Below are 278,096 nucleotides of genomic sequence, written 5' to 3'. Positions count from 1 at the left end.
TATTATTGTTATTGTCATTTTTACCCATCAATTTACACTTAATTACACATAATTACAAAGTAAAAATGTTAAAAATTAAAAACCAAAATCTCTTCTCCATAAAAGTATTCAGAACCTTTATTCAATATTTTGTAGAAGCCCCTTTGTCAGCAGTTACATCTGCAAGTCTTCTTGTATACATCTCTACAAGTTTTGCACAGCTGGATTTGGGCAGTTTATCCCATTTTTCATGGTGGATCTGTGTCAGATTTGATTGCTGATAGTTAATGATTTGCCATTTTTAGGTTTTTTCACAGATGTTTGATTGCGTTTAAGTAAGGGCTTAGGCTAAGACACTTAAGGACATTCAGAGACTTGCACCAAAGCATCTCCAGTGTTCTTTCGACTGTGATAATGTTTTGAATTGCCATTTTAATAGTGAACTGTTGCTCTTTAGGTATGGCATTTATCCATTCCCCAGTACATACCAGTCTCCCAGTCTCTGCTGCTAATGCCAAATTCACACTACATGACTTTCCAAGTTGTCAGATCGCTGTACAGTTCACACTACACAACTGGGTCTCTTGCAATCGGGAGTCTTTTAAGTCGTTGTGTTCGTCATGAAAACACATGCGAGAAGTGACGGGGGGTTTAATGATACCATGTCCAAAAATGCACGTCAGCAAGAAGTGAGCGGTCAAAGTTGTTTGTGCACTGATATGCAGCGTAAAAGCAAGTAGGAAGAATAAATGAATCTGAGTGGATTGGGCTACATGACCAGCAGGGATTGTCTGTTCTGGCTGGTATTATGGTTTGCCGTGGACGATAAGATCACAAATACTGTAAAGCTTGTGTGTGTGCTGATGTATTCTGATAGAAACTATATTATGCCCCTGTCCCACGTTTTTACAACCACAGTCGGCGAGCAAAAATCAGGGCAAAATTGTGTAGTGTGAACTAGGCATATGATGCACCCAATAACACGATGCTGCCTCCACCATATTTTACTGTAGGGATGATATAAGCCAGGTGATGAGCAGTACATGTATTAAAGGCCTCATTTATGGAGTACTCCAAAAATGGTTGTCTGTCCAAATGGTTCTCTGATCTCTCCACAGAACTTTGGTTCTTTGGTTCTTTCTTCAAGGCCTTTTTTTCCTGAATGCCCAATTTGGTCTGACGGCTAACATTAGGAAGATTCAAAGTTATCCTAAAATACTTCCATTTAAAATGAAGGTTATTATTATTATAATTTTAAAATTTATTGCATTCTCCCTCTTTCCTCCCAATTTAGTTGTTTCCAGCTTCCCTACTTATAACTTCCACCTCTGCTGCACACCCCTGTCCTGACAATAAAGAGCCTCTATTACACGCCAGAATATTACACACCTTTTCCGACTTGCATGCCATTGTTGGCTGCCAATTTTCACCTGCCAGAGGGTCACAGGAAGTCACACACCACTGTCTGTATTAGTAATAGGTAGTTAACTTGTCCTTCAGCTTGAATAGTCATAACACTTCTGGCCCTAATGACTGTTTATTGGGTTTTGGTCATGTCTGTGTATGTATGTGTTTTGCTAGGAACAACTTTTTTAATTATTAAACCTGTGTCTGTTTACTATCTGTGCATTATTTTACATGCTGTTTCTGTTTCCATGTGAGCCTCAAATTGTTGTGGTAGTAGATGCCAAAATGTGTGAGCAAACGTCTAGTTCCTTGTACTGGACAGAGCGCAGAGTTGATAATAGGATCCAGAAACACTGGACATTTAATGTGTGTTTGTCTTTATGATTTGGGCTAATTATCTACGTCAGGAGTGCACTCCTGACCTGCCTCTTGGAGGGCCAGAGAGCAGCACAATTTGGCAACTTTCCTGCTGAAACACAAGCTGTGAGACCTTGTTGTGCACCCTTCGTCCAAGTGATTATGCTGAGAGTGTGAAGCAGTGCGTGCTGGGAAACATGTATGCCAGAAACCTCAGTAAAAGGAGGAAACAGACAATGAACGAGCAGAGCAAAGGAGAGGTAGAGATACATACAGTGGAAGATACAGGGAAAGAATGGAGAGTACATGACTTTTCACCCTTGTATCACCTCTCCATTTTTCAGTCTGAGAGAGTTCAATAACTGGTCCCTTTTTATCAGTTTTTAAACACACATGCAATTCCTCTATGCAATAATACACCATATCGTATGTGTACACCTGATCATGAGCTTGATGGACATTCTATTCCAAAACTATGGGCAATAATGTGGAGTTACCACCCTCTTTTCAAAGCTGGTAATTTGGTAAATGCTTAACCAAGGTAAAACAATAATGGGGTTAAAAGCCACAAAAAGGGTAAAGGACAGCGGGATATTTTGTTAGCACACCAGCGCCCTGGTTCGAATCTCGGCACTGCTACTGGTCGGCTGGGCACCATCTAGCGGGCACAATTGGCAGTGCCTGCAGCGGACAAAATTGGCCACCTAGTCTGCTGGGTGGGAAAAGACTGGACTAAGTGGGTAGGCCCTTCAAAACACTTTACAAGGGCCCTGGTTAGCAGACTGAGGTGCCTGTGCAGAAGTTAATGAGTCTCATGTGTGAAACCACCGAAGCACAGGCATAAAAGAAGGGGTTGAGGGACTCTGCATGAGATGAAGGGGGCGTGGAGGAGGCAGATATACCCTTCTCGAATGCAGTCGGATTCCCCAGCAGTGGAAGACTAACTGGCTACGCTAAATCGGGAGAAAGGGAAGAAAATGCATAAATAAACAGGGAAAAAGGGTAAAGGAAAAATAAAAGCAGTGGCCAAAATAGCAGTACCAAATGAAAAATACAAAGAAACAAATGCAGCCTGCAACAGAGGAAGTAGATAGAAAGGGATAGAAATGAAAGCCGTTTTTTACAATATGCCGATGCTCAGAGTGCCTGCGACAATCAAGTTCTTAAGAGTAATGAAAGGAAACCCAGAACAAGTCAGTGACAGTAATGCATGTTACTATACATTACTCTTTACAGTCAAGCCGGAAAGTCTGCACACCCCTTTCACCTTCTCCACATTTTATTACGTTACAGACTCATTCTACAGTATAATAGACTGACTTCGTTTTTTTGCCTCAAACATCTACACACAATCACCAAAAATTACAAAGTGAAAACAAGGTTTAGAAAATATGCAATTTCATTTTACTGACAAAATGGTTTATTTAGGGGTTACATATGTGTACACACCCTTAGCCTAATACTTGCTTGATGCACCTTTAGCAGCAATTACAGCTTTAAGGCGTCTTGGGGCGTCTTGGGCGTCTTTAAGGCGTCTAAGGCGTCTTGGACACACTTGTTTCTGGACATGTTTGCCCATTCCTCTTGACATATCCTTGCAAGCTCCGTCAGGTTGGATGGGGAGCGTCAGCCATTTTCAGCTCCTTCCACAGATGTTCAGTTGGATTCTGGTCTGGGCTCTGGCCAGGGATTTGCATATTTCTCCCTCTACAGGCATAATATCATTCAATGATTCAAGGAATCAGGTGTGGAAAGGCCAATGGCGCAAGCTTAAGCTGAACGCCGGTAATCTTTGATCCCTCAGACGGCAGTGCATCAAGAACCGCTACTCAACAATAGCTGATATAACCACATGGGTGAGGGATTACTTTGGCAAACCTTTGTCAAGCACTACAATACAGAGTTACATGCACAAATGCCACTTCAAACTTTACTGTGCAAAAAAGAAGCCTTATGTTAACCATGTCCAGAAGTGGCGTCGACTAATCTGGGCTCGGAAGCATCTAGGATGGACCATCATACAGTGGAAACGTGTATTGTGGTCAGATGAATTAGCATTCCAGGTCTATTTGAAAAAAATGGATGCCGTGTGCACCGGACCAAAGACGAAAAGGACCATCCAGACTGTTATCAGCAACAAGTCCAAAAGCCAGGGTCTGTCATGGTATGGGGATGTGTCAGTGCCCTCGGCAAAGGTCATCTACACTTCTGTGATGGCAGCATTAATTCAGAAAAGTACATTGAGATCTTAGAGCAACGTGCTGCCTTCAAGACGTCATCTTTTCCAGGGACATTCATGCATTTCTTTTGGGTTCATTCTGTCTGCAATGAAATAAAAGTGAAAGTAAATGTAGGAAACTCTGTGTATTTCCATGCTTTCCCAACTTTTTCTGATTTGGGGTTGTAGGAGGCTTTTCCACAAAGTTGAATAAGATGCTAAAATTTCTTAAATTGTTGTATATGTCTTACTGTGCAGATTCATGACAGTATTTTGGACAAAGAAGAATGTGTTACAATTAGTCAGCCAGAAAGAACTATTAAATTATTAAAATTCTAGACTTTCAAGACGTACCTGTCCTTAGAAAGTGTATGTTTACTTTAACTGTGTGCTGGAAGGTACATTCACTTAACTTTTGATCACGATTTACATGATGATTTGACAGTAGCTGGCGCCATCTGGCTTCTTTAAATGTATGCTTCTAAATGTTAGGTCAGAAACAATATTTTATTACCACAAGGAGTCTCTGTTATTCCATGCACAATGCTATAAGAATAGGAGTTAGCATTAGCCTGTATTCATTTAGCTAACTGGTGTTTTGTTGTTTACCAAAACGTTGATCTTAAATATGGCTCTAACCCTGAAATAAATGTTAACTAAATCTGAAATGAGATGGAAATGCTGAATTGCAAAATCAGAGGAATTAACAGTTTTTTATTTATTTATGTCTCTCCCTAAAACCAATTATTAGGGAGAATACTGTAGTAAAACAAGATATGTTGAAAAATGTAAAGAGAAAGGGGTTAATGATTTAATTTATACATTTATGTGTTATGTATGCATGTATATATTTTTAGAGTATGTTTTATTCAAAGGAATTGTATGCATAATGTGGGCACCATTTTTCAAAACATTTTTCAAGAAACATCTCTGGATCAGAAACATTCTTGAAGTGATATAGAAGTTTTGCTTTACATTTGTTCTAACACATTTTTAAAAAATATTTTGTTTATGCATTTTCTCCCCTTTTTCTCCCGACTTTTTAGCGCGTCCAATTGCCCGATTGCGTCACGCTTCCTCTCCACTAATGCTGAACCCCGCTCTGATTTTAGGAGAATGAAGCTAACTCACGCCCCCTCTGACACCCTCTTTTTCACCCACACTAGGCGAGTGCATATATGCGAATCAGCCTTGTGTACAGAGAGACACACCCTGATCAACGCACTCTTTCCCCGCCTCTGTGCAGGCGCCATCAATCAGTCAGCAGAGGTCGTAGTGAATTCCCTATCCGACTTAATACCCCACCCCTATATGCACAACAGGCCAATCGTTGTTCATGTGGCCGCTCAGCCCAGTCAGATGGCAAAGCTGAGATTCAATACGATGTATTCGAAATCCCAGCTCTGGTGCGCTAGCATGTGTTTGCGCCACCTAAGCGGCTTCTAACACATATTTTACTACCTAGGTATTAGGTAACTTATTACTTAATTGATAACCTAATGACATTTAGGACAGTAGAAATAGGAACCATTATAGGTGGGCCACACAAGATTTATTAATAAGCTCTTAATAAGTAAAGTAACCAAAAATAAGTAATGTAAGAAAGAAGCAAGCAGAAACTCAAAACGCACTGCAGGAAGACCTGAACACAGCAGGAACAACAGTTATATGCAGAACATGCAACTGGACATAAAATTCCAAAAGCATAAAACCCACAGTAATTTATAAAGGTGAGAGGATCATATTAAAGGAGCATTTATTGTCATCAGCAAAGGAACATAACCTGGATGTTTAAACAAAACAATAACCCCAAACTTAAAGCCAAGCTGAATACCTTTTCCTTATTCATTTCTCTATTATTTTTTATTTAGATTATGTACATATACACCGATGAGGCATAACATTATGACCCCCTTTTGCTGCCAAACAGCCCTGCGACTGCAATGCACTGTGTATTCTGACACCTTTCTATCAGAACCAGCATTAACTTCTTCAGCAGTTTAAGCTACAGTAGCTCGTCTGTTGAATCGGACCACACGGGCCAGCCTTTGCTCCCCACGAGCATCAGTGAGCCTTGGCCACCCATGACCCTGTCGCCGGTTTACCACTGTTCCTTCCTTGGACCACTTTTGATAGATACTGACCACTGCAGACCAGGAACAGCCCACAAGAGCTGCAGTTTTGGAGATGCTCTGACCCAGTCGTCTAGCCATCATAATTTGGCCCTTGTCAAACTCGCTCATCCTTATGCTTGCCCATTTTTCCTGCTTCTAACACATCAACTTTGAGGATAAAATGTTCAATTGCTGCCTAATATATCCCACCCACTAACAGGTGCCATGATGAGGAGATAATTACTCACTTCACCTGTCAGTGGTCATAATGTTATGCCTCGTCGTTGTAATGTTTAGCTTGTATTAGCATGAACTTATAAATATTATTTAACAGTGATGCAGTTCAGGTTTCAGCTTTGCTTTTTATGTAGAAAGAAAGAAATCAAATTTTAAGTGACAAGAGATTCACACATGATACATTAGTATATAATAAAATTTCAAATAAAATGCTTCTGTCAGTTCTTCCTGCAGATTTGGACTGGGTTGCACACATACACACGCACACACACTTGCTCACACACAGATGTGTATATCTTGGACTTGGTTATGTCAAGAATGAAAGGTGAACAGATATGACTTAGAAGTCCAACAAATCTCACAGCTGGAGACAATAAACAATTCTCTCTCTCTCTCTCTCTCTCTCTCTCTCTCTCTCTCTCTCTCTCTCTCTCTCTCTCTCTCTCTCTCTCTCTCTCTCTCCTGAAGTTTTGGCTGTAACTCATTGCGAAGATTCAAGGTTTTACATTTCTTTCCCCTTTTTCTTTCTGTAGAGGCATGAGTTTCTTCTCTGTATGCATTTAGACCATGTATGAGTGCTGTTGATTTTTAGCAGGTATTTATTGTCTTTGCATAGTTTGGTGCAGATGGATTGGCACCCTGTCCAGAGTGTATTCCTGTCCTGCATGCATTGTTTTTGGACATAAACAAAGGCTAACAAAAATAACTGAGTAAATGAATGAGAAATTTTTGTCTGTGTGCAAGGAAGGAATACAATCTGGACAAAATGACAGTCCACTCATACCTAGTAGCCAGTCCTTTTTATGCATGGTTTTGGAAGGTGGAAGGAAATCCCCCTTGAGTGTCCCCCTTGAGAACATGCAGAACTCCTTACTGACAGTAACTAGGACTAAACCCACATGCTCAGGACCATGGAGCTTCATGGCACCCATATGCAGTGTAACGTACTAAAACACACTACACTCAAACTGAAGACATTACAGTAAACCCTACTGTCCCTTCACTGATATACACCAATTTGCTTTTAATTATTTTATTCAGTTATATGTGATTTTCTAATTGTCGAAGGAACTTAAATTAAACACCTCTCATAGAACATAGTATAAGGAAAGAAGCTGTGGTTTTCACTACTGGTTTAAGGTCTCATGTTAGCTTTTTACTGAATTGTTGTTTCAGTGTGGATAACTGCATAACTGTTGCCTCTGAAAACCAACAACTCTACAGAACTGAGTAAAACTGTAAGGCTTCCTGTTAGCACTCCTCCCAAAAGCATGATAGATTGTAGCGTGGTGTAAATACTGATTTTCTTGTAAAGTGACCATAAGTTTGTGAAAAGCGCTCTAGGAATAAAATATATATTTTACCTGAATACCATTAAATGGTGATTGGATTGATAATGTTGTGGTAATCATGGCAGGACTTTTGCCCAGTAGGTGGCAGCTCACTCAAACCACTGAACTTTACAGTGAACTAGGCAACTTATTAAATAACTAATTTTACCTTTTAACTGTAGTCAGTAAAACGTTTAAAGAAAAATTAGGAATTATGTATTTATTCTCCATAACTTTCCTTACATAGCTAAAATCAAACCTCATAAATTTTTATATCAAATACTGTCATTGTATCAGAACCCATTCATTCATTCACCATTCATAAAAGCTTCATTCTGATCAACGGTGAGGTGGGTCTGGTGCAATCCAGAAACAATGGATGCAGGCCAGGTACACTAGGTTTTCGAATTACAAATGCTGTCACGTAGGTGGTATTTTTTAAATACTTTTTTATAAAAAATAAAATGGAAAATCAGTGTGAATCCTGAGCTTTTTTCGATGCAACGAGACGCTGCTCCCACCTAGTGGTGATTGTAGACAATAACACCCAAAGAGTTTTACTCTTGTAGCAATCTCTCTTTCTGTGCGGCCCGGTAATAAATGACCCACTGACCGGTACCAGTCCGCGTCCCGGTGGTTGGGGACCACTGCTTTAGGACATAAATCTTCCCCATCTTGAACCTTACCATCAAACTCCAGCAATCACATTCAAGGTGATTTTGTACTGTTGCGCACACCAGTAACCATGAGCTTGTTGGATGCTACAGCCTCCATTTTTTTCCACAAGTGTCCATAGGAATTTGTGCCCTTCAGTCAAAAGAATGTTTGTAAAGTTGGGCACTGATGTTGGATGAAAAGGCCTGGCTCGCAATCCAGTAGGATGGAAGATACTTTTATGAGTCTGTTGCCACAAAGTTTATAGCATATGATTATTTATTTATTCATTCATTATCTGTTTTACCACCGCTTTATCTGATTCAAGGTCGTGGTGGGTAAAATCACTGAGCAAAATTCAGTAACCACCCTGGACAAGTCACCAGTCCATCACAGTCCAGGGCAAACACACACACTTCACACCTAGGGCAATTTAGTATCTCCAATCAAGCTGACTGCATATCTTTGGACTGTGGGAAGAAACCGGCGCATCCAGAGGACACCCACATGAATATGGGGAGAACATGCAAACTCTACACAGAAAGGACCCGGACTGCTTTACCTAGGAATTGAACCCAGGACCTTCTTGCTGTGAGGCAACAGTGCTACCCACCGAGCCACCATGCCACTTTAAAGCATATAATTAAATTTATATAATTTACTTTATACACTGTTAGCAATATATATGATAAAACACCTAAACACAATATTGGAAGCACTGTCCACATCTATAGAACTACTACTCGATGTACAGCACTTTGGTCAACGTAAGTTGTTTTAAGAGTGCTTTATAAATAAAATTTACTTACTTACTTACTTACTTACTAATGTCTTTAGCTTTATCTAGGGTCATTGTTCATCACTCCACAATGCAGTTAAAATAATATTAATGGGAGGGTAGCAAGAAGACAGCCAATACTAGCCAGGAAAAAAACTGGATGGTAAAACATTTTGGGGTAATCTGTGGACAAACAAATGATCAGTTTACATATTTTGAACAAGTGTCTTATTATGTCCGACTGACAAAGTCAATTGTGGTGGTGGTACGGTAATTGTGTGGGGTGCTTTGTGACTAAAATCTAATAACAAAGACAATCAGATACTTTTCTAGAGCACTGTACAGAGCTATTTTAGAGACACATCACATTGAATTGCACTGTTTTTCTTTGAAACCATTCTTTTTTCATGTGGTGTACATTTTCTTCTGACAGGCTTTAGTTCACCACCATTGATGTTTGACCCTGGTGAACATGGGATCAGGATACCGTTTAAAAAACCTTGTCTCTTGGTGCTTTAATTTGCATTCACATCTGAATACATTACTCAAGATTGATTTATTTTCCTATCTTTGGCAGTCTTTCTGCATCACTGGCGGATGAAGTCACCACATTGGAATGAAACCTGAAGTAGTTGATGGCTCAATTCCAAAATAACTCACTACAATATGTAGTGTGTAGACGCATTATAGCTGTTCTTACATAGTTTACTAGGGAGTATAGAACCATGGGAGGCTGCAGCCTTGAGGTGGAAATATACCAAAGATTGAATTAAGAGAGGCCACAAGGGACCCATAGAAAACTTAAAAATTGTCCAGGAGAATATAATCATTCAAATTTAGGGCCCCCAAAATTAGCCTTAAAGGAACAGGCGAAATTCCACCTGGAAGAGGAGCTAGCTTTCAATGGCACAGGCTTTTAATATTACAGTTTATTTTGCATCGCCTCATAATTTAGACACATAAACCACCCCACTTCAGTGATGACTCCATATTGACTCTCTCACCTCCCATGCTTCTGCTTTTTGGGTCCATAATGTGAAGTGAACAACCCCAAAGGTGCTAGCATTGATTTTCTGTATAAACTCAAGGTCAGAGTCACTGATGCAGCAGGAGAGGCCCTACCACAACAAAAGAGTACTGTTCCAGTACTCTGCTTCTCAGGCTTAATGTGTAAAAAGAAGGGTAAAGTTTTCATCATCTTTATTATTACCAGTCTGGAGTACATGAGTTCAGTAGAGGGTCAGTAGAGGTCATTAATTCATTTATTCTCAATAATTGCATCGTCCTGATTGGGATTACAGGTTGGTGTGACACTACCCAGAAAAACTATAATTTTTTAACATACTGCCTTTCTAAACAGAACTAGTCTAACCACCAGTCATAGACTACAGTCTTTATCATTATTTTATTATTTGTGAAAGGGCTGTTAGCCTTCTTACTTCATAACATAGCTCACTAACAATATACTGGCATGTCTCTTAGCAACAATGTTTATGTTTTATGGTTTTAGATATAAAATGATTACACTTTGCTGTATTTTATTTTTGTTATTTTATTTTTACATTAAGAAGATGGAAGTAAGTTTAGAACAATGCAGTGCATACTGCTCAGTAAATATTTAGCTGTAATTTTTAAAATTACAGTTCCTCCCAAATTTTTCCACCCTAGACCCAGCCTGCTCACCTCATCACAGTAGTTACTACGCCCCTGGTGACAGAGAGATGCGACAGATGAAGCTGCTTAATAATGCAGGATGTGAGGAGTCTGGAGAAGCTGTGACAGTCCGATGCCCAGCTGTAAAAAAACGAAAGTGACAGACAAATGCTAAAAGCAAAGGTGCCGCTGAAATATTTATCCTGTTAAGTAGGCCGGTGGCCAGTCATGCTGATGTGATGTGATGTGTTGTGCCTAATGTGGAAGGCCCAGTGAGAGAAATGCACTCAGCCTACACTTACCTGCCAGCATCAGCCCAAAAACCCTGCTTTTTAGGGGGTGACTGGAAAGACTCATGCCATAACATCAGGGATTAACAGTGGGGGCATGCTCTTATCTACAACAGAAAAATAAACCAGGGTATAATAAATGTATTGGCATTTTGCTTCAACCCTTATTAACATAAAAAATCCAGGTATATTGTTTATTCCAAGTATTCCTGATTGCATTATTGACCCTTGCGGTCTTTAAGCTTTAATTTAGTGTGCACGCATATTGCTGGACATACAGTATGAATTCAAACACTTGAAGTTGTTTATAGGTTGTGTCTTCTTTCTGCTTTCAGGGAGATTTGCAAGTGATTGACTCATATAAGTGATTGACACTCAGGTGTTTTCAATCTGTGGAAAGTCATCTGTTATTATTATTCTACATTAAGACGTGTTCTCGGACAGTGTAATGAATTTACTGTAATAAAGAACTTCATTTCTGAATCACTTTAGTTGACTTTAGCTCCAATTCATCTTGACCACGTTGCTTTCTCATTAGAACCCTAAATCAGAAAAAGTTGGGGCAGAATGGAAAATGCAAATAAAATAAAAATGCAGTGTTCCTAACATTTACTTTGACTTTTATTTGATTGCAGACAGTTTGAACCAAATATATTTCATGTTTTGTCTGCTCAACTTCATTTCATTTGTTAATATACCAACATTCCTGCATTTCAGGCCTGCAATACATTCCAAAAAAGTTGGGACGGGGGCAATTTAGGGCTAGTAATGAGGTGAAAAAACTAAATAATGATGTGAGTCTTTGATAAGCAAAGATAAGCCACTCAACAATAGCTGATATAACCACATGGGTGAGGGATTACTTTGGCAAACCTTTGTCAAGCTCTACAATATGGAGATACATGCACAAATGCCACTTAAACTTTACTGTGCAAAAAAGAAGCCTTATGTTAACCATGTCCAGAAGCGTCAACTTCTCTGGGCTCAGAGGCATCTAGGATGGACCATCACACAGTGGAAACGTGTATTGTGATCAGATGAATCAGCATTTCATTTTTTTTTTTGGGAAAAAAATGGATGCCGTGTGCTCCGGACCAAAGACGAAAAGGACCATCCAGACTGCTATCAGCAACAAGTCCAAAAGCCAGGGTCTGTCATGGTATGGGGCTGTGTCAGTGCCCTTGGCAAAAGTCATTTACTTGGCAAAAGTCATTTGCTGTGATGGCAGCATTAATGCAGAAAAGTACATTGAGATCTTACAGCAACATATGCACTACTGTATACTTGTATACTTATTACTTGTATACATATCAAGATTTGTGATGAGTTCCTTGTTTTGAATGCTCATTCACTTAATTATGGTTTGGACAGTCCCTATCATACAGAAATGCCTTACAACTGATAGACACATTTCTTGTACAAATGTTTACTTATAACAAATTAAATGAGTTCCCAAGGTATTACATTTCATAAGATCAAAGCTAGACTTAAAATCACAAATGGTATAAATCTTACATTGTTGTTACTTAGATTTCAGGGTTAAAGCTGACTCTTATTATTACTGATACATTTTTAAGAGTTACTAAGAAACTGATGTCACAGCCCTAACTAAAATGGTTAAACTGTAGCTACTTGCTGTCTTTGTGATCTGTGTGTGTATATGTTTAGTTACTAATCATGCTGGCTCAGAGGCTTTGGCCATGTTTGGTTTGCATTTTTGTGATGCTAGATAAGTCAGCCTCTGCTTGCCAAGCAAAGTAAACCCCTGTATTCAAATTTCCGTTGCTCAGTCTGCATGCACGCTGTAATCACCTTACCCATATTCGGCTAATTTCCACCTATTCGATCAGGTCCATTACTGATTACTGCTAGTTCTGTACATAGAATGATGCCTATCACAATGAGAAACAAATGTACCGCTTTTTACATGCTTTGGAATTCAGCTCGTGTGAAGTCAGTGGGTACACTTTGAAAAATTACACCATAAACCAGCCTAAACACATCATGGTCCAAGCTCTAGATGTAAGACTTATAGCTGGTATAGATTTTCATAGTAAATGCAATTTCATCCAGCATGCATTTGCTACAGTAGCATATGGCATCTATTTAAAAGCATTGTTGTTTATTTCCACTATTTCGATATACATATTAACTATACTTAATGTGAGTACATAATGGGAGTTGGCAAAGTTAAATTAAAAAGCTTTGACAGTAGATATGCTGGAAGTTTTTCATATGGCACATTAAGTTTGTCAGTCTTGTAAGTCATTAAAAAAATTGTCACTGGCCTCTTGGTATTCCACGATCTTCCATGATCTATATCCTCCTGGTTTAGTCATTCAGTTTGAAGGGTCAGCCCAATTTTGGCAACAGGTTGGTGTTAAAGACAGATAGTTAAAAAAGCCATTTTTTTAGCATCCTTCTCATAACTTGTACATTTCCACAACTATATTATAGTAAATTTTTGAAAGCATCTTTCCAGCTGAGGTGAATTTTGTGTTACCTTGCATTACTAGTAGTGGTATCCTCAAGAAATTGTATTCTGAAGTGGTCAAAACCACTATGGTTTATGTGAGCCAGTTAGCTTGGCAGGTGATCTGGAAGATGATTGGTTGTACCAGAGCAAGCTTATTATAGTTACTCTAAAAGGCTGATTAATTCATCTATGTATTTTACTCATTAAATTATTAATTAATCATATTCTTATGTTGATGATGGTTATAATGTGTAAATACAGCTAAAACAGGTATAATTTATTTTCATTTCATGGTATAACATGACAAAAGGCAAGATTTAAATTTTCTAAAGGCACAGCTGACATAGACTAAATGGAAATACTTGTTTTGAACTAGTCACTGTTTACTGTGTGCCTCTCGACTTCTTACTTTCTAATTCTAAAATCTGAACACATTTCCTGCAACTTTAATTGGCTTATCAGATTGTGGGATGTCTTTGTTTTTAAACCACCAACGTAAACAAAAGGAAAAATACAAATAGCACTTTTTATTATTTGCATTTTTGCTTTTGGTGATAAAAATCTAAGAGCATGAGTACAAATAACTGTCTCAGTGTAGTAAAGCCATCAAAGTGGGGGAGTGTAGAGGGAAGGCAGTGTAAACAAGAAGTTTAGCAGTAGATATTTCCTGTTGTTCTCAAAGATAAATCAGATTCTGTGCTTTTATTTGAAGGGTTGCATGTCCGTCTTCTAAATCACACCTCCTCTATCTGCCCAAACAGGAAATTCCTTTTGACAGTGTGTCCAAATGACTGAGCAAAATTAACACCCTGTGGTGCTCAGAAAGTGCTTATAATACATTTGGACACAGTAAAATGGGTACATACATATTTTCTTGCAACTTATTTTACAATGTAAAGTGTGCAAGTATAAATGACAGATAGGTCTATATCAGTAAGGTAACAAGATAAACTGATAATTACCCAGGTTTTGAGTGTTAAAAAGCTTTTTTTGGGCTGTCAGTCTTTTTTCCCATCACTTTACTAGGCCTTTCATATTTAATGAAATTAGTTCTGCTCAGTGCGTCCTCTCTGAGTAGATGTGACTGAAAGAAAAATGGAGCAGCTGAGGAACAGAGGGATTTTATCCATTACACTAAGCTTTTGTTTTTGCCTTAAAAGCTAGGACATGTTAAAGTCTTCCTTCAGCCTAATATAAGTGCTGCTTTTCAATCAGTTTGGGCTGATCCTGTTTAGATGGGCTGTTTTTAACAGTAACTGAGATCACTGTAGACCAGAGAACATTTGATCCTAGATAAGCATTCCCCCTCACTTTACCCTGCTATACCATAAATGGTCATGCATGCATGGTTGCTTAATGAATACAGTTTAAAAGTGTCTCTTATGAATAAGTGCTGTTTTGGTTACAAAGCCTGTTGACCTGCGGACATAAAATTCAGTATGGTCAGATACTGTAGTCCTGTAGATACTGCAGGGGATTTTAAGCTTTCCAAACACGAATTTACAATGGCAAAGTGGAGAGAAAACATAGCACATGCTGTATATACAATGAAAAGGAAATAAGTATTTAACCCCTTTTGCTTTTATTTTACTCCCAGCGCATATGTCTACTTTAAATGTAGGCATTTTACATTTTAATGTTGTACCTATAAATTTAAACCAAACACTTTTACTAATTAAATAGTTTATTTATTGACATACCAAATACAGTGGTACCTTGTAACTTAACGTCCCCTAAACTAAAATTTTTTGAAACTCAACACCTTCGTCACGAAATTTGTACCCCTAAACTCAACGTTTCCTTTAAATTCAACATGTGTGTGACCGCTGCTTTGCTCAGTGCTCGGCTTGAGCAGTAAAACACCATCAAAGTGCGAATACAAGATGAATATGCATTTGTGTGAAATATCCACCAATTCTCTCTGAAATCTCTGTGTTTAGCTGGATTTCCCTCACTGTTTCACTTTTAAACTTGTGTTATAGCTCGGGGTGCTGAGACATTGTGAGAATCAGCTTTTCAGAAAGAGTCTAAAACGCTAATCGTTAAAAAAAAGCTTAATGTGGTTTAATGTATTAAAAGAACGACATAGAAACACTAAACTTCTCTTAATTATTACTGCTCGTAAGTTCTCTCCACTAATTAAGGAGCATAAGAAAACAATAAAGAATATTGTATTTTTTTTATTGATTTTAACTGTTTTTAATTGTATCTCAGTGTTTTTTTTATATTATATTTGTGTTATTTTCAGTGTATAAGTGTCAAAAACAACCCCATTATTTTACATTAGCCTAAAATATATGCAAATCTATGGGACAATGGAACACATTAACAGGTTTTCCATACATCCTTATGGGACAAAATACCTTAAAACTCCCAGAACCAGTTGACGTTGAGTTTCAAGGTACCACTGTATATGATTAAAAAACTAATTAAGTGGTTAAGTATTTTGACACTATACATAGTTACATAAAAATATACATCATAGAAATCAGTAATCATAAAATAATGAATGTATGTACTAGATAAGTGTACCAAATAAAGTGCTCAGTAGGTGGACTTTGTCATTAATCGTGAAACAATTATGGTCAATAATACTTGTCTGCAATAAACTTGTTTATGATATTCATGTAATAGCATACATATAATTAATTAATGTTATAATATAGCCAATATTGCATAATAATAATATAGCTTATATGAATATAGCTTATGTTACATATACTCTACATCAGTGTTTCTCAACCTTTTTTCAGTCACAGCACCCTTTGAAAGTATGCAAAATCTCAAGTCACCCCAGTCTAAAATGTATTAAAAAACGTACACTCTGCAAGCCCTTGGACTGCTAACACACACGCACACACACCATAAGGTGTCATTTCGGGAGGGAGGGGTAAACGTGACTTAATTTTAACGGGAAACCTGAGCCTGGGATGATGCACACAATCGCCCTATTCTGGCAGGGGTGGATGAGAGGCAGACGCGGAGCTCCTGGTCCAGAGCCCTCAGTCGCTCCCTGTACTTGTTCTTGATGTAAGTTAGGCTCGAAAAGCTCAGTTTGTGCCATGAACGAATCAGATTTAACATAATTAAACAAGTTTATAGTTTATTTCTCAATTATTTGTCATTATACTGAGAGCACAGCTTCTTTTCTGCATGTTCTCTCTGTAGCTCGGTTACGGCTCTCTCAATTCAAAAGAAGCTTTACTGGCATGACAAATAAGGACATTCGTATTGCCAAAGCAAGTTAGAGAGAAATAATAAAAATAACAATAAGAAATAACAAATATATACAAAACAGTTACATGAGCAAAAAAATATAAAATAGAATAAAATATTAATAAAACAGTGCAAAATAATAACAATAAAAATTATTATATTTACAGTAATGAGGTAGTAATAACGATCAGTTTGTGTGTGTGTGTGTATCTCTCTCTCTTTGTGTGTGTGTGTGTGTGCGTTTCTCTCTCTCTGTGTGTGTGTTTGTGTGTGTGTGCGTGTCTCTCTCTCTCTCTCTTTTGTGTGTGTGTGTGTGTGTGTCGCTCGCTCTGTGTGTGTGTCTTTATATATTAATAATTTAAATATTATATTATTAATATTTTATTCTATTTTATATTTTTTGCACATGTAACTGTTTTGTATATTTTTGTTCTTTCTTATTTTTATTATTTCTCTGTAACTTGCTTTGGCAGTACGAATGTCCTTATTTGTCATGCCAATAAAGCTTCTTTTGAGTTTGAGTGTCTCTCTCTCGCGCTCTGTGTGTGTGTGTGTGTGTGTCGCTCGCTCCCTGCTCTCCGTTTTCGGATTTGAATTTCGATAGCTCTTATTATGATTAATTCCCTCTACTGATGGAAGCGGAATGGGTGGATTACAGTCGATAAGAACTGCGCAGAAATAAAAATATATATAGCTGCTCCCAGAGGCACGACTCGGTTCCTTTTGTTCATTTTAAAGGGCCGTTTAATAGAATCGGATCGTTCGCGATCATCACTATCAGAATATTTTTGATGGCACCCCTGACGAAGCCAGACGGCACCCCAGTTGAGAAAGGCTGCTCTACATTATTGTATAATGTAAGAATGTTTTTAAATATAGCCTGTGTCCAGTTTGAGTTGACTTAACTAGTATAAATCAAAATCAAGCACTGGTCATACAATAAAGCATGAACATACACCACTGCCAGGTTTTCACTGTTGGGCCCTTGAGCAAGGCCCTTAACCTTCAAGCTTTGGATAAAAGCGTCTGCTAAATGCCAAAAATGTAAATATATTTCAGCATGACTCCTGTATTTCAGCATGATTCCTGTGCTCCATACAGAGATGGTTTGATTTAAAGAAAGGGTTTGGTGTAAAGAAACTCCAGTGGTCGGTGAGTCCTGTCCTCAGCACCACTAAACATTTTTGGAATTACTGGGGACATTGATTGCATGCAAGGCCTTTCAGTCCAACATCAGTGCCTAACCTTACAAATGCTCGTTTGACTCAGGTCTGCTAAACCTGCTATTTAGGGATATATAGGTAGGCCTGGTGTCTCTCACTCACAGCTCATAGCTGTAATCTAGATGACAGCAGGGGTGAGGAGTTCCTGCAGGTCGTGCAGATAGATAGAGTGGAGGGGGTTAAAACTGAAGAGAAGAGAGAGATCTAAACAGAGGTGCTGTGTTTTTAAACAGTTTGGATTTTAGAGCTCTGATTGATAGTGTTATGATCCTCACTGATAGCAAGAAGCTTTTTCACCCTCCACAGATCTGACCCCTATGCACAGACATGGGGCTCATAAAATCTGCACTCATAACTTTAAGTGAAAACAAACTGTGCAGCAAAGAGTGAAGTAAAAGCTGCAATAAGAATGAGTGGGTGTAGGACTAATAGACTGGGTATTTACTATTATCATAGTAAACTGAAACTAAGCCACAAGACATTTTAATAAACGAAACCAAGGAAAAAAATTCAAATTTTTTTTCACAATTTTAAAAAGGTGACAACTGAAAAATCAGCTTATAGAATTATTTTAAAATAAATAGCAGACATTAATTATTTTCCTTTACAGTTTGTAGTGCTTCCATCTGCATGGTTCCACAAAAGTATGTCTGATCCATTTACTAAAGTTGCACACAGCCTAAGTTAATTAATGCATTTTGTCTTGTTGACCTTACATCATTCTATAAGAGCATCTGGGTTGGAGTCTCAGTGGTGCCATTGGCCAGGTCGGCAGGGTTTAAGGGAGGAAAAGATGGAAATGCCAGGCTTGGAGTAACCTCCCTGCCTCTGAAGCAACAGATCCTGCCATCTAGTTGATATGCCTGCCTAGAATGGTGTAAGAATATAAAACCTGACCATGCTTGTTATAACCTCTCTGTAGAGAGTCTGTAGGAGTCTGCTGTGGGTTGAAAGAGATGTGTGAGCCAGTGTGGATGTAATTCACACAGTAAAGGAATTGAAATAGGTAGGAGTGTAAAAATTGGGTTTGATGCTCATGCTAGTTCATTGCCTGACATTCGCACGTTGTCCCTGTATTCTTTGCAATTTGACTTATATTTCAACTTTCAACTTGCAACAGGTAAAGTGGCTGCACTGAATTGACATTGGGTGTGACTGAATATGTCACATATGACCGTGTGGTGCCCTGCAATAGATTGGCACCCTGTTGGTGGAGTATTCCTCCTTTAGGACCAATGTTTTCAGGTGACATTAGACCTAGACCATAATCATGATCAAAATAAATACATAAATAAAATAATGACTATTTAACTGAACCAACAACAGTATGATAGGCAGATTTTACTAGGCGTGTTGTTTTACAGCAGGATGTTTTCCTACAGATGTTAAAATAACAGTTTACAGCAACAAAATCCATGTGACTTCCTGGGAATTTTATACTGAGAGAGAAAGCAGTTCTTCCCATCCAGTGTACTACTGGGGTCAAACAACAGGTCATAAAAAACACACTATTTTTCCGTACAAGGCATACAATTACACAATAAATTAGTAACTTATGAAATAGTACACATAAGCTACTTATTTTTCTGTATATTATATTTTTTGGAGGGTAAACAACATTTCTTTTTAAGCAAGATTTTTCTCCTGGGGTCCACATCTGAATACTTAATACATTGGAGTTTACATTACATTATGTTTACAGCATTTTGCTGAAGTGACTTACGCTGGTGACTTAATACAGTGCAAACTATTTAGATTTAAGAGGCTTGATTTGGGGAACTTGGTAGTGGTGGGAATGAACAACAACCTTCTGATCAACTGTCCTGAATCTCAGATGCCGCAGTATACCAGAGATGCACTATACTAGTACTACATAAGCTCTGTGATCCCTGAGAAGGAAAAAGTCCCTTCTGAGTACCCTTTTCATCACATCTGTTTTAAATCTCTGTTCCACATAAGGGTAATTTAGTTATCCAATCATTAATTTGCATTTAAACATGTTCACACCTTACCTTAAACAACTTTAGAGTGAATCCAGATGTTCCTGAGCTAGATGAAAGGTGCAGTGGATAGTTCTGGCTTCTTAAGTTACTGATTGTAGTTTTGTAGTTAAATAATAAGCTGACACCACTTTTTAAATAAAAAACAGAACAAAGTAAATAGTTCAGCAAATCAGTGAACATGTTTAACGGTAGATCTGTGTTTAATAATAAAAGTAATAAAATACTTGTGTATTTTACAAAATCCTATATACACCGATCAGCCATAACATTAAAACCACCTCCTTGTTTCTATGCTCACTGTCCATTTTATCAGCTCCACTTACCATATAGAAGCACTGTAGTTCTACAATTACTGACTGTAATCCATCTGTTTCTCTGCATGCTTTGTTATCCCCCTTTCATGCTGTTCTTCAATGGTCAGGACCCCCACAGGACCACTACAGAGTAGGTATTATTTGGGTGGTGGATCATTCTAAGCACTGCAGTGACACTGACATGGTGGTGGTGTGTTAGTGTGTGTTGTGCTGGTATGAGTGGATAAGACACAGCAGTGCTGATGGAGTTTTTAAACACATCACTGTCACTGCTGGACTGAGAATAGTCCACCAACCAAAAATATATCCAGCCAACAGTGCTCCGTGGGCAGCGTCCTGTGACCACTGATGAAGGTCTAGAAGATGACCAACTCAAACAGCAGCAGTAGATGAGCGATCGTCTCTGACTTTACATCTCCAAGGTGGACCAACTAGGTAGGAGTGTCTAATAGAGTGGACAGTGAGTGGACACGGTATTTAAAAACTCCAGCAGCACTACTGTGTCTGGTCCACTCATACCAGCACAACACAAACTAACACACCACCGCCATGTCATTGGTACTGCAGCGATGAGAATGATCCACTACCTAAATAATACCTGCTCTGTGGGGGTCCTGACCATTGAAGAACAGGGAGAAAGCAAGCTAAAAAGGTATGTAGAGAAACAGATGGACTACATATGGTAAGTGAAGCTGATAAAATGGACAGTGAGTGTAGAAACAAGGAAGTGGTTTTAATGTTATGGCTGATCAGTGTACATATTACTGATTTAGAGTCATAGACAACAGTTTAGACAAAAGATAAATAATAGTCTGTATTACTTACACCTGTTATGAGTATCTTTTGTTGTTTTGTATGGCTAACCAAAAGATTTGTAGAGTATGTAATGTAAATCTCATTCACTTTGTAACAATATAGCTCCTTAAACTACCAAGTCATTGTTGCAATATTAGTATTGTAATCATTCTAAGCCTTCCATACTGTTTATACCTAACCTTTTAATAGCAGTCATGATAAACCAAGTGTGCACTGCAGTTATAAGCTAGATTTTCCAGTTGTATTCAAACTCTGGTCTTTCCGTTCAGGGAATAAAAATGTATGTGCCCATGACGAGCACTCATGTAGTTAAATCCAAAGTAACTTAGAGTTAAGAAAACAAAACAGGGCATTAAGGGACTTGCTTAAGGACCTAACAGTGGCAGCTTTTTATCTTTTAATCAGTCAGCTCCACCCCAAAGCCACTTCTGCCTTTCTGACTCATATCATAGTCTTTGTTTAGATACAAGAGTATTTATCAAACATTTGACCATTTTAGGACTTTGGCATAGGAACTATGGCAAAGGACAGCATCTTAAAAATAGCATATACGTACATTAGGCACATTTGACAATTGGTCTGTTTTTTTCATGCAGATATTTTAAAGCTTGCTTTTAAAGTGCATTGGCTGTTACCAACCTACAGTCCAAAGCTTTCCCTAGCAATAACGCTGAGTTTGTTCATATGTGTGCATATATTCTGCATATACTGGCTTCTGGCTTTGGTTCTAACAGGTTTCAGCAAATTTGTGTTCTTCGACTGTTGTTTACTTAAACTTGAGAAATGAAATGTTCACTATGGAAGCACTTCTGTAAGTCGCTCTGGATAAGAGCATCTGCTAAATGCAGAAAATGTAAAATGTAAATATAGCCACCTTTCTGCAGTTATCTGATTATTAAACAAGCTGGATTTTTTTCTGTCTCAAAATCTCAGAAATACACATAAATAGTGCATTAAAAATACATTACCCAAATGTATTCAATACTCAACAACATATTTTTATAGTATCCTGCCCAGCCTAGAGTACTTACATAAAGTTGGTAAGTTTAACTGTATAACTCATAGCCACCAGGCACTGGAGGAAATTAGGATCGCCTGGAGGAAAAAAAAAAAACTACACAGGACCCACCAGTGATCTCCATCTCTCTGTACGCTAATTTTTGTTTTTTCTCTAAAATGCAATAACTATCTTAGAAAAGAGTAGAAGTGTTGTTCCGAGGTTTTGATTTGATTTCATGATTATTCGAGATAGTGTTGTCAGAAGAGAAGCTGATCCAGGATTTATTATTCTGTGATTTTTATGGGAATCATGAAGAACATATTGAGCAGTTGTTGTATTTGTGTAACTCTGAGAAGGAACTGACATCACTGCAGTGTGGGAGACAGTTGCAGTGGGAGGCACAGTGGGAAAGAAGTATTAACCCCATGTTTCCTGTGTTCCTGTGTGATTCTCATAGAACTAAATTTAACACATCTTCAGTAAGGATCTGTTTTCCAAAATCCATCTTAAACCATGTGAGTGTTCTAAATTGTTGTTCTTTAATTCCCTCATGGATTAGATCCCTCGTGGCCTGTAGAGCTGAACTACATAGGAAATGTTTTCCCTTTTGGTTTTCCAAATCTTCCTATGTGAATTCCCAGACCTTGAACAAGTCATAATCTTCCTTTTTCTCATTATGTATGATGGGAACTATCTGCCCTTTCTCCTGAGATAGGCTATGTCTGTACTTATAGATCACTAGAACAGCTGTGCCCTGTTATAAGTAATAAAGGAAAATTCTGATTCAAAACTGACATTAAATCAGTGGTTCTCAAACATTTATTAACTATTCATAGAAAAATGTAACGGCCTATCAAATAACAGGATCATGTTCACCACTACTGACAGCAGAGGGACGGAGCGCTGTAGCTGGGATAGCCCTTTTAATATAATGCTTGTTGGGCTTTTTCTTGCCATGTGATATGGTGTCTGTGCCTCACTGACACCTTTGACCTTTTTTTGGCGAGCATGTGGAGTGTGTGATCCCCTACTCCACCAATGCGCTAGTCTATTTGCAATTGTTTATCGCCTGTATTTGCCTTTATCTAGCTTTTTTTGCTTTGTTTTGTAGTTTCATTTTTGTTTGTGGCTCTTTAGCCACAGTAATTTTAAAGAGGTTGGACGCGCCTCACTTTTGAAGAGCAAAGCATCAATCTTGTGTGCCTCTGTGCTCCCTCTGGCAGCCAGAAATGGCAAAGCAGAAGGACAACTCATAATGTGAGTCAGCTGCCAAATTTATTCAGCAGGCTCCATGTTACAGTATTGCTCTGCCTTGGTTAAGCATCCTCCCTCCCCACAGGTAATCTACTACAGTGGTCCCCAACCTTTTTTGCACCACGGACCGGTTTTATGTGAGAAATAATTTCACGGACCAGCAGGGGCAGGGGAATTTAAAATAGAATTACTGTACTACTGTCACATTGAGCTCCTGTGTGCCACGCCCCCCTCTCCATGAGCACACAGTCTCCTGCCATGCCCTTGTCTGATTGGTTCCCTGAACCAATTAGCTCCAGCTGTCCCTCATTTGAGTAAGAATAAAAGGGAAGCTAGGAGAAACCTCAGTAGAGGTTATTCTGCTTTGCATTGCACTGCCTTGCATTCTGTCTTGTGGTTTGGTGTTTGAACTTTCTTAGAGATAATCTGGTCTTGTTTATCTATGCTCCTGTCTGTTTAGTTCGTGTTCCTGTTCTGTGTAGTTCTGTTTGTACTGTTTAGCCAATTTGTCTAACCTATGTAGCTAGTTTAGTTTAGTTTAGCCTTGTTCGTCCTGTTCAGCCTGTTTAGCTGGTTTAGTTTAGTTGGTCTGTTATCCTGTTTAGTTTGTTTAGTCTGTTTTATGTTTCCCCTGTTTAGTTCTGTTTATCTGGTTAGTTCTTATTAGCCTTTGTTTGTTTAGCCCTGTTAGCCCCATGTAGTTCTGTCTAGTTTTGTCTAGTTGACCCTGTTTAGCCATGTTTAGCATAGTTCGCCTTGTTTAGTCCTGTTAGTTTTGTTTAGCTGTGTTTCACCTTGTTTAGTCTTGTGTGTTCTGTTTGCTTTGTCTTTTGTTATTTAATAAACCTTTAGTTTTGAGTTCATCTCTGCGTGTGTGTCCGCCCTCTTTGTCTTGTCCTAGCCCCCGCGTGACATAATAACCTCTCCATTAGGACACAGCGAGATGTCTTTTGTTCAGGTGTTTCCTGATTTTGACTCCATGGGGTTCCCTCTGACCTTCCCGCTTAGTAGGCCAGCTCCATATGATGGAAGCGACACATTTGTCGGAGGCTTCCTTCTTCAGAGCCAGCTCTACCTGCAGAACCTTCTGGACCCCCAGCCAGCTGAAACAGACAAAGTATTGTTCATGATGTCTCGGCTGAGTGGTGCAGCTCGTGAGTGGGCTCGGAAGCTATGGTCTGACAGGGGAGCTGTGCTGAACTCGGTGCAGGAGTTTGAGGGCCTCATGCGAGCTAAATATCCAGGAGAAAACCCTTACAGGTCTTATGTAGGGAAGTTTTCCCAACCTCCCAAACCTATTGGAGACGCTACACACAGTAAAGTGCCCACTGCAGCTTATACCCGTCATCCAGTGCCCACTGGGGAAGTTACATTTTCCCCCGTGCCCACTGTTGATGTGGTCCGGGTGCCAGTGCCCACTACTAATGCTCGTGACCGTCCCAAGTCTACGTTAGGAGCCTGCCAAAATTCTTTTGGTCCTGTTTCCTGTTTCGACCCCAAGGGCTCCGGGGGTCCTTCTGTTTGTATGCCGGTTCCGTCTGTTTCCTTGACTCATAGTCAGTCTAAGTCTTTGTCTAGGAAAGTTTATGACTGTATCCTGCCAGTTCGGTTATGTTCATGTTCGCCAGTGTCGAGTTCAGTGCAGTCCAGGTCAGGTTCGTTAGTTCAAACTCGTCCAGCCACTGTGCCTAGTCCAGTTAATTCTGCTAGTTCATCGATCTTGCCTGTTCCTAGTCCATCTTTACAGTCTGTCCAGTCTTGTCCAAGTCAGTCTGGCCAAGTCTGTCCTGTGTCTAAGTCAGGTTCAGTAAGTTCAAGTTTGTCTGGTCATGCTTGCGCAGTCAGTCAGCCTGTCATGTCTTGTCCGTCTGTCCAAGTTTATGTCTCTAAGTCAGGTTCCATGAGTTCTAGTTTGTCTAGTCATGTTCCATGTTCATATGTCTGTCAGTTCCAAGTGTCAGTCAGCAGATCAGGATTTTAAAGAGAATTTGGTTGTAGTCTCGGGTCCTCAAGTCAATCAGTCAGAGTCTGCGAAGTCTGAGTTGTCTCTAAGTTGGGTTTTTTGCCCAAGGAACCTGTTGCTGACTCCAGACGCCCCTTCAGGTTCCAAGCAGCTGATTCAAGAAACCTCACCAGGTTCCAAGACGCTGATTCAAGATGAATCTTCAGGTTCCAAGCAACTGATGCAGGACGAATCTTTAGATTTCCAGCAGTTGATTCACGATGTCCCTCCAGGGTTCAAGCAGCTGATTCACGACGTCCCTCCAGGGTTCAAGCCGCTGATTCACGACGTCCCTCCAGGGTTCAAGCAGCTGACTTCTGACGCCTCTCCAGGGTCCTCGCAGCTGACTCCGGACGCCTTTTCTCAAGGGTCCTCGCAGCTGACTCCGGACACCTCTTCTCAAGGGTCCTCGCAGCTGACTCCCGAAGCCTCTTCGCCAGGCTCCATGCAGCTGACTCTGGACACCTCTTCTCAAGGGTCCTCGCAGCTGACTCCCGAAGCCTCTTCGCCAGGCTCCACGCAGCTGACTCCGGACGCCTCTTCTCAAGGGTCCTCGCAGCTGACTCAGGACGCCTCTTCTCAAGGGTCCTCGCAGCTGACTCCCGAAGCCTCTTCGCCAGGCTCCACGCAGCTGACTCCCGAATCCTCTTCGCCAGGCTCCACGCAGCTGGCTTCTGTTCCCGAGTTGGCGCCCCCTGATGGCGCTTCTGTTCCCGAGTTGGCGCCCTCCGATGGCGCTCTTGTTCCCGAGTTGGCGCCCCCCCGATGGCGTTCCTGTTCCCGAGTCGGCACCCCTGATGGCGCTTCTGCTCTCAGGCCGGCACCTCCGGAGGCTGCGTCTGAACTCTTGTTGGCGTCCCAGATGGTGCTTCTGCTCTAGAGTCGACGCCCCCGATGGCGCTTCTGCTCTCAAGTCAGTACCCCCAGAGGGTGTTTCTGAACTCTTGTCGGCACCCCTAGATGGTGCTCCTGGCTCCTCGTCAGCGCCCCCCGACGGCGCTTCTGAACTCTCGTTGGCACCCCTAGATGGTGCTCCTGGCTCCTCGTCAGCGCCCCCCGACGGCGCTTCTGAACTCTCATCAGCACCCCTAGATGGTGCTCCTGGCTCCTCGTCAGCGCCCCCCGACGGCGCTTCTGAACTCTCGTCGGCACCCCTAGATGGTGCTCCTGGCTCCTCATCAGCGCCCCACGACGGCGCTTCTGTTTCAGTGTTGGTGCTCCCAGACGGCGCTCCAGTTCCTGAGTTGGCGCCCCCCGATGGCGCTCCTGTTAAGTCAGCACCCCCAGAGGGTGCTCCTGAACTCTCGTTGGCTGGTTTTCCGTCAGCAACCTGCGTTACATCGCTTTTGTCATGCCTCCCTCAGAACTTCCTTAATGACTTTAAATTTGCCCCGCAGGGCCCAGGACCTCCTGGTTTGTTTACTATTGAAGGCACTCCTGGAGTAGTGCCATTAGGGGGGGGTTCTGTCACATTGAGCTCCTGTGTGCTACGCCCCCATCTCCATGAGCACACTCAGTCTCCTGCCATGCCCTTGTCTGATTGGTTCCCTGAACTACTCACAAATTATATTTTTTCGCTGCAATGAGACGCTGCCCCCACCTAGGGGTGATTGTAGGCAATAACACCTAAAGTTGTGTTTTTGTTGCTGATGTAGCGATCTCTAATTATTTATTCTTTCTGTGCGGCCCAGTAATAAATGATTAGTGTACCGGTACCGGGGACCACTGATTTACTACACCTGCCGCCTCAGTGGCAAGGTATGCCCTCCCGTTACAAACAGCATACAGGCAGTGCTAGGGCCCATAGCATTAGGGGGACTGTGGGGATCAGGCCCACATATACTTAGTTGGTGCTTTATAGAAATTATTACAATTTACAGAAGTTATTACCCATGGTTCATAAGTAAATTCAAAAAAATAACTTAGAACATCGCCTTGATATCTTCTTTCCCTCTCTGCTATTTATTATATATTTTATCTGTTGAAGCTATGCTTAGCCAATTGCATTTGATGATTGAAATTTAAAAAAACAAAAACTATTCGTTTTTAGTTATTTTCACCTTTAGAGATTAATGATACAGTATTGTTATATGTGATATAACACATTTATTCTTAATAACACCTTTTTATTAAAAGCTTACATACATTTTACACGCTTACAAGGACATCATGGAAGTCCTGGGATTTTAATGATGACTAAATCATTGGAACACACACTTCTTCGTGAGTTTGTGATGTGTTTGTGTCTGCTTAGTTTTTATGTTTAAATAAACAGTCATGCAATTATGCCTCTCTCTTCACTGCTGGCCTTTGTTTCTCCACTGTGCCAGAGGACTGTCCTCCTCCACAGAGATGAGAAGAGAGAGGGGAGAGGCTGAGGAGACAGAAGAATGAGAGAGAGAGAGAGAGCGAGAGAGAAATAGAGAGAGGTAAGTACAACAGTTTCACAAAATATAAACACCCGGCCTTGAGGACACACTGTTCTGATGTTGACAGCAATAGAGATTTATAAAGCTTGGAAGATAGGAGATAAACAGATACACAGAGATGAAAGAGAGGGAAAGAGTTTTGGAATGACTGAAGGATAGTGAATGCATGTACAGTAACCTTTAGAATTATCGGCACACTTGGTAAATACAGGTGAATTTGTTATAAATAATGCAGTAATACTGAAGGTTCGATTCACTGAATTAAACTGTACATATAAGGTGACACAGGGCCAAATTCCCTTAGCTATTTATCAACATGTAGTACATTTGACAAATTACCACACCCCCACCCCATGCATACTTAGGAAGGCAGATATTTTTCATGAGATTATGATTAAGAATTTTCACCAGATGGTAGAATTTTAGGGATGATCCACTTCCATGCCAACAAACTATTTGGAAGGTGTACCAGATGAAAATCTTAAAAAAAAAACATAAAGATAAGGACCAGATGTTTGTTGGATGCTCCTAAACCTTGGATATATGGTCAAATAAAGAACTTTTGGCAAAATATATTTAAGGTGTGTATAATAATTATTAGGTATGTACTATAGTAAAGGATCTGTAATATTTTTGAGCTATCTTAATCCAAACGCCAGTGGAACTTTGTTAGGAGCCTTGTTTGGATACATGACATTATGGAATATTTTAAATTAAAAAATTGGCTGCCTTTACCAAATAATACAGCTGTGTTGCAATTGTATCTATTATCAGAACAGTCCAAAACATCCACACAAAAATGATTTGCTCACCACAAGATTTTTGGCATGGCCATCCCACTACCCTGACCTAAACCCCTTCTGGAAAGGTTTCATATTGAATTGTCTAAACTCATCAAGCATTTTAGGAATAGACATGCTTTTAGGTTAAAATTAAAGGTTGTACAACACACTAAATCCAGAGATTCTAATTAACATAAGGTGTGTTATTGATTTATGTTTTTTATACTTTACCTGAGGGCGGCACGGTGGCTCAGTGGGTAGCACTGTCGCCTCACAGAAAGAAGGTCCTGGGTTTGATCCTCAGGTGGGGCGGTCTGAGTCCTATCTTTGTGGAGTTTGCATGTTCTCCCCGTGTCTGCATGGGTTTTCTCCGGGTGCTCCGGTTTCCTCCCACAGTCCAAAAATATGCAAGTGAGGTGAATTAGAGATACAAACTGTGAACTGATAAATCTTGTGTAATGAGTAACTACCGTTTCTGTCATGAATGTAACCAAAGTGTGTAAAACATGACGTTAATAAATAAAGAAATATTTTACCTGTCTTAACTAGAGGTATGGGGCTGAGAATTCTATAGTTGACTGTATGTGTGAAGTGGAGTATTCCCTGTTATAGCAGGATGGACTTTTAAAAAGTGAGCAGTTCTCAGAACAGTTCTTCTAGGTTACTTTGACATTGTGGGGAATTTCACATTACTTTCAAATGTTGCTCAGTTCAAAGTTCTGCAGCTTTAATGTCTGCATGATTGAGTACAAGACCAGCTTTCACTGGGAAATTGAAATGTGGCTTTGCTTTCATGTGGCTTTGGGTTCCAAAAATGTTTCTCTGTATCTGTAGTCTGTATTTTATTGCAGAAGTCTGTAACTGTGCATAAAATAGAGAATATATAAATAAAATAGTTCAAGTTTATTTTTCTTTGAGTTAAGTTTTTATAAAAGAGCTAGTAATTGGAAGGTTGCTGGTTCAAGCCCCACCACCCTTAGGTCATCATTCCTGGGTTGTAAGCAAGGCCTGCTTGCACTGTAATTCACATTTACTTAAATACCTACATCTATAAACCATAGTTGATCCACCTTTTGCATGTCTTCATGGGTGAGAGAAATCCAAAGTAATCCTAGAAGAAACCCACCCCTTAAAGATAGTTACATCAAACTCTTATCTTCAAGACTCATATTGTGTGCAACACAGACACTCCCACATCTAATAATCTATTTTGCTGCTTTAAATAGAGGGTTAAAACTTTAATCACCAACTTTTTAGATTCCAGAAGTGCATTTGCTTTTATATTCCTAAGAAATGTTTTTAAAGCACCCTTTTTCCAAGTCCAGTCCTCGCCGGCCAGAGTCCAGGTCAGGTCAGTATTAGGAATGTTTCCCATTCATAATAAACCCAGTTAATAACAGGCTAGGTACCTGCTTAAGGATGAGCTGTGCTTAGGCAGGGTAATTGCTGAGCTGAACTCAGCATTTTCGGGTAGTGATCAGAGAGGATCAGAATAAAGCAGTTGGTAAATTAAAAAAAGAATGATAATTTATTTATTAGGATTTTAACATCATGTTTTACACACTTTGGTTACATTCTAGACAAAACAGGTAGTTACTGGTTACACAAGATTCATCAGTTTAAGTTTTTAATCTCATACACAGTCATGGACAATTTAGTATCTCTAATTCACATCACTTGCATGTCTTTGGACTGTGGGAGGAATCCGGAGCTCCCAGAGGAAACCCATACAGACATGGGGAGAACACAGAAAGGGCCCGGACCACTCCACCTGGGAACCAAACCCAGGACCTTCTTGCTGTGAGGCCACAGTACTACCTACTGAGCCACCCAAAAGAATGATAAATACTGATTACAAATACAGTATATTGATTCATCTGACCACAATACACGGTTCCATTGTGAGATGGTCCATCGCAGATGCTGCTGAGCCCTGGACATGGTTAGCATAAGGCTTCTGTTTTAAGTGGCATTTGTGAATGTAACTGAAGTTAAGCAGACAAAATATTAAATATCTTGGGTTCATACTGTCTGCAATGAAATAAAAGTCAAAGTAAATGTAAAAAACACTTTATTTGTATTTTCCATACTGTCCAAACCTTTTCTGAATTGTGGTTGTAATTTAATTGTGGGCCAACCATAAAGTTACTGTGGAAAAAGGTAATGAAGATCCTGTGTGAAACATCATATTTGTTACTAAACTCCAGCTGTTCAGGACAAGAACTGATCTTGGTGTAATTATTAGAAACCCTGTGCACAAAAACACCCAAACCAAATTACAGCTAATTACTGTGGAAATTTCATGATATTATCACTATGATTTGGTTCCCAAGATTAAAGAAACCTAATTTAATCAGATAAACATTTTACAAGAAAACAGGGTGGGAATGATTCCTGTTGTCTGATGCTGCAGAAGCTATGGAGAGTTCCTGTAAGATGAAAGAGGGACAGGGTTTAAAGGAGGAAAAGAAATAGTGAAGATGAAGTTAACACAGTTGGACAGCTGCACTGAAGCAAGCAAGAGTAAAGGACAACAAGGGAAGGGAGGGAGGTAGACGGGAAAAATCGAGAACTATAATTGGCTACAGTATGTCTCTTAAGAAAAGAAAAGAAAGCACTCCATACATACTGACATCACCTCTTAGCACCAGTCAAGCTTCTATGAGAAGGTGTTTGGAGCTGTGATGTCATCTCCAGATAACAGTTGTGTTGAAACAAGGCCAAAACCAGCTAAGGTAAAACAGCTGCACAAAAACAGCACACAGGTATTGCTGTACGGATAAGTTAAAATAGGAAATAGGTCAATTAATAAATTCAAATACATTCATATACTGTACACCGATCAGCCATAACAATAAAACCACCTCCTTGTTTCTACACTCACTGTCCATTTTATCAGCTCCACTTACCATATAGAAGCACTTTGTAATTCTACAATTACTTACTGTAGTCCATCTGTTTCTCTACATACTTTTTTAGCCGACTTTTACCCTGTTCTTCAATAGTCAGGACCCCCACAGGACCACCACAGAGCAGGTATTATTTAGGTGGTGGATCATTCTCAGCACTGCAGTGACACTGACATGGTGGTGGTGTGTTAGTGTGTGTTGTGCTGGTATGAGTGGATCAGACACAGCAGCGCTGCTGGAGTTTTTAAATACCATGTCCACTGACTGTCCACTCTATTAGACACTCCTACCTAGTTGGTCAATCCTTGTAGATGTAAAGTCAGAGATGATCGCTCATCTATTGCTGCTGTTTGAGTTGGTCCTCTTCTAGACCTTCATCAGTGGTCACAGGATGCTGCCCACGGGGCGCTGTTGGCTGAATGTTTTGGGTTGGTGGACTATTCTCAGTCCATATATACTGTATATATATATGTGTGTGTATACTAATATATCAGTAGTAAAATAGCCTTGACAAAAGACAAAGAGGAACAAAGTTAGCAAATAAAAGCTCACTGACAGGGATAGACTGAAAGCAGCATTGCTTGCTTAAAGTATGACTTTTATAAAGTATTCTTCATAAAATTAAGATTCATGGAGGTGGTGCCATTTAGAAACCTAGAAACATAGCTTGTGTAAAGGGAGCTAAAAGCCAGTAAACAATGGAAAGAGTATTATGGTCTAATAAGTCTATTTTTTGTGTACTGTATCCTTGGGTATATAAAAGGCACTATGTAAATTATTATTATTATTATTATTATTATTATATATATTATTACTTTTTAATCACAGCTTCCCCTTCCAAAACATCAGTAAGTGCCTATTGTATATGTGTGATAATACCAGCCAAACTGTCCCAATATATGAAAATAACTGGCTTGGTGGAAGACATTCTTTGTCTCTGCCTTGTCCTTTATTTTCTAATTTCAGGACACTTTGCTTATTTAAAAAACTTAAACATCTGTTTGTTTTGCTCAACTAAGTACTTTATATATTTAACTGTGTATACTATATTTAGCCCATCTTAAATTGCTGCTTAAAACAGTTGGGGTCTGATTAATGAAACATCTGCAATCCCTTTTCTGCACTGAAACAATGGTTGTTTCTTTTGATCCCTTCTCCTATATCTTAAGGTGGTCCTTCAATAGAATGATGTCACATCCTTATTTTATTGTGCTTAATTCTTTTCACCATCTGAGCTACACTGCTGGTTTCCTTGTAAAACAAAAGCAGTGATGTCATGTGAAGCCATCAGGCCTATCTCTCATGAAGGTTTTGAACATTTAATTGATCCGAGTTTCTATCTCAAGAGATCTAAGAGAACTAAGCAAAAAACTTTGTTTGCTTCATCTCTGCCACTTTACAAATTTACTGCCATGTAAAAGATTAACCATCCCATGGTGTTGCTGCTCTGAGATGAAGGAGAGTCTGTAGGCACTTGCAATGGTTCCTAGACTCATGAATTATGGAGTTTCAGTACAACAGCTCTCAACGTCTTCTCCCTACTGAGAGCCACTTCAAGCTGGCCAACATTAAAAAGGCATGATCCACTTCTGCTTCACCACTGATTCTGTATGAGGAGTTGATTATGGAGTCCAGAGTTTTTGGTACCATCTGTAGGGGTAGAAATGTCCCAGTCAGACTGCATTAGCCCACTTGGGTGCTAGCAGAAGGCTACTGTAAAGATGCTCAGGAGAACATACACTGATCAGCCATAACATTAAAACCACCTCCTTGTTTCTACACTCACTGTCCATTTTATCAGCTCCACTTACCATATAGAAGCACTTTGCAGTTCTACAATTACTTACTGTAGTCCATCTGTTTCTCTACATGCTTTTTTTAAAATTGCTTTTACCCCGTTCTTCAATGGTCAGGACCACTACAGAGTAGGTATTATTTAGGTGGTGGGTCATTCTCAGCACTGCAGTGACACTGACATGGTGGTGGTGTGTTAGTGTGTGTTGTGCTGGTATGAGTGGATAAGACACAGCAGTGCTGCTGGAGTTTTTAAACACCTCACTGTCCCTGCTGGGCTGAGAATAGTCCACCAACCAAATATATTCAGCCAACAGTGCCTCGTGGGCAGCGTCCTGTGACCACTGATGAAGGTCTAGAAGATGACCAACTCAAACAGCAGCAATAGATGAGCCATTGTCTCTGACTTTACATCTACAAGGTGGACCAACTACCAACAGTAAGTGGACACGGTATTTAAAAACTCCATCAGCGCTGCTGTGTCTGATCCACTCATACCAGCACAACACACACTAACACACCACCACTATGTTATTGTCACTGCAGTACTGAAATGTACTGAGAATAATCCACCACCCTGTACTGTACTGTACAATACCTGCTCTGTGGTGGTCCTGACCATTGAAAAACAGGGTGAAAGCAGGCTAAAAAAGTATGTAGAGAACCAGATGACTACAGTTAGTAATTGTAGAACTACAAAGTGCTTCTATATGGTAAGTATTGCTGATAAAATGGACAGTGTGTGTAGAAACAAGGAGGTAGTTTTAATGTTATGGCTGATCGGTGTATATGGATCTTAAAATCATGTTTTACACACTTTGGTTACATTCAAGACAGGATAGATAGATACAGGTTACACAGAATTCATCAGTTCAAGTTTAACGTCAAACACAGTCATGGACAATTTTGTATCTCGTATTCTCCTCGCTTGCATGTCTTTGGACTGTGGGAGGAAACCGGAGTTTCGAGGGGAAACCCACACAGACATGGGGAGAACATGCAAACTGCAGAAAGGACCCAGACCTTCTTGCTTTGAGGCAACAGTGCTACCCACCAAGCCACTGTGCCACCCTGATTGATACAAACACTTATATTTAGAACTAGAACCAAATCAGATGTGAAAGGGAAGGGGGATCCTTTGTTTTCTGCTTGCTGCTTGTATGAAAACACATTTTTCAGCCTGTTGGATTCTGACCCTCAGTAAAATGTTATTCTATTAATATGTGACTAAAAGTTAAGGTTTGTTTGTGTGACACCCATATTACCATACCTACAATGGCAAAGACTTACAGAAATGTGTGAAACATTTTTAATATGATTAATAAATGTATTCATTATCAAATTTTATCAGAAAAATAGCATTTAACACCTGGATCACACTTTACAATACTATCTGGATAATGATCCACATGTTGAAGATAACTCAGTGACACTGACCTGTTACAAAGATAAATAAATCACAGTGGGTTGTCAGTACATATTCACTTCCTTTAACACCATTTTGCACACCACCCTTTTGTAGACGGATATAACATATGCTGTGGCTTCTCACAGTAGCATATATAAGGAAAGTACCAGGATGAAGTAAAGTACCATGGATTAATTAAGTGCTTGTGCTTAAAGTCCCTTGGGGGCCTTACCCACACCCTTTTCATCCCAACCATGCAGGCATTTATTTTTAATTTGCACTCTATTTATTTGTCTAACTCCCACTAAGAGCAGGCAATAAGAAAAGGTGCAGCAGTTTTAAACTCAAGAAGGGAAATGAAGCAGAAGAATCAACTGTGTGGAAAGCGATGCATTGGGATGGAAGAAGGAACCTCAGAGGACCACTAAAAGCTTGTCTGCACTGCACCAAATCCACACACCACTTTTGCACAAGCCCAGCTGCACAGTCAGTTAGAAAATACTATTCTGCCTGCTGCCCAGATGCAACAGACATCTTCATGTTTATCAATATTTATTTTATTTGTTGATTTATTCATTTTTTAACTTCATCCTGGTAGGGATTCTGGTGGGTTTGGCACCACCCAGAAACAATGGGGGCAAGAAAATGCTCAAATCTATCACATAGCATCACACACACCCATTTACTCACTTACTTTATTTACTGATTTTTATTTTTATTGATAGAAAACCATATAACCAAAATAAAACTCATGCATCAATGGTAGAATCATTCCAAACTGCTATTGACACTCACTAAAGGCAGGGATTGAATCCAGATTTTCAAGACCTTGGTGCTGTATCACCGTGACACCCTAAGATTCAACTGTATGCTTGTTGTCTTAAAATAATTATAGCATTAGGGTATTAGCTTCACAATTGTTTAATGTTAGTATTAATTTTACATTTTACATGGTGCCTAGTTCTGGGGTTGTTCTCACCATGTGTCTAGAATAGGCCAAAATGCCAGTAGGTGGACTGGCTACTCTTAACTTTTCCAATATGTAAGTAAATGTAAATAAGTGATTATTACATTTACAGCATTTAACAGACGCTTTTGTCCAGACTGTATTTTGACTGAGTACAGTTTGAGCAATTGAGGGTTAAGGCTCTTGCTCAGGGGCCCAACAGTGGCAACATAGCTGTAGTGAGGCTTGAACCAGCCACTTTCTGATTGCTAGTCCAGTACATTAATCACTGAGCTACCACTGCCCTACAATTAACTGGAGCCCTTTCTGTCCCAGACTTGTGTAAAGTGTGACAAATTAACTGTGTAATAAAGTAACTATGAATGAATGATTAATGAATGGTAGTTAGATTATATAGTAATGTCTGTGTTGCACAGCTTCAGTGTTCCAGGTTCAATCTCATCCTCTGTTCATTGTCTGATTAAATGAATTTAATATAGGTTACATTCTCATGGGTCTCCATTCAGACACTCCAGATTTTTTTAATTTTTAGAAATGGGTCAGTAGGTGGACAAGCAGGTGAAAGTAAATTAGAATAAGAGGATGTTTAAGGTATGTTCCCAACTAGCACCCAGTATTTCTGGAAAATACCCACTGTTACCCTGGCTAGTCATTATGAATGATGAATAAATGGTTTAGGGCAATGGTTCATAAACCATTTCAAGTACCATTTCTGAGAAAACCAAAACCCTGAAACCAAAACACCTATAGATCATTTTACAGGAACACACCCATAGTTACACATATAGACGCTTTAAGCCCAGCTTTGTACAATTTTGTAGCCATTTGTGGTACTTGCAAACACTAGCTATGTAGTATGTGTCAAGACTAACATCAGATATTGCAGAGATAGGCCAAAATACTGTCTTATTAAATACAGGTATATTGACTTCTTAATTGTTTCTAGCCTTAGAAGCCTTTCTGTGATGGACTGCCACCCTTTTCTGAGTGTGTTCCGACTTTACACTCCACGTCTTAGTAGTAGTCTTTGAACCTGAGTGCCATATATTATACAGTAGTTTCTTGGACTTAGGTAATTTTAGCATGCACCCACATGCTTAAAAGGCAAACTTAGCCATAAACCTAAAGGTTTAAACCTTATGGTGGAGTATGAGATGTTTAAAGTGTATTTTTGGGGCCAGTATGACATAGCAGGTTTTTTTTAAGTAATGTGTACTTTAAAACTGGAGTCTGCTTCAATGAGGTCTGAGAGCTCTTATCATTAAGGTTCACACATACAGTACACACACACACACACGCACACACACACAGAGTGTATCCAGACCTTGTCACCTGTTAGCCTGGAACAAAAACACAAGTGACAGGCTGGTCCTTTTAAGGAAATAAGGAAAATGAAAGTCGCAAATCTGTCTCTCACTAGTGCTTTTGTCTTTTTCCAGCTAAAGAGTTCTCTTCCTGGCACTCCTCAAAACTTTTACTGTTGCTGACCCATATCTTCTTAAATATTCCAGGGAAAAGGTAATGTAATTTACACAAGAACATGAAAGATAATAGTAAATATTTTCCCAAACATCCTGTCATAATGTCATTAACTTACCAATGGATTAGGCAAAATGCTGTATGTACACAAAATAATCTTGACCTTTAGTCATGAATTAGAATTTAATATTTTTGGTTTATGTTGTCCCAACTAATAAAAGTTAATAATTAATATTCATGTTATAATATCATGTAATTCGATTAGAGTGCCTGTCAGTGCACATTTTGTAAGTATAATTTTTGTTCACAATAATTGTGTGATCATGATTACTGACCTCAACTGAGACACCTGCATTTCTGCATGGCTTTCACTGTGGTTCAGTAAAGCCCTAGTGCCTTAGACATACTGTATCTTTGTACCCCTTACCCCAGAGTAATATATTTCAACTAGTTTTTGTCTCAGCTTTTTAAAAAATGTTCTTAGATCATATGGCATATTATTCCTGTGAAAATGACAATTACATTTTTAGAGGTGCGGATGACTTATTATAGTCTCTGAGGTATTGAGCATTAATCTCCAGGTGGAGGTAGCTCTGTATAATCACAGTTTGTTTGTTTATTAGGATATTAACATCATGTTTTACACTTTGGTTACATTCATGACAGGAACGGTACTTACTCATTACACAAGATTCATCAGTTCACACAGTCATGGACAATTTAGTATCTCCAATTTACCGCACTTGCATGTCTTTGGACTGTGGGAGGAAACCTAAGCACCCGGAGTAAACCCACGCGGACACGGGGAGAACATGCAAACTCCACACAGAAAGGACTCTGACCGCCACACTGACTTTCTTGATGTGAGGTGACAGTGCTACCCACTTAGCCACCGTGCCGCCCTGTATAATCACAGTTAGGCACAATGGTAACAACCAGTTGTCATTCTGATTCTATCCCTTTTCGGTCCTTTATCTCCGCTATAGGCTGGAGGTGTTTTTTGTGCATTTTTTTTATACGTTTGATAGTTTCTGTTTTTAAGAAGAATGCTTTTATTTGTCATATATACATATACAGATGTACAGTGCAATAAAATTATTTTTCCTCATATCCCAGCTTGTTTGGAAGCTGGGGTCAGAGCACAGGGTCAGCCATCGTATGCTACCCCTGGAGCTGAAAGGGTTAAGAGCCTTGCTCAAGGGCCCAACAGTGGCAGCATGGCAGAGCCGGGATTCAAACCGAACTCAAACTCAAACCGTAATTTTTACATTTTCTGTGATTCTGTTTTAAATGTTTGAAATTATACCTTACTGCTAATTGGTTTATAATACTCTGACTTAGTATGTACTTTTTACTGACACAATCAATATTCAGTAGCAAATTAGCATGCTGACAGTTTAAGACCACAAATAACCATTCAACCATAATATTAATCTTTTTGCTACATTGTTTACATTGTTGGTTAATATCAAGATATTTCCTAACCATTTTTGTGAAGGTACCTTTAACACACAGCTAACAGTTTATAACTGTAAAAGCAAAGTTGTTCTGGAGTGTATCAGGTGCAGCAGTGTTGATAGGATTGTTAAACACCTAAATGTCAATGCTAAGAGGATAATAAAGTTCAGTCTAAAAATATAAAGCCAGCAGTGTCTTATGATCAGAAAGTGTCCACTGATAAAAGACTAGAGGAGATTTAACACACATTGTGCAGGAGAAAAGAACAGCTTTGGTCTCTACTGTACTGTATTGTACACCAACAACAAAATCCTAACATGAAATCTAAAACCTTATTTAAAATCCCAACAACACTGTTACACCTGATACACTCATACCAGAACAACACACGCTACACATCATTACCATGTTAGTGTCATTGCAGTGCTGAGAATGGTCTACCATTCACACATCATTTAGTCATTGGGTATTTTTCTTAACTCCTTAATCTTAATAAATAATGAGTAAAACCACACACAGTGGTACCTTAAAACCTGACGTCAGTTGGATCTGGGAGTGGAATTGAGTTTTAAAGGTGTTGAGTTTCAAGGTATTTTTTAATTTATTTTAATAATTAAGAGAAGTTAAGTGTTCCTATGTTGTTGTTTTTTTATACGTTGTCATGTTAAGCTTTTTTTTTAACGATAAGCATTTTAGACTCTCTTGGAAAAGCTGACTCTTACAATTTATCAGAACCCCAAGCTATAACACAAGTTTAAAAGTGAAACAGGAGGAAAACACAGCTAAACACAGATACATGTGGATGCTTTCAGAGTGAATTTGACGGTTGTTCCACACAAATGCAGATTCGTCTCATATTCGCACTTTGATGACGTTTTACTGCACTGCTCAAGTCAAGCGCTGAACAAAGCGACAGTTGCACACACATCAGGTTTAAGGAAAATGTTGAGTTTAAGGGTACAAATTTCTCAATGCAGGGCGAGTTTCGAGTTACTAGGTACCACTGTATATGTGGTATACTTGCTTTAGTGATCAAGCACAGAAAATGGTACATAATTTGTCCCACATCTACTGCTGTACTAATGTGCACACACACATACAATCTGAGAGTGTAAGAATAGCCGGACGAGAGACTGGTCTCCATATTTCATCCTTTGATGTCCATGACTTCTCTTCCCTAAAAGGACTGTGAGCAGAAGATTCCTTATAAAGAAAAGACAGTTTTAAATCATTAGCCTAATAAACAACTCAAAGGCTCATTTTAACCACACAGCCTAAGGAGCCGAAGTCTAATCTTCCAGCCTGTTAAGCCAGCTGACTCGTTTCAACATTTCAAGTACCATCTTCCTCATGTACCCATAACCTCACTATTTATTTTGCTCCACAGCTGAATGGTCAGTGGTGTTAAGTTTTGATTGAGGCTTCCCAATATCTCAATGTGGTGGAAAGAAAACAAGGCAACTGTAGCTCATCTCAGCAGCTTCACACTCCATAAAAGGCCTGGCTTCACTCAGCTTCTCTGTACATTGTTCTGGGCAGACAGAGGTTGTTAGCCAAAAACTTGTTTTTATTCAGTTTAAGACAAGTAGCCAGATCAAGAAATCCTGCACAGCATCTACAATAAACATACTACCATGTCCTCTACTTAGAGATCAAGTAATTGCCCTATTTTACCATAGTTGCATACTGTATTTGTCACGATTTTGATTTCAATGATTTCAGATAATTAAATAAATCGTATCACACATTGTATTTTGACAAAAAAACATGACTAGTTTTGTGAAACAAACTTACTTACTTGTGAAAAAGTAATTGTTCCCTCAGTTAATCAGTTAACCAGTTGACTTATTAATGCCATAACTTTTTAATGCCATCAGCAAAAAATGTTTATGGTTGAGCAAGTAGCCACTGATGCACTGCTGCTTTCACATCATCATCACATGAAAATTTCCTTCCCCTTAAAGCTTCCTTGAGCGGTTCAAAAAGGTGAAAATCAGATGGTTCTAAATTTGGACTATAACCTCTCTCAGTCTCTCACACACGACCAATTACTACTCCTCCCACCCTCACCGTTTCCAATAAAAATATAACAGTGCAGAAACTTTTTGAAGATCCCTAGTATAATATCCTAAAATTGTAACTTTTCTGATGGGCTTGTTAGGTCTGGCTAAAAGCCAATACTCAATTTCATAGTTAAAACATTGTGTCATCTGTCAAACATAGCGATGATAGTGTAACACTTAGTCACTCACTTTCTTAACCGCTTATCCAATTAGGGTCGCAGGGGGGTGCTGGAGCCTATCCCAGCTTTTCAATGGGAGCAAGGCACACAGTAACACCCTGGATGGGGCGCCAGTCCATCGCAGGGCAGACACACACACACACACACACACCCATTCACCTATAGGCAAACTTAGTGTCTCCAATTAACCTGACTGTGTGTTTTTGGACTGTGGGAGGAAACCTGAGCTCCCGGAGAAAACTTACACAGGCACGAGGAGAACATGCAAATTTCACACAGAAAGGACCTGGACTGCCCTGCCTGGGGATCGAACCCAGGACCTTTTTGCTGTGAGGCGACAGTGCTACCTACCGAGCCATTGTGCCGCCTGATAGTGTAACAGTTGGGCAAAATATATTAAAGTGCTTTGCTACACCTTAATAAAATTAATAGCTTTTATTAAGGAGTCAATAATATTCAGCCTTTTAAAAATGATTAAGAAAAATGTCAGATCATCTGGCCATAGGATGAAGCTGAGGTGTAAGGCTCTGTGATAGATTAACACTCCAGGTTGTATTATCACCTTGCACACAGTGTTCCTGATATAAGCTTCAGAGCTATTGCAACCCCAACCAGTATAAACAAACTACAAAAGATTTATAAATGTATAAATAAATGTATCTTTATTTATTCTCATTAACCACTTTATCCTAATTAGGTGTGATTAAATTATGTGCCTACCCATACATTTATGGATGTAAGGCCAAGAGTAGAGAACACCAGTCCAGTGCAGAGCATTATACAGTTACCTACCAATTCACAATACTAATTCACATCTGGGGACATACAGTATAAGAATAGTTTGAAGTTTTATGACATAAGTGGAAAACAGAGTAAATTCTAACCAACCCACAGACAGCAACCAGAGGCAAGAATTTCTCCTTGCTGCACCAAAGTAAAATCTTGTATGCTTTTTTAAAGGTGGAAGGTTTTGGCTAATCAGGTAACGATGGCTTGGCCTATTGGCTAAATCCAAGCACCAAAATCATGTTTCCTGTTAGACTCTTAAAAAAAAAGCTTTTTCACTTATTGTTTGTTAGTTGTGAAGAAACTAAAGCATCCAACATTAGGTTATTATTTATTTAATCACATGGTGCAATCAGCTGCTGGAGAGTTTATAGCATGTCGAGTCACATGACATTGTCTCCAGTGACTTAACATGACCCAAGTCATTGAACCAAATTTATTTAAGCAGATAAGTCTCTGGATCTGGAAGACAAACATATAGAATTTCTAGCCCATCACAGAACCACTGAGCAGTCACTATTGAAAAACACAAAGGTAAATGCTAACAGTTTATCTCAGTTTAATACCTCTATAGTTTAGTTAAATGGTTTAATAGAAATACTTATTCTGACCACAGAAATGAATGAAGTGAGAGAGAGAAAAGGAGGATGGCAGAATGGGTGTTAGGACAGTGGGCTGGGAAAAGTTGTCAAGTCTAAAAATGTCTCCCAAAAGCTTTTGGCAAGGAGTCGAACAGGCTGAGAGCTTAAAGGGAAAAGGAAAAAATCACCTTAAAAGGAGCCACAGTGGGCTCTATAAACAAGAGAGAGAACTCTGTAGGCTCTGTATGCTAAAAGCACTTACTAGCCAAAGTTTACAGATGCTACTACTTTGTAAATGGCCACACTATAGTGTATGAGGTTGAGGTCAGGGCTCTGTGCAAACCACTAGAGATTCTTCACACCAAACCCATCAAACCATGTCTTTATGGACTGCACTTTTTTATGGGAGAAAGCCATGCTAGAACAGGAACAGACCTTTACCAAAATGCCATAAAGTTGGATATAATTTATAAAAATCTATATAAATATACCATATAAATTATTGTATTTAATTGATTGTAGGAGGGGTGTCCACATATTTTTGCCTATTTAGTGTGCAAACTGGCACACATTTTAAGATAAGTAATGCTTTGTTGTTGAAAATTGTGATTAGAAATCAAAATATTTAATAAACCTGAAATGAAACAGGGAATTATGCATAGACACATTCTTTATGTTCATCTATACTTTGCAAATGGACAGTGGACAACTTACATTGCTATATTAACACTGAGCATAATAAGAATTAACTGTGTGCAGCATCTACACAAGCGAGTCACATTATTATGACCACCAGCTAATATCCAGAGTAACCGCTGTGTGCAGCACGGACAGCAGCTATGTAAGCTGGGAGTGACTCCATAAGGTCCTGGGGTTGTCACAGGTATCTGGAGCCATGCTGACTGCAGTGCATCCCACAGCTGCTGGAGGGTGCCTGGAGGAGACTCCATAGAGCGAACACGACGATCAAGGTGGTCCCACAGATGCTTAATTAAGTTTAAGTTTGGGGAATTAGGGGGCCAGGGTAGTATTTGGAAGTCTTGGTCATGCTCTTCCAAACAATGTCGGACATTTCTAGCCATGTGACATGTCGCATTGTCTTGCTGGAAGATCCCATCTGCCCAAGGGAAGACAATTTCACCCATAGTCCTTTTACCCATGACAGCAATGAGGGATATGTGTGCAGACAGCCTATCACACACCTTATATACCCACCAAGCCAGCTCACGAAATATTCCTTCAGTAGCTACACGCTGCCGCTGTCGAAAATAGGAAGTGGTCATAATAATGTGACTCGACTGTGTAAATGCAGGGAGCAGTTTCCTATTTCCCTCACAACCCCTGCAGCATGCACAACACCCAGACTGGCCGAGATAGACTGCAAGCTAGCTTTTCTGACGTGTTTTCTTCTACTGGGCAATGCTGAATTCTTAAATCTGAATTCTTTAGAATTAACATGTAAGAAGGATCATGCTATGGTCTCTGCTTTTTTCTTTTACTTATGTTGGCACCTCAATCAGAACGAAAGAGCTGCTATTGCAGTAGGAAGATGTTGGCTCCCAATTCAATCTGACCGGGCTGGTGACATCACTTATTCTCAAACTAGGGTGTCTTTAGTGGTGGGTTAGTACATTAAACAGCATAACTACCCAAACCTAGCCCAATATCTGTACATTTAGAATTTTTATAACAGCTGTCAACTAAAAGCAGCACTGGAAAGTACGCTTTTTGCTGTACCTACAATCTATCTTTGTCTGTGAAGTGCTTTGCTAAAATATTTACCATCAGCCAGACATGAAACTGCAATAAGAGCTTGTAAATATTTCATCCAGAGCCTCAGGTATATCAGCAGCATCAAATGGGGCTACAAAATGTCATTTTTGGCTTACAGAAATACCAAATTGTATCTTAATAGCTTTATATTGAAAATTTTGTATGTGCTAAAGAGTGTGCTAAAGTGTCAAATACCGTCTTTTCGATGTACTAAGTTTCGCTGTATTTATGGTCGGTATTCTCTCATGCTACTGGTGCTCGATACAGGCTGAAGGTTTATGTAAAAATGGTGTACAGTTGGTTGGCAGCAGTAACAAACCATAAGTAATTTAGTATTAAAGAACAAAGCTGTTAAAATGGTCTCATTTTAAGCTTTGTTTAGTTTGTTTATTACTTAGGGATGTTGTTAAGTCTAAATATATATTTTATACAGGTGATGGACAATATAATTGAAACACTATTATGGTCTAATAAGTCAACTTTAACTGGATTTACATGGAAGCCAAATGATGCCTTCAACCTACAATGTCTACTATCAACTACTACATATACTGGGGAATATATTAATCTATGGACGACATCTTATAGAAATGATCAGGTCCAATTATTGCTTTTATAACAAAGTCTGCCATGAAACAGTTTTACAGCATGGTGTCACTAACCACTTGTAGATAAATCTTAGTGTAAAAGCTCTGACCCAGGTTCTCTGTCTTATCTCCGTTCCTCCTGAGCATGTCAGAATGGGATTGCTGTTATTTATACCCCTGTGAGGATGATAGAGAGGTGGCAGCAGGGGGGACTTTTTATCCTTATCAGCTCTGTTTACATATCGGTAGAGAAGAGACTAGAGCTCTCTCTTTGTGGGTGTTCCTATAGTAAGTCCAGACCACCTTCATGTGTGTTTGTGACCTTCATATTTATGCACATTGTTTTTATTCATGCTTACTGCAGTTCTTGCTCCTGTCAAGTGTATTGTCTTGTTTCCATATTGTTTTGAACTGATGTTGTAGCAGGTAGTGTAGCACAGCGCCGTGGTTCTGGGGGCCTGTGTTTAATTGTTCTCACAATTTTCTACAAATACTTCATACTGGTTTAAGCCCCACCACTGCCAGGGTGCTGCTGTTGGACCCTTGAGCAAGGTTCTTAACCCTCAATTGCTCAAACTGTATACTGTAACTGTACTGTAAGTCGCTTTGGATAAAGGCATCTGCTAAATGCTGAAAATGTAAATGTAATAAAGAATGCTCAAACACTGATTTATGAACACTAGTGTGAGGTATTTATTTACCCCTAAACTAATTGCTGTACTAATTACTATACTAACTGCTAATCTGAGAAACAGGAGAAACTTTATTTTACCTTTTGGCTGCTCCCTTATTATTTAGCCATCCACACAGTGAATCATACATTTTTGGCACAATTTTAGGCTGGATGCTCTTTCTAATGCAACCCTCCTTATTTTATCCAGACTTGGGACTAGCACTGTAAGCGCACTACCAAGCACCAACCAAGGCTGTTCATCCTCGCCCATTCAGACATGGCAAATCGAGTCTGTGTAGACAACTGGCCGATAGCACTGCTAAGATTTGATACCCAGATCTTAGTAGTAGTGAGCTAGCACCTTTTACCACTGTGTCACCCGAGCACCCAGGAGAACAAACTATAATACTGTGAAAATCACAACTATTACACATAACAAGGCAAGAATGGGAAACTAGGAACATGAAAAGGGCAGCGCTAGACTACATGGTGCAGTGGTGCTTGGCTGGCATTTGTAGCAGGTTAACTGCGAAACAGAACTGCGAGTGTGGACTACTAGGAACTGGAGTTCGTTACAAAAGCCCCACTTTTAGGTTTTCCAGGCATTATCTGCTCGCTGCTCACTTTAGTTCTTGTTACAACATCTCTATTGGGTCCAAAATTCATTTTCTTTTTAGCTATTTAGATGTCGATGTGCTTTTGAATTTTGCAAAATTGTACTACTCTAATGCATTACACCTCAGCTTTAGTGTACACACTTTTTGAATGTTCTGATATAGACTAAATATTACTGTTTCCTCAATAGAAGCAAATTGTCCAGTCCCTGAAGTCCCTGCAGAAAAACAGATGGACTACAGTCAGTAATTGTAGAACTACAAAGTGCTTCTATATGGTAAGTGGAGCTGATAAAATGGACAGTAAGTGTAGAAACAAGGAGATGGTTTTAATGTTATGGCTGATCGGTGTATAATGTATAATTTAGGATGAAGGGCAGTCACTTCTAGGTAGATTCTTCTTTGTCCATGTTGTTCCTTCATTTGGACAATCGCTGTAACTACAGTTCAGTTGAGTCCTTGGGCCTAAGTCATAGGTCTGTTACACTATTTCCGACTGATATATTTATCCAATATCTTACTCAGATCTTCTAGAATGACCTAAACTTTAGAGCGACTGCTTGACTTGATGGATGATGAAGTTAAACTGATGGGAACTTAACAGTAAGTTAAAGTTAACATCATTTGAAGAAGGATAATGCTGTCCAAGATAAAACATAATTGATTTCTAAAGCTGTCCTTGTATATTATAGAGCCAAAAAGTCCAGACTACGGCCTGCGGGCCATTTGCAGCCCATTACCATTTGTGAAACAGCTTGTGAGGTATTTTAGAGATAAAATTCAAGTTGGCCAACTATTAAGCAGGTTTTAAAAAAACTACTTGAACTGTTTGAATTCTGGGTGTTGCTGACACATAAAACAAATCTAAAAAGCTCCCCATCTTCTTTCCAAACGTTTTTGGATAAACATGGAGGCTTCAAAGAAACTAAAACTAGACAGCGAATACAGAAGATTTCAGGCACTCTGGGAAAATCGAAGATAGAAGATCGAAGTGCATATGTTTAATTTAAAGAAGTATAATAATCTTCCCATTAAGATTATAAACTGGTGAGTGAAATTGGCAACATCTTAGTTTACACAACACTGTCAACAATAGATAAACAATAGATATAAGTGTAATTGTTAGTAATCAAATGTGTCTATTATATATTTTTTGGTTTATTACAAAAGAGTCTGTAGCCCGTGTTTGCGTATTTTTACTCCATCTGGCCCCCAACAAGAATGGTTTGGACACTCCTGTCTCAGAGGTTTTGTTTAATGACCTGACATTAAACAGTAACATGAAATTGGTCTTAATCCTTTCTCATTTTTTAAATGTTGTCTTAATTTTAATTATTTAAAATGATGGTCCTGTCTTGGTCTTAATGAGAGATTGTTGTCTTTAACACTGTAAGCTTGGGCTAAAAGTTTTGGTCTTTTCCTGACCCTCTGCTCTGGGACTATTTTTTAACAATCAAGATAAATATGCATGCCTTGAAACCTGATTCCAGATTAGGCTAAAATCAGGAAAGGAAGGGGGGCCGGTTAAGATGACCAGGGAGTTGGAGGGGGAGGAGAGATGCAGTCATGCTGGAATTACTTTAATCTTTTGGAGTACTCCTCCACCGGGATAGAGCCATTTCAGTTATTTTCTTCACACAGTTCGTTTTTACACTGCACCACTTATTCCTGAATAAAACCAAAATGTTTGCTTGCAACACAAAAGTAGGGTTATTCCAGATGTGGGCCAACAACAACAAGTGAGTGCAAATGTAAAAGCCTTTGTTAGAGGAATCATGCAATATGTGCACACTACCACATTTAAGGTAAAAAGTTACATACACTTTAAAGGGCCATGTACAGTATGTCATAGTACTGTAGTATTGAGATTTTGATTATTCATGCCCATGTTACATATATATGACAAAGCAAGTTTATGGGAAGGCTTCATAATTACTTGTGGGCAATTATGTAACAATTGGTAGTAATCAGCAAAATCTTTTCTGATTTTGTCAACATTTAAAGCCCATTAAAGCTTGACGTAAGTTTGCTGCTGATCACATTGACAAAGCAAATGCAGGATTTCCTTCATTCCTGCACTCCAGCCTCTTAACCTGTGGCAGTCTCACTTGACTGTGGACAGTCTCACATGTGTTCCACCAGCTAAGTCATATAAATATAGCAAAACGGTACCAATAGGTCTTTTAGAGATGTGGGATTTCTTTTGTACCTTGGCAAAAGAATACCGGTGCAATTTAAATTATTGAACCCCCTCACCTTACAAGGTGTTATAGTGATGTGTACAGTATTGAATAAAAATATACAACACGAAGTCTCAGTAAACAGATAAATAATCTATAGACACATACAAGCAATTTAATAACATAAGTTGACAACATTTTGAGTTTAAATTAAAACATCTAGTTCTCCTGACAGATTTCCATATGCACTATTATTCATCCCAGCCTTAGTATTTGCTGGACCATCATTTAGCCTTAATTTTCAGTAATCACCTTTTGGTTGAATTGGAAGTGTGCTTGGGATCACTGTCCTGCTGGAAAGTCCAATTACTTTCAAGGTTCATTTTCACCACAGAAAGTATAACATTCCCCCACAAAATGCTTTGGTATTTCTATGATGCCAGTCACACGGTCAAGATTTCCAGTTTCTTTAGCAGAAAAACATTTCAACGTCATCACTGATCACGCCTGATCATGGGCATAGTATCCTTTTGGTCAAAAGCCTTACCTTTCTTGGATAAGACAAAGCACTGGTCCATATGGCCAAACAGTTTCAGTTTTGGTTTTTCACTCTCTAGAGCTCAGGTCAAGAACTTAGAAATCATCCCAATAGTGTCACTACGAATGTTCAGGGGTTTGGTAATATTTTTATACCCATTTCCAAGTAAAATGAAAGGATCTCTCTCAGCTTTTATGACAGGTCCATGACATTATGTCAGTAACACACATCACATGCTTTGATTAGGATTTAGACTACTAGTGGAAAAACAAGCAGTCTTTAAAAATAAAGATAGTTTAGGATAAGACTTCACATTTGACAACCATGCCAAAGAAAATCCTGAGAACAAATAGTCAGAACATATACTCTATTTTTAGCTGGACAGCAAGAAACAACATCAGGTCAATGATTACAAAAGAGCCAAATATTTCCACAGCCTCCCCCTTGAGTGCACTCTCTTTCCCTGATTATGTTCCCACACAAAGTCAGGAAGCTTGCTACTGTTGCTGTTTCAAGCGCAAACTCTTTCTTACACAATGAGTAATCTTAAATTGTGCTCTTGCACATGCTGTAGAACACAATAGTGTAAAGATATGCAATATCCAGCTGATATGAATAAGCATGAATGCTTCCATCAGTATAATTTACCATATATTACATGTGACCTAACCTAATTTAACATATTTAGATGTATCTTTGTTACATTAAAAATGGTTAACTAGGACCACATACTGTGTATAATAAACAGCAGTATTGAAGGGAAATAAATATCTCAGTAAAGGGCTCTGTGCAAAGGGTGTTTTTTCTTCATTAATCTTGTCTTTCACCCAAATCTTTATATGCTGATAAGAATATTCTACAGACAAAGATTAGTTTATGATCAGTAGGAAGCGAAAATAGTGTAATGGCAGGAAATGTAATGTTTCTAAGGGAGGGTCCGGGTTTCCTCCCCCATCTTATCGTATGCAGTGTGAGTGCTTCACCCAATTAGAGATTCCTTAAGATTTTTTTAGTGCTTATTCTTCACTAAGCAGGTTAGTCACCATGAAATAGTAACACATGGCTCTGTGCCTTGTTAAAAAGGTCTTTGTCTTGAGCCGACACAAGACTGGGCAGGGCCCCAAGTTCATCACTGGGCAGCACACACGTACTTATTTAATTACGCACTCACTTATTGACTTGCTCACATCTAGGGATAGTTTAACAGCCAAACCAAATTACCCAAAGTAAACTCTTTGCAACATATGCAAAACCCCATTGAAACAAAATATTATTCATTAAAAAAATTTAAAGTGATGCAAAATTGTATACAAATAGAATAATAAAAAAGTATTAAAAATATTAAAATTATTTTTGTTATTATTATTTGTTTATATTTTTTGTGCTTCTGTAATTATTGTCTAACAATAGCTTGTTACTAATGCAACAACAGTAAAAATTATGATTGCCATTATTATTGTTCTTTTCTTAAAACATTAATTTAACAAAATAATTTGATAATCATTTATTTTTTAATTAGTTTCATGATATAATTATTTTAAGTTATACAATCCCAATAATAATAACAATAATAATAATAATGTTTTTGTTTTTGTTAATAACGGTTAATCATTATTTTCTTTTAATTTACTTGTGATTGTCAATATTTGCATTGGTTACAAATAATTGTTATTTTGATAAAAATAACACAATGAAATGTTAGAATCATTATTATTATTATTGGAAAATATATTACAAATTAGGAATATTTATTTATTAGGATTTTAACGTCATGTTTTACACAATTTGGTTACATTCATGACAGAAACGGTAGTTACTCGTTACACAAGATTCATCACTTCACAAGTTTAACATCAAACACAGTCATGGACAATTTTGTATCTCCAATTCACTTCACTTGCATGTCTTTGGACTGTAGGAGGAAACCGGAGCTCCCGGAGGAAACCCATGCAGACACAGGGAGAACATGCAAACTCCACACAGTAAGGACCCCAGACCGCCCCACCTGGGGATCAAACCCAGGACCTTCTTGCCGTGAGGCGAGCCACCGTGCCGCCCCAAATTAAGAATAATTATTTGTTACCAATGCAACAATTTATATGCAAACTGTGTATTTCTTATTGTTTTTGTTGTTACAAGCAACAGAATAACAGAATAGCTGGTTTTAATTCAAATGAAATTGTCGTGATTGCATAAATATTTGTAATTTGTTATAGCGTAAAACAGAATTTTTTGTATTTACTCATATTCTAGTTTATATTACGTTACTTCTAAAAACGTAAAGTTCCTTAAGATGTGTTATTCATACATTCATGGTTAACCTGACTTTATTTTTTACTTTTGATTTTTTAACAAAACAAAAATGTAGAAATATTTGTGGGTTGACTTTCATTAGAAACCTATTTTACAGATCATAATGTTTTTATTTTTAAGCCAAGTACATTAGTAGATGAAGTAAAAATGACAAAAGCTGTAATTGTGTTGCTGTTAATCCCAACGCAGAAACTGTCAGGTGTGTGTGTGTGTGTGTGTGTGTGTGTAGTCAGGAGCAGGTCATGAGGACACACCGTGATACACAATAGACACGTATTCAACTACCTGCCCTTCAAGCGCCCCTTGGAATATATAATTCTAAATAAATAAATGCAACAGTCAAATCAGTTAATATACGATTTCTTCTTTAATGCAGTAGATAGAACTGGACTGTGTGTAGTGGTTCAGCTGAATGTTATCTTGATATGGAAAAGCAGTGTCAGTAGTTCTGAATGCGTGTGACTTGTGAAAGCCCCTAGTTGAAAGTTTTGGGCAGTGCTCCACAGGTCCTCGTCCCTCCCTCCTGTGAGGCGCTGGTGGTGAAGTGGGTCGGACCTCACTGCAGCTGAACTCTATGTGCAGCTTGTTCTTCCTGCACCTTTAATGGGATTGATGAGTGAATGGAGGAGCAGAGGAACTATACCGGACTGAGAGCACCAAGAACTTCACCTTTCTCCACTTAACCAGGCTTTTACTCCATCTCTTTCCTCATTCACTCCAAACTCAAACAAGCTTCATGTGAGCAAGGCGGGGGCAAACCAACAACAAATCACTTCTTTTCCCTTCTTTCACCTTCACAGTGCACTTCTCCACTACATCACCTTTAGTTTTTTTGTTGCTTTTTTAATTTACTGGTACCATCTTGGATACTTTGGCTTAAAGCACCGCTTCACAAGGGCACGTCTTTTCCTGAAGTCTCACCAACCGGCACCAAGATTTTCTTCTGCCAACTTTACCGCACGTCAGGGAACCAATCCACCGACAGGGAGAATTATTTAAAAAAAAAAAAAAGATAGATTTTTTTCCTTTGCAAAAAGAAGCATTAAAGTAACGCAATGAGTCTCAAATCAGATTCTGAGCAGAACAACAATGTATCATTAGAGGAGGAGGTAAGGGAAACGCTACTTTTACTCAGTCAACTTAACGTTTGTTTCTGCGGGACGGCGCATGATAAACTCTGCCAACTTCTCCCTCTTTTTCTTTTTTTAGACTCTTGTTTTTAAATATGGCATTACTTTATTTCTTACTGTTAAGTGAAATTTTAAGACATATTTAGAGTCGAGAGTTTTTAGAGCATGAAGAGTTTTTACAGTTGATTTTCACGGCGTGGGAATTGTTTGCTCTGAACTAGTACAGGTGTTTGGACTTTTCATGTTAGGACGCGTTGGAGTTTTTTTGTTATTCAGAAAACCAAACATTCATTATTTTATGGTTTTTATGATTTTATTTGCTCTTTTTCGTACCGAGGAATGCGCAGGAGTTGTTCATTGTGCAGCTGGTTGATGATTAATCTTTGGAAGGGCAGTGTAAGGTATGCTAACACACCTAATACTGTATGTGGAACTCGGCCTAGCTCCTTTAAGAGGAAAAATTCTATTTTCTTATGACTTTTTTCACTTTAAAGTCGTTCTGGGAATGTATTTTAAGGCATTTAATCTATGTAGCCTAGTTTGTGAATCTTGTTTGTTTAGAGCTGCAGTACATTTTTGGTTAAGATTTAAAGGTGCTGTGTGATGCACTAGAACTTAGTCAGCTGTAATATGTATTTAAGCCTGTGAGGCCTTTAAGTAGTAAATGTAGTAAATGTGTGTCTCAGTGTTGGTGAAAAGCCAAAGTAAAATTTTGTACAGTCCAGCTGTCACCTTTTGCCCCTGCACTGGAGGGATTTCCTGCTGCATGTCTGCTTTGTTTAGTTTTCCAATTATTTTTGCAAGAGACCTTAAGCCACTTGTTTCGCTTCAGGACTGCTGACCATTTACTCAAACATAGTGATCAAAGCAATCAGCAGACCTGTAAGATATTTACTTAGTATAGTTTTGTCTTTAAATTAGTCCTATTTAACAAATCTTTAAAACATGTATTATGCTTTGTTATGAATACAATTTTCAAAGTTTGCCCTGCACTTTTGGATCTGGATTCCATTCTTGTCTCTGGTCACACTCTTTGAAGAGTTTTGCATGTTTTTTGTCTCTGTGTGTCCTTAATGTACTCCCGTCTTCTCCCACCTCTCACATACATGTAGAAGGTGGATTGGCTATTGGATATTAAATCTGTCACGAATTGTGTATAATACCCTTAGTGTTTTCCTGTCTTATATAGTCTGATTTTACAGCAACAATATAGTCATATAAATTATAATGGAAATTCATATGAAAACAGTACTAGATCTTCCGCTCTGAGCATCACCAAAAGTGAAGCTTCAAAATTACCCTGGGTTCACATCCTATATATAATTTAAATCTATAAGAAAATCTTTCTCGTTTGTATTTATTTCAGTGGGTTGATATTATTTAGTATAATCATTATTTAATTTTTTCCTGTGGTGGTTTGTGGAGTTTATTATTTTTTATGGAGATTGAGGTACTGGGTCAGTGGGTGTGATTTAATAGTCAAATACCCTGTTGTGTTTAAGTAAGCCTGAACTAAAATCAGGCAATGAGCTACATGTTCTCAACCAGATCTGGGAAGTGTTTCTAGCCTACTGGCCTATTGATTAGTTCCTTTGTATTTTTTTTTTTTTAAGTAATTAACTAAGTCACCAACAGCTGGACTTGTAATTATATACTATGATATTCACCCTGGTTGTTGTGCTTTTGTAAATCTTTTATTTATCTTAGATTTTTTTCTCTCAAGTTCAATACAACATGTGTTGAAAACAAAATGTTGCTAGTCAGGGATAAGCCCTATAGTTGTAGTAAACTTGAGCCTGGTCTTGCTGGGATCATTCATTGTTTTTATTCTTGGCTTGGTCCAGGCCCCCGTGACATGGCTATTCTTTTTGAAATAAAGGAAATGATGACTTATTTCCAGTGGACCTGTATTGGTGGAAGTGAGGCATATAGAAATATGAAGCTTAAGCTGAGGTGGCTGAATTTAAAATAAAGATGCACCTGTTTGGCCGATTGTTTTTGTAATCTTGTAGTTTTAATCATTTTGTTTTTTTAGAAAATGTTTGTTCACTTACCCTTCTTTATGTAAATATGGATTGGAGTAGTGAGCATTAAAGGCTGTTTTCTGAGATATGATAGAAAAGCAAGTGTTTTTATGGTGTATTTCTTTTTACGTCTAAATTTGGGTAAAGAATTGGTTACAGTCTATGTTTTTATTATTATATTATATTTTATTATTTATTTATTATTTATTATTATTTTCTTTTTCTTTTTTATCAAGTTCGTCAAGTTAATGCCGACTCCTGGCGACCATATGGATAGCGTTTCTCCAGAACATCCTGTCTTCTGTATGGGTGTTCTGGCTTCTTACCACCAATAAATAAACATTTATTTCATCTGATTCACTTGCGTAGAGATATGAGACTTTCTGCCTTCCACTGTATCATTGCAGAATTCCTATTCATTTCCACAGAGAGATTTGTGCATCCACAAACACTTTTTCCACGCTTAGTTTGCTCACTTACACTTCGTAGCCATGCATACACTTAATGTCTTCACTTAACTAACACAGTTTCTTATGATTTCTGTGTACAGTCAGTCTTAAGTTCTGAACAAAAGCTGCTGACAATGGAGAGAATTTCCTTTTCTATAACAATAGGAACGGAAAAGTTGCGAGCGGGCAGCAATAAAGGTAGTCTGATATTTGATTAATACACAGTACATCAATAAATATACTTTGTCCGCTGCTGTTGCTGTTCCTCGAAACACGAGTTCACAGTCAAAACCCATTTTCATAGCACTCTTTCTAGCCCAGTAGATTTAGTCACATTATTGTCATCATGTATCCAATGTTTTACAAGGTACTATTGTTTTGTCCTGTAATTACTAAAGCATTTTCAATTTCTAGGTACGAACACTCTTTGTCAGTGGCTTGCCAGTAGACATTAAGCCCCGGGAGCTGTACCTGCTGTTCAGGCCATTTAAGGTATTTAAACCAATCAAATGCCGCAGAGTAACATTTTTCTTCCTTCTTTTGTCTAATAGTTGGACTGTTTTTACAGTAGACTGAAACAAATATTGTTTCATGTCTTTTTCTGTCTACTTTGACTTTAAATAAACTCTAAAATTGGATAGATTTGGAGGAAAAAAAAAAAAAAAAAAAAAAAGTTAAAACTCGTCCAGCAGGACAATGATGTCACAAAATCTAACCCTAAACCCACTGAATTTGTGGGTTAAGCTGAAGAAGAAAGTCCATAAGAGAGGACGGAGAAATTTTCTGTAATATGGAGTGCTCTCTGATATCTTGCTCTGGATTCTCCAATCTTATCAAGCAATACAGTAGAAGGATCAGTGCTATAATAGTAAAACGGAGATGACGATGTATAAAATGTAGTGGTGCCAATAATGGGAACACAAAGGTGCCATTAATTGTGGAGCTAACTATATAACTTTTTTTTTTTTTCATTCAGTTTGTTTGTTTGTTTATTAGGATTTTAACATCATGTTTTACACTTTGGTTACATTCATGACAGGAAACGGTAGTTACTCTTCACACAAGGTTCATCAGTTCACAAGTTTATATCAAACACAGTCATGGACAATTTATTATCTCCAATTTACCTCACTTGCATGTTTTTGGACTGTGGGAGGAAACCGGAGCACCCGGAGGAAACCCACACAGACAGGAGGAGAACATGCAAACTCCACACAGAAAGGAACCGGACCGCCCCACCTGGGGATCGAACCCAGGACCTTCTTGCTGTGAGGCGACAGTGCTACCCACTTAGCCACCGTGCCGCCCTTTCATTCAGTAGAAGTGCTTGTGTGGTGACGATTGTTTACTTACAATTATAATCAAATAAATGTTGTTGTTTTGGTACAGGGATATGAAGGCTCACTTATAAAATTAACCTCAAAGCAGGTAAAATGAATCACTTAACATTTTTCTGTTGTTACACATAGTATCTTAATAGTTAAATGTACTATTTAATATTTCTGTAAGTATTAAAAAGTCTTAACATTTTATTATTTAATAATGCAAAAATTAGACACTTTAATTAAGGAAACTGTCATTTAGCATCCAATACTAAATACTGTATTCTGAAATTTCATCTGCCTTGTTTTTTCCCTTAGCCTGTTGGCTTCGTTACCTTTGATAACAGGTCCGGGGCTGAAGCAGCAAAGAGTGCATTAAATGTAAGTAACGCATCACACTGTAAATGTTCATTCTCTTATCTGCTGCAACACATGCTTAGAATTATTGATCTGCTCTCCACCCTGTGTGTTAACAGCTCGAGTGTGTATAAGTTTAAATCCAACTTGGCCCTCTTGTGTCTAAAAAGTTTGACTCGCTAATGCCCCCGAAAGTGGAAAGTTCCATGACGTCACTAGGCTGTTGGCTCAGTTTTTAAAACCCCTCAGTCCTGTCAAAATCCAACAGCTTACTTATGTATCTGCTTAACTTTGTACATTTTATTCTCAAAGAGTATAACATGAACACAAGTGTCAGGAAACATACCAAATATTGACAAATCCAAAATGATGGTTTGTGATAGGATGCTGAAGCATGTCAAGATCATCACTGATAAACTGATAAATAGAAGGAAAAGAGCCAGTGTGACTGTAAATAAAACAACCTGCAGCTATGCCGGGCCTTTGCGGACAAGACTGAGTATCAGGGCTGTAATGTGTCTGTTAGTAATGTGTTTGTTAGTTAACCTTTGACTTGCAGCTTGCAGTCACTGTTCTTTTTGGTCCATGTTTGACATGCAAATAAATGACCAGTTTTCGGGAGTGATGCATCTACAGTTCAGACATTCACATGCTGGCCTTTTGGAATTCTGTTATATGTTGGACTTTGCATTGGACTCTAGCATATCACATATCATCAGAAACATGCTGTTAATGGACAGTTAAACTTATGTTATCTACCTGTCAATAACTGTAACAAAATCCCCTGTAGTTCTATGATCAGCTCTTCAGCATTCCATGCCGTGTAATGTTTATGAGAAGAGAACATTACATCACATTTCTAAAAAATATGACTCCTAATCTTAGTCTTGTATACTGTTCTGTCTTTCTTAAGGGCATTCGCTTCGACCCTGAGAACCCCCAGACGCTGCGTCTTGAGTTTGCTAAGGCGAACACTAAGATGGCAAAGAGTAAGCTGATGGCCACGCCAAACCCCTCGAGCCTGCACCCAGCTCTCGGGGCTCACTTTATTGCACGCGATCCATGTAAGTGTGCTGTTTTCTCTTAAAACATGTTAATACAGTGAAAAATCATATTATGTATTAATCATTTAGAATACTGTAAGATTCTGTAAATGCACCAGATGAATAACAAGGTGCTATTTTTGTTTTTTAAAGAAAACATGTTTGAAAATCATATTAGTTCTAATAATAAGCTTTAAATCTGTATTCAATATGTGTCAAGATTTGTTTAGGGGTTGTGTTACTAAAGTACAGTTGCAAGTAAAGTTTAAATTAAAGTTTAAATTACCTGATTTTTTTTTTTTTAATTGCTGAAAAAATCATTCTAATTTTGCTAAATCCTCCTTTAGTAGCAATGACATTTTACATAGCTGCCTACTTTTGGACCATTTCTAGATTTCTTACCACACTGAATCATGCCCCAGCAGTTTTTCCCCCCCAAAGTGAGTTACCCTAGGGGTGAGCAGTTGGGGATCAAGGGAAATACTTAAAGATTCAACAGTAATCAGTAGAATCCTGGCTCCACCGAGCTGCTAATGAAAATTCCTCTGATAAGTAGTCTACTGTCCTAATCACTGAGCTCCTACTGGCTGTATCTCAACTGTCAAGTTGCCAAGTGTTTTTTCTAACTGTATTTACATCCTGTCTATTCTCATTAATTTACCTTATATACTTTACCTTATATATGTACATTTTTCTTTTTTAGCCTGCAATTTAAATTCATAACCATTAACTTAAATGGTTTGATAAATTTTTTTAATTCAAAAATATGTGCTTAATGTGGCTTGAAAGTTAGATCAGACCACATTTTAAAAGTTATGTACATTTTTTTAGCAGTTCGTTTTGATTTATGAATCCCAATCAGCCTTTGAAAATGTCAGCGTTGGTCAATAACCTACTAAAATAAAGGAATGCTTTTAAAATACTTATTATTTAAACCTATTACTTACTATTAAATACACGTCCAATTATTTTGTCATGTGGCAACTAAGGCAGTTGTAGCCTAGTGGTTAAGGTACTGGACTAGTCATCGATAGGTCTCTGGTTCAAGCTCCACCACTGCCAGGTTGCCACTAATGAGCCCTTGAGCAAGGCCCATAGCCCTCAATTGCTTACACAATATACTGTCACAGTACTGTAAGTCACTTTGGATAACAGCATCTGCTAAATGCTGAAAATGTAAATGTAATGTGGCAGCACCACAACTCATAAACGTATAAAGGCCACAGTAAAGAGCTTAGTTAATGTTTACAACTAACAAAAATGTAATCGTGAATCCGAGCATGGCATTGTTGTCTGAGCTATATAGGCTTCCTTATGTCAGCAACATATAATCTCCTGGCTTTTTAACAGTACAGTTTTTAGAGTTACACTGAATGGTACAAAAATGTCCAGAAATAAGCAGTTTTGCTGGTTATCTATTTTGATATATGAGGTCAGGGGAGAATAGCAAGATTAATTTTTGTTGACTAATTCAAGGAAGGCACCAGTAATGAACGAGCACTGGCCACAATGTATCTTGTGTCTTATTATAATGCCTTATCTAAAAAGTGGTTCACTGAACATCAAAAACTTGTGTATGTGGAAGAGCATTACAACCAAAACTTCAATGCTGTGTAACAATACACATACACAAACACTTTGTGAGGGGGTAATTTTTCCTCACGATGCTCTATTTAGGGTTGCCACAAGCATGGTTTTCTTTTTCTCACAAAATTAGGCTATTGTGAACTGTATCTATGACAAAAATCTTTTATGATATTTACCTTATTTTATGTGCACACAGCGATACAACGTCCTTCTTCCTACAAAATACAAAATAAGGCATTCTTTTACTTTAGACTGTGCTTAGAATCAGATTTATTTATATAGTTATTTAATAAAAATAACACTTTTTTGCAGATGACTTGACTGGCGCCGCGCTGATTCCAGCATCTCCAGAGGCGTGGACACCATACCCACTGTACACCACTGAGCTGACCCCTGGCCTCCCCCATACAGCCTTCACTTACCCTGCAGCCGCCGCTGCTGCCGCTGCCCTGCACGCCCAGGTGAGGGACCCTCTGGTGTGTTCCTGTTCCTAAAATTTAACACTGTACACAATGCCTGAGATTGTACAACAGCTCAAACTGCTTGTGTTTCAAAATTATGTACAGAATAAATTCTTTAGTGGTTCATTTAAAAACCTATTTTTATAAGCGCTTGAACTTGGGATACATGCTCATACAGACAGGTAACATAAACCTGAGTTTGTTCTAACGGTGTCAGTAATTTCGGTACTGCTTACAAAGCAAATCATCTCGAGTCATTGCTGAGTAATACCCTGCTTTTCTTATATCTCTTAAAACATTCTTTCATTTGCTGGTGTTGAGGGAGTATAGCAGAGGGAGTACAGCAGAAAATCTGTTTTTAATTGAGTCTCTGCTTGGATTATATATTGGTTATTGAGTTATTTTGTAGCCAGCGAAGGCTGGTTAAACTTTATCCAGAAGGCCTGTGTGTGTTTTTTTTACAAGCTAGTAAAATGCTTTACATAAATACCCACCAGAGTTATGGGGAGGATGCAACCAAACATCTGCAGGTCTAATACACACCATGTAAATGCAAAATAAGATTCAGCAGAACTACCAGAGGTTGAATGATGTCTAACTTCTGGTGGTGGTATTGTGGATTTTCTGACAGGAGCTTTTAATATTTAATGCTGCTCACTTCCATGCTTAATTGAATGTGACTGCTTTAGTGGACTCTGTCTTGACAGAGCAAGCCTATTGATTGAGAAGCTAAACTGTGCCTTATGTTGTCATGACGACAGCCCAACGTAAATGAAAGGCACAAATTTGATGCTTCACTAGACTTTGGGTGCAGAGATTGGTGCTATGTCCTTTGAGGAGCAGGCATTTTGCCAGAGTCACATGCACATTTGTGAGTTTAACATGCTGTGAACTATGCCTTAAGAAACACAGTAAAACTGATCAAGGTCCAAACTTTTAGTGCAATAAGTAATTTTGTTTCAAAAGGGCATTTCACAGTTCATAAATTATTCAGCATTTATGTATTGTGAAGTATATGAAAGTTTACATAGTTGTCCAATAATAGAAAACATCATAACGTGTTTTATATGTTGGACAACCAGTAGCTGCCAAAACAGCTTCAGTATAAACAAGAACTACATGAATCTACAGCTTAGATTGATGTTCTGTGTAACACATTATTTCAAAATCAGATTAGTTAAACTGCTCTTTTGAAAAGACAAATCATATAATTTACCAGACTAGGTAAACCTTTTACTGACTTTTCTTTTTAATTTAATCTTATTTTCATCCACCGCTTTATCCTGGTATGGGTACGTCAGGTTCAGTTCCACTGATTGGGTTAAAGGAATACAGTGGACATGGTGCCAGACTTGACCAATCTGTGTTGATGCCTGGTTGGCCGTTAATAGACTAGGCTAGACTTGGCTAGTGTAATAAACTGCTAACCTGAGTGCTATAATTTTAATATGTCTTTAAGATATTTATTCTAATTTCATATTCAGTTTGTATCATTAAAGTACAGTGAGGGAGGAAAAGGTAATTGTTTAAGATTATATAAATACAAATAAATCAATATACATATAAATTAAAATATACAAAGAAAATTTAAGCAAAAAACTCAAAGTAAAATCATTGACAAATAACAGGCAATGGAAAAAACTCATTTGAGGTTTTACTTTGAATTATACTGTGTGCTCATATTTTTGAACTATATATGTGCACGATGTTGGGGCTGCTGGAATAAATATAATCATGTTGGATGAGCGGTGGGCCCCAAAAATCTTGTTTACACTTTAAATATTTGATCCAGCCCTAAAATAGCTTTAAAAAAGAATAGTCATGGCAGATCAAATGTCAGAGAAAATGACCATAATTTAGAAATACTGTAGTTAGGAAACAGTCTGCTGGAAAAGTACTACTGCTATAATACCAATGCACTATAACAACATGGAGAGACGGCTCAAGCTATACATCCTGAATGGAGCACCAATTTATCACAGGGCATCACTAATTTACTCACTCACACCTAGGTGGAAGATAACTGGTGTACCCAGACTAAACACACACACACATGAAAATAACATCAGAACAGCAGATGCTTTTATTCACAGTGAATTATAGTCTGATTACTATAAATCAAGCAAATAGGGGTTAAGTGGTGGTGATTTAAACTGGTGATTCTCCAGTCAATAGTCTAGAACTTTAATCGATGAGCTTCCCCTGCTCTAAGTAGTAAGCAACCAGACTCAGCTTTTAGCAATAGCTAACTACCAAACTTGGTAGTTAAACAAAGTGTGATTTTTAGTATTAGAATAATGTATTTTATTTTTCTTTCCATTGTCATGTCTTATTACCACTTTATCCTGTTCAGGGTCACGGTAGGTCTGACTTCCCCAGAATCACAGGCCGCAATGCAGTAACAAACCCCAGACAGGACGCTAAATCCACTACGAGGCCTTGACCACCCCCGACATAGCCAACCATGTCTGCATGTAGATTGCCAACCGGCCAACACCATTGCTGGTGATTTGGACCTTACAACAATAGGCTAGCTTAATTTACTTATGTGTTTTTTTTATTAGGATTTGGATTTTAACGTCATGTTTTACACTTTGGTTACATTCATGACAGGAACAGTAGTTACTCAAGTAGTTACACAAGATTCATCAGTTCACAAGTTTATATCGAACACAGTCATGGATAATTCAGTGTCTCCAATTCACCTCACTTGCATGTCTTTGGACTGTGGGAGGAATCCGAAGCACCCGGAGTAAAAACATGCAAACTCCGCACAGAAAGGACCCAGACCGCCCCACCTGGGGATCAAACCCAGGACCTTCTTTCTGTCAGGCGACAGTGCTACCCACTTAGCCACCAAGCCACCCAATTTACTTATGTGTCCTCCGAGTGTCTTAGAATTTATATATTTACAAAATATAATAAACTTGAGTTTCTCTGACCAGATTGCTTAAATTACTTCAATGTGGTGTTTGCTGAAATTTGGAAACAGCTAAAGTTGTAAATCCAGAAACTTAATTAATTTGTTAGGATTTTAATTAACCTTTTGGCCTTTAGGATAACCTTTGATATTAGCCTTGAGGGGTGTTACTAAGTACTGATTTGGTTGGCTGTTTACAGTTACAGCATTCAGCTGTATTTAACAACTTTATTTTACAACTGTAATTGTGTTTTATTTTACCCCATAGATGCGCTGGTACCCCACACCCTCTGACACTTCACAGCCTGGATGGAAATCCCGCCAGTTCTGTTAAATATTTAGTGAGTATTACTAGATTTAGTGAGATTTCATTAGGGTGTTTATTAAATCAATGTCAAAATGAGATCTTTCTCTGCAGATGCCTAGCCGTACCTGAGAGTTCCAAGTCCCCTCCTTTTCCACATGGAACAAGATGTACTTGTCTCGACATTTCATTCAGTCTGCTTTATTTAAAATATAAATGATGTATGAAGGACTTTACTGTTATGGAGAAGTAGTTTCTCTAAAGGATTCAAGCACAGGACAAAACAAGATGTTGATTACAGCTAAGGCGGCGTGGGCTAATGGTACAGTATTTACATTTTCATCGTGTGCAAGTTGAAATATTCTAGCTGCTCTCTGTTTGTGGTGTGTGTTTCAGGGGAGTGGATAAGCATTATGCATGATAAAATGTAGTTAATGGCATGACTTTAGAATGAAAAGTTGTGTGTCTGTTTCATTTTCTCTTTTTCCCTTGTGATGGCATTGTGAGAAGAGTTTGTCAGCTCTTTCTCTTGCTTCAGTGAAGTGTTTGACTTGCTTTTTACCTGTGTGATGATAGTATCAACATGTAGGCCTCTACAAGTATAATTTGTTTCTGTGTGTTTTGGATAAATTCCACATGCACTGGGTTTTTTTCTTTCATATTTTGTTATACCTTGACTGTAAAATTGTCTAGAGTGAGCAAATCGTTCCGAGATGCTTCTCTTTTCAATCTGTTATATATACAATGACCCTGGTCTGCCTAAATACTGGTATCTGTGTTTGTTTAAAGTATATTTGAACAAAAAAAGTACAAGTATTTTTGTACATTTGTGTCATAATGGATATTTATGCAGTTTGTGAAATTAAATAATTATATCTGTATAAGATGTTAAGTCTACCCTTGTGGTGTTTTGGTGTTGTTTTGTCTCTGTCCTGTTTGAAGTAGAAAAGTGCAATTGTTTTGTGTTGCTTGGTGTTGATTAATGATCTACCCAAACTGTGGATATATTAAGTTTATTAAGTGAACTGCTAAGATGAGATTGCTGTTTGAAAAAAATAAAGGAAAACATGATTTTTTTTTTTTCTTTGAGAATGTTAACTGGATAATAAATAGATTGATCTGAGACATCTTGCTGGAGATTTCTTTACAATGCATTTGAACACAGTTTTATTTATTATGAATCTATGTAGAATCAAAACTGTATTATTATTTTTGCAAACCAATTAAGTTTTTACTTAAAGCTTGGACACCTAAAGCGATATCGCTTACAATGTCCTATAATATCCTTTTATAATGTGCACAGAATTCCCACTTTTGTAAAAAAAAATTGCAAGAATAACATTAATAAAGTAATGTGTGGGTTTTCCCCCAATCTTCTTGATGCTTACTCAACATCTGCATTGACAAGAGAGAGCTGAGACTATCACTTTTCACTGCCAGTGGTGGAGTCTCACAGAGAACTGCATTGTGTACGGCGAGCACCGATAAGCTCTTCAAAAACCATTCATCACTAGTGCAGTCAAGTTAACCAGACAGCAGAGGTTGCAATTGTGATAAAATGTAATAAAACCCTATTACACTTCCTCCCTTAGGCATTCCCTTTGTGCCTGTTTGGACACCCAGCCAGGTAATAGCACCACTCATTGCTAAATCATGTGTTGTTATTGTTGTGGCAACAGGTTTGTAAAGGCCCTTTCATGTTTCAGCATTAATGAAGCCCCTCCAGTGGTCTGCACAGAGCCCTATTGAACATCCTTGGGATAAATTTTAACCTCGATTCTAAGCCAGACCTCACAAATACTCTACTGACAGACACTTTTTGAGAAGAGTTGCTGGCTGTTATAGCCACCAAAAGGATGTTGGCCAAATAGCATATAAATAATAAAAATTTACACTGATGTGCCAAAACATTAGGACCACCCACCAAATGTGCATGACACTGCTAGTTTTGTAACAATTGTGCAAGTCATAGATGTATTAAATGTTAGGCAGATTGAGGTTACTTGTTGCACATGTGATGAATACACATAAAGGAAGCTGTGGTAAGTACCCACTGACTGTGGTCTGAGGAGGGACAATCCACAAATCACAGAAAGGTTGTTGGGTAGGCAAGACTCATTGATGCCAGAACACATGGAGGCTAGGACATTGGGTAACACCCAAAAGAATTCAATTGCAGAATATTGTAATACTGGTGATGAAGCAGTGGCGATTTCTCTAAGACTGCAAGGGTAGCTCAGCTTCCCCTAAAATGTCAAAAATTAAATGGTCAAATACGTACAGTTGTGTTAATGTTTCATTGACTACAAATGTGTTAGAACACGTTCATCTCGAAGACGAGTTCATTCAGAATCAGCTACTTCTTACAAATCGACTGACTCGATTTTGTTAACTTCTCATGCATTCCCGTGGCGTCAATGCATTTGCCCGTAGAAGCTTGACTGTCATTGGATAAATGCCACGATTTTGTCCCGCCCCCGGACGCTGAGCGTCTCTGGGGGTGAATGGAGCTGGAGCTCTGGACGCGGAGCTTCTGCAAGATGAATGGAGGATCAGTCGAAAGGCTGAATCCTGTTTTGATTGACAGCTATTTTGAGATCTACACCGTCACTTAATCACTGGGAGCTTCAGTCCCATCGCGGATTTTGCGAGTGAAGTCGAAAGACAAACTGCAACCCATTTCTTCGATAGGATCACAGGCCATTTTCTTGAAAAGGAATGGAGGGCAGAATTTATGTATAAATAAATTGACAAATTTTATGATGTAAGCCGACAATGAGCTTCCCCTCTTTGAAAGACCAGCAGCCGCCACTGTAATGAAGTGTACACCAAAGAGCTCATGCTAACTCCTGTTCACCACTGAATGCACCTACAATAGGCGCAGGCACAATGGACCTGGAAGATACTTTGCTGGTATGATGAATCCTGTTTTCTCCAAGATCATATGAATCATGTTTACATATGGCAGAGATGGCACCAGGATGCACTGTAGAATGATTCACCTTACAATGTACATAAATTGAAGGAGCTGCTGAAAATGTCTTGGTACCAGATACCACAGGACTTCTTCAGATGTCTACTGAAGTCCATATTTTAGCAGGGAAGAGCTGTAGGTCACATTCTGCTTTCAGAGCAGCTGTATTTTTATTGCATGTATTTTAAATTATGTTAAAACATTATCACGTCACGTAACTTTTGCAGATTTAATAGATGGGATTAGTTTAGCTAATCCCAGAATGCTTTATATGATTTATAAATTGGATTTATAAGTTGTCCATGAAAAGATCAGTAATGTTTTCCAGAGCTACATTTAAGAGAAACACCTTATTAAATAAAAAAAAACACCTTCTTTCTATTGCATAAAATCTGCGTTAATTTACATGTATTTAAAATGTTAACTGTGTAAAGTGTGTACGGCAGATTTGATATAACCCATTTGCTTTGTGACATCATGCTGTATGTAGCTATTATGAGTACATTGTGGCTGTGATAAAATGCACACTCTTACCACCAATATTTAGACAGGCTGTGGCATTTAACAATGCACTTTTGATATAAGGGGACCAAATGTATGCCAAGAATACATTCCACACACCATTACACCACCGCTATCAGCCTAAGCTGACATTAGACAGGTTCCTGGTCTGGCACAGTGCCTTAGTCATAGTCACATTTCTTGTTTCCTCTGGTGTTACATGTGAACATTACCTAACATCACAAGCTCCTGATTGGTGTTCATATGATTTTATGCATTGTAGAGTGTGTGTGCTTGACTGGCCTGCCTGCACAACTGTTAAATGACAATTTCAGAGTGTAATAAATAACTGACTCTTCAAACCTTGTGCTAATACTGGTAAAGTATACAAAAGATATCAAAGTGATCTCAGCTTATAATTCTTTCTGTCTGAAATGTTATTAAGAAATCAAAGTTAAGGGATAACATGGAAGTCTGGAAGACCACAGACCTGAACGTATACTGATCAGAAAAGCAAAGCTGCAGGAAGATTTGGCTAAAAGACATAATGGACTCCTCAGTAGAGCCTCGTGTCAGAAGTAATTGTGTGAAGGGTGAAAAACAATATCTAGGTAAGGGACATTATGGAAGTTAAAATGAAACCCTTTGCCCATTTCTTTAAACCAAGCTTTTCCTCATGTCCTTATAAATATTACTTTGTGCACAGACCGGGACACAGTCATGCAGGAACAGGAAATGGTTTTCCCTAAACTGTTTCTGCAAATTTGGAAGCATATATTTTCGTTTGAATGATTTATTATAAATGTTAGCAATTGTTGTGGCTAATGTTGTGTCCCAATGCTTTTGTCCATATAGTGTATTGACCAACAGCGCTTGTTTTGGTAGTTTTAACCTGATTTACAAAATTAATATTTGATCATATTACTTTATAATGAATGCAAATGGTGGCATTCAAAACTACTTCCTGTTAGGTATCACCTGTTAGGTGTTTAATTATTAGTCATTACTGTTTCATGAATGTTCTGCCATGTGGTCATGTTGGGGTATGGCATTCCTAGTGCAAAATTGTGTCATTAGCTGCCAAAGCCTGAATCAATGCAACACACAAAACCATGTTTGTCTTTGAGGCATTAATGAGAACAATTAGGATTTTAAATTAATTTGGCATGACAGTGAGCAGAGGGAACTTCCTACCCCCTCAATTACACAGCTGCTCCATTCAGACCCTGACCGTCTGAATGGAGACTGTCAGTGTGTGTGTGCGAGTGTGTGTGTCACAACACACACATACACAAACCATTTGATTACACACTTGATTTGACAATAGGAACTCTTGTCTGTACTGTTGGACCATTGCAGGAACTGAGCTAGCTAGTGTTTAATCTCTGTAAGAATCACTAATCAACTTCATTATGTGAGATTTACAACCCCAAATCAGAAGAAAAGTTGGGACAGTATGGAAAATGCAAATAAAAAACTCAGAGTTTCTTACATTTACTTTGAATTTTGTTTAACTGCAGACAGGATGAACCTGAGATAGTTGGGGTGATAAAACATTTGCCACTTAATAATGTTGCCATTCCTTCTTACAACACAAAAGACATTTTAGCACAGAGAATACCAAGCGATAAAGGGTTTCAGGTGTTGTTCTATGCTGGTGTTCTCTATTCCCTATTCTCCAAAAATTCTCTATTGGGGACAGATCACGACTGCAGACAGGCCAGTCCAATACCTGCATTCTCTTCTTCTGCAGCCATGCCTTTGTAATGTGTGCAGCATGTAGTTTTGCATTGTCTAGATGTCCCTGGAAAAGATGACGTCTTGAAGGCAGCATATGTTACTCTAAAATCTCAATGTACTTTTCTGCATTATAGCTGCCATCACAGAAGTGTGAACTAGTTTCGTCAAGGGCACTGACACAACCCTATACATGGCTTTGGACTTGTTGCTGATAACAGTCTGGATGGTCCTATTCATCACACTGCGTCCATTTTTTCCAAAAAAGATCTGGAATGCTGATTCATCTGACCACAATACAAGTTTCCTCTGTGTGATGGTCCATCCTAGATGCCTTCGAGCCCAGAGAAGTTGACAATGCTTCTGGACATGGTTAACATAATGCTTCTTTTTTGCAGAGTTTTAAGTAGCATTTGTGAATGTAACTCTGTATTGTAGTCCTTGACAAAGCTTTGCCAAAGTAATCCCTTGGTTATGTCAGCTATTGATGAATGACAGTTCCTGATGCAGTGGGTGTTCAGTTTAGTTGTGCGCCCTTGAGCTTTATGTGCTAAAATGAATTCAGATCATTTTGATATTATCTACTGTAGAGGGAGGAATATGTAAGTCCTTTCTGATTTTTTTAAGTTACATTTCAATCATTTTCAACATTTGTTGACAACCTGGAGATCCTCTGCCCATCTTTGCTTTTGTACCAAGTCATGATTACAATCACCTGTTCAGAATCATATCAGTATTTAGTTTTTTACTTCATTACTAGCCCATAATTGCATGTCTCAACTTTTTTTGGAATGCGTTGCAGGCCTAAACTGCAGGGATTTATGTATATTAACAAATGAAATGAAGTAAACAAAAAATTCCATACTCCATACTGTTCCAACTTTTCTAATTTGGGGTTGAATTAAATTTCACTATTTTGCAAGTCATTACCTGTGCCAGTGCCCCTCTTCTGTTTTAATTATTTAATTTACTAAAACAAGTGTAACTTAACAAGCTAAAACAAAGACACTGTCCATGTTATTAAAGCTATAGGGCAGCAGGTAGTGTAGGACTACAGCATGTTGTTCCACTGTCAGCAGAATTATAAGTCATTAATCCAATTTTCTCCAACCACCCAAAAACATGCCAAAAGTTTGATGGGCTACTCATAATGGCCCCTAAATGTGAGTGAGTGCATGATGCTCCTCGTGACTGGCACCCAATCCGGAGTGTGTTAAGGTCTTGTGCTCAGTGGTTCTGAAATAGGGTTTGAAGGTTTTAAACAGATATTAGTAGCTACTAAAGGTAATAAAAGCATTAAGGCTCTACTTCTGATTAATTGAAGCATCTCAAACACTGGACAGGACATTAATTCATTTTAGGGCAACACAGACTTATCCATTTACTCACTTTCAACTTTTGCATGTTTTCAGATGGTGGGAAAAAACTGAGGAACCATGTTCCTGACATGCCCCACTTTGCTTTTTTAAAATTCATTATTCAGTATCATTAAACATACATAAACACACACATATACAAAGTAAGGGAGCTAAAGATTTTTGTCTGACTTCATGAAATTATTTCGAGAAGGGAGGTAAAGAAGAGAATTTCTGCACAATGTCAACAGCATAACTGATATGATGTGAATTCCTAAGCTTACTGCATACCAACATCAAATTCAGAAATGAATTATGAGATAAATGACAAATAAATTATAATACATGTAGATGGAAAGATTCAGCCTAGTCTGACATATATTGGTCTGTGCACTGTCTGTGCCAGGGCTCTTACGTCTTTAGCCCAGCTGTTTTAAGGAAAAGGGATTCCTTCCCTCAGCTTTAATCATGATGCTATCAATCCTTGGGCACTTTGGTTCTAACAGGTTTTAGCAGATTTATGTTCTTCGACTGTTGTTTACCTAAACAAAGTAAACAACAATAAAATGTTCACTATAGAAGCACTTCTGTAAGTCGCTCTGGATAAGAGCATCTGCTAAATGCTGAAAATGTAAATGTAATGTAAATGAACACAAAGAACCTTCCTGCTTAGATAAAAAATAAAAAGTTGAACTCTCACAAGTAAAAGGAATTTACAAAGACAACAATCGCATGACTAGTCATGTGCTCCCATTAAATTTACTTTTCAGATGAATTGTCTTACAAAATACATTTTGTTTAACTTAAATACAAACCCAAATCAGAAAAAGTTGGGACAGCATGGAAAATGCAAATAATAAAAAAAACACAGTTTCTTACATTTACTTTGACTTTTATTTGATTGCAGACAGGATGAACCTGAGATATTTCATGTTTTGTCTGGTCAACTTCATTTCATTTATTAATAAACATCCATTCCTACAACACATTCCAAAAAAAGTTGGGACAGTAAAGCATTTAGCACTTTGTAATGTTGCCATTCCTTTTCACCACACTTAAAAGACGTTTTGGCACCGAGAATACCAAGTGATTTAGTGTTTCAGCTTTTATTTTGTCCCATTCTTCCTGCAAACACGTCTTAAGATGTGCAACAGTACGGGGACTAGTTTCTTGCTGGACAGAACTTCTCAGGTCATGCCACAACATCTTGGTTGAGTAAAGGAGCAGACTGATTTATTAGGTCAAATAACAAAACACACATTTCTTGTTCTTGTTTTTTTTTTTTACATGATCTCCTGTTATTATAGTGATTGTAGACTGTTCAGGACATGAAGCAGAAAACAGCACCAAAACATGATTCTCCCTTCACCCATACATCACAACTGGGATAAAATTGTGTGAATTAGCTTTTTAGCCAAACATAGCACTCTATTTTGTAACAAAAATGTACACTGAACTGTAAAACATCCAGGTTGTTTATATGTGCAAGGGGTTTAGAGACTGGAGTGCTTATAAATCAACACGTTGAAGCTCTTTAAAGCTGCTGATTATCATCCGGAGCAGAAGTCTCCCTCTTTGTAAAGAAGTCACTAGGAATAGAGAATTTGTGTCTACAGTGTTGTAAAAATGTCTTCTAGTTTTGCATATTTGTCACACTTCTATATTTCAGATCATCAAACTACTTTAAATATGATATTTTTATATTATATTATTAATTATGATTTTACTTATTGAAGTAAAATGCTGTTTAGCCCTACCTAGCCCTATGTAAAAAACTGGCCTCTTATCTACTAAATCAACCAGTTAACCAAATTCAACTGACAGCTGGGTTTAATTTCACAAGCCTTACCCAGGTATAATTACTAATTATTCTGCTCTCTACCAAAAAATCCTAAAGAAGAATGTATGTCCATCAGTTTGTGACCTAAACCTGAAGCACAGTTGGGTTATGCAGCAAGCCAGTGACTCAAAGCACACAAGCAAGTCCACATCTGAAGGGCTAAAAAAAACCTTAAACAGTCCCTTCATCAAAACTCATGAAATCCAGGTAATCTTATATAGTTTACAAACCTTTTTGTGAAATTTACTAGTAAGAGAACAATTACATTAATATTACATTAGAGGTGGCAGAGCAGGACCTTAAATAGAGAGCAGGCTGTATGTGTTGTTGAGCTGATATTTTGTAAAAAGCAATAAAACCAAGAATCTGTGATTTGTTCATTCTCTTAAATATTTATTTATCTTGCAAAAGTACAGAGAAAAGATTTCTTATGTTTTCACCGACCAACATTGTATTGTGTAAAAAAGGTATGTTCACCACTGTGTTACCTTGCATATTAATTACACTTTATTTGGAAACTAAGAGGTTTTGCCTGTTCTTATTTAATACAAAACGTCTCCTCTTCATGACGTACAACACATTTTCAATAGGAGACAGATCTGGACTGTCTAATTTCTAACATATTTGATTTTATAACGATTTTATTTTATTTATTAAATATAACGGCATGGTGGCCCAGTGGGTAGCACTGTCGCCTCACAGCAAGAAGGTCCTGGGTTTGATCCCCAGGTGGGGCGGTCCAGGTCCTTTCTGTGTGGAGTTTGCATGTTCTCCCCATGTCTGCCTGGCTTTCCTCCCACAGTTCAAAGACATGCAGTCAGGTTAAGTGGAGATACAAAATTGTCCATGACTGTGTTTGACATTAAACTTGTGAACTGATAAATCTTGTGTAATGAGTAACTACAGTTTCTGTCATGAATTAAACGAAAGTGTGTAAAACATCCTAATCCTAATAAATAAATAAAGTTATTAAATATAAAGTGACTGTTCATTAACATTTGAGCAGATGTTAAATTTTTTCTTAAAAAAAATATGTAAGGATGCTTTCTTTTTTGCATACAAATGTATATATTAAGTAATCATTTGCTTCTGACTGTTTATAAAAGCACAAAGGCACGCCTGCATACAAAGTAAAGATTTAATATGGTGTACTGCTAGTCAGTAAGATGCTAGTTAATTGACTGATTCTCATTTCTGTTTATGCTAAAGCCTTCACAGAACAGTTCATGCCCTTTTAATTTAACCTTAGGTTTACTCTGTCTAATGTAAACACCAGTGTGACGTCCACAACATGGGTTTTGATTAACGTCACCCCTGTCCAGCTCTCCCACTCCTTAACATGTTTAGCATTAGTAGTTGTACTTGCTGACGTTTTGTGATTTTACTTCAGATTACTCATCTGAAATAAACATGTTTTGCATGTTTCGATAACCTTGTGAGTTTGCAGTGCTTAATACTTTACTCACATGTTAAATAATGTTTAATGCAATTATCTTTTTCCACTTCTGTTTGTATTAAGCCCAATGTTTTACTCTAATAGCTTAATAGCTTACATAGTAAAGTTTTTTGAACCTCTGAGGTAAAACAGCTTAGCTGCGTGATATGCTTTGAAAGACTGCTGTAACACGACATGTTAATTGAAATAATGTATTAAAAACAAAAATACATTTAGTACCACTCTACATAATATTAAACTACTGTTGTGTTACAAAACTGTTGTCAGGACCTCTGAGAAATTGTGGTGCTACTCATCAGAAAGGTTTTAGCGCCCTCTAGAGACTTAATAGCAAAATTGTTATTCGGCCTAAATAAATTGTGGATAGTGATCAAATACAATTGCTTTTTTTTACACTGCAGGTATTAAAATGTTTTACTTTTTCCCAAATTTAAAATGTAACATGCAGTAATGTCTAAAATCTACTAAGCACTAGTAAATCTACTAGTAATCTACAAGTAAATCTACTACTGACAGAAAACTCATAGACTTAGGTAACCTTTTACACATACAGTTGCAATCAGACTTTTTCATACACTTGTACAGTTGTATGCAAAGCCTGTTTAAATTATTCTCGTTCAGCACATTATCCCTTGCCTTTTGACACTGTGTTTTATTTACCCTGTTTAAGGCCAAATGGTGAACTACCTTCTTGCTGCTGCAACAGTGCCATCTACTGTCTGGTCTAACAACTTGCTGCTGACCAGAGTCGAAAGAGATGTGTGCTACCCAGTGCCCCCCTTTGACCAGGGAGGGTGGCATGCAACTGGCAGAGGTCACCAGAGAGCTCAAGAAATTAAAGCATGTCTAAATTGGGACATAAATCCAAAAGAAAAAAGGTATCCTTAATACAGCTGCACATTTACTTTCACTTTGACCAAACATTTTGGCACACACAGAAGGTTTGGATGGGACACAGCCCAAGAACAGAAATTTATCAAGCATGCTGGCCTGTGATACATAAACAATCTAGGCCACGTTTACCCTGACAAATTAAGTGCTGAAGTCTAATTTTTGGTCATATTTGTTTTAGTTTTTAGTCTGTTTATGTTAGCATTACACATTAATCATGGACAAGAATTTAACAGACTCCTTTTTCTGACCTTGCTGTGTAAAATAACTGGTGATATGAATAGTATATGCAAAAATTATTTACAACTGTCAACCATTCTTTCCAGACATTAACATATATAATAAAAGCATTTGACATTTAACAAGGATTAATGGAGGAACTAAGCAATTTTTTTCTATAGATATTTATATTCTAAGCCAGTCTGTGACACACTATATGGCCAAAAATATTTGAACCATAAACTTGTTGGACATCCCGTTTAAAAAAACTAATTGTATTAAAATAGAGTGACCTCTATCTTATCTTTTCAGCTATAACAACAGCCACACTTCTGAAAGGCTTTTCACTAGACTTTGAAGTATGTCTGTGGGAATTTTTGCCAATTCAGTCAAAAGCATTTGAATATTAAAGAAAGCCGCGATTCATTGAACTTTCCTACATGTCTGCACAGGGACACAGTCATGCTGGAACAAGAAAGGGCCTTCCCTTAACTGTTGCTGGTAGTTGGAAGTGTGCAATTTCCTTTGTAATATTGTTTAATTACACCTGTTAGCAACTGTTGTTGCTAAAACACATACATTAGAAGGGGTGCCCCAATACTTTTGTCCATATAGTGTAACATTATATAGTAACGTTTATACTGATAAAACATGGACCTGCACTGATGATTTCCTTCTGATTGAGTAAATGTGAGTGTGTTGCTTTGTCCAGAATGTGTTCCCTCTTTGCATTCTGCATACTGGAGTACAAACAGTACAAAATGAAAAAGAATGTCTCAGCATTTAGTGAGGGAGAAAAGGAAGAGAGCACAAAGATTTAGTAGCTCTAAGATATAAAAAGCTTTAAGACTTTAAATAGTTCTTAATCAAAACTCAAGTCAAATGGAAGCTGCACAGGCAAACAATGAGTTTGGAAAGGATTCATAAACAGAAAAGAAGACAACAGAAAATAGCAATCAGTGAAAATTGTATGTATGCTTGAGCTAGAGTGACAATAGAAAGCAGATGGAAAGAACTGTCAAAAAGTTCAAAATAGCTCTTCATGTAGCCATAAATTCATAAAGCCATAAACAAGGGAAATATGCACATATACAGTGTATCACAAAAGTGAGTACACCCCTCACATTTCTGCAAATATTTCATTATATCTTTTCATGGGACAACACTATAGACATGAAACTTGGATATAACTTAGAGTAGTCAGTGTACAGCTTGTATAGCAGTGTAGATTTACTGTACTCTGAAAATAACTCAACACACAGCCATTAATGTCTAAATAGCTGGCAACATAAGTGAGTACACCCCACAGTGAACATGTCCAAATTGTGCCCAAATGTGTCGTTGTCCCTCCCTGGTGTCATGTGTCAAGGTCCCAGGTGTAAATGGGGAGCAGGGCTGTTAAATTTGGTGTTTTGGGTACAATTCTCTCATACTGGCCACTGGATATTCAACATGGCACCTCATGGCAAAGAACTCTCTGAGGATGTGAGAAATAGAATTGTTGCTCTCCACAAAGATGGCCTGGGCTATAAGAAGATTGCTAACACCCTGAAACTGAGCTACAGCATGGTGGCCAAGGTCATACAGCGGTTTTCCAGGACAGGTTCCACTCGGAACAGGCTTCGCCAGGGTCGACCAAAGAAGTTGAGTCCACGTGTTCGGCGTCATATCCAGAGGTTGGCTTTAAAAAATAGACACATGAGTGCTGCCAGCATTGCTGCAGAGGTTGAAGACGTGGGAGGTCAGCCTGTCAGTGCTCAGACCATACGCCGCACACTGCATCAACTCGGTCTGCATGGTCGTCATCCCAGAAGGAAGCTGACGCACAAGAAAGCCCGCAAACAGTTTGCTGCAAACAAGCAGTCCAAGAACATGGATTACTGGAATGCCCTGTGGTCTGACGAGACCAAGATAAACTTGTTTGGCTCAGATGGTGTCCAGCATGTGTGGCGGCGCCCTGGTGAGAAGTACCAAGACAACTGTATCTTGCCTACAGTCAAGCATGGTGGTGGTAGCATCATGGTCTTGGGCTGCATGAGTGTTGCTGGCACTGGGGAGCTGCGGTTCATTGAGGGAAACATGAATTCCAACATGTACTGTGACATTCTGAAACAGAGCATGATCCCCTCCCTTAGAAAACTGGGCCTCATGGCAGTTTTCCAACAGCATAACGACCCCAAACACAACCTCCAAGATGACAACTGCCTTGCTGAGGAAGCTGAAGGTAAAGGTGATGGACTAAACCCAATTGAGCACCTGTGGCGCATCCTCAAGTGGAAGGTGGAGGAGTTCAAGGTGTCTAACATCCACCAGCTCCGTGATGTCATCATGGAGGAGTGGAGGAGGATTCCAGTAGCAACCTGTGCAGCTCTGGTGAATTCCATGCCCAGGAGGGTTAAGGCAGTGCTGGATAATAATGGTGGTCACACAAAATATTGACACTTTGGGCACAATTTGGACATGTTCACTGTGGGGTGTACTCACTTATGTTGCCAGCCATTTAGACATTAATGGCTGTGTGTTGAGTTATTTTCAGAAGACAGTAAATCTACACTGCTATACAAGTTGTACACTGACTACTCTAAGTTATATCCAAGTTTCATGTCTATAGTGTTGTCCCATGAAAAGATATAATGAAATATTTGCAGAAATGTGAGGGGTGTACTCACTTTTGTGATACACTGTATATGGGTCATTCTATAATTTGGGGTACATTTCACATCACCAAAAAAGTACAAAAACAATGTTCTCTCTCAATAGAACAATCAGTGGTTCAAGTTAATATATTCCTTTAGTGTAACATATCCACTAGTTGCAAAGCTTAAACATAATTATTTTTTATTTTATTTAAAAGGTACAGTAGATGTAGACTACTAGGTAACTTAGTTGACAGGTAACATAGTTGACAATTTCCCTATTTTGACCCATAACTTCAGTGGTAGACCTTGCCTGGCTGACCACATGTCATTTCTTGAACAGAATAATGTCTAATTTGAACATACATTTGAATTAAAATTATTTAAAAAATTGTAACCATAACAATGTATGTAACATAGTTGACGGTCAATTAATATACTCATTGACAATGTTCTATTATAGATAAAATATTTAAAAAAATAAGTGGACACTTACCACAGTTTGTTCAATATACCCTCCACAGAGAGAAATGATATCATGTAATGCTGGTCACATAGTTTTAGAACAAACCATTTTTGAGTTGCTGAGTGGAGTTCTGTTAGTAACATAGTTGACAGAACTTTTGCGGACAATAATAAATAAATATATTTAAATTATTTAAAAAATATAATTTTTCTTTAGTATTTAAACTTTTTAAATAAATAAATAAAATAGATATTGTTGCCCTTAATGATTTTATTCATTATTTTGAAACCAAGGCACCCTCAACTTAAAAAAAGGACACAGCAAAAACTGTTCATTTAGGAACATAAATGAACAAGCTAAATGAAGCATAGGATGCACATAATGTTTTTGTGATATTACAACATGTTTTCCATTAATAGGTAAAATATGACATTTTTAAAGAAAATAGTTAGAATAATTATAATTATTATCATTGGACATGGAATGCACCCCAAATTACAGAATGACTATACAGTGTATCACAAAAGTGAGTACACCCCTCACATTTATGCAGATATTTAAGTATATCTTTTCATGGGACAACACTGACAAAATGACACTTTGACACAATGAAAAGTAGTCTGTGTGCAGCTTATATAACAGTGTAAATTTATTCTTCCCTCAAAATAACTCAATATACAGCCATTAATGTCTAAACCACCGGCAACAAAAGTGAGTACACCCCTAAGAGACTACACCCCTAAATGTCCAAATTGAGCACTGCTTGTCATTTTCCCTCCAAAATGTCATGTGATTTGTTAGTGTTACTAGGTCTCAGGTGTGCATAGGGAGCAGGTGTGTTCAATTTAGTAGTACAGCTCTCACACTCTCTCATACTGGTCACTGAAAGTTCCAACATGGCACCTCATGGCAAAGAACTTTCTGAGGATCTTAAAAGACGAATTGTTGCGCTACATGAAGATGGCCAAGGCTACAAGAAGATTGCCAACACCCTGAAACTGAGCTGCAGCACAGTGGCCAAGATCATCCAGCGTTTTAAAAGAGCAGGGTCCACTCAGAACAGACCTTGCGTTGGTCGTCCAAAGAAGCTGAGTGCACGTGCTCAGCGTCACATCCAACTGCTGTCTTTGAAAGATAGGCGCAGGAGTGCTGTCAGCATTGCTGCAGAGATTGAAAAGGTGGGGGGTCAGCCTGTCAGTGCTCAGACCATACGCCGCACACTACATCAAATTGGTCTGCATGGCTGTCACCCCAGAAAGAAGCCTCTTCTGAAGTCTCTACACAAGAAAGCCCGCAAACAGTTTGCTGAAGACATGTCAACAAAGGACATGGATTACTGGAACCATGTCCTATGGTCTGATGAGACCAAGATTAATTTGTTTGGTTCAGATGGTCTCAAGCATGTGTGGCGGCAATCAGGTGAGGAGTACAAAGATAAGTGTGTCATGCCTACAGTCAAGCATGGTGGTGGGAATGCCATGGTCTGGGGCTGCATGAGTGCAGCAGGTGTTGGGGAGTTACATTTCATTGAGGGACACATGAACTCCAATATGTACTGTGAAATACTGAAGCAGAGCATGATCCCCTCCCTCCGGAAACTGGGTCGCAGGGCAGTGTTCCAGCATGATAATGACCCCAAACACACCTCTAAGACGACCACTGCTTTATTGAAGAGGCTGAGGGTAAAGGTGATGGACTGGCCAAGCATGTCTCCAGACCTAAACCCAATAGAACATCTTTGGGGCATCCTCAAGCGGAAGGTGGAGGAGCGCAAAGTCTCGAATATCCGCCAGCTCCGGGATGTCGTCATGGAGGAGTGGAAAAGCATTCCAGTGGCAACCTGTGAAGCTCTGGTAAACTCCATGCCCAGGAGAGTTAAGGCAGTTCTGGGAAATAATGGTGGCCACACAAAATATTGACACTTCAGGAACTTTCACTAAGGGGTGTACTCACTTTTGTTGCCGGTGGTTTAGACATTAATGGCTGTATATTGAGTTATTTTGAGGGAAGAATAAATTTACACTGTTATATAAGCTGCACACAGACTACTTTTCATTGTGTCAAAGTGTCATTTTGTCAGTGTTGTCCCATGAAAAGATATACTTAAATATCTGCAGAAATGTGAGGGGTGTACTCACTTTTGTGATACACTGTATATACGTATATATATACATATATATATAAAGAAAGAAAGAAAATTAATGTTCAAAATTGCACCTGCCAGGCAGGGGCGGAGCCAGGGGGTGGCCAGTGGTGGCCATGGCCACCATAAATGAATCTTCGGCCACCCCTCCGGCCCCCCCATCACCGGCAACTTTTTTTGCGGAAGCATTTCTGCACGCAGGTGTTCTCACAGGGACGCAATTCAACAGCGCACCTCAAAGAAGTAGTTCTCCACCAAAACAGTGCAGTAATACACTCGACATAAATGTCAACCACCAACACAATTACAGAACCATTACTACTTAGTGCTACTAGTACTTTACTATTTAGTAGTATTTGTGGCGAGCTACGAGTAAAGGCGCCAGCTGGCTCTGCGCGTTCCAGTGTTGCCAGATTGGGCGGTTATCCGCCTAATTGGGCGGTTATCCGCCTAATTGGGCGGATTTTGTTGGAAAACAATTTAATAGCAGTTAAATAACACTTCTATTTAAAAGAATATATTCCGTTTTAAGAAGCTCCAGCATTGTAGAAGGCTATTAAAAGTAAAGTCTATTTTTAATGCTGATTTGGCTTAATAGTGTTGGTCAGTCTGTATCATATTCTTGAAAGAAAATTAAAATTTGTTTTCCATGCATTCACACTAGCATGTTCTGGGTTTCAAATGAGTCTCATCATTACACACAAGTTGGCAGCCAAATGATAAAGTATTGCAAAGGAATATCTTTAAAATTCTTCCTCATAACGTTAAGGTTATAGGCTATATTTTGGTTTTTCACTTGTCAGAGAAAATGAAGAGAGGAAAAAAAGCTTATTATTCTTCGTGATGTAATTCTACATGGCACTTACTGCCTGTATAGGTAAATGAGTGAGTGACCACATAAAAAAAGGTATCAGTTTCTGTGCCACCCCTGTGTGAGCAATGGTCTCAGTCTGGCCACCCCTATGAAAATTGTCTGGCTCCGCCACTGCTGCCAGGAGTAATTAGGGACTTATAAAACGGATAGTTCCGGTCCTAAAATCTGATTGGCTGAGCCGCGTTCGAAGCCGTTGTAAAATCCCCGATAAACGCACACCTAGGACCACCTCACATCATTCCATATTAATACGCCACTGAATAGAAAAGTTAATGTTATTTTCGCCCTCATGTTGCCTAGCAACACTGTTAATCGAACTATTTTGCGTCGCGGAAGAACGCTTTATTGTAAGTTTATACACAATAAATACATTTATGAATTAAACATTGTTGTATTTATTATATTTTATGTTGACCGCCGTTTTATAAAAGCAATAAGCCACTCGAGACCGTACGTTACTGTTACGATTTTAGCACGGGAAAGAAGTTTTAGGCACTCCGCTTCGCGTCGTGCCAAAAACGTCATCCCCGTGCTAAAATCACAGTAACGTACGGCCTCTCGTGGCTTATTGCTTTAATTAATTAGGGACAATTGCGCCTGCCAGGAGTAATTAGGGTAATTAGGGACAGTGGTAGCCTAGTGGGTAGAGCTTTGGGCTATCAACCAAAAGATTGGCGGTTCAAATCCAGGCTTCACTGTTGGGTCCTTGAGCAAGGCCCCGTACGATGGCTGACCCCAGCTTCCAAATAAGCTGGGATATGTGAAGAAAGAATGTCATTGTACTGTACACCTGTATATGTATATATGACAAATAAAGCATATCTATCTAATTAGGTTAGGTTTTAGGTTTTACATGTTAGGGGAAACATGCCTGGTCATAAACAAAAAAAAAAGCACCATAGTTAAAACACAAATATGTTTTTATTACTCCTAATTGTCACATTGTAAACACCCACTCAAAGGAAAGCTAGATTGTTAATCTCGTCTGGTTATAATTTAAAATACAGTTGCTAAATGGGAAGCATTTTTGGAAACTTTTTTTGGGGTGGGGCATGCTTTGCAGATGTAGTTCACTTTGTAATAACTAAAAGCAAATTCTTCTCTATAAACCTTTCATCATGCAGTGTGAATGCTTCCTGTCTGGCTGGGTTTGTGTGTATACTGTTATTGTCTGTCCTGTTCTTTATAATGGATGAGAGCCGGGTGGTGGTGGTGGTGTGGAGGGGGTTTTGTTTAGGAGGTTTTGTTCGAGGTTAGAGGTTAGAGGTGGTCCGCTTACTATCACGTGATCTTTGCGTTTGCGTGTGTGTGTTGTGTGTGTGTCCTTCATCAGTAAGCTCAGCGATGTCTACCGGCTCTGCTTTTAACGATGAAAAAGGCGGCTCGTCCAGCGTTGGGGAGCCCGAGTATGGGCACGACCCTGCCAGTGGGGGTATTTTCTCCTCCGACTACAAAAGGTAAGAGCTTCATTTCATGTCTGCTGCCTGGTGTGCATTTATTTAGGATTATATGGATGATCGGGGGGTGGTGCGCGATGCTGCCGAGTCCCTGCTGCCTGATCGAGCGATTGATTTATTACGTTTTTATTGTATCTAATAAACTAAAAGATGCCAGAATAGAACTGTGTGGTATGCGTTTTAAACTGGCAGTCAGTATACTGATTCAGGGCATGATTTTACACCAAAACGGATGGGACACAACGAGGCCTTGTCGGTGCTGAGTTGATTAGCATCTCTGTGATTTAGCTTTTAGCTGTGAGGAAAACAGTTAACTGCATATATAAACTACATTATAAAGCTGTGTAATAAAGCTAGTAGCATTTTGTACAGTGTTCTTGTACATCAGACTGATATATACCTCACCCAGGGTTTGGGTTTTAACAGGTACAAGTATTTCAGAACTGTGCCCTGGACAGCGCTCAGAAGATGCGAATCCCGGGCGCGTTCTAAACCCCACGTTGCACACTAGACCCTACACACTTCTACCTACATTCTAGCACACCTGTTTATCACTGTTCTTTCACGCTTCTGACTATTAGTGCATGAGTAACGTCTTAAGGAACAATCATACTTCAGTCATACTTCGTTCAAACCGTATAGTGTACTTAGTGGTAGTGTACTATGTCAGACGAAAGTTTGCAATTTGGGATGTAGCCATTAACACACCTGGCTGTCCTTCCAGTTTAAGCTTTGGTTTATTATGAATTATTATTATAAATGCTTAAATCACATTCTAAAAAGGTAATAAAAATTTAAATCTGTGATTTGTAAATTGACTTGAGCCTAATACTTTCAGAGTTTTAATGATGAGCTTGGTTGTATGTGTTAATTATAAACTAATTTAGAAATTGATGCCTTCAACACTCAAAAACACTGGGACAGTGTTACCCAGTTTACCACTGGGTCACATCACCTTTTCTTTAAAAAATACTTTTAATTGTTTGGGAATTAAAGATACTAATTGTCACACTTTTGCAAATTGGGTTTTTGCTATATTATGCTGTATACAAAATTTGAGCTGCTCAACAGTCTGTGGTCACCGTCAACTGATTCTCCTCTTCATGCTGCACAGAGTACATTTTCAGTAGGAGACTAATCTGGACTGCAGGCAGGCCAGTCAAACACACACATTCTAAGTCTACAAATACACACATTTGTAACTTGTGCAGAATGAGGCCTGGCATTGTCCTGCTGAAAGAGACGTGGAGTTCCTGAGAAAAATGTTTTTTGACTGCAGCATATACCAATATAATCCAAAATACCAATATAATCACATCAATAGTGCTTTCACATATCACCCATTCCATGGGCCCTGATGCACCCACATGCTTTCACAGATTCTGCTTTTTGCTCTTTTTGTAGGTAACAGTCTGGATGGTCTTTTTTATCTTTGGCACGTAGAATCTGACTTCTAGACAAAGCTAGCTTAAACGTGGACTCGTTTAACCACAGAACATGTTTCCACTGTTATTCGGTCCATCTCAGATGACTTCGAGCCAAAAAGAATTGAACCAATTTTGCACGTTTTTGCATAAAATTAAAATATGGCTTTAATTTTTGCATAATAGTTTCAGGTTGCATTTCTTGATACAGTGGTTGACTGTGTTAAGTGACATTGCTTTTCCATGTGATATGGAAAATGTTCTTTACGGTAGCATGATAGTTTCTCAAACAATACCTTCTGAGACCCTTAGCCTTTCCCCGACTCCCTGATTTTTTTCATACTACTATTAACTGTAGATGGTGAAAGACCCAAATTCTTTGCAGTCTTATGCTGAAAAATATTGTCTGTAAACTCACTGACAGTTTTATCATGACGTTTGGTGGTGAACCATTAAGGCTCCTTTTTAACTTTCTAAGTGTTGATGACCTCACCTGTTACCATTTAACTGCTAATTGTGGAATCTTCCAGAACAGTGTTACTTGTAAAACCTTAGTCTTATTTTACCTTCATCCCAGCTTTGTTGCAGGTGCACATTCTGTTGTTTTTTATATTTTACAAAATAGAATTAGGTTTGTCAGTGAGAACACTGAAGATGTATTCTTTTTATTTTTAGTAAAAAGTTAAATAAAAGTTCAAGTGAATTAACAAATTACATTTTTAATTTGTAGTTTTTATTGCATTTTTGGAAAGTGTCGCAACTTTTCTGGAAATCTGGCATGTATTAATCACTTCATTTTGATCTGGGTCACAATGGGTTCAATAGCACCAAAAGACACACTTATTGCAGGGTCCCATCCACTTAGGCTTTCACCTTATTTAAGCTGTGGGTTGAAGATATTCAAGCCTGAGTTTGGCACAGGTTACACAGAAAAAGCAAAAATTCATATAAAATTCTTTTCTGACTAAGTCAGGTGTGGATTACAGTGTCCTGCCCATCTGCCATGCTACTAATAGCCAACAGAGGGGCACTGAAATGCAGATGACATCTTTTATTATTTATCCTATAAATCTTAAAGATGTGGGTCTCCATCTGATGCCTTTATAGCAACGTGCAACCTTTTTAACCTGTTTAAAAAAGTTTGCATATATGGTTTAGAGTTTAGACTAGCCCTTTTTATACCAAAAAAGGCTAACACTCGGTGGCAATTTAAAGACACATTTTTATTTCCACTTGCTACAAGGTAACTTGTCAGGAACAACTCTTATATAGAGAAGATGCTAAATATTAATACATGTCATATGTATCATGAATTAAAAAAAAGAGCTCAAAGTTGAACTTCATGTAATTTACATTGCTGTTACATACACAGGCATATTGGTCTTCATTTACAGGACAGTCAATTCTTCTTTTTACCAGAAGAGAGCACCAAACTTCAAGTTACTTAAAAATATGCCTTTTTTTTCTGATAAGCAGTGCTTGGGCTTACTTCTGAAGGTCTAGGATTTGATCTTGGGGAGATGGACTCCACTCCGAATATAAAACACAACATTCTTAATGAGTAATGACATTCTTTGAAAAAGGCATATTCTTGTGGATTGCTTATTTTCTCACACTAAAGCTTTCTGAGTTTTCCTGTTACTGCTTTTTCAATTAAACAAATTAACTGGTTGACATCATACCTGAGAATGGAAAAATCTGTTGGAGCCAAACGTTAATGTCTTGTAATTGGAATACCTCTGTCATATAAAATATATGTATTTTTTATATTATTTAATCAATTCATAACATATTTAATACATCTTGACGGAATGATGCTTGTGTACAGTAATGGCAAAGGGTCGAAGAGTAATTTTTTTCTATATTTTTTGCATTTTCTCCCAATTTAGTGTAATCAATTTTGTCCGCTGCTGGGGATCCCTGATTTTTTGCAGTTGAGGAGGGTATATTGCTGCCCACACCTCCCCCGACCCGCACGCAGCCCCCAGCGGAACCCCCTTCCACCCATGCACTCTGCACAGGTGCCTCTATTCGCCAATCAGGGTCCTTACACAGTGTTTGAAGAACCCGCCCACATATTCCGATCATCCCTCCCTGCAGGCACTGCCAATTATGCCCGCTACATGGCGCCCAGCTGACCGGTGGCAACGCCAAGCTTCGAACCAAGGAGTTCAGAATCTCGGAGCTGGTGTGCTAGCGGAATATTTTATCATTAATAATAAAAAATGGACAACTCTATAAAAACATGGCCTTTGACAGCTCTGAGAATACATCCTGAAATAAGCAGCTTGTTATCTACACTAAATGTAAAATTATCCCAATCCTGTGCAGTTGTTAGAAGAAACGGAAGAAAATTAAGTGTGACTAATCAAATCATACATAAATCTCAACTAATAAAGTAGAAAAAATAACAAGTTGGCCCAAAATCTTCAAATAATGTTTTTAAATTGCCACTCACTGGATGTTTAATGTGAACATTAAAGTAATAAACTATTGACTGGTGTCTACATGATTGCATGCACTGCGCTGCTACCACAGGAATGGCTGTTTAATGATTACTTGAATAGGTGGATTCATTTCAATTGTACTGGTAAGTGTACCCCCCCCCCCCTCGAATCATGGCCAATCATGTCTGTGTAGATGTTTGGCTAGCCAATAGCACCACTGAGATTAAAACTCGGCTCTCAACAGTGGTTGGCTAATGTAACAGCGCCACCTGAGCGCCACTTGTAAGTGTATGTATTTGTTACATTTCCTTGACTATATAGGCTAGGACAATATTTTATGTATATTTTATGGTCGCTGTTGAACCACTGTTGTTGCTTAGGGGTATTTATGTATTTGTGTGTGTGTGAGGGCCAAGAGGGCTGTTTTACTAGTTCCGAAACAAACATAGGCTCAGAAAGATATTTCGATTCTGTTGCCTTAGCAACACACCCTTTTAAGCTTTGCTACTGCTGTACTTAACTGTACCGGATCTCCTCCTTTGGCATAAACATGCATTTCCTATTGGTGACTGATTCATGTCAAACTGTTTAGTAGGACTTGCTGTTGGGGTAAGATGGTGTGTCAGAGCACAGCATGACCCTGATTTACTCTCCATGTTCACCCACTCATCAGGGTGGACTTTTTCCCCGGTGTGTTATGCACTGTGATTGACGGTGTTGCCGTGTTGCCATCACTGCTGCTTTTCTTTAGTGACAGTGTGAATTCCACACCTATCTGTTGAATGCTTTTAGCTCCGCTCCGTTGTTTGCCATTACACACTGGCTTTCAAACTCACATAAAGATGGTGCCGCACACTGCTACATTATTTCACTGAAATCTAAAGAAGAAAGAGCTTTTAATAAACACAACACAACACAACTGATGCACACTTATCCATGTTACTACTAAGCATGGGATGTGCTTTTAACTGCATGTATGTGAACGCAGGATGGCTGCTCTACATACACTATATAATAGTCAAATCAATGTGGACATTAACCATTTATTAGAAAACCAGTGGAAATCATTTGAAGTTGCTCCACCCCTTTTGCAGCTATAACAGTCTTGACTCCAGTTTATCCCAGAGCTGTTCAGTGGGGTAACTGTCAGGCATCTGTGCAGGCAATCGGAGCTCATTAACACCAAATCTGTATTACTTGTCTTTATGAGCTTCACATTGTATACAGGAGCACAGTCATGCTGGAACGGAAAAGAGCCTTTACCAAACATTTTTCTTTAAGGTTTTAAAGGAAGCTTATTTTTTAGGGACAGGCTGGTTTTTACTTTTAAATGGCAAGCTTGTGTCAATGTTCACCCAGATTATTTTAAGACATGGTAGACCTTGGTTGGTTTGTTCTTTTCAGCCAGTAAGATTGTTTTAGGCAAGTGACCAAGTAATTGGGGAAAAATTGCAAAATTGTGAGATATTAAAAACAATAAACACTTTACAAAACTACAACTTAAACCTTTAATGTGGTGACAGGAATTTGAAGGATAACATGTAAGCAATTGAAGGGCCATTCAAAGGTATCCCATGAACCATGTTTTTCTACATAAAGGACCCTTAGACCATGTTTTTCAAAAAAATTTTAAGAGACCCACATTTTGTCCATGAATTTACCATGACCCAAGCAACACAAACGATTCATCAAAATGCAACACAAAAGGAAATATACTTAATTAACAAAAATGGTGGCAGTCTGGTCCCACTGTGGTTTACAAGATGTAATGTAAAGCCTCCAAAAGGGGTGTACAAGTTCATTCTGAGTTTATGTGCCTGTTAAAATTTCATTTATGTTTATTTACTTATTATTATTATTTTTCTTTGCAACTATTTTTTTGGGTGGGTCACGACCCAGGGTTTAGAAAACCCTGCCTTAGACCATAGTGCTGTACGGCAACCACCCTCCTCTCTATGCACTGTGTTGTTATCTAAAAAACACACAGACGCACACACACACACAATAACATACACACACATCTATCTATCTATTGATCTATCTACAGTATATCTATTGCGGAACAATTTTTTCCCCACCTTAATCACCTTGCTGAATGCCACACTGCACCGTAAACACCAATAACACCCTGGAATACACACTGGACATATTATTTATTATCATTTATTATCATTTGCACCTGAGCGTTACATAAACTGTCTACCCTACACATATCTGTGAAATTATATACCCATTAAGATTTGTTACTTATATATTTTACATATTATTATTATTATTATTAATATACTTACATAGTCATTCTCGCTCGTATTTTTATGCTTATTATTATTATCTATATATTACTATGTATATAGACCTAATACCATATATGAAAATAGTTATAGTTATAATTATTATATTAACCACAGATATCTATTTACTTATGTTCTTTGGTTTGCACTTCTGGTAGAGGCTAACTGCATTTTGTTGCTTTGTACCCTGTATTGTGAATTGGTATACCCCTGATCAGTACACAATGCAGCAAGCTGTGTGAGATCATATGCTTACTTTGCATTCTGCATTAGCACACATTCTTACGGTTGTGCTAATACTGAACAATGAGGTATTTTTTTGATGTTGGACCTTTTTGTTTGCGCTTCCTAATAAAGGATAGTGCCGTGAGGCACATAACTCTAACAGCACTGCTCAAGAGCTGAGTCATGTCAGCTGAGCATGAACCGTGAAAGAGAGAGCGAGAGAAAGAAGAAAAAAAAGGAAAAGAAAGAGAGAGCGAGAAAGAAAGAGCACCAGGTAGGTAGTGAATGAACTAGAGAACGGAATTGAACAAACATGTCGTACAGAACGGGAGAGATGTGTTGATGGTGTGGATATGAAGCAAAAGGGAGGGGTGTGCTAACGTGGCTGAGGTGGAGGGGGCAGAGTAGAGATGAGAGATCTCTTGGCTGCTCACATATGCAGTTACCTCTGAGCAGATGGTGGATAGGTTTTCTTCATGAGAGACACACGACACGTTTCCGTACCTTTTTTTTTCTGTAGGTCCATACTAGGAAAGGCAATCCCTTTTTTTCCATCCTCAGAGACTGAGGCTTCATTAAGCGCAGCAGCGGTCCTGCTTTTAACACTGGAGATCTGAGTCTGCATGCGAGTCTGGCAACGTCGTTATGCTTCAGAGGAAAACTGAACATTAATCTTCTTTAGAAAGGCCATTGAGGATATTTTAAACCTGTCTTCTCTGTGTGCTGAAGAAGCTACTGCCAGATCCTACAGGTGGCAGTCATTCAAGTGGTTGCGTACAGCCTGTTGCACATGAATCTCAGGACCAGCTTGTAGGTGAGAAAGCCTGCCTGCTAAAAACTCTCAAGACTCCATAGAGCGTTTACCATCTGTGAAAATGACCCCCATGCAGAAGCTTCTCCAGCTGCCGGCTAACGCCGTGAACATGGTCAAGACGGTTCAGGGGGTAGCGCAGGGCCAGGAGGAAGCTCGCAGCCCGGTGCTTACCCCGGACGGCGGGCTGCAAAACTGGTACAGCGCAGTGCAGCCGGACGAGTTACGCCACCTCCGTACCTCCAGCACACTTGGTGGAGGAGGAGATGGGGGAGATACAGGAGGCTCACAGGAAGAAGGGCAGAACAATGCCCAGACGCAACCCCTGCGGTAAGGAGGTGCATAATTGTACTCGACATACACAAACTTATCACAGAGTCCTGACAGCTCTAACTGTGTGTTTCTTAAGGGCAGGCCAATATGGTGATACATTTCTGTGAAGATTGTACATATTATTGTATTGTAATATTGAGTATTGTCATTAGTATTTTATAGTCAGTGTGTACTTGCAAATTTTCAACATGGTACTTGTGTGTGCATTATGCCAGATCCCTTATAATTGTAAGACTAGCTTTATTTTGATGCAACACATTTCCTTGTCAACTCTTGTCAATTTGTCGATAGTTAACACCTGAGGAATAGCTTTTTTCAGTGTTTTCAAATCTTGTTTGAGGTCTACTATTTTGTTAAAGACTATCAATGGAATAAAGTAAGAAAATCAAATATTGGAAAAAAATTAACCTATAGCCACACTGCCTAGGTCAGGATGCCTTTTGAACTTTTTAAGAATTTGCCCACTAGGTAAAAGTGGAAGGGTTTGTGAGTGATGCCATGTATAATGCTGGCACCCTGTCCACTGTGTATTTTTGACTTGGACACAGTGCTTTTTATATTCTGTGTACCCACTAAGAACCTGATCATAAGGAGTAGGTTACTGATGATGAATGTGAATGTCTGTATGTGTTGAATCGATTTTCTCGATTTTTTAATATGGATTTTTTGGTTAGGAAGATGGGTGGCTTGAGACCTTAACATATGGATCTTTTATACAGGCAGACTTGGCCTACCTTAAAATCGCAATGGCAGAGAAAAACCTAGCTCAACTGATACATTCATGTCCATTTCTTGAATTGAGGACAAGCTAAATATTCTCTGATGTTACTGAAGTTTATTAATGCTTAAAAACTGCGGACACTCTGTTTTTAAGTGTAATTTAAGCTTATCAAGATGAACTGACTTCTTATCAAGAATTTATTTGACAGGCCCAGCTTGTTCTTGCCACAAAACACAAATCTTTTACATATATTCACTGATCAGCCATAACACCTCCTTGTTTCTACTCTCACTGTCCATTTTATCAGCTCCACTTACCATATAGAAGCACTTTGTAGTTCTACAATTACTGACTGTAGTCCATCTGTTTCTCTGCATGCTTTGTTAGCCCCCTTTCATGCTGTTCTTCAGTGGTCAGGACTCTCCCAGGACCACCACAGAGCAGGTATTATTTAGGTGGTGGATGATTCTCAGCACTGCAGTGACACTGACATGGTGGTGGTGTGTTAGTGTGTGTTGTACAGCGCTGATGGAGTTTTTAAACACCTCACTGTCACTGCTGGACTGAGAATAGTCCACCAACCAAAAATAGACCAACAGCGCCCCGTAGCATCCTGTGACCACTGGTGAACTCAAACAGCAGCAATAGATGAGCGATCGTCTCTGACTTTACATCTACAAGGTGGATCAACTAGGTAGGAGTGTCTAATAGAGTGGACAGTGAGTGGACACGGTATTTAAAAACTCCAGCAGTGCTGCTGTGTCTGATCCACTCATACCAGCACAACACACACTAACACACCACCAAAATGTCAGTGTCACTGCAGTGCTGAGAATGATCCACCACCTAAATAATACCTGCTCTGTGGCGGTCCTGTGAAAGCAGTCTAAACTAAGTATGTAGAGAAACATATACAGTAGACTACAGTCAGTAATTGTAGAACTACAAAGTGCTTCTATATGGTAAGTGGAGCTGATAAAATGGACAGTGAGTGTAAAAACAAAGAGGTGGTTTTAATGTTATGGCTGATCAGTGTATGTATATCCGTCCAAAGTTCTTTACTGTATATAAGTTGTTGATTCTTGTGTGATTAATATTAAAGTGATAGTGTAGCCCCACCATGCTGCAATAATTATTGATTTGATAAGCATTGGATCTTGTGGCTCTGTTTGTTGTATCTGTTGCTTGTTTTTCAGCAGTGTTTATTATCACACATGAGCTCAAGTCTCTGCTCTACATGGTTATTAATTTTACTCGTCACTGTGTTCTATTGAAAAATCTCTTTAAATAATTTATATTAGCCTGTCTGGAAAGCACTAGCAGCAAGGCAGGAATGCCCTGAATTGTAACGCTTTATGGGCTCGGACAAGACAAGAAGGGGCGCACATGCAGAGATGTTGAACAATGATTTAATAATAACAAAAAACAAGACAAGGTTGAAAACAAGACAGGAGTGAACAAGACATACAAACACACGAGCTATGCTAAATGCTAACTAAGCTATACACACAAATAATGCTAAACTAAGCTAAATGCTAAACAAAATGCTATGCTAATGCTAATCTAAACATACAGAAAACATATACCCTAAGCAAAGCTAATAACATGGGACAAGACAGAATCACTAATCAAACATCAGCAAAGCTAAACAAGAACTAAACTAAGACAAACAAGAACAGAACTAACCAAGGCATTAATAAGACAAACAGAAACCAAAACAAGGCATGAACATTAACACTCAGACAGGAACTAACAGGGCAAACTAAACAAACTAAACAAACAAACCAAAACAAGGCAAAGATTACCTAACTGACTGACTAACAGACAGACAGACGGATGGACAGAATCAAATGCAACAGCAAACAAATTGGAGTCCAAAATCCAAAATAGTCTCCCCTTAGTCCTCCCAGTTGCCTCCTTATATCCCTGATGATGATTAGCCAGGGACACAATCAAAAAAGGGGCGTTGTCTCTACACTGTGAGTGCTCCTGGAGAGTGGGGCGTGGCACCTAGGCACTCTCCAGGAGCAGAGAGGCTTGATTGGTGACAAATAGGGCACCACTTTGGCCATTTGGCCTCCTCAGACATGGCGAATCATGTCTGTATTGACACCCGGATGGCCGATTACAGTGCTGAGACTGGAACCCTGATGTTAGGGGTAGTGGGCTAGCATAATAGACAGTTGTGCCAAAAAAAATACAAGGTTTACATTGTGTCAAACGTGTTAAGGGCTTGGTAGAAGGAGAAATATTTTAAAACAATGTACAAACTTAAAAGGTATTCAGACTTTGGCAGCAATTACAGCAGCAGATCATAGTGGATACATTTTACAAACCCACACCTGGATTTGGGCAGTTTATCCCATATCTGTCAAATTGGTCGACACACGTCTGTAAACTGCCATCTTTAGGTTACTCCACAGATGCTTGATGGAATTTTAGCCTGTGCTTTGGTTGTGCCACTTAAGGATATTCAGAGACTTGCTCCAAAGACATTCAAGTGTTGTTGTGTGCATTTGTGATAGCACTTGCTTATGTTCCATAAGATATAAATATTTTTATTTATCAGACCAAAGGAATCTTATTTCTTATGCGTTCTTTATATGTTATTTACCTAAGTGGACTGTCATTTGCCTTTGTCTTCTGTGTTGTCCCTCTGCCATAAAAGTCTGATTTATACTGATTTATTACTAGTGCTGCAGAGAAGGTTGTGCTTGTCCAGGCCTTGGTTCCAGGTTGTGCTATGCTTTTTCCACTTCAAATATATTAAGGCCACTGTGGTCCTGGGAAGCCTTAAAGCATTGGATATTGTTTTATAGTGTTGCAAGCCTTAATTAACCCATTTCAACCCATCGGTCACAATTGTGACCGAATTTTTTTTAATTAATTATAAGCCTCTAAAAATGTTACTGGGGAATTTCCCAATACCCTATAAGGAAATATTGAAATATTACAATGTTTCAATTAAATGTGGGCAGTATCAATTTTTTTGAGTAAATTGTCACATGACCAGAGCTGTTTACTTCCTGGTTGCATCTTGAGAAGAGGATGGCTGCCTCAAAGCTCCCAAATAAAAGGTTAGTAAAGTATGTTAAAATAAACATAGAAAAAAAACATTTTGTACACATGCTCTCTAAGTTGTTTAGTTATAATATATACATTTGTAATTTGTCAAATGTCTTTGGTGTGTTTGCAGAATGAGTAAACATGTAAACGGTCACAATTGTGACCGGTGGGATAGAATGTTATATCTAGATGCACACATACTTAATATACAAACAAAATTCTTGTTGCATCTTACCTACATTTTTTTTTTATTTTAGGTTGACTTTAAGTGAAGTCCTTGACATGTTGGATATAGATGATGGCCCAGAAAAGGCATGCAACATTGCAATCATACCTCAAAATGAGAAAGATGCTATTATAAGTGATTGTGATAGTGATGGGTCAGATATGGACTACCAGGGAGAAATGGGCCATTTGCCAGCCAGAATTTTAAATGCACACGCTGAACTGTTGAAGACAGATGATGACGGGAATAAAATCGACTGTGAACTCACCCTCCACCCCACCCCAACCAGCCCCCCATTGCAATATGTCACCTTTGAAAATGGAGAGTACAGGGCCTCTACAAGACGTTCCAGGCAACCACAAGAGCCAACCTCTTCTTCACCACTGTCTACTGTTGGGCCCAGATCTTCTAGCCACCCAATAGATAAAACCAAAGAGCCTCCAACATTCTCATGTGAGAAGACTGGCCAGTCTGAGAGACCTCCAAGATATCCTAGACGCCAGAAAAACAAGTCTAAAGACACTCCAAGGTCCTCTGAATTCCAGAATGGACAGTCTGAGGAACCTTCAAGGTCCTCTAGCCACCAGAGAAGCAAGTCCAATACATCTTCAAGGCCCTCTAACAGCCAGAATTGTGGATCTGGGTAACCTTCTGGCAGGTCTTCTAGCCACCAGAAGGGTCAGCCCGAAGGGGTATGGGCACAGCCTGAGGTTGTAAAAAATAAAGACAGAGTGTTCAAACGATCAAAGAGGCCGACCACTGTTAGCTTTCCTGAATACAAAGTATACAGCCCCAATGCTGCTGAATGTGTCAAACAGAGCTGTCCTGATCCAATGGATCTTTTCCTCCTAATGTATCCACCTGCCCTAAGAGAGATCAATGTTGAAATGTCCAACCTCTACTCTACCCAGACCAAGGCCAGGCCACTGAATATGAATATGGAAGAGCTCCTTACATTCTATGGGATCTTACTGGCATCCGGATACAGCACAGTTCCAAGAAGGCGTATGCACTGGTCGCTTGACGATGATGTACACAATGAATGCATTTCAAATGCAATGCGGAGGAATCGATTTGACGAGATCATGGCCTCACTACATTTTGTTGACAACACCAAGATCACAGAGGACCCATTTTTCAAAGTCAGGCCCATCTTCACTGAGCTCAACACATCATACAAAGTCATGCCATATCCAGAATGGCTGGCTGTGGATGAAAGCATGATACGATATTATGGCCGTCATGGATGCAAGCAGTTTATCAGAGGCAAACCAATCCGTTTTGGTTATAAAATCTGGAGCCTTGCCTCACATAAGGGGTACATGCATCATATGGAGCCATATGGGGGACGCTTCACACTCCTCCCACAGACCAAATTAGGCCAGGGGCCGACTGTCGTTCTCGGTCTTGCAGAGCAAGGTGAAGTGCCACAAGGTTGTAAATTCTATCATGACAACCTCTTTACTTCCCTTTCACTTCTGGATGAGATGACAAAGAGGGGATATGGTAGCTGTGGGACAACAAGGGACAACCGTCTTTTTGATGTTCCCTTCACTCCAAAGAATGAATTCAACAAGTTACCCCGAGGAACCACTCAAGTTCTAACAGAAGGAGAGAAGCTGCTGGTCCGCTGGAAGGACAACAATGTTGTCACTATGGCAACAAACATGGAGCAGACCTATACTGAGTCCACTGTCAAACGATGGAACAAAGAGCGACATGCTTTTGACCAAGTCCGACAACCACAATGCATCAAGCAATACAATGAGCATATGGGAGGTGTTGATCTTCATGACCAGCAGGCCTCAAGATACAGCATCACAATCAGGTCCAAGAAGTGGTGGTGGCCCATCTTTGCATGGTCTCTCAACAGTGCACTTGTGAATAGCCATTACTTTTACAGAGATGTTATGGGAGGGACCATTGATCTGCTCACCTTCACACGAGTAGTGGCACAATCTCTCATACAAAGGTTTGGCACAAAGCCTCTGAACCACGGAAGGAGATCTCTACTGGCCAGTACTGTGCAAGATCAAGCAAGATATGACCAAGTCTCTCACTGGCCAATCAACACAGGGAATCGGTTCTTCAGATGTCGTCTTTGTGATAAACGCACCACCTATGCATGTGAGAAATGCAACAGTCCACTGCACATTGAGTGCTTTAAGGCATACCATATAAAGTAGAAAATATGGTAAAGTGAATATAAAGGAATGAAAGGACCAACAAATGAATATAGGAGTACAAGAGACATTTTTTTTTGTTGTTGTTCGTTTTGTTGATCAACAGAATCAAGCACTTTGTTCTGGTGCCTACCTCGTTACTGTATACCTGCCTATAATCTAAATACATTTATTTTTTGTTAAATTAGGTCTGTTCCTAATGGTATACACAACAGTTTACATCATTCCTGAAGTTTTGAATGAAGTACTTGAATGTAATGTGTATTTTGTTGCGAATGTTGTACTAAAATGTTATACCAACATTAAAATATTTGCACTAAAGCACAATTTAAAATGTTTACAAATAAATGGTTCAATACATGTTACACTAAAGTGATGCTGTTGAAATTTGTATTTGATATAAACAAACAATGTTAACATATTTTGATCATATTTTGCCATTGGTCTTAGTGTTCCTATGGTGTGGAAAGTCCCAAGTTCCTGATCAAGTATTCTGTTTCAGTGATTGCTGTCAGAAGGCCCTTATTTCAACAAAAAACAATTTGTGTAACCTTTCATTGAGAATACGCATATCATCCCACCGGTCACAATTGTGACCGGTAATAAAACACACTTTTTCATATACTTTTCTCATTTTTTTGGAGGAAATAATTATTGATTATTTCAAAGGGTTGCTAATAACACATGATTTGCATATTTGCATGTCTGGGAAAAATTTGGGCATAAATGGGTTAATGCTAGATTAAATGTAGATTTAGAGACAGTACCTTGGGCTTTAAGGTTTTTTTCTGACAATGCAGAGTCAATTGTGGGCTTTTATAGGTGTGTCTTTCCAAACTCAGTCGAATCAATTCAATGCAACAGGTTAACTTTAGTTGAGTTTTAAACACATCTCAAGGATAATTGAAACCATCCAGGCACCTGGAGTGCCACGGCAAAGAGTCTAAATCAGGCATGTCCAAAGTCCGCCCCGTGGGCCAATAGCGGCCCGCGATCGGATTCTATACGGCCCGCGCCTTCTGTCTTAAATTACATTACTTGTGGCCCGCCAGCACAGTCAAACAGAAAAAAATATATATTTCGTCGCTGTCTGATTAAAAACACTTTTAGCGGTTTTTACTTTTTTACATGTTTTGATTGTCTGTTCATAGCAGCAAATATCAAAATAACCAATAAAAAGATGAATGAAATCACGCGTTCTCTTTAACGAGTATCTCCCCTCCAGTACTGTTAGAGAAAGAAGTGAAACTCGTTTGCTGTGTGATGTTTCATCTCTACAGTTTATTCAGGTTATTCAATCACATAGTTGTAATCATGATTTACAGGGGTTGGACAAAATAACTGAAACACCTGTCATTTTAGTGTGGGAGGTTTCATGGCTAAATTGGACCAGTCTGGTGGCCAATCTTCATTAATTGCACATTGCACCAGTAAGAGCAGAGTGTGAAGGTTCAATTAGCAGGGTAAGAGCACAGTTTTGCTCAAAATATTGCAATGCACACAACATTATGGGTGACATACCAGAGTTCAAAAGAGGACAAATTGTTGGTGCACGTCTTGCTGGCGCATCTGTGACCAAGACAGCAAGTCTTTGTGATGTATCAAGAGCCACGATATCCAGGGTAATGTCAGCATACCACCAAGAAGGACAAACCACATCCAACAGGATTAACTGTGGACGCAAGAGGAAGCTGTCTGAAAGGGATGTTCGGGTGCTAACCCGGATTGTATCCAAAAAACATAAAACCACGGCTGCCCAAATCACGGCAGAATTAAATGTGCACCTCAACTCTCCTGTTTCCACCAGAACTGTCTGTCGGGAGCTCCACAGGGTCAATATACACGGCCGGGCTGCTATAGCCAAACCTTTGGTCACTCGTGCCAATGCCAAACGTCGGTTTCAATGGTGCAAGGAGCGCAAATCTTGGGCTGTGGACAATGTGAAACATGTATTGTTCTCTGATGAGTCCACCTTTACTGTTTTCCCCACATCCGGGAGAGTTACGGTGTGGAGAAGCCCCAAAGAAGCGTACCACCCAGACTGTTGCATGCCCAGAGTGAAGCATGGGGGTGGATCAGTGATGGTTTGGGCTGCCATATCATGGCATTCCCTTGGCCCAATACTTGTGCTAGATGGGCACGTCACTGCCAAGGACTACCGAACCATTCTGGAGGACCATGTGCATCCAATGGCGGTGCCGTGTATCAGGATGACAATGCACCAATACACACAGCAAGACTGGTGAAAGATTGGTTTGATGAACATGAAAGTGAAGTTGAACATCTCCCATGGCCTGCACAGTCACCAGATCTAAATATTATTGAGCCACTTTGGGCTGTTTTGGAGAAGCGAGTCAGGAAACGTTTTCCTCCACCAGCATCACGTAGTGACCTGGCCACTATCCTGCAAGAAGAATGGCTTAAAATCCCTCTGACCACTGTGCAGGACTTGTATATGTAATTTCCAAGACGAATTGACGCTGTATTGGCCGCAAAAGGAGGCCCTACACCATACTAATGAATTATTATGGTCTAAAACCAGGTGTTTCAGTTATTTTGTCCAACCCCTGTATATTTGTGATGTTTGTAGTTTTTTAAAAACACATTTGTATCTAATATTTATATGGATTAAGTGTTTACACGGACTGTATTAATTAACACAATTAAACTTTTTTATAGCAGTAAATAACATGATTTACAAAGTAAAGATATTGTCTGGTAACTTGATTGTTTCAGGTATTTATAGGTATTTTAATGGTAATTTAGAACAGTATTTCCCAGCCTTGTTACTGCACATTACAGTATTAAAAGTTTTCTTAATAGATCTATGAAATAATCGTATCTGTGTTTTGATGTTTTATTGATGCACAATATTAGATCAATATATTTTGAAAAGCATGATTTCTGAGTGAGCCAGATAACTTAAGCACAGTGTCAAGGATTGTTGAATAGGAACATCTTTTTTTCTCTTTTGTCTTATGGTTTTGTATGCCAGGAAATACTCCAAAGGTAGCCATGCATTGTTATAGTTTAAACCCAAACCATGTTTGCCACTTGAATGCTTACATGTGGTTGTTGTTCGCTGTGTGAAAATAAAATGATTAAATAACAGCATATTATATGCATATTTTATTGTTATATATATATATATATATATATATATGTTTTCCCCTCTTTTTTTCCCCATTTTTTATGCCCCAGTCTAGTTGTGTCCAATTACCCTGATTGCATCCTCTATACTGATTTGACCCTTCACCGCTGACTGAGGATGCCTCTCAACTGACATACACCCCCTCCGGCATGTACAGTCAGTACAGATATTGCACCTGCACGAGTCGAGTTCATACACTTGACGGCCACTGTGTATGGAGGGCCACACCCCCATCAGCATTATTCCTCAGCCCTGTGCTGGGGTCCTCCACGACATAAACTCAACCACTCACCTCACTGCCCCCCCTCCAAACCCCCCACTTCCACCCTGGCTGCACTCGCCAAGTCATTTTTATTATATTACAATTTTTTTCGTTAAGTAACACTAAAAAAACTGTGCATTAAAAATACCAGAGGCAGGAATTGTAACTTCTGAGTGACTTTTAATTCATTCTGTTCAGCCTCAGTTTTTTTTAAACTGAGGCCCATGAGCTCCTAGTTACACCACTGGTGTTGCATCTAGAAATGGTTCTTGCAATAAAAATTTGCATAACTGTTAAAATTTTGCTTAATTATCAGTTTGCGATTAATTGCGATTAATCATGATTAATTTGGCGTTTTAATCGCAATTAATCTCGATTAAAAAATTTAATCGCATGACAGCCCTAATTTAAATAGATTCAGCTCATTTTACTAAAGTGGCCCTTTTGTTTAGCAGTACCAAATAACTGATACACTAAAAACACTTTAGAACGTACTAAAAAATCAAGCACTAAATAAATGAGAACCTTAAAGCTACTTGACTCTAGACAAATTACATAACTTTCAAAATAAAGCATAAAGCTGATCCTAAATATGTGTCTAAACAGAAAAATTACCAAAAGCAATGGTAACTCAACAAGTGACGACCATACAGTGACTGCAGACTCTAGGTTGTAATTATCAGTAATCTGACCCTGTGTGTGCTTTCTGTGTGTGACGTCGCAGAGCACTGAATAATACATTATTATAATTACTTGGACCAAGAAGCAGGTGAACAGCTGAACTGAAGTGCAGCTTCATACATTTAAAACTGATGTTTTCTTATCAACCTTCTGGCTGAAAAGGGAAAAAAAAGATTGTTTTTTATCTTCTAAATCTAAAGACAATCTGATTCACTGATGTGTCTCTTTCTGTCCCCAAAATAATTGCATTCAGTAGAAATTCAGTTTTTCTTTGCTCTGGTTCTCTCAGTGCTTACATTGTGACACCTTTTTAAAGTCAGGAATCAAAGGTTACCTTTAAAAACTGCTAAATTCTTTTATTCTTCTGTGTCCAATTCTCTCTACTCCATAAAAGATTAATGCAAAGCTCATAAGTCATACACATTTGGACTGGATCTCACTGTCTTGCACCACATCTTTTGGTTCTCAAGCATTACAAAGAAATGCACAATTAAATGTCATTTTAAAAGTCCAACAGATATGTTTTCATACTGCTTTTATAGTATTTAATTGGTTTTAATGTAAAAAGCGAATATATAAATAAGTTAGAGTAAGCATTTCATTTCTGATTGTGGTACCTTTACCTAATACAGAAATTCATAAATCAAATTCATTTGATAAACTGTGGTGGCAAGGCACCACTAAATGGCACAATTTTTGCCAGCTAGCAAAAAAAAGGTGGCAAAGCAAATGCACCTTGTTGGAAGTTGAGGACCTAAAAGTGAGCTTCAGCTCCAATGCATGAGACTTGAGAGCTCTAGTAATGCCAGAGCATCTGACACATTTATACTGTATTTTTAACTGGACTTTTAGATCTTTTAACATATATAACATACAGTACAGGCCAAAAGTTTGGACACACCTTCTCATTCCTGTGGTTTTTCTAAAAATTTTTTAAATTTTCTACATTGTAGATTAATACTAAAGACATCCAAACTATGAAGGAACACATATGGAATTATGTAGTAAACAAAAAAGTGTTAAACAAACCAGAATATGTTTTATATTTTAGATTCTTCAAAGTAGCCATATTTTGCTTTAATGACAGATTTGCGCACTCTTTGAAATTTTCTCAACCAGCTTTATTAGGTTTCCACCTGGAATGGTTTTCAATGAATGTTTGCGCCTTGTCTAGAGTGAATTTTTGGAATTTGTTGCTTTTTTAATGTGTTTGAGACCATCAGTTGGGTTGTGCAGAGGTAGAGTTGGTAAAATATAAAACATATTCTGGTTTGTTTAACACTTTTTGGTTCACTACATAATTCTTCATAGTTTGGATGTCTTCAGTATTAATCTACAATGTAGAAAATAAAAATAATCAAGAAAAAACATTGAAGAGAAGGTGTGTCCAAACTTTTGACTGGTGTGTCCAAACTTTTGGCCTGTACTGTATATGTCTGGCTTTACATAATGTCATACATGAGGCACGTTAAATTGCAGTGAAGAAAATGTATTGATGATAATGAATAATAATTCTACACCTAAAAGCAGACACACGCACATACAGTGACTTCAGACTCGACTCGAACTTGTTTTAAATGACTCGACTCGTGACTTGCCAAAATTACTTGTAGACAACAAAAGTTAGCATGTGTTAACATTAGTTATGTGTGACAATATACAGTATATATACTGTATATCCGACATCATTCTAATCGTGTCATTTCTGCTGTCTAATAACGCTCCAGCTGTCTTAACCCGCAACACACGCAATGGGTAAATGTTCCAGCCAGCTTCCAGTGTAGTGATGAAGCGTCGCTCCCTACTCCCTCCTTTGGATTTGAATCTCACTTAAAATGGTGGAATACCCTACGTAGTGCACTTCAGAGGAACAGCTGGTGTGAATGAAATGCTGTTATTTGCATGTATTGCAGCGTCACAGATGATGTGTCAATGAAACGCTTGATTGGCTTTCTACCGAGTTCGTGTTTTACTTCACAACCAGGAAAAGTTTGAAGGTTTTTAATTATAAGCACATTTACAAAATAATGGATTCTATTCCTAATGGGACACACGGTTATAAATGTAATAGCATCTGGAAGTGCATAAGCTAAGGTAAGCATTGTTATGGATTTTTTTGCTGTGTTTTGGATTTTGGCCACTGTGCCATGATTTATCGCACACTTTTGCTTTGCAATGAAAACAAAACGTATCAGTTTAAGCTTTTAACTGGTACCTACGAAAGTAAAGGCACTAAGTAAAATGGCAAAACACAGTTGCTAATCTGTTGTTGTTTTTTTATCTGAACTTACATATTATTTGTTTATTTCTACTCTACATTTCCAATATATGTTTTGTGTATATTATATTGACTCGTGACTTGACGCTGACTCTAGCCTAAAGACTCGTGGCTTGACTCGGACTCGTATTTTGTGACTTGTGAACATCTCTGACTAAAAGATGTTACCCCCAAATAATGTTGTTACCCCCCTAGATGTTACCCCCCCAAGTAATGTATACAGAAAATAAAAGATTCAGTTTCGGTAGGAGTCACATTGCTAGTTGGTACCAACTTCATTGTTTCCTGACAAGATCATGTCTGTAAATAATTAGTATTTTAAATACAGTTATTAGTGCAGCTAAACTGGGGAATGGTTTCATTGGCATCTGAGCCTTGCTCAGTCTCTTCTCAGGCATTGAATGATTGCTCCTGGTATTAATAATGGCTCTGCTTTATTTTAGCCTTAAGAATTGAAATGGCATCTAACCTTCTTCTAACATTAAAACTGTATAAGTGTCTCGCTCATGACCGCCCCTACAAAGAGGCATTCAGTTGTTTCTTAGTCACTGCACAACTCTCTCTGTCATACACACACTTAATTTAGTACTTTATATATGCACGTTAGTCTCTAAAGAGCAACCCCTAGAGGTCTTCCTACTGACCATATGATGTTTGGTTGGTGAGCTTAGCTCATCACTGCAATGACACTTACATGGTAATGACATGGTAGGGTGTGTTTTTCTGGCATGAGTATATCAGGTGAAGGTCAGTTGTAGATCTTTTAGGAACACATATCCTGTTAGCAGTGACTGTAGTCATACAGTTAGAAATTAGATATGTTTTCATTTTTCATGCACAATGTGTGTTCGTTCTCCACTAGTCTTTATGACTGGACACTTTCTAATCTCAGGAGACTGTTGGCTTTATATTTTTGTTTGAAGCATTATTCTCCTTTCAGCATCCAAACAGCACTGCTGCACTTGCTACATATATAAAAGTACAATAACATGGTAATAGAGCGTCTATTACCCAAAAACATCTGATCAGTGGCCGTCCTATTTGGGTCCATTTTGTTGGGGATGATAAATTGTACACAGCAACAGATGGTCTACAATGAGTAACTGAATCCCCACAACGTTTATCTGTATGGTAGGTGTGACTTATAAAATCTTCAGTGTATGTGTTTACCAGATAGATGTATCTAATAACATGCTCATCAGTCACTACTGATATGGTGTATGTCAGTAAACATCACAGTAAATGGTCCAATCAAATCTTTTTAGACCAGTGTGCAGACTGTCGGGTCAGGACATCAGATTGTTTCAGATTGCCCAAATTGATGTGTGCTGGTTGCATATGGGAATTTTGTTGTTGTTTTATAAAGTTTTTATTCCTGAATCTTGCAAAAATGATGCCTTATATGACCGGGGTTAATATAAAGACACCTGGCAACTCATGCATGGTTACTACTCAGCTAGTGTATACTAGCTAAATACATGCTTGCATTTACCACCAAATCAAATACATGTTGGTATAATAAATAGGTTACCCAACAGGTCCTTAAATTCACGTGTTGCAGGCGCTTAGGTGGCACAGTGGTAAAACACGCTACCACACCAGAGCTGACATTCCGAACTCGTCGGTTCGAAATTCAGCTCTGCCATTCGGCTGGGCTGGAGGCCTACATGAACAATGATTGGGAGCCGGACCAGGGCTCCTCATAACTGATGCAGTTATGACCTCTGCTGGCTGATTGATGGCGTCTGCACAGAGTCGAGGAATAATGCATTGATCAGGGTGTGGCGCTCCATACACAAAGCTGATCCGCATATGAACGCGCCTCGTGCAGGTGAAAAGATGCAGTCGGCTACTGCACACTTGTCGGAGGGGCTGTGTTAGTCTCGCTCTCCTCAATCTGGGTGGGGATCGACATCAGTAGAGAGAAAGCGTATAAAAAAATTTACGTGCTGCATTGCAAACTGCTCTTACTTCACAATAAAGTAATGCTACATTGATGACGAAATAATTATACCAATATAAATTTTAGTACAGTTTGAGAGACAGCATTCAGATTTAAGAGATCCTAAAGAAGTCTGTTACTGGCTACTTATTGTGAATCAAGTTAATCAAGCCATTTTTTGCAGCATTGATATATGAAAAACCATAAATAATTTCTCCTTTATAGGAACAAATATCATATCTAAACAAATAGGGTTTTGAGTTCTAAACTTTGGGAAATTAAAAGTACCACTGTGATATATTTACTTCACCTACTGCTGCTGAATGTTGCTGCCAGCTCTAATAGAAAATGAATGACTTCAGGCTACTCGTTTGCCTCGTGCCTTTGTCTTAGTCAGTGTAGTGTTACACAGAGGTCCTTAGAGTCCTCAGCTTCAATTTTGTGCCTGAAACATTCACTCCAGCACCACACACATAATTCTGTCAGTGTACACTGCAGTGCTGAGGAAAGTCCACAACTCAAATGATCAACTGCTCAGTGGTGGCCACTATTTACCACTGGACACAGAATAGTGTAATTAACTTTAACTATAACTGTACACCTACCTACAAAGTGCACCTGTATAGCAGGTGTGCCAGTGAATGTAGCTACAAAATAGGTGTTTGAACTAAGCAAGCAACAAGTCAGTATCAGTGTGTTAATGATGGTAGTTATGGGAGAAGATGAACCTGTGATCTGTGATGCCTGCCACTTAGGAAATGTCCGAAAGTAATATAGATGACATTGTGCCTTGTATCTTGTATTCTCTCATTCTTAGCCTGCCTAGCACAGCACTGCCTAGCAGCGGAGTGAAGTTTAAGACATAAATGCATTCATATTACCTTATTGCTTCTGCGTTGCTGTGGAAACAACATCTGTGCAGAAGTGAGGCGTGTCACGCGTTCTAACAGGCGTTTAGTTCCTGCAGTGGCAGTCACAAATGAAATGGTTTTAATTAGCTTATTCAGTTTATCTGTGCCACCTCATAATATTTTAATGTCAAGGCTATTGATAGCTAGTGGACATGAATGGAATATAGGTCTGCACTTTCAGTTCTTCCAGTAAAGAGATCTTAGTACTTACACTACCTGACCAAAAGAATGAGGACACACATATGATTTTGGTGTGTTTTTGTGGGAATTTGTCTATTTAATCTATAAATTATTTATTTATTTATTAATAAATTTAATGTCATGTTTTACACACTTTGGGTACATTCCTGACAGAAACGGAAGTTACTCGTTACACAAGATTCATCAGTTCACAAGTTTAATGTCAAACACAGTCATGGACAATTTCATATCTCCAGTTCATCTCACTTGCATGTCTTTGGACTGTGGAAGGAAACCGGAGCTCCCGAAGGAAACCCACACAGACACAGGGAGAACATGCAAACTCCAAACAGAAAGGACCCATACCGCCCCACCTGGGGAAATAAACCCAGGACCTTCTTGCTGTGAGGCGACAGGGCTATCCCTGAGCCACTGTGCCACCCCATTTAATTTATACAACATTTGTAAGGTCAGATATTGGTGTTGCACAAGAAGCCCTGGCTTTAAATCAACATTTTTGTATTGGCCTCTGGAGTTCCTTTGCACCAAACTCATCAACGCATGCCCTAACAGACCTTATACACAGGGGCACAATCATTCTGGAACAGGAAAAGGCCTTCATAAACTGTTGCCACATATTTGTAAGCATATCATTTATGGTATGTTATTGGTTCTATACACTACCACAGTCTTTACTACTCACATATGAAAACTAGGCAGACTATGTGGGTACGTGACTAATATATTGTGTGTAAGTAAACATAATCTACTGCTGTAGTTTATTTTGTGAACACTAGAGCCACTTTATTTTTGGATTTTTAACATTTTCCTCAAATTCTTGTTGTATTCAGTTAAAAAGGTCACCTTAAATCTGTGTATAGTTTAGGCACAATGTTGATCTAGAGCTTGATTTTTGACTGGATGGTACCCAGGTTGCCAAGCTGCTTACCAACAAAAGATATAAATATTTTAGTTTTTTTTTTACTGTGTAATAGCTCAATGTCTGGAAGTGATGTTGTTTGAATGAGCACCAAAATGAGCATAATTCAACAGCTCATAAAACCCTTATATATCAAAAAAGGCCATTCCAATTTTTTAAAGCCATTTCTAAGACATCGACAACCACAGACTGCTGAGCTGCTGAAGTCTTGTATTAAGCGAGAATGGGCAAAAAATCCACTTGAAAGTGTTTTGCAGGCATCAAATTCTACATTTATATTTACAAAATATAATTAAGGTGGTCAGAAAAAACATTGAAAATCTTTTTTTTGTACTTTTGTCAGTTAAATAAAGGTTGTAAAAAGTGAACAAATCACAGATTCTTGTTTTTATTGCATTTTACAAAATGTCCCAACTTTTCCGGAAATGGGGTTTGTATTTTTTAACATAAATTGCCATGTTTTTAAAAAAAACATTAACCCATTATACATAAAATAATAATATTCTAGCTTTTATGACTGATGCACCTACAATTCAGACACTCTTTGTTTAGTCTTTCTGGAACTTTCTTGTTTGTTTGTTTGTTTATTAGGATTTTAACGTCATGTTTTACACTTTGGTTACATTCATGACAGGAACGGTAGTTATTCATTACACAAGATTCATCAGTTCATGTTTATATCGAACACAGTCATGGACAATTTTGTATCTCCAATTCAACTCACTTGCATGTCTTTGGACTGTGGGAGGAAACCGGAGCTCCCGGAGTAAACCCACGCAGACACGGGGAGAACATGCAAACTCCACACAGAAATGACCCAGACCGCCCCACCTGGGGATCGAACCCAGGACCTTCTTGCTGTGAGGCAACAGTGCTACCCACTTAGCCACCGTGCCTTCCCTCTGGAACTTTCTAGTTGCCTCTTGTTGATTTAATATCTTCCATGTGCTTATTGTCAAGGTTATTTTATGGCTAATACATACTATTAACATACAGCTTTATGCAAAAGTTTGGACACCCTGGTTTATTTCCAGGTAAAAAATAAGTTATGCCCTTTAATATATGAGCATTTTAATGCACACGTCCTATTTATTTGCAAAATGTAACATATTGAAAAACAATAAGACATTTGGCAGGTGAAAAAGTAGTGTCAAATACATTTTAATGTGTAATAGAACTTACCTGTACATCTGTTTGAAATTGGTCATTTGTCATGCAATTACATTGAAAACAATGATTTCTTTCTATAATACCATTAATTATTCCGAAAAGTGATCAATAGTATGGTAAAATACAGCAAAATGTAGCAGAAAGTACATAAAGCTGTTTGATTCAGCAAATAACAAATGGATGTGCCTTTGTGTTTAATTGAATTTACTTGTAAGTCATTTGTGGGTGCATGTGTTGGATTCCTCTGATCTTTTTCTATCTCTGAGCACTGGATACATTTTCCACATTTTTAAATGATGATTTTGTGCTTGTCAGAGGAGACAGTGATGCATAATTAGAACAGACAGGATGAAATGAGGCTGCAGCAGGTTATTATGAGTACAGCCACGGATTCCCCTCATTTAATACTCTAATGCTGGTGCATTCAAAGCTTTATTTAGCACTGTGATGATGGGGCATGTGGTGTACCTGTGTGAAGGCTAAGAGTGTTGGGCAATGAGTCTCATTCTTGGTCTCATTCCAGGAGTTCCTTTGCACACTTTGGTGTTTTTCCCGTTCCTTTGCTCCCGAAGTCTACCATTAAATCACACGCTAGCACACCAGAGCTGACCTTTCAAACTCGTCGGTTCGAAACTCAGCTCTACTTCCGGCCGACTGAGCACCTACACAAACAATGATTGGCTTGTTGTTCAAGGTAGGGTGCTAGAGGGGATTCCTCATAACTGATGCAATTACGACATTTGCTGGCTGAGGAGAGCACCTGCACAGACACTGGGGATAATGGGACCAGGGTGTGTCTCTCTGTGCAAAAAGCTGATACACATATGAACTCGCCTCATGCATGTGAAAAGATGCAGTCGGCTACTGCACACGTGTCGGAGAGATCAACATCAGTAGAGTGGAAGCGTAATGCAGTCGGGTAATTGGGTATGACTAGATTGGGAGGAAAATTGTGGGGGAAATGAAAGAAAGTATTGCATTTTGGTGAAATATAAAATGTATCTAAATGTTTCATGTCTGATTATTATTTCAGGTTGTCTTTGATACATTATTATTAGTTCACAGAAGTTCTACCATAGTTATAATAAGCACAAATTAATGGTTTATGGTTGTTTCATGGGCTTAGGTAAACATGGTATGTTTTCTTGATTCATTCTATTTAATTCCACAGGCATGATGACTTGAAGGAGATGTTGGACAGCAACAAGGACTCCCTAAAACTGGAGGCCATGAAAAGAATTGTCGCAGTGAGTATTGTGGTCTCTCTTATTACAGTTAGTTTAGTAAATTAGAAAGTGCTTTATTTAATTCTTTGCAAATAAAAAAACATTAATTTTCTTCTTGTGATCAGCATAAAAATGACAGATTGATGGCTTTTTGGCTGAGGGACAGACTGTAGCTCATTGCTTCTGTGGTAAACTATATTATCTGCTCATTAATCAGCATCAGCTTTCCCAGGAGAACCCTAGCAATGAAATGAAATTTCTCAGGTCCTTCTGCATGATTTACATTTACAGATGAGCCAAAACATTAGAACCGCCTGCTTAATTTGCAGTCAAAACTACTCTGACGCACTAAGGCAAAGACTCCACAAAACATCTAAAGGAGTCTGTGGTGTTTGGTACCAGAAAATTACCTTTCAACCTCTGTACATTGCAAGTTGGGTCATCCTATAGTGCCTTTGTTCCGCAAGGTAAACTACAAACATGCCCAGTTGTCTACATGATCTCGGAGAAAACAGAATTCGGCGAACTAGTTCACCTTCTACTATTGCTCATGTCCAGTTCCAAGAGGTTAGCAGGGGCAGCTAGACTGACCTGCGACTGTGCAGCACCATACAAAGAAGGGTTTAATGCACTGTAACACCACTATCAAAATTATTTGCAGTTTTGGCCGGTCAGTAGCTCCTCTGTTTCATTGGTATATTCCAGATGCCATGGACTTTATGTCCTCTGGCGTCAACGAGGTTGCCCAGCAACATCAGCAGTTTATGGCTCATTCCTCCTCTATTGTCGGTGAGTACTTACCACAACTGCCTATGAGCATCCCTAGTAGTGAAGAAAGTTACAATCAGAGAGCTGGACATGACTAAATCTAAAGGAAAATATGGTAAATGCAAAAATTTCCCAAAGGGTATTAAAGCCTTACCAAATTGCTGCATTCAGCACTTGTACTACAAGTATCCACCATCAACCTAAAATGTATTATATCCCTGTCAATGACATGCACATTTAATACAAAATAGACATTGCTAATGCATATTCGCTGTGGGTGGTCCTAATCTTTTGGCCCATCACTATCTGCACACAGTTCCTTAGACCAGTTGTCCCCAACCACCGGGCTGCAGACCGCTACCGGTCCATGGGCTATTTATTACCGGGCCGCACAGAAAGAATGAATAATTAGAGATCACTAGAAATTCTATTTCGGGTGTTATTGTGTTATTGTCACCCGTAGGTGGGAGCAGCTTCTCGTTGCAGCGAAAAAAGCTCATTTTAAATAGTTTGTGAGTAATATTATTAAATCCTCCATCCACCGCCAGTCCGTGAAATTATATCTTATATGAAACCGGTCTGTGGTGCAAAAAAGGTTGGGAAACGCTGCCTTAGACTTCATGGCTTGTTTTTGTCCCGACAATGCAGTGTACATTACAGACCAATGTGTGTATCTATTTTAAATTATGGCTAATTTAAAATTAAAATCAGGTACTAACCAGCAAGTTTTTGACATGTCTCAGAAGTAAAGCAAACAGAAAGCACCAATTTGTAGTGCTACAGCCATATGTACATACATTTTCTAGACAAAAGTATTAGGACACTCTTCTTGATCATTGAATTTGGGTGTTTTATTCAGTCCCATTGCCAAATGTGTATAAAATCAAGCACGTAGCCATGCAAACATTTATAAACATTTGTGAAAGAGTGGGTCATTTGAAAGAGCTCAATGAATTCGAACGTGGTACTGTAATAGGATGCCACTGCTGCAACAAGTCACTTAGTAAAACTCCTAGATATTTCATGATCTGCTGTGAGTGGTATTATTTGGGATGAACTAGAATGGAGATTGTGAGCCTAACACTCTCATCAGACCTCACAAATGCTCCTCGAGATGAATAGGCACAAAATTCCCACAGATACAGTAGAAAGCTTTCCCAGAACAGTGGAAACAGTTATAGCTACAACTCCATAAAGCTTGACCCAGAGTTGAGGTACAGCATAATGAAACCATTGGAAACTCAATTATGACTTTTTATTTGCTTCAGCTATGTGCGGTATATTAACACCAACTAAAGATTTAAGTGTTCCAGGTGTGTTGCAACCACGGTGAAAGTCATGGAGCTGTTACATAACCTGAAAGAGAAGATCACGTAATTGCTCCTAAAGGGGATAAAAAGATTTCTAAGACTTTGAACATTACTTTAAATACTACTGGGAGAGTTGTCAAGAGGTTCCAAACCTATAGCGCGGCAGCAAAGCTGCCTGGCTGTGGAAAAAAGCTTAAAATTTCATTCAGGGGCCCCAGGATTTCATCAGGACAGCAAAGGAAAAACATTTTTTAGTGCAAAAAACTTACAGGATGTCCTTGTGATGGCTGGGACAAAGGTGTCCGTGGCAACCATACTATAACTGAATAACCAAGGACTCCACAAAGCAAGCAAATTTTGACCAAGAAGCAGAGGAAGGGTCAACTGGTATATGTGGGAAAAAAATCATAGTCAAGTGTAAAGGTAGATCAGTGATCATGTGGGAATGTTTTTCTGCTTTACGAACTGACATCACTGATTCACAGAAATACCAAGGCATTGAATGTTATGCCTTCTGTGTTGAAACCTTGGTGATAATTGGACTTTCCAGCAAGACAATGATCCCATGCACACTTCCAATTCAACTAAAGCTCAGTTAAGGAATCAAGAAAATCGTAGAATATCCTGCAGTGGCCTTTTTAGCCTTGATAGGATTTAAGCAATCGGATCTCAATAAGCTGTAAGTGTTTTAACAAGAAGAATGGGTGAAAATTTCACAAGATAGGTGTCAGAAGCTTGTTAGCACTTAAATCACTTATCAGAGGTTATCAGAGGTTATCAAAGCAAAGGGATTTTTACTGACACTGAAGCTGGGTTTGTATGACAGTGCACATGAATGCCAGTGTAAGCTTAACGTGACTTATTGTACTTAAACAACGAGCGAGAAATGTCATTAGTGGAGAAAACTTATGAGCAGTAATAATTAAGAGAGGTTTAGTGTTCCTGTGTTGTTCTTTTAATACATTAAGTCACAGTAAACCTTTTTTAACGATAAGCATTTTAGACTCTCCTTTGGAAAAGCTGTTCCTCACCATTTCTCAGACCCCAAGCTATAACACAAGTTTAAAAGTGAAACAGTGAGGAAAATACATATAAACACAGATGCATGTGGACGCCGAGCGCTGAACAAACCAACACTCGCACACACATTGAGTTTAAGGGAAACGTCAAGTTACAAGGTACCACTGGTACCATATACTGTATAGCAGTGGCGATTTCTCTAAGACTGCAAGGGAAGCTCAGCTTCCCCTAAAATTTAAAAAATTAAATGGTCAAATATGTACAGTTGTGTTAACATTTCATTGACAAATGCGTTAGAACACGTTCATCTCGAAGACGAGTTCGTTCAGAATCAGCTACTTATCACAAATCGACTGACTCTAACTTCTCATACATTCCCGGAGCGTCAATGCATTTGCCCACAGAAGCTGAGCGTCTCTTCACTTCTATGGGGCTGCATTGAAGGTTTTTTTTTATTGCTTCGAAACTCACCGGTCATTGGATAAATGCCACGACTTTGTCCCGCGGGTCTGGACGCTGAGCTTCTGCAAGATGATTGGAGGATCAGTCGAAAGGCTGAATCCCGTTTTGATTGACAGCTATTTTGAGATGTACACGTCACTTAATCACTGGGAGCTTCAGTCCCATCACGGATTTTGCGAGTGAAGTCGAAAGACAAACTGCAACCCATTTCAGGCCATTTTCTTGAAAAGGAACGGAGGGCAGAATTTATATATAAACAAATTTTATGATGTAAGCCGACAATTAGCTTCCCCTCTTTGAAAGACCAGCAGCCGCCACTGCTGTATAGATTTTCCTTTACTGAGGAAACGTTTTTTTGCATATTTAAAAATTGGGGATTATGTGTGCCTTCCATACATACTGTGATTACAGCCTTAGCCTATATAGACATTTGTCAAAAGAACTATGTTTTTCATTTAAATTTAATACTAAATGTATCAAGAAATGTTTATTCTCTGTTTACTGAGACCTCTTCTGGTAAATTTTCATTAAATTCTATACACATCACTATAATACCTTGTAAGATATGTGGGGTTGAAAATTTCTGATTTCAAACATGTAAATTAATACATTGTTTAGTTTTATGCTGCTCTTGTCTGTTTAATCCAGGACAAATGCATTATATATATTTAAATATTAGTTTGACTTTGTCTTGAAGGCAGCATATGTTGCTCTATGATCTCAATGTACTTTTCTGCATTAATGCTGCCATCACAGAAGTGTAAATGACCTTTGCCAAGGGCACTGACACAGCCCCATACCATGACAGACAGGCTTTTGCACTTGTAGCTGATAACAGTCTGGATGGTCGTTTTCTCTTTGGTCCGGAGCACACAGTGTCTATTTTTTCCAAACAAGACCTGGAATGCTGATTCATCTGACCACAATACACGTTTCCACTGTGTGATGGTCCGTCCTAGATGCCTCTGAGCCCAGAGAAGTCCACGCCACTTCTGGACATGGTTAACATAAGGCTTGTTTTTCAGACAGTAAGGTTTTAAGTGGCATTTGTGCATGTGACTCTGTATTGTAGTGCTTGACAAAGGTTTGCCAAAGTAATCTCTTGCCCATGTGGTTATATCAACTATTGTTGAGTGGCGGTTCTTAATGCAGTGTCGTCGGAGGGATTAAAAATGACCTTTACGCACTGAAATTCCTCCCAATTCCTTGAATGGTTTAATGATATTAAGCATTGTAGAGGGAGAAATATGCAAATCCCTTCCAATCTTTCTTTTAGATACATTGTTTTTAAACATTTCAGTACAGGCATTTATTGACAAAGTGGAGATCCTCTGATCATCTTTGCTCATCAAAGACTCAGCCTTTCCTGGATGCATCTTTTGTACCAAACCATGATTACAACCACCTGTTGACATCACCTGTTTGGAATCACATCATTATTTAGTTTTTTCACCTCATTACTAGCCCTAAATTACCCCAGTTCCAACTTTTTTGGAATGTGAAATGCAGGAATAGAGGTATATTAACAAATGAAATTGAGCAGACAAAACATGAAATGTCTCAGGTTCATACTGTCTGCAATCAAATAAAAGTCGAAGTAAATTTAAAGAACACTGCATTTTTTTTTTTTTTTTTTTGCATTTTCCATACTGTCCCAACTTTTTCTGATTTGGGGTTGTAGTTTTGTGGGGGTTTTTTTTAACATGTTTTCACTTAGTAATGTAGCAACTACTAGCAGAGCATTCCTTCTTCCACATGCGTACATACAGTAATAAGATATTTTAATCAATAATACAGGTTAAGTAGAATAAGTAACTGTTTATATGAAAGATTTTAAAAGTGTGGTGCTTGGATGGCACAGCGGTCTGATGCACTAGCCCACAACTGCCGAGACCTAAAATATGGGATTGGTGGTGGTGCCAGCTTGTATGCGTGCTCTTCATGCACAACCGGCCCTGTCTAACAGGAAGCAATGCTGGACTGAAATTCACCCCCTTGCCACTGCAACAGTGATGCCTGGTTTTCTGGTTAAGGCTTTCAGATATAAAAGCTTATATTTTGAACAGTGTAGAATTGAACTTCGTTAATTCTACTTCTGTCAGCATTGGCGGTTTGACCATCTGCTTTTTCTAAATTAGCCTCCTGCAAGCTGTTGCAATGCAGTGCTTTCACTATACTGCGGTCTGAATTGTCCAAATAGAAAACCATTTGGTTCTTCTAGAAATCCTGGCAACTTTTTTATTTATTATTTTTTTGTACATGGCGGGGCCATTATGCTCGCTGAGGCAGAGCTGTCAAGATAAGCTTTATGGCTTTAGTTTTCAGGCACAAGCATCAAGCACCGAGACAAGCACAGCTCAACCCAGTAGCTCAGTACAGACTCATTAAATTAAGCCTATAGGCTGCTCTGTCACAGACTAAATCCATTACACCTGGGATACCACAGGGAGAGAAGACTGATAAACAGGCGACAAAGGCCAGGCAAACATACACAGCTAATATACTTTTTTAATGGAAAGTCTACTCTGTGCTTTCCCATGATTGATTATCAGAAAAACTGTGATGGATTTGTATTTAACAATGCAGGATTCAGTAATACAAACTTCATATTTGAGCCATAATAACATATAGCCTGTTAAGTGTAGAATATTTTTGTTACTATTGCTTGTATATGTTCATCTGTAAAATAAAAGATACCATAGGTATCAGACAGGGTATCAAACAGGGCTTGGCTTTATTGGGTGTGTGTGTCTGTGTTGTCAAGTTACCTAAATGTTGGATTATGGGCCAGAATGTACCCTTCTAATGACACATTCTTCCTCTGACTAAACTACATGTTAAATGACAAGTTACGATTCATTCATTATCTATGGGTAAACTGTTTTACTAAGCTACATTACCATTACCTAGCAACCAGAGATCAATGGTGTAATACAGGTAAGGTATAAAAAACTGCACTCTTATCAGATATAAATCAATCAACAATTCTGGTCTTAATTCTTTGATGTATAAAAGGAAATATAAGACTTGACAGCTGGTAAGGTAGATGGATGGTGTTGCATTTGCCCTCTTGATTTGGATTAAATTCTAAAACCAAAAAAACTGAACCCTAATACTAAACAGTGAAAAGTTAAAGCATTGCATAAATAAAGAGATCTTGCATCTCTAAGCTCCAGAGGGGAACTGGAGGCTTTTAAAGAGGGCCTAACATATCCAAAAAATATAATGTAATATATACACTGATCAGCCATAATATTAAAACCACCTCCTTGTTTCTATACTCACTGTCCATTTTATCAGCTCCACTTACCATATAGAAGCACTTTGTAGTTCTACAATTACTGACTGTAGTCCATCTATTTCTCTACATACTTTTTTACCTGCTTTCACCCTGTTCTTCAATGGTCAATGGTTTCAGGACACCCACAGGACCACCACAGAGCAGGTATTATTTAGGTGGTGGATCATTCTCAGCACTGCAGAGACAATGACATGGTGGTGGTGTGTTAGTGTGTGTTGTGCTGGTATGAGTGGATCAGACACAGCAGCGCCGCTGGAGTTTTTAAATACCGTGTCCACTCACTGTCCACTCTATTAGACACTCCTACCTAGTTGGTCCACCTTGTAGATGTAAAGTCAGAGACGATCGCTCATCTACTGCTGCTGTTTGACTTGGTCATTTTCTGGACCTTCATAAGTGGACACAGGATGCTGCCCACGGGGTGCTGTTGGCTGGATGTTTTTGGTTGGTGGACTATTCACAGTCCAGCAGTGACAGTGAGCTGTTTAAAAACTCCATCAGCGCTGCTGTGTCTTATCCACTCATATCAGCACAACACACACTAACACACCACCACCATGTCAGTGTCACTGCAGTGGTCTGAATGATCCACCACCCAATTAATACCTACTCTGTGGTGGTCCTGGGAGAGTCCTGACCATTGAAGAACATCATGAAAGGGGCTAACAAAGCATGCAGAGAAATAGATGGACTACAGTCAGTAATTGTAAAACTACAAAGTGCTTCTATACGGTAAGTGGAGCTGATAAAATGGACAGTGAGTAGAAACAAGGAGATGGTTTTAATGTTATGGCTGATCGGTGTATATAGATAGATCACTTTATTAATCCTATATGGAAAGTCAGTAATACAATATAATATAATAAGCGATCAGTCCCTATTTATTTAGTCTACTCATAATTTGAAAATCAACATTTAAACAAATACAGATCTAAGCACATTAATTCTTCATACAGGGCTATTCAGTTTGTGTTTGAATGTGAAGTGTTCTAAGTAGGTAGGCTTTGTTAACTTTATGACAAGTTCCACTCACGGTGCCAGCTGCAATAATATCTGTCTGCACAGCCACATAGGTGTGACAGCTGTGTGTTGTGTGGTGATTGTTTCATTTCTAAGGCTGAGCTTTTGTCTTAATTTTTGTTTCTTTGTATTCCTAATGAAACAACACACAGGTATAAATTATCATTTTAAAGAACACAAGCTAGGGTCAATTTTTTTTTTTACTTCGGTGCCAGGATTTGATTTAATATCAAAATTGTCTTTATTGATACTAATACAGCCTTTACTATTACAAAATACTGTATAAACACAAATTCTAAAATCAGAATGTACTTTTTTGTTTAAGGAAGCAAATAAAATAAGCTTAAATTGCTCAAAAAAAAAAAAAATTAGGCATTCTAAGCCTTTATGATGCAGTCTCTGGTTTGGGGGCACTACCCCAAAGCTCATTTATATTTAGAGAGAGGAGCATTAATACAAATACAGCCTTTTACTATTGTAAGATATAAATACTATAATTAATCAGAATGTATTTGGTTGGTTTAAGGAAACAAATAAAATAAGCTTATATTTTTACATTGCTAAAAATGAGGCATTTTAAGCTTTTATGATGCAGTCTTGGGGGTGGGGGTGAAAAGTTGGATTAGAAAGTGTTAGAAAGTTGATAGATGGAGTTGCTCTTCAGGTGGAGAGTTTGCTGTGGCAGCATACTTTCACCACCCATTTACAGTTACAGTTGTATTGTATTGTATTGTACTGTAGAAACATACACTATTATTTTTATAAAAATATATATATTTCTGTTGGCAGAAAGCAATGCCATTTGCCTGCAATATGCCCATTTACCCTCAAATTAAGGTTTAATAATGTAATGGTGGTCATGTATTGTAGTGAATGTGTTGTTATTGCACCTTCTGCATTGTAAAGCTTTTATGTTAAAAGTTAAACAGTTAAACAGATGAAGATACAGCTGCACTTACTGAATGAAACAGATATAGCTGCACTTACTGTAGATAAAATGCTTTGATCCTAGAACAGTACTGTATAAGTTATACCCTGAAGTTAATTCTGAAATGTACTTCTCACAGTTTGACAGGTTTACTATAGGTACAAGGCTTATAATTTATCCCTTGGACATAAGGCCCTGTTGCATTAACAAAGAAAGTCCTTCTGTATTATGTCGTGATATTAAATAGGGCAGCGGTGGGGGCGAGGAAGCACAGCCTGCTGTTAAATATTCATTTGTGGTGTCAGATTTTCAGCGCTGCAGAGGAGAAGCTAAAGCTTGAAATATTTAACATATGAAGCATAGACGAGAAGGAACACAATGTTTCTATTAGCAGGGCAGAGCAGGAGGCTAAAGAATTAGCAACATGTTGAAGCTACTTGTTAGTCCTTTTTGGGGATCTATCACCTGAAATCAAATTATTACCTTGGTATCCCATCTCTGGCTTTGGATGAGATTTTCTTTAAGGACGTTCATGTATTTGGCTGCATTAATCTGTCCCTTAATTCTTACTGGTCACCCTGTCCCTGCAACTTATAGCATGATGCTGCCACCCATTTTCACTGAAGGGAAGTGATTAGCCAGTTGATCTGTTTTTGCCAGACATAGTGCTTGCTGTTCTGTCCACAGTGTTCAATTTCCTTCTCATCAAACCAGAGAATCTTTTTCATTAAGTGTTTACATTTAGTTACATTTAGCAAACCATTTTGTAGCATCTGTCTTTACTCTTTGACCAATGCCCTTCTTCATTAACTCATCATAGGGTTTAATTGACTCGTTAGAAGAAATAGAAGAATGCTTTATTTGTCATATATACATTTACACGTGTACAGTAGAATGAAATTATTTTTTCACATATCCCAGCTTGTTAGGAAGCTGGGGTCAGAGCGCAGGGTCAGCCATTGTACGGCGCCCCTGAAGCAGACAGGGTTAAGGGCCTTACTCAATGGCCCACCAGTGGCTGCACAGCAGAGCCTGGATTTGAACCGCCAATCTTCCGATTGGTAGCCCAAAGCTCTGCCCACTAGGCTGCCACTGTCCTTAGACAGGTCAGCTAAAGACAAAGTAGAATTCATTTTCAGATTTATCATGCATTGGCAGTTAAAAGAGAACAGGTAGGACAAGAGAAGATCTAAAAGTTGGCCAGAAAAGCTCATGGCAAAAGTTTGGGAGGGGCCGTTTTTTGTTCCAGCATTACTGAGCGTACTGGCACAAGCAAGGTTCATGAAGATGTTTTGATGAGTTTGGTGTGGAGTCACTTTGGTGACCTACACAAATCCCTGACCTTTACCCCACATAACTCTTTTAAGATGAATTGGTACATTGATTAAGAGCTTTACTTTGTAATTGAACTAAAATATTAATTTACAGTATATAAAATTTACAGTATACTCCACTAGAACTATTATTAAAATTGGATATAGCCACTGGTCTAAGTACGGATTTGTGTTCTCCATAATATGAGTATAAATTGCCAAGTTTGTGGAAGACTCCTAAATCAAAGCACGATGCCTAAATTCTCTATTCATCACTAGTGGATGGCATAGTCATCAGCGCTTTGCTCTCTCTACCATCTACCCTTTCTCTTCAGTGGCTCAATGCCTCAGCTCAGTGATTTCAATTAACAAAGATGTTAGCTTTTATTTAAGTTACCCAGCCCCTCCAGCTTGTACCCATTATGCTGTCTTTTAAGTGTGCAGTATGTTTTATAGCTATGTATTAAGCGATGCAGTGCACACATAAATCTAGCCAGCGACTGCAATGGTAAATACGTTTTTCCTATTGTGCTTTCAATTATTCATATCTAGTGCCAGTGCTGACATTTGTAGCACGTACCTCACTGGATAAACTGGCATTTTTATCTGAAGTATTGTCACAGCATTTGATTGCAGTTATTCAGTCGTGTTTTCATTCCCACAGATGATTGCCAGAGGAAAAAATGCGTCAGATCTCTTCCCTGCGGTAGTGAAAAATGTGGCCTGCAAGAACATTGAGGTGAGTTTAAAAGCAGGACACAGTCACAGTAAAAAAAAAACAACAACAATATAAGATGTTATATAAAGCCAATATTAGTTGAGAAGAACAGCATTGCACAGTAGCACAGGTTTTAGTCTCAAATTCACACAAAGCAGTTTCTCATTATTCTTTCAGAGTTTTGTGATTACCCAGCTGAATGGCTGAATCATGGACCTCATTAGATACCACATTATTGCCTCCTAATCCCAATATGTGTGTGGTATGGGTGTGCATCAGGTTCAAATATAAACTTATTTTGTTCATGGTTATTTATTTATTTGGTCAGTTCTTTGCTGCCGTATTAGTGTTTAATACTCATTACAATAAAATAACATGGCATCACACACCAGGTTTGAACCTGGGACCCTAGAACTGTGCATCACCATTGCTACCTTCTCCACCAACACATCACATGTCACTTTCTTTAAAATTGTCCTGAAATACAATGAAAATAAAGTGTAACCTCCTCTCCAAGAAAAATAACAACATACAATTGATCGTCTTCAATAACTACATTATTGTGGTCAAGGTTGTGGTGGGTTTGTCGGGCATCACACACTTATATACATTTACCGGTAATTTAGAGTAACCAATCCACCTGGTTGCATGTTTTTAGGACTTGGAAGGAAACCACACTGGTGGAAACTCACATGGACAATAGAAAACATGCCTAACTTCTCACAGACAATGACCATATGTGAGGTTAAAACCCAAGTTCTCAGGACCTTGGAGCTGTGTGGCACTCACTGTCTGAATCTCTGAAAGTTAGCCAAATAAGCTACCTATAAAATAACTACTTGTAGACCATTTATCATATATTTGACCTGTTTTAATCATAATGAGCAGTGGTTTTATTTATTGTGGTCAGATTTCAATTTTACAATAGGTGTATGAAAATATGGAAATAATAAATATAATAAGATAAAAATAATACCACACTAAGCACGAACACACAACTACATTTCATTTTAATAGATAAATAATTCATAATAGTACAAATATCAATAGTGGTGTGCATGTGTGTTTTCTTGTGTATTACTGATGTGTAGAAACTTTCTACTTCATATATATTTTCTGTTACAGGTGAAAAAGCTGGTCTATGTGTACCTAGTGCGCTATGCTGAGGAGCAGCAGGATTTGGCGTTACTCTCCATCTCTACCTTCCAGCGAGGACTCAAGGTCTGTCAGCACTTACAAAAAGCATTTTTCTCCAGTGTTACACACGTAACTTTACTGCTCCGGCGAATTAAGATGACAGTGTTGCTTCTCTGTGCCAAGCTGCAGAGTATATCACTGTAAAACAAAAGCTGTTGATCACACACTGATTATTTTCTGTCTCATTTAGTAACAAGGTCCAAACACCATCTAGTGAGTATGTGAGGGAATAACCTTTTGCCCAAACCCTAGTCTAAAAGCATTTTTTTGTAACTGGCACAGCTGAATATCCAAAAAGTTGGAATATTTTGTAAAATGCAATAAAACAAGAATCTGTGATTTGTTCATTCTTTTGAACTGTAATTTAACTGACAAAAATACAAAATATTTCCAATTTGATGTCTGCAACACACTCAAAAAAAAAGTTGGAACAGTGGCATGAAACTGACCCACCTGCCATGGAGATTGGCAGTGGGGCACAGTTCACAGAATCATGGCCATCTGCCATGCTATTTATGGCCAGCAGAGGGGGCATGGAGGCGCCGACGATTGACTGGTAGTCACTAGCATCTCAGTAAGCGTTAATTTGCTCCAGTTAAAGGGATGTATTTTTAAAACATGGCATGGCATCTGTACTTTTGTTGGCAACATGCTCTTCTCGAAACCAGTGCAGATGCTGGCACTTTTTATCTTTTCCTGGGAACCCAGTTGGTTAAGCGTCCTGCATATTGAGTTAATTTTCACTTTATGCAGGTGTGGGGCTACACCTGGCACCTCAGTGCCAAAGCATGACCTGCGCTGTTACAGTGATCCATGACCTTGCCTATCTATTAATTAGATTTTTTAATCATTTGGGAACTGAGGATACTAATTGTTGCAGTGAAAATGTTGTCTGTTTTTGCTTGATACAACACTTTCGCTGTAGTTTGTGATTGCTGTTGTATGAGCTCTCTCCATGATCCATGGTACTCTTTCAATAGGAGACAGATCTGAACTGCAGGCAGGCCAGTGAATCACACTTGACTGGCCTTTTTCTGATTTAGGATTGTTTAACACTATTTAAAATTAACGCAAAGGTTTGGGCCTGTTTTTGGACAATGTTTAACTTGTTGGATTAGCAAATTTGAGCATGTTTTTAGAAAACCTACAATTTTTTTAGACAATGTAATAACCATCACTGATATGTTTGCATTTATGTGATCATTGATTATGAGGTTAATTAAAAACCAATACATTTTTCATTCTTTCTTCCTTTTTCCCCACAAACCTGCAGGATCCAAATCAGCTGATACGTGCTAGCGCCTTGCGTGTTCTCTCCAGTATCAGAGTCACTATTATCGTGCCCATCATGATGCTGGCCATTAAAGAGGCTGCCTCTGATATGTCCCCATATGTCCGCAAAACAGCAGCGCATGCCATTCCCAAACTCTACAGGTACAAAGCCCAAATACCTACTATAGCTGTTCTATATCCATATCTATTCATTTTTCTATCTCTCTCTCTCTCTCTCTCTCTCTCTTATAAATATGACTTGGCCAGTTCCCAGATGAACAATTAGTATTTCCAATCCATCAGTAATCTTTCTTTATTTGTGTCCAGCCTGGATCCTGAGCAGAAAGACCAGTTAATAGAAGTTATTGAAAAGCTGCTTTCTGATAAAACCACTGTAAGTGCTATTAGTACAATCATAACTATAACTTAATTTAGCTTATAAGCTGTGCAATATTTCACAATAGTTTATTTCTGCTCTTGTTTATATCCTATGTGTATGCATGTAGCTGGTAGCGGGCAGTGTTGTGATGGCGTTTGAGGAGGTGTGCCCAGAGAGAATTGATCTGATCCACAAGAATTACAGAAAACTCTGCAACCTGCTGATTGATGTGGAGGAGTGGGGTCAGGTGGTCATCATCAACATGCTCACCCGCTATGCCAGGACCCAGTTCCTCAACCCCAACATTAATGTAAGTACTGTATCTTTCTGCCTTAAATCTTTTCTCCATGAACAAAGACTAAGCATGAGTTTACAATGTTTTGTATGTGTGTGCTGTAGGAGTCCCTTTTGGAGGAGGGTGAAGAGAAGGAATTTTATGGTTCTGATGATGATGACGATGATGAAGAGAAAAAGGCTGAGGCAGCTGCTCTAGCTAAGAGGAAGCCTTATGTTATGGATCCCGATCATAGACTGTTGCTTCGTAACACCAAACCCTTGTTGCAAAGTCGCAACGCTGCAGTTAGTACTCATAAACATTTTTAATCTACATATGTAAACATACATTGTAGCTGTAGCATCTACAGTGTATCACAAAAGTGAGTACACCCCTCACATTTCTGCAAATATTTCATTATATCTTTTCATGGGACAACACTATAGACATGAAACTTGGATATAACTTAGAGTAGTCAGTGTACAGCTTGTATAGCAGTGTAGATTTACTGTCTTCTGAAAATAACTCAACACACAGCCATTAATGTCTAAATAGCTGGCAACATAAGTGAGTACACCCCACAGTGAACATGTCCAAATTGTGCCCAAATGTGTCGTTGTCCCTCCCTGGTGTCATGTGTCAAGGTCCCAGGTGTTAATGGGGAGCAGGGCTGTTAAATTTGGTGTTTTGGGTACAATTCTCTTATACTGGCCACTGGATATTCAACATGGCACCTCATGGCAAAGAACTCTCTGAGGATGTGAGAAATAGAATTGTTGCTCTCCACAAAGATGGCCTGGGCTATAAGAAGATTGCTAACACCCTGAAACTGAGCTACAGCATGCATGGTGGCCAAGGTCATACAGCGGTTTTCCAGGACAGGTTCCACTCTGAACAGGCTTCGCCAGGGTCGACCAAAGAAGTTGAGTCCACGTGTTCGGCGTCATATCCAGAGGTTGGCTTTAAAAAATAGACACATGAGTGCTGCCAGCATTGCTGCAGAGGTTGAAGACGTGGGAGGTCAGCCTGTCAGTGCTCAGACCATACGCCGCACACTGCATCAACTCGGTCTGCATGGTCGTCATCCCAGAAGGAAGCTGACGCACAAGAAAGCCCGCAAACAGTTTGCTGAAGACAAGCAGTCCAAGAACATGGATTACTGGAATGCCCTGTGGTCTGACGAGACCAAGATAAACTTGTTTGGCTCAGATGGTGTCCAGCATGTGTGGCGGCGCCTTGGTGAGAAGTACCAAGACAACTGTATCTTGCCTACAGTCAAGCATGGTGGTGGTAGCATCATGGTCTTGGGCTGCATGAGTATTGCTGGCACTGGGGAGCTGCAGTTCATTGAGGGAAACATGAATTCCAACATGTACTGTGACATTCTGAAACAGAGCATGATCCCCTCCCTTCGAAAACTCATGGCAGTTTTCCAACAGGATAAAGACCCCAAACACAACCTCCAAGATGACAACTGCCTTGCTGAGGAAGCTGAAGGTAAAGGTGATGGACTAAACCCAATTGAGCACCTGTGGCGCATCCTCAAGTGGAAGGTGGAGGAGTTCAAGGTGTCTAACATCCACCAGCTCCGTGATGTCATCATGGAGGAGTGGAAGAGGATTCCAGTAGCAACCTGTGCAGCTCTGGTGAATTCCATGCCCAGGAGGGTTAAGGCAGTGCTGGATAATAATGGTGGTCACACAAAATATTGACACTTTGGGCACAATTTGGACATGTTCACTGTGGGGTGTACTCACTTATGTTGCCAGCCATTTAGACATTAATGGCTGTGTGTTGAGTTATTTTCAGAAGACAGTAAATCTACACTGCTATACAAGCTGTACACTGACTACTCTAAGTTATATCCAAGTTTTATTTCTATAGTGTTGTCCCATGAAAAGATATAATAAAATATTTGCAGAAATGTGAGGGGTGTACTCACTTTTGTGATACACTGTACCTCTCTAACTAGCAGCCAGGTACACATATCACATATTCAAATAAAAATACCAAAAAAAAGCTAAAGTATGATACTCAACTACAAGTGCATTGTAATAAGAGATGAACCCAATTGCAGGAAACTTAACGAAGGTAGAACAGTACTTTGGCTAAATAAAAAGAGGAAAATAATAACTGCAAATGATAATAATAATAATAATAATAATAATAAAAATAAAAAAAGCTAGAAAAATGCAGCCTGAAAAGGAGCTGCCCATAATTGTATGTCCGGCAGCTCACATCCAGGGCAGTATGCTCGTTAAGACAAAATCAAATAAAAAAAGCTGTCAGTCATCTCCACCTTTATGACTTTTGCCAGTGGGCATGACCCCATTACAAAAAGTGTAAAATAAAACATGTTTTATCAAAGTAAATTTATGATGCCCATAAAAGATAAATTGTCATAATGTATGAAGCATCCTTTAACACTCACACCAAAAGCATAGGGTAGAATGTTGAAGAATGAAAAAAGAACACAAGTGCAAAACGTTTGACCAAGGTAGAACAATACTGTGGCTACAAAGCCATAAACAAAAAAGGAAGTGTCGCAAATAAATCAGCTGGCCAAAATATTGGAAACAAAGCAAAAACATCCATAGCCTGCAATGGAGTAGGTGGATAGAACAGGGATAGCGCAGATTTGTGAACTGGTTGTCACAACATGACAGGCCACTCGGACCATCTGCAACAGGTCAAAATCTCAGTGGTGCTATCGGCAGAATGGCTAAAGCCCTGCCATAAATTGGCGCCCTGTCCAGGGTTTACCTGTCTTACGTCCAGTGTTTCTTGGTAAAACTGGACCCGCTGCAAATCTGACCAAGATAAAGCAGTAGATAAAATATTTTAGATTTAATTTTTTTTCTTCTCGTTGTAGGTGGTGATGGCAGTAGCTCAGCTCTATTTCCATCTCGCTCCTAAGGCTGAGGTGGGCGTCATTGCCAAAGCTCTGGTGAGACTGATGAGGAGCCACAGGTCAGTAAACAGACAAACAGAAAAATACAACAGCTTCACACTGATCTGAGACAGTTACTAGCGTGCCCATAAAATGTCTATGTGTCCACTGGAGCTCAGCTCAAAATGATGAGATCATCAGTCAGAGTCAGAGGAACTAATGCTCTTGTAGTAAAGTGACACTGCAGTTTCCTTACTGATCTGTAGAGTTTTCACATGGTCAGGCAGATGTGTATAGTGGGGGATTCACAGTATCTAATGCTGAGGAGTATCATCTGCTTTTATTTTTAAAACTTTTTAAAAAGAAATAGACCAGGATGGGTGGTTATTGAGTCTTTCAAATCATTAAATAAAGTATTACACAAAAAAGCTTTGAAAGTTGACAGATTGGATGGGATTTCTCATTGCGATCCCCAAGACTGGTTGAAGCACCGACACAAGTGGTGACACAAGTTTACATGTTTTACTGTGAGGGGACCCACCATTGACTGTTGAAAATAAGCAGCCAGCAACAGCAGGCATGTTGGAAGAGGTGCATGCAAGTCTGTGGTCCAAGCAGCAGTTTGGGTGTTTAGGTCCTACATGTTTAGTGGTTTTGTTGTAGTCATTGCTGCTAAGGCTGGTGTCTTTTATTTTGTTTGGCAATAATTGTTTCTGGTCATACAGGCTTTAGACAGTATGGGTTAATAATACATAAACTAGGCATAACATTATGACCACTGACAGGTGAAGTGAATAACACTGATTATCTCTTCATCACAGCACCTGTTAGTGGGTGGGATATATTAGGCAGCAAGTGAACATTTTATCCTCAACGTTGATGTGTTAGAAGCAGGAAAAATGGACAAGCGTAAGGATTTGAGCGAGTTTGACAAGGGCCAAATTGTGATGGCTAGACGACTGGGTCAGAGCATCTCCAAAACTGCAGCTCTTGTGGGGTGTTCCCGGTCTGCAGTGGTCAGTTTCTATCAAAAGGTGGTAAACCGGCGACAGGGTCATGGGTGGCCAAGGCTCATTGATGCATGTGGGGAGCAAAGGCTGATCCGTGTGGTCCGATCCAACAGACGAGCTGCTGTAGCTCAAATTGCTGAAGAAGTTAATGCTGGTTCTGATAGAAAGGTGTCAGAATACACAGTGCATCACAGTTGCAAGGCTGTTTTGGCAGCAAAAAGGTGGACCAACACAATATTAGGAAGGTGGTCATAATGTTTATCAGTGTAAAATAATCATACTAATTTAAAAAATGTGTTTTCCTTTTAAAATAATCCCTATTTTGTTCAATTATCCTAAATGATAGGACACAAAATGCTTTAAAAAACAAATGTAAATAACCCAAGGCAATTAGAAAAGAAACTGTTACTTTTTTCAGTTCTGCATGTATCACATCACAGGGTGAATAGGTGAGGCTAAAACTATTCATATAAACACAAGTTCTAGACCCATTTAGAATTTGTATGCAGTACACTGATTTTGCTAAGGTTTTAGTATAGCTTCAGCTGCATCTACAAATGAAGTTTTTAAATGACACATGTCAAGAGTGAAACGTCAGTTCTTAAAAACGTTTTACAATATTTCTTTTAAATTGTCTCTGCAGTGAAGTCCAGTATGTGGTTCTACAAAACGTTGCTACCATGACCATCAAAAGGAGGGTAAGTTATCCACATTAACTTGTGCACATAAAGTACAGAAGTCATTATTTTTTCTCTAATCATATAATGCCATATGTATTTCATACTTTTAAAAGTATATATTTTAATAATAAGTTACAAACCCCATTTCCAGAAATGTTGAGACAAGTTGTAAAATGAAGTGAAACAAAAATATGTGATTTGTGAATTCTTTTGAATCTTTATGGAATGGACAAAATCACAAAGAAAATATTTCCATTATTTTTAAAGACCAACTGGATTTGATGTCTGCAACTAAATAAAAATTGGGACACAGGCATGTTTATCACTGTGTTACATCATACTTTCTGTTACATGCATTTGGGAACTGAGAATACAAATTGTTGATTTTCCTCATAATGATGTGCCATAGATTTTCAATAGGAGACTGATATGGACTGCAGGCAGACCAGTCAATCACATACACTCTATGTCTGCAAAGTCATGCTATTGTACTGTGTGTAGCATGAAGCCTGACATTGGGTGTGTTTGAAAACCTAGTGAGCTGCCTTGCTGTCTAACTGCCTAAATAGGCGGCTGCCTAAGTCGAGAGGATTCCAATAAGTCATTGTCTTATAAGTCAGGTTATTCGATCGTGCTACTTAGACAGTGATTCCACCAGTTTTCGCTAATTGACCTAACACAGTTAGCCTCATGCCATTCAAACCAATGGGATGGGGTGGCACAACACGCTAGCATGTCAACTAACATCTACCTCCGTGTACCGAAAATGGTTAAACTGTCCCTGACAAGCCCGAATTTGCAAATACTTTACACTTGTGCAAGTTTATACAAATTAAAAATCAATAATAATTTATTTACGTTTGAAAATAAATTTGTTTTTTTCTCCGCACTGTCCACCATATTTTTTATTTTTCCGTGACAAAAATATTTTGTGAGAAAAATATTTTGCTCCTGTTTCCTGCCACACTGAATGCTGGGATTGCCTTCACCACCAAGGCAGCATCGGATGATCACTCGTTCTTAAGTCAAAATAGCGTTAAAATGTTAAGATACCTTACTAGTGATAATATTAAGGCATCTAGGATTTCGAACAGCCTACTTCTCGGGAGCGCTCATAGGATGACGTAAAATAATAAATATTATTTTAGTAGTGTTAATAAAATAATGATGGATTTTCTGTAAAAAATGACACCTTTATGGCAGCATGTGTCTCTATATTAACCTAAATATACGCCTCTGCGTCAGTCACACAAAAGCAAGTCATCCAGTCTGTGGGCACTGATGCAACCCAGTGACAGATATTGGCTTTGGCACCTTTCACTGATAACAGTTTGCGTGGTCTGTTTCGTCTTTAGCACAAACAATTTGATACTCATTTCCCCCCCAAACAAGCTAAATAATGGGCTAATGTGACCACAGTACACGTTTCCACTGTCATTTGGTCCACCTGAGATGAGATTGGATCCAACTTGGCAGTGTTCCTGCATAGAATTGATTCATGGCTTTAGTTTTGCTTAATAGCATTTCAGGTGGATTTCTATTGATTTTACAGTGTTAAGTAATGAGATATGTTCTTCTTAAACTGATTGACACTTTTTTTTTAACCAAGTTTGGCACAAGGTTGCAAGCCATGACCTATTTTTGCTTTGGTGGATGATTCTTTTTTTTATAACTAATCATGATCTCACTGTTACTTTTTACTTTTCACTCTTATTTTGCTTCTGTTTCCAACTTTTTTGAGTGTGTTGCAGGCATAAAATGTAACATTTGTTTATATTTACAAAATTTACATAAGCAAGAGAAAACATTAAGTCTTTTTTACTATTGTTAAAGTTGATAAGATTTAAGAGAATGAACAGATAACAGTTATTTTTTTATCATTGCAGATTACAAAATGTCCAAACTTTTTTTTGGAAATGGGTTTTTATAATATTGTTGTTTTTATGAAGTGTCTATACATGTATGGTAGCTTCTAACAGAGGGAACCTGTTTTTTCTACTGTAGGGGATGTTTGAGCCGTACCTGAAGAGCTTTTATATCCGATCCACTGACCCTACACAGATCAAAATACTGAAGGTGCATTTTGAAATAAAACATAAGCCTTAAATTAAATACAAACAAAATAATTTAATAAAGTAATATAGTGACACTGCTTACAGTGGACTACATTTTCTAAAACATTTTCCATTCTTTTTTCTGCAGCTAGAGGTTTTAACAAATTTGGCAAACGAAACAAACATCTCTACAATTCTGAGAGAATTTCAGGTAAGAAATTAAATAAACAGCTATGACTGTAAAAGTAAAGCTTTTCTAAATTCTTTGCTAACCTGTTTGATGTGGATTTGTGCAGACATACATAAAGAGTATGGATAAGGACTTTGTGGCAGCCACCATCCAGGCCATTGGTCGTTGTGCCACCAACATTGGGGAGGTGAGAGACACCTGCCTTAATGGTCTTGTCCAACTCCTGTCAAACAGAGATGGTAAGTGTGTTTTGCAAGCTTTGATTCTGTTTAAATGTTTTGTAGATTTACAAGCAAATGCTTTAATATCTTAATGTTGAGAGACTCACCCCCATGCTATATTATTTATTATTTACAAAATCTGTTTTCAAAAACCAGTACTTATCTTTCCGTATTGAACTTCTTCACACCAGCTCACTATATAAAACCTTTTTGCGGCAATATTTAGATGTGTTTGGTGTGTGTGTTTATTTTGCAGAGCTGGTAGTAGCAGAGTCAGTGGTTGTGATTAAGAAGCTCTTGCAGATGCAGCCCGAGCAGCACAGTGACATCATCAAACATATGGCCAAGCTCACAGATAATATTCAGGTAGATCTTTCCTGATTTGTTTTAGTCTTTTCCATTCATCCTTATCATAGCAAAACTTAGTAGGGGAGCGATAGTTGGTGGGGTAGAGAGCCCACTTGAGATTTCTGGAACCAGCAGGTTTGGGCAGTTCCCTGTATTTCCAAGAGCTGTCTCATTCAAGGACAACCAGAATAGTCTGACATATTGTGACATATACCTTTTCTACTCACTTTTTCTGTTCACTTTTCTTTGCGGGTTGTGGATGTTACTGTATGTTTGTTACTTTGTTTCTATTAATTTGGCTGCTTCTTACTTGCGATTGTCCTCCCTTTGTAGTTAGTGGCTTTATAGTGGAAAATTAAATTTAAGGATGATTTGTGTGGTGAATAAAGAAGTGCAGTCAACCACCAAACAAATTGGAAACACAGGGTACAACAGGGTCAGCTTCTACTATTTGTTGTTATCTAAATAAAATGAAACACTATGGTAAAAGACCCAGGAGGACCTCACTGCTAAAAAAAGTCTAACTGGAGTTTGTCGGCTACTGCACGTGTCTAAGGGGGCATGTTGGTCTCGCTCTCCTCAATCAGAAGTGGAGATCAGCATAAGTAGAGAGGAAGCATAATGCAATTGGGTAATTGGATATGACTAGATTGGGAGGAAAATTGGGAAAAATGCAAAAAAAAAAAAAAAAAACCTGTCACTGACAAGCCCGAATTTGCAAATAAATGACACATGTACACCTTTATACAATTTAAAAATCAATGAGAATTTATTCACATTTGAAAAGAACTTGTTGCTCTGCATTCGTCCGCCATATTTGTAATTTACTGTGAGGAAGGTTGTGCCGCACTGAATGCTGAGATTGCCTTCACCACTAAGAAATTATTGGATGCTCCCTCATTACTCAGTCAGTTTATAGCTTCAAATTAGGACACCTTAGTAAGCAGCATTTTAAGGCATCTAAGAATTCAGACAGCCTTCTCCTCGGGAGCATGTGTAGGATGCTGTAAAATGCAGAGAGCTCACTAGGTTTTGGGACAGACCCAATATGTGCAGTGGGAAAAATATTACAAGTGGAAATGTTGTACACAAAACTCATGGATTTTGGGCTAACTGTTTTTTGGCTCTAACAAAAAGTGCATCATTGGCACAAGGGGCAAAAGTGCAGATACATGGGCACCCACAGGGAAAACATTATATACTTTGAATATAATAACTTCAGCCTGTTTGGATTTTTATAATGAATAAAATCTGATGCATAATACTGAGTTCTACAGTCTGTGCTAAATAACAAGAATTAATTCCAGTTAATAGACACACATTGCACTACATCTGTCTTAGTGTGCACACCATGACCTGTCCTTTTACCCACAGGTGCCGATGGCAAGAGCCAGCATCCTGTGGCTAATTGGGGAGTACTGTGAGCATGTACCTAAAATAGCTCCTGATGTCCTAAGGAAGATGGCCAAGTCCTTCACCACTGAAGAAGACATTGTCAAGTTGCAAATCATCAATTTGGCTGCCAAACTCTACCTGACCAACTTTAAACAGGTGAGCGTTTATAGATGGATGGATGGATGGATGGATGGATGGATGGATGGATGGATGGATGGATGGATAGATAGATGGATAGATGGATGGATGGATGGATGGATGGATGGATGGATGGATGGATGGATGGATGGATGGATGGATGGATGGATGGATAGATAGATAGATAGATAGATAGATAGATAGATAGATAGATAGATAGATAGATAGATAGATAGATAGATAGATAGATAGATATGATCTGGTTTCTGTGTTTCCGTCAATTGGTTTGAAATGTAGTCATTTATTACACAAATTAAATTAATCTTTTTTCACATTTAATAGCTGTTGTGCATTGAAAATTTACTTTTGCATTAATTTTTGCAATTAAAACTTTTACTAGTTAAACAAGAGCAGAATTGATTGCTGTGTTGACATTAGTGTCTAAACTGTTCAATCAAACAATTCTATTTCATTCTGTATCTCTGTCAAATGATTTTAGTAATTTTTTGAAGAAATAACAACACAATCTGTGCTTACTCCTGTTAATACCACCTGTTTCCTACCCACTCCTTTGTTTAATGGACAGCTAAGAGCCTTCTAGTGTTCTGCCTCAAAATGAATTCAGAGTAGCTTTTCAAAGCATTTATAGTGAAGCATACACTGGATACACATACATACCTCCAGGCTAGATTTGGGCCATCTTAAAGCAGGTATTTGCGCACTCATTGTGGAGGTGAAAGTTTTAGAGACAAAACAAATACACATTGGTTTTTAGACTAAACAAACAAAAACATAATCAGGTTTTATGGTTCAGCTTGATTTTTAGTTGTGACCACCTAGTTTTAGCTGTTTCTGACACTGCGTTTTGGTTCTGCTTACTGTAGAAATGCGCTTTAACACCTTGAAACAATTTTAGGGACCAAATCCGGTCTTATTTATGCAAAAACTTATAAATTGAAAGTTTGTTGGTAGGCATTTACACATACTAATTTGTCTAGTTTAGCCTCCTGACTGATTGTAAGTATGTCCCTGCATTTTGTTGAATAATTTGTTACTGGGATGAAGCTACTCTTCTTAGTTATACTGTACAGTGCTGGAATCTAAAGCATGCATGTAAGAACACACACACACACACAACTAATATGCTGTCTTATTTCTATACTTTTGTTCTTTATAATTCTTAGACCAAGCTCCTCACACAGTACGTGCTCAACTTGGCAAAGTATGACCAGAACTATGACATCAGAGACCGTGCACGCTTCATCCGCCAGCTCATTGTGCCCACAGACAAAAGTGGAGCTTTGAGCAAATACGCCAAAAAGCTTTTCCTTGCCCTCAAACCTGCACCTGTACTGGAGTCTCCGTTTAAAGGTAAAGTAATAGCTGAATATGAAATTTTGTATGTTCTTAAATGATGATTACATAGTACACAGTGGTGATGTAGAACACAGCATCTTACTAGTGATTGCTGTTGGAGCATATAAATTATACATGATAATTCAGACAGGCTGAACAGAAACATGATTATAAATAATAAATTCCAGGAAACTGTCTCAACTTTTTGAGACTGTTGCAAACAAATGTTAAATAACAAATTTGTTTATATTGACAAAATACAATTAGTTGGTCAGTAAAAAATATTGGACTTTTTTTCTTTGTACTTTTGTCAGTAAAATAGAGGTTCAAAAGAATGAACAAATCACAGATACTTGTTCTTATTACATTTTACAATATGTCCAACCTTTTCTGGAAATGGGTTTGTACATATTATAGTGTTGCAGCATAGACCTGTCAAACACAATGGCAAGCAATAATGGTTAAGGTTATGTTGGTCAAACTGAACCACTGAATCTCTTGGAATTTTACTACTCTCTTGGAATACCACTAGCTTATGTTATGTTTGTATAAATATTGATAAATCCTATTGTTTTCTCTTTATCCCAAACAGACCGAGACCATTTCCAGCTTGGCTCGTTGTCTCACCTGCTGAATACCAAGGCAGGCGGCTACCAGGAGCTGCCCGACTGGCCTGAGTCAGCACCTGACCCCTCTGTGCGCAACGTGGAGGTGAAGGATTCTGTGCGTGCAGTGGGAACAGTTACTCTCAAAGGCAGGGCCGTGGGGCTCAAGCCTGTGGGAACTGCTCCTCCACCCCAGCAGAGGGAACCCCAACATGCAGGACACATAAAAAAGCCAATCCCCTGTGACCAAAATCAGTTCTCCCTTTCTCCATATTTTACTTCTTTCCTCATTCTTCAGCAAAAATCCACCCTCATTGCACACAGTCACATATCCTATATTCCTTTACTCCCCTATTTAATGTTAGCCAGTATAAAAGGATGGTGACTATATATAATTCATTTCAAATAATCCAGAACAAGGAGTTTTATGCTTTTGGGTGTTGGGAAATTTCAGAATAGAGCCTCTAATCTTATATCCTTTAGATTCTATGTGGTTAAACTGATGACACATGGCATTTCTTCATGTCATACCATTCATATCAATCTTCTGCTGGGCCATCAGGATGAGCAGTGCCCACAGAGCTCTCCACCCCCCATAAAGCCTGCACTCCACACTCATGGTGCATTCATTTCATGTCAGAATTAGAGTAATGACCAATGAAAGTCTTTCTGTGGTAATGCAAATGTAAGTTAGGTAAGCAATATTTAAGCATCTTTTACTAGCTGGTTAAGACATATGAATGCTAGTAAGCCACCTGCTATACAGTGATATATACATTCATTACTAGGAAATGAAAGGGAATGTTTAAAACAAAAACAAAAATTTGTTAAATTGGCTTAGGTCTCGAAATGTCATGCCTAAAGCCTGTTTTTTGCTTAGGATGGGTGGCTAGGTGAGTTAGGCAGTCATTTTCCAAAAACCTAAGAGTCCAAACTCACCCACCAACTTGGTAAATGTAAGCAGCTGTCCAGTAGGTCTGAGTTATCATAAATAAAAGGCTTACAATTGGTAATTAGACCAAAAACATTTGTCATTACTGCGACATGGATGCACATCAGACCACATTTACCAGTGCTTGTACCAGTACTACCAGAAGTCAATGGTGGCCTGCACACCCACAAGCGTCCCGATTTCTGCTGCTTAATTTGTTTTTGGTTCTTGTTTGATTTCCCTTAATCAAATCTTGCAGTGTTTGTTGTGTAATTATATTTTGGTTCATATCATTCATAATGCATAATTCACTAAACCAACAAAGCAGATTTCCTGTAGAGGAGACAGATGTGTCGTGAGTAATCTAATACCCCCGATCTAACGCCCCTTTTCTGTTTGTTACTGTATGATCCCTGATTGAATGCTTTACAGCAGGAGGAATCTATAGACACCAGTGAGGGACGGATCGGTCTCCTTGGAGACTGGCGAGAGGTGCCTGCAAGTGTGCAGTGGCTTCTCTTTCTTGCTTTCTTCTTGCCAATCTTAATATTAATATTAGCACTTTTCTCACAGCGCCTACAGCTTAAACGTACATGTTGCACTGCAATTAATAAATGAAAGTAAAATTAATTCTTAAATAGTAAAAAATCAATAAATAAAATATAGGCAAACAGATATATCTGACTCTACTGGCATATACAGTAAACTCTAATTGTTTATTACATTTGGTTTAGTTGGGTCTCAGATCTAAAATAAGTGATTAATATAAACGCATGATAATATTTCATACTAAAGCATATAAACAGATACATAATTGTGATCTGTTGTTTAATTAAGATTAGAATTCTGCTGCAGCATGATTTTGCCTAAATATTAGCATTTTACTATTTAATTCAATTAAACTGTAGTAGTTATTAGATTAGTAAGACATTTACAAATATAGTTGGTGTAAATGAATAATAATCATAGTTATTATTATTGGTATTATTATTATTATTATTATAGTGGTAGCTGAACAGCAACCTGGCTCCCGTCACTGTCACAGTCCTTGCTTTTAGTCACAGTTTGTGAGAAGCTTGGCATGTTCTGTATGTGTCTAGTGGGCTTCTTCCAGATTTCTCTTCAGCTTCAAAACCATGCTGTAAGTGGATTGGCTGCACTAAATTCCCCTCAGGTTTAAGTGAGTTAATAAGTAAATGGTTAATTGTGTGTTTGCCTGTAATGGACTGACATTCTGTCCAAATTTGTATTTGTAATCTTGTGTCCAGATTTTGTGCCTGACCCATCAAGGTACGGACCAGGATCAAGTGTTTATTTAAGTGATCAGATTAGATTAGATTAGATTAAGTGAAAAGTATCTAGTCTTAATAATAATAATACAAAATATCAGCCACTTGCTTCAAATCAGAGAACCAATTACATGTATAATTGTGGGATGTATAATTATTGTATATGCTGAAATCTTACACGCATTGCGTTCTAAACCCAAAATAAAAAAAATAAACTTTGATTATTTATCATTGCTTAATAATAATAATAATAATAATAATAATATTGATTTAATTTGATTGTTTTAATTGTAACTTTTCTGGCAGCTAGCAATATGTGAGCTTTAGTGTAGTTAATCTCTCAATGTTGAATCTGAATTAAATAAACATTAACTTGTTTATAGTATCAGAGAATTGTGCATTAATAGCCTTAGATGATTCTTAAGTAAAACAAACTAAAAAAGAAACTAGGAATATTAATCGACTAAAAACTGGTTCACTGTCAAATTGTTATGACATTTTACTGTAGATAACACTGCTTGTCAGTTTATTTTAGTGAAATTGTAAATTTTTCTGTATCAAAGTGTGTATTTGTTCTGTGTGCTCGTCCTCTCTCTGAAATCTGATGTTGGATTTTTCTCAGCCTTCATCTCACTCCAAAATGAGGTCTTCATCCCATTTTTGTTGCACTTCCATTGCTAAAATACAGAAGCTACCATAATAGTGTGCTATTTAATGCTAGACATTTAATAACCTTAAATAACACATGTATAAAAAAAATATCTAAGTACTTAGTACACTATAAGGCTAAAAGAATGTAGACGCCTGACCATGACTCTGTTAGACATCTTATCCTAAAATCTTGGGCATTAGTATGCAGTTGGCCCTCTTGTTGTGGCTATAATAGCCTTAACTCATCTGGGAAGGCATGTGGGAATTTGTGTTCATTCACTCAGCATTCAGTCAGCAGAACGTTGTGAGGTCAGAAGATGATGGATGAACAGGGGATGGCATGCAATAAACATCATATCAAGTTGTATCTTGGGATAATGGTCAAGGCTCTGTGAAGGTTTCTTCCACACCAAACTATTAAACGTCAAACAATGTGTATATGGGCCTGGCTTTGTGCACACAATAAAAAATTATCTTCTTTAAACTGTTACAAAAACATATAACACCTGAAAGTATTTATTTTATATCTTTAATTTCTTTGTAGCAATTGGTGTGGCTGAAACACCTAAACTCAATAATCTGGATGGGTGTCTTTATACTTTTAGCCATACAGTGTATTTGTAATAGCTCACAGACTAGATTTAAGTGATATTATGAAATATACAGTAAGATTCTACTGTACGAATGAATTCAGTGACATGAGACCATGCCTGATTTTTGTTTGGTATGACAAGTGCAACCTGAATCCTTGTATGTACCTTTTTAAACTTTTCTGTTTTGTTCTTTTCCCGGCTCTTCTTCTCCTCATCTCACCTCATCCTTCTTTTGTTTCTTTTTTTCTTTCTTTCCTGTCCGCCAGGTTATTAGGCTGCTCGAAAGAGTCACGAATCTAACCAGTGTGAGTTTGTCAGTTCACAAAGAGCTCTGCGCATCTTTGAGTCTCGATCCGTGTCGTGCCAAACCCAAATTGCTTCCTGCCAGTCAGCCTAGCCACAACCCTTATGACCTAGCATAGCATAGTGTATGTACAGTGCTTAGACCAGCCTAAAGCCCCTGGCTTAGCTTTACACTCTGTCTCTACCGTTAAAGAGCTGGATCCTCACAAAGCACCAACTGCCCTCCTCTAATGCCCTTATGGTAATCCTGACTTATACTAAAATAGCATATTGAAGTAGCTTTACTTGTACAAAACGCTTCAAGGTTCTGATTTATGGTACTGACTCAAGAGGAGGTCATTTGGTACTTTTCTAGAATAAGATTTGTTTAGGAAAACACTTTCCGATTACACAGTAAGAACTGCAGTGGCTATGAATGCATTGCCTCATGAGTCATGATGATGTACATGATTTGGCTGTCATTATAAAACTATCATTGATAATCAAATCAGATATGAGCATGTGCTTCGCATCAACCTGTTCAATGGCCAGTAGTTGTAGGAGAGGCATTCATGGTCACACAGTGCACTAATATTGCATGTGTACAGTGTCTATCTGTGGGGTAACTGTGGCCGGTCTTCCCTAGGTTCCAGAGTGGACCAAGTGCACCAGCAGAAAAGAGCGGAAGGAGAAGAAGGTGGAGAAACCTTTCTACTCCGATTCGGAGGGAGAATCTGGACCCACGGAGTCTGCTGACAGTGGTAATTATTTAAAGATTTGGTGCTTGAATAAAAACAAGTACAGTGGAACTTCGATTTAATGGACCTCCATTTAACGGATTTCGGATTTAACTGACAAAATCTGGAAAGCCGAATGTCTGGTTCGGTTGTTTTAAATTTACCGTGAGAAGCGAACCAAGACCAGGAGTTCAGTAATTGTCCACTAGTCGGCGCACGTCTCTCTGTTTACATGAGCGATAAGCTTTATTTTGTCGGGAGGCTTGCTTTGTTCTCGCTTTTTTTCAGTGTTTTATGCTTAATTTGTGCAAGTCCTAGTGCTTAGTCATGCACCAGCTTTGCTCCAGTAGCCACCAGCAGTGATTCAGACTCAGAATAATAGAGTAACAGAGTCCCCACTATATGATCACAGCAAAAAAAAACATCTCCTCCACCGCACAAGGTCAATGAAAGTTCTCCCCAGTAGTACAGTACACCAATTTTAATATTTATTTACAGATTTTACATTATATATTTAAAGATCTATTTATGTTGTTCATTTTGCTGTTTATCATATGTGCATGTTTAGCACTTTTGTTGACCTTAGTGCTGTGTTTGCGTGTATTTTCACACCCTCTGGAAAAAAACCTCACTGTTTCGGACAATCACATTTGATGGACCAGTGCACCCCCTTTTTGTCCATTAAATCGAGGTTCCACTGTAATTACATTAAATAAAACAGGTTTTCCTAAACAATTGCCATTACAAATTTCCAAAGAAATAACATTGCTTATCAAAGCAATTTCATGTCAAACTGAAGTACATACAGAAGAACTGTGGCTCTGGTTGATACAGTAAAATACAGTATACGCCCAGTATGTGGACATGTTACCATAAGCTTGTTTAACAGTACATCCCATTCAAAACGTCATAGACATTAATATAGAGTTGTTTATTTACTTCAATGAACATATGGGAGGTCAGGTACTAAAGGCCTTGCTTCTGCATACAATGTTTGAAGCATACAGTGTATCACAAAAGTGAGTACACCCCTCACATTTCTGCAGATATTTAAGTATATCTTTTCATGGGACAACACTGACAAAATGACACTTTGACACAATGAAAAGTAGTCTGTGTGCAGCTTATATAACAGTGTAAATTTATTCTTCCCTCAAAATAACTCAATATACAGCCATTAATGTCTAAACCACTGGCAACAAAAGTGAGTACACCCCTAAGAGACTACACCCCTAAATGTCCAAATTGAGCACTGCTTGTCATTTTCCCTCCAAAATGTCATGTGACTCGTTAGTGTTACTAGGTCTCAGGTGTGCATAGGGAGCAGGTGTGTTCAATTTAGTAGTACAGCTCTCACACTCTCTCATACTGGTCACTGAAAGTTCCAACATGGCACCTCATGGCAAAGAACTCTCTGAGGATCTTAAAAGACGAATTGTTGCGCTACATGAAGATGGCCAAGGCTACAAGAAGATTGCCAACACCCTGAAACTGAGCTGCAGCACAGTGGCCAAGATCATCCAGCGTTTTAAAAGAGCAGGGTCCACTCAAAACAGACCTCGCGTTGGTCGTCCAAAGAAGCTGAGTGCACGTGCTCAGCGTCACATCCAACTGCTGTCTTTGAAAGATAGCCGCAGGAGTGCTGTCAGCATTGCTGCAGAGATTGAAAAGGTGGGGGGTCAGCCTGTCAGTGCTCAGACCATACGCCGCACACTACATCAAATTGGTCTGCATGGCTGTCACCCCAGAAGGAAGCCTCTTCTGAGTCTCTACACAAGAAAGCCCGCAAACAGTTTGCTGAAGACATGTCAACAAAGGACATGGATTACTGGAACCATGTCCTATGGTCTGATGAGACCAAGATTAATTTGTTTGGTTCAGATGGTCTCAAGCATGTGTGGCGGCAATCAGGTGAGGAGTACAAAGATAAGTGTGTCATGCCTACAGTCAAGCATGGTGGTGGGAATGCCATGGTCTGGGGCTGCATGAGTGCAGCAGGTGTTGGGGAGTTACATTTCATTGAGGGACACATGAACTCCAATATGTACTGTGAAATACTGAAGCAGAGCATGATCCCCTCCCTCCGGAAACTGGGTCGCAGGGCAGTGTTCCAGCATGATAATGACCCCAAACACACCTCTAAGACGACCACTGCTTTATTGAAGAGGCTGAAGGTAAAGGTGATGGACTGGCCAAGCATGTCTCCAGACCTAAACCCAATAGAACATCTTTGGGGCATCCTCAAGTGGAAGGTGGAGGAGCGCAAAGTCTCGAATATCCGCCAGCTCCGTGATGTCGTCATGGAGGAGTGGAAAAGCATTCCAGTGGCAACCTGTGAAGCTCTGGTAAACTCCATGCCCAGGAGAGTTAAGGCAGTTCTGGGAAATAATGGTGGCCACACAAAATATTGACACTTCAGGAACTTTCACTAAGGGGTGTACTCACTTTTGTTGCCAGTGGTTTAGACATTAATGGCTGTATATTGAGTTATTTTGAGGGAAGAATAAATTTACACTGTTATATAAGCTGCACACAGACTACTTTTAATTGTGTCAAAGTGTCATTTTGTCAGTGTTGTCCCATGAAAAGATATACTTAAATATCTGCAGAAATGTGAGGGGTGTACTCACTTTTGTGATACACTGTATAATTTATTTTATGTAATTGATTTTATATACCAATTTGAAATATGTGTGACTACAACACACAAACTTAATAATTAGGGGGTGTCTACATACAGTTACAGCAACAACAACTGGTATTCAGCTTAGATGACAGAGGGGCGGCATGGTGGCTTGGTGGGTAGCACTGTCACCTCACAGCAAGGGGGTCCTGGGTTTGATGTAAAGCGGTCTGTGTGGAGTTTGCATGTTCTCCGTGTGTCTGGGTGAGTTTCCCCCGGAGCTCCGGTTTCCTTCCACAGTCCAAAAACATGTAATCGAGGTGAACTAGAGATACAAACTTGTCCATGACTGTGTTTGACATTGATCTTGAACTGATAAATCATGTGTTACCTGTAACTACTTGTCCTGTCATGAATGTAACTGAGATTAGAATCCTAATAAGTAAATAAATGTCAATCTGGACACATCTTTAATTTGTAGGATGCAGAGTTTTCAAAAGAAATAAGCAAAACAATGCGATGAAGGGTTCAGAATAAAAAAAAATCAAGAGGAGGAAAGTGTAAGCGTAGGGCTTACTAAAAGTATTGCACTAAAAACTCCAAGGTTGATTGGTTGATTTGAGTAATACCATTAAAAAAGACTTACTTTGTCCCTTTCTTCTGTTACTTTTACTTTACTTCTTTGCAGAGTCTGCATCAAGCACTGGGTCAGAGAGTGCTAGTGAAGTTAGCAGCTCTGGCTCTGAAAGTGAAGAGAGTGAGGAGTCGTCAGAGTCTGAGGAAGAAGAGAAAACAAAGAAAAAGAAGAAAGTGGACAAGAGCAGATCTAAGAAACCACAGAGTGCTGAGAGGTCCGATTCATTTCTAAAAAAAAAATTTTTAAAAACAGTCTAAGCTGTATAAGCAGCATAATTAAAAACAAACACGTTTTACAGTGATCAAAGCAGTGAAGAGGACCAGAAGAGACGTGAGAAAGCAGGAAAGCACCAGAAAGGAATCTCTGATTCAGAAAGTGAGGAAGAGAGTGAGTCTGAGAGCAGCGAGTCGGAATCAGAGTCAGAGGAAGAGTCAGATTCTGACCAGAACACCAAAAAGAAAAAGAAGGTTTGGAAACAAACAGACACAAAAACAATATCAGTCCCACCAGGGTCTTGCTGCCTTTTTTTTTCTGGTATACAGATATATGTTCACATGTTTTTAGTACATAATATTATTCATCAGTTCCCCAGCCTAAAATTACACCCTCTCCATTTCTTGTAACCATTTTCTATACCTCTGTAACCCCTCAACTTCCTCTACTACTTCATAGCCTGTCCATTCCAAGGCAAGGCAAGGCAAGGCAAGGCAAGTTTATTTGTATAGCACCTTTCATACACAGTGGCAATTCAAAGTGCTTTACATAAGGAAAAAAAGTTAATTAAAAGCATTAAAACATTCCTGAGATCTAGAACCTCAGAAAGACTTCTTGCAAACATTTAGTTACAATTAAGACAACATGAAATTCAAACGAGAGATAAAAAATTAAGAACATGAAAAATTAAAAGAAAATATTGTAAAATATACCCTACAATTTGGGAAATACGAAATTAAAACAAGAGAGATAAGCAATTAAAACATGAAAACTAAAAGAAAATATAGTAAAATATACCCTACAATTTAGAATGTACACTACCCTATAAAAGGAATTATTAAGAGCATGAAAAACTAAAAGAAATATGGTAAAATGAGGGTATAGCAAAAATTTTGAGCTCAATCGTAGGCACAAGAAAAAAGAAAAGTTTTTAACCTGGATTTAAAGATTTCTACATTTAAGGAACATCTAATATCTCCTGGCAGTCTGTTCCAGTTATATGCAGCCCAACAGCTAAAGGCTGCTTCACCATGTTTAGTTTGGACTCTGGGCTCAACTAGCTGACCTGAGTCCATCGATCTAAGAGATCTACTGGGTTTATATTCTCTAAACATTTCTGAGATGTATTCTGGGCCGAACCCATTCAATGATTTATAGACCAGTAGCAGCACTTTAAATTCTATTCTGTAACTAACCGGAAGCCAGTGTAGAGATTTTAGAACTGGAGTGATGTACCCAGTTCTCTTCGTCTTAGTTAAAACTCTAGCAGCAGCGTTCTGAATGAGCTGTAACTGTTTAATGGTCTTTTTGGGAAGTCCAGTTAAGAGACCAGTACAATAGTCCACCCTACTGGAGATAAAAGCATGGATCAGCTTCTCTAGGTCTTGTTCGCACACTAGACCCTTGATTTTGGCTATATTTCTAAGATGGTAGAAGGCTGTTTTGGTGATGGTTTTATTATGGCTGGTGAATATAAGATCTGAGTCTATTAGAACGCCAAGATTTCGGACTTGGTCTTTGGTTTTTAGAGCCCGGGAACTGAGGTGTTCACTGACACTGGTCCTCTTTTCTTTGCTGCCAAACACCACAATCTCTGTTTTGTCCTTATTTAACTGTAAAAAATTCTGGCTCATCCAGTTATTGATGTCCTCCAGACACTGACACAGTGAATCTATTGGGCTGTAATCATCTGGTGAGAGAGCCAGATATATCTGTGTGTCATCTGCATAACTATGGTAATCAATGTTGTTAGCCTGTAGCATTTGGCCTAATGGCAGCATATAAAGATTGAACAGAAGAGGTCCGAGAACTGATCCCTGGGGGATTCCACATGTCATAGCCACCCTGTCAGATTCACAGCTGCCAATAGTGACGAAGTAAACCTGAACCAATTAAGGACTGTTCCGGAAAGTCCAACACAGTTTTCCAACCTATCCAGCAGTATTCTATGATCTACAGTGTCAAAGGCAGCACTAAGGTCCAGTAAAACCAGAACTGATATTTTACCTGAGTCAGTATTCAGCCGTAGATCATTCCAAACTCCAAACTCACAGCTCCAGTTCTTCATCAAGAGGACGATATTGATAAGATCAGCCTTATTGGAGACCTCCACAAGGTGCTCAAAGTGTGCAGTGGTTTTACCTCTTGAGCTGGTTGATGGATACAGCATGATGGTTGTGAAAGCTCTACCTGATAGCTTTCTGCAGATGTAGTAAATTTTCTTCTGCTGGGAGTAACGGAACTCCCTGCTAAAATCATGGCAATAAAAAAGGCAACAGAGAAGCCATTAAAGCTTCCTGTTTTATCCTGGACACAGGACACACCATTCAAATTTACTACAGATACAACATTCCCCATAATGCCCTGGCATTGTTCCAAAAGTTTGAGAGTTTAACGCTTTCAGTCAAATCCAGTTTTAGTTTATTTTACATAGAATAACGAGCATGAATAAACAGCCACCATGCAGCAGACAAAGTATTGAGCTACATAGCTACATGTTTTGGCTAGCCACTTATATGACATATGACATATGACATTATTATTAGTATTATTATTAGTATTATTATTAGTATTATTATATATCATTACTATACATAAATATAGACTATATGGTCAAAAGTATTGTCCAGAACATGTTGAACATCTCATTTCAAAAACAAATGGTATTAAAATAATTAAAACAATGGCTAACATGATGTAATAGATCAATTAGTTTAAGAAAATTATATGCTTCCAACTTTGCAGCAACAGTTTAGGAAGGTCCCTTCCTTTGCCAGCACAAAGCAAGCTCTATAAAGACATAAAGAAAAGCTTGCTTTATTGAAACTCCAGTAGCCTGCACAGAGCCCTGACCTCAGCCCCACTAAACAGCTTTAGAATGAACTGGAACATCAACTGAGGCTTTCTTGACCAACATAGGTGCCCAACCATACAAATACTGTTTTGACTTAATGGGCACAAATTCACACGAATATACTTTTAATGTCTTGCGAAAAGCTTCCTCAGAAGAGTGTCCAAGGATGTAGCTGAAAAGATCCCTTATATGTCACTTTATTTTAATACCATTTGTTTATTGAAATAGGATGTCAAGCAAGCTCATGATCAGGTATCCAAATACATTAGGCCATATTGTGTATCTATCTATGACTTATCCCCTTCTTTGCATGACTTTTATACACATAATTTTTTATACACATAAAAGTGACAGCACCATTGCAATATTCAGCCCATACATCTGTCTCTTTGTGTTCTTGAGTTACTGACTTGTTTATGAGATGCAAAAACTAACACCAATGACACCATCTTTTTACTTACGTTTTCTTATGTTTTCTCAGGCACCTCCATCAAAACCACCATCAAAGCAGACCAAGAAAGAAAACAAGAAAGAGAGCAAGGAAATGTCTTTGCTTGATCTGGATGACTGTAAGTTTGATGGATTAAGATGTCTGTATTAGCCAGTTTCATAAATATTTTGGTCAATTTAATTAGTCTAGTCTACTCATGTTTATTGGATTTTTGTCATTATGAATCCTGGCAGTTGCGATGCTACCAAATTCCATCTGACTAAAATTAGTGTATATTGCACTTATGGCATTACAAAAGGAATGAATTTAGTTTTGCCATATCCAACTCCAAACAAACTTTATAAACATGCCCATCAGCAATGATCAGTCAATGGTGGGCCAAAGGCAACTTTGTTATCTTTATGGCTGAGATTGGTCAGTCTGTGCTTGTGACATCATCTCATAAGATTTACATAAGGCTGGCTTGTTTGGCAGAGTGGCAGAAAAGAAGAATCTTAAAAAGTGCCACACTTACACAAAAAAAAACAGATTAAGATGTCATGTGGCAAAAGGTTTTTGGTCAGATAAGCCAAAGATTGAACCATGATTGGACTGAGCTCTGAGCACTATGTTTGGCAAAAAAACAACTTACACAGGACAAGGCAGCTGATATCACTCTGTCATGCTGATTGAATTAGAAGAGTAGACTGGTTGCTTTAAACGGTGGGTGGTGCTTGAAATTATTGTCTTTTTCTGTTAACCATGGTTACCTCCAAGAAAACATGTGCAGTCATCATTTCTTTGCATTAAAAGGGCCTTCGGAAGTCTTGAAAAAGAATTGTTACACACTGTAAATATAAAGCAAGATTTCTACTGTCACTGATAACAGTTTCATTTCTTACTTTCTCAGTTGAGCCCACCCCCTCACCTCAAGTAACCCCAGTCAACAACTTTTTGTCCAGCAGCCTGGTGACAGATCTAGAGGGACTGTCACTGACCGACACTGTACTAGCTCCAACTGTAAGTCATCTATGTCAATGTCATTTTTAATACAGGTAATGTCATCTACTTGACACTTTGCTCAGCAGTGCCATTAACCATGTTTTCAGACCATTGCTCCATCCGGCACAATCAAGATGTATGAGCTGTTGCACCGAATCTCAGGAGAAGGTCTGGCAGTGGATTACTGCTTTAGCAGACAGCCCTTTAGCCCTGACCCTCAAATGGTGGCTGTGCAGATCCAGTTTACCAACAACACCAGTTCTGAAACCAAAAACCTACACATCGAAGAGCCCAAACTGCAGTCTGGTATGAGGATCAAGGAGTTTACTGAAATCGGTCAGTCAGACACCTTCCGTTGCACATATTTAACATATTTCCCTATAAATAATCATTTGTGTTCTTGAGTCATCCTGAACTACCTACCTGCTACCTGTTTCATTTTTTAGAGGTGCTACCTGCTGGTGAATGTGTTACTGTAGTAATGGGCATTGACTTCTGTGACTCCACACAAGCAGCCAACTTCCAGATTTGGTGAGTAGTGTGTTAAGTCTTAATGTTTTATAAATGTATTTGTTACATCTGACCCTAGTAAAGCAATGTATGAAAAGTAATATATGTAATGGTTATAGCGTTAAAATGAGCTTATTAATTATAAAGGCTACATGCATATGCCATGTGTGAAGGCTGTAACATAATCATGTGGGGATACAGTAACTCATTTTAATGACCTGACGTGGATGTTCTTTGAAATACTCCAATAATAGATTTATCACTATTTACGCCAGTTACTAAATAAAAATATAAGTTTCTATATAATAGGAAAATAATGCATTTTTTACACATCTAAATGTGCTCTTTTGCAAACTACCATGGCTAATAGATTGTATGGAAATGGATTGGATGAAAGGTTTTTACTATTTCATAATCAAAACTAATAAAACCTTCTAAATTCATCACCAGCAGTGACTAAAGAGTGGAATATTGTGCCATTGTGAAAGTGGGCATGTTACATTAGTTGCATTGCATTGCACGTAGTTCTTTTTATAAGCATAAGAAGCCTGCCCATGTGAGAGATAAAGGGCCAGGACATTGCCTGTAAAGGTAATCTGGAAACTGCCTGGCATTTGGACGGGTCATATCCAATTAACTTGTTTTAAAGTTGAAATGGCTTCAGACTTAACCTTTTGTCTGTGTTTTTTTCTTTTATCAGCACTAATACCCGCAAGTTCTTCGTATCCATCCAGCCACCAGTGGGAGAACTGATGATGCCAGCCTTTCTGACAGAGAGTGAATTTAAGAAGGAGCAAGGTATTATCATGTGTCTTTTCACTGTACAGCTCTACTGGAATTAGCAGTGCTCCAATACATATGGCTATGTTTTAAGAACTTTTTTTTAGTCTAAGGCAGGTTGGTTCAGACAAAATGTAGTGTATATTGATCATGTTTTAAAAATCGGTGGCTCAGTGCAGGCTGTAATTCTTTCAAAATCTGTAGTCTTCAGGAACCTTCCCAACATTACCCAGACACTTCAGCTTGGTTTTCTGCTCCAGTCTAAAGAGTCTAAAGTAATGAATGTGCATATGTATAGCTTTATTTTCATTCTGTGTGGGTTCATTTCTTTTGACATCCAACCGAGACACTGCTACATGGGAAGTCTTTTCTGAAGGTGTCTAGTTCCTTTACACTTATAGTTTACTGGTAGCCACTTCAACCCTATTCCCTGCCCAACTAACCACACATACCATTTGTACCTCATTCATCTTGCTTGTAGATGCTTCCTCTTATTGTCAGATTGTAGTTGATGCCCTTGTGACACTAAACATAACTTATTAATTGTATGTAGTGGTAAGCAATTAGCTGTATCATTTGTCATTGCACATCTCTGGACATTTAATGCTTAAGACACTTTTGTAATTTTTCTATTATATTACATATTGCATATACAGTGTATCACAAAAGTGAGTACACCCCTCACATTTCTGCAGATATTTAAGTATATCTTTTCATGGGACAACACTGACAAAATGACACTTTGACACAATGAAAAGTAGTCTGTGTGCAGCTTATATAACAGTGTAAATTTATTCTTCCCTCAAAATAACTCAATATACAGCCATTAATGTCTAAACCACCGGCAACAAAAGTGAGTACACCCCTAAGAGACTACACCCCTAAATGTCCAAATTGAGCACTGCTTGTCATTTTCCCTCCAAAATGTCATGTGATTTGTTAGTGTTACTAGGTCTCAGGTGTGCATAGGGAGCAGGTGTGTTCAATTTAGTAGTACAGCTCTCACACTCTCTCATACTGGTCACTGAAAATTCCAACATGGCACCTCATGGCAAAGAACTCTCTGAGGATCTTAAAAGACGAATTGTTGCACTACATGAAGATGGCCAAGGCTACAAGAAGATTGCCAACACCCTGAAACTGAGCTGCAGCACAGTGGCCAAGATCATCCAGCGTTTTAAAAGAGCAGGGTCCACTCAGAACAGACCGTTGGTCGTCCAAAGAAGCTGAGTGCACGTGCTCAGCGTCACATCCTGACAAACTGCTGTCTTTGAAAGATAGGCGCAGGAGTGCTGTCAGCATTGCTGCAGAGATTGAAAAGGTGGGGGGTCAGCCTGTCAGTGCTCAGACCATACGCCGCACACTACATCAAATTGGTCTGCATGGCTGTCACCCCAGAAGGAAGCCTCTTCTGAAGTCTCTACACAAGAAAGCCCACAAACAGTTTGCTGAAGACATGTCAACAAAGGACATGGATTACTGGAACCATGTCCTATGGTCTGATGAGATCAAGATTAATTTGTTTGGTTCAGATGGTCTCAAGCATGTGTGGCGGCAATCAGGTGAGGAGTACAAAGATAAGTGTGTCATGCCTACAGTCAAGCATGGTGGTGGGAATGCCATGGTCTGGGGCTGCATGAGTGCAGCAGGTGTTGGGGAGTTACATTTCATTGAGGGACACATGAACTCCAATATGTACTGTGAAATACTGAAGCAGAGCATGATCCCCTCCCTCCGGAAACTGGGTCGCAGGGCAGTGTTCCAGCATGATAATGACCCCAAACACACCTCTAAGACGACCACTGCTTTATTGAAGAGGCTGAGGGTAAAGGTGATGGACTGGCCAAGCATGTCTCCAGACCTAAACCCAATAGAACATCTTTGGGGCATCCTCAAGCGGAAGGTGGAGGAGCGCAAAGTCTCGAATATCCGCCAGCTCCGTGATGTCGTCATGGAGGAGTGGAAAAGCATTCCAGTGGCAACCTGTGAAGCTCTGGTAAACTCCATGCCCAGGAGAGTTAAGGCAGTTCTGGGAAATAATGGTGGCCACACAAAATATTGACACTTCATGAACTTTCACTAAGGGGTGTACTCACTTTTGTTGCCGGTGGTTTAGACATTAATGGCTGTATATTGAGTTATTTTGAGGGAAGAATACATTTACACTGTTATATAAGCTGCACACAGACTACTTTTCATTGTGTCAAAGTGTCATTTTGTCAGTGTTGTCCCATGAAAAGATATACTTAAATATCTGCAGAAATGTGAGGGGTGTACTCACTTTTGTGATACACTGTATATTACCTACCAACATTGTACTGTAATACTAACTTCATATTTTTTATGCACCTTGAGCCTATTTAATTAATATTTTATTTACTTTATACTTTTTCTGTTGTACCTTGAGCTGTTGTAATACTTGACTTTCCCTCTGGGATTAATAAAGTGATCTATCTATCTAAAGTGATCTATCTATCTATCTGTCTATTTATCTATCTATCTATCTATCTATCTAAAGTGATCTATCTATCTGTCTATCTATTTATCTATCTATCCATCCATCCATCCATCCATTCATCTATCTATTAGCTGTATCATTCCAGTGCCCCACAAAAAATAGATAATGCTACAAATGTACTCTCTCACAGTTCATCAGGACGCACACCAAAAATGCCCACTCAGAAAACAGTGTCTATGTATTTTTATGCTTTGGAAGAAATGCTTTAAAATACGTCTAGATGTAGATGACCAAATCTTCTAAAGCTAAAAAAATAAATAAAAATGTTGGTTTATTTTCCAACAATATCTATTATTTGTCTTTTTCTATTTTGAAATATGTTTTAGTGTAGCTTTGTATGGGAGAATAAAGTGGATAACTGAAGTCTCATCTCTAAATGGTTAATGCATGGTTACTTTAGTATGTCACAAGTTTACCACTTCTGAATTTTGTAATAGACAACAGAATGTAATTTTATGCAATTTTTATGCCAAAAATGTAAACCCAGCCTAAAGTCACAGTGCTGTTTTATACTAAACTAGACTCAAGTGAACATGACATCATGTAATCCACACTGACTAATGTTTAAGGCGCACTGGTATTGCCACTTTCCTGGTTTAATAGATAAGGTCTTGATTTATTGTAGTGCATAAACTAATGGATAAATTTCTGTTTACTCACATATAGGTCAACTAATGGGAATGAATGAGATCTCAGAGAAGCTGACTCTGGGGGAGAAGTGTCAGAGGGATCATATCATTGTAGAAAAGGTCGCCGCTACTGCTAACCTCAGCAGAGTAGCCTCCGGTTCAGACAAGGAAAGCAGGTAGTTCATACCAGAAGAAACCACATGCATGGTTCAAACGGATGTTTACTAGGATGCACATGTACAACCCCACTGATTTTCTCTCACATTTAAAATAATGGCTTATGAATATAATCATTTTATGAATGACCATGAAGTTATTCAGGTTGAGTCACCATTTATCTGGTAGATATAAATTACACAGCACATACACATGAATTTCTACCTTTTCTGATACAGAATGCAGGTGTAAAAATTGTTAACCCTTTGAAATCAACTGAAGTTATGCATTTCTTATGTATAATTGTAATAGGGCAGACTGTGTCTTACTACGGAGGTGCCTTATGGAGCCTAGAATTTAGCAAATTTGCAAGATGCTTACCCAGAGCAGAATAATACTGTGTCTAAAAAGCCACAAAATAAAAGGAAGAAACAAATAAAGTAGAAGACGAACCAAATCCACAGGCCAAAGCAGAGACAGAGGGCAGGGAAGATATGAAGTCAGGATGAAAATTGGTTGTGTGCCAGCTGCTCGATCCACCAGTGTGACAACCCAAGCTCTCGAAAAAGAATAAAGACAGGGATTTCAGTAAAAACTGGCAGTGGCTATAAAAAGGCAGAGAGAGTGGTATAGCCATTCCACTAACTGAGGCCATTGTGTCCAGCATGGATTTCTATGTGGGGTTGGCAGGTCGTCCTTCCAGAGCAGTGTTCTCGTGACCACAAAAAGGCCAGAGTCAAAAGGTGCTGCAACTTTAACTGAGCTCTCCAGAAAGAGCATAGAGATTACCAGCATACTGGCCAGGTTACAGCTGGGCCTGTTACAATAGTTGTTTTTTTGTGGTTCTTGAATTGCATCTGATCATCCAGGCAAAGGAGACCACTGTTCCTTGTAGTTTTTACTTACGGACATACATGTACAGATGTCTCTAAAACATGAAGTTGCTTAGAAATCAATATAAGTGACTTTTTAATGCATTATCTTGGATCTGTACAAAGCTTTCCTGTTGTTTCTCTTGTAACCTCTTTTAACTGGTGCACTTGAACCATACTTAAATGGGCACAAAAAAAGAACAGCTGTAGGAATTCATTATAACTAACAAAAAATTTGAAGGCTATGCCACAATGTTAAATGCCATTGTAGAACTTAACCTCCACCTCAAGTTGCTGGATATAGGCTTTTGATCAAGCAGGCTTTGACATATTTCTAGAAAACTCACAGTAAACATTTAAACAAACCCAAATTCAAGAAAGTTCTTTTAGACAAAAAAACATTTTCCAATCAATAATTTACAACAAACAACAGTTATGGAAATCACTAACACCCCAGAATGACATTACTGTGTGTTATAAATGTGTATATTTGACTTGATATTTGATATAATCTCTAATATGTTAAAGGTTTAAATTTATTAATAAAACAAATTGTTTTTCCTGTCTATCTGGTTCTTTTGCTGTATTCTCTTATGTGCTCTTGACCTTGCTTCATTTCAGTCCTCCTTTTCCTTCTCGTTCCTCACCTGTGTCCAGGTTTTCCGGAAAGACGGTGAGCACCGGTAGCCTTGTTCTGGTCACTGTGGCCAGAAAGGACAGCGGGGAAGCCCAGCTGATGGTCAACTGTGAAAAGATGGTGATTGGTACAATGCTGGTGAAGGACATTCTTCAAGCTCTGACACAGTGACGAGTCCTGTTTCGGATTTCTGAAAGAATTGTGCTCTGTAGTTATGTAGCTAGTGTAGACTTTGCCTTCACCCAGTTTGCTGTTAGACCAAATTCAGATACTCACTACACAATGTTGCACCTGTTGTATACAATTCCAACGTATGGTTGTCTTTAAAGTCCAGAAGCGTATAAATTAGTCACATAAATGGTGGTGAATTTTCAGTATAATGTAAAAACTAAAAAGCTTTCCTTGCAACGTATTGCAGAATGTTGCATGATGTGACATCTGACCGGCTTACAACATTTTACAAGATGCATACAAGGGCCATGCTTGCACATTTCTTGCAATCCAAATATTTATTTCAAGTCTGTTGTTAACCAATCATTTTTAACATGTAAGGTAAAACAAGGTTTTATAACAGCAGGCTCTGAAAGAAAGATGTCTTGGTCACTGTCACAGTACTATTTCCCCTCGATAAATAGGTAGATTGTTTTACACACAAAAGTGCATGCATCTACAACCAGATCAGGAATTCTTGTATTTGAGTGACCAATATGTTGTGAGAAATGAAATTATACTCTCCACTTACACACAAATATTCAATCCAGTTAAAGAACCTCCACTTTTCTTTATCATCATAGTATCACAAGGTTGAAAACCACTGTTTAAAGTATTACACATCCCAATCAATGTAAGGATGGCACAGGGACACAGCTGCTAATGTGGGTGCTGCATAGCAACCAAACCTTAACCGCAATAACAGTCTGTTGGAAGTTTGGTTTGTTCTCCTCATACCTGCATTTCTTTTGTTTTTCCTCCCACCTCCCAAAAATATACAATAGGTGGAATGGCTATTCTAAATTGCCCACAGGTGTGAATGACTAAATGAATGTGTGATGGCTTGTGATGGATACTCTGCCCATGGTGTATTCCTGCACTGCACCCAGTGTGTTCATGTCCTGGACCCACCACAACCCTGACCAGGATTAAGTGGTTAGTGAAAATAAAATAATTTTAAAAATATTAAACGTACAGCAAGCAGCTAAGTGTTGAAAAAGTGAGTGAAAATCCCATCATGGTGGCACAATGGCATAGCTTCAGAAGTGAGTGCAACACAACAGCAAGGGTCCCAAGGACCTGGGTTCAATCCTTGCCCTCTGTCACTGTCTGTAAGTAGTTTGCTATGTTCTCCCCATGTTTGACTGCGTTCCTCCAGGTACACTTTTTTTATCTAGCAAAACCAGAAGCTGGATTGGCAACTCTAAATTTCCCCTTTGTGTGAGTAAGTGAATGAATGACTAAATTCCCAGTGATTGATTGCAATGGAGTGGGAATCTGTAGAGGGTGTGTCCAAACCTTTTACCCACTGTGTCCATGACCAGAATAAATTAATCAGAATAAATTATGTGAGATAAGTGTTCAGAATAAACATTGTTGTGCACAGAAAATGGAAACAGAAACTACTCATTTATGTAGACTCAGTATTCCACCTGCCATTAACACACAGCAGTAGTGTTATAAATCTGAACGTTGTGTATATTTGCTAAGTGTGAGTGAAACTGCTCAAAAAAAGATCATGTGCAAAAACAGCACCATGCCTGGACTGTCACTATGCTTCACGTGTTCTAATAAAACTGGTCTCAGTCCTCTGTTAATCTAGTACATACTCTATCCTGAAATGTTGTAAACATGTAACGCTTGTACTAATGTAAACCATAGACCTAAATTATGTTATTTTGTTATTTATTAAAAGTCCTGTATTTGATCCTTTACTCTTTTCATAGTCTCTGCATCTCTTTTCTCCAGATATTCTGGCTTCCTCTCAAAACATGCAGAAGGTTAACTGGCTGCACTAAATTGCTCCTAGGTGTTAGTAAGGGGGTGAACGTGTGGATGCATGTTGCTGGTTGATTGGAGCCTTGTGCTGACCCCACCCAGACCAGAATAAAGACAGGAGTTTTAGTAATCTGTAGTATTCATGCTTTAATGCTGTAGTATTTATTAATGGATTTAATAGATGTAAATGGATTAATTTAAGTGGTCAAATGGTGTAACCTTCATTATAATGCTAAAACATGTATGTATTTATGCATTTTCTCCCCTTTTTCTCCCTTTTTAGCGTGTCCAATTCTCCACTAATGCCGATCCCTGCTCTGATTGAGCAGAACGAAGCTAACCCACGCCCCTTCCGACACGTGGGCAGCAGCCGTATGCATATTATCACCTGCACTTTGACGAGTGCAGTGCAGCTCAGCGTTGTGTGCAGAGAGACACACCCTGAGAGCACTCTTTTCTCATCTCTGTGCAGGCGCCATCAATCAGCCAGCAGAGTCGTAATTGCACCAGTCATGGGAGAGAGACCCATCCGGCTTAGTCCCGCCCATATCTGAACAACAGGCCAATCGTTGTTCATGTGGCTGCTCAGCCTTAGCCAGTAGGCAGAGCTGAGATTCGATACAATGTATTCGAGATCCCAGCTCTGCATATGCAGGTATGTAAAACCCAGACATTTAAAAGCAGCAGTAAGGAGATTTGCTCTACAATGAGTGAGCTAACAATCTAAAATATATACAAAATACAACAGCAGCACAGTAGGCAAACACTGATAAAAGCTAGCTAGCATTGTTATTGGTTACTTTTTCTGTCCTTCACATGGCCATATACTAAATAAATGAATCTGACTGTATTTATTATATTATGGGATGTTGAACACATTGAACTTAGGAGTTTGGCTTGATAATCTTGATTTTTGGAACTGTAATTCAATGAGAGGACATAAAACATGGACAACATCCTCTTTTTCACTATTGCTTTATGAACAGTAATCAACAGAGCTAGTGGAAAAACACACTGCTCCGCTAAACACTACAGGTCTTATTCGTGCTGTGTGAATAATAGATGTTAATGGAACGCTTATGGAGGTTGAACCTCCTCCCTACAGTAACTTTAGATTGCGGTAGGGGTGCTGTTGGTATGATAACAATTGCAGTTGCGGGGCTGTTTTATTTTAAAGTGCCTCACGGTCTCGCGTACGTTCTCAAACTCTCGCGAGGGTTGGTGTAATCACATACGTGGCTTTTAGCTAGGTTCTTCCTGCGGAAGTGTCGAGTTCAGTAGCTGACAGAATGGTGAGTTCTGTGTGAATTTTAATTTCAATGTATTAATTGTAATAGATGGAGAAACAATATGTCTGTTGTATTATGCACCGTATTTTTATTTAAGCGAAGGCTGATTTGTCGGCCTGTACTAAAGTGCTAGTTTGCTAAATCTAGCTGCGATGTATTTAGCTAATTGTGCTAGCTATTGGCTAGTCTATTGCAGACTGTCCTCTCTAAATGTGTTCATTAATACACAGCTTTACACTTATACTACATGGTTATTAGAAATACATATATACTGATTTATACTAAGTGAGTTAGTGAAATAGGCTGGTTCAGGTTATATGATGTTTGTTTTACACTCATCAATCAGTGTATTAAATACACCTGCTGTACCTACATTTTAATACAGAAACATTTAATAAGTAATAACAGATAAAACAGGATCAATTTAACTCCATTCATTCATCGACCAGATTAGGGTTGCAAATTTAGCCGATAACCGATAACTGACAGTCATTCAGCGACCCATTGAAATATAAAGCACATCTCTTGAGTTTTAAGTCTTTGTACTTTATTGAAAAACAAATAGTTTAGTCAACATGACAGTAATAAAGAATATAACGCAGTAAGCAAAACAAGTTTAGCATTTTACAATGCAGATTTAATACAGAGTGTGTAAAACAGTTCATCACAAGAGCTAAACTTTACTAATCATAAGTGATAGAGATACTGTTGGTATAATTAAATCTCATCCTAATAACATTAGTGTACGTATTATAAGATAATCTGCAGCTATTTCTATCTTTATGCAAAAAACATGATGCAAAACATCCACACCATTTTAAAACAACCTTATACACAGATCCTGTTACTGTTGTGCATGAATTATATAATATAAAATGTGTAAGGCAGGTTTGCTCCCCTAACTTATTTGCCTTTATTCATTAAAATACATTAAAACGGTTGATGCAGCCAGTCTTTTTTTCTTTGTTTTTGATAATAATTTAGATCAGAGGTGGGCAATTAACATTTTTCTAGTGGCCATGTAAGAAACTGGGACTGTTGTGGAGGGCCGGACCAACAGGGTGAATCTAATTCTGCTCAATATTAGTTGTATTATAAAAAGCAGTAAATTGTACAGTTCTGATAAGCTGTTACTGTTAAGAGTAGATGTTACAATCAAATGAAAATGAGAAGCAGGCAGAATAAAAACATCAACATTATTTCACTATTTAATCAACTTTCACAAAAACAGGTGTCTCCGTTCGAAACTCGGTGTTGCCACCGGTCGGCTGGGCGCCATCTGGCGGGCATAATTGGCAGTGCCTGCAGCAGATACTAATTGGCCACCGTATCTGCAGGGTGGGGGGCCGGACTATGTATGGGTAGGTGGGTGGGTCTTCATATGCTGTATGAGGACCCTGACTGGCGGAAGAGACGGCTGTGCAGGGGCGGGAAGAGGAGAGCTGTACACGTGTCTGAAGAGGCGTGTACAGCGACGTGCTCTCCTTGGATGCAATCTGGTATCTCTTAGCAGCGGAAATTGAGTGTGCTAAATCAGGAGAAAAAAAAAACCATGTGAACAAAATGTGCAGGTTTTTACACAAAGTGCTTTTGCTAATTGAAACTTATGTTAATGTAAAGAAATAACAGTCTCTTCAAAATAAAAACATATATCTATATATCAAGCCTGGGTGATGAATTAACTGAATAACTATAGTTTTTTTTATTTTATTTTTTATACACATTGTTCTCATCTAAATCAAATGCCAAATTATGGTTGTGATGGATGGTAAAATCCACCTAGCTCAGACTGCCAGTATGTAAAATCTATGTCCTGTTACTAATCAGTAAACAGTGCTAACTTTTGTTCTTTCTTTGTCTTTGCAGGAGCTGGAAGCCATGACAAGATACACAAGTCCGGTAAACCCGGCTGTGTTTCCCCATCTAACGGTGGTGCTGCTGGCAATCGGCATGTTCTTCACAGCATGGTTCTTTGTGTATCCTTTACATAATGTTTAGTGAGTCTGACTTGATGCATAAACTAAAATGTTGTCTGGTGAATACAGCTCTGTGTAAAAGGTTACATACTTAACCTTAACTGCTCCAGCTATGAGGTAACATCAACAAAATACACACGAGATGTATACAAGGAGCTGCTCATCTCACTGGTCGCATCACTCTTCATGGGGTTTGGAGTTCTCTTCTTGCTACTTTGGGTTGGAATATATGTCTGATGGTAGGGCATCAAACACAGCATATAGTATACATTGCTTTTTACATTTTAGTCCAAATATTAACCAGTACGCAACAGTTATTGGTCAGCAATTAGTAAGAGTAATCTACAGGGACACATCAAAATATTACACTAAAAAAACTTTGTCAACAGGCCAATCCAGTACCTGTACCATCTTCTTCCACAGCCATGCCTTTGTGATGTGTGCAGCATGTGGTTTTGCATTGTCTTGGGTATCTCAATGTACACTTCACAAAAGTGTAAATGACCTTTGCCAAGGGCACTGACACAGCTCCATACCATGACAGACCCTGGCTTTTGGTCTTGCTTCTGATAATGGTCTGGTCCTTTTTGTCTTTGGTCTAGAGCACAGTGTCCATTTCTTTAAAAAAAAAATCTAAAATACTGATTCGTCTGACCACAGTACACATTTTCACTCTGTAATGGTCCAAGGCCTCCAAGCTCAGAAAACACCGCTTCAGTACAACCTTAGCCTATAAAATAATTCTTTGCCCATGTGGCTATATTAGCTATTGATCAATGACAGTTTATGACGCAGTGCCGTCTGAGGGTTTGGAGATCACAAGTGTCCAGCTTTTATGCCAAATCATGATTAATATCACCTTTTGACATCATCTGTCCATTCTTTTTTGGGATGTGTTTGGCACAAAATAAATATCAGGTGGTACCATTAACAGACAGTAGAGTTACACAAAGCCATGGGCAATGAGCAATGGCTCTTTGCAGGTTCTTATGTCATCGTTGCATGCAGACGGTACAAAGAACTAAATATTCATTGCGAGAACAGTGCATCAAAAACATCTCTATCTCTTTATTGCATTAATAGTTTATTTGAATGTTATTAACATTTAGGTTTTGCCAAGTTTGAGAATACACCAGTAAACATATATTTAAACGTTCCCCAAGATTCAAGCACAGTGGCTAAGTGGGTAGCACTGTTGCCTCACAGCAAGAAGGTCCTGGGTTCGATCCCCAGGTGGGGCGGTCTGGGTCATTTCTGTGTAGAGTTTGCATGTTCTCCCAGTGTCTGCGTGGGTTTCCTCCGGGTGCTCCGGTTTCCTCCCACAGTCCAAAGACATGCAAGTGAGGTGAATTGGAGATATGAAATTGTCCATGACTGTGTTCGATATAACCTTGTGTGAACTGATGAATCTTGTGTAATGAGTAACTACCGTTCCTTTCATAAATGTAACCAAAAGTGTAAAACATGACGTTAAAATCCTAATAAACAAACAATTCAACATCTGTTCTGTAGGTGGCAGGCAGAAAGAAGGCAGATAAAGAAGAACATTCCGGTGGCTCTGCGTTTCCACAGTGCTTTCAGCCAAACCACAAACACTAGTATCAGGATCAAGAACGGACTTTGCACTGGCAGAATGTTGGGAATTGGGGTTGACTTCATAAATAAAACACATTTTGTAAGAATTGATTGTATCATGTCTTTAAAATCTTTTGTTTAATTAAGTCAAATGTATTTGTATAGTGCTTTTTACAATAGACATTGTCTCAAAGCAACTTTACAGAATCTGGGACCGACAGACCAAAAAAAGGAACCAGACTCAGCAAGGAACCAACCTCCTTGGATGGCCTGGAGAATAATTATACATAAATACAATTAAATTGAACTTAAAGTTATAACTAGCAAAAATAAATAAATAAACAAGAACTTGGAGTTCACTAACACTTACTTTAAACAGCCACTTTATTAGGAATGTCTGTACATGTGCTTATACATACACTACAATCGGCCAGTTGTGTACTCAGGACAGTTTTGGGATTCCTTCGATTTCTGCAAATGTTTTTGTGACTAACTTGTGGACAGTTGCAGACTTCCCTGTGCTCAGTATAATAGGACTAGACTGACTGCGCCATAATCTAAAGAGTGTTTTTGGAGGTGGAAAAATGAGCCATTCAAACCCAACACTGAATAATGCCTAGTGGTGGTGATAATGGTGCTGTCAAAAATCTCAAATCTTGTGCACAAATCACAACACATTAAAAGTAATTTTGAAATGGCTACATTATATTAAAGGAAGCTCTTGCTCTTCTAGGAATGGATATCCCCAAGTCCTGATCTCAGCCTTATCAAAAATTTGTGGACTGTACTGAAAAGTCAAAAAACCAACAAATTAAAAACTCAAAATCCAGTCCCAGAATATTGCTGATGACTATTAAAAGCAGATTATTGTGGTGGAAAAAGCAGAGCATGCATATGACTATAGGTTGCCCATGTGTTTAGTTGTTTGTGTGTATATGTACACTGATCAGCCATAACATTAAAACCACCTCCTTGTTTCTACACTCACTGTCCATTTTATCAGCTCCACTTACCATATAGGAGCACTTTGTAGTTCTACAATTACTGACTGTAGTCCGTCTGTTTCCCTACATACCTTTTTAGCCTGCTTCACCCTGTTCTTCAATGGTCAGGATCCCCACAGGACCACCACAGAGCAGGTATTATTTAGGTGGAGGATCATTCTCAGCACTGCAGTGACACTGACATGGTGGTGGTGTGTTAGTGTGTGTTGTGCTGGTATGAGTGGATCAGACACAGCAGAGCTGCTGGAGTTTTTAAACACCTTACTGTCACTGCTAGACTGAGAATAGTCCACCAACCAAAAATATCCAGCCAACAGCACCCCTGTGACCAATGATGAAGGTCTAGAAGATGACCAACTCGAACAGCGATCGTCTCTGACTTTACATCTACAAGGTGAACCAACTAGGTAGGAGTGTATAATAGAGTGGACAGTGAGTGGACACAGTATTTAAAAACTCCAGCACTGCTGCTGTGTCTGATCCACTCATACCAGCACAACACACACTAACACACCACCACCATGTCCGTGTCACTGCAGTGCTGAGAATGATCCACCACCTAAATAATACCTGCTCTGTGGTGGTCCTGTGGGGGTCCTGACCATTGAAGAACATGGTGAAAGCAGGCTAAAAGGTATGTAGAGAAATAGATGGATTACAGTCAGTAATTGTAGAACTACAAAGTGCTTTGTATGGTAAGTGGGGCTGATAAAATGGACAGTAAGTGTAGAAATAAGGAGGTGGTTTTAATGTTATGGCTGATCAGTGTGTATCATATTATTAGCCTGTCCTCAAAAATAAAATCTTTTAAAGCTGAAATTGCAGGGTTTTAGACAAAATGGATCCCAGTCTTTGGTTAGGCATTGTTTTAGCTGTGAATTAACATTAGTCTAAATGTTACAACAGGGCATTTTGTATAGTGGTCAGTAAAGTAAACAGGACTACAGGGGTTTAAAAGTGCCACACTTCATTTGTACTGTAGTTAAAACACTAGATAAGCAAATCAATACAGCTTGTGCCTTAGGGCCTCATAAAATCAATTTCTTTCTACTCGCATTTCATTTTTTCCCCCTATTTTCTGGTTTATTTTACATTTCCATTTCTGTATCATTGAAACATTGTGGGTAAATTTAGACTGGTCTGTCTTTTATTCCTCAAAGAACGTCACTGATGTGTGTTGGCTGGGTATTTATAAACTGGTGATATATCCGGGCATCTGGCAGACTGTTTGTGTCGCTTTAATCCCCAATCCTGTTGTAATCTCACAGATAAGAATAGAGCAGTCTGTCGGTGCTACAGTACTCAGTCATGGCCTTTAGCCTTTTTTGCTAGGTCTTTAAAAGATGTAGTTGTTTATATTTTCAGTATGTGTAGGTTTATAAGAAGTACTAATACACAAGCAGTGCTTACAGTGCACACATATTTGATACCTGACTTGTCCTGAACAGTTATTGTAATGGAATGTGAATTATTTAACACATTAACTTCTAAACTGCAGTAATGTTACACCACTAAATGAGGATCATTTCTCTATCTGTACAATCAAAAATACCAGGATCTATAACTATCATTTATTTCATTTAGCCATTTCATAATAGCAGGCTGGTATCTACCTCTCTACTGTTATTACAGTTTTCTCTGATTTGTTGAATAGTAGCCAACTGAAATAATGCACTACCAATAATATTAGTGCTCTTACTATTGCAGTTGTGAATCTGGAATGTGTCCTTTTTAGTAGGAATGACTTCACACATTGCGATTTCAGGCTCCGTCTCAGTATACATTTTTTATTATTATATCAGTCATTGTCTGGTCATATCCAATTATTATCATATCCAATCATTCCCAATTATAACTACCCCTGACCATGAAGAATCACAAGGGCACTGATAGCCTAGCAGTTCAGGTACTGTACTAGAAAACAGCTGGTTCCAGTACCACCACTGCCAGGTTGCCACTGTTCAGCCTTTGAAGTTGATCAAAACTTCAATTGCTTCGGCTGTATACTTTCACAATCGTAAGTTGCTTTTCACCTCTGAGTCTCAGTAGGAGCTGAATCGTGTTCGGAGAGACACGCTAAGCTCTCTAGATTATTCATTGCTTGCAGCAGAAGCCACAACTGTCCTGAAGCAATGAATTTTTTTACCTTTTTCCTCCCGACCAGTCGATAGCACGACTGACATTAGAACTCGACTCTCGGTGGTGGTGGTCTAACGCAGACCGCTGCAGCACCTGAGCACCCAGAGTCGATTTAACTAAATAAGGCAGAACACATTTAGTAAACAGGTAATGAAATTGTTTTCATTTATTGGAATCTGTAGTAAAAATTATGTACACTATCACATTGTCACAGGATGTACATAGAACTAATTATTGCTCAGTAAAAAAAATAGACCTTACCAGCCTGAGCTTACCAGCCCTTAATTGCAATATCAGTCAAATATTCTAAACAATTAAAAACAAAATAAAACTACACTTTGGTAAGATTACCCAATACCTGAGGATTTATCATTTTACAAAGCAGACCTACTCCATAAATGTGACAGGTGTTAGAAGAAATCCTTTGGTTATCTTTAGAGCCCATTGTCCCGTTTGTGTTGCACTGCTTTCCATTGTTCCTCGGGCTTTAGCTTGCACTTACACTGACATTCAAGTGCACATCTAGTTGCTCCATTATTGTATCCATTCAGGCTCTGAAGAAGAGTCTGTTTAGTTCTTCACTGCTCATGTACTGATTCCATTTCATGATGTTTTTGATGGTCATGTCGATTTTTAGCACTGAGGGCAAATCAGTTGCTCGTCACAACCTTAATATGTTGGCTCAACACTGATTTCCATCTTGTTTGTTGGTCCTGGGTCACAGTCGAGCTCGAGCAAATGCATCCCGAAGCCAGACACTATCCTCGTACAGTCTCGGATCCCCAAGGTGCTCTATGCTACGCTTGTAGAAGTAGTAGTACAACACAGCAGCTAGAATAGACAATAGGAAAAGGTGTTAAGGCTTCATAAGGGATACAAGTTTTTACACAAGTCTGTGATTCTTTTTCTTTTGGGTGTCCCTCCATATCCTCAGCATCCTTCTCCTGATATAATTCTCATTCCTCTTCTGCACATGCCCAAACCATCTCAATCTCTCATCCCTAACTTTGTCTTCAAAACACCCTACCTGTATTGTTCCTAAACTTATTTCCAATCTAGTCCATCCTCGTCACTCACTATGAAAATCAAGCATCATCCCTGCACCTCCAGCTCCCTCTTCTGTATTTTTGTCAGTGCCACTGCCTTCAAAGGCAATATAACACCAGGCCTCACTACTGTGTTGTAAACTTTCCCTTTCCCCTTTCACTCTGACAGATACTCTTCTATCATAAATCACTCCTGCCGCTCTACGCCATCTATTCCACTCTGCCTGTACTCTAGAATCTATTTTTCTGATAATGTATTCCTTCATAATTTTCATAAAATGTGTTCGATTTGAAAGAGCAATAATTAACAATAGCTATTTATTTTTAGTCAGGTTCTAACTTTGGTCAGCAACTTAAAGGAATCTGTATTGGTTTTACCTAGTCTCTGGAACACAAAGAGCACCTGCAAACCGTTGCTCCAAACATAACGATTTGAATCCATCCACCTCAGGTTCTGTAAAGAAAAAAAAGTGGTGGTTTTGAGATTTCATTAAACTGTAAACAAATTTCCAAAACATCTACCACCATCTGCCACCATTACCATGTACTGGCATAAAACAGAAAAAATATTAAAAAAAAATTACTGCACACTAAATAAACACAAAATACAGTTTTCCAACACCAAATGTGTAAAAAATAAAGTAAAAAATGTTCGTATGTGTTCATGATAACATGTATGACAACATACAAGTTTAAAAACAATAAAACAATTGTTCATAAAAAAATGGTTGAGCAAAATGTTATCTCTGAAGAAAAAAGCAAGGCAAATACCACTAATAAAACCCATAAAGGCATGATAATATTCTGTGAGCTGTCACAAGTGAAACATTTTAAAAGACATAGGTCCTATGACATCTGGCATAAGGCCAACAAAGCATTTCATAATAAGTACATCATCCCAGCAATCCAACAAATGCTGGCTATAGATGCATTAATGCTTAAGGGCTGGGGCAACCTGCCATAATAAATTAAATAATGAATTCTGCCCTCTACCAAGAAATCATAAAGAAAAATGCCTGGTCATCATTCTTTGAGGTCTGGAAATTCAAACACAATTGGAGTCTGGAGCATAATAGCAGCCCTAACTGGCTATACAGAATAGTCAAGGCTTAGTACAGGCTTATATCATTGGAATGCTGTGGCAGGACTGTAAACAGACAGTTCATGCTCAAAAACCTTTAAAAAAAAGTCTAGAGTGGGCCCAAAAAATTTGGACAGCAATGAAGGAAAACTAATTTTCTGTTCATGTATGTGTTATGTGTTAAGTATTTTTGTGGCACAACCAGTTTAGGAGGACTAACATTTTTTTTACTATTTGGAAACCACTGCTATAGATTATTTAGAATATAGTAGCCATCAGCCTATGCAGACTTTGCATACAAAATAAAAAAACACTAAGTAAACACAGTTTAAGTAAGTTTAAGTAGTGTGTTTACTTAGCAACTGACTATATTGGCTTCATGAGTTATTTCTGATAGTTGAAAGCTAATAATGATAATAAAAGTGCAGTTAGTAAAGTTCTGGAACGCACCACAAACCAGCAGTGAAGGCAGATGCTGAGGGTGAGATAGAGTGCACACAGGATGAGCAGTGCTCGAAATTTTTCCAGCAGCAGAGAAACCAGTCCAACCTGGAAGACGTAGGTGTTGAACATCATCAACAGGATGATGATCACGTTGAACAGGATAGCAATGTCCTGGATTCTGTAATATGACAAACAGAAAAGTCACCACAACACGTGTGGGAATCTTGGTGTGGCTGCGGGTTTTCATAGCCAGCAGGCACATGCTACACCTGATCTACACCTACTTGTTATATCACAAATGACTGATCATTGAGATTATGTAAAGCTTCTACCTGGTTGGTAAGAAAACCTGGCCTTTGTGTACAAGATCACTCACTCACTCAACCACTTATCCATTTAGGGTTGCGGGGGGGGGGGCACCAGTCCATCACAGGGCAGACACACACACACCCATTCACCTATAGGGCAATTCAGTGTCTCTAATTAGCCTGACTGCATGTTTTTGGACTGTGGGAGGAAACCGGAGCTCCTGGAGGAAACCCACGCAGACACGGAGAGAACATGCAAACTCTGCACAGAAAGGACCCGGACTGCTCTGCCTGGGGATCAAACCCACGACCTTCTTGCTGTGAGGCGACAGTGCTACCCACCGAGCCACCGTGCCGCCCTTGTACAAGACCAGACACCCCAATATAGTCATTTCCAATTCTCAGTTGTAACTTTGTTAACAATACCAGATCTATGGTATATAAACCTTATACTACACAATCAATCACCAAAAAATAAATAAATAAATACATTCAACAGCTGTATAGGTCACTGTCAGATTAAGTCTAAGAAACAATGATAATCTCCTTAAATCATGGTGCACAACCATCACATATATGCAGGTAACAAACAGCGAGCCTAAAAAATCTGAATCCAAAACTTAAATTATGTATCTGGTGTAAATGACCAAGGTTTATGCATTAAAGGTTTGGAAGGGGGAAGGTGTGTAAATGTTTATACTGAATTGCTTATGGAGCAGAGAACAGGTTTCGCAAGTTGACAATTTTCTGTTCCAAATATCATAGTACCTACCGAATTGTGTGTTTAAAATAATAACAGCACTATTGGAGGTGTACTTTATATACTAATTAGCAGAGTTGTCGCTTTTCAGACCAGTGTTGCCTTATGTTGGTTTTATCACTTTGTTTAGGTCATTTTAGACTCTACTGTTGCTCACAATCTGTGTATTTCTATCATTACTCGGTCCCCACACAGGACTGATACCTGGTCATTTTGAATATACTGGAAAATATCAGAGGCTCAGCAGCTGTTTATCAACTAGGGAAATCACATTACTCAACAGGATGCATGACGCTACTGAAACATCTGGATTAAAATCACCAGGCATGTGGCTTTGTGATATCCATTCACAATCAGTAAATACATGACATTAAACATTTTACCTTCTAACCTACTAAAGCTACTTGTGCAGATCAAGATTTCATTCACAAACACAGAAAGGAGGATTGCTTCAAGCAACCACATCTAGACCTAATTAGAAGGAAATGTATTGTTTTGTTTTCAACATGTGCTCCAGATTTGATACATCTGGTGACTAAATGACTGGATCACAATCTTCTTTGTCCAAATATGTTTTTTAAAGGGTCATTTTTGAGTTATGACAAAATCTGCTAGATTAAAAATGCACATACAGCAACTTTGATTTGATCTTGTGGTATAAAAAGTTCTGAAATGTCATTTAACTTTGGGGCAGGCCTCCTATTCCTCACTAGTGGACTGACTGCTCTGTACCCAGATAGATAAGGATAGTTTGACTGCACTTATCAGACTGTGTCACAAGCACAATGGTAAAGCAGATTACAAGTGATTACAAGTGAGGGTTACAGCTGGCCCAGTTCCACCTGGAAACACTGGGTGCAAGTCAGGAATACAAACCCCCCTGACATAGACAATCATGTCTGTAAAGATGCCCGGCCAGCCAACAGCATTTGGCTAGCACATTATAAATTTTACCGAGTCAGAAGTAAGCACTCAGGTGGCGCAGTGGACTATCCAGTCCGAGATCCGAGTTCAAATCTGAGTGTTGCTACTGGCCAACCGGGCATCTACACAGACATGACTGGCTATATCTACGCAAAGGGAGGTCTGGCATTTTATGGCGATAGATTGGTGCCCTGTAGAACCGGTCTCGCTGTAAACCTGACCAGGATAAAGCGATTGATGAAAAAGTTGAAATGTTAGGGCCAAGTGATCTACCATTAAGAAGAAACGGCTAAAACTCAGGTAAAACTGCATGTAGTAAAACAGGTTTCACATCATTTTGGTTTTAGGGGCTTGCATGTGAGAAAGAAACCACAAAAATCATCCTCAAGCTTGACTGAAGTCTGTTGCTAAAACAGTGGCTTGACCTGCATGTTAGTCTTCCAGCCCATAGGGGGATAATTTCTCTTACCTGTGATCCAACAGGTCCTAAATACTAACAGGGGCAATTATCTGGTGGGTTCTGGATTACATCTGCTAAATAGTTTGGGTTGTCCTCTTGATTTTGGCAGACACCACCGTTTCATGTAGTCCCATTGTAGTGTCTGTGGCTCAATCTAATGGGTGCAATTAAACTAGCCTTATTTATACATGTACAGAGAAGTCATCAGCTGCAGTCAATCATAATGACCTAATTTAGTGGATGTTCATTTAGTTCTTTTTCGGTCAAAGAAGTATGTGTTCCAATTATTCATGCACAGAAAAACCAAAGTTGCTGAAACTTTTTCCTTTAACTGTACAAATGCTAGACTGTCACATATAGAGATTGTAACATTACATTTAAGCCTCCTAGTAACAGCTCTTAGTCTGAACCCATCCACCTTTATTCCATTACTCACATAAATAGGACCAGCTGGATGACTGGAGCGGTCCGCAGAAGTTCGCTAAAGGAGTTGACGAACAAGTCAAAGGCCAAAAGAGAAAGCTGGATCAGCAGAACCAGCGAGTAATTATTGGTCTGGAGCATCTTGAGGGTGAGTGTGGCCCCACACGCAAAGAGAGGGGTTTAAGCCACTGTTGATCTGTTTTGCACTAGCAAAAATGAGTCCCTTTACGCCACTCCATATCCTGTGTGGTCAGTTATTTAGCCTTTCAAAACAAGAGTGCACCAATAAAAAAAGGAAAGCTGTCTTTCTGTTGAAGATTGATTCTGTTCCTGCTGAATGTTTCTACTGGGAGCAACACACAGTTTCACTCAATGTTGCACAGACCAGAGTCACTCATTAAGCCCTGTTTTAGCCATTTCTGATGAAGCTGTGTCTCTTGTTAAATGTCTCCTCTGTTCAGGTCATATTCAGGCAGGCTTATTTTCAAGTTGCAGCTCTTAACAGGGCACAATCCATGATCAATTCAGTTGACTGGGTCATTCTGGGGCTTCTTATCTAGAAGATACAAAATCAGACAAGATTAATAAAACACATTCACGTTGATGTAAAGGCCAAATAATATCCTAGTTGTTGAATGCTCCTTGATTAATACCAGTATTAATACTTTATTGATATACATTGTAACTAGTAGAGCCACCATCCTCATTCTTAAGGTGTTATGCACGAAGGTAGTTACATGGGCAGGAAAAGGTCTCAGTAGGGATTAAGGTTTAATTTCATTCAGTGGAGAGACAAAACATCTTGTATGTTTCCTCTAATCTCTACCTAACACAGTAGGGTTACAGAAATATGATTAAATTAACAATGCTAAATAAGATATTAAAAGAAAACAGCCATTTTACTAGTTCACACAACAAAACTGTATTTTTATTTATTTAGACACAATAATAATCAATGACTTTGTGAACATTGCTAAAACATAGCTCCAATATACACCGATCAGCCATAACATTAAAACCACCTCCTTGTTTCTACACTCACTGTCCATTTTATCAGCTCCACCTACCATATAGAAGCACTTTGTAGTTTTACAATTACTGACAGTAGTCCATCTATTTCTCTGCATGCTTTTTTAGCCCCCTTTCATGCTGTTCTTCAATGGTCAGGACTCTCCCAGGACCACCACAGAGTAGGTATTATTTGGGTGGTGGGTCATTCTCAGCACTGCAGCGACACTGACATGGTGGTGGTGGTGTTAGTGTGTGTTGTGCTGGTATGAGTGGATAAGACACAGCAGCGCTGCTGGAGTTTTTTAACACCTCACTGTCCCTGCTGGACTGAGAATAGTCCACCAACCAAAAATATCCAGCCAACAGCGCCCAGTGGGCAGCGTCCTGTGACCACTGATGACGGTCTAGAAGATGATCAACTCAAACAGCAGCAATAGATGAGCGATCGTCTCTGACTTTACATCTACAAGGTGGACCAACTAGGTAGGAGTGTCTAATAGAGTGGACAGTGAGTGGACACGGTATTTAAAAACTCCAGCAGTGCTGCTGTGTCTGATCCACTCATACCAGCACAATACACACTAACACACCACCACCATGTCAGTGTGACTGCAGTGCTGAGAATCATCCACCACCTAAATAATACCTGTTGTTTGGTGGTCCTGTGGGGGTCCTGACCATTAAAGAACAGGGTGAAAACAGGCTAAAAGGTATGTAGAGAAACAGATGGACTACAGTCAGTAATTGTAGAACTACAAAGCGCTCCTATATGGTAAGTGGAGCTGATAAAATGGACAATCAGCAAGTCATGATATGCCTAGCTAAATATCAGATTTGTTTGCCACATGTAAATTAAAATAGTATTTGCAATTAGTGTTATTAATTTCGGTTCCCTGATTCCCAACTAATATTACTATAAATCATGTAATGATTTACAGGCACAGTACAGTATATACAGTGCTCGATGTTACTGTCCTTAAACTTTCTGCATCACGTCACGTGAGCTAATATCATGGTAGATAACTGTAGCACGCCAACTTTGTGCCAGTTTACGTTAATGATAATGTAAATTATACTCCATGTATATATACTACATGTACCTTTTCCCAACTAGTAGAACTAACACTACAATGTCCCCAGTTTATCTGTACCGTTAGCTACAACAATAGCTAACTGGCTGGCTAGCTAGGTAAATATTAGTGCGATTTAGCGTTAGCTTTAAAGTAAAAGCATAGCTAGGTTAGCCATAGCAGAAATGTAAACAGAAATAATGCAGTACCTGATCGAGAGCTGTGTGCACTACTGCTTTATTTAGAGCACTTTAGCTAAACTGTACTTCACTGAGCTTCCCTCAGTCGCCACACATAACGTCTCCCATAGCAACGCGCACACGTCTGAGTTACCGTAAACACGCTAATAGCAACAAATGCTGATCAGCTTTTACAAGGTGTGTACGTTTTAATACAGCAATGCATTATTATGCCATGAAGATCTTTAATTTTTTTCTTTAACACAACTAAACCAGCTATATACATTTTAACCCTTTGATGCACAACCTGGGTCAAAAGTGACCCAACTGAGTTTTTATTTTCTATATCTTTGCAATAAATTAATTTCGTCATTTAAGCTTCCATGAATTTTTCAATTAACTTGTTTTTGATCATCACAAATCCTTATTTCAGTTTTATATTTTTTGCTTTTTTAATAAAAATCATTTTTGTATCACTACCCTCCTAATGCACAACATGGGACAAAAATGACCCTTATGTATTTACTATGGAATTTGACAGAAACTACTGACATTTGTAAGTGTTTGTAGTCAAAAACATACAGTGGGGTCAAAAGTATTTAGTCAGCCACTGATTGTGTAAGTTCTCCTACTTAGAAAGATGAGAGAGGTCTGTAATTTTCATCATAGGTACACTTTAACTATGAGAGACAAAATGAGAAAAAAAATCCAGGAAATCACATTGTAGGATTTTTAAAGAATTTATTTGTAAATTATGGTGGAAAATAAGTATTTGGTCAATAACAAAAGTTCAACTCAATACTTTGTAACATAACCTTTGTTGGCAATGACAGAGGTCAAACGTTTCCTGTAAGTTTTCACCAGGTTTGCACACACTGTAGCTGGTATTTTGGCCCATTCCTCCATGCAGATCTCCTCTAGAGCAGTGATGTTTTGGGGCTGTCGCTGGGCAACACAGACTTTCAACTCCCGCCACAAATTTGCTATGGGGTTGAGGTCTGGAGACTGGCTAGGCCACTCCAGGACCTTGAAATGCTTTTTACGGAGCCACTCCTTCGTTGCCCGAGCGGTGTGTTTGGGATCATTGTCATGCTGGAAGACCCAGCCACGTTCCATCTTCAATGCTCTCACTGATGGAAGGAGGTTTTGGCTTAAAATCTCACAATACATGGCCCCGTTCATTCTTCCCTTAACACGGATCAGTCGTCCTGTCCCCTTTGCAGAAAAACAGCCCCAAAGCATGATGTTTCCACCCCCATGCTTTACAGTAGGTATGGTGTGCAACTCAGCAATCTTCTTCCTCCAAACACGATGAGTTGAGTTTTTACCAAAAAGTTCCATTTTGGTTTCATCTGACCACATGATATTCTCCCAATCCTCTTCTGGATCATCCATATGCTCTCTGGCAAACTTCAGACGGGCCTGGACATGTACTGGCTTAAGCAGGGGGACATGCCTGGCACTGCAGGATTTGAGTCCCTCTCGGCGTAGTGTGTTACTGATGGTAGCCTTTGTTACTTTGGTCCCAGCTCTCTGCAGGTCATTCATCAGGTCCCTCCGTGTAGTTCTGGGATTTTTGCTCACCATTCTCATGATCATTTTGACCCCACGGGATCGAGGGAGATTATCAATGGTCTTGTATGTCTTCCATTTTCTTACAATTGCTCCCACAGTTGATTTATTCACACCAACCTGCTTGCCTATTGTAGCCTGGTGCAGGTCTACAATTTTCTTCCTGGTGTTCTTCGACAGCTCTTTGGTCTTGGCCATGGTTGAGTTTGGAGTCTGACTGTTTGAGGCTGTGGACAGGTGTCTTTTATACAGATAACGAGGTCAAACAGGTGCCATTAATACAGGTAACGAGTGGAGGACAGAAAAGCTTCTTAAAGAAGAAGTTACAGGTCTGTGAGAGCCAGAAATCTTGCTTGTTTGTTATTGACCAAATACTTATTTTCCACCATAATTTACAAATGTGATTTCCTGGATTTTTTTTTCTCATTTTGTCTCTCATTGTTGAAGTGTACCTATGATGAAAATTACAGACCTCTCTCATCTTTCTAAGTAGGAGAACCTGCACAATCAGTGGCTGACTAAATACTTTTTGGCCCCACTGTATTTACTGATCTTTTGAAAGACAACCAAAGATTAGGCTCTTGAATCTTGAATATGTCCAATACTATTTGCTTGCTAGCTGTTTACATATTCTAGTATAGATAGCTTTTATTAGCTAAGACAGCAAATACATGAATAACTGACAAATGTGCATATGAAAATATTCTTGAATGGATGAATATGTTGTGCATTAGAAGGGGTTTGCTTTGCTGTGAATCAAAGGGTTAAAGATTAAGCTGACTCTATTTTGTCTTCAGTCATAGAGGATCCAGGGGTAGTCGAGTGAACTTAATAATTAGGAACATAGTTTTTTGGGTAAACTAACAGTTTACTAACAGTAAACTAACAGTAAACTAACAGTTTACAGTGGGTAAACTAACAGTTTTACTAACAGTAAGCTGACTCTATTTTGTCTTCAGTCATAGAGGATCCAGGGGTAGTCGAGTGAACTTAATAATTAGGAACATAGTTTTTTGGGTAAACTAACAGTGTAGCATTTACACCCAACACCACTGTACCTACTGTCAAGAATGTCTCAAAATGCCGCTCAGGTGGTGCAGCGGTAAAGTACGCTAGTGCACCAGAGTTGGGGTTTCGAGTACATCGTATCGAATCTCAGCTCTGCCTTTCCGACTGGGCTGGGCGGCAGCATGAACAACGATTGGCTGTTGTTCAGAGTTAGAGGGTAAGAAAGTCAGATCTTAGGTCCTCATAACTGGTGCTACTGCGGCCCCTGCTGGCTGACTGATGCCGCCTGCACAGGGCCAAGGAATAATGCTGATGGGGGTGTGGCCCTCCATACACAGTGCCCGTCAAGTGTACGAACTCGACTCATGCAGGTGAAAAATGCAGTCTGTACTGACTGTACGTGCCGGAGGGGGCGTATGTCAGTTGAGAGGCGTCCTCAGTCGGCGGTGAAGGGTCGAATCAGTATAGAGGACGCAATTAGGGTAATTGGACACGACTAGATTGGGAGAGAAAAGTTGGGGGGAAACAGAAAAAAAAAAAAAAAAAAAAAAAAAAGATTGTCTCAAAATTCTTGGATAAAGCTTGTTTTGTATAACAGTGTTTTGGTTTGGAATGGCTAAACCAAAGAAACAAAGAAATTAAGCTTGCAACCTGTCAAGAATCTGTGGACTGCACTGGAAATGTGACATTTAAACAAATAAAAAAAATAACCAGATTTATACAGTAATATACCAGAAGCTTTTCAGTGGATATTTAAAGCAGTTAAGCTAGGTGAGAGTAACTTAAACCTAAATATTAGGTGTGCTGTATGTGTAGTTTTGTATTTTTGTTGAGCACATTTTGTCATATTTTCAGAAAACCCACAATACATATATGAAATAAATACTCAAACGTTGTTTTAAATATTTAATAACAGAAAAAGCTAAACTTTCTACACATACACCGATCAGCCATAACATTAATACCACCTCAGTGTTTCTACTCTCACTGTCCATTTTATCAGCTGATGGTAAGCTCGACTTACCATACAGAAGCACTTTGTAGTTCTACAATTACTGACTGTAGTCCATCTGTTTCTCTACATACTTTTTTAGCCTGCTTTCACCCTGTTCTTCAATGTTCAAGACCCCCACAGGACCACTAGAGAGTAGGTTTTATTTAGGTAGTGGATCATTCTCAGCACTGCAGTGACAATGACATGGTGGTGGTGTGTTAGTGTGTGTTGTGCTGGTATGAGTGGATCAGACACCGTGTCCATTCACTGTCCACTCTATTAGACTCTCCTACCTAGTTGGTCCAACTTGTAGATGTAAAGTCAGAGACGATCGCTCACCTATTGCTGCTGTTTGAGTTGGTCATCTTCTAGACCTTCATCAGTGGTCACAGGACGCTGCGTACGGGGCCCTCTTGGCTGGATATTTTTGGTTGGTGGACTATTTTCAGTCCAGCAGTGACAGTGAGGTGTCTAAAAACTCCAACACCATTGCTGTGTCTGATCCACTCATACCAGCACAACACACACTAACACACCACCACCATGTCAGTGTCACTGTAGTGCTGAGAATCATCCACCACCCAAACAATACCTACTCTGTGGTGGTCCTGTGGGGGTCCTGACCATTGAAGAACAGCATGAAAGGGGGCAAACAAAGCATGCAGAGAAACAGATGGACTACAGTCAGTAATTGTAGAACTACAAAGTGCTCCTATATGGTAAGTGGAGCTGATAAAATGGACAGTGAGTGTAGAAACAAGGAGGTGGTATTAATGTTATGGCTGATCGGTGTATACACCACTTACAAGTATTACGTTAATGAATGTTAAACATTTGGCAACTGATTACTGTCTACTATGCAGATTACGGTAATTGTAGTATGCCCTCCAATGGCAGGGAGCAGACATGAGAAGTGTAAACTGTACTGAGTGACGGCATGTGAAACCTGCGCATGTAACAGCTGGAGCCGCGATACTGACCTGCACTCGAGGTAGGTCTTATTATTATTTAGTTTGTACAATTGTATACTAAAACATTTCACCTAGGAACAATTAGATACATAACAATACATAACTTTAGTGTTTATCTAGCAAATTGTGTGGAATACGACTACATGACTACAGTCACTCTGTACCGACTGATTGTACAACTCTAGTTTAATATTAACTAGACTCTATATTGTACTATATAAATGATTAAATACTCTAGTTTAATAACATACACAAGGTATAGGGATACTCGTTTATTTCATGGTCCAAGTACTGTATTGATTGTACCTGACAGCTACAGGTTCCAGGTGTTTCCTCCTCCTATTTCATATCAAACAATTATTTAACTAAACATACCAAGTTTTTCTTGTACTAAAACTAGACTAAAGCCAACATTGCCCAAATGCTTAAAATATGACTACACACTTTTGACCACATTTGAAACTAAAGCAAGAATTGTATGGCAAACCAACATAGCTTTACACTGCAGGTAGTGTGAGTGTTGCAGAACACCAGGGTCCTTAAAGAGACTTGAATTCAAACCATACCTCCAGTCTCTGTTTTGATTAGTTTCTGCCCCTTGGGGTTTTTCTCCAAATACTCTAATTCCGGAGTTTGCATGTTCTTCCTGTGTCTGCTTGGGTTTCCTCTGGGAGCTCCGGATTCCTCCCACAGTCCAAAAACATGCAGTCAGGTTAATTGAAGACACTGAATTGCCCTATAGGAGAATGTGTGTGTGTGTGTGTGTGTGTGTGTGTGTGTGTCTGCCCTGCCATGGACTTGCTCCCCATCCAGGGTGTTGCTGTGTGCCAGTATTTCCAGCATCTGACCCACAAGGGCTCTGATCAGGATAGGGTGGTTATTAAAGATCTATGAATTAACTGGCTTTTTAAACGTTCAAACGGATACCACTTGTCTGTTTACATACAATTAAATGATTTTCCTGTTGTAAATATTACAAACGGCACTCTTAAAGTCCTCTTCACACATCATAAAATATTTCCGAACACATTTTGGTAAGCTTAGGAAGCATTCAGAGCATGATCTTTTCAAATAATGGACACACATTTTCACAGACACGTTCCAAACTGTTGAAAGCCATCACGGTCGATGGTTTTGGAATGGTTTTTGGTCGTCAAACAAGCTCTGGTGTCCACATACTTTTGGCCATACAGTGTGTTATAGACTAAATACAAATTCCTCACTTTTGGTTAGTAAATATGTGTTCTGAATACTTGCAGTACTTGCTGTTCTATTCTGCAGCAACAAAGCTACAAGTAGATAAGAAATAAAATGTTTATTGAAAAAATTTACCTCACATTATTTATTTAAGGGTGCTTATTTGACCATCTATCACTCCAGTCGCTGTATCAACACTAATTTAAAATGTAACAGAGCTCTAAAAATTACCATAAAGTACTTATCTCATTGTGGAGCCTAGATGAAGGTTTATTTAACCTTGAAGCAAAAACACTGGCTGACAGTGTTGTGGGAAACGCACTATAAAACGTTTTTTATCTTTTAACCATTCAATGATATGTGAAAACAATGTGATTTGTTTACTTATGTCATGATTTCATTAATCTTTTATTAGTTGTATTGTATCAAACATGGTGACACAATTACAAGTGTGTAACAATTTATGTGACTCAATTTGTATAAAAAGCGTAAAGACAGGATTGGTGTAGGGGCAAGTGCTTTACCTTTTCTCACAATATTATGTAAAGACAGATCAGTCTGTAAACTGTGTCACCGCCTTTAACTCTACAGGACTCTTACTGACCAAATATTATGGGTGATGCATCTGTCAAAGCACTGCAATAACACTAACATGATAGTTGAGAGTATCATGCCAATGTTTGGGGTTTACACATAATACCCTCTTTATTAAGCACACATACACAGTTACTCTTTTATGCACAATGTGTGTAAATCTTCATCTGTCAGTGGCCACTTTCTGATCACAGTATGCTGTTGGCTTTATATTTTAGGCTGAAGGACTATTCTTCTTGGAGCTAAGATCAGGCCTCAAACCAAATAAAATCTGGTCAGTGGTCCAGTTTGACCCGTCATGTAGGGGTCTATTTGTATTAGTAGATGGGGTAGAGAAAGTGATAAAGTGTAACAGATAAGACAGGCTATATTCAGTATACACATAAAGTGCCCATTTGTGTGTCTATTGTTATTGGGGGAAAAAAAGATGATGCCACATTTTATGAGTAATGAGGTTTCACTTTTTTGAAACTGTGCCATTAACAGTGTAATTTGTAGTGTACTGTGTAACAGTAGCATGGCTTAGAAAGTGGCCAATGTACCAATATACTTTATTCATCATCCTAAATTCAATTGTCTATATTTACACCTTTCAAGCTCGTAAAATAGAACTTTATTTACCTGTTATCATCTCATGCATTGTCTGTTTTAGATTCTAGATTTGTTGGTAGTGTCTAGTTTTCCAAGCCAGATTTCTAGCTCTTGCCAGAAGGTCTGTGGGTGGAGCATAAGGTGACCAGTCCTAGAGGTCATGGTCTAGCACAGTTTAGTAAGTTCTATTTAATTATCAGTGAGTTCCCTTTTGAATTTGATTTGTTGCAACCTTGGCAAAATACATGACTGTCACATGTTTATTTATGTGGGCTCATAGCACATTAGACCAAAACATGTAATTAGGTTTTATTAAAGTATATGTATATGTTGCATTTACATTTTCAGCAGACAATTATATCCAAAGAGACTTACAGTTGTGACAGTATACAATCCAAGCAGTTGAGGGTTAAGGGCCTTGCTCAAGAGCCCAACAGTGGCAACCTGGCAGTGGTGGGGCTTGTACCGGCAATATTTTGATTGCAGGTCCAGTACCTTAACCACTGAGCTACAGCTTTCCATTTTAAGGTTCCTTTAAGGCACAACCCTTAAATGGTTAACTACTTTCAGATGGACGATACATTTTATATATCAGCATGGATCATTCTGTTTGTATTACTGTTTATAGGCTTACAGCTTTCCAGTTCCAGCATGACAAATGCTCCTTTGACTAAATAAGCACAACACAGACACCTTCAATTTGTAAAAAAATCCTTCCCAGAGGAGTGGAGGCTGTTATAGAAGCAAAGAGGAGAAACCTTGTTTACAATGCTGTGAAAAGTACTTCACCCAGTGTCTTCTATATTTGTTAAGTGGTCACATGTAAACGTTTAAAGACAACATGGATAAGCACAAAATAAGCTTTTAAATAATTGTTTATTGAGGATTTATTAACGATTTATTTAAAACCATCACCCATGTAAAAAAGTAACCCCAAAGACTTAATAACTGGTTGTGTATCGTCCAGGTCCTGCACAAACAAAAGATGTTTGACTGTTGGTATGATGTTCTTATGGCGGATCACAGTGTTAGCTTTCTGTCAAATGTAATGGGACCCATGTCATCCAAAAAGTTCCACCTTTGACTCATCAATGCACAGAATATTATCCAAAAAGTCATGATGGGCCTCTACATTCTTTTTGGCATATGTGAGCTAAACCTTTGCCTTATTTTTTGACAGCAGTGGTTTGCAACTCTCCTGTGAAATTGTGTACATTGAGGCAAGTAAGGTCTGCAGTTCTTTAGATGTTTATCTGGGTTCTTTGGTGACCTCCTGGATGAGACGTCAAAGTGTTTTTGGTGAAATTGTGATTGGGAAAGATTCATCACTGTTCCAAGTATTCTTCATGGCTTAGCCTTAGGAGTGGAATTGTAATTTTTATGACTTTGTTTTGCATCTGTATTTGAATCTCGTTAGATGGCATTATGTGTGGCTTTCTGGGACACTTTTTGACTGCTTAACATTTAAGTGATGTTTAGATTCAACAATTCTGGCAGTAGTCATGTCTAAGTGTGGCTAATGAAATTGAACCCAACTGTCAGTTGATTTTGGTTAAACAACAGAGCAAAGTAAACTTAGTAACTAAGGGGGCAATTACTTTTTCACATAGGGCCAGGTAGTGTTGAATGTACAGCACTGTAAATGGTTCTTGAATGAGAGATCCAACAGGTTTTTGGTTAGGTGTCCACATACTTTTGGCTATATAGTGTGTGATCACGATGTATTGCATTTATTGAAATTTGGTAGAAACATAGTTTAAACCATCACAGTCGATGCTGACTAATACTATTTAAAGCTTATAGCATGTATAATGTCACACTCAAACTGTATCATCAGAAGTGTTTAATAGTGTTGTAGTAACCCTATCATGCTTAATAGAATCCCTAGTAAGATTCAGCCACAGAAATGAGATATCTTGAGGTCTTGGATCAAGTGTTTCCGGGTGACACTGGAAGATTATTAATCAATGAACAGCTTTAAGAATGTGGATTACATTGTCACATTAAAGCTGAAGGTTTTACATATTTTACCATGTCTGCATATATTTACCATGGTCTGGTTTCCTTCTTCTTCCCAAAAAATGGCAGTGGGTAAACGGGGTGCTCTACAATGTGTTCAGTGCTATGCGATGGACGAAGACCTCGTCCAGGATGTTTTCTCAGCAGTGCTTTTGTGGATAGTCTCTGTACCCACTTGACCCTGCCAGCATAATAGTGATTACTAAAGGATTAGTGATTACTAAATCTTAATGTTTAGCATATGTTATTCATTTAATATTGAGGAGTCACAGGTAACAGAAAACCATTATGTATCAAGCTGATTTTTTTTTACATTTTCTATGTTTTCATCAAAAAGATGCCAAACATGACTGTTTACTTTTAAAGTATTTAGTTTTGTTTGTCCATTGGACTTATTTAAGCAGAGACCGTGTGGGTTGTTCTATTTACTTCACCTTCCAGGTTTTATCTCACTAATCATAGGCAGTGGCTAAAGCAAACTTGGGCAAACGCTTTATTTGCATCTAAATTTGTTTCTGTGTCCCCTCCCTGTCAGCACACACCGCAGTACCATCATATGACCATCATGCTCTGCTCCATATATCCTGGAGCTATAAGAACGGAAGGGGTGTGTGTTTGCATAGTTAAAGTTAATAACTTTATTTGATTTGTGATAAAGTACTACCATGACTTTATGTCATGTTGGGAAATCCTCAGCTGTTTTACACTTTGCCTTGTGTAACTCCAAGTGTTTTGGCATTATAATACCATGCATATGTAATGTAACAATGAGAGTGTTTAGGGTAGACGGATCAAAATTAAAGCACTTAAAGGGCCGTACAAAAATGTCAGCAAATTCTTGGGGCTGAAAACCACCGTGACGCCATTGTTTTTATTTAAATTTTCAATAACATTTTACTATGACTCAAACTGGCCACTGTTTATTCAAAATATGCCAAAGGCAAAAGCGAAATGTAGGCACTTGAAGTAGACCTTAAAATATTACTTGAATTAATAACTTAATACATTTTTTTTATATAACCACAGGCTACATTAGCTACTTTATATTTGTTGGATGAAACTCAGCTAGCATGTTTGCTTAAATGACTAGTGTGAAAGAACTATGGTGTGACTGCTGTCCTATACAATGTTGTTTCAGGGGAGGGGAGTCGGAGCGCACATTACGTTGCCGTGCACGCTAGGGATTGTAATGCAGTGCATTGTAAAACAGTCTAATGTTAGTAGAAAATATACATTTAAACCATGAATTTAGCATGGATTGAATAGTGCTGCGGCCTGATCTGACCCGCAGGCCTTCTGTTTTACACATTGGTTTTAAGGGTTAATGCTAGAAAAAAGTTTTGAAACCTGAACCTGTTTGGAATGGTTTAGCTGAGACACAGAGTAGGTATTGACGTATAGTATGTACATAATGATATTTACTGTGGGTAGTGTTAGTTTAACGCTTTGTCAGTGGAGTCAGTTTAGAGAAATAGGTCCGTTTTTTTACTGCTGTTAAGACAAGGTGCAGGCCTCTGTTTATTTAAGATTGGTGTGTGTTTACATAATGAGGTGGCAACTTGACAATGTATCTTTTAACAAAATTAGTTTTTCCAGTCACAAATAGTACAATATAGTTGTTTAACTGCCATTATGAAGGCTAACTGCGATTAAATACAACTAAATGTTAGATTCCACAACCCTATAGACCCCTGAAGGTGTGCTGTGGTATCTGGCACCAAGATGTTAGCAGCATATCCTTTAGCTCCTGTAAGTTGCGAGGTGGGACCTCCATGGATCAGCCTTGTTTGTCCAGCACATCCCACAGATGCTCGATTGGATTGAGATCTGGGGAATTTGGAGGCCAAGTCAAAACCTCAAACTTGGTGTTGTGCTCCTTAAACCATTCCTGAACCATGTTTGCTTTGTGGCAGGGCGCATTATCCTGCTGAAAGAGGCCACAGCCATCAGGGAATACCGTTTCTATGAAAGGTTGTACATGGTCTGCAACAATGCTTAGGTAGGTGGTACATGTCAAAGTACCCAAGGACCCAAGGTTTCCCAGCAGAACATTGCCCAAAGCATCACACTGCCTCCTCCGGCTTGCCTTCTTCCCATAGTGCATCCTGGTGACATGTGTTCCCCTGGTAAGCGACGCACTCGCACCCGGCCATCCACGTGATGTAAAAGAAAACGTGATTCATCAGACCAGGCCACCTTCTTCCATTGCTCCGTGGTCCAGTTCCGATGCCCAGGTGCCCATTGTTGGAGCTTTCGACGGTGGACAGGGGTCAGCATGGGCACCCTGACTGGTCTGTGGCTATGCAGACCCATACGCAACAAACTGTGATGCACTGTGTATTCTGACACCTTTCTATCAGAACCAGCATTAACTTCTTCAGCAATTTGAGCTACAGTAGCTCGTCTGTTTAATTGGACCACACGGGCCAGCCTTCGCTTCCCATGTGCATCAATGAGCCTTGGCCACGCATCAACCTGTTGCCGGTTTACCACTGTTCCTTCCTTCTGATAGATACTGACCACTGCAGACCAGGAACACCCCACAAGAGCTGCAGTTTTGGAGATATTCTGACCCAGTCGTCTAGCCATCACAATGTGGCCCTTGTCAAACTCGCTTGCCCATTGTTCCTGCTTCTAAAACATCAACTTATAGGATAAAATGTTCACTTGCTGCCTAATATATCCCAACCACTAACAGGTGCTGTGACCATAGTTACAGTATCTTGTGGGCATGGGAGAGACCTTCATAAACCTGCTAAAAAGTGTGGATTGGCAGGGAACATGGAGGCGCAATTGACTGACAGTGTAGGTTCCTTTAATCGTCAGTCTCTGCACCTCATTAAGAGTTAATTTACTGCAGCTTGGGGAGTCCTTTATTAGCCAGCTCTGTTGACCAGCTCTTTGTTGGCTTGTCTCTGCTCAGCTCCTTTTTTTAGCTAACTTTCTTCTTGTAATTTCTTCCTGGAAACTCAGCCAGTGGCCTTTTTTAAGTTGACTACTATGAGTGAACTGTCCTGGAAGCAAGCTGCCTCCAGTGAAGTCATAGCGCCATCTTGTCTTTTCAATGTACTGTATAGAAATATTGTTAACAAAGTTAATCATTTTTAAGACATATTGTAGTATAAGTTAGAATAATATTAAATTATATCTGCTGTGTTTTGGTGGTAAGTTTGGTGTTCCCCTTTCTCTTATGATAAATGCTTAATGTTTAATTAAGGTTGAATTAATAACCGGAGAAAAGTTGCTGAGACCAAAGTGCAGCTAAACAGTTAAGAATTGTGTCTCTTCATCTCTTTTTTGCAGTAATGTCAGGCTGGTTGAGAGATGGAGAGGTGCTGGAGGGTGAGGGCAGTGGGCAGGCATCTCCGTACAGCCCTAGACACAGGAGCCCAGTGCCCGGGAGAGGTGGAAAGAATACACCCAGCAACACAGGATACGGATGTCAGACCTCAGGCCTGGTCAAGCATGACACCATGAGCAAAGCCAAGATGCTGTTTAAACTGTGTGATAAAGAGGACAAGGGCTTCATCACCAAGCGGGACATGCAGGTGTGCACAAGTGCTTTAAACAGTGTGTTTGATTACAAATCTTTTACATGCAATTGTAAGTGCCCTGTATAATATATGGCCAGAAGGATCTGGGCACCTGGCCATAAGCTTGTTGGGAAACCTGTTCCAAAACCATGGGTGTTGATCATTAATATGGAGTTGCCCCTCTACTTCGCATTGCAGCCTTCACTATTGTGGGAAGGCTTTTACAATATTTTGGAATGTTTGGGGTTTGTGCCTATTTAGCCAAAATACAGAAACATGGATATGCTAACCAGACTGCGCCATTGAAATCTAGTTGGCATAATAAAAACTAACAAAATAAGAGAACAATCAGTTTTAGTTATAAGAGTATTTTCCTTGCATAATCAAATGAATTACCAAAAAACCTTTGATTTTTTTTATTGTTTATACTATCAGTGTGCATGTACCCTACTTGATTCTTTCTAGCTATAACAGAGTTGTGACACTGTATGTGTGTTGGTTAGAGGTTACAGGGAGAGTTGCCTTTGACCCCGGAGCAGCTGGAGTCTGTGTTTGAGAGTTTGGACAGAGACAAAAACGGCTTCCTCACACCACTTGAGTTCCACACAGGCCTTGGTTTGTATTTCTGTTTGTACATATACAGTGTGAGGCCACATAGGGCTTGCTAACAAGTGTTTAACAGAACCTTTTCTCTTTCAGGGGAGCTGGTGGAAGAGTGTGAAGAGAAGGATCCAGCAGAGATCAGATTTACACAGATCTTAATAGAGCTTGGAGCAGATAAACTTCTCAAAGAGTGAGTGAGTCTATGTTACTATGTGTTTAAGCCTATACTGCCATAGTAGTGTGCAGTTTGGTCATTCTAGGGCCAGATTCACACATACAACCTCTGTTGGGCATCACCCACCATCTAGCGACCATCTGTTGTCTTGGTATGTAAACATTTTAAACCCTTTACACTACAAGTGTTAGCAGTAAGGAAGGAAACTAAAAAATTTCAAAATGGTACCAATGTTTTTAAAAACAAATAGAATATGTGCTAATTTGAACTTGAAGTTATCTTAAAGGTAGATTTGTCAATAATGTTGCTTATAAGGTATTACACTAAGGTGAAAAAATCCTGTGAATCTGTAACAAGGCCATCAGCCATGAAATTTGGCAGCATGGCTCAGTTACAGAATTAAATTTGGCTGGCAGATGGCTTATGAACAGGCTGGCGATGGCCCTTTTCCTTGTATTTCGCCGGCCCGGCTTCTATTTAGATTGCCTACCTTTCCTCTTTTCCTGAGAAAAAGAAGAGTTGTTGCAGACAACCAGAATAGCCTGTACTCAGTTCTGAGATCCCTTTTTTAATCCATGTTTTAAATGTTTTTGCCTTTAATTTGTTTCTTTGTTTTCAAAATTTTGGCCACTGGCTTTTTAGCCATAATATTGTTCTACTTTGCTCAAACATCCTGCAGTTGGGTTTAATTTCAATTCTTGCAGGTGCAGGGCTTTACCTCGTGGTTCAGTAGCGAGACACAATCCGCCCCTTTACAAGAACAAAATGAAAGAGAATTGTTAAAGTAATGTTTTCAAAGTAATAGTGTCAAAAGCTTGCCAGTTTTAAAACTATTACATTGTTGACATGTCCCCAAAAGCTTGTTATTAATCTTAACTGCTTAAAAATAATGCTTGATAAATGGCAAGTATCAGAAAATTCTATTGTTACACAGAAAACCTTATTTATGAAGATGTCAAACAGTAAGAAAAAATATGAATCTGCAATCCAAAACGTCATTTAAATATGGAGGTGGGGAAGCATGCTACAGAATAGGACCTCAAGCTGTAGTGCTTGTTCACACCATGAGACGCGTGAATGTGTAAATCAGGTGTAACACTTTAATCAAGGAGCAACCTCATACTTATAATTACCATAGTTAAACTGTAGCTGCATATTTGTACTAGAGCTGCCATGGGCAAACTTCTGAGAGACTGGTGGAATTTCACCAAAACACTCTTTTTTATTTATTCTCAAGTATGTCCCTTTGTTTCTAATCCCATAATGCAAATGTAGTTGCTTGTCTGTTTTTCCTTATCTCAAGTCTTACTTCGGGCAGCAGTTGGTTTTGTTTTGCTTTATTACTTACATTTTCTTAATTTCATTCCTTTAGTTATTTTCCTTTCTTTTGTTTGTAAAAAGACTGGACAAAGCATGATCATGGCCGCTCAGGTGGCACAGCGGTAAAACGCGCTAGCACACCAGAGCTGACATTTCAAACTCATCGGTTCAAAACTCAGCTCAGCCATCAGGGTAGGGAGCCGGATAGGGATGGCGTCTGCACAGAGTTAAGGAATAATGCTGATCAGGGTGTGGCTCTCCGTACACAGAGCTGATCCGCATATAAACTCACCTCGTGCAGGTTAAAAAGATGCAGTTGGCTACTGCACATGTGTCAGAGGGGGCGTGTGTCAGTTCGTTCTCCTAAATCGGGGCGGGGGTCAACACCAGTAGAGAGAAAGCATCACACAACTGGGTAAAAATTGGACGCGCTAAAGATCGGGAAGAAAAGGGGAAAATGCATTAACAAAAAAAACATGATACTGATCTGGATGAATTGGTTATTAAAGTTAAAAGAATGATTAACAGACCAGGTTTTCAAATTTATAAATACATTTTTCCCATTTATATTTAATTAACCACTTTATCCTGGTCAGGGTCATGTCTGGCTCGGTTTTACTAGGAAACACTGGGTACACAGCAGGAAGTCTGGTTGATTTCCATTTGTGCACCATTTGTTCTATTTTGTTGTAACATCTGTTTGTGTGTATATGTGTGCATGAATGCATGTGTGTGTGTGTGTGTGTGTGTGTGTAGTCAGTGGGAGCTGTGTTCTCTGTGGTGTAATCTGCAAAAGGACAAGCCAGAACTGTTAAATCTGCTGGAGGAAATTCTCTCCTATGCCGTAGCTCATCTTCAAGACTCAGTCAGAGAGAGGGACAGTTTGGAACAGGCCCTGCACAGGTCAGCAGAGCATCGTTCTATAGACACATACCTGAATTCAAGTTAAAATTGTTTTCATGCCATTTAGAGTTGTGTGCACGTTTTGTCGCACTGGACAGGCGAGAAAACGACCATGACAGGATGGTACGCTCCCTTTATGAAGACTTAGAAAGCCAACTCAAAGAAGAGAGAAAGAAACGACTTGCTTTGGTAGGTTTTGATAAGTGGGATAAGTGATAAGCAGTAATATAATATAATTAAAAATATTATAGTGATGAAGATGACTTTTTTTTGTTTTTGCTGATAAAGAGCAGTGGGAAGCAAGATGACAAGACAGAGCAGCTGCTGCAGGAGCTGAGGATGCGAGAACAGGAACTAGAGTTTACACTGACCAAGCAAAGAGAGGTAATGCCATCATTCATTATCTTATTTACACAATCAGCCATTTACAAAATCGACCCATAAATTAATGCCACACATTTGGGTCTCCCTGTAGCTGGATAGTAAGATCGAGGCCTTGTGTCGTGACCAGTCAAACACACGGGGGCAGAACCAAAGGCTTCAGCGCATGAATGTAGAGCTGCGGGAACAGCTGGAAGAGAGTCGGGAGGAGCTACACAGGGCCCTTAGCCAGCTTCAGTTGATACAGGAAACACTGCAGGATCAGCAGGAGGGCAAGGAGAGGTGAGACGTCTGGTTTAATAACCACACCTGCTACCAGGCCTAGCTTCTATCAGTAATGTACCACATGAGGCCTGACCTTGTACTTAATCATTTGTGACAGTTTGGACAGTTTGGAGTCCAGCTGTTTACCCTGTTCTTCAATGGTCAGGACTCTCCCAGGACCACCACAGAGCAGGTATTATTTAGGTGGTGGATCATTCTCAGCACTGCAGTGACACTGACATGGTGGTGGTGTGTTAGTGTGTGCTGTGCTGGTATGAGTGGATCAGACACAACAGCACTGCTGGAGTTAAAATACCGTGTCCACTCACTGTCCACTCTATTAGACACTCCTACCTAGTTGGTCCACCTTGTAGATGTAAAGTCAGAGACGATCGCTCATCTATTGCTGCTGTTTGAGTTGCTCATCTTCTAGACCTTCATCAGTGGTCACAGGACGCTGCCCACGGGGCGCTGTTGGCTGGATATTTTCGGTTGGTGGACTATTCTCAGTCCAGCAGTGACAGTGAGGTGTTTAAAAACTCCATCAGCATTGCTGTGTCTTATCCACTCATACCAGCACAACACACACTAACACACCACCACCATGTCAGTGTCACTGCAGTGCTGAGAATCATCCACCACCCAAATAATACCTACTCTGTGGTGGTCCTGTGGGGGTCCTGACCATTGAAGAACAGCATGAAAGGGGGCTAACAAAGCATGCAGAGAAACAGATGGACTACAGTCAGTAATTGTAGAACTACAAAGTGCTTCTATATGGTAAGTGGAGCTGATAAAATGGACAGTGAGTGTAGAAACAAGGAGGGGGTTTTAATATTATGGCTGATCAGTGTATAATAGAATTGAATCTTTGTTATTGACTTCAGGTGTTTAAGCTACTACCATTATTAAGAGGTGTTTAAAATCAATTTAATAAAATAATTATGCATCCAACCGACTACTGACTATGCCTGCAGGAGGAACGTCAACGGGTTTTAGTCCCAGTTTGCAAATGCTCCAAATGCACTACTTCAAACAGACGTCTGCACTAGTGGTGGATGATTTATCAGAGGGCATAGCATGCCTCTCCATACATGATAAGCCTCTCTGTGAGAATCCACCGCTGGCAGGTGAATAGAGGTGGCCTGTGTGAAAGGTCAGTGCAGAGATGGTGCAGATGGAAAGGAAAGTACAATAGAGAATTGAAAATGTCTAGATTGGGAGACAATTAGGGAGAAAGCCCCCAGTTGTCAATGTAATGATTGTTGATTGCTGCATGTGTTTGTGTTTTTGCTCAGGCAAGTGCTGAAGGTCTCCAGAAACATGCAGAAAGAGCGAGAGAGTCTGACAAGGCAGCTGGATATGCTCAGGTAAGAAAGTAAAACTGTTTAAGTAAGTTGGATATCTGTGTAGGTATGTCTCCAGGTCTGGCACTGACACTTATAGCTTTATTTGCTTTTGTCAGATATGAGATAAGGTAAGGAGTATTGCCCAGCACCACATGAACAAACAATAAAACAGGAAAATGATTGGATATCCTGGCAGGAAGTCATTGGAGCTCTTAAAATCAGTGTTTGTCCTAACTTTATAGCACATAGTGCTACACAGAGAAAGGAAGTCGATCTGCCTAGATAAAAGATTAATCTACAGTGGTGAAAGTGTTGCCTTGAAAAAAATTTTGAAAAAATCTCTCTCTTTCTCTTTATTTATAGAAACATGGAAAAACCTCAAGTGTATAATTAGTAAAGACAGTGTAAAGTATATACATACAGTGGGGGAAATAAGTATTTGATCCCCTGCTGATTTTGTAAGTTTACCCCCTTACAAAGACTTGAACAGTCTATAATTTTTATGGAAGGTTTATTTTAACAGAGAGAGACAGAATATCAACAAAAAATCCAGAAAAAAAACATTAAATAAAAGTTATAAATTAATTTGTATTTAATTAAGGGAAATAAGTATTTGATCCCCTACCAACCAGCAAGAATTCTGACCCCCACAGACCGGTTATGTGCCCATGAGGCACACAAATTAGTCCTGTCCCTGTATAAAAGACTCCTGTCACAGAATCAGTTTCTTCCGTTCAAATCTCTCGACCACCATGGGCAAGACCAAAGAGCTATCAAAGGACGTCAGGGACAAGATTGTAGACCTGCACAAGGCTGGAATGGGCTACAAGACCATCAGCAAGAAGCTTGGTGAGAAAGAGACCACTGTTGGTGCGATAATTCGAAAATGGAAGAAATACAAGATCACAGTCAATCACCCTCACTCTGGAGCTCCATGCAAGATCTCACCTCGTGGGGTAAGAATGATTCTGAGAAAGGTGAGGTCAGTCCAGAATTACACGGGAGGAGCTTGTCAATGATCTCAAGGGAGCTGGGAGCAGAGAAATGCTGGATATGACCCCAAGAACACCATCCCCACCGGGCATTTCTTTGCCTCCAAACATGGCGAGTGGAGTTGATGCCAAAGAGCTCAATTTTGGTCTCATCTGACCATATCACATTCTCCCAAGCTTTCTCTGAATCATTCAGGTGTTCATTGGCAAACTTCAGACGAACCTGTACATGAGCCTTCTTGAGCAAAGGGACTTTGCGGGCACTGCAGGATCTCAATCCATTACGGCGAAGTGTGTTACTAATGGTTTTCTTGGTGACTGTGCTCCCAGCTCCCTTGAGATCATTGACAAGCTCCTCCCGTATAATTCTGGGCTGACCTCACCTTTCTCAGAATCATTCTTACCCCACGAGGTGAGATCTTGCATGGAGCTCCAGAGTGAGGGTGATTGACTGTGATCTTGTATTTCTTCCATTTTCGAATTATCACACCAACAGTGGTCTCTTTCTCACCAAGCTTCTTGCTAATGGTCTTGTAGCCCATTCCAGCCTTGTGCAGGTCTACAATCTTGTCCCTGACGTCCTTTGATAGCTCTTTGGTCTTGCCCATGGTGGTCAAGAGATTTGAACGGAAGAAACTGATTCTGTGACAGGAGTCTTTTATACAGGGACAGGACTAATTTGTGTGCCTCATGGGCACATAACCGGTCTGTGGGGGTCAGAATTCTTGCTGGTTGGTAGGGGATCAAATACTTATTTCCCTTAATTAAATACAAATTAATTAATAACTTTTATTTAATGTTTTTTTTCTGGATTTTTTGTTGATATTCTGTCTCTCTCTGTTAAAATAAACCTTCCATAAAAATGATAGACTGTTCAAGTGTTTGTAAGGGGGTAAACTTACAAAATCAGCAGGGGATCAAATACTTATTTCCCCCACTGTATGTCTTTGGAAGTTGAATGCACTGTTCTGAACATCAAAATGTGTTAAAAAGACTTATAATGTTCTGATTTTTACATAATGAATACTTTTGTCTGCTGGCGATGCAAAGGGCACTAAAATGTAGGAATGACCCAAGTAAAAAATTTACCTAAGTACATAATGCCACCTACGTCAATCTGTTTTTTCAAATTAGACAGTGACTCTTTAACACCATGACCTTTTGTTTTTTGAAGACACAAAATGCATTGCATTTGTCAAGATGTATTTGTCGACCCACCTACATCAAATAATTCCTTAAAGTACGGCCATGGATGGGCTTTTATTTATGGCCGTATTGTTTATATTCTTAGCCTTATCAGACATCTAAGCAAAGACCTAAACTGAGCTACATCTTAACTACCCAACTGATTTTACAGAACTTGTAGAATTGAGTTCAAATAAAATGGCCAAAATCTTTTTGGACACTTTTTTTTTACCGAAAAGATGTCTAGACAGTGATGTCTATCACAAATTGATAACTGTCTCAAAGTTATGACAGTCATTTATGTGAGGGAAATAGGGTATTGGCAGATAATCATTATGTGTGAATCTTCAAAATTCTTGTTTTATTCTTAAATGAATTCCACTCTTGTCTTTTCAGGGAAATGAACAAGCGTTTGCGGGATGAAAAGGATGCACATCAGGATCAGAAGATGGTTAGTCAAAAACAATCATACCTGCCTCCTGTTCTTCCTTTTCCACAGTGCAACTGTGGTCTTGACACCCCACCCTGGAGTGGGTACTCATTTTACCCATACTGAAGTGGACACTGGTGTAAATAAAGCTGCACCTTATTAATGATGTGAGGCAGTGGGCAGCAGTGGGCATGTCTGTCCTTGGTCAGCAGAAATTCATGAATCTTCAGCTACTTTCTCTGACTTTGCTTATTGCTGTCTGCTTCTGCCCTAATGATAATAAGGAAGAATGACTGTTTGTAAAGCAGGAAATGTGTGCCAATAAGCACCATTTCCTAAAAATCTCTCACATTTTAATTTATTTAGACAAGGATGAACAGAATTTAAGGTTTTTATGGTTTGGGACTTTGCCTAGGCCTGTAAAACCAACTATATACAATTAGTGAAATATGCTTTCTGTGTTGTACAAAAAGCTCTCTCTGCTTCGTGATAGCAAAAAGCATTAAGCTGAAACCGTGAACAATGAGAATATGAACACATAACTGTTATGAACAAATATATAAATGGTAGAATGTAGAGCGTGTTTACATGCACACTAATAATACAAAGTTAGAGCAGCAGATGAAATGCAAATGAAAATGGAAAGTAGTGATTTATGGACTGTTTTAACAGGTATTTCATTGACACAGCACAAAAAGAGATACTTGAGGTTATATTTTTACCTGTTTTAAGAGTAATACCTAATTTGATGTCTAAAATACATTAGAAAAAGTTGTGACAATGTATGCCTAAAAAAGTTTGTAGAATTAAACACAAAACACTTTTTCTGGAACAGGTGAATAGGTAACAGGTGATGCTATCAGGTTCAGTAATTTACAAGCAAGGATGGGGGCAAAATTCCTTTTGTGAAGAACTGCACAAGCAGTTTAAGAACAACGTTCCTTAATACTCTATTGCAAGAATTTTGGGGATTTTACCATCTACAGTCCATACTATCATTAAAAGATTCAAAAACTCCAGAGAAATGCATATGGCCTGCAAGCCTATAGGTGGTGCTTGACTAAAAACTGACACACTTCCGTAAATAATATAACCACTTTCAAAAACATTTGTCAGTAAACAAAGTTCTTCACTGCATCTAAAAAATGCAAGTTACGACTTTACTATGCAAGGCGAAAGCCATAAATCAGCAACATCCAGATACAAAGACATGCTTGTTTCAGCAGGACAATGCCAAACCTATTTGTACGTGTTACAACAGCTTAATTTACTACAGCATAGTAAGAGAGTGTAGTTGCTAAACTGGCCTGCCTGCAATCAAAACCTTTCTCTCATTTTTATTCATTTTTAATTCATTGTCTGGGTCCGACTCACTGGTCGAAAAGTAGGAAACACCAGTCCATTACAAGGCAGACACACTCACACATATGCATTCACACACACACACTCACAAATTCATGGCAATATTTAGTAGCTCCAATTGGTCTTGCTGCATGTCTTTGGACTGTGAGAGGAAACCGGAGCACCCAATGAAACCCACACAAACAAAGTGAGAACGTGCACACTCTTCATAATAAGGACCTTGGCTGCCCGGCCAAGCAATTGAACCCAGGCCCTTCTTGCTGTGAGGCGACTGAACCACTGTGCCGCCCTTTTCTCCCATGTTATTGTTTGCAATTTAGAACAGGTCAAAAAGGATTTGCAAATTGCTGTCTTTTTTATTTAAATTTATATTCATGATTTATTTTGTTCATGTGCGGGTTGGGTTTTAAACAACACACAATACTCTAAGCAGCGTGTAACATTATTAATAATGGCATTATTATGCTGACATAATACTTACATGTAATTTGGCATCTGCACTGTTTTTTTTAATGTATAGATCAAAAAAGAGAATTGGTAGAAGCTAGTAGTGTTAAGATACTTGCAACCAAACAGCAAGAAACTGCTCACGTAATAGATCAAATACTAAACAATACATGCTAAGAAAATGAGTGTATGTGGTGTTAGGTTACAGAGTCATTTAAATAGTTAAAGTACTTGCAGTAATTGAATACAAAAATAGTGACACTATAGCATTACTGTAAAACATAGTTAATCTAATAGCTCTGCTGCATATAAGGACACTAGTAAAAGACTAATGACTGAATTGTGCAGACCTGTGATTTCGCCATTACCAGGTTAATGTGCATGTATTATGGATTGTGGACGATGGCCATAATTAAAAGCTAACTACCTACAATATTCCTGTATGCAGTTATTTAAGATGCTGATATAATACACAGTATGCATTCACCAGCCACTTTATTAGAAACACCTACTTATTCTTAAAAACGATAAGTCTATCCAGTTATGTAGAAGCAGTGCAATGCCTAAAAGCACTTGATGTGTGTGTGTGATGATTGTGTGCATTACACTGCTACCAGATAATTGGCTTATTTTATTAATAAGCAAGTGTACTGGTGTTTCTATTAAAGTGATCGTTGAGTATATACTAGTTAAATAATTATGAATGACTTGTGTAAAACTTATTGAAGCTACCCAGTCTGAGAAATCTCAATTTTGTTGCAGTTATCTGATTATTATGTGCATGTAAACACAATAGGCCAGTTTTAAACTGTGAATTTAATAGTAGTTTGTATATTAGAGTTTTATGTTATTATACATGTTGATACGTCATGAAGCTTTAATTTAATGTCTGTTACAGAAAGCTCTTCAGTCTTTATCTTTACACTTTTCTCTGCTCTTCATCTCACATTTTGAATTTCATTTCTCCTAAACACACTGTTAATGTTGTTGAAAGACATGCCAAATGACTCATCATGTATCTGTAATAACAATCCTAGTTCCTATTGGCATGGAATCTCTCGATCTTTTTCCACCCAGCCCAACTTTACTCTAAATGACATATAACAACTGCTGTTACAGCACTCCTGTAACTGTCACTAGCAACCCCACCCTAGAATGGATAACACCAAGTGAATAAACTAATCATAAAGCCACTAGAACTAGAAATGTAATAAGGCAAATTCTCTGCATTACTGCTCATCACTCATCACTTATAGAAACAAAAAGTCTGTGTCATTCTATTCTGAGGTATAATCTAGCAGGTGCCAGCCATTCTTTAATGACAATAAATGCCACATACAGTGCATTTATGAAGTATTCAGACTCCTTGACTTTGCAAATGTGTGTTTCAGTGAATTTGAATGTATATGAATATAATTGACATTTTGACCCATCCATTTACATTTAATCACCCATAATGACATGTGTCTTGGTGGACCAGTTCCAATTATTGAATTTATTATTGACAGACGTATTCAGATCCTTTATTTACTATATTGTACAAGCCCTTTGACAGCTGCAAGTGGTCCTAGAATAGATAGCTACAATCTTTGCACACCTGGATTTAGGCACTTTATCCCATTGTTCATGGCAGATCCTCTTAAGCTCTGTTAGACTAGATGGCAAGCATTTGTGAACTGCCATCTTCAGGTCTCTCAACAGATGTTTAGTGGGGTTTAAGTTTGGGTATTGCCTGAGTCACTCCGTGAATTGCCCTGAAGCCACAAAAACATGGGAGGAAGTTTCTGTTTTTGGCTGCATTCATTCGACCCTCAGTTCTTATCAAAAGGCTCCCATAGCATGACGCTGCCACCACCACAGTAGGGATTGTCTGTTTTTGTTCACCAGACTTAGCACCTGCTGTTCTAAAAAGGAGTCTAGGCTAGGCTATGGGGCAAGCCGTAGCCTAGTGGTTAAGGTGCTGGACTAGTAATCAGAAGGATGCTGGTTCAAGCCTCACCACTGCCAGGTTGCTGCTGTTGGGCCCTTGAGCAAGGCCCTTAACCCTCAATTGCTCAGACTGTATACTGTAACAGTACTGTAAGTCGCTTTGGATAAAAGCGTCTGCTAAATGCCAAAAATGTAAATGTAAATGAGTCTGAATACTTTTTAAGCCCACTGTATACTTTATGTTTAACTGGGTTTTAATATTAGTTAGATTTTTCCCCTGCAATCATTGTTTTTAGTAATGTATAAATTACCTTCCATACACATGACAAATATAGTGGATGTAAAAACATGACATTCACTTTCCTTGGCCGTGTTAACATTCAAATACAGTAGACCCTTGACTTACGAATTTAATTGGTTCCAAAGGGCTGTTCTTAAGTCAAAATGTTCGTACGTTAAACCTATTTTTCCCATAAGAAATAATGTAAACAGAATTAATCCATGCCAGACCTCCCAAACCACCCCCTTACCTAACCTTTCTAATGTCTTAAATTGTCTTTTTTTGTTATAAATACAAGTATATTTCCCTTAAATCTTAAATTATAAAATAGACATTACTGTAATAAACAATAATAAACAACAATACACAGTAGTCCTGTACATAAACACACATCACATTTCAGTACAGTATGTGTGCTGTACCATACACTATAATAAATTTCCTTCTTTTTTATAAAATGTATTTACAAGAAACAACAATAACTCTCATATTTCTCTATTATTTCCTTCTTTATTTCAAGTGTTGTATTTTGTAGGTGTAATTGTCGAATTCCTTCTTCTCTCTCACTCACTGTCCCCTCTGTCTGATACACAGGCACAGCTACTGGCAGGAGTAATTATACAACAACAAATGTAATAGATTTTTTCCATTTTCTCAGCTCTGCGCTCTCTCTGCACCTTATTTGGGGACATTTTAATATTGAAAACATCGGAAAAACACCGTCCGCTGTGCGAATGTTCACTCACTGTATATATACAGAGAGAGAGAGAGAGAGACGCTCAGAGTCAACTTGTTCGTGACGTCATGTCTTTCGCGAACTTCGGTTCGTAATCCGAAATTTGTTCGGACGTTAAGTTGAAAAAGATCGTTCGTAACCCGAAATGTTTGTATGGTAAACCGTTCGTAACTCAAGGGTCTACTGTATTGTTATCGAAGCCAAATAGCATCATCTGTGGTGTACAGCTAGATCAAAATGGTTGAAAACCTACCATTAGTACTGTGCTAAGCTATTATACTATTACTGACAGTAAATATAGCTCTTGGCACTTGGTGTTACCTGAAGGAGTTTAATGCTGTTAGTGAAACAAAACAGCTTTATAGATACAAAAGTTCTCACCACAGTGTGTTGGCCATCATATCGATGTAACAAGCATACGAAAGCCTTCATTGGGACACTACAGGTTTAGACATATAACCACTGTAAGATTTTACCAACAGCAAGTCTTAACTAAATATCAAAGGTATGTGCTTGCCCATGTTTTTTTTATTTTCAAATCCATAATGCTATCCATGTTCTCCAAATTGCTAAAATCATAGGACCCTACCCCAAATTTATTTAACTCATGGTGTGTACCATATAGCAACGGGTTCATACAGAACTGTCTGTCAGTTCAGAACTAATAATATAATCATTTAATGCTATAAATATTCAGTAAATGTAAATATGCCAGTTTTTAACTTACACAATAAACTCAACAACTGTTTTTTTAGATTAGAACCAAAACTGGATCCATTCTGTGCCTTCTACCTCTACAGAAAAAACATGAATTAATTTTACCTAAATTACTTGACAAAGCTGTGAAAAAAATTAGAAAAATGATAATAATGTTAAAGCTGCAGTATCTAATATTTTTGTTTAAAGTGCAGGACATCAAAACATAAGATGCAAATTTAGTCAAAAGCTGTTGGTTTGTGTTTTGGCAGACATTAATATCAAATACCTTCTGTTTGCAACTATAATATTAATTTGTCTGACAACTTATGTTAGAGTGTTGAGTTTATTACAGTGCCACTATTGCATTTGCTTTAGGCAATGTTGGGAATAATTAAAGAACGCTAGACTAGTGAACACACTAGAAGACCTGCCAGGACATGACAGGAGAAATCTATTTACTGCTCTCTTTTTTAATATTATGTGTCTGTACTATTATGTAGTAAATGTTTGTAATGTGTTAATAAATTATTACATGTATGTCTAGTTCATGTAATTGTGTTTTAGACTGTTTTACTATTCATGAGCAAAATAATAAAAAAAAGTAAATCTGAAACCAAGACAGTTATGAACAAATGGGTGTAATCCACTACCAACTCAGTACACAATAAAAAGTCTTTATTAAAGTTATATTTCCATATTTGTGTCCTTATTGCACAAGACCTCAAACATTCACAAGTATTTGTGTGCAGTTAAAATTAAGATTACTCAAGCAATTTTATAAAAGATTATAAAAACAATACACAATTTTATTGAAGAAATCAAAGGTATTTTTCTTATAGCATCTTGTATGTTTATATTCTATTCCCAATATCATCTAAAGTCAAAATATTTCATGGACTGTTCCATAGACACCTGAGATGATGAGGCGTTTAGAGAAGAAAGGATCAGTAATTGGAGACTATTTCCTGACCAAGATGCCTTTCAGCAGGTGGGTCATACAGTCAAAAGTTTACATACAATTAAAAGAAACACTGCTGTCATGACAGTTTTAGAATTTCAGTAATACTTCTTTGTCCAAAAGCTTTCACCTAAATTGATCTTTATTCTTAAGCCTATCATAGGTTTTCTTAAAATGTCTTAAATTAAAATATTTATAGAACAACTTTTTTTAAAGAGGACAACTAACAAATGCCTATGGTCAGATAATCTTACTCCTTTCCATTCAGTGTTTGGCCCTAAACAATAATAATAACAAATAAAATAGTCCCTCAGTATAGAGCTATTTTGCCAGAATGTGGCACTATCACAGTGTTACAATAACCTTATTAGTATGCGCATTTGTTCGTGCTGTTTCAGAATTAGGGAAAGACTTTTTAACAAGACAGGCATGCAGTCCATTTATCTACATATAAATGTTGTTATGCTTTGTGGCGTGAAATGCAAAAAGTCCCTCTGCAGCAGTAACAGCATCATCTGTTTTACCCGGTGTATATATATATATATAACATAACAAACATAACAAACATAACGATATGAAATTGTAATTTTTTGTGAAGAATCAACAACAAGTGGGACACAATCGTGAAGTGGAACGAAATTTATTGGATATTTTAAACTTTTTTTAGAAATAAAAAACTAAAAAGTGGGGCGTGCAATATTATTCAGCCCCTTTACTTTCAGTGCAGCAAACTCACTCCAGAAGTTCAGTGAGGATCTCTGAATGATCCAATGTTGACCTAAATGACTGATGGTGATAAATAGAATCCACCTGTGTGTAATCAAGTCTCCGTATAAATGCACCTGCTCTGTGACAGTCTCAGAGTTCTGTTTAAAGCGCAGAGAGCATCACGAAGACCAAGGAACACACCAGGCAGGTCCGAGATACTGTTGTGGAGAAGTTTAAGCCGGATTTGGATACAAAAAGATTTCCCAAGCTTTAAACATCTCAAGGAGCACTGTGCAAGCGATCATATTGAAATGGAAGGAGTATCAGACCACTGCAAATCTACCAAGACCCGGCCGTCCCTCTAAACTTTCAGCTCAAACAAGGAGAAGACTGATCAGAGATGCAGCCAAGAGGCCCATGATCACTCTGAATGAACTGCAGAGATCTACAGCTGAGGTGGGAGACTCTGTCCATAGGACACAATCAGTCGTACACTGCACAAATCTGGCCTTTATGGAAGAGTGGCAAGAAGAAAGCCATTTCTCAAAGATATCTATAAAAAGTCACCTGGGAGACACACCAAACATGTGGAAGAAGGTGCTCTGGTCAGATGAAACCAAAATCGAACTTTTTGGCCACAATGCAAAACGTTATGTTTGGCGTAAAAGCAACACAGCTCATCACCCTGAACACACCATCCCCACTGTCAAACATGGTGGTGGCAGCATCATGGTTTGGGCCTGCTTTTCTTCAGCAGGGACAGGGAAGATGGTTAAAATTGATGGGAAGATGGATGGAGCCAAATACAGGACCATTCTGGAAGAAAACCTGTTGCAGTCTGCAAAAGACCTGAGACTGGGACGGAGATTTATCTTCCAACAAGACAATGATCCAAAACATAAAGCAAAATCTACAATGGAATGGTTCACAAATAAACGTATCCAGGTGTTAGAATGGCCAAGTCAAAGTCCAGACCTGAATCCCATCGAGAATCTGTGGAAAGAGCTGAAAACTGCTGTTCACAAACGCTCTCCATCCAACCTCACTGAGCTCGAGCTGTTTTGCAAGGAAGAATGGGCAAAAATGTCTGTCTCTCGATGTGCAAAACTGATAGAGACATACCCCAAGCGACTTGCAGCTGTAATCGCAGCAAAAGGTGGCGCTACAAAGTATTAACGCAAGGGGGCTGAATAATATTGCACGCCCCACTTTTCAGTTTTTTATTTCTAAAAAAGTTTAAAATATCCAATAAATTTCATTCCACTTCACGATTGTGTCCCACTTGTTGTTGATTCTTCACAAAAAATTACAATTTCATATCGTTATGTTTGAAGCCTGAAATGTGGCAAAAGGTTGAAAAGTTCAAGGGGGCTGAATACTTTTGCAAGGCACTGTATATACAGTGTATCACAAAAGTGAGTACACCCCTCACATTTCTGCAAATATTTCATTATATCTTTTCATGGGACAACACTATAGACATGAAACTTGGATATAACTTAGAGTAGTCAGTGTACAGCTTGTATAGCAGTGTAGATTTACTGTCTTCTGAAAATAACTCAACACACAGCCATTAATGTCTAAATAGCTGGCAACATAAGTGAGTACACCCCACAGTAAACATGTCCAAATTGTGCCCAAATGTGTCGTTGTCCCTCCCTGGTGTCATGTGTCAAGGTCCCAGGTGTAAATGGGGAGCAGGGCTGTTAAATTTGGTGTTTTGGGTACAATTCTCTCATACTGGCCACTGGATATTCAACATGGCACCTCATGGCAAAGAACTCTCTGAGGATGTGAGAAATAGAATTGTTGCTCTCCACAAAGATGGCCTAGGCTATAAGAAGATTGCTAACACCCTGAAACTGAGCTACAGCATGGTGGCCAAGGTCATACAGCGGTTTTCCAGGACAGGTTCCACTCGGAACAGGCTTCGCCAGGGTCGACCAAAGAAGTTGAGTCCACGTGTTCGGCGTCATATCCAGAGGTTGGCTTTAAAAAATAGACACACGAGTGCTGCCAGCATTGCTGCAGAGGTTGAAGACGTGGGAAGTCAGCCTGTCAGTGCTCAGACCATACGCCGCACACTGCATCAACTCGGTCTGCATGGTCGTCATCCCAGAAGGAAGCTGACGCACAAGAAAGCCCGCAAACAGTTTGCTGAAGACAAGCAGTCCAAGAACATGGATTACTGGAATGCCCTGTGGTCTGACGAGACCAAGATAAACTTGTTTGGCTCAGATGGTGTCCAGCATGTGTGGCAGCGCCCTGGTGAGAAGTACCAAGACAACTGTATCTTGCCTACAGTCAAGCATGGTGGTGGTAGCATCATGGTCTTGGGCTGCATGAGTGTTGCTGGCACTGGGGAGCTGCAGTTCATTGAGGGAAACATGAATTCCAACATGTACTGTGACATTCTGAAACAGAGCATGATCCCCTCCCTTCGAAAACTGAAAACGATAACGACCCCAAACACAACCTCCAAGATGACAACTGCCTTGCTGAGGAAGCTGAAGGTAAAGGTGATGGACTAAACCCAATTGAGCACCTGTGGCGCATCCTCAAGTGGAAGGTGGAGGAGTTCAAGGGGTCTAACATCCACCAGCTCCGTGATGTCATCATGGAGGAGTGGAAGAGGATTCCAGTAGCAACCTGTGCAGCTCTGGTGAATTCCATGCCCAGGAGGGTTAAGGCAGTGCTAGATAATAATGGTGGTCACACAAAATATTGACACTTTGGGCACAATTTGGACATGTTCACTGTGGGGTGTACTCACTTATGTTGCCAGCTATTTAGACATTAATGGCTGTGTGTTGAGTTTTTCAGAAGACAGTAAATCTACACTGCTATACAAGTTGTACACTGACTACTCTAAGTTATATCCAAGTTTTATTTCTATAGTGTTGTCCCATGAAAAGATATAATAAAATATTTGCAGAAATGTGAGGGGTGTACTCACTTTTGTGATACACTGTATATATATACCGATCAGCCATAACATTAAAACCACCTCCTTGTTTCTACACGCACTGTCCATTTGATCAGCTCCACTTACCATATAGAAGCACTTTGTAGTTCTACAATTACTGACTGTAGTCCATCTGTTTCTCTACATACTTTGTTAGCCCCCTTTCATGCTGTCCTTCAATAGTCAGGACTCTCCCAGGACCACTACACAGTAGGTATTATTTGGGTCGTGGATCATTCTCAGCACTGCAGTGAAACACTGACATGCTGGTGGTGTGTTAGTGTGTGTTGTGCTGGTATGAGTGGATAAGACATAGCAACAACAATTATTAAACACCTCACTGTCACTGCTGGACTGAGAATAGTCCACTAACCAAAAAAATATCCAGCCAACAGCACCCTGTGGGCAGCTTCCTGTGACCACTGATGAAGGTCTAGAAGATGACCAACACAAACAGCAGCAATAGATGAGCGATCGTCTCTGACTTTATGTCTAAAAGGTGGACCAACTAAGTAGGAGTGTCTAATAAAGTGGACACGGTATTTAAAAAATAAAATAGAACTACAATGTGCTTCTATATGGTAAGTGGAGCTGATAAAATGAACAGTGAGTGTAGAAACAAGGAGGTGGTTTTAATGTTATGGCTGATCAGTGTATATACACACATAACAAGTGAATTAAAACTTTTGACTTCAGCTGTAAGTGTGCTGGCTGGAAACTACAGTACATAAGCTGGGCAACTGGTAATGTTTTATTTCTAAAACATTGCCACTTTTATTTGTACTGTATTGTGTGGCAACAATAATTCTTCATTAAACAGAACATTTGGTTTATTAAAGCTTATGAACATTATGAACAACTTTGGGGCATTGTCATGCTTTATCTAAGCTATTAGACTTTCAGTGCAGGATTGCAAGTATGATATTTCTCAATAATTCAACTTTTATAACAACAATTATGTAACAAGGGCAAGTATTAAAATCATGTAAATCCTGTGGTTAGGCCTTTTTAGTCACAATTTTTCAACCCAGCTGAACATCAATGAACCTATGTCGGTATGTGTCTTTTTAATATATCATATTAAAAAAAGAAAAAGATTTAAAGTTCTGCTTTTGCCATTATGTACAACTACAACTTCAAAACTCAGTCTCAATCCATAAAGTGCCATTATGACTGCTATATGACATACAGTATATGGTCAAAAGTATTTGAACATGCAATCATCACCTTTCTGAACATTCCATGAACACCCCTTACATGGGCATTAACATAGTGTTACAACCTCTTACTCTTACGGAAAGGCTACCCACTAGATGTTAGAGTTTGTCTGTACAAAAGATACCGAACCATCATAGACCTTGATTCATGTATAGTGGTACAATCATGCTGAAACAAAGTTTTTTTTGACTGCTGTTAGCAGTGTGGCAAAAACACCTGAACTTAATGGGGAGGAGTGTCCACATACATTTAGCCTCGTAGTGTATATGTAGAGAGAGATTGTTGGAGATCCATTTGGAAAATGATTTTTGTATTTAAACCACACTTTAGACAGGTCAGTTTTGGTGCTCAAAATAAGAGTGGCTCGCCAGATGTGATCGCTGAGGCAGAGCCAATGCATCTCTCAGAGTACCTGAAAGAAGGGGAAACGCCCATGATGCTACACGGTAAAAAGGTATAGTGCCATTTTTGTTTGTGTTTTTCAGCATCATGGAGAAAATAAAAAGAAAGAATGTTTTTGTTGCAAATTTAGAACTAGAGAGATTTTCATGGTAGAAAAAGAAGATTAAACTGGTCCTAATCACCTCTCTGCGCACTTACTTTCTGACAGGCCTCACTCTGTCAACACAGCACATTATGATTCTTTTAGCACATCAGATTAAATTAATATGGAGCTACACCACATGCATTTTTTCTTGCACAAACAAGACTCTCAGCTTCCCTAAACCAGTGAGTATGGCATATGGCATACAACCAACATTTTTGCAGTGTTAATAACCTTGGCCTTTTTATATCTCAGGCAGGAGTAAGTGGTCCAGAGCAAGTGTTTAAGGTTGTGTTTTTAGGCAGCTCAGGAGTGGGCAAAAGTTCATTCATTTACCACTACTGCAAAGGGCACTTCCCCAGTAATATGAGCGCTACTGTAGGTAAGTCACAAAACTACTTACCTCGACCCAACCACAACAATTTTGTCATTGTCATATCTGCAGCATTTGAACAACGCTGGCATTATTGCCATTTGTCTGATAGGTATGGACTTCCAAGTAAGAAGTCTAGTAGTTGACTCCATGCATATTGCTCTTCAGCTTTGGGATACAGCAGGACAGGAGAGGTTAGTCAAAAACACTTCATATATTGCTTTACCCTCATTATTATAACTCAAAAAATAAAAACCAAACCTTGCATTTAAACCTATTCTATGTACGTGAAACATGAAAATGACATCAGAGACTAAAATTACATTTGTTGCTTTATAATTACAACAACATCCTACTGTGATTAATACAGCTTAATGAGCTGTCATAAGTGTATCAAGAAATGCAACCTGAAACTGTCACTCAAAGACATCAATTCTATACAGAAACACCGTTGAGTGCATCTCGACAAAAGACAGTGAAACATTGTGATCAGATGAGTCTACATTTCAGCTTGTTTTTGGAAAAAAGGAACTCCATGCCAAAGATAAACAGTTCCATCCAGACTGATCAGCAATAGGTGCAAAAGCCAATATCTGTCATGGTATGAGAGTGCTTCATTGACCATGGCATATGTGTTAAGGTACCATTGACATATGGGTGTGTATTCAGAATTTAGAGAGACACGTGCTGTCATCAAGGTGACTTCTTAAAAAGGTCATCATTATTTTTAGCAAGACAATGCCAGGCCTCATTTTGCATGTGCTTGACCAGCCTGCCTGCAGTCCAGGTCCACTGGGCACAAAATGTAACGAGTTGGGCTAAGAAGAGACAAGAGAGGGGCGGACACGCACAGAGATGGTTAACAAAAGTATTTAGTAATAACAACAGACAAATTTCAATAGGACCAGACAAACATGACCTACGCTAATGCTAAGCTAAATGCTAATGCTAATCTAAACATGAACAATGCTAAAGTTTATCTAAAGGCTTACCCCAATACTAAACATGAACCCTAAGCTAATGCTAAACATGGATTAGACTACAACATGGGACAAGACAGAATCACCAAACACACAAGAACAAAGCTAAACAAGAACTAGACTAAGACAAACAGAAACAAGACTAAACAGGGCATGAATAAGAACAAACGGACAGGCACAAAGTCAAAAACCAAACCAAATCAAAATAGTCTAAAAACACTTCACCGCTGCTTGCTTAAATGCTCTTAGCTTATTACCTCAGACGAGGTGCAGCTGTCAATAATTAGCCGGAGACCAATCACAAAGAGGGGGCGTTGGCTTAGCACTGAAAACAAGCATTACAAACATGTGCTCCTGGAGAGAGGGGCCTGGCACTTAGGAGCGCTCCAGGAGCACATACAGGCTGGATACGTGACACAAAACAGGAATTCTGTATACTTATAGTATTTACACATTCAGTTTCACATAGAGGTTATTAATAGTAGAAAAACCACCTTTTGCATTTTTGGAAGTTTCAACAAAAGACCCACATGGACACAGGAAACTAATAAACCCAAGCCCTTATGACTCAAGCCCTTAGGTAGCACATATACTACTCATCACAGTGTTTCGTGCATTTTTTTTGTTTTTATAAAGTTGTATTTTGTTTTAAGTTATGTTTTAATGACAGTGAATATAGCTATTAAAAAACCTAACGATAAAGAGTTAGATTACCCAAACCTGAATTGTTTTTCTTTCCCAACCTAGTCATTTCCAATTGATAAATGAAGACTATTATCTTTGCTCACTAAAATAAGTTTAAAAGTAAGCAAAGTAAAAAAAACTCTCTTCTGTCATAGATTTCACAGCATCACTCAGCAGTACTACCGCAGAGCAGATGGTATTCTAGCCATGTATGACATTACTCATTTTGCCTCATACTCGGCATTGTGTGACTGGCTGGACCAAATACAGGTGAGGCTGATTTGAGTTGCAAATGAACCATTCTGAGGAGGTTTGCATTTCTACGTGTTAGTTATTTGGGTGGGGTGCAGGGGAATAATGAAATTCAAAGATTTGCTATGATGAACTGAGAAATGTTGATGGATTTATGCAAAAGATATTTAATTCAAGTTTGTTTGTGATTAGTAATTCTAATGTAAGTATATTCTCCTGGCAGAAAAACATAACTGAAGGTACATGTCTGATGCTGCTTGGTAATAAGGGGGACATGGATGAAGGGGGAGGAAGGCAGGTGACCACCAAGCAGGGACATAAACTGGCTGAGGTGATAAACTGCATAGTTAATACAGTTACAGTTTTGCTTTCTTTAAAGTTGCTTGGGCTATTTAATGTGATTGTGTTTGTGCATCAGGAGTACCAGGCTGAGTTCTTTGAATGCAGTGCAAAAAATGGCTACAACATTGAAGAGGCTATGACACATCTGGCTAGGTGAGACTCCAATACGTCGGATAGCATAGTATAATGGATGTTTTTAAACCTACACAGATTATATCTTAAAACACTTCCAAAAATGTCTTCTTAAGAGTGGCATCATTTCTAAGCTCCAAATGTAGAACTAATCATACCCATTATTTCAGTTATTATTATAGGATAATGGCCTTAATGGTTTTTGCAATAATACCTTTATCTTTATATATTAGCGTAGTCTGGATAGAAATATATGTATATATACTATATATATACTGTATATATATACACCGATCAGCCATAACATTAAAACCACCTCCTTGTTTCTACACACACTGTCCAAATTATGTGCTCCACTTACCATATACAGTGGGGGAAATAAGTATTTGATCCCCTGCTGATTTTGTAAGTTTACCCCCTTACAAAGACTTGAACAGTCTATAATTTTTATGGAAGGTTTATTTTAACAAAGAGAGACAGAATATCAACAAAAAATCCAGAAAAAAAACATTAAATAAAGGTTATGAATTAATTTGTATTTAATTAAGGGAAATAAGTATTTGATCCCCTACCAACCAGCAAGAATTCTGACCCCACAGACCGGTTATGTGCCCATGAGGCACACAAATTAGTCCTGTCCCTGTATAAAAGACACCTGTCACAAAATCAGTTTCTTTCATTCAAATCTCTCGACCACCATGGGCAAGACCAAAGAGCTATCAAAGGACGTCAGGGACAAGATTGTAGACCTGCACAAGGCTGGAATGGGCTACAAGACCATTAGCAAGAAGCTTGGTGAGAAAGAGACCACTATTGGTGCGAACATTCGAAAATGGAAGAAATACAAGATCACAGTCAATCACCCTCGCTCTGGAGCTCCATGCAAGATCTCACCTGGTGGGGTAAGAATGATTCTGAGAAAGGTGAGGTCAGTCCAGAATTACACGGGAGGAGCTTGTCAATGATCTCAAGGGAGCTGGGAGCAGAGAAATGCTGGATATGACCCCAAGAACACCATCCCCACCGGGCATTTCTCTGCCTCCAAACACGGTGAGTGGAGTTGATGCCAAAGAGCTCAATTTTTGTCTCATCTGACCATATCACATTCTCCCAAGCTTTCTCTGAATCATTCAGGTGTTCATTGGCAAACTTCAGACGGGCCTGTACATGAGCCTTCTTGAGCAAAGGGACTTTGCGGGCACTGCAGGATCTCAATCCATTACGGCGAAGTGCGTTACTAATGGTTTTCTTGGTGACTGTGCTCCCAGCTCCCTTGAGATCATTGACAAGCTCCTCCCGTGTAATTCTGGACTGACCTCACCTTTCTCAGAATCATTCTTACCCCACGAGGTGAGATCTTGCATGGAGCTCCAGAGTGAGGGTGATTGACTGTGATCTTGTATTTCTTCCATTTTCGAATTATCGTACCAATAGTGGTCTCTTTCTCACCAAGCTTCTTGCTGATGGTCTTGTAGCCCATTCCAGCGTTGTGCAGGTCTACAATCTTGTCCCTGACGTCCTTTGATAGCTCTTTGGTCTTGCCCATGGTGGTCGAGAGATTTGAATGGAAGAAACTGATTCTGTGACAGGAGTCTTTTATACAGGGACAGGACTAATTTGTGTGCCTCATGGGCATATAACCGGTCTGTGGGGGTCAGAATTCTTGCTGGTTGGTAGGGGATCAAATACTTATTTCCCTTAATTAAATAAAAATTAATTTATAACCTTTATTTAATGTTTTTTTTCTGGATTTTTTGTTGATATTCTGTCTCTCTCTGTTAAAATAAACCTTCCATAAAAATTATAGACTGTTCAAGTGTTTGTAAGGGGGTAAACTTACAAAATCAGCAGGGGATCAAATACTTATTTTCCCCACTGTAGAAGCACGTTGTAGTTCTTCAATTATTGACTGTAGTCCATCTGTTTCTCTACATAATTTTTTAACCCCCTTTTACTCTGTTCTTTAATGGTCAGGACTCTCCCATGACCACAACAAAGCAGGTACTATTTAGGTGGTGGATCATCCAGCACTGCAGTGACACTGACATGGTGGTGGTGTGTTAGTGTGTGTTGTGCTGGTATGAGTGGATCAGACACAGCAGCACTGATGGAGTTTTTAAATATTGTGTCCACTCACTGTCCACTCTATTAGACACTCCTACCTAGTTGGTCCACCTTGTAGATGTAAAGTCAGTGACGATCGCTCATCTATTGCTGCTGTTTGAGTTGGTCATCTTCTAGACCTCAATCAGTGGTCACAAGAAGCTGCCCATGGTGCGCTGTTGGCTGGATATTTTTGGTTGGTGGACTATTCTCAGTCCAGTAGTGACAGTAAGGTGTTTTAAAACTCCATCAGCGCTGCTGTGTCTTATCCACTCATACCAGCACAACATACACTAACACACCACCACCATGTCACTGTTACTGCAGTGCTGAGAATGACCCACCACCCAAATAATACCTACTCTGTAGTGGTCCTGGGAGAGTCCTGACCATTGAAGAACAGCATGAAAGGGGGCTAACAAAGCATGCAGAGAAATAGATGGACTACAGTCAGTAATTGTAGAACTACTTCTATATGGTAGGTGGAGCTGATAAATGGGACAGTGAGTGTAGAAACAAGGAGGGGGTTTTAATGTTATGGCTGATCGGTGTGTGTGTGTGTGTGTGTGTGTGTGTATGTATATGTATATATACTTGAAATTCATTCATTATTGTCTTATATCCGGTTGACTTGGTTTAATGCTTTGGTTTGTTCCTTTATTTAGAGATTAAAAAATTTATTGCTAGGCCTATTAAATAGTAATTGTACACCTTGAGTAGTGTATCCTTCTGTGCTGGGTTGGTACATACAGTATTTAGTATTTTTATTGTGTATTTTAGGGTGCATGGTCACTCTCCAAGGTCACATTCTTTCTGCTCTAATAAAAACTCCTAGTGTACAGTTAAGATGCAGGCACCACCAGTAAAGGAACACTGAGAGGATAGCATGATCCTTTTTACTGGAGATATCAATCATTAACCGGGTTAGCCAATAACCAACAAAGAAGTCATTGTTGATTTATGCTGGCACTTGATTCCAGTTGAGAGTGAATCTACAAATCTTTAAAAAGAAAGAAGACTTAAAATGCACCCAACAATGCGCATGGGCCAGCTTCGCTTACATACACATACTGAAATTTTAATCCAAACTGAAAAACTTTGTTTGAAATTTCTACCCTTAAACTCAACGATTCCCTTAAACTCAATGTTTTCAGTTTGTTTTTTAAAAAATTATTTATTTAATTGCAAATTAACAATGACTAGTCGATTTGTTTAGCACTTGGCTTGAGCGGTGCGGTAAAACGTCATCAAAGAGTGAATATGAGACGAAAATGCATTTGTGCGGAATAACCGTCAGATTCACTCTGAAAGCTCCACATGTATCTGTGTTTAGCTAGATTCACTGTTTCACTTTTAAACTTGTGTTACAGCTTGCGGTTCTGAGAAATTGTAAGAATCAGTTTTTTATTTTAGTGTTTTTATATTACATTTGTGTTATTTTCATTGTATAAGTGTCAAAAACAACTCCATGATTTTACATAAGCCTAGAATACTGTATATGCAAGTCCATGGGAGCATGGAACGTATTAACAGGTTTCCCATACATCCTTATGGGAAAAAGATCTTGAAACTAAGCACCTTTTAAACTCAATAACAGTCCCAGAACCAATTGACGTTGAGTTTCAAGCTACCACTGTATATTTATATCATTAAAATAATGAATACTGCACTTATTAAGCTTTAAAAGAACAGACAGTTCTGTCAGTATGGAGTCTTCATGTTAATCTCTGTACATACTGTACATGTAGATCTGTTTATTTTTATTAACATTATTTTTTAATACAAATGTGGGCATTTTGTATCATGTCTCAATATAAAAATAGAAATATGATTATTATCTTATAATAACTGCTCTAATGTTGTATAAAAGAGCTTCAACAGACTGACTGCATTCGTGATTAGCATACTTTGTAATGAACTGTCTGCTCTCAGTAACGAGTGTTAAATAAGGCATGTGATGCCTGCAGGGGGCGCTAAAGTACAGAGAAATGTTATATACATTTCCAAATTAAGGGAAAGCATTTAAGGAAGTAAGCACTTGCAAACTTACTGCAAAGTCTACATGTCTTATTCATAATGTCCTGATTGTGTCCCTGTAGACTGATGGCTGCCAAGCAGGATAAACAATGTGAGTCTGCACGTCATGTTTTGGACTACTCAAACCAGAGAGGACGATGCTGCACCTAGTCAGGGTTGTTAACGGACACACAGCTAATTCTGCTCTGACAGCTGGTCAAAACACTGATGTTATAACCTTTCCCCACATCAGCAAGAGCATGTCCGCATCTAATTGCACCAGTGGAACATGTGTAAATACTTTACACATTAAGTATATGAACAACCTGTGATCTCTAAGTCTGTAAATGTATGTTTAGCCATTTTTTAAGTATATTTTACCCATGGCAGGGTATCTGTCAGTATTAAACATAGTCAGAACCATAAAATATGGTCATATAATAAATACATCATTCTTTTGTACAGACCCAGACATTCATAAGACTGTTCTTAGTATCTTAGTAATAATGCATGCGTACAACTTCATAGTCTTTCCAATGGTTTAGTTAGAGTCTAGGTCCAGCTGCAAATGGTAGCAGAATCTTCATCTGCCATGCCACTTATGAGGGCAAGAAGGTGCAGATGATTGACATGTCAGTTCCTAATAACTGACAAGTCCCCTGCACCCTGATGAGTGTTAATTTGCTTCAGGTGGGAGATTTTCTAAATATAACGCTTTCTCCCTCAAAGTCTTGCCAGCTCCTTTGTTTGGCAACCTGCTCTTTCTCTGAAATCATGATACTAGGCTTGCTCCAGTCTGGTTTCCCGTTGGCACTGGATGCCTTTATCTTTTTATTGCAACCTGGCTATGGTTGCAGTGTTTTTTTTTTTGGCCTTACTATGAAACCACCTTGGGAAAGCAAATTCCCTCAGAGCCTGTGTGACATGCCTTTTCCATAGCACACCCACCTGTAAATCCATGTAGCTTGGTGGGGATGGGGTGCTGCGTGTGCATTTCCGTTCCCAGCTTGTTTTGAGGGCTCCTAATGTGTACTGTACTGGGTTGTCACAGGCAGCCTAAGTAGCCTCTCATATTGTCACAATAAGTTCTCAATTCTGCACTGTATTTCCCTTTTTTCCCACTTTTTCTGTTGTGGGCTGTGGTTGTTTTTGTCTTTGTGTTACTTTTACTTTTATTTATTCTGTTATTCTGGTCACCTATTTACTTTCTTATCTCCTTTTTGTTTGTGGCTTCTTTTTTTTCCCCTTGGTCAAGCATCCTGCATTTGGGTTAATTTTCATTCTTGCTAGGGATGGTTTTCACTCCATTTCAGTGGAACAGTAGTCTACAGTTTAATGTATATCTTCACATAAAAATAACAAATCGAATGATTTTATGAGATTAAACAAATGAATTAACTTGGTGATCAACTGTTTATCTAGGTATTTCACTTAAGTTGCTATTTTTATCATGTTTTTAAGAAATTATATTACATTTGAAACTTACTTGTTAACCCCATCATGTTTGCTTTAATACTAAATTTGTACCATTTGTTATAAGTCATTGTTATTAAACTTGTTTACAGAACTGGGGGATGGATTTTAGCTGAATATTTTTGATAATAAAACTTTTAAATTATGTTAAAATACAACAACGAATTAGCCACATTTAGTATATTCTGACACTATACTGAATACATGTGTAAAGATTATTTGATTATCAGATGCTGCAAGTTTTTCAAAATTGCACCTGTTTTTCTTATAATGATGGTGGAAAGATTTCATTGAACAAGTAGCAATCAAAGACAAAACAAACCTCCCAAATTCTCAACAACAAAATTAGATCGTTTGATCAAGTCCATTGAAAGTATTTAGACTCTGTGATATTTTACGCACCTTATTAAGCTGTGAATTTGATTTTAATTATTAATCTACACTCATCACCCATTAAGATGGAGTAAAAAGATAATTGGTTGTGGTAGCTCAATGGTTAGAGTACTAGACTAATAATCAGAGGGTGCTGGTTTAAGCCTTAATACAGACAGGTTGCCATTGTTGGACCTTTGAGCAAGGCTCTTAACACTTAATTGCTTAGATTGTATTCGATCACAACTGTAAGTTGCCTTGAATAAAATTGTCTGCTAAATGCTATATATGTAATCAGTTAAAAGCTTTTAATGTATTCAAATTAATACAGTTTGTAACCCTTGCAAAAAGTTTCTAAATTATGGATGCATTTAATAATCTGTCATAGAACCCTGAAAAGAGTATCACTGTTTAGCTGGTTCTAAAGTTTGCTGAACTTGTTATTAGGCATTGTTATAGGCTTTGTTATTACATATGAGGCACTTGTTATAAGCATTAACACTGAATCCACACAATACTGTAGTACCAACAATAATCTACAACCAAATGTAAACATTATTCAGATAATTAAAATATAAAATTAAAGATAGAAAGATCACAACATATTTAGACTGACACTGTGTAACAACAAGTACATTAGAGTCATACATTAGAATATTGTGTTCTAAATGATAAACACAGATTGTCAGAGTATCCTTTCTATCAGAGATACAGAGCAGAGGTGGTCCCAGACCAGGTACACACTCTGTGCCATTGAAGAGGGCAGACACAGAAACACCTGGCTGTACAAAAAGTGACCTGTCACATAAGAAAAAAACACTAATTTTTCTCACAGCAGGACACAGCAACATTTGCTGCAAAATATATAACAGCATGTCACTGCCTGAGAGAAAAATATTGTTGTTTCACTTTTTATTGTTTTGTATTTCTTATTGTTATGGTAGTTTGTTTATTTTGTGACAATATTGTGCTATATACAATCGTGTTAATAGCGTTAATTAAGTAATTAAAACATTGGGGTATTTAGAAAAAAGGTTTAACTATGTATAAGCTTCTTAATTTAGAAAGAAACAGCACTAGCCTTTCATTCCTGAGAAAAAAATACAAAAGCTTCTCTTTTGTAGCTATGCTACTGCTCAACACTGCTCTTAAAGTTGCTTGAAGTGATACTCAGTGGGAACCAAATGCTCAAGACCAATAGTGAACATTTCTGCTTCTATTTTGCATTTTTCTCAAATTTGATTCAATGTTTTACATAACAAACTACTTTAAAGTTGAAATTTACATGAATTACAGAATTTCTCAGTTTTTTGTATAGTAAAAAGCAAATACATATTTTAAACATTTGTAAAAAATGACCATGACAATTCCTTGGCAGATTTCTTGAGTTTTATCCTTTCCAATGGAGCACATGGTCAAATGACACTCTGGATCATGTCTACTCATCAAAAGCTTGTTTAAATTTTTTTTATTTTATTTTTTAAGGATTTTAACGTCATGTTTTACACACTTTCATTACACAAGATTCATCAGTTCACAATGGTATATCAAACACAGTCATGGACAATTCAAAACCGGAGCACCCGGAGAAAACCCACGCAGACACGGTGAGAACATGCAAACTCCACACAGAAAGGACCAGGACCTTCTTGCTGTGAGGCGACAGTACTACCCACTGTGCCGCCTGCTTGTTTAAGTAAATAGAATTAAGTGAATGTGTCAGAAGTTAAATAGTTCTTCTAAGCAAAGATGAGCCTCCTGAGCATGAAATCAAGGCTAAACTGGATGCTTCAAATAGGGCAGTACATGGCAGTGTAAAAAGCTTTGCCAAAACTAGATCATTTGTATTCAAACCACTATCAGGCTGACAAAAAGTAACCACACCATCATGAGATCAACAAATGTTTGTTTGTTTGTTTATTAGGATCTTAACGTCATGTTTTACACTTTGGTTACATTCATGACAGAAACAGTAGTTACTTATTACACAAGATTCATCAGTTCACAAGATTATATCGAACACAGTCTTGGACAAATTAGTGTCTTCAGTTTGGACTGTGGGAGGAAACCGGAGCACCCGGAGGAAACCCACGCGGACACAGGGAGAACATGCAAACTCCACACAGAAAGGACCCTGACCGCCACACCTGGGGATCGAACCCAGGACCTTCTTGCTGTGAAGGTGCCGCCCGATCAACAAATGAAGCCACTTTTGCACAGGTACAGAATGCGCTAAAGAAGGAGTGACTGCATCGAGCAAAACTATAGACTATGTAGTAGTGGTCTTAAAAGAGTAGTAGCAGTATCTAAAATACTGCTCAGGAAGGTAAACAAGGCAGAACACTTGTCATGGGCTAACGTACAAACATTTTACAGTAGATTATTTAAAAAAATATCTATTTATGGGTTTATTTAAACTACAAAAAGCGAAGCATTCAACAACATCACAAGATGCTCTTTGGAATTTTGTAAAATCATGCTGGGGTAACATGGATTATAGATTTTGCATGAACCTGCTAGCTAGACTGCATGCTGTCATTATAGCAAATACTAAAAAATATAAAAGTTTGTATATTTTTAAAGGTTTAACTTTTCATTTAAGTTGCTGTGCTGATTTTATAATTTAAATAATAAAAACGAGAGAAAAAAATCCAAATAAAAGCAGTTTAAGGCTATTAGAGCCTAATGCGTACACAATGTGTCAAAGAGGTTTATTGCCTAAATATAAAAGTCACGTAAATGCATTTTTAAATAATGTGTGCATTTAACACATTTGTAGACAACTCCACAGTTAAAACATAAATCTTAAACTATTGTATTTAAGTTTTTAAAGCGGAACGATAGCCGTTTTTATAAGTAAAGCTCGGCTTGCAGTATTTTGAAAAACATCCAGAGGCATCAGCTGACTCCGTGGCATTAGCCGTTAGGTTTGTCGCCTATGCATTCAGACAGAATAGCTTGGGTAAGTTGACATGTTTTATAGTTATAATGTTAAAAATTTAAAGTGTAAAGTTTTGCTTTGATTATGAAACCCGTCACATGCTGTTTTATTAAACGTAGTAAGGCAGAAGCAGTTTCTATGTCGGCTGAACTCATTATAATAAACTGGAATAACTCTGTCTGACGGAGGAAACTACAAAGTCGCTAAAAAGAACTTGCTTCCTAACATGCACCTATAAATGAATACAATTAATTTTTTACTGAATGCCCACTTTGTGTAAGTGTATTTAGATGTTATGTACTAGGTTTTACATAGATATCAGTATTATTTGTGTTTAATGAATACTGTGTGTACTGTCCTTTACTGTTCTGACCAGAATGAAGCTGCGCACTTGCTTATCAGATGTCTACAGTAGCCTGAAGTGAAGAAAATGTGATGAGGATGAACGTCTCAGTGATGAAGATTTGGAGTCAAAATGCTAACATTGGTCAAGACTTAAACCCCCATAATCACCTGCCAGGTAAGAGAGATCCAAACCCGCCCTTATTACTGTTTAAAACCAAATTACATTAGCATTTGTGGAACATATTCAGTATGGTCACCAACATATTTGAAGAAGCACATGAATGTATAGATGTCATATGCTGCAGCAGGCACTACATTCATGTTCAAGCTGTAGACAATTAGTTATTACCTGCTGATTGATTAGAATCCGTAATTCTACAGCTATATAATTCACTTAATGTGTATGATTTACAAGGCGAAAGGTAGGGAAAACCCTGGACAGGTTGCCAGTCCATCACAGGGCAAACACTCACATTCACCTAGGGCAATGTAGTATTTCCAATTAACCCAACGCATGTCTTTGGACTGTGGGAGGAAACCCACACAGACATGGTGGAAAAATGCAAACTTCACACAGAAACAACCTGGACCGTTCCACCTGGGAATCGAACCCAGGACCTTCTTGCTGTGAGGCAACAGTGCTACCCATCAAGCTTTATATGAATAATTCCTTATTCAAAATGTACAAGAATAAGTATGCAATCTAGACTAGTTTCATTCTTATCTTAAAAGCAAATCATGTAATAAATTACTTAAATTACATTTTACCTTAAAAATAGTAAAAATGAAAAAAAAGTAAAAAAATAAATTAATTAAACAAGAAATGAAGTACAGCATTCGTGTGCTGCTTTAGGAATTTAGCAAAGGGGTGAAGCTATCTCTTGACTACAAATACAGCCATTAATGTTCCAAAAACTGGTTCATAGATTACTTCTGACCAACCTGACAAATTTCCTCTTAGTGGAAAATGACACGTTTTCTTTCCAACAGTAATGTCACTTTATTGTACTCTCCATACAGCTAGCAATCTGGAGCAGTATAGGAAAGAATTACATTTGTTAAGCATATTTATTATTGGGTAGCACAGTGATGCAGTGGGTAGTGCTTTCGCCTCACAGCAAAAAGGGCCTGGGTTCTATATCCTGGCTGGTCCTTTCTGAGTGGAGTTTCCATGTTCTCCCTGTGTCTGCAAGGGTTTCCTTCGGGTGCTTCAGTTTCCTCCCACAGTACAAAGACATGTAGTCAGGTTTATTGGAGATAGTAACAATTGTCCTAAGTGTGTGTGCGTGTCTGCCCTTTGATGGACTGGCAACCTGTCTGGGTTGTTTCCTGCCTTTCGCCCAATTAATCAGACTCACTTCGACCCAGACCAGAATGAACCAGTGGTAAAACAGTCATATGAATAAATGTTTATTATTCTCTTAAAATATTAATAGTTTTTTCCTTCTACAGTGGTACCTTGTAACTCAACGTCCCCTAAACTCAAAATCTTTGAAACTCAACACCCTTCGTCAAGACATTTGTACCCTTAAACGTAAAGTGCAGGTTTTATTGTATTTTTATATTGATTTTTTTTTTTTTTTTACTGTTTTTCAATTGTATTTCAGTGTTTTTTATTTTATATTTGTGTTAATTTCAGTGTTTAAATGTCAAAAACAACCACATTACTTTACATTAGCCTACAATTTATGCAGTTCTGCAGGACCACGGAACATATTAACATGTTTCCCCATACATCCTTATGGGAAAAAATACCTTAAAAATCAACACCTTTTAAACTCAGTGCCACTCCCAGAACCAATTGACATCAAGTTTCAAGGTACCACTGTATTTTGGATTTACTGAAGTTAGGCCCAATCATAAGCTTTTTTGTCAGTGTAGAATACTCAAACATTGGAAATTATTAACGGTCAAATATCATGTGGACACTTCAAATTATTAAATCCTGGTGTTTCAGACACATTAATTTCTGTATAAAATCAATTATACAAAATTAAATAATATGCATATACAAAAAACATATTTGTGGCAACAGTTTGTGGAAGGCTCTGTCTCGTTTTATCATGACTGTGACCCTGTGTACAAAGCAAAGTCCATAAGGACGTGGTTGAGTTTGGTGTTAAGTGGCCTGCACAGAACCCTGACCTCAAACCTATGAAATGCTGTTAAAATGGATTTGTAACGATTGTGAGCCAGGCCTATTAGTCTAACATCCCAGAAGAGTAAAAGCTGTTACAGCTGCAAAGGAGGATGTGAGAAAGCCTGGCTTGGTTTAATTCAGGCCAATGGAGTTACTCCACACCAAACTCGACGAACTCTCCTTTATGAACCTTGCTTTGTGCATGCTGCAAGAAAAAGGGCCTTTCCAAAACTGTTGCCACAAACCTGGGGTCATATAATTAAATAAATTTTTATATTTTATACAGGAGTTTGTATGTTCTTCCTGTGTCTGTGGTTTCCTCCTTCAGTTTAAAGACATGCATTCAGGTTAATTGGAGCTATTAAAATTGCCCTAGGTATCAGTGTGAGTGTGTGTTTGCCCTGTGAAGTACTAGCGATCTGTCCAGGGTGTTTTCTACCTTTCTCAGTTTATATTTCTGATACACTCAGTAATTAGAAGGTGTGTCCACATTATACTGTCCATATACACCGATCAGCCATAACATTAAAACTACCTCTTTGTTTCTACACAGATTGTCCATTTTATCAGCTTTACTTACCATACAGAAGCACTACTCCAAAATAGGAATTATATGTGCAGTGGCTTCTCCTATGTCTGATTGCATGCGCACAGGTGCTTTTTCAACCAGAGTTTATGTAAATACAGTGGATACACCCCTGTTACATCTCCCGTGCACAGCTCTCCTCCTGATATCCCACAGATTTTCAATTGGATTCAGGTCTGTGCTCTGGCTGGACCATTTCAAAAATTTGATCTTTTGGTAAGGCCATTGTTGATGTGGCAGTATACTTTAAGTCATTGTCGGGCTGAAAGGTAAAATTCCTCTTTAGGAATCTTCGGCCTGAAGGTTTAGTGCCAAAAATTGACTGATGGAACTGTTCAGAATTCCATTCACCAGTTCCAGCTGAGGAAAAACAGACCCAAAGCATAATGCTGCCACCACCATGCTTTACTGTAGGTATGGTGTTATTTTTGGTAATGTGCAGTGTTTTTGCACCAGCCATTCCTTTTGGACTTATGGCCAAAAAGTTTAACCTTGGTCTCATCAGACAGTAACACATTCTCCCACATCCTTTTGACAGACTTGAGACGTTTTTGCAAAATATATTCAAGCTTGGATGTTTTTATTTGTAAGGAAAGGCATTGTTTTGCGACCCTTAAGCTTAGCCCAACTGGCCTGATGGTGGCGCTATAGCATACCTTAAGACTATTTTTTATTACTTGTCTTATGTCCTATGCAATGGCAAAAATATGGTGTAACTGCAGTGCTATGTTGCGCAATAACATGTAAGATAACGTTAAGCAAAGATTGTCCGATCGACAATCTTTAAAATTAACATTTTGCATAGTGCTTCTGTGTAAATCTTCTTCAGGTTGTATGCTCCTCACGTCTTATCCGAAGAATAATGCACCACAGACTAATCATATCGCAGGAAGCATTTGACTGCCAAAGAATTGGTCGATGACTGTGTAACTATAAATGCATCTCCATCTATAGACCCTCAGATTGCCTTTAAAGGCAACTTTTAAACATTAAAAGACCTAAATATCTTATATCGCTGATTGTGTATTCATGCAGTTACAACATATCCCTGAGATAAATTTGTATGGGGCTAAATAAACTTGTCAATAAAAGTAACTTCATAAAAAATTCAAATTACAAATATGGAATGATTTATCTGGGTCTGATTTATTTTACATCACAAAACACTGTCATTGTAACAGGGGTGTGTAGACTTTTTATATCCACTGTATTGCACCAGGATAATTGTGTCAGCAGGTTTTTTTTAAGTGGTTGCTGAATCACGTTGCTCTTGGGTGGATTCCAGGCAGAACAAACAACAGCCCTGTTAGTGTGCACACATACAAATGCACAGTAATGATGTGTTATGAACGACTGTGTGCATGTGGATGTGTGGCAGTTTTGTTAGTTATGAACAGCAGCAAACACACAATAGCCATATTCTTAATTATTATTTACATGAGATTGTCTCTTTAAATATGTCTAGGCCACTTGTAAGATGTAGTGCCTGGGTATGTGTACACAGCTCTGTTAGCTTATGGTAACAGAGAGCTGTGCATGTCTGTATATGAAAGCTCTACATCTTTTTGTAGTTATTATAATTAAAATGGCAATTTTGAGCTCAGAATATTGTCAAATAATTGATGCTGAGACATTTTACAGTATTTGGGCCTGTTGTGTGTACACTTTTGTTTTTATTTGATGCCAAATAATGAGATAACAGCAACCTACATGGCATGACATCTTTTTTTTAAAACATGCCAAATCAGACTCATTAGTGATCAGTATTTTTAAGACTTGCAGGGCCAGTCAAGATTTCTGACTGAATTCTAAAAGTCAATTAATTAATCTGAAAACATTGAGAGGGACATATATGTAAAACCAGAGGCAATCATTCTATACACAGTGACTTAAAGCCATTTGGCGCTATATTGGTTCACCCCATCTGCATTATGCAGTGAACAGATCTCTGTTGACGGAACGTAATTAGATTGCCTCAAAATACTAAAATAGATATTTTGTGTGTACATTATTAAGGTTTGTGACCACCCTTGTGAAAAAATACACATGTACAGGTTTGATCTATTACTTAGATAAATATTAGCAGTGCCAGACCTATAATTGAACATTTTGTTATAAAATAAATTGGGTATATACAGTATTTCAGTGTAAAGTCTTTAAATGTACCGAGTGACTCAAGGCGGGGTGTGTCTGATCTATCCGAAAAGAAAATGAAACTGTTCACTCAGACAAGCTGAATCACAACAATTATAAGCTCCAGCTAGTACACTCATTTTCCAATACCTTTCTCTCTCTTCCTCCCTCCCTTTGGCCTGGCTCCAGTCACAGGCCTGACTCAGCAGAGAGAAAAAGAGAGAGAGAAAATGTAAGAGAGTGTGTAATGAGAATGCCTAGAGCAGTGCAGCAGAGAGCCTGACACCACAATAACACACAGAGCTAGTCAAGGCAGTCACAAATATTTGGACTGAGTGGAGCTGGCAGTGTGATTATGATTTGAGGAGTCTAATGAAAGTGCTGACTTTAGCCGTGAGAGACTCACATGTTTAACGTGTCAGTGATGCACACAGAGGCTAATGGATGCCTCGACAGGCAGCGCAGAAGGTCTGCCTTTAAGCTTTAATCTTTGGTGTGTAGTACTAAGCTGCATATGCGATTGGGAGTATAAGACAGTATTATGCTTTATTTCTGTATATCTGTAGAACTACCAGAAGCAGGATGCTCTGCCGTATCCAGCAGGATGCCGTTCCGCAGTGAGGAGGAGCAGGACTCTCCCTTTAACCTGCTGAGTTTTTCTGAGTTCAGTTTAGGCCTGGAGTCGCTCAGCCAGACCTACTGGGAGCGGCCCTGGACATGCACTGAGCCCGAACTTCCAGCCAGGCCCTCCTCCCCTGAAAACAGTGAGTACTACAGACAATGTGCATTCTGATTTGTCATTTGTCATCAGTGTTGTTATAGTAGAGCTGGTGCTATTGTTTTTAGCCAGTGTAGTCCATAAACTAAACAAACTTAATTGTGTTTACAGTCACATTGAGTTTTTAAGCCTTATTAATGTCCATATGTGGTGAAAATCCTTGTTGTATGTCTTAGTGTTTGAATTAATGAATGGTTGACTTTTTAGCTGTATCTTTTTGTTTAGGTCTGCTCTTATGTTTGAGGGTGTACATAGTGGTTCTACATCACCACTATGTACACCCTCTGTTAACATTCTTCTTGAATACTCGAAACTTGCATGTTAAGTAATACATGTTAAGTAAAAATACACAGTTTCTGTGATTGACCAAAATCTGTAAACCTGAAAAACAGGAAGAGGCTGAGAGAAAAATTTAACCAATCTTCCCAAGAATGTGGTTCTGCTTATCTGTTAATCATTGATAAGCAGGTTGCATGCTTGCGTATTTAGAACATTGAATTTTCTATGTTGCTAGCCCTATGAAAATCACTGACATTATCTTTAACAGATTGTAATGTGCTGTATGGTGCCACAGTAGTGCAGCAGTCAGTGTTTACTTCTCAGCCCCAAGGTTTGATCCTGTCTGTGTGGCCATGTAGTTATACACTGGCAAGTGGATTCTGTCTGTTAGAAGACTCTAGAGTCACTATATGCAGTTATGAGTCATAATGTAGTTATAGATCATTTATCAATTATCAAACCCTGGATCGATTATTATTATTAGTTACATTTAGTGCCTGATACAGCTGATTTTAAAGCATGTTCAAATAAAACATAATAAATGTATTTTTGTCCTCATTGTTCTTATAACTTATAACAAGCGTCTTTGAGTATCTTGAAAAGCGCTATATAAATAAAATGTATTATTATTATAACTATCATCATCCATTCAAAGAATTCAAGTATTGATTTAATCTTTTTGTGAAAGCCTGTTTTGTGTTTCTGCATGCTTGTGTGTGAATATGATGCTTCTAGTGTTTCAGGAAACCCATCACTATGTATATTTGACTGTGAGAGAGAGTAAATGTAATTTGCTGCGGTAATTATAGATCATTCTGGAAGCTCTGTGCTTAGTCTTAGTGCTGTCTTTTGCCAAACACCAGAGCTAGCTTAGCTTTGATCTGCTAGCATTTGTTTACTACAGATAGGAAAAGGTACGTCTGTAGACAAACAAGTGTATACATTCTCTTTGTAAATTGTTATGCTGGTATTATGCATTTATGACCCCTTTTGTATCTTTATAAGTCCAATATGTCACTGTTTATGTCCTTGAATTTAGATGTCTGTCGCAACTAACACTATGCCATCAGGTTTCACAAAAGATAAAAGACACTAACGTTTGAGACTATTTGTGTTTGAAATACAGTATATCAGTGCATTGAATTGGAAAATAATGTAAAAGCAAGATACTGCTCATTATCAGTTTGGGACATCCCCTCATGAGTATGGTTTCTGTCATACAACAGACCACAATGACTATTCGGTCAGTATTTCTTCCACAAATATTACAAAAAGATCATTTAGATTTTTTTTTTATTTAAGGTTATAATGGTTTAGTGAATCGTGTCGGGCGGGAGAGAATAAGTCTAACATGGCGGTTGCTAAAGTAGTTTGCAGCTCAGCCACATTAAGAGTAGTTTCCTTCTGTGTTGCCTGTTGCTATTTTGGCCATCAGAGGAGGCACAGAGGCGCATATGATTGATGCGTCAGTCTCTTGATTGACAATCACCTGCGCCTCATGAGCGTTAATTTGCCTCAGGTGAAAGGTTTTCTATATATTGCGGTTTCTTCCGTTTACACTTGGCAGCTCCTTTGATAGCACACCTGCTTTTTTTCTGAAGCTGTGATACTGGGCATCTTGGTCCAGTCCAGTCCTCTGCTTGCGTGTGATGCCAGAGTTTCTTTAGTTTTCTGGGAACTCACCCTGGTGTTGTGGCTTTTTGGGCCTCATAAAAGAACTACCCTAGGAGAGTGGATTGCTTATGCTTGGGATGCGCAATGCATTGCTGGTACCGGCTGGTTCTGAACACTACGTTTTACCTGTTTTTACAGATGGTGTAGTTCTGCACTATTCCTGTTCTATCCACCTTCTCTATTATTGGATGTTTTCGTGTCTTTCATGTGATACTTTGTTTTTGTTAGTTATTTGTAACAATCCACTTTTTGTTGGTAACTTTTTAGCCACAGTATTGTTCTCCCTTGGTTAAAGCACTTGCAGTTGGGCTTTGCCTCATAATTAAATGGAGAGGTGCAACCAGCCCCATCACAATAAAAAAATGAATGCAAATAAGGATTTACAATTGTTAATGCAAAAAGTATGGCATTACATGTAGTTGTTCAACATGTTTGAGAGGTGTTGGCTAACTATCCTCTACATTTATTTATAGCATTTTAAAAGCTATTTAGAAATATTAATACATTATCAAGAATTGATGTTATTGATTATATAGAGACATATATGACCATATATGTTCTATCTGTAAGTGCATAATTCTGTGTTTGCGAACATGTATTTTACATATATGAAAACACATTCTTATATATGGCTCCTTTACTACATATGGGATCTAAATACACAATTACTGAATTTTCTTATGTCAATATATGTGCAGGTAAAACATCTGTGACTGTGACCATGTACCTATACAGATGGCAGTATATTTACTGTACACACATAGTGAAGTCCCAATGTGCTTCACATTTGATCTGCCCTAGTTCTTCTATATAAAGCAGATGACACAGAAGCTAGCACATCAGCCAAACCAGCTCAGTTCTACTTTCTCATTTAGTGCTGTGTCACTTCAGGTTTTTTCACTTCACATATAACTGAAAAGAAGAATTGAATGAAGTTAAATATTCATTCTGTTGTTTGCTTCTTTGCTAGTACTTATATCAAATGAATAGTAAGAATAACAGGCTCTCGGGTAGCACAGCAATAAATTACGCTTACCTACTGAAATACAGGGTCTAAATCCCAACGGTGACATCGGCCAGTCTGGCTGATACATGTCTACATATAGACATGTTTGGCTATGCCCAGGCCCTGCTCATTGCGCCAAGTGATCCCAGGGAAACCTGACCCATCGCAACACTGACTAAGATAAAGCGGTGGTAAAACATGAAAATAAAAATGTCTTAGGGTACTATTTGTGTAGTGCAAAAATAAGGCATCACACCAAATTAAATCATATGATGTTTTTAGGTGTGGTTTGGATTTTGGTTTAAAATAGCATTTGTATTTGGAATTGAATTGAATTTTAAAAAATTATATAAAAAATGGGTACATACTGTACTATGTATAAACCTGTTTTAATACTGTTTTAAATAAATACTTCAAAATTAAATAATACTGTATATTTCACTCACCCTGTGATGGACTGGCGACCTGTCTAGTAGGTTTCTTGCCTTTCACCCATTGAATCAGACTCACCACGACCCTTAGTTAAACAGACAATGAATGAATGAATATTTAACCTGCATAATAAGGCCTTTGTGATTGATTATTAGGTTCGATGTTAATGGCACTGTGTGTCTTTGTTAAAATACTATGCCAAAAACTACTCCACATGCATAACATTGTAGAACAATTTGCTATTTATCCCAATGATAAAATATTTGCTGCCTCTCATAGCCACATTGTTTGTATGGCAGTGTTGGGGTTGTTGCCGACCCCTCTAGAAGGTGCTCTGGACAGAGTGCAGGGATATCAGAGCCACCACTCGCTGACTGGAGGGGACCTGTTGGAACAGTTTCCCAGTCTGACTGGTATTACTGCAGCAATGGAATCTCTCTCTCTGCTAAACTCTGGTTCCAGCAGTCCTGTCGACTCTGAGACCAGCGGCGTATCATCCGGATCTGACCACCTGGTAAATAAATACAAATGTTCTATAAGAACCGCAGCAAATATAACTGTGTGAAACAATAAAACATAGTTACAATTAGAACATAGTTAATAATGATTACAATATGATGGCACAGTAATTTAATCCCATTCATAAAGTCAGTGATAGTGCACCTGTGCATGAAAATGTCATTTAGAACAATTACAGCTATCGCAAGTAAGGTTTGCTCCTATTGAATGTGTAATTTTGAGTGTAAATGAAGACAGAATACATTCTTATTAACCAATAAATTTGGCCACTGCGTTTTTGATTGGTTGCATTTTGTGGAGCAAAAATCCATGAAATAGATTGTGGAATGCCATCATATTGTGAAAATGTAAATGTAGAATCAATTGCTGTGGATAAATAAATAAAAACTCAACTTGAGGACACTGTTTTATAAGTTTAGTTAATTTTATCTATATTTACACTGAAAAAAAGCCTGATATCGTGTATTAAGTAATACACTAAATACTATAATAATTAGTACAATACTTTTAGTAACATTTTAGGCTACTTTAGCTACCTCTGTTTAGTACATATGTTATATCCAATACCATATAGTAAGTAGTCAACTAATAAATAACCTAGCTTACTCTGCAATTCACTCTGGATGTAATGACTTGCCATTCACATTTATTGAATTGCATATATTTTATTTTACGTTGCGTTGCACTACTGCTGCAATCCAGAGTTTAAATCCCCAGTGGTGCAATCGGCCAGTCAGATATCTAAATACAGATAATTGGCTATGGAGGGGCCCTGCAATGGATTGGAATCCTGTTCAGTGTGGGTTACTACACCCAATTATTCTGGGGAAACTCCACCCACTGCAACACTGATCAGGATAAAGCTGTGGTAGAACATGAAACTGTTAGAAAGAAATGAAAAATAAAAATGTCAAATGTTTTACATCATATGCAAGAACACACTCCCACAACTTGTGAAGTTACTGTGAGAAATCCTAAAAACAATCCGTCTGGGCTACTGATTTTGGTATGACATTGAAAATGGAAACAATGGAACATTTAGGTAACAGAAGAGGCTTGGTTGTTATACATGAAGGAGGATAGATTGCATTTAGTTTTAAGATAAAAATCTATTGACATCCAGATGTCCTTGAGGATGTCAAGGTGCTTGGTAATCTGCCTGTTTGATGAGTTAATTAGATAACTTGTTCTTATGCAGTGTACACAGACGTTTTCATCACTAAGAGTGCACAATGCAAAAAAAACATTTAGTTTTGGAGAGATTTTTTAATATACTGGTTTACAGTATTGTTCAAATGTATTGTTACAGTGTGGGTCTCCTTTCTTCTCTAGTCCAGTCTCAGGATATCTCCTCCTATGAACTTGAATGTCCTCTTCGGCACTCAGCGAGACGGTGTAAAACCTGGCATGGGACACAGAGAGGACCCCATCTCTCCTCTTGCCCCTACTCTCCCAACTGTACCTGAAACGTCACTGGCAAAGTGCTGGACAAAAACAACCACCTGGCCCAGCTGGACCACTCTGGAGACACCAGAGCACTCTTTTAGTATTGAGAGGAAGGCTCGGCTACACAGGCAGGCAGCAGGTACATTTCTGTATGTTTGTTAGCTGCCACTGTGTATGTTTTAAATATGTCATGTATTGCATTAGGGTCATTAGGTCATTAGTGTGCTAGTTTTATTTCAGATTAATGGATTAAGATATGTGTTAATATTCTTTATAGCAACCAATGAAGCTGCTTGTACCTGGGCTGGACAGCTGCCAACACGAAATTACAAAAACCCAATCTACTCCTGTAAAGTGTTTCTAGGAGGAGTGCCATGGGATGTTACAGAGGGTAAATAATACATGCAACGTACACTTATTTATCTGCAGCAAAATCTCAATGCATTATGTGTTGAATAACCTACATTAATGCTATTAATATAGGTTATGTAGCTATAAAAACCTCTATAACAACATGCATAACTTTATCATTTCAATATAATTTTTTTTATTCAGGTTAAATATATTGGGATACATTTTATAAACACAGAGGTTCTCCATAAGTCTTTCTCCAAGAACGCCACAGAAATTTGTGGACCTGAGCTAATATGCATGTTCTGATTATGATGGTGTGGGATGCTGTGTGTACATAGACAATCATGACCAGCCAAAAGCGCCCTTTGTACACATCGATAAAAATGAGGATAATTACATTAGTCTTAACTAAAAATATTAGGAAAATCTAACTAATAAATGTTTAAAATAAAAAAGATCAAACATTAACCTACGTGTTTAGCATCTTCAAAGATGTTTTTTATTATAATCTGTATTCCTGGGGTATAAATGTAAGGAGACACTAAGAACAAATTCTCCTAGTTAGAGATGGCACAACTGAATTGAGGAAACATGCGTGGCCAATATACAGTACACTAGGCAAAATCTTTCTCTTTATCCTATATAATATTAACACAATCATGATTACAATAAACGTTTAATCTAATAAAATTCATCTTGAAAAAGATTGCACCATATCTATGAGAGCTGAATTCCTATCTGCTGGTGTGTTTACAAGTTCTAATGGGCTAATTGACCAATCTAGAACAGTTCCCTTGTAATCAGCATTGTGTTTTTTATATTTTGTCTGATTTTGCCACTTAATACCCAGGCAAAATACCAGCATGCTGGTGCTACACTGTAATGCGAATAGAGAAGTACAACAGGATTGTCAGATGCCTGGTGTTCACTAAAAACCCCAAAAGATAAAATATACTTAAATATACTTATACAAAGTTCAGAATTGTCTGATTATTTCATTCCAGTTGATCAAATTTAGTGATTATCTATGTTTATATGTAATGTACATTGTATATTTATATCTAAGTTTCAGATCTGTCCTATGCATTACAGAATACATTGTTAATGTGTTCTGGTATCCTTCTTACAACCTACACCCAAATCGAAACTTGTGTTTGGATGGGTAATTTAATAAATATGTTATATTTATGTTTTTTTTCTAAATCTGACTGTTTCTGTGTCTACAGCTAGTCTTTTAAACACATTTAGTATGTTTGGACCTTTACATGTGGAGTGGCCTGGTAAGGATGGCAAACACCATCGATGCCCACCTCAAGGTAATCAGCCTAGTAAAAACACAGCTATGACAAATTTAGTATACAAGAAATACCCTGACAGGCCACTTTTGATGCTCAGAATATTCAACCCATGACATGGTCTGGCCAGTTTAGTGTGGAGGAACTCTAGTGGCCTTCACAAAGCCCTAAAATTATCCTCACTTGAGCATCTTTGTGATTGATTGGAAAGTCATTGGCAAGCCAGGCCTTCTCACCCAATAACAGTGCCTGATCTCACAGTGCTCTTTCAACTAAAGGGCAAAAATTCCACCAGACACACTTCAAACTATTCCCAGAGTCTTCATAGAACATTTGAGGCTGTTATAGTGGACCAACTGCCCACAGTTTTCAAATGGGATGTCCAATGACATCATGTTAAAATGTCCATATACTTTTGGCCATGTCGTATAACTAATAATGGTAATGTGTAATATTAAAGAACAGCAATCAAATGTTTAAATGGCAGCTGCTTAGTAAGTGTTTTCTGTAGGTTATGTGTACCTAGTGTTTGAGGTGGAGAAGTCAGTAAAAGCTCTGCTACAGGCCTGCAGCCCACGTCATGTGCCTCCTGGAGATTATCTGGAGTACTTCTTCAAGATGTCCAGCAAGAGGATTCGCTGTAAGGATGTAAGTATCATGTACTGTTACATACAAACATAGATTTTTCTTAATAAGTTTGTAATGTTTTTATCCACATTTTTATGAGCTTGTTTTTAGGTTGTTTTCTTGTTTATCTGGAAAAAGTGCAGTTTGTCAACTGTGATTAATCTATACATACAAACCCTATTTCCAGAAAAGTTGGGACACTCCCTTAAAATGCAATAAAAACTGATATCCGTAATTTGAACCTTTATTTAACAGAGAAAAGGACAAATTTTCAAGATTTTCAGTGTTTTTATTGCCAGACAATTCTATTTGTTAAATATAAACACAATTAGAAATTGATGCCCGTAACACACCCCAAAAAGCTTGGATATTTTTAATAGGATACAGAATTAATCAAATCAAATTAAATCAAAATTAATATATGGCCTTCTCTTTGCATAACACAGTTTTAGGTTGCATTTGTTTGATGCATCGGCGGACTGTGTTAAGTGACAATGATTTTCCAATATACCCTTGAGTCCATGTGGCAATGTCCATTATGGTAGCATGAAACAATACTGCCTCAGGGCTCAGTGGTCACACAAATTTAGCAGCGGTTTCCACAATGCATGGAGATTTCCCTTCCTTTAATCTTTTCATGATATGATGAACTAGGGCTGGGCGATATGGATAAAAAATTATATCTCGATATTTTTTTCTGAATGGCGATATACGATATATATCTCGATATTTTTTTATTCCATAAGGTAATAACAAAAAGACACTTCTGAGACAAAGCTACATGTTCCAATTTTTTTACAGGCACTTTTATTAATATTCATGCTGGGGAAGCTTCACACAAGAATTATTTTTGCTTAAAAAAAAAAAAAGAGCTATTCTAAGAAAAAAAAAAGTTGTTTTCTAAGGCATCTCCTGTTGTCTAACGTGAATTACAAATATATTGTCTGGCCCTTTAAGAATGTTAAGTGTACTATAGGGCGCAGGGAGCGCATGTGTAGGGAAGATGTTGGAATGACACGGTTTCCGGCTGAGCTTGTGTGACATTAAAAGTAAAACCCCGTTAAAGTAAACCCCTCGTTAACCCCCCACCCCCCCATGTTTGGACTTTATACATTATTTTATGTTTATGTCGCCACAACATTAACATTTACATTAATATTTTCTTTTACTGTATAGAACTCAGTTCTGTAATACAGGCAGAACTAATCGTTCATGTTACTGTGTAACTATTACAACATTTAATGCATTTTAATCAGCGTTCTTCTTCATGCACTTTATTATTATTTAACAGCTTTATTTGCTGTTTAATTGCTGTTTGCTCCTTGTTTACTGCAGAGTTAGTTCATGCAATTTAATAATGTTTGGTTGTTTATTGGCCGACAACAAGAAATACTATAATAGAAGATAAATAAATAAATGACGTGTCGGACGTCGGGCGATCGTCCAGTATAAACTAACACAACCACATACAACATCCAGTACAGAAATCCCCATAATGTTTGTTTTTACAGATAGAGCAAATACATGCACATCACATATACAAACACAAGAGTCAGAACAACAGGAGACGCACCGTTACGTTATTATTACTTTCTCAACACTTAATGTGAAGTAAATACGTGCATGTCAGCGCGTGCATGCGCTTGTGTTGGTTTTTGAAACGAATAACGACTCGTTTTCTTGTTTTTTAACTTTGGGATTTGAAGTGAAAAACGAATGAAGGTACACGGAGCTGGAACCTTTTATCTGGACTTGTTTTCGGCATTCTCTACAGAATACATTATTCTGCTGCTCATCTGACACTTTGAATTCGAACCGTCTCCAAATAATTACAAAATTAGTCATTATTTTTCTTTTTAGTAAGCAGCTCCTCTTCGATAGCTTCTGTCATGTCTTTATCCGTCTCCATGCTATCGCTGCCTGCAGGAATTACTGGTGAAGCGGTGGGGAGGGGCGAGTTGTGTTCAGTGAGGGAGAGGGGCGGGGCAGGTGAACATGTGCAGAGACAAACTGGGAGAAGAGAAAGACGAACTGTCGGATCTAACTGGAACGCAACATTTATATCGATATATGCGATATTGTCTTATCTTATATCGCGTATATAAATATATCGATATTTTTAAAATATCGATATATCGCCCAGCCCTATGATGAACAGTAGATGATGACTACTACCTAAATTATTTGCAATATTGCACCAAGAAACAATTTTCTCATGAAGTTTGAGAAACAATGACAACAATTTTCTCATGAAGTTTGGCACAAATTGGTGAACCATGACCCATCCTTGCTTGCAAAGACTATCCCTTTGGTGGATTTTCCTTTTATATTTAATCTTGATCACCAGGTAAACTGCTGATTGTAGAACCTTCCAGAATTGTATTACTTGTATAACCTTAGTCTTATTTTGCCTCTGTCCCAAATGTCTCGACAGTTTGACAAAGCATACTAGTGTTCTAAATATTGTGTCAGTAGTTTCTTGTGGCAGATGCACTGGAAGACAAATAAATTGCAATAAATTCTGTCTTCTCTCTCTTTACACATAGGTACAGGTGATCCCGTGGGTGATCTCGGACAGTAATTTCGTAGGCTCTCCCTCGCTGCGCCTTTTTCCTTGTAGAACAGTGTTTGTGGGAGCTCTGCACGGCATGCTCAACGCTGAAGCTTTGGCCCTCATCATGGAGGAATTGTTCGGAGAAGTCACATATGCTGGGATCGACACAGACAAGCACAAATATCCAATAGGTCTGTCATTAACTACCTGGACTGCAGCCTCTGGTTCTCTGGGTTATAAAAATTTTGTGTGACATCAGTGTGTGATCTTTTATTTTGCAGGATCAGGACGGGTGACCTTCAAGAGCCAAAGGAGTTATCTAAGAGCACTGCATGCTGCATTTGTTGAGATCAAGACCGCCAAATTCACCAAAAAGGTAAGAATGGAAAATGTACTGAAAATTTACTGCGTCCTGGAGTCTGATCTGTACTGCTATGAGATGACCAGCCAGAATTATATTTTACTTGATTTATTTGGCATGATTATATCTTTTACCTGTGGTAGGTTCAAATTGATCCTTACCTTGACGACTCCGTGTGCCAAATCTGTAATTGTCAGCCAGGCCCGTTCTTCTGCAGAGATCAGGTAAGACATTGAGTGTATTTACATGCACATGCTTAATTTGAGTCAGTTATTTAATTTTCAAGGTCTTATATAAACAACACAATAATAAAGTGATTCTGATTCTAATTAGTTAAACATTATACATATGGTTAAGCTGGCACTAATCCACCACCACTCAGATTCAAACCAAGATCTATTGGTCAGCGGGGCATCTACACAGACATGATTGGCTATGTCAAAGGGGGGTGGCTGAAGCCCTGTGGCCCTGACCAGAATAAAACGCTTGATAAAAATGACATTAAATGAAAAAGTTAAATGTATGATAAATTGAATTATTAAACAAGGTGCTAGCCCTATTGGTATGAAAGGTATAGATTAGGAATGATATAGAAAATAGAAAAGAGTGCAGTGCAAGTTCATAGTGTTTAGCTACTTTATTTACCTTAACAAAGATGATACAAACACATGCGGATATAGAAAATTGTTTAAATGTAAGTGAATTCAGACGTTTATTTGTTCTGTTATGTCATAAAGTCATACAGTCTTTTCACAGTTGTTCTGTCACAGTTTCATAACAATACTGACTTTTAACCGACTTTTGGGGTAACATTTTAAAATGCAACATTTTAGCTTAGCTTACTATACTTGAAGAACTGTACTAAACATGTCTGCCTGTTGTGAAAGTTTGAACTATTTTATGAACAGTGGCATATTTAAACATTTACTCCCACCCCAGTGTATGTCAGTGCTGAGCACCTTTAACATATAGTTTCAGGTTAATATACATTTTACAGTTTTGTGTTTTATAAATAATCTGTTTCTGAATCACAACAGATTAAATCAATGGAATTGACACTAAGTGTTTTATAAAATAGCGTTCAATAGATTAGTAACATTGGTTGTATGTGATGGAGCTCAAACTCTTGTTTTACAGCTGGCTTGGATAACTTTATGTGTAAAATAATGGTGAATCAGTGACAAGATACAATAAAACCAGTGTGATCATTGTTTCTGATTGCATGTATAATTTATGTGTCTCTGTGACCTCTCAGGCTTGTTTTAAGTACTACTGCCGTTCCTGTTGGCATTGGCAGCACTCAACAGACACGCTGAGCAGTCACCGGCCTCTCATGCGCAACCAGAAGAGCCTGAACCTGAGCTAAATATTCTGCACTAACCGTATTGCTGCTGCTGATGGCTCATCTAGTCCAGAGATGTTTACCGTGCCATCTTCTTCTTCAGGCCACAGAGCTGGGAGAATCACTATAGAAAGTTCATGCGTTGCACTGCTTTCTCTTTTTGCTGTTTACTTGTTTACTAAAGCATTATGCAGAGTGACAAGCTGCGTGATGGTGAATAATTTGCACAGTTTCTTGGAAAACAATTACCATGGAAATAACCACAGATTTCTGCAGGTGGCATATAGAAAAATATTTTCCTGATTTTAAAAGCATCTGCTGTTTTGTTTGCATTTTTAAAAAATATCTTACATCTGTATTTTTATGCGTGTTGTTATTAATAGGTCAACTGGCCCTTTTATTCAGTTTGAATTAAGCCCTTAAGCATTGGGCATTTTTACAGTATTTACTCATTTTCCTGTGTGTTTAGGGAGTTTGCCCTGTGGCTCAACTCTAACTTGAATGATTGATGCATGACCTAACTATGCAGCAGCATTAATTCCACACTTAAAGTGAATAATGCTTAATAGTGATATCAGATACATATATAACACTAAATATAACAGTTACAACATTTAAACGTTAAACGTACTTTTAACACTGTCTGTTGACTGCATCATTTTAATCAAACTGTTGCACTTTTTTTATTTGCACTTTGGTGAAATGGGGGAATATGGTTTTTTAAAGACGTAGTATGAGGAAGGCAATACAGTTTAAGCACGACCCTTTAATTTCCTCTTTCGTACTGTTATTTTTTATTAACTCAAACTAACTCGGTTAGAACACCTATCTTTTCTAACTCATAACAGATAAAATTCAGCGCAACATTGCTTTCATTTTAAAACTACGTGCCAAAGACCTAGTGTTATGTCTATGTATGTTTTTGTCTGCCTCTCTTTCTCCTTGGTCTCCTCCCGTTCTCTTTTTTTTTTTACTTGGGTTTGTTGTGCTGAGCTTGTTGCTTGGCCCAGCTGCTTTTTAGGGTTTAAGAATTTCTACCTCACATGTCTGAAAGTGTTGCTATGGTTAGAAAATGGAAGTTCTTCCAGTTGGGCACAATAAAGTTGTTGAAGCATTAAACGTGTCAAATTTATTTTTGTGTAACAAGATTTCAGCCTTGGTTGCAATACATTTGGCACATTTTTGTACAATGACATTTTAGCTTCTATTTTGATACAGCACATACCACTTATAAACATGAACAGGGTAAATTAATTTTAGGTATTATTTTAAGTATTACTTTTAGGTATAGGTATACAAACCCCATTGCTTGAATAGTTGGGACATTTTGGTAAATCCAATAAAAACAAGAATCTGTGACATCCTGTTTTTAACTGACAATAGTGCCAGAATTACTTTTACTGTTTTGGCTAATTAAATAAATTGTATTTTAAAAATATAAACACATTTTAAATTTGACCTTAACACACTCAAAAAATTCTGACAGGCAAAATAAGAGTGAAATAAGTTTTGTGTGGGTAGTGGGTAGCACTGTCGCCTTGCAGCAAGAAGGTCCTTGGTTCGATCCCCAGGTGGGGCGGTCCGGGCCCTATAGGAGAATGGGTGTATGTGTGTCTGCCCTGCGATGGACTGGCGCCCCATCCAGGGTGTTACTGTGTGCCTTGCACCCATTGAAAAGCTGGGATAGGCTCCAGCACCCCCCTTCCCCCACGACCCTAATTGGATAAGTGGTTAAGACAGTGAGTGAGTGAGTGAGTGTTTTGAAACCCCAGGCGGGGCAGTCTGGGTCCTTTCTGTGAGGAGTTTGCATGTTCTCCCTGTGTCTGTGTGGGTTTCCTCCGGGAGCTCCGGTTTCCTCCCACAGTCCAAAAACATGCAGTCAGGTTAAATGGACACACTAAATTGCCCTATAGGAGAATGGGTGTGTGTGTGTCTGCCCTGCAATGGAGTGGCGCCCCGTCCAGGCTGTTACTGTGTGCCTTGCGCCCATTGAAAAGCTGGGATAGGCTCCGCCCCCCGTGCGACCATAATTGGATAAGCGGTTGAGAATGTGAGTGAGTGTTTTAAAACATTCTACAATAAACAGCTGACAGGTGAGGTTATCAAGACTGGGTATAAAAGAAGGATTCACTGAAGGTTTAAACTTTTTTAAACAAAGATGGGTCATGACTCAACACAAATAAATCACCTGCAAATAATTTAGGTCTTTCACCATCAACCGACATAACTTTGAGCCATCAAACAACATTGCATGAAGAACTGTTGCCTCATGCAAGTACTTGCAAGAAAACTGTTGTCACTTACAGCCTACTGCTATATACAAAAGGAAACCTGAAACTTTAATACACAAAGAGTAAGCAATGTATCACTTCTACACAGAAACATAGAGTTCTCATGCAATATGGGCCAAAAGACAATGGGAATGTGTGCTGTGGTCAGATGAGTTTATGTTTTATGACACGTGTTATGAGCTTGTTTTTGTGAAAAAATGGACATTGAGTTCTCTGATTCAGCAGATCAGCCTCTGTAAACAAGCCTTTTTAAAGAGACCCCAAACATCTGCTCAGTGGTGAGTCAAATTTAGTCAGTAAGGACTAATTTTACTCCCAATGTGACTTGCCTTAGTGTATATTCACACTTCAAACAAACACGTTTTACCAAAGTCCTAGAGCCAGCATTCCCAGAAAACACACTCTGTTTGAGCAGGAACAGAAAGAGCTCAGCTTAATACAAAGCCTTCAGGCCACATCAGAGAGATACAAGACCACAACTGTAAATACTGTGCTGTGTGAACAGTCACCAATAATGCAAGCCAGAACAAACAGAAAAAGCTCATTATGAACAAGATACAGTATATTTTGGCATGTTTAATAAGCAGGGACAAATGCAAATAAAAAAATTTAAAAAGAATGTATAGACAATATACAATAGACAAGTAATTTAAGGATGATGCTGACAAAATGGTATCAATCAAGCGAGCAGTTTCAAAGTACAAGAAACGGACAATTGTTCTTCAAAATTTAAGTCATTAGGCTAAAAGTATTTGGACACCTGGCCATGAGCTTCTTGGACATTACATGTTAAAAGTGACCTCCATGGGATTTTCAGCAAGACAACAACCACTTTTTGAAAAGACTTTTTACAAGACTTTGAAGTATGTTTAGCACATAGTAATAGTAGTAGTCATGTTGTGGTGGTGTATACCACAGTGTGGGGTTTAACACATAGTAGTAGTAGTTTAGTTGTGTTTAGCACATGGTATAACAACTGTAATTGTGTTTAGCACATAATAGTAGTAGTATCAGTGTATTTGTACCTAGAATATCGTAGCATTAGCGTGGTTGGGTTTAGCACATAGTAATAGTGGTGGAGTTGTGTTTAGCACTAGTAGTAGTGTAATTGTGTTTAGCACATAGTCGTAGTAGTATTAGTAGTGTAATTGTGTTTATCACATAGTAGTAGTATTGTATTTGTTTTTAGCACATAGCAGTGGTACAAGTGTAATTGTGTTTATCACATAGTCGTAGTAGTATTAGTAGTGTAATTGTGTTTATCACATAGTCGTAGTAGTATTAGTAGTGTAATTGTGTTTATCACATAGTAGTAGTATTGTAATTGTGTTTAGCACATAGTCGTAGTAGTATTAGTAGTGTAATTGTGTTTATCACATAGTAGTAGTATTGTAATTGTGTTTAGCACATAGTAGTGGTACAAGTGTAATTGTGTTTATCACATAGTCGTAGTAGTATTAGTAGTGTAATTGTGTTTATCACATAGAAGTAGTATTGTAATTGTGTTTAGCATATAGTAGTGGTACAAGTGTAATTGTGTTTATCACATAGAAGTAGTAGTGTAATTGTGTTTAGCATATAGTAGTGGTACAAGTGTAATTGTGTTTATCACATAGTCGTGGTAGTATTAGTAGTGTAATTGTGTTTATCACATAGTAGTAGTATTGTAATTGTGTTTAGCATATAGTAGTGGTACAAGTGTAATTGTGTTTATCACATAGTCGTGGTAGTATTAGTAGTGTAATTGTGTTTATCACATAGTAGTAGTATTGTAATTGTGTTTAGCACATAGTCGTAGTAGTATTAGTAGTGTAATTGTGTTTAGCATATAGTAGTGGTACAAGTGTAATTGTGTTTATCACATAGTCGTGGTAGTATTAGTAGTGTAATTGTGTTTATCACATAGTAGTAGTATTGTAATTGTGTTTAGCAAATAGTAGTGGTACAAGTGTAATTGTGTTTAGCACATAGTAGTAGTATTAGTGTATTTGTACCTAGAATATCGTAGCATTAGCGTAGTTGGGTTTAGCACATAGTAGTAGTGGTGGAGTTGTGTTTAGCACTAGTAGTAGTGTAATTGTGTTTATCACATAGTAGTAGTAGTATTAGTAGTGTAATTGTGTTTATTACATAGTTGTAGTAGTGGTGGTGTAATTGTGTTTATCACATAGTAGAAGTAGTAATAGTAGTAGCAGTATTGTAATTGTGTTTATCACATAGTAGTAGTAGTATTAGTAGTGTAATTGTGTTTATCACATAGTAGTAGTATTGTAATTGTGTTTAGCATATAGTAGTGGTACAAGTGTAATTGTGTTTAGCACATAGTAGTAGTATTAGTGTATTTGTACCTAGAATATCGTAGCATTAGCGTAGTTGGGTTTAGCACATAGTAGTAGTGGTGGAGTTGTGTTTAGCACTAGTAGTAGTGTAATTGTGTTTATCACATAGTAGTAGTAGTATTAGTAGTGTAATTGTGTTTATTACATAGTTGTAGTAGTGGTGGTGTAATTGTGTTTATCACATAGTAGAAGTAGTAATAGTAGTAGCAGTATTGTAATTGTGTTTATCACATAGTAGTAGTGGTGGAGTTGTGTTTAGCACTAGTAGTAGTGTAATTGTGTTTATTACATAGTAGTAGTAGTGGTGGTGTAATTGTGTTTATCACATAGTAGAAGTAGTAATAGTAGTAGTAGTATTGTAATTGTATTTATCACATAGTAGTAGTAATATTAGTAGTGTAATTGTGTTTATTACATAGTTGTAGTAGTGGTGGTGTAATTGTGTTTATCACATAGTAGAAGTAGTAATAGTAGTAGTAGTATTGTAATTGTGTTTATCACATAGTAGTAGTAGTATTAGTAGTGTAATTGTGTTTATTACATAGTTGTAGTAGTGGTGGTGTAATTGTGTTTATCACATAGTAGAAGTAGTAATAGTAGTAGTAGTATTGTAATTGTGTTTATCACATAGTAGTAGTAGTATTAGTAGTGTAATTGTGTTTATTACATAGTTGTAGTAGTGGTGGTGTAATTGTGTTTATCACATAGTAGAAGTAGTAATAGTAGTAGCAGTATTGTAATTGTGTTTATCACATAGTAGTAGTAATAGTAGTAGTAGTATTGTAATTGTGTTTATTACATAGTTGTAGTAGTGGTGGTGTAATTGTGTTTATCACATAGTAGTAGTAGTATTAGTAGTAGTAGTATTGTAATTGTGTTTATTACATAGTTGTAGTAGTGGTGGTGTAATTGTGTTTATCACATAGTAGTAGTAGTATTAGTAGTAGTAGTATTGTAATTGTGTTTATTACATAGTTGTAGTAGTGGTGGTGTAATTGTGTTTATCACATAGTAGAAGTAGTAATAGTAGTAGCAGTATTGTAATTGTGTTTATCACATAGTAGTAGTAATAGTAGTAGTAGTATTGTAATTGTGTTTATCACATAGTAGTAGTAATAGTAGTATTGTAATTGTGTTTATCACATAGTAGTAGTAATAGTAGTAGTAGTATTGTAATTGTGTTCATCACATAGTAGTAGTAATAGTAGTATTGTAATTGTGTTTATCACATAGTAGTAGTAATAGTAGTAGTAGTATTGTAATTGTGTTTATCACATAGTAGTAGTAATAGTAGTATTGTAATTGTGTTTATCACATAGTAGTAGTAATAGTAATAGTAGTATTGTAATTGTGTTTATCACATAGTAGTAGTAGTAATAGTAGTAGTAGTATTGTAATTGTGTTTATTACATAGTTGTAGTAGTGGTGGTGTAATTGTGTTTATCACATAGTAGAAGTAGTAATAGTAGTAGTAGTATTGTAATTGTGTTTATCACATAGTAGTAGTAGTAATAGTAGTAGTAGTATTGTAATTGTGTTTATTACATAGTTGTAGTAGTGGTGGTGTAATTGTGTTTATCACATAGTAGAAGTAGTAATAGTAGTAGCAGTATTGTAATTGTGTTTATCACATAGTAGTAGTAGTAATAGTAGTAGTAGTATTGTAATTGTGTTTATTACATAGTTGTAGTAGTGGTGGTGTAATTGTGTTTATCACATAGTAGAAGTAGTAATAGTAGTAGCAGTATTGTAATTGTGTTTATCACATAGTAGTAGTAATAGTAGTAGTAGTATTGTAATTGTGTTTATCACATAGTAGTAGTAGTATTAGTAGTGTAATTGTGTTTATTACATAGTTGTAGTAGTGGTGGTGTAATTGTGTTTATCACATAGTAGTAGTAGTATTGGTAGTAGTAGTATTGTAATTGTGTTTATTACATAGTTGTAGTAGTGGTGGTGTAATTGTGTTTATCACATAGTAGAAGTAGTAATAGTAGTAGTAGTATTGTAATTGTGTTTATCACATAGTAGTAGTAGTAGCAGTATTGTAATTGTGTTTATCACATAGTAGTAGTAATAGTAGTAGTAGTATTGTAATTGTGTTTATCACATAGTAGTAGTAGTAGCAGTATTGTAATTGTGTTTATCACATAGTAGTAGTAATAGTAGTAGTAGTATTGTAATTGTGTTTATCACATAGTAGTAGTAATAGTAGTATTGTAATTGTGTTTATCACATAGTAGTAGTAATAGTAGTAGTAGTATTGTAATTGTGTTCATCACATAGTAGTAGTAATAGTAGTATTGTAATTGTGTTTATCACATAGTAGTAGTAATAGTAGTAGTAGTATTGTAATTGTGTTTATCACATAGTAGTAGTAATAGTAGTATTGTAATTGTGTTTATCACATAGTAGTAGTAATAGTAATAGTAGTATTGTAATTGTGTTTATCACATAGTAGTAGTAATAGTAATAGTAGTATTGTAATTGTGTTTATCACATAGTAGTAGTAATAGTAGTATTGTAATTGTGTTTATCACATAGTAGTAGTAATAGTAGTAGTAGTATTGTAATTGTGTTTATCACATAGTAGTAGTAATAGTAGTATTGTAATTGTGTTTATCACATAGTAGTAGTAATAGTAGTAGTAGTATTGTAATTGTGTTCATCACATAGTAGTAGTAATAGTAGTATTGTAATTGTGTTTATCACATAGTAGTAGTAATAGTAGTAGTAGTATTGTAATTGTGTTTATCACATAGTAGTAGTAATAGTAGTATTGTAATTGTGTTTATCACATAGTAGTAGTAATAGTAATAGTAGTATTGTAATTGTGTTTATCACATAGTAGTAGTAATAGTAATAGTAGTATTGTAATTGTGTTTATCACATAGTAGTAGTAATAGTAGTAGTAGTATTGTAATTGTGTTTATCACATAGTAGTAGTAATAGTAGTAGTAGTATTGTAATTGTGTTTATCACATAGTAGTAGTAATAGTAGTATTGTAATTGTGTTTATCACATAGTAGTAGTAATAGTAGTATTGTAATTGTGTTTATCACATAGTAGTAGTAATAGTAGTAGTAGTATTGTAATTGTGTTTATCACATAGTAGTAGTAATAGTAGTATTGTAATTGTGTTTATCACATAGTAGTAGTAATAGTAGTAGTAGTATTGTAATTGTGTTCATCACATAGTAGTAGTAATAGTAGTATTGTAATTGTGTTTATCACATAGTAGTAGTAATAGTAGTAGTAGTATTGTAATTGTGTTTATCACATAGTAGTAGTAATAGTAGTATTGTAATTGTGTTTATCACATAGTAGTAGTAATAGTAATAGTAGTATTGTAATTGTGTTTATCACATAGTAGTAGTAATAGTAGTATTGTAATTGTGTTTATCACATAGTAGTAGTAATAGTAGTAGTAGTATTGTAATTGTGTTTATCACATAGTAGTAGTAATAGTAGTATTGTAATTGTGTTTATCACATAGTAGTAGTAATAGTAGTAGTAGTATTGTAATTGTGTTTATCACATAGTAGTAGTAATAGTAATAGTAGTATTGTAATTGTGTTTATCACATAGTAGTAGTAATAGTAGTAGTAGTATTGTAATTGTGTTTAGTAAATAGTTGTAATAGTAGTAGTAGTTGTAGTAGCGTTCACTGGAGTTCAGTAGGTTACAGGCAGAGGGCGCTGATGAGAGCTCTGTGTGTTTTTCCGTCTCTCCGAGCTGAAGTTTGATGCCGCCACTCTCTTCTCCACTGTTTGTCTCTGTACTGTGGCAGACTTGAGAGTGAAGATGGCGGCCGGTTCAGAGCGCAGTCCGCCTCCTTTCCCCGATTCAGAAGAACAGGAGCCTGAGTTAGACGAGGATGAGGACAGCGATGAAGGAGCGGACATTTTTACCGGCGGTGTGAGTAAACTACTGCGTGTATGGTGGAGTTACTTCGAGCTCAGTGGCGTAACGTATGGCTGCTGTAGCTTGTAGAGCTAAGCTAATGCTAGGTGGTTTTTGCGCTGTAAACTTCAGGCGCTGTGAACTCTTTACCGTGCGGCTAGCTTTATTTACTAACCTGTAACCAAAACATTTCTCCAGATAGCTAGAGGTTATTAACTTCGATATTGTCGTTTTGTTTACTTTCAATTTGACATTTAATGCCACTAATTCAGTTAATTAGCATGGTGCCACAAGCTTGGCTGCGTCTCAAACTGCATATTAACGCACTAAATAGTCTGCCAAATGAGTACAACACTAGCGTCGTCTATTTATACACTATTAAGTACTTGACAGTCATAAGCTTGTTGCCATAACCTCACACAAGCTAGCGAGTTAATACAGGCAGCTAGCTACGAACTAACTTCACTAGCCATGCCCACTCGCAACAACTGGTTGGCAAAAACTTGATTATAAACAATCAAAAGTTCACGTGTAAACTATCTCGAACTTTTAATATAGGGTACTTTAAAAGTATTTAGCCACCTAAACTGTGTCAAGTCATTCTTTACTGTAATAATGAACCTAAATGTTTGATTTAAAGCATATTCACACACAAACCTAGTTCTTAGGCCAACTCACTCAACTTGTTACTAGTCAACATCTTTCTAATGACTACCCTGATAAATAGTCCTTCTCTTTGCAAGGTCTGCTCGTATAGTAGTGGCTGTCCATGGAATAATCAAAATAAGTCCAGGATCTTATCATAGAAGACCACAGATTTAGAGAAGGATGCAAGATAATCTTGGTTCTCAGTTCAGTCCTCCATAAAGCAGTGGAGAAAATATAAAACCTGTGCCACCCTGTCACCTCAGGCAACAATTAAAAAAGGATTAGTTACAATAAATACTGCGATGCCAACCGTCATGCTGATTTGCTGGCGACTCCCTAGATAGGGTAGCATAATGGTCTCGTTGTGTGATCTCTAAAGCACTCTAAAATACGTTGCTTTTGTGGACGCTTTAGCAGTAGGGGCTGGCAATCTGGTCAGTATTGTTTGGAAAATAAATAGGCACAATGCAAACGGAGCCTGCTCCACTTTGCCAGAAATAACCTGGGGAGGATGCTTTTTATTTTTTTATTTTTTTAAACAGGTCAGAGACCCAAATCTCACTTAAGCCACATTGAAGTTAGATTTCCAAGTGGCCTAGTCAGAATTGAAGTCTTGGTCTTGACCACTATTGAACATTTGTAGCAAGACATCCAAATTGCTGCTACCACACCCTGACAACTAACCTTGCAAAATTTTGCAAAGCAGGAAAGGATAAAAATTTCAGCCTTATAAATTGCTGAACTGTTGCTGAAATATGACTCAGCCTACTAGTCACTAACCAAAGGGATTGTTTAACTGTTGACATTTGTGTTGAGAACTGAGAGAGCTGATAAGCTACTATCAGTGTGGCTGTGTGTGTGTGTGTATTATAACAAGAAATTCAACCACTGATGAAACGTTTATCTAAAATGTGGCCTTCTTTTCTTTCTTTTCACCAAACAATGTTTCTTGCCTGTTAGATTTGCCAGCTTAGTCAATGAATAGCTGGGTGCAGTAGTTTGAAGAGGTGTAGCAAAACCATTGGTCAAAGCTCTCAGCCCCTGCTCATGTGAGCTTTAAAAGGGCTCACATGCAAAATCCTGGTGTTTTACCCAATCAGGAAGATTTTCAGGTGTCATGTGCTGCTCAGTCAGATGCAGTAAAGCAACTGACAGCACGTTTGAAGATCAAACCTCACACATTCAGGTGGCTTAATCATATACGTTTTAACTGACTGATCTCTACCTGTTGCTTTTTTAGCATTATAGACATTACAATATATCAGGGTGAATGAGCTTTCCAACGTTTTCAGGGACAAATAATTAACTAATAATATAATAACTGACAGAAGTCTTTGTTTGATTAGGGCTGTCAGTTAAAAAGCGTAAAGTTAAAAACCTGTCCAATGCATCTTCAGTCAGCAGAGCATGCAGCAACATTGATAGATATAATAATATTAAATGCTGTTATTCAACCATAAAGTTGAAAGTTGATCTTTCTATCTATCTATCTATCTATCTATCTATCTATCTATCTATCTATCTATCTATCTATCTATCTATCTATCTATCTAAACCAGTGTTTGTTTTTTTTTTTTGTTTTTTTAAATGCTGCACTCGCTGGTCTGGATATTTATGTCCACATTGATTCATTACTGCCACATCTTATTTAACAAAGCCTAAAAGGTGTTAAAATTCATGCTGTTTCTGTTGCCTTTTGCAGACACTCTCTGCAATGGATTCTCCTCCTCCTGGGACCACTGGTGAGCTTCCAAAAGATATTTTTAGTAAACCTGAAGATTCACTCAATGACCCACTGAATGAGCTAAATACTGAACCAGAAAAGGCAGTGAGTGGAGATTCGAAAGCTGCTAAAGGCTCTCTACCTAAAGAAAAAAAGGCTGGTAAGGAGCCAGTCGATGTGTTCAGTGATCCTTTAGGTGAACCTGAAGCTAAAGCAGTACCTGAAATAAAAACTGCACCTTTTCCGGACCCTAAAGTGGAGCCACCAAAAAGTGACGTCACCAAGAAAGCAGCGCCATCTGATGCCAATACCACGGTCCTTGATGCACCTCAAAATGACTTTAAGAAGTCTCAGGACATTTTTGACGAGCCTTTAAAAGCTGCCGCCCAAGAGCCACCCACTGATATCCCTAGCAAGCCTCTAGGTACCGTTACAGCCAGTAAGAAGATCGTCAGTGCTGAACTGTTTGGCGACGACGATGAAGATGACCTGTTTGAGGAGCCTCTCCGAGCTTCATCGAAGAAACCTCAGGCCCCACTCTTTGACGAGCAGAGTGACGACCTTTTTGCTGAGGCAAGAACTGAGGGAAAAGCTGCCAGTAAAGCGCTTACTGAGCAATCTAACATCACAGCTCCACCTGCAGCTGCAAAACCCAGCTCCAAAGCTAATGGATTGCACTCTGAAGAGGATGATCTGTTTGCAGGTATGCTGTTTATTTGTAATTGGTTATAAGACATTCAATTCTTATTGCCTAAACTATAAAAACAATTGCTCTTATTTATATTATAGACATATTATATACAGGGGTTGGACAAAATAACTGAAACACCTGTCATTTTAGTGTGGTAGGTTTCATGGCTAAATTGGACCAGTCTGGTGGCCAATCTTCATTAATTGCACATTGCACCAGTAAGAGCAGAGTGTGAAGGTTCAATTAGCAGGGTAAGAGCACAGTTTTGCTCAAAATATTGCAATGCACACAACATTATGGGTGACATACCAGAGTTCAAAAGAGGACAAATTGTTGGTGCACGTCTTGCTGGCGCATCTGTGACCAAGACAGCAAGTCTTTGTGATGTATCAAGAGCCACGGTATACAGGGTAATGTCAGCATACCACCAAGAAGGACAAACCACATCCAACAGGATTAACTGTGGACGCAAGAGGAAGCTGTCTGAAAGGGATGTTCGGGTGCTAACCCGGATTGTATCCAAAAAAAATAAAACCACGGCTGCCCAAATCACGGCAGAATTAAATGTGCACCTCAACTCTCCTGTTTCCACCAGAACTGTCCGTCGGGAGCTCCACAGGGTCAATATACACGGCCGGGCTGCTATAGCCAAACCTTTGGTCACTCGTGCCAATGCCAAACGTCGGTTTCAATGGTGCAAGGAGCGCAAATCTTGGGCTGTGGTCAATGTGAAACATGTATTGTTCTCTGATGAGTCCACCTTTACTGTTTTCCCCACATCCGGGAGAGTTACGGTGTGGAGAAGCCCCAAAGAAGCATACCACCCAGACTGTTGCATGCCCAGAGTGAAGCATGGGGGTGGATCAGTGATGGTTTGGGCTGCCATATCATGGCATTCCCTTGGCCCAATACTTGTGCTAGATGGGCGGAGGACCATGTGCATCCAATGGCGGTGCCGTGTATCAGGATGACAATGCACCAATACAGACAGCAAGACTGGTGAAAGATTGGTTTGATGAACATGAAAGTGAAGTTGAACATCTCCCATGGCCTGCACAGTCACCAGATCTAAATATTATTGAGCCACTTTGGGGTGTTTTGGAGAAGCGAGTCAGGAAACGTTTTCCTCCACCAGCATCACGTAGTGACCTGGCCACTATCCTGCAAGAAGAATGGCTTAAAATCCCTCTGACCACTGTGCAGGACTTGTATATGTCATTTCCAAGACGAATTGACGCTGTATTGGCCGCAAAAGGAGGCCCTACACCATACTAATAAATTATTTTGGTCTAAAACCAGGTGTTTCAGTTATTTTGTCCAACCCCTGTATGTCTCTCCACAAACCAAACTGTTTAAATGTGAAATGATGAACCATGGGGCAACGTCACTAAAGCCCTAGTAAAGGAGTAATTTTTCTACATTGGCAAGGTTAAGTCTACAATATACAATTTATTCAGTGGTAAATCTTTCATTAGCAATATCGTACAGAAACAGAACAGCTGTATAAAAATCCTACCCATCTAAGCATCACTCACAGATGTGTTTACATGCAATTTTTTGACCTTCATTTGCGCAAATACTTGTCTGAATAACTTACTTTGCGGCTGTCTATCCTGCTAACTACTGTATTTTCAAGTCTTTTAAAGTTTTTTTTTTTAAACCACATCTCTTCAGCAGAACAGTGTTTTGCTCCCGCCATAGTAAATTTTGAAAACTTCTGTTTCCACTATGACGCAAATGCCTGTCCGCAGAACGTACAAAAACTTTCTGATTGGGAATGTAATCAGATACATGTGTTTACATGGCTATTATTTTTCTGTTTAACAGATTACTTACAGCAGGGGTTTTCAAACCTTGGTCCACGTCCCTTAGGTGGTTTGAGAGCCAAAAAATGGGTCGCAGAGTAGGGCTGGGCGATATGGATAAAAAATAATATCTCGATATTTTTTCGCTGAACGGCGATATACGATATATATCTCGATATTTTTTTATCCCATAAGGTAATAACAAAAGGACACTTCTGAGACAAAGCTACATGTTCCAAATTTTTTACAGGCACTTTTATTAAAATTCATGCTGGGAAAGCTTCACACAAGAACTATTTTTACTTAAAAAAAAAAAAAAAAAAAAAAAAAAGCTATTCTAAGAAAAAGAAAGTTGTTTCTAAGGTATCTCCTGTCGTGTAATGTGAATTACAAATATATTGTCTGGCCCTTTAAGAATGTTAAGTGCACTATAGGGCGCAGGGAGCGCATGTGTAGGGAAGGTATCAGAATTTATCGTTTCCGGCTGTGCTCATGTTCTTCTGTTGTTTTGCGCTGAGCTTGTGTGGTATTAAAAGTAGCGTTCTCGTTAAACCCCCTTCACATGTTTGGACTTTGAATTATTTTACATCACCGTCGCCACAACATTTACATTAATATTTTCTTACAGGTATAACTTATCGTTCATGTTACTGTGTCACTATTACAACATTTCATGCATTTTAATCAGCGTTCTGCTTCATGCACTTTATTATTATTTAACAGATTTATTTGTTGTTTAATTGCTGTTTGCTCCTTGTTTACTGCAGAGTTAGTTCATGCAATTTTATAAATTTTTGGTTGTTTATTGGCCGACAACAAGAAATACTATAAAAAGAAGATAAATAAATAAATGACGACGTCGGGCGATCGTCCAGTATAAACTAACATGACCACGTACAACATCCAGTACAGAAATCACTCCCCATAATGTTTGTTTTTTACAGATATGTGCACATCACATATACAAACACACAAGTCAGAACAACAGGAGACGCACCGTTACGTTATTATTACTTTCTCAACACTTGCATGATTTACACTGTATATGAAGTGAATACATGCATGTCAGCGCATGCATGTGCTTGTATATTTATATTGGTTTTTGAAACGAATAACGACTCGTTTTCTTGTTGAGGGAATGGTTGGGTGGATTGTTGAGGGAATGGTTGGGTGGACTGTTGAGAAAACGTTTGGGTGGACTGTTGAGAAAACGTTTGGGTGGTTCCCTCAACGTTCCTTCACGAACGTTCCCCCAACATTCCCCCCCAAACATTCCCCCAATGTTCCCCCCCGAACTTTCCCCCAACGTGTCCACACGAACGTTCCCCCAACGTTCCCTCAATGTTCCTTCACGAACGGTCCCCCAACGTTCCCCCACGAACGTTCCCTCAACGTTCCCCCACGAACGTTCCCTCAACGTTCCCCCACGAACGCTCCCTCAGCGTTCCCCCCCCCCGAACGTTCCCCCAACGTTTCCACACGAATGTTCGCCCAACGTTCTTTCACGAACGTTCCCCCAATGTTTCCACACGAACGTTCCCTCAACGTTTCCCCCCCAAACGTTCAGAGGCATGCTGGTACATACCGGATAGCAATGGAAACGTTTGCCAGTAGAGAAGTTTACCAGCATAAAGATGAGCTACGAAGTATTTATTTATTCATTTATTAGGATTTTAATGTCATGCTTTACTCACTTTGGTTACATTGATGACAGGACACAGAGCCACTTTTTACACAAGACTCATCAGTTTAAGTCTTTAATGTCAAACACGGTCATAGACAATTATGTGTCTCCAATTCACCTCACTTGCACGTCTTTGGACTGTGAGAGGAAACCGGAGCTCCCAAAGGAAAAACATGCAAACACAGAAAGGACACAAACCCCTTTACATGGAAATCAAACTCAGGACCTTCTTGCTGTGAGGCGACAGTGCTACCCACCGAGCCACAATGCCGCCATGTTTTGTAAAATAATAATTATAATGCAACAAGCAGAACCACATGTACAAAAAACAGCAATTGTATGTGGTTTTAATGTTCAATAGTTCCGTCATTCATGATATAATTAATAATAATGTATTTTAAAAAACTTCAAAATAATAAAGGTGGCTTTTTCTAAATGAGTTTGTACACCTACCTTGTATTGGTAAGCCTTAAATCTCATAAAAATCAATTGTCAGCTGCTAAAAATGAATTTAAATAGCATTTAACTAGACTGTGTTAATCGAACAATGACTTCTTTGTTGGTTATCAGTTGATCATTACTACTGTATCACTGCTGAAAATGATAAGTCCATGCAATGTATTGAATAATGTGTGTGTTATTAGTTTAAGCAGAAAGTAGGGGTGGGCGATATGGCTCTAAAATAATATCACGATATTTTAGGGTTATTTTTGCGATAACGATATTTTTGGCGATATAACAAAACACTGAAAAATATTTTATTTATTTCGAGAAAACACTATTGCAAAAAAAAAATAATAATGTTCAGTTTTTATTTAGAATTAATATAAGTTAACATTTTGTAAAAAAAAATTTAAGACGTATGTAAGAATTATGCACACTTTTCTGTATTTTGTCTTTCCAGTAAAAATAATGTAACATAATGTAATGGCGGAGGCCAGACTGAGACCATTGCTCACACAGGAGTCGCACAGAAACTGATACCTTTTTTTATGTGGTCACTCATAGGGCTGCAACTAATGCTTATTTTAGTAGTCGACTAATCTGACGATTATTTTTTCGATTAGTCGACTAGTCAACGATTATGTCATACCCTCCATCTCTGCCTTAACATAACAAAACTCTGTTATGTTATTTAAGTTCCAATATCAAATTAAAATAATGACCCATGAAACATGAATATGAAACTTAAGCTTGATAGTTTAATCAAATATATTTGAAACATTAATACACAATCACAATAAAAAAAAATCAATTTAATAAGAAAGCTTTGGACAGCATTAGAAACTGTTATGTTTCAGAAGTTATCACTCGAAGTCAAAAACATATATAACATGTCGTTGAGAAACATGTGAATGCTGTCTGTGAAGACCTCAGCCATCTGAGGGGTGCATGAATCTCTTCTCTTCTCATCCACACTCCATTGCTTAGTGCAATTAATAGAAAGAGCAAACGAGAAAGCTGTATTAATGATCACAAACTGAAGGCTATGTATCATAGTTTATTACAAATAGTGTACTGGCTATGCCAACTAAACCATAACAGGTTAAATATCTTAACTGAATTATCTGCTGAGCTAACTAGCTATCATTAAGTGGAGGAGGCTTATTATTTAGAATAAATGCTCTCATTAACGAGAGCAAAAATATGGAAGACGAGACAGGGTAACGTTAGGCTATAATGTTAAGTTATATAACGTTACTCATAAATGACTGATTAACTATTGCACTTAATGCGTTAGCTAGTTAACAAACCTGAAAAATAGCGATCTCTTAGATAGTTTTCCGACAAGTACTCTAGCATTAACAAACATTAACTACATTGGTTAAAGCACAAAGCGGTGTAAAAACTTACCAGAATAACGCTGCTCATCACGGCTGCAAGGCGTTTCACCGGAGTGCTGGCGTGAAACCATAACTCTGCTCTGTAGTGTCTGTGTTCAGCTCGTTTCTTTGGGTTATTTTGGCTGAAATACTTTAGAAAGTTTCAGTCCCTTTATCTTTGCCTCTCTGTCTTCATAAACTCCCCGCTGCGCCATGGAAGCGATGCTGCGCCCCCTGCAGTCCCTTTAGTGCATTGCAATACTAACGACGCGTCGACAATGAAATTCCACGTCGACAAATTTTTATAGTCGACGTTATCGATTACGTCGACTAATCGTTGCAGCCCTAGTCACTCACTCATTTACCTATACAGGCAGTAAGTGCCATGTAGAATTACATCACGAAGACCCGCATACTACTAAGCTTTTTTTCTCTTCATTTTCCCTGACAAGTAAAAAAACCCAAAATATAGCAACCTTAACATTATGAGGAAGAATTTCAAAGATATTCCTTTGCAATACTTTATAATTTGGCTGCCAACTTGTGTGTAATGATGACATTCAACTGAACCCCAGAACATGCTAGCGTGAATGCATGGAAAACTAATGTTAATTTTCTTTTAACAATATGATACAGACTGACCAACACTATTAAGCTAAATCAGCATTGAAAATAGACTTTACTTTTAATAACCTTCTTCAATGCTGGAGCTTTTTAAAACGGAATATTTCCTTTAAAATAGAAGTGTTATTTAACTGCTATTAAATTGTTTCCCAACAAAATCCGCCCAATTTGGCGGATAACCGCCAAATCTGGCAACACTGGAACGCGCAGAGCCCGGTGGCGCCTTTACTCGTAGCGCGCCACAATTACTACTAAGTACAGTAGTAGTAGTACTAAGTAGCAGTAGTACTACTTCTGCGTTGGTGGTTGACATTAATGTTAAGAGTATTCCTGAACTGTTTGGTGGAGGTGCGCTGTTGAATTGCGTCCCTGTGTAAACCTGCGTGCAGAAATACTTCCGCAAAAAAGTTGCCGGCAAAGCGGTGGTTGGGGTTTGGGTTGCCAAAGATTAATTTATGGTGGACTTGGAGTTTTTGGAACGAGCTCCTCCACTGCAGAACCGCTTTCCGCCATACTCGTTGCTGTGCCCAAATGACCCACGTAACGAACGTACGCCATTTGCGTAGCTGTGTGACGTCATTACGTAAACAACGCAGAATATCGCTATTATTACGATATGGGCTTTTTTTTATCGTTTTAAAAATTATACCGGTATTATCGTGAACGATACGATATAGCACACCCCTACCGCAGAGAAAAATAATAATAATTAAACTTGTTTGCGAATTTACCCTTGTGGAGGTTTTATGTTACATCTTGTATAGAGAGAGAGTAAGATGCATTGTGTTGCCTGGGTCACATAAAAAAGTCATGGACAAAATGTGGGTCACTTGAAAAAAAGTTTGAAAAACCCTGACTTAAAGGATTACCCAGCTGGTTCATTTGAAGAGAAATTGTATACGGAATTAATTCCGACTGAGGTGTATCAGATGAAGACTTTCTCCTATAAAACATAAAAGTATTTTTCCTACTTTATAATGTGAGTGCTTTTGTCCAGACATAAACCAACACAGTATTTATCTGGCCATTTTACTAGGCATTGGCCTGTTAAATTGAAGTGTTAGTTTGCTCAGGGGTGCCATCATTTAAAAAGCAGATTTGATAAATTGGCAGTTAATACCAGGGTAAATGTGCACATGTGAAAGGGGCTAATGAAAAGGTGTCTGTTTTTTATCTTACTAGCCATTTTTGTAAAGGATGACAAGAAATTGCAGTTTCAGCAGGATGTCTAAGTTCAGGAAGAGCAGAGGAAATGTTCTTCACATTGCGCTGACCCATGCTGTGCTGATCAGGCATTTAACTCTAGGTTTTACCATGCAACACTGACGAATAATGTGGTCTTACCTGGAAATAGCCTCAACGTTAGCTTACTTTCAGGAAATCTTGACATTTTTAAAAATTTCTCTTCATCCCTTTTTTTTCCCCAGAGGCCACAGTTGAGCTGTCGCTGGACAGTCCTCGTAATGACCGCAAGAAGAGAGAGTCAACAAGGGCTTCGGCACCAGCTTCCTCTCTTCCTGCTTCAGCAAGCACCTCCAAACCTCAACCCAAAACCCTGGAGGAGGTAGGAATCCCCAAACAAAAATGTTTCCACAAATACTTTGGAAGGAATTCCTGTACATGTGCAGACCGCTTGACCGGTCACTTTGTGGTTTTACTGCATTTTGTTTGGATAAATTAGGTACTCGTGTGGTGCAGCAGTTTAATGCACTAGCACACTACTGCTGTGCTATTGATATTTTGGGTGCCTTCAAAGACATGATTACATGATTAGTTGGGTCTGTACAAGAAAGAAAGAATGTTTAAAAAGATTCCTCATTACTGCTTCAATTGTAACATCTGCTAGCTGGTTGAAAGTTCCTGCACAGAGCTGGTAAATGATGAAAAGCAGTGTGTGACTCTGTATGCTCCATGGGTTATTGGATATTACTACTGTAGATATGGAGAAGTAGTAAAAATGCAGAAATTTAATTTCAATTAAATTGTCCCAGCCCACTAAACATGTGACTGAGCGAATTGCTTGCAAAACACGACTTAAAATCATGGTAGTGAACTGTAATTATTAGATCATTCCATCAGTTTCTCCCAAACACGTTACAATACTGAGAAACTGATGGAATTATCTAATAATTTAGTTGTTAAATTAGGGGGGGGCTACTAAAAATATAATTTCTAAAGCGTCTACTATGCAAAACAGACAGGTCTGAGCAGTATCTATAAAAAGGAATTCTTATTATGGCTTGATAAAAATGCCCAGATTTAGTTGTTTTAAGCAATGAGATTTAATTCTCCTCTGAATTATATATATACTAGGACAACAGGCGGTTCTTTCTGTTTGGAGTTTGCATGTTCTCCCCGTGTCTGCATGGGTTTACTCCGAGTGCTCCGGTTTCCTCCCACAGTCCAAAGACATGCAAGTGAGGTGAATTGGAGATACAAAATTGTCCATAACTGTGTTCGATATAACCTTGTAAACTGATGAACCTTGTGTAACGAGTAACTACCGTTCCTGTCATGAATGTAACCAAAAAAGTGTAAAACATGACGTTAAAATTCTAATAAACAAACAAACTAGGACAACATATACAAGCATTCTATTTATATAATTACATCAGTACTCATTTTACTTTACAGTGGAAAGCTTTTGATTGGCATTTTGCAAAAGTTCATTAACTTCGTTAATTAAATGGATTTTTTTTGTTGTTCATGTACACCTGAAACAGCTGGAGGAAGAGGAAGAAAAGGAGGACAAATTTGATTTGAACATTTCAGTCACAAACCCAGAAAAAGTTGGTAAGTCTGTCTCCTGCTGCTGCAATTAGATTATCTTTAAGTTTATTATTAAGAAATACCAAAACCCCATATGATGAATAAACCTACAATGCATGTAGAGAATGAATTATTGAAATATCATCCTGACAGCCTGTTTGGTTTATGTGACCTGTGATGTGTCAAGACACTAAAAATACAAAGGTCCTCATTTCCATCTTTTTTTTATAGCATAGAAAATGTTTCAGTTTCACTGCATCACAATATTAAGCGGCCATTAAAAAAACAAACTTGCCCTTTGATCATGTGGGTGATTTTGGTATTTGATTTATGTAAAAATTGCTTTAAATTTGCCCTCCATTTCAAAAATATGTAAAGGCCACTGTGTTTGAAGGTGACATGATGACATGATATCTGTGGCTTCCTTCCTATAGGTGATGGTATGAATGCCTACATGGCCTACAGAGTCTCCACACAGGTATTTGCCTTTTATATTTAAAACCATCTTGTTACAGAATAAGTTTTTGCATGGGTTTTCTTTGGGTACTCTGGTTTCTTCCATACCCAAAAATGCCAAATGTGAACTGGCTACAATATACACACATTTTTATCTGCTAGCAGTGAAATTGGGGGAGAATTAAATGGCACTTTGGGGAATGTCTTTAACATGAGATGCTTATTAATTTTCTCAGTCATTTGATGCACTTGCTTTGATTAAGAATTTTTTTGGTCTCCTAATACTTCCACTTTCCAAGTTAAGTTTTTCTTTGATCAACTTGTATTTTGTAAACACGTTCTAAATTTGATGCCTGCAGCACATACCAAAAATGTTGGGACCAATGCAAAATAAGAGTGAAAAGTTTGTAGAATATTTGTTACAGCATTCCACTGGTGAGGGAATCATGACTGTGTGTAAAAGAAAGATCTACCAAAGGATCAGTCCCTATAAAAAATGATGGGTTGTGGCTCGCCGCTTTGTGCCAACATTCAGGGGAGATATGCCAGTCAGTTCAAAATTGCATTATTTAGTCTGCTGCCAAACCTTTTTGGTAATATAATCTGTTGTTCATAATACTGTGAAAAGATTCAAGCAATCTGTTAAAGGTGATGGAACACAGGGATAAAAACGCCTCTTGTCCCAGCTTTTTTGGAGTGTGTTGCATGCATCAAATTTTTTTTACAAAACACAATGAAGCTGATCCATGAAAAATGGAAATATTTTCTTTCTACTTCTATTAGTACAATAAAGATTTAAGAGAATTAACCGATTCTTCTAATTGTGTTTTACAAAATGTTCAAACTTTTCAGGAAATGCGGTTTGTAAATATGACTGGATCTTCTCTCTCTCTTTCTCACTTTCTCTCACAGACTACCCTGTCAATGTTTCGCAGTAAGCAGTTTACAGTACGCAGACGGTTCAGTGATTTTCTTGGGATCTATGAGAAACTCTCTGAGAAGCATTCCCAGAATGGATATATTGTGCCTCCGCCACCAGAGAAGAGCATTCTGGGTAAGGAAAGACCAACTGGACTCCAGCAAAAACTGTTGCACATATGAATAATTCATGGGTTTTACCACTCTATCCAGTGTGGTCCTGACTGGGGGATGTTTCTGGTTTTAACAGGAATGACTAAAGTGAAGGTTGGAAAAGAAGACCCTTCATCAGCTGAGTTTGTTGAGAGGAGAAGAGCTTCACTTGAAAGGTCATTTACTACACAGTGGGCCAATGGGATGTGACAATATATATTATATGACCGTGAGGAATTGTCTATGGGTCAAGATGTTACTGATTATTATCACAGCTGTAGTTCATTATAACACACAACCTTGAATGGTTTAGTGTTTTTAGACAACTTTTTTTTTTCAGAATAATGAAACAAATCAAAGAAGCTCCGAATCTCACACTGAATATGCTTCAATAACGACAATATCTTCCACCATGTTGCTATGCAAAAGTAAAATTTCTTAGCCTGCCTTAACACAGTAGGTCTCTATAACACTAAGTAACGATAGTTTGAAATACAACGTGCAAATAAGCAAATTTAAAAAAAAAAAAAAAAAAAAAAAAGGACCAAAAAAGCACTAATATAGTTAAGTATTAGGGTTATTGCATTTTATATATACAAAATGCAATATATATTCACTGAGGCTTCTTCGGAGTCTGGCCGAAAAGGCTGCAATGTTATCTTAAAGTCAATTATTAATTTCTCTTTTTGTTTAAGCACGAATACAAAACAACTAAGGTTTGTGTGCATAAAGCTTGTTGTTTTGGCAATGCATCAGCAGCGTGAACATAGTATACGTTTATATTATAGTGTAGCTTCTTACGGTGAAGGAAAGGTTTTATTTATTCAGGACTCCAAATTAACATGATCAGAGTTTGTAACCGTTTTAAACATGTGAACATAAGCTGGAAAAAAAACATATATCATCATTGAGGATGATATATTGATTTTTGTTTATATAGGATGTATAGATATACATCAAATGAATAAATAGGTTTGGTTTGATCATTCTGTAGGTATCTCCAGAGACTTGTGTCCCATCCATCACTGCTGCAAGATCCAGACATGAGAGAGTTTTTGGAGAAAGAAGAGGTAAGAGTTGTTTGACATTTAACTAATATACCAATATATTCATAACAAAAAGAAAAAGTCTTGTTGTTCAAGGCCTGACTGTAGCTGTGTGTCTGTTCTGTTAGTTACCCAGAGCGCTTAGTACCCAGGCACTGAGCGGAGCCGGGTTCCTCAAGATGATCAACAAGGCCACTGATGCAGTCAGCAAAATGACCATCAAAATGAATGAATCAGACATTGTAAGTAATGTGACTTCAGCTGACCCATTTGTATCTCTCTTAAAGTATCAGATTTTTTTTTAACTAAAGAAAGAAGGCATCCTCAAACAAAGACATATTATTCTTTGATCCTAACTAACTTTGTTTTCAGTGGTTTGAGGAGAAGCTGCAGGAGGTGGAAAGTGAAGACCAACAGCTCAGGAGACTGCATGTCATGGTGGACTCTCTTGTTAACCACAGAAAAGGTACCTAGTGCCTAGCTTTTCTTTTTTTTTTTTTTTTACATTCTCAGCTATGTCCTATAGTCATGTACTGCGTCATTTATTGGTTTTAAATTGTATGGTTAGGGTTTATGACACCGTTGTCTTGGAGGCATGTTTTCTCACAGTGTGTGTTGCAAGAAAATGTTTGTAAACCACATGGAAGTCCCCTCATCAATTACTGGTAAAGATAAGCACACCCTAGATTGGCACCCCTACTAAGTTACTAACTTAAGCATTTTTCCCATTTCACCCCTCCTGAGTGATTGTTGAGTGTTGACTGTTTTATTAGGTTGTAAATAGAGATGCATGAGTACCGATACTACTACCCCTGGCAAAAATTATGGAATCACCACTCTTGGAAGATGTTCTGTCAATTGTTTAATTTTGTAGAAAAAAAATAAATCACAGACATGCCACAAAACTATCATTTTTCAAAATGTCAACCTTCTGGCATTAAGAAACAATAAAAAAAAGAAACAAATATAATAGTTGTGGTCAGTCACAATTGCTTTTGCACAATTGCTTCAAGTAGAGGACAAAAATATGGAATCACTCAAATCTGAGGAAAAAATTATGGAATCACTCTGTAATTTGCAGTTTAAAAACAAAACATCTGCAGCAGATTAGATTTGCTAATTATTCTTCAGTTTAAAAAGAGTGCTTACACCTCGGAGAGCTGTTGCACAAAGCAGATTGTCATGAATCATGGTTCCAACACAAGATATGTCAGTTGAAACAAATGAGAGGATTATAAAACTCCTTCAAGAAGATAAATCATTGTGGAATGTCACAAAAGATGTTGGTTGTTCCCAGTAAGCTGTGTTTAAAATCTGGACAAACCAAGTACAAACAAAATGGAAAGGTTGTAAAAGGGAAGCATACTGGTAGACCAAGTAAGACATCAAAGCATCAAGATAGAAAACTTAAAGCAATATGTCTTGAAAACAGAAAATGCACAACAAAACAAATGAGAAACAAGTGGCCGGAAAGTGGAGTCAATGTCTGTGACTGAACTGTAAGAAATCACCTAAAAGAAATGGGATTTACATACAGAAAAGCCAAACAAAAGCCATCATTAACACCTAAAAAGAAAAGAACAAGGTTAAAGTAGGCTAAAGAAAAGCAATCGTGGACTGTGGGTGACTGGATAAAAGTGATCTTCAGTGATGAATCGCGAATCTGCATTGGGCAAGGTGATGATGCTGGAACTTTTGTTTGGTGTCTGTCCAATGAAATTTATGAAGATAACTGCCTAAAGAAAACATGTAAATTTCCACAGTTGTTGATGATATGGGCCTGCATGTCGGGTAAAGGCACAGGGGAGATGGTCTTCAATAAATGCCAAAGTCCACATTGAAATTTTGGATGCTTTTCTTATTCCATCAGTTGAAAGGATGTTTGGTGATGATGACTTCATTTTTCAAGATGATAATGCATCTGCCATAGGGCAAAGGACGTGAAAACTTTCCTTCAAGAAAACATATAATGTCAATGGCATGGCCTGCAAATAGTCCGGATCTCAATCCATTTGAAAATCTCTGGTGGAAATTGAAGAAAATGGTCAATGACAAGGTTCCAACCTGCAAAGCTGATCTGGCAACAGCAATAAGAGACAGTTGAAGGCAGATTGATGAAGAATACTGTTTGTCATTAGTTAACTCCATGCCTCAGAGTTTAAACCATTATAAAAGCCAGAGGTGGTGCAACAAAGTAATAATGGTGCAGTGTTTTCTAATGATTCCATAATTTTTTCCTCAGATTTGAGTGATTCCATATTTTTTTCCTCTACTTGATCTAAAAAAAAAAAGCAATTGTGACTGACCACAACTATTATATTTGTTTCTTTTTTTATTGTTTCTTAATGCCAGAGGGTTGACAGTTTGAGAAATGATAGTTTTGTGGCATGTCTGTGATTTATTTTTTTTCTACAAAATTAAACAATTGAAAGAACATCTTCCAAGAGTGGTGATTCCATAATTTTTGCCAGGGGTTGTAGTATCGGGTATTAGCCCGATACCGCGCTCATTAACTCGTACTCGCAAACGAGGCTCCGATACTAAACATCCGATACCGTGTGCCTAGTGCACGTTGCTGCGTTAACGCAGGGATTTTCAACCTGTGGGGCGGCAGTGCTTGTCTGGGGGGCGCGAGTGCCTGACCGGGGGGCGTGGCATTACGAGATTTTTTTACTTCTAAAACTAAAGCAATTCATTTTTCACCCACAGGAGACAGATTGAATTATTCTCACTGACCACGCTCACACGCACGTCTAATGTTATTTAGTTCCGTTTGACAAAAAAAAACCTTCAAAATAGAGCCAACAGCGAAGATAACCGGTTACAAAAGCAGCGACCGCTGTTATAGAACGTGTTTGTGTCTTTAATACTCTGTTCAGTGTCGATACAAGTGATTCAGGAGTTGACTCATTTGCAGCGTAAGTTTCTTTTCTCAGTCAATTCTCCGTGTTTACTGTTATAATGAATGATGCGGTTGTAAATAAACACCAACTACTACAGAACATTTTGTGTGACTCGCTTACATTATAAAGTTCAGGCTTAATTATACTGGTTTTTACCACAGAGCGGGAGCCGACTCAGAGTCGTTTACGATTTACCGAGGTGAACCACGAATGTATGTGCTGATAGAATCGGCTCAGATGGGATCGGACTGTATTATCTTTTTAAAGTAAATATTTCAATCAGTAGAATTGCATCGCATGTATGATGTGCACAACGTTAATTACGTGCGTTTATTAATGAACGTTTACGTTAGCTTGTCAGAAGCTTTCTCAATGATGTCTGTTCCACTGCACTATTTTACACTAAAAACTACACTATTCCATAATGCTCCAGATTGCATCATTCTAAATAGGTATCGGTATCGGCAAGTACAAAAATACATGTACTTGTACTCGTACTCGGTTGGGAAAAAATGGTATCGATGCATCCCTAGTTGTAAATATTAGTAAATATCTTATAAGTTAACAATTAATTGTCATACTTAAAACTGGAGAGATGACAGCATTAGGTTTGTTGACATGTTTGCAGAATTGTCCATCAACACAGCAGTGTTCGCTAAGAGCGTGGCAATGCTGGGTAGTTCAGAGGACAACACTGCACTTTCCAGAGCCTTGTCTCAACTGGCTGAAGTTGAGGACAGGATTGAACAGCTTCATCAGGACCAGGCTGCTAATGACTTCTTCATTTTTGCTGAGCTCCTTGCCGACTACATCCGCCTGCTAGGTGCTGTCCGGGTATGGAGACTTAAACATATTTAGCTAGTGGCATTTTAGTTTATATCTGTACTTTTATTCCACATCTTTTAAGCTTTTTTATGCAACTGAAATTTAAGACGTAATCACATCTTTGTGAGCTTTACTTTAACGTGTTATGCTGCTTTTGAGTTCATATCAGAAGCTGGGAAATACTTAATCATTAGCTAGTAAACGGCACTTCACTTCCTCACATCAGGTGCTTGTTTGAAAGCGTTTAGTCTACCTTAGAGAAAAGCGTAAGTGTGCAATATTATTATTTTTTCTGTGTAACATATTAAAAACAATTACCGATGTAATTTCTTTCATATTTGTTGGAGTGGCAACAAAAATGCATCAGTAATGTCAGTGTCTTTAGTCTTCCCTTATATTGTTGCAGTAGCCACTATCACCTTAGAACATTCTACTGACAAATAGGCTGCATTGAATTTAGTAGATTCCTTTTCTTTTTTCGGCTGCTCCAGTTAAAGGTTGCCACAGTGGATCATTAATTTGACTCTTGGCCTGTCCTGAACATCCTCCATCCTCTCCACAGACCTCTTAGACCTTCCTCTTTAAATTTTAAAATGCATAAAGTTTTCCATACGTCACACACAGCTTCCTATTTCTATTTTTAACTTTGTTGGCCAATCAAGTGCAATTTTCCAGTCTGACAAATGGTATTTCTCAGTTTACATGAATCTGCCTTTTACTTCTATGCTTTTACTGAAAACATTGTAATTACAATAATCAGTGTCTACCAGAAAAGGATGGGTTCTGCTTTTTGAGTCTTGTTTCCTCTCATATTTTGTAGTTATGTGTGTAGGAAATTTTTTGACACTTCTGCTTTTGACTTGGTTTTTAAGGGTCTAGACACGAATTTGCTAAGAACTGACCAGTGCTTACACAGATTTTTGCTATTAGTTATCATGGTATTGAGTTTAGTAAAAATCATTTCTCAAAAACTGGCAGGGCTGTTTTTTAACTTTAATATTTTGTCTGATCAGTAGAGTTCCAGTTTTTGATTGTATTGATACATTGGAAAAAAAATAGTATATTAAAAATGTTGTTAAAATGATTGCACTTTTTTAGCAAGTTGTATTGATATTACATTGTGTAGCTTCATAATTGCAATACAATAATAGAGAAAGGCAGTCTGGTTAATGTATGAACCACCTAGACACCTTTATTTGAAGGGCAAATGTCTGGATTTAAACCAGACATGACAAGTTCACTTGTTTATTTCTTTATTGTGAATCATGTCAGCTGGCATAGCTAAGGTCTAAACAACACATCATAAGGATTAAACCAGAAGCTAATTTTGTCACTGCAGAAAATGGTAGCATGCTTTGGTTTAACCTCTGTGTTTGTTTGTGCGTGCCCAGGCTTGCTTTGACCAGAGGATGAAGGCGTGGCAACGCTGGCAGGACGCTCAGAACATGCTACAGAAAAAGCGAGAGACAGAGGCCAAGCTGTTGTGGGCCAACAAACCAGACAAACTGCAGCAGGCCAAGGATGAGATTGCTGAGGTAAAGCTGATCTAAAGGCTTAACAACCTTTTACCCCTTTACCTTTTTGCTCCCAATCCAGTCGTCTTCTGTCTGAGTCATGTCGCTAGCATTGCCACCGTGCTGGTTGATGAGCGCTGAGATCATCATGTGCCCTCTCTGAAACGTGCATATTTGCCAGAAGCGTCATTTCACCTGCACACAGTGGAATCGCAGTGAGAGCTGCATCATGTTTGAAAAGACGTGCTAAGCTTTTTAGATCATCCACTGGTGTAGTGGAGGTACCTCGATCAGACAGCAGATGCCGTTATTGCACCATGGTGATTCATTTTTAACCTTTTCCTTTCTATACAGGCATAGCCATTCTGCCTGTGTGGGAGGCCTCTGTTTTCTCCGGTGGTGGGTTAGTGCATTAGATCGTCGTGCCAACTCAGCGCTCGGGTATAATTAGTGTATTTATTTAGTCCAAACCTTCTCTGATCAGTTGCTTTGATCTATGTAAACATGCAAACAGCTTAAGCATGGAATTAAATAGCTAAGTGGCTGCACATACTGTACATTTTCAACCTGAGTAGGCATGCACATGATTCTCATAGGTGTTTACATTAGAGCATCCACATGATTTGAATACCAGATTTGCAATTTCTCTTTTAACATTGGTTGCTTATTTTGTGTTACAGTGGGAGGCAAAGGTCAGTCAGTACGAGAGAGACTTTGATAGAGTATCTGCCACTGTACGCAAGGAGGTCATCAGGTTTGAGGTGAGCGTGCATCTGTGTTTATTTAACTGAATATTTCTTAGTAAAAAATTCAACAATTTACCACCGTTCGTTATGTTTTAATGCACAGCAATACTAAAAACACATAGCACGTTCTTTTTATTAACACTAATTTAAAAAAAATACCAGGATCTAAATTCATTCTTGAGTATGCAGACCCCTCCCCCCAACCCAAAACATTGCCTTTGGACATTCTATGACATTCTATAGTAGCAGCTTGCATTTATCAAGAGAAATTTGAGCAAGATTTTAGTGTCCGAGTCTCAGTTGGTATAATCACATTTTTATGGATTTGTTAAATATCAGTAAAACATCAAAGTACATTTTATGATATTCAGCAAAGTCTTCATGCAACAGAAGTGTTGGAAATGAAGCAAACGTATAATTATGGCTGTTTTTCCGTGTGCACACAACCCCACTAATATGGGCATTGTAATCGGTGCAGAAATAATCGTGTCTGTTTTTTGTAACCTGTTATATAGATTGTAATGTGAGATTTGGACTCGGTAGCACCAGTAACAAGTTGTTTAACTGGCTAGACTGGTACATTAAGTATCTTAATATTGAAATCATACATCATTATATTTGTAGCAATTTAATTCTTAATTGGTTTATGTATGTTGGCCTTTGTCACATGATTACATAAGGGTGGAACGGTCAATTAATTGAACTGATCAGATTGAGGTGGTGATGGCAGGTGGAGGTCAGGGCTTTCTGCACTGGTGGAGTTCCTCCACATCACACTTGTCAAAGTGTGTGTTTATTGATGTCGCTTTGTGCACAGGGACAGTCGTTCTGGAAAAGAAAAGCAGGGTTTTCTTCAAGTTATTGTTGCACAGTTGAAAGCAATTATGATTGTAATTAACTGTATAATTGTGTGGCTAAAGCAACAAAACTTATTATTAAGGAAAAGTGGCCACATACTTTTGGCCATATAGTGTAATTTATTTTGCTTCATTACATTCTCACCTACTCATTTACTAGGTGCAAATAATGCTTGTTGTAATAAATGTAATTTAATGTATGAAATATTAGCACATGGCTGACTGGCTGTCATCGTCTGATTTGAATATTGCATGTAATTGGTTAAAAGGACATTCTCCTTCAGGATTTGCTGATAGAGAGCAGAATTCATGTTTCAATCGATTATGACAAGTCTTTCAGTCATTCTTGTGTGCTTCACATTGCCAGACAGGTTCTATTTAAGTGATGTTTAGATTCAACAGGTCTGGCAGTAATCATGTCCAGCTGTGGCTAGTGAAACTGAACCCAACTGTCAGTTGAATTAGATAAACTGGTTGATTTAGAGCTGAACAGCAGTTTTCCTTCAATAAATTACATCATTTAAAAAAAAAAAAAGCATTTTGTTTTATTTTTGTCTTATATCAAAAGTACTTCAATAATTTGAAATGTGACAAAAATTAGAGGAAACTGGGAATGTGGTAAATCACAGCAATCAATGTTTAGTAAAATGTAACAACTTTGTTATTTCTGTGTCTGGAACAGAAAGAGAAGACTCGGGATTTCAAAAAACAAATTGTTCGATATCTGGAGTCTCTGCTACAATCACAACATCAGGTAAAATGTGTATATGTCTGGGTTTTTGTGTGTATATACAGCTTAAAACCTTGTTTTTCATTCGTTTTTTTCTCTCTCTTTTCTCTAGCTGATAAAGTACTGGGAGGCGTTTTTGCCAGAGGCAAAAGCAATTGCATGACCGTGCACAGACACACACAAACACACACAAATATACAGGCGCACACACACAAACAAAAAATATACAGGTCTGCTTAAGACTGTGTCTGCCTTTTCTATACACTTTACCTCTTGCCTATAAACCAAGAGATGCACTGCAAAGGGAAAGAAAGAAACGACAGATAGTTGTTTTTTAATAATCACCAGAAACTTATAGCTCTTAAGCTCTTGTATTAATTATTGTATATTTTTCATTTAACCTTCAGCTGTATTTTCTTATTGCCATAACTAGTTCTAAGGGGATGTTCATGCACGGCGATGGGACAGGGTCTTTTTTTTCCTTTACTTTTTATTGAATAGGGATAGTGTTCAAAGATAATAGGTGCCAATAGTGTGAAATGTATTCACACTACTTAGAGGAAGGCAGATTGCACACACATCAGCAGTGCTTTTTGTTTACTGCAGGGGGCCAACATGCATCTTAATACACACCACAGTTCCCCATTCATATGGGTAAGATTATATGGGTAACATTAGTTAATGTAATATCTGGCACTTTAACCCTTTTTAACCCCCTCTAGTGCCCAGAGTATAATTCAGGCAAATCCTGTACAGGCTCTAATGTAGGGGTAAGAAGCTGGCTCAGAGTTTAGTAACAGGGACACTGCTTCACTTATAAGATTGTTTTACTAAAATAATTCCAATTAATGCAAGATAACATGACAAGCTGTTGAAAAGAAAATGCCAGTATTTAGAATGAGGACTGCTATAATATGAGCAAAACCACTTAAATTAAATTCCATCATCTCAATTGTTCTGATTTTATTCCCCCACATTTACATGTATTGTATCTTTGATTCTTAGTACTAGTTTGGGAAGGAGAGATTACAGTGCTGTGCATTAGTTTACACTAAAAAAAATGCTGACTGTACTTCTGTTTGACTAGTAATAGATCGTGTTATGGCTTGCTTTCATTTACTCACTGTGCAACAAAAGTCCCTTTTTATTTTCAATCAAAAATCATATCACAGTTGAAAGGCTTTTTTCTTGGGCATAAAGATTACATTCCACACTTTTGACAATGAGAGGCCATATGTTTGATTTAAAAAAAAAACTCTCCATGCACCAGCTTCACTTAAACACATTTAATAATGCAAGTAAATGTATGAATTGAGAAAAAAGTTTGAGCACTTGTACTGTCATCCAGGGGTAATCTGAAAAGACTTTCTATCTGTGAAAGGTAGGTGTTGTTTAGGTGTTGGTTGAAAGTATTGTCTGCTTTGTGATACACGTTGTCAGTTGTAAAACATCCCTCATTAAATTTTTAGGCATCACCGACATTGAAGGCAGCATTCGTTTCAAATGAATGAATTGTGTTTGTCTTTGTTTCATTTAATCCAACACAGTGATGTGTTTTATGTGATACTATTTTATCCTTTAAGTAACTTCTGATAATCATGATGTGCTGTATATCTGCCAGTAATGATTAACATATAATGTTTGGCAGTTGCTTTTCTTTCAATTATCTGCTAACCGATTACATATTTGAAGATGGAATTAATTTTCATATCATTCCACCTGTTAATAAGAATAAAATGTATTGGGATTTTTCTTTTTTTTTTTTTTTTTTCTTTTACACATTTTTATGCACAAGGCTCACTTACAAATCAGGATCAGGTGGTCCTACTTTTGGATCAGATTCCCTTTAACTGCCAATAATGATTCGATAGTAATGATTTTTCTTGTTTTTCTATATTTTACCAACCAAGCAGGTAAATATTCCTTGAGAAGACATTCTGTTGGAAAACGCAATAAAGATAGTTTTAAATAAGCACTCTTCAGTTGTGTTACTTTTAGCCTAAATTATTTTAAACACACCTATAAACCTGCTAATTGTAAAACTGATTCATCCAAACAATATTTTTTTTTAAATCAGTAGTTTCCTACATCATTTTGAGTGTCAAATAATATTGCACATGGACATTAGTCCAGAGATCTAGGTGTTTTTCATTAACACCCCGCCTCAGTATTTGGTGGAACATCCTTTATATACTCTAATAAGCGATTTCTGTAAGTGTTAACTAGCTTTTGACACCTCTCTTTTGAAACCTTCACCTATTCTTCTCATGCAAAAGCTCCCAGCTTATTAAGGTTTGATAGCTTTTGTGCTTGTCTATATTTTTCTATGGGACTTAAATGGGAGAAGGCCACTCCAGGGTATTTTATGACTGTTTCCCTTAACAAGCTTTTGATGACTTGGAAATGTGCTTGTGATAATTGTCTTGCTGTAAAGTCCAAATAGCACCATGGTTCAATTTTACTACAGAAGACATAACATTCTTTTTTTTTTTTAACCCCTTTCCCCCCACTTCAGCGCATCCAATTTCTGCCCATTAATCATCCTCTCACTAAATCTGGTCTCTGCTCCTGATTGGGGAGGACGAGGCTGCTCCACGCCCCCTCCAACACGTGCACAGCAATCGAACATCTTATTACCTACACTTGACGAGTGCAGTGCAGTACAGCGCTGTGTACGGAGAGCCACACCCTTTACCGCACTCCTTTCCCATCTCCGTGCAGGCGCCACCAACCAGCCAGCAGAGGTCGTAATCGCACTAGTCTGAGAGAGAGTCCCCATCCGGCTTAGTCCCGCCCCTTATCTGAACAACAGGCCAATCGTTGTTCATGTGGCCGCTCATCCTCAGCCGGCAAGGCAGAGCCGAGATTCGATACGATGTATTCGAGATCTCAGCTCTGGTGAACAGCGTGTGTTTTACAGCTTGCCCACCTGAGCGGCTGACATAACATACTTAATCAAAATGCCTTGGTATTTCTGTGAATCCATTATGTCAGTAACATGTTCGAGAGTGCCAGTTCCAGGGCCGCTCAGGTGGCGCAGCGGTAAAATACACTAGCACTCCAGAGCTGGGATTTTGAATACATCGTATCGAATCTCAGTTCTGCCATCCGGCTGGGCTGGGTGGCTATACGAACGTTTGGCTGTTGTTCATCCAGGCATAGGAGCCGGATAGGGACCTCATAACTGATGCAATTACGTCCTTTGCTGGCTGATTGATGGCGTCTGCTTAGAGAGAGGAATGATGTTGATCAGGGTGTGGCTCTCCGTGCACAAGGCTAATCGGCATATGAACTCGCCTCGTTCAGGTGAGAAGATGCAGTCAGCTACTGTCAGTTCGCTCTCCTCAATCGGGGTGGGGATCAGCACCAATAGAGAGGAAGCATAACGCAATTGGGTAAAAATTGGATGCGCTAAAAATCGGAGGGAAAAGGGAGAAAATGCATTTTTGAAATAAAAATGCCAGTTCCTGCCTTCTATTATTGTATTAAGCATTGTAATGGAAGGGTTCCCTGTCCAGGTTGTTCCTACTTTGGGCCTAGTGGTTCCCAGTGGAACCAAACCCACCACAACCCTGTGGTTGATGAAAATACAACATTATGCTTAGAGTAATTTTGTCTGTGGCTGAGAGGTCAGACATGAATTAAAAGTAGCTGGAATGTTTGATTGTGGACAGTGTTACCCATGTTTCAGGAGCCTTCTTAATAATGGCAGAACTGTTTCATGGTTTTTGTATTAATGACCATCTGGACAAATAACCCTCTAGCATAAGGTGACAACTCATGTTTTTTTACCAACCTTGCCAAAAGACCACTGTTCCACTGTCAAAGTAGCCTTTATTATATAGACAAGGCAACTGCTGCTGCATCGGAATCAATACAAAGAATAAGCAGGCCATTTCACAAAGTTAAATGACATTACAAAACCACCAAGTTAATAATAATAAAGGTAAAATGGGTACTTAGATTTTGTAATAAAATAGATGTATTTATGTGTAAAGATGACTACTGAAAATTGATGAAATTATCCATGATTGTAAAAAACCCATGTACCATCTAATTGGTACATACACTGATCAGCCATAACATTAAAACCACCTCGTTTCTACACTCACTGTCCATTTTATCAGCTCCACTTACCATATAGAAGCACTTTGTAGTTCTACAATTACTGACTGTAGTCCATCTGTTTCTCTACATATATTTTTAGCCTGTTTTCACCCTGTTCTTCAATGGTCAGGACCACCACAAAGCAGGTATTATTTAGGTGGTGGATCATTCTCAGCACTGCAGTGACAATGACATGGTGGTGGTGTGTTAGTGTGTGTTGTGCTGGTACGAGTGGATCAGACAGCAGCGCTGCTGGAGTTTTTAAATACCGTGTCCACTCACTGTCCACTCTATTAGACACTCCTACCTAGTTGGTCCACCTTGTAGAGTCAGAGACGATTGCTCATCTACTGCTGCTGTTTGAGTTGGTCATCTAGACCGTCATCAGTGTTCACAGGACGCTGCCCACGGGGCGCTGTTGGCTAGATTTTTTTGGTTGGTGGACTATTCTCATCCCAGCAGTGACAGTGAGGTGTTTAAAAACTTCATCAGCGCTGCTGTGTCTGATCCACTCATACCAGCACAACACACACTAACACACCACCACCATGTCAGTGTCACTGCAGTGCTGAGAATGATCCACCACCCCTGTGGGGGTCCTGACCATTGAAAAACAGCATGAAAGGGGGCTAACAAAGCATGCAGAGAAACAGATGGACTACAGTCAGTAATTGTAGAACTACATAGTGCTTCTATATGGTAAGTGAAGCCAATAAAATGGACAGTGAGTGTACTGTAGAAACGAGGTGATTTTAATGTTATGGCTAATTAGTGTATGTTTTTTATTTTACAGCCTCTAAGCTAACATTAATGTAAAGCTTGCTTTACTGTGGACAGTGACACCAGTCTTCCAGCTGCTTCTAACTGATGGCATTTTGGATTCATCTGAGCAAATTATCTTCTCAGCATGAGTTGACAGTTTGGGTTTTCTTCCCGACCTTGACAAAGAGTGCACTTTGTACTTGCAGACCATTGTTTGTACAACTGATCTTGAAACCTAGAGGTGCTTGGATGAGGCTCCAAATGACATTCCTGACTGAAAATCCATGGTAAAGCTTAAGTCAAACTAGCTGTATTTATATTGGTACAAAGAAATCCTAAATTGTTGTCAATTGTAATAACTAACAAGGAAATATGAGGTTAGGCCTATACGTTAAACTAAGTAAGTTTAATGACATTTGTGATAGAAATGTATGTTTCGATCATTGTTGCAGAAAGAAATAACAGAATTGTGTAAGACTTTCCAGCATTTTCTGGACCTCCTTTTTTAAAGCCAGGGGTTTGTTAATGTGTAACATTGCACCTACAGAGATAGGTGTCTTTGTTAATGTAATTACTGTAGTAAGTAATAAGGTTAGTGCTACTGAAAAAGCTGTGAGTGCACAGTGTGGACTATGTCCCAAAGTTCCTCTTTGCCCTGTCTGCACATGGTCAGTGTCTAACTTTGCTGCTTTCAGGATATGTCCCCATAAGTGTGTGCACTTATTTTTATTATGCAACAAGTTCTAAATTTAACTAATGCTGACAGAGGTCTGATTTGGCTACAAACATGTAACTATGTCATGCATTTGTGCAACAAAATGTAACCTTATAAGTTATGAGTAAAAAAAGCTCACTTTGCACCTCATGGGTAGAGGATTGTCGAGTATGGAATATTCTTGCCTTTAATATGCTGACAAGCAGCTGAAGTCAGCAGTATACTGAATCATTGTATGAGTGTTACAGCATGTCATGTGATGTGTGAGGTGGTGTAAAATGGATTGAATGGATGTCATTAACAGCAAATCCCCATATGTGGTTTCTCTGTTAGTGGTTAAAGGCAGAAGTTAGAGAGAGGAACCATGCCAAAACTGCAGAAAAGTTCGGAGTGAACTCACAACATGAAGCAACAAAATGTGAATACAAGGTTTTTAAACCTTAATTTCAGCAACATTTGTTATGATTGGTGCTATTTATTTACCAGTTCCCAAGTGATAGTGCCAGCGATATTTACAATTAGGACTGTGACAGTAACCACAATACTGGTACCAAAATGTTAATACACTGATCAGCCATAACATTAAAACCACCTCATTGTTTCTACACACATTGTCCATTTTATCAGCTCCACTTACCATATAGAAGCACTATGTAGTTCTACAATTACTGACTGTAGTCCATCTATTTCTCTGCATGCTTTGTTAGCCCCCTTTCATGCTGTTCTTTAATGGTCAGGACTCTTCCAGTACCACTACAGAGCAGGTATTATTTGGGTGGTGGATCATTCTCAGCACTGCAGTGACACTGACATGGTGGTGGGGGTGGCACGGTGGCTCAGTGGGTAGCACTGTCTCTTTACAGCAAGAAGGTCCTGGGTTCGATCCCCAGGTGGGGCGGTCCAGGTCCTTTCTGTGTAGAGTTTGCATGTTTTCTCCGTGTCTTTGTGGGTTTTCTCCAGGTGCTCCGCTTTCCTCCCACAGTCCAAAGACATGCAAGTGAGGTGAATTGGAGACACTACTTTGTCCACGACTGTGATGATATAATCTTGAGAACTGATGAACCTTGTGTAATAAGTAACTACCGTTCCTGTCATGAGTGTAACCAAAAGTGTGAAACATGACGTTGAAATCCTAATAATAATAAACAAACATGGTGGTGGTGTGTTAGTGTGTGTTGTGCTGGTATGAGTGGATAAGACACAGCAGCGCTGATGGAGTTTTTAAACACCTCACTGTCACTGCTGGACTAAGAATAGTCCACCAACCAAAAATATCCAGCTAACAGCGCCCCATGGGCAGCGTCCTGTGACCGCTGATGAAGGTCTAGAAGATGACCAACTCAAACAGCAACAATAGATGAGTGAACAGATGAAAACTCCAGCAGCGCTGCTGTGACTGATCCACTCATACCAGCACAACACACACTAACACACCACCACCATGGCATTGTCACTGCAGTGCTGAGAATCATCCACCACCTAAATGTGTGTGCTCTGTAGTGCTCCTGTAGGGCTCCTGACCATTGAAGAACAGGGTGAAAGGGGGCTAACAAAGCATGCAGAGAAACAGATGGACTACAGTCAGTAATTGTAGAGCTACAAAGTGCTTCTATGTGGTAAGTGGAGCTGATAACATGGACAGTGTGTGTAGAAACAATGAGGTGGTTTTAATGTTATTATTATTGGCAGTTTGACTGTTTCAAAAGTAGTAGGGTGTAGTAAATAAAAAATACATTAACCTTGAGTTCACTTGTCACAGTGCTCTCATCATTTTACCTGCTGTCGTTTTACAATGGTGCTGAGAACAATTTGTTGAATGTCCAATCAGCTTGTGTGCCAGGTCATGTAGAGGAGGTGGATTAAGAAGTAATACAGGTGACCAAAGTCAGCAGTACTAAGTACTCAGCAGTACTAAGCACAAATTTTTCATAATCACCTAATGATTTTTTGGAAATTGCCAACAAACTGATGATTGACATTTACAGTTAACAGTTAAATCACCATGCCATACTAATTTTGATCATTAACACATTTTCATTGTTGTGTTAAGCTGTTGTTTTAGACATTGTTGTGTTGAACAATGTTCAATTTTATTAATGGCTGTTCTTTAAAAAATGTGTATTGTTACAGTTTAATATAATATTCGCAAAATTTCATAATCATGACAGGCCTAGTGGTAATTCCCATAAACAAAGAAAGTAAAAATCATGACAAATTTTGCACAGATAAACAAGATAATTTTGGTGCAATTTAGAACTCTGTCACTGGGGTACAGTGTTAAAGCACAAAACATAACAATCCATTAGAAATACTGTGCTTTATTATATTGAGATATATCATTTTTATAGTCAAATCAAATTGTGACACTTAAAGAGTTTTAAGTGTCACAATTTAAAGAGCTTAAAGTTTTATGGCTAGTGTTTACCTTTCAAGTATGCCGAATCATATGAAAAATTATAGAATTTTTTTTTACCACTTAATCATTGACCAAATAAATGAATGTGCTACATTAGGCTCAACAGTCATTAGTCAGGGGTCAAGAGTTCTCATGGCCACATCTCAAAACAACACAAAGAACTGATTTTTGTTTGGTTTATAAATACAATGCTTTAAATAACAATAAAGACATTGTGTCTTAATTTATCTGTACATGCTTGAATGACTTTAAACTCTTTAGTTCCTGTTATAGTTCCTTTTTATTGTAGTGGTCTGGATAAAATGTCTGTTTTGTCCAGTTCTATGCAACTGTTTTAGCACACATATTACCATATTTTATACAACAGGTAGTTCCGACCTTACAATCTGATTGGTTGAGAAGCGTTCTAAACGTGCTGATATTCGTGATAACAGCACGGTCTTTTCACACCACAACTGTATTACTCCGCTGACGCGTTGCCATTAACGACAAGCTTCATGCACACAAACGTGCACGCAGGCGACACAGACTTTTTTTCCCGGTCGCGTTTTAAATCCGTTATCTGATATACAATCTAGCGCACTGTTTAGGGAACATAAATCAATTGTCTAATTCACTATCTAGTGCACTATGTATATTCTATCTAGTGCACAACATATATTCATGATCTGATACACAATCTAGTGCACTATTTAGGGAACATTAATGTGTTTGTAACGCGAACAGTTAGTTAAGCCAGTTAGCAGCTCCTAGTAGTTCTGTTTTCATCCATATCCTTTGGTGTGTGCGAGAGTTTTTTTTATTCCTTTTCTTTCCCTTCGGAGGTTCTTGCTTTCTTCTTCTTGTTGTTCTTACCTCCCTGAAATGAGTTTTTGCAACTTGGGATGTCTGCTTTGTAGTGTTAAACTTTATATTCGTTGTGGAACTACTTTTTGGCGGAAGGTATTGTCAATATTAAAGCATATTTAATATGAAATTCAGGGCTTCTTAGATTTATTTTCTTTCTTTATTTTGTAAAAACTGTTGTATAAAAGCAATAGAACACTTTAGGTCATGTGTTATCGCAAATTCGCGATAACACACGACCTCTCGTGTTCTATTGCTTAAATATCATTTGTTGATTTTTAGAGTTAGAAAATCTGTAAGTCTTTTTTCACAATTGTTTTAAAGTCAATAAACTATTATTAGCTTTGTTAGCTTTAAGCTTATTAGCTGTAGAAAATGACTTTGAATAAATATGACTAGAGTCCAGTGTGACCAGGATTAAACACTTACTGTAAAATGAATGAATGAAGATATAAATAATTGGTGATACACTGTTAATTCCACAAGTTTCTAAATAGTGCAATATGTATTTACAAAAGCAATTTCCAGAAATGCTGGGACACAAAACTAAAAATTGTAATTTGTACAACGAAAAAATTTTCAGCTGTATTTTGTAAATATAAAAACTATAGAATGTGACGCCTGCAATGCATTCACAAAAGTTAGAATTGAGGCAAATAAGACTAAGGTTATAACAAGTGTCACAGTTCTGTAAGGTTCCATGATTAGCAGTTTAACTGGTAACAGGTGAGGTCATGAAGATTGAGTATCTGTATCCTCTGTGTATGCTCTGTGGTGGCAGCATTAATGCAGAAAAGTACATTGAGATCTTAGAGCAACATATGCTGCCTTTAAGACGTCATCTTTTCCAGGGACGTCCATGCGTTTTTTCAACAAAATAATGCAAAACCACATGCTTGCACACATTACAAAGGCATGGCTGTGGAAGAAGAGGGCACTAGTCCTGACCTGTCCCCAATAGAGAATGTGTGGAGAATTGTGAATTGGAAAATGTGACAATGTCAACCCTGTACTGTTGCACATCTTAAGACGTGTCTGCAGGAAGAATGGGACAAAATGAAACCTGAAACACTTCTTGGTGTGGCACTTGGTATCCTCAGTACCAAAACATCTTTTAAGTGTGGTAGGAGGGAATGGCATCATAACAAAACGGTAAATGCTTTTTTTGGAATGTGTTGGAGGCTTGAAATACAGGAATGAATGTACAGTATATTAACAAATGAAATTAAGCTGACACATCAAAACATGAAATATCTTGGGTTTATACTGTCTGTGATGAAATGAAAGTCGAAATGTAATCTCCATACTCTCCCAAAATTTTCTGATTTGGGATTATTTGTGCCAAAGATAAAAAAAAAACATCCAGACTGTCACAATGAAAAATGCTAAAACCAACATCTGTAATGGCATGGAGGTGCTTTTAAGCTCAAAGCATCAATGGCTATTTTTCTCTCTGAACCAATCACAAAACTGTGTTTTTGTTGTGTAGTATAAAGTTATTTCTTTGCTTATTTCTGACTGGCTCTTTGAGTTCTATAAAACAGGCAGACTGCATTGTGTATCTTAGCAGATCAGAGAGATTCTGACTGTCACTGTGATCATGAGAAGTAGCTATCTATTAGGGCAAGTTAAGCACAACTCATAAAATAAATTTTGGTGATTCTTTGCCTGATATTTTTTACTTTTAATATTTTTGTTGCTTACCTTATAAACTTGTTTTATTAGCCAGTAGCTAGTGACATATTTTCCTGTATATATTGTTGTGTTTGTAGGGGAGAGAAATGACAGAGCAGAAACACAGGTGCAGAACATGCTTAACTTTACTGAACATTCATTGCTTAGCAAAAACTCTCGCGAATTAACCAGACAAGGTATCAATTACGTCACTTCCTGAGTAGCATTCTCACTCGCTGTCATTCAATGATAAAAGTACATTCATGCACTGGACACAACATATACAGTATATGTATGGTTGCAATCACCAGCTACATGTCACAATGGTTCACATGCTAAATTTTTTTTGACCATTATCAAAAAAACTTTTTCCATCTGCACTGTGTGATTCGGCATTATGACACCCCCCCTCTCAAAAGGCTTCTTGAGATTCTGTGGACCGGTTGTTTTGATGCGTTGCTTTGATGTGACATAATTTTTTTTTTTTAATAGAAGAGTTCCTTGGCATATTAAAGCCATTTAATCTAGCAAGCTCATTCTGTAGATCTTTTGGGCTGGGAAGATGATCAGTGCATCTTTGCCAGCTATACAAATATTTGGAAACCAGTGATTCCCTAGGTCACCTGGCTATGTCAAAGTGGAAAAGGACCGTGAACAGTTGATTGACAGCTTGGTGTTTTCCTCTGCAGGTCACATCTGACTCAACCCATACACCAAGTCAGTCTTTGAGAAGTCTTGATCTGGCCTAATTAGAACCCCTGTATCAACTTGCAGATACTGACAAAAGAAGCCTGAGCAATCAAATTAATGTGGCCAGGTCTATGCTGTCTAGATCTTTGAAGAATGTGTTCTTTTAGGATCTTTAGGCCTATAAAGTTGTATTCCCTGTTCTGCATTCTCTTTATGTGACTGCACCAATGATATACAGTGCCTTGCAAAAGTATTCAGCCCTCTTGAACTTTTCAACCTTTTGCCACATTTCAGGCTTCAAACATAACGATATGAAATTGTAATTTTTTGTGAAGAATCAACAACAAGTGGGACACAATCGTGAAGTGGAACGAAATTTATTGGATATTTTAAACTTTTTTTAGAAATAAAAAACTAAAAAGTGGGGCGTGCAATATTATTCAGCCCCTTTACTTTCAGTGCAGCAAACTCACTCCAGAAGTTCAGTGAGGATCTCTAAATGATCCAATGTTGACCTAAATGACTGATGGTGATAAATAGAATCCACCTGTGTGTAATCAAGTCTCCGTATAAATGCACCTGCTCTGTGATAGTCTCAGAGTTCTGTTTAAAGCGCAGAGAGCATCACGAAGACCAAGGAACACACCAGGCAGCTGTTGTGGAGAAGTTTAAAGCCGGATTTGGATACAAAAAGATTTCCCAAGCTTTAAACATCTCAAGGAGCACTGTGCAAGCGATCATATTGAAATGGAAGGAGTATCAGACCACTGCAAATCTACCAAGACCCGGCCGTCCCTCTAAACTTTCAGCTCAAACAAGGAGAAGACTGATCAGAGATGCAGCCAAGAGGCCCATGATCACTCTGAATGAACTGCAGAGATCTACAGCTGAGGTGGGAGACTCTGTCCATAGGACACAATCAGTCGTACACTGCACAAATCTGGCCTTTATGGAAGAGTGGCAAGAAGAAAGCCATTTCTCAAAGATATCTATAAAAAGTCACCTGGGAGACACACCAAACATGTGGAAGAAGGTGCTCTGGTCAGATGAAACCAAAATCGAACTTTTTGGCCACAATGCAAAACGTTATGTTTGGCGTAAAAGCAACACAGCTCATCACCCTGAACACACCATCCCCACTGTCAAACATGGTGGTGGCAGCATCATGGTTTGGGCCTGCTTTTCTTCAGCAGGGACAGGGAAGATGGTTAAAATTGATGGGAAGATGGATGGAGCCAAATACAGGACCATTCTGGAAGAAAACCTGTTGCAGTCTGCAAAAGACCTGAGACTGGGACGGAGATTTATCTTCCAACAAGACAATGATCCAAAACATAAAGCAAAATCTACAATGGAATGGTTCACAAATAAACGTATCCAGGTGTTAGAATGGCCAAGTCAAAGTCCAGACCTGAATCCCATCGAGAATCTGTGGAAAGAGCTGAAAACTGCTGTTCACAAACGCTCTCCATCCAACCTCACTGAGCTCGAGCTGTTTTGCAAGGAAGAATGGGCAAAAATTTCTGTCTCTCGATGTGCAAAACTGATAGAGACATACCCCAAGCGACTTGCAGCTGTAATCGCAGCAAAAAGTGGCGCTACAAAGTATTAACGCAAGGGGGCTGAATAATATTGCACGCCCCACTTTTCAGTTTTTTATTTCTAAAAAAAGTTTAAAATATCCAATAAATTTCGTTCCACTTCACGATTGTGTCCCACTTGTTGTTGATTCTTCACAAAAAATTACAATTTCATATCGTTATGTTTGAAGCCTGAAATGTGGCAAAAGGTTGAAAAGTTTAAGGGGGCTGAATACTTTTGCAAGGCACTGTACATGTATTCTCAGCATCATTCTCTACACTGTCACAAGTTCTTACTAAAAGACAAATAAAATCATTATACTGGTCCGTAAGACGTTAGTAACCAATAGCCTTTATATGGAGGAGTTTATGAAGGTACTTGCCAAAATGAACAGAAGATTGCTTTTGTAAAGTCTACTTCTCTGTCTGTATCTTAAGGAAAGACTGATGTTTAAACTGATGTCTTACTGTTTAATTACTGATTAAGTTACTAATTTAATTTTATTAACATTATGTGGTTTAAATGTACAGATATAATGTACTGTAGCAATAGCAAACTGATAACAGTAATATATCACTAAATTAGATTAGCAGTTCCTGTCTTAATGAGGAAGCTGACAGTGTAACTTTTACTTAAGCCTGTGTTTATTTTGGATTATAGGAACAGATTTTTTGTTGTGTTACCCCTTAACATCTTTTACTGGTTAATGCTGGTTACTGTTTTTATTTTTGAAAAAGAAAGTCCACAGATTTTGCTGTATTTCTAGTGTTATCCAAGACATATGCATGCTGCACCAAACCCTCTACCGAATAACCAATGAAGAGAAAGTTCACAGAACCACCTTGTCTGTCTTGCCCCAATTGCTTTTTGACATGAAGAATTCCTGATATACCTAGAGCAAGATACATCTTTGAAAATATTGATAACAGACATTTTAAATGACATCACATTAATCCAAAAGGTGTGGAAAGGGCAGTGATAGCTCAGTGGTTAAGGTACAGGACTAGTAATCAAAAGGTTGCCGGTTCAAGCCTCACCACCACTGGGTTGCCACTGTTAGGCCCCTGAGCAAGGCCCTTAACCCTCAATTGCTCAAAATTGTGTTCAGTCATAATTGTAAGTCGCTCTGGATAAAAGCGTCTGCTAAATGCCGAAAATGTAAATGTAAGGGGCGATAAGTTTTACAAGGGGGATGACTGTCCCCATTGTTCTTTTTAACTGGGGCATTGACATCCCCTTGCATCCCCATTTAAGCTTTGTGAGATCCTTTATTCTATGGATTACCTGTAATTTGAGTTATGATGTGAGATCTATCTATGTGAGACCCTATATTTCCACAGATAATCTGAGTCTGTGGTGGTGAATTAAACCCCATCACCAAAATACGTTTGTGGGACTGTTTTCTTATGGATAATCTGTATAAGGTCTGACTCTATGTTGGAGGAGAATCGCTAGGACTGAACCTCTAGACTTGTTTCAGAAATTGCTGATCTACAGTGTATTTTCACAGATAAAAGGCAAGAATCAGAAGCAAAAACGCTAGCTGAAAAACAAATAAAAATGCTAGTTTTAGTTAAGAATAAATGCTTTAAATTTAAGTTTAAATTTTAATAAAATAATACAAGACTCTTTAATTGCTGCTGGACGATCTAAGAGCCCTTGTTGGAATGTGTCTAGTAATTAGTTCACTAAGATAAGAAGGAGTAAGACCATGAAGACATTTAAAACCAATAAAGAAATCTTAAGGTCAATTTTAAAAGACAAAGGTTGCGAATTGAGTGATGAAAGTGCTGGTGTAATATGATCCCACTTTCTTGAATGTTTTAGGACTCTAGCAGCAGCAATCTGACATATTTGCAGGTGTCTAATGGAACTTTTGAGCATTACAATAATCAAGCCTAGAAGTGACTAGTAGGCTACTAATTTCTCACTATCAGCAGGGGTTAGAATGTCTTAAATTTTTTAGATGTTCCAAAAATGGAAATATGCCATTTTACAAATATTACTAATGTGATATTTAAAATTTAGCACATTGACTCAGTATCAAAATGACTCTGAAATTCTTGACGTATTGTTTGACCTCCAAATTCATAGGATCCAGATAAGCCTGTATGTCCTTTGCTTGTATCTCACTACCACAATCAGATTCTCTGTCTTCTCTTTGTTTAACTGCAGGAAAATGCAAGACATCCACATACTGATGTCACTAATGCAATTAAACAGAGAGCTGATGGACTTACCAGCATTTTGTGCTTTGGATGTTTGTTTGTTTGTTTATTAGGATTTTAACATCACGTTTTACGCTTTGGTTACATTCATGACAGGAACGGTAGTTACTCATTACACAAGATTCATTAGTTCACAAGGTTATATCAAACACAGTCATGGACAATTTAGTGTCTCCAATTCACCTCACTTGCATGTCTTTGGACTGTGGGAGGAAACCAGAGCACCCGGAGTAAACCCACGCAGACACAGGGAGAACATGCAAACTGCACACAGAAAGGACCCGGATCGCCCCATCTGGGGATCGAACACAGGACCTTCTTGCTGTGAGACGACAGTGCTACCCACCGTGTTGGTACTTTGGAGATATATAGCTGTGTATCATCTGCATACTGACGACAACAGATGTTATGTCTCTTAACAACAGCAGTCAGTAGAAGTATATACAGGTTAAACAGTAATGGACACAGGATTGATCCTTGAGGGACTTCACTACTGAGAAACTGGGCCGTCGAGACCCACCCAGTTTTGAACCTGATCAAGTAAAATTTCATGGCCAACTGTGTCAAGAGCAGCACTTAAATCTAACAATACTGAATCAGAGATGTTACCCATGTCTTTGTTGTATTTCAGATCATTTCAGACTTGCTGTTTACAGACCGTGAAACCAGACTGGATTCTTTTGTTAAGCTGATTGACACTAAGATAATTAATGAACTGTACTGACACCACTTTCTTAATATTTTCACAAGAAATGGGAGCCTGTAATTATTAAGCACAGTGGGGTCACACAGTGACCTAATAACTGCTGTCTTAAGGATTTGCACAAATAGTCCCTGCTGCAGTGACTGACAATGCACACAAAATCAGCTGAGAGTGAGCTTAAAACCTGTTTACAAAAATGTGTGGGTAACGGATTAAGAGCACAGGTCAAAGGGTTTAGTGATAAAACTACGTACATCTTAAAGTGTATCTAAGCCATTTGGTTCCAAGCTCAACAAGGCTTGTTACTAATGGTAGAACTATGTATTGGCAATTTAATCTACTATTAGTCACAGGTTAAGACATGCTGTCTTATGATTAACAAATGCAGCAAATTCATTACATTTCTCTGGACAGAGAAATTCTGCTGAGCTAGATGCAGCAGTGTTCAGTATTCATTAGGTAGGTGAGAAGAGAAATGTCACATTGTTTTCTTTTTTCAATTAAATTTGCATAATAAGCTTTCTTGGCTGACTTTATCTCAAGGTTAAAGCTTTAATGCTGTGCTTTGTACAAGTCAAGTTGAATCGTCTTGTGTGTCTCATGCAGTCTTGTTTAATTTTATGATTAGGAATGCTACAGTTGTATTTGCAGTAACATGAAACTTAGTTACTGTTCCCCTATTACTTATGGTTTTTGTACAGTATATGCTGTTTTGCTAAAAAAAGACACAAAAGTGATCTGAGATTGAAGCATCGACAATTTCAGTTTCGTTTACAGATTAGAGATGTAAAATAACTAAGTCCAGGGTACGCCCATGCTTATACGTAGGACCTGACACACGCTGTATAAGATCAAAAGCATGGGCGGCTTGTTCCTTAGGGCGATCGGGCGACGCACCACCAAAGGGCGAAAGGAAAGAAATGTTTCTATCACATTCAACCAGTGTTAAACTAGCTGTGACTGTTCTGGACAGTCTGTCTTGCCTCTGAATATCGTAGTCCAATCGAGTTGTGTTCCGTACAGTACCGCCCCTTTTGGGCGATTTCAGTCTGATTGAAAATCGCCCTGATTGCTCTGATAGACTCTCATATTAAGGCACTTTTTTTTTTCAAAATGTAGGCACTGCAATACAATCTGTATGGGTTCCGGGAGGGCTCGCACTTACATGCATAAGACACGTAACCTGGTGTTGCGATAATTGGAGCAGCTAGCGATCTCGTCAACATGACTACTATTACCTCAGGATCTGCTGCACCTAAAATAAAATGCTATCTGATAAAGACTGAATTAAATTGTTAGTGTGAAGGCTTTACCGAAGTTATTTGTGAGGGCAAACTGACAGAAGATTTAAGCTGCTTTAGAGATCTGATTATGCATCAGCTCTTTGTGTAAATATCAGCATTATTTAAATCATTCACTGTGATTAGGTTTTGATGATCAAAACCCCTCTTTTGTTTACCACACTCATGCCACCGATTACTAAGAATGTTCTGAAGAGCAGTATGAATTCCGGCATTTCAAAGCCGAACACCGTTTCCTGATAAAATTGCTTAGTGATGCCGCTCAGGTGGCGTAGCGGTAAAATACGCTAGCACACCAGAGCTGGGATTTCGCATACATCATATGGAATCTCGGCTCTGCCCTCTTGCTGGGCTGGGCGCCTACATGACCAACGATTGGCTGTTGTTCACAGGATGGGAAAAGCCGGACCGGGTTTCTCATAACTGGTGCAATTACGACCTCTGCTGGCTGATTGATGGTGCCTGCGCAGAGTTGGGGAATAATGCTGATCAGGGTGTGGCTCTAAAGACTCGTGACTCGACTTAGACTCTAGCTTAAAGACTCGTGACTCGACTCGGACTCTAGCCTAAAGACTCGTGACTCGACTTAGACTCTAGCTTAAAGACTCGTGACTCGACTCGGACTCTAGCCTAAAGACTCGTGACTCGACTCGGACTCTAGCCTAAAGACTCGTGACTCGACTCGGACTCGTATTTTGTGACTTGTGAACATCTCTGTACTGTACACCTGTATATGTATATATGAAAAATAAAGGCATTCTATTAACTCTTCTCGCTTCCAGAAAATATTAAAGTTGTCAATAAAGTTCTTCTTGCCATTCCTTTTTATCCAACATCAG

The 278,096-nt window shown here is 38.4% G+C and overlaps 7 protein-coding genes across 14 annotated transcripts; 6 read left to right on the top strand and 1 right to left on the bottom strand.

Annotated features, from left to right (window-relative positions):
• Positions 1–51,448: 51,448 nt before the first annotated feature.
• On the top strand, positions 51,449–63,555 carry rbpms2a (RNA binding protein, mRNA processing factor 2a). 2 transcript variants are annotated; one of them, XM_062993618.1, is made up of 8 exons: positions 51,449–51,944; positions 54,853–54,930; positions 55,828–55,866; positions 56,079–56,141; positions 57,031–57,181; positions 59,060–59,208; positions 62,397–62,469; positions 62,547–63,555. In XM_062993618.1, exons 1-7 carry the CDS (start codon positions 51,891–51,893, stop codon positions 62,460–62,462), a joined length of 600 nt encoding a protein of 199 aa, XP_062849688.1. In that variant the 5' UTR covers positions 51,449–51,890; the 3' UTR covers positions 62,463–62,469; positions 62,547–63,555. The 2 variants fall into 2 exon arrangements, with proteins under 2 accessions (XP_062849688.1, XP_062849680.1); XM_062993610.1 differs by having other exon boundaries at positions 59,060–59,223.
• Positions 63,556–80,868: 17,313 nt separating this feature from the next.
• LOC134311910 (AP-3 complex subunit beta-2) lies at positions 80,869–150,987 on the top strand. Of its 7 annotated transcripts, none has more exons than XM_062993600.1 (27): positions 80,869–80,981; positions 107,395–107,470; positions 118,236–118,310; positions 119,415–119,510; positions 120,760–120,920; positions 121,086–121,152; positions 121,265–121,447; positions 121,537–121,716; positions 124,284–124,381; positions 125,955–126,009; positions 127,996–128,067; positions 128,194–128,256; positions 128,342–128,474; positions 128,713–128,822; positions 130,179–130,355; positions 131,522–131,708; positions 132,286–132,404; positions 136,691–136,805; positions 140,093–140,255; positions 140,340–140,508; positions 143,590–143,677; positions 144,449–144,558; positions 144,648–144,876; positions 144,987–145,071; positions 145,751–145,848; positions 149,015–149,153; positions 150,663–150,987. In XM_062993600.1, exons 1-27 carry the CDS (start codon positions 80,869–80,871, stop codon positions 150,811–150,813), a joined length of 3,312 nt encoding a protein of 1,103 aa, XP_062849670.1. In that variant the 3' UTR covers positions 150,814–150,987. The 7 variants fall into 7 exon arrangements, with proteins under 7 accessions (XP_062849670.1, XP_062849658.1, XP_062849664.1 ...); XM_062993588.1 differs by having other exon boundaries at positions 150,627–150,987; XM_062993594.1 differs by having other exon boundaries at positions 132,286–132,416.
• Positions 150,988–153,818: 2,831 nt separating this feature from the next.
• Positions 153,819–157,578, top strand: tmem258 (transmembrane protein 258). The gene is made up of 4 exons (XM_063003615.1): positions 153,819–153,923; positions 155,787–155,896; positions 156,007–156,135; positions 157,409–157,578. The coding sequence occupies exons 1-3, from the start codon at positions 153,921–153,923 to the stop codon at positions 156,131–156,133; spliced, it is 240 nt and encodes a 79-aa protein (XP_062859685.1). The 5' UTR covers positions 153,819–153,920; the 3' UTR covers positions 156,134–156,135; positions 157,409–157,578.
• A 3,171-nt stretch (positions 157,579–160,749) lies between these two features.
• tmem138 (transmembrane protein 138) lies at positions 160,750–168,442 on the bottom strand. Its single transcript, XM_063003604.1, has 5 exons — positions 168,351–168,442; positions 166,074–166,616; positions 163,192–163,363; positions 162,039–162,114; positions 160,750–161,445 (listed from the first exon to the last, which is right to left on the bottom strand). Exons 2-5 carry the CDS (start codon positions 166,199–166,201, stop codon positions 161,333–161,335), a joined length of 489 nt encoding a protein of 162 aa, XP_062859674.1. The 5' UTR covers positions 166,202–166,616; positions 168,351–168,442; the 3' UTR covers positions 160,750–161,332.
• Positions 168,443–172,795: 4,353 nt separating this feature from the next.
• cracr2b (calcium release activated channel regulator 2B) lies at positions 172,796–208,620 on the top strand. Its single transcript, XM_063003597.1, has 18 exons — positions 172,796–172,885; positions 180,570–180,814; positions 181,303–181,414; positions 181,499–181,592; positions 183,654–183,800; positions 183,899–183,989; positions 184,089–184,184; positions 184,276–184,463; positions 185,744–185,815; positions 188,368–188,422; positions 194,763–194,842; positions 200,034–200,157; positions 200,503–200,629; positions 200,733–200,814; positions 202,440–202,554; positions 202,760–202,867; positions 202,955–203,031; positions 207,213–208,620. Exons 2-18 carry the CDS (start codon positions 180,572–180,574, stop codon positions 207,298–207,300), a joined length of 1,899 nt encoding a protein of 632 aa, XP_062859667.1. The 5' UTR covers positions 172,796–172,885; positions 180,570–180,571; the 3' UTR covers positions 207,301–208,620.
• Positions 208,621–212,317: 3,697 nt separating this feature from the next.
• cpeb1a (cytoplasmic polyadenylation element binding protein 1a) lies at positions 212,318–230,899 on the top strand. The gene is given in 11 exon segments (XM_063004270.1): positions 212,318–212,435; positions 217,686–217,883; positions 221,588–221,802; positions 223,140–223,392; positions 223,531–223,644; positions 224,834–224,923; positions 225,414–225,550; positions 228,076–228,274; positions 228,365–228,459; positions 228,588–228,668; positions 229,700–230,899. Coding segments are annotated over 11 exon segments (1,611 nt in total). The 3' UTR covers positions 229,811–230,899.
• A 7,258-nt stretch (positions 230,900–238,157) lies between these two features.
• Positions 238,158–260,474, top strand: snx1a (sorting nexin 1a). Its single transcript, XM_062993551.1, has 15 exons — positions 238,158–238,334; positions 240,670–241,393; positions 248,745–248,881; positions 250,041–250,110; positions 250,521–250,564; positions 251,455–251,596; positions 251,711–251,789; positions 252,608–252,683; positions 252,788–252,901; positions 253,032–253,125; positions 256,191–256,396; positions 257,779–257,922; positions 258,582–258,662; positions 260,187–260,258; positions 260,347–260,474. Exons 1-15 carry the CDS (start codon positions 238,221–238,223, stop codon positions 260,395–260,397), a joined length of 2,148 nt encoding a protein of 715 aa, XP_062849621.1. The 5' UTR covers positions 238,158–238,220; the 3' UTR covers positions 260,398–260,474.
• Positions 260,475–278,096: the final 17,622 nt, after the last annotated feature.

Source organism: Trichomycterus rosablanca, chromosome 1 (assembly GCF_030014385.1).
Source record: "Trichomycterus rosablanca isolate fTriRos1 chromosome 1, fTriRos1.hap1, whole genome shotgun sequence".
NCBI lineage: Eukaryota > Metazoa > Chordata > Actinopteri > Siluriformes > Trichomycteridae > Trichomycterus > Trichomycterus rosablanca.
Note: the sequence above shows the minus strand (reverse complement) of the source record. Positions and strands in the feature narration are given on the sequence as shown.

What these genes read in the sequence shown, in the direction of transcription:
- rbpms2a (XM_062993610.1), top strand. Translation starts at nt 51,891, where the DNA reads ATGAGTCTCAAATCAGATTCTGAGCAGAACAACAATGTATCATTAGAG. An exon ending in ATGTATCATTAGAGGAGGAG is followed by an intron (nt 51,945 to 54,852) that starts GTAAGGGAAACG and finishes TTCAATTTCTAG; the next exon opens with GTACGAACACTCTTTGTCAG. An exon ending in CAGCAAAGAGTGCATTAAAT is followed by an intron (nt 56,142 to 57,030) that starts GTAAGTAACGCA and finishes GTCTTTCTTAAG; the next exon opens with GGCATTCGCTTCGACCCTGA.
- LOC134311910 (XM_062993562.1), top strand. Translation starts at nt 88,244, where the DNA reads ATGACCCCCATGCAGAAGCTTCTCCAGCTGCCGGCTAACGCCGTGAAC. An exon ending in AGCTCACAGATAATATTCAG is followed by an intron (nt 128,823 to 130,178) that starts GTAGATCTTTCC and finishes TTTTACCCACAG; the next exon opens with GTGCCGATGGCAAGAGCCAG. An exon ending in GCAGCCAACTTCCAGATTTG is followed by an intron (nt 145,072 to 145,750) that starts GTGAGTAGTGTG and finishes TTCTTTTATCAG; the next exon opens with CACTAATACCCGCAAGTTCT.
- tmem258 (XM_063003615.1), top strand. An exon ending in TTCACAGCATGGTTCTTTGT is followed by an intron (nt 155,897 to 156,006) that starts GTATCCTTTACA and finishes TAACTGCTCCAG; the next exon opens with CTATGAGGTAACATCAACAA.
- tmem138 (XM_063003604.1), bottom strand. Translation starts at nt 166,201, where the DNA reads ATGCTCCAGACCAATAATTACTCGCTGGTTCTGCTGATCCAGCTTTCT. An exon ending in ATCCAGCTGGTCCTATTTAT is followed by an intron (nt 163,364 to 166,073) that starts GTGAGTAATGGA and finishes GTCATATTACAG; the next exon opens with AATCCAGGACATTGCTATCC. An exon ending in GCCTTCACTGCTGGTTTGTG is followed by an intron (nt 162,115 to 163,191) that starts GTGCGTTCCAGA and finishes TTTTCTTTACAG; the next exon opens with AACCTGAGGTGGATGGATTC.
- cracr2b (XM_063003597.1), top strand. Translation starts at nt 180,572, where the DNA reads ATGTCAGGCTGGTTGAGAGATGGAGAGGTGCTGGAGGGTGAGGGCAGT. An exon ending in TGAGTTCCACACAGGCCTTG is followed by an intron (nt 181,415 to 181,498) that starts GTTTGTATTTCT and finishes TTTCTCTTTCAG; the next exon opens with GGGAGCTGGTGGAAGAGTGT. An exon ending in AGGGACATAAACTGGCTGAG is followed by an intron (nt 202,868 to 202,954) that starts GTGATAAACTGC and finishes TTTGTGCATCAG; the next exon opens with GAGTACCAGGCTGAGTTCTT.
- snx1a (XM_062993551.1), top strand. Translation starts at nt 238,221, where the DNA reads ATGGCGGCCGGTTCAGAGCGCAGTCCGCCTCCTTTCCCCGATTCAGAA. An exon ending in CCTACAGAGTCTCCACACAG is followed by an intron (nt 250,565 to 251,454) that starts GTATTTGCCTTT and finishes TTTCTCTCACAG; the next exon opens with ACTACCCTGTCAATGTTTCG. An exon ending in GCCTGCTAGGTGCTGTCCGG is followed by an intron (nt 256,397 to 257,778) that starts GTATGGAGACTT and finishes GTGCGTGCCCAG; the next exon opens with GCTTGCTTTGACCAGAGGAT.